This window comes from Dama dama, chromosome 33, assembly GCF_033118175.1.
Source record: "Dama dama isolate Ldn47 chromosome 33, ASM3311817v1, whole genome shotgun sequence".
NCBI classification, from domain to species: Eukaryota; Metazoa; Chordata; class Mammalia; order Artiodactyla; family Cervidae; genus Dama; species Dama dama.
The window spans coordinates 24,938,501-25,182,293 of NC_083713.1; the positions used below are offsets into that span (position 1 = coordinate 24,938,501).

General features: G+C 38.5%; 2 protein-coding genes and 1 non-coding gene across 5 annotated transcripts; 1 reads left to right on the top strand and 2 right to left on the bottom strand.

Annotated features, from left to right (window-relative positions):
• The first annotated feature begins 43,568 nt into the window (after positions 1–43,568).
• CHN1 (chimerin 1) lies at positions 43,569–243,176 on the top strand. Of its 3 annotated transcripts, XM_061135169.1 has the most exons (13): positions 43,569–43,739; positions 93,245–93,283; positions 99,372–99,427; positions 115,036–115,067; positions 117,493–117,606; positions 161,736–162,024; positions 196,676–196,753; positions 220,420–220,504; positions 230,339–230,512; positions 231,336–231,413; positions 234,237–234,374; positions 240,872–240,977; positions 242,385–243,176. In XM_061135169.1, the coding sequence occupies exons 1-13, from the start codon at positions 43,721–43,723 to the stop codon at positions 242,554–242,556; spliced, it is 1,380 nt and encodes a 459-aa protein (XP_060991152.1). In that variant the 5' UTR covers positions 43,569–43,720; the 3' UTR covers positions 242,557–243,176. The 3 variants fall into 3 exon arrangements, with proteins under 3 accessions (XP_060991152.1, XP_060991154.1, XP_060991153.1); XM_061135171.1 differs by lacking the exons at positions 43,569–43,739; positions 93,245–93,283; positions 99,372–99,427; positions 115,036–115,067; positions 161,736–162,024 and having other exon boundaries at positions 117,494–117,606; XM_061135170.1 differs by lacking the exons at positions 43,569–43,739; positions 93,245–93,283; positions 99,372–99,427; ... (1 more) ...; positions 117,493–117,606; positions 161,736–162,024 and adding an exon at positions 164,050–164,073.
• LOC133051278 (centromere protein U-like) lies at positions 85,511–92,537 on the bottom strand. The gene is made up of 3 exons (XM_061135812.1): positions 92,378–92,537; positions 88,370–88,428; positions 85,511–87,171 (listed from the first exon to the last, which is right to left on the bottom strand). The coding sequence occupies exons 1-3, from the start codon at positions 92,535–92,537 to the stop codon at positions 85,915–85,917; spliced, it is 1,476 nt and encodes a 491-aa protein (XP_060991795.1). The 3' UTR covers positions 85,511–85,914.
• LOC133051400 (U6 spliceosomal RNA) lies at positions 130,727–130,833 on the bottom strand. The gene has a single exon (XR_009691880.1). It is a non-coding gene; the product is annotated as a U6 spliceosomal RNA (small nuclear RNA).
• Positions 243,177–243,793: the final 617 nt, after the last annotated feature.

The following is a 243,793-nucleotide window of genomic DNA, read 5'->3' on the forward strand; positions in this document are numbered from 1 at the left end:
CTGACCAGCGAGCACACATGCATGCACACATACTCCAATACACAATAAAATAGTTGTTTTTTAAAAGACACATACTAATCAGACAAAAATTAAATACAGAGGAAAAAGTGTAAAAGCAACAACATACAAGGAAATCCCCATAGGATTATCAGCTGATTTTTCAGCAGAAACTGCAGGCAAGAGAGTGGCATGATACATTTAGAGGGATGAAAGGGGAAAACCTACAACCAAGAATACTACCTAGGTAGGCTCTCATTCAGATTCAGCAGAGAAATCAAAAGCTTTACAGACAAGCAAAAACAGAGAATTCAGCACTACCAAACCAGCTTCACAACAAATGCTAAAGGAATTTCTCTAGGAGAGTGGGAGGGAGGGAAGGCCACAACTAGAAATAAAATCACAAATGGGAAAGGTCATCAGTAAAGAAAAACATACAGTAAGAGTAGAAAGTCATCCATACACAAAAATGATAAGAAAACCAAAGACTAGGAGAAGAGAGTACAGACACCAGAAATGGGAATTGCATTTGAAATAAGAGACCAGAAACTTAACCTTCAGACAGACTGAATATCAAATAGCTCATGCAATTCAATATTTTAAATAAAAAAATTAAAAAATGGGTAGAAGACCTAACTGACATTCTCCAAAGAAGACATACAGATAGCCAAGAGACACATGAAAAGATGGTCAACATCACTAATTATTAGAGAAATTCATATCAAGATGCGGTATCACTTCATAATGGCCATCAAGAAATCTACAAACAATAAATGCTGGACAGGATCTGGAGAAAAGGGAACCCTCTTGCACTGCTGCTGGGAATGTAAACTGATACAGCTACTACGGAGAATACTTTGGAGGTTCCTTAAAAAAAAAAACAAAACAGAACTACCATATCACCCAGCAATCCCCTACTGGGCATGTACCCTGGAAAAAACCATACTTTGAAAAGACACATGCACCCTAGTGTTGACTGCAGCACTATTTACAAGAGCTAGAACATGGAAGCCACCTAAATGTCCATCAACAGATGAATGGATAAAGAAGTGGTGGTATATATATATATATATAATGGAATATTACTCATTCATAAAAAAGAACAAATTGGGTCATTTGTAGAGACATGAATGGACCTAGAGTCTGTCATACAAAGTAAGTCAGAAAGAGAAAAAAAAATATCCTGTATTAACACACATATGTGGAATCTAGTAAAATGGTACAGAGATGCAGGCATAGAAACAGACGAGTGGACAAGGTGGGGGCAGGGGCAGGATGTGAGGGTGGGATGGAGTGGGAGGTTGGGATCAGCATATATACACTCCTATATGTAAAACAGATGGCTAATAGGAAGCTGCTGCATGGTGCAGGGGGTTCAGCTTGATGCTCTGTGGGGGCCTAGATGGGTGGGATGGAGTGGGCTGGGAGGGAGGCTCGCGAGGGAGGGGATACGTGTATACATACAGGTGATTCACTGTGTTGGACAGCAGAAACCAACACAACTACACCCCATTTTAAAAAATAAATCCTTATGGGAACTGCAAACCAAAAAACTACATTAGATAACACACAGAAAAAGCAACCTGAACACAACACCAAAAGATAGTCATCGAATCACAAAAGAACAAAAGAGGGGAGGAAGAAAAAAGCGCCTGCAAAAAACAAGTCCAAAACAAAATGGTAATAGGAACATACATATCATATGTATGTTAATAATGTAAATAGATTAAATGCTCCAAACAAAAGACAGACTAGCTGCTGCTGCTAAGTCGCTTCAGTCTTGTCCGACTCTGTGCGACCCCATAGACAGCAGCCCACCGGGCTCCCCCGTCCCTGGGATTCTCCAGGCAAGAACACTGGAGTGGGTTGCCATTTCCTTCTCCAATGCATGAAAGTGAAAAGTGAAAGTGAAGTCGCTCTGTCGTGTCCGACTCTTAGCGACCCCATGGTCTGCAGCCTACTAGGCTCCTCTGTCCATGGGATTTTCCAGGCAAGAGTACCGGAGTGGGGTGCCATTGCCTTCTCCATAGACTAGCTAATGGATACAAAAACAAGACCTGTATATATGCTGTCTACAAGGGACCCACCCACTTCAGATCTAGGGACACATACAGACTGAAAAGGAATGAAAAAAGATATTCCATACAAATGGAAATCCAAAGAAAGCTGGAGTAGCAATACAAATCAGACAAAAATAGACTTTAAAATAAAGACTGTTACAAGAGACAATGAAGGGCACTATAGAATAAATCAGGGATCAGTACAAGAAGATGATATAACAATTTTAAATACACATGCACTCAACATAGGAGCACCTTAATACATAAGGCAAACACTAACAGCCATAAAAGGAGAAATCGAAAGTAACACAGTAATAGTGGGGGACTTTAATACCTCATTTACACCAATGGACAGATTACTGTATGGTCTTGGGAGAAAAACAGATCAACAGAATGGGAAAGCCCAGAGACAAAACCATGCACCTATGGTCAACTAATCTATGTCAAAGGAGGCAAGACTATACAACAGAGAAAAGATAAGTCTCTTCAATAAGTGGTGCTGGGAAAACTGGACAGCTACATGTAAAAAAAAGAAATTAGAACTTTTAACACCATGCACAAATGACTGTGTCAAAATGGGTTAAAGACCTAATCTCATCTCAAAATGGATTAAAGACCTAAATATAAGGCGGGATAATATAAAACTCTTAGAGGAAAATATAGACAGACCACTCTTTGACATTTATTCTAGCAATATCTTTTTTAATGCACCACCTACAGAAAATAAAAAGAAACAGTTGGGACCTAATCAAATGTAAAAGCTTTTGCACAGCCAAGGAAACCATAAACAAAATGAAAAGACAACCCACAGGATGGGAGAAAATATTTGCAAATAAAGTGACCAATAAGAGGTTAACCTCCAAAATATACAAACAGCTCATGCAGCTCAATAACAACAACAACAAAATGGGCAAAAGATCTAAATAGACATTTCTCCAAAAAAGACATACAGATGGCCAACAGGCACATGTAAAGATGCTCAGCATCACCAATACAATAAGGTATCACCTCACACTGGTCAGAATGTGTGCATGCTAAGTCGCTTCAGACGTGTCTGACTCCGTGCGACCCTAGGGACTGTAGCCTGTGAGGTTCTCTGTCCATGGGATTCTCCAGGCAAGAATACTGGAGTGAGTCGCCATTTCTTCCTCCAGGGATCTTCCTGACCCAGGGACTGAACCCGAGTCTCTTGCGTTTCCTGCACTGGCAGGCAAGTTCTTCACCACTAGCGCCACCAGAATGGCCATCATCAAAACTCTACAACAATAAATACTGAAGAGGATGTGGAGAAACAGGAACCCTCCTTTGTAGTGTAGGGAACTACACTTTGTAGGGAACCAACCTACACTGTTGGTGGGAATGTAAATTGGTACAACCATTATGGAGAACAATAATGGACAGTCCTCCTTAAAAAAATAAATATGATCTAGCAATCCTATTCCTGTGCATATGGAGAAAACCTTAACTCAAAAAGATACACACACCCCAATATTTATTGCAACGCTATTTACAACCGCTAAGACATGGATGAAATCTAAATGTCCATCAACAGAGGAATAGATAAAGAAGATGTGATACATATACACAGTGGATTTCAGCCATAAAAAAGAACGAAATGATGCCATTTGCAGCCACATGGATGGAACTAGAGGTTATCATACTAAGTGAAGTCAGTCAGACAGAGGAAATCAAATAGCACATGGTATTGCTTATATATGTGGAATCTTAAAAATGGTACAAATGAGCTTATTTACAAGACAGAAATAGAGTCACAGATGCAAACAACAAACATGGTTCCCAGAGAGGAAAAGGAGGAGGGGGCTATACTAGGAGATCAGGATTGAAAAATACACAGTACTATATACAAAACAGATAACTAATCAGGACCTATTGTATAGCACAGGAAACCACCCAATATTCTGTAGTAACCTGTATGGGAAAAGAATCTAAAAAGAATGGCTGTATGCATACGCACAACTGATTCACTTTGCTCTACACCTGAAACTAACACAAGATTGTAAATCAACCACACACCAATGAATTTTTTTTGTAAAAAAGAACATAAAATGGAGAAAGAGCAATCTCTTCAATAAACAGTGTTGAAAAGCTGGACAGCCATATGCAAAAGAATGAAGCTGGACCACCACCTCTGTATACCATACACAGAGATTAACTCAAAGTTGATTAAAGACTTGAACATAAACCCTGAAACCGTAAAACTCAAAAACAGGAGGTAAACACCATGAAGTTGGTACTGGAAACAATTTTTTGGATTTGATACCAAAAGGCAACAAAAGCAAAGATAAATAAGCAGGACTACATCAGACTAAAAAGGTTCTGTCCAGCAAAAGAAATCAACAAAATGAAAAGGCAACATACCAAATGGGGGAAAATGTTTGAAAGTCATATATCTGATATGGGATTAATACCCATACTATATAAAGAACTCACACAACTCAACAGAAAAAATAAATAAAGCCTATTCAATTGAAAAATTATATATGGAAGAAAATGATATGTTTCACCACAGATTTCTTATCCAAACAAGCAAGTCTCCTTTGTGTCTCCCTAAAATGGCTGGAGAAGACTGACAAATCTAGATTTCTATATTCAGTGAAAATACTTTTCAAAGATGAAAGACAAATAAGGATTTGTTAGACAAGCAAATACTGAAAGAATTTATTAACTTCAGAATTGCACTGCAAGAAATGTCAAAAGAAGTCTTTCAAGCAGTGTTAACAGACAGAAATTTAGATTGACAAAAAGGAAATTTTCTAGAAATGGTTAAAATGAAAGTAAATATAAAAGAGTTTTTATATCTAATCACATTTTTTCTAATGTCTAATCACATTTACAATGTATTAGTTTCAGATGTACAGCAAAGTGAATCAATCATTAACTGTCTAAAGCAAAAAATAATAGCAATGTATTGTTATAGCATATGCAAAAGTTATACATATGACCACAGTAGCACAAAAGGTGGAAGGAGAGATTGAAATAATACTGTTGTAAGATTCTTATACTGTATGTGAAGTATATGATACCATTTAAAGATACAGTATGATTAAGATAAATGTAAATCCTAGGTCTACTACTAAGAAAAATGTATAAATACTATCCTTTAAATAAACTATATAAACCACAAATTAATATGAAAAAACAATGATACAAAAATTTCTCATCAGGTTAGAAAAATAAATCAGATGTGACCATGTATTGGGGGAGCATGTGAGAACATTAGAACAAGGTGGAAGCATATATTGGTACCATGACTTCAAAGAGCAACTTGATAACACTTTATAAAGCTGATGACAGTTTCACTTCTCTTGTCTAATTTTCTATAAGTGTTTCATAATTTAAAATATAATTTAAAAATAAAATATTACATTAAACAAATAATTTTACTAAAATTACACTGAATTTTTCAGAGTAGCACATTGCCAGTTTTTCATATAACATCATGCATCCATGTGTGTTTAGTCACATCCAACCCTTTGTGATCCCATGGACAGCAGCCTGCCAGGCTCCTCTGTTCATGGAATTTTTCAGGCAAGATTACTGAGTTAGTTGCCATTTCCTTCTCCAGAGGATCCTCCCGACCCAGGGATTGAACCTGCATCTCCTGCACTGGCAGGAGGACTCTATACCAGTGAGCCACTTCAGAGGATCAGTTAAGTCAGTTTCTCAGTCATGTCTGACTCTTTGCGACCTCATGGACTGCAGAACCCCAGGCTTCCCTGGCCATCACCGACTCCCGGAGCTTACTCAAACTCATGTCCATCGAGTCGGTGATGCCATCGAACCATCTCATCCTCTCTTGTCCCCTTCTCCTCCCACCTTCAATCTTTCCCAGCATCAGGGTCTTTTCCAGTGAGTCAGTTCTTCACATCAGGTGGCCAAAGTATTGGAGTTTCAGCTTCAGCATTAGTCCTTCCAATGAAAATTCAGGACTGCTTTCCTTTAGGATTGACTGGTTTGATCTCCTTGCAGTCCAAGGGACTCTCAAGAGTCTTCTCCAACACCACAGTTCAAAAGCATCAATTCTTTGGCGCTCAGCTTTCTTTATGGTCCAGCTCTCACATCCATACATGACCACTGGAAAAACCACAGCTTTGACTAGACGGACCTTTGTTGGCAACGTAATGTCTCTGCTTTTTAATATGCTGTCTAGGTTGGTCATAGCTTTTCTTCCAAGGAGCAAGCCCTTTTTAATTTCATGGCTGCAGTCACTATCTGCAGTGATTCTGGAGCCCAAGAAAATAAAGTATCTCACTGTTTTCCATTGTTTCCCCATCTATTTGCCATGAAGTGATGCCATGATCTTAGTTTCTGGATGTTTTCCTGGGAGGTAAAACCTGCTTTTTAAAACACCATGATCAAATCCCAATTACTATATATTGCTTCTTTTTAGGGTATTCAAAATCTTAAATATAGGCAAATATTTACAACAAGAGCAGTAAATTTGAAATAAGTAGCCAGTGATTTTATACCCTAATATGCCACTGCTGACCAGTTTTTGATATATTCAATATGCTTTTGATATTTTATGTCCTACATTTGTGTGAAATACTCTTTTGGACAGAGGAATGATGTTAACATAGTACTAGGTCATACTCCTTCTAGACAAAGCAAAATGGACCCAATTTAAGCAATGCATCTTCAATATATACCAGAACCTCTTTCTGAAACTAAAAGAACAAATGTTGTATCTTCCCAAATGGAAAGTCTATTAGGAAAATTACATTTAGAAGGAAAGTCAATAGTTAGGAGTTTTTTAAAAAGCTTTTTTTTTCCTGATCTTAAGAACAGACGTGGGGGTGAAGGAGAGAGTGGGATGAATTGAGAGAGTAGCATTGAAAATACACATTACCATATGTAAAATTAGATAGCCAGTGGAAATTTACTGTATGATGCAGACAGCTCAAATTCGGTGCCCAGTGATGACCTAGAGGGGTGGGATGGGGTGGGAGATTGAAGAGAGAGGGGACATACATATACCTATGGCTGATTCATGTCGATGTATGGCAGAAACCAACACAATATTGTAAAGCAATTATCCTCCAATTAAAGTGGAAAAAAAACTATACTTCAATAAACTTTTTAAAAATGTATCTAACTGTAAACTGGTACACTTATGTTCTACTTTATGACTAGCAAGCAGAAGCCACTAAGAAATTCACTACAAAAATATTGTATGGAACCTAATAAATATTGTGAAAATATTAAAATCATGATTTACATGCTAATTGCAATGCCGAAAAATTGATGCTTTTGAACTGTGGTATTGGAGAAGACGAGAGTCCCTTGAACTGCAAGGAGATCCAACCAGTCCATCCTAAAGGAGATCAGTCCTAAGTATTCATTGGAAGGACTCCAATACTTTGGCCACCTCATGCGAAGAGCTGACTCATTGGAGAAGACCCTGATGCTGGGAGGGATTGGGGGCAGGAGGAGAAGGGCATGACAGAGGATGAGATGGCTGGATGGCATCACTGACTCGATGCACATGGGTTTAAGTAAACTCTGGGAGTTGGTGACGGACAGGGAGGCCTGGTGTGCTGTGATTCATGGGGTCGCAAAGAGTCGGACACGACTGAGCGACTGAACTGAACTGAAAGAGATGCATAGGATAAGATGAAATAAACATATTTTAAAAGAAAAATGAGTGTTTCTGTTTTCCCAATGATTTAACTTTTTTTTTTTTTTTGGAATTTTGCATTTTCTTTTTGGATGTTTGCAGTTTTGGGAGAGCTTAAGGATGGCAGACAGAGATAAGGTGGAATGTAACCCTACCTCCTCCAAACACATAAAATTGCTATGTATAATATTTGAAATATTTCAACATACAGCTGAGCTAAAAAGCAAGAGGAGTGCCATAAATAAAGAGGACACCCATAGGAGAGAGTTGGGTTTGAAGTTAGGTGTCCTTGGCAGTGAGAGACTGCCCTGGGCTCCCATTATAAAGCCAGAGCCAGGAAAGCATGACACCAATAAAACTAATCCCTGGCAGAAGAACTGATTATATGTCTTTCCAGCAATATCTCTACACTATAGAGAAGAGCACCGTTTTCAATGGAAGATGGTGATCGCTACAGCAATCTACTCCTTTGCTTTGGCTACCCTTTTTTTTTTTTTTCAAACAAGCAAGGGTTCTATTTGGGGAAACGCCTGTGAGAGAAAAGGTGAAGGAGCCTGATAAAGCTGACCCCTCATAAAATAGAGAAGGAGGGAAGGTAGAGAGGAGGCTAAAGAAGGGTCATCAGGGCCATGGGACTGGGGATGCCTGTGAGCCAAAGTTCACTATCAGAGGGGTCCCAGTATCCCAACCACATCCAGTCTTTGGTTAGAAGCAGCTGGTGGGAAGAGGGCGGTGTGGCCATAGAACAAACATGGCCATGGATTTCAGAGTCAGCAGCTGGGGCCCATAGTCAGTGATGTTCCCTGTACTTGAAGGTCTTTCTCCACCTCCCTCACTGGGTTGTTGCAAAGATCCAAAGAAAAAACGATATGCAAGAGCACTGAGAAGAGGCTACTGCTGCTGCTAAGTCACTTCAGTCGTGTCCGACTCTGTGCAACCCCATAGGCAGCAGCCCACCAGGCTCCCTCGTCCCTGGGATTCTCCAGGCAAGAACACTGGAGTGGGTTGCCATTTCCCTCTCCAATGCATGAAAAGTGAAAGTGAAGTCGCTCAGTTGTGTTCGACTCTTAGCGACCCCATAGACGGCAGCCTACCAGGCTCCTCCGTCCATGGGATTTTCCAGGCAAGAGTCCTGGAGTGGGCTTCCATTGCCTTCTCTGGAGAAGAGGCTAAGGTGATTGCTAAAATCTGAATCCTGCCTTCCTGCTTGAGTCTTGATTGTATTTCCTTCCTTCTCTGGCTATCAAATATTGAGCATACTCTTCTTCACATACTGAACATACTCTCATTTTCCAAAGGAAGAAAATGAGAAGTCTCATCAAGTTACTACAGCCAGTTCAAAGTCCAGGGCTGATCCAGCACACGCCTCTCTCTGAGATCTGGATTTGGCTCTGTGTGACCTCACAGCACATGAACTAATGGACATGTTATCCTCCCTCAGACCCCCCAGTACCCTTGCTAAACCACTGCAAATTCAGGACAGGATAACTACTACAGATACTTCCCTCCAGAAGAAGGACCGCCGGAGGACACAGAGCAATCACGGGTCTGTAGCAACTCTGGAATCTGATGGGACAGGCATTGTGAGGATTCTTTGCTGCCAGCTGGGGAATTTCCTAGATGAGACCTGATGCCACTTGTTGGTGGAATTTCCCTTTTCTCTGTGGCCCCTGGATCACCTTTCTCCAGGTTCTTCCATGTTTTGTATCCTCTTTGGCCACATCATGGGGAGTGTTGTTGATTTCACAGCCTACTTCCTGCCTCTGCAAAGCTTTGGGGCTAGAGATTGTTTCAACCTGTTAAAAGCTTTTTAGTCTAGGCTCAGAGATTCTTCTGCAATATTACTTTCTCAAAATCTCAACTGGCTTATGATCTCTCTGTTTCAAGTTAGCGTCATGAGCCAGTAGGCACACCCAACTTTCATTCCAATTCTTAGCTTTCCCAAAACATCACTTTACTACATTAATGTCTCACTCCCAGGCCTCTCTCTGTCTCTAATCACTGGCAGTTTGATGCTATCAGACTTCAGTGGCAAGACTCAACCCTTTGTTGCTGGGTTAGTTACTGATTAGCATTTGATAGTCAAATTTTTTCTTCAGGTCTCTTATTCTTTGGAGTTTAGGAGTAGGTAGCTTCTCAAATCTGCCACTCTAGTCCCCTCAGACCTAGACAAGAGGGACTGCTGCCCTTGGCTCCATACTTCAGCGAGTCTGCGTGTCACTCAAGATCTGCCAGTGAGCCCTGGCACGTGCAGCGGCTGCTCTCACAACTGACACCATTCAGGCCCCACCAAGACACTTCTCTTCCTCTCTTTCATGTATCATCGAAACAAAGTAACTACATCAGAGTGACATGCACCTTCCTGGGCTGTCACTGCTGATGTCAGAGATAAACGCTAATTTGTAGTGGATGGAAGATTCAAGTTATGGAAGTGAAAGAAAAAAGACTAACTTGTCAAATCCCTTCTCTGAACATGAATGCAATAGATTCATGCACAGAGTACTATTTCCCAGTAATGTCAAATGCTCATTTTCTTTTCCTGTTCCAATCTGTAGTATTGTCAAAAGATGTACATAGTGCCAGAGAAACATTGTGCAATATTAATAATTCATGTTACTCTTAAATTTGTAAATATCAGCTCTAGATGCATGCATAAAGTGATGCCAGTTTCCTTTACATTAGCAACTGGGTAGACACTGAACACTAAAATTGCAATAAAAATTATAAAATAGCAATAAGATTAACATTTCAAAATATTAGTTATTTATGCTTATTAATTTGATTTATAAGTTTAATATCCACATATTACAATTTTATTTTACCTTTTCATAGATTGGAAATTTTGCTATTTATGGGAGAAAATGTTTTTGAAAATAAAATATTTTAATTTTTGATTTTGACTTTGCATCTATATAATTTTCCATTTCGATAAAATTCTATTTAAATTTTTATACTTTGAATAATTACTTTGCTTTTAACCCTTTATATCACTATGTCAAAAGAACAGAAGGAATGTAAAATCTTACTATATCTATAATTAGTGATTTCATAAAAGAATGATATCAAATGTCATAAATTTTATTTCTTAATTTTCTTACTCATGAAATATTATTGACCCAACAAAGACCACCTAAAATATGTGCAATAATTATTTGTGAAATTTTATTGACTCTTAGTCATAAAGAAAAGATTTAAACTAGTTTTTATTTTTTCATCATGGAACTATATTTGTTAACGCAGGAAGGTGGAACATATTTAATATTTTATCTCCATTTATAACTTTCACATATCCAGACAACTGAATATACACCTTTGTGTTCTGGCCTCAGACCTCAGAAATGTTATGGGCAAGCCTACCTAGAAGGCCTCAAATTCTAAGATTCTCTTTATTCCCTTTCATTTGTGTGTGCAAACTGGACAATTCTTACTATCTTAAACACTGTTTATCACCATGCCAAAGTTGGGGGAGGGGACTCTTGAAAGTCTCAAATCAAAAATTCCATGGATCACAAATGTCATTTCTACTCACAACCAATGATTAGTCACACAGCTTAACCTACCACAAGGGGGCTGGAAAGATTTGGTCAGCACAGATGATGTGTTATTTTCCTGTTTTACAGATGAGGCAATGAAAGTCTAAGAAACCCGGGTCACGTGGTTACCGAGCAACAGAGTCAGAATTTAAACACAGGCAATTTAGGTCATGAACCTGTTTTTTGTTTTTTTTTTTTTTTTTCTTCTTTTAACCACTAGGCTACACAAATCCCCTGGGAATCTGAAGAAATCTTGGGTACTGCTCTGAACATGTACAAAATGTGAAGTCAGGGTTCCAGTTGATCTCATACAGTTCTCAAAGATACAAGAAAGCCACACTAATATCTGAGAGTAATTTTCTTACAGAGTTCGGACCCTAGAATTGCACACCCAGCCAAATTATCTTTTATATGTATCAGTATCAACATTACTGAGGAGATAAACATCCAAGAGCCTCTTGACAAGGGTGAAAGAGGAGAGTGAAAAAGCTGGCATGGAACTCAATAAAACTAAGCTCATGGAATCCAGTCCCATCACTTCGTGCAAATAAAAGGGAAAAAACTGAAGGCAGTGACAGATTTTATCTTCTTGGGCTCCCAAATCACTGCAGATGGTGACTACAGCCATGAAACTAAAGCTATGACAAACTACACAGTATATTAAAAAGCAGAGACATCACTTTCCCCACAAAGACCCATGTAGTCAGAGCTATGATTTTACAGTAATCATGTACAGATGTGAGAGTTGGACCATAAAGAAGGCTGAGCACCGAAAAATTGATGCTTTTGAACTGTGGTGCTGGAGAAGACTCTTGAGAGTTCCTTGGACTGCAAGGAGATCAAACTAGTCAACCCTAAAGGAAATCAATCCAATATTCATTGGAAGGACTGATACTGAAGCTTAAGCTCCAATGTTTTGGCCATCTAATGTGAAGAGCTTACTCTTTGAAAAAGACTCTGATGCTGGGAAAGAATGAAGGCAAAAGGAGAAGAGGGTGGCAGAGGATGAGATAGTTAGATACCATCACCGACTCAATGGACATGAATTTGAGCAAATTCCAAGAGATAGTGGAGGACAGAGGAGCCTGGTGTGCTGAAATCCATGGGGTTGCAGTCAGAAATGACTTAGCGACTGAACGACAACTATACATCCAAAGGCTCTGGAGGTTCATTTTCTCACCTCTCTCAGTAGCTTAACAAGAAGTCCATTTAGCAGGTTTAAATGAGCCCAGTAGAAGAATAGGTTAAAACCAAAGGCTGAGCTCTGAAGGCTCTTTATTAGCCTCCTGAACCAGGAAACCCCACTGTTATATTCACTAAGTGTTCCTCCATCTTCCCTATAAATATATAAAGTACTTTGGGGGTCTCCTTTCCTGGCAACCATTCCATATGCACGCAGTCCACGAAGATCACACCAAGATCACCCTTCTGTGGAGTAATGGGAACTCAGGGCACTGATGCCTTGTTGCTACTTTTGTTTTTTTTCCCCTAAATAATCTTAAGTCAATATCACATGACACAACTGACATGTGCACCCATTCATGATAAGACACATTTTCAACATCCAGGAATCCAGAATGTATGCAACATACACACGTTTCATTTTTAAAAAAAAAAAAACCCAAGGGAGGAAAAAGAATAAGATAAAATAAGATCTGTTATACCAAAGAGTTATTAAAATAAAACCAATAAAATGTGTTAAGTCTAAATAATTATTGTGAATTTAAGTAGAACTGTTTAAGAAAGTCTTTAAATGTTATAGGCATAAAAAATTAATCATCTGGAACAAAAGCTTAACATGGTTTCAACAAATATTGAAAGATATGGTGGGGTTATGCCCCCAACAGACTGAAATTGTACTAGAATTCTTGGTCTGTTTTGAAGATGGTTGTTCTCAATATCCATTTTCCCCATCCTAAATAGTACTGGAATCTTTAGTGCCATTTGGCCATCCAGCTACAGATTAATGTGTTGGGCAGGGTCCATTCAGGAAAGCTGAAACCATACTAATTAAATAATAAGAATTTAATATAAGAAATTAGTTTAACAGCTGTTAGGGGGCTTCCCCATTAGTCCAGTGGTTAGGGATCCACCTGCCAATGCAGGGGACACAGTCCCTGGTCTGGGAGGATCCTACATGGTGCTGAGCAACTAAGTCGGTGTGCTACAATTAATGAGCCCATGCATCGCAACTAGTGAAGCCTGTGTGCCCTACAGCCCATGCTCCCCAACAAGAGAAACCACCGCAATGAGAAGCCCGAGCACCACAACGAGTAGCCCCACTCACTGCAACTAAATAAAGCTTAATCCCAGCAACAAAGACACAGTGCAGCCAAAAATAGATTAAAAAAAAAAAAAAAAACAGATGTTGGAAGACTGAAGAATGTGGTGGTAAAACAGATATTAAACAACTTCAGGAAGAAGCTACAACTCCTAGGGCTTTGGGAACAAAGAGAAGAAATTAAAGTTGTAGAACCTAAAGGTTCAGAGAAAGGGTCTCCCAGAGCTGTGATTCAGACTTCTGAGGTCTGGTTCTGGGAGAGCCAAAAGAAGTTGGAGACTGAAACCAGTTGGTGCTACTGGGATGCACAACCATCCCCGGCATGACATGAAAACGACAGCCAGCAAATAAAGAAGTACTCCCCTCTCTCCTCCTCCTATCTTCCAGCTTCTCCTACCTCCACCGCATTCTCCTCGTGGAATTTATCACAAAGTCAGCAGACACAGAAGAAATATAGCTTGCAGAGTCCCAATTCCAGCATCAAAAACCAGAATTTAGAAGGGTGGAAATGGATCTGAGAGACAAGCGTTCACCAGCCTCCCCACTGCTTTTTCCCAGCGTCCCTTGCTACGGGGAGGGCGTTTCTGGTTCATTGAACGAATGGGAATCACCTATGCAATTTCGGGGTCATGCCCTGCCCTTGTTCTCTTTCCTTGGGCTATGATGTCCACGTGGAGGCGAGCCATGACAGCCACACAGATGAGTTAACACCTGGTGGCGAAGTAATAAAATTTAAAGGAAATTGTGGAGCCACCGTACATTAATGCAGAAAATGTTAATTCAGCAGAAATTGTGACATTGAGTGAAAAGGTAACAAAACAATACTACATAATAAACAGAAAGTTAGGTGAAAGAGCAACCAGCCCCCAACTGTACTCTCTGTACAAGAGAAGCATATAAAAAAAGAGAGAGAGAGAGATGCATATAAAGCAAAAAGAGAGAAGGTTGAAAATGAAGAGATGGAAAAAAGATATGGTAGGAAAATGCAAACTAATAAAATTGGGAGTGGAGGAACACTCGAAGTCTAATGTATTACATGAGACAAAAAACATTTAAAATAGTAAAAATGTATCAAAAATATGAATAAGCCTTCTATTCTGAACAACACATCACCAAAACATGTTGTAACAAAGTGAACCATGAATAAACTGGATTCCAAGAATTTTGATGTCTTATTGACAGAATGCAAAGGAATTGGACTTAGATTATCACACAACCCAAATTCAATTCAGCTTTTGATGTTCCAAACATATTCTTATATTAGGTAAAACAGCCCAGAATTTGAGAAACATACTTGTAATTATTGGGTAATTATAGGAAGCCTTTGTGAGGAGTCTGGGTTTTCCATTGATGGGGTGGATACTTTCATTGTCAGTCATTCTGGGAATAGCTCAGACCACACAGAAGGAAGTTTTGCGCTGGAGTGTGAAGTGTCCCAGGAAATGAGAGGCCATCATCTGGAGCATGGAGATGTCTGGTGTGAGCTACTCCTTGCTCAGGTGGGCTGGGAGTGAGGAATGGGCATCAGGTCAGGAGCCCTGGGAAGGTCTGGCCTATTCAGAAGTTTTTGTTCTTGTGTTGTTGTTCCTTTTTGGTCCCCCCCCACCCCCCATTAACTTTCTCCACAATTGCTATAGACCTTTGGGAAAATCTCAATTAGTCTTTTTAAACGTTCCCACCTGACCTCAGTTTTCACTGTGGGTGATGGAGGCAAAGCTGGTGCAAGGAGATGCAGCTGAAAGCTCAGTGCGGCACCAGTAGGCTGGTGGCCAGGGACATCAGAGTGTCCTTTTGGCCTTGCAGCTCCCCCGCCATCTCGGCCCTCTTCAGACTCCCTAAGCAGAGGGCAGTTGCCGCTGGCAGCTGGCTGGGCCCACGCGCTCTGGGTCTGCAATGTCCTGCCATCACCCTGGCCAGTGAGGCTTCAGGCCTAGGACCTCATCACCAGCCCACCTCCCGCTCCAAGAGGAAAGGCCCTCCGGCTAAGTGCCCACAGTTCTGGGCGGGCACTACTCTTATAACCAGGTTTTGTTCTTTATTTGTGTGTGTGTGTTGACGGGGTGGGGCGGGGATCTTTAATCACTGTTTTAGAGGAGCTCTTTAAACTGTGCTACTTGGCACACAGGGGGAAAAGTCCCAAGTCCACCCAGCTGTGGTTCTCAAGCGGAGTCCTGGGTTAAAAACTTGGTTCCCAGGTCCTTTGGTTTGTTTCTTGCCAACTACTCCCAAACTGGAAGCTTCCCCCATGTCTGCTTGGGGGATCTCAGGGGAAAACTGTCAGTGACGTTGGGTAAGGACTTAGCCTAAATGTGGAGCCCGTAGGGTGATTTCAGGACTTGTTGAGCCTGTTTTCCCCAAGGGTCACAGGATGAGATGGTTTTGAACTGTCACAGGTGCTTCAATCAAAGAAGCACTGGGAACAAGTGAAGAGAGATAATGAGGGCTCCTTTGGGAGTGGATCAGGTGTTGGGAGGCAGTAAAGCTGGCAGAAATCTGGATGGGATGCTACAAGGTCCCTACTGTGTCACCCTCACTAGTCAGCAAAGTTAAAGAGCATCACACAATGTGAGCATGTTTGGAGTGCTCAGGATAGTGCAGAAGGGCTGGAGCTGCCCCCTGGGTCTGATCCATACTTGGACCAAGGAGACTGGGGGACTCGGGAGCACAGAAGGCAGTGGAAGAACATAGTGGAAGTACTGGGGAGGCTTTCAAATTCAATTCCTGGAATCTGGGTTCCGTCCAAGTTTCATCAAGATTTCCAGAGAAACACAGAGGCCCCAAGCAATGAAGAGTCCAAGGACATTTCTTATAGTGGCCTCCAAAATTAGCAGAGGTCTTGGATCACAGACACCCAGCAGGAAAAAGATGGGTACACTTAGGTTATGTGAGGAATGTTTAATAAAGGGACTATGTAATAATACAAAGAGCAGGGCACAGAGATCCTACAAGTTCAGTAATGGGTGAGAGTCACTGCAAGAGCAAAAACAGTGAGTGAGAAGTTGCTAAAACTCAGAGGAATAGAGAGAGCTGTGTGGTGAGGGCTACCTCGGGGAACCTGGGAAATTCAGTTGAGAGCTGCAGCCAGCCCCCAGTAACCCCACAGAAGGGAGCTAGATGAACAAATATCCCAAACTCTTTCTCCATCCTCCCTCCAATCTCCTGTCCACTGTCCAAACTCAGCCAGAAGCCAGAGGATAAAGAAACCTGTCCATCCAGTCAACACACGTCAACCCCCTGGGGCACAATACAAGATGAAGATGGGTGGACATTGGGCCTGGGGTGGGGGAGGAAGAGAGAACGAAAGATGTGCTACACAACTCTAGAATGTTAGTTTTCAGGCAGAAATAACAATGAATCTGAAAAGATGCACTTGTACTTAATCTCTCCTATTTATCAAGCATTCTGTACCCCAAACTTCACAATACTTAAAAAAAAAAAAAAAAAAAAAAGCTTCTGTTCACCATAACAACTCTAGAGGTGGGGGTGGGGCAGATATTGGTATTACAGGTGAGAAAGCCAAGGTTCAGAGAGGTTAAGAGGCTGGCCCAAAGTCACAGAGCTGGTAAGCAGCAAGTTTAATGTTCAAACCCAGAATGCACACAGAGGGAAAGGGAGGCTTTGGGTTGATACATAAAATCCCATTTTACCACTTCAGATGAGAAAGAAAAAATGTACTTATTTTACTTAAATAGTTGTTCCACTAGCTTAGAGTACCTTCATAAGAGATTGACCATTTCAGTTTTTAACAGAGTGCTTTTAGTAAAGAATTTACAGAAGACCTGGTATGTCTAGCATAGAAGTGACAGGCACTATTAAATGGAACTAAAAGGGCTAGTAAGCATCTTTGGTTTAAAAGGCAGTTTGATTTTTTTAATATGAAATTTTATTTATTTTTTTGGCCACACCCTCTGCAGTAGAAGCGCAGTCTTCACCACTGGACACCAGGGAAGTCCCAAAATTTTAATTTTTTAAAAAGGTGTAAGAATTGCAAATACAAAGTGATTTCTCAATCACGTATACATTCATATTTCTTTCTCATATGAGACCTGCTTCCTGCATCACTCCCTTCCCCGGATCCTTTTAAGGGGACAAAAAGAAGGACCTCCTCATTTCTATTTCCTTTAAAGACAAGCAGGACAGTGTGTAACACTTGAGAAAAGCAAAGTTTTCCTTTATACCACAGCTGGTCTAGAAAATTGGAATGAGTTGGAAAGTAAATATTAGCACTGAACTGCAGCTGGTAGCATGTTCACTTTTCAGTACATTTCCTTCTGAATCAAAAGAAATTTTACTTTTGAATGAATTGAACAAAGCACCACCTAGTGGTAGTCGAAAATATTTGAAAGTGAAGAGTTCAAGGAACGCCAAGTTCCTTGTCGAAAATATGGAACGAATTCACTATCGGTTTACTTTACCAGGTAACTTTCAATATTAAAATATTGAAGAGTTTACATAGCTGGGGTTGGGGTGGGGGGCTATAACTGTGAAAAGTCAGGCAGATAAATTCCTGTTGAACCAAGTAGCCCTGAACACCCCTTTCTTAAGGCACAGGCTGTCATGCACACAGCCAATGGCACACAGGCTCTACTTGTGTAGAGAAATACACCCTCCCCACATTTCAGAATTTTCATTTTCAAAACTAGCAGGCTACCTGAATGGGAAGGAAGTCCAAAAGGGAGGGATGTATGTCTATGTCTGGCCGATTCATTTTGTTGTATAGTACACCATTGTAAAGCAACTGTACTCCAATAAAAATTCTTTAGAAAAACACTAGCAGGCAATGATGATTTGCTTCATAGATGTGTCAGTGAGCCCGGCAGCATCCCTTCTCTGTGTAGCGTCCAGTCACCTCCACTCTTCTCAAACCTCGATCCATTCGCCCATCTCTCTGAAGGAGATGCTGTGCCTGTGACTTCACACAGAAGAGAGGAACTCTCACCTTCCTGCCACTGAAGCGGCACACTTCCCTCCCGAGAGGACGGAAGAGGTGACTTCTTCCCGTCAGAGCTCGAGCTACTGCTTCCATCCGAATCTCGGCATCTCTCTCGGAATGTTCCTCTTTCTGCAGTCTCCAGGCACCTCCCTGCAGACTCATCCCCAGCTTCGTTACCGCGGGCTGTCTCTCCCATCCTGGCGGCGGTGGTGGTGGTTTAGTCGCTAAGTCGTGTCCGACTCTTGCGACCCCATGGACTGTAGCCCAGCAGGCTCCTCTGTCCATGGGATTCTCCAGGCAAGAATACTGGAGTGGGCTGCCATTTCCTTCTCCCTCTCCCATCCTACCAGCAGACAAACCTCACATTTATTCAGTGACTGCCTCTATCTATCCTTAGTCCTGTTTTCCTTCTTTACAGGTTATCTGCCTTTTCTGTCCCCAGCTGTTTATCTGCCATTTGTTCCTTAAGTACATGGAATCCGGAAACTTCAGGCCTCTCCGCAGCATTGACCTCAGGCAGTCATTCCTTCCTTCCTGAAGTGATCTTTGTCCCTCGATTTCTACGGCACTCTCCTGTCCCCATCACCCTCACCTCCTTGGCTTGTAGATGGCCACCTTCCGGCTCACTGTGTTCACACGGGTCTCTCCCTGTGTCTTCTTTATGTTGGCTTCCCTCTGCGTCCAAATGTTCCCTTTCTACATTCTACAAAAGTGATAGAAAAAGAGAAGATGGAGAGACACAGAGGGAGAAGGCGATGGCACCCCACTCCAGTACTCTTGCCTGGAGACTCCCTTGGATAGAGGAGCAGACACGACTGAGCGGCTTCACTTTCACTTTTCACTTTCACGCGTTGGAGAAGGAAATGGCAGCCCACCGCAGTGTTCTTGCCTGGAGAATCCGAGGGACGGGGGAGCCTGGTGGGCTGCCGCCTGTGGGGCCGCACAAAGTCGGACACGACTGATGCGACTTAGCAGCAGCAGCAGCAGCAGCAGCAGCGGAGACAGAGAGGGAGGGCATGTGAAGCGGAGCCAGAGTAGAGTCATGCAGCTAAAGCCCAGGAAGGCCAAAGAAGGCAGCGATGCCCAAAGCCAGGAGAGGAGCATGGAACAGACCCCGCTCAGAGCCTCCAGGAGGAACCAACCCCGCTCACACCTTGTGTAAATGCTGGCCCCCAGAACTGGGACAGAAGACACTTACTGGGTCTTACCCAGTCTGTAGTGATTTGCTGGTGTTACTGTTCAGTCACTCAGTCACGTCTGACTCTTTGTGACCCCATGGACTGCAGCACACCAGACTTCCCTGTCCTTCACCATCTCCTGGAGCTTGCTCAAACTTATGTCCATTGAGTTGGTGATGCCATCCAACCATCTCATCCTCTGTTGTCCCCTTCTCCTCTGCCTTCAATCTTTCCTAGTATCAGGGTCTTTTCTCGTGAGTCAGTTCTTCGCATCAGGTGGCCAAAGTATTGGAGCTTCAGCTTCAGCATCAGTCCTTCCAATGAATATTCAGGGTTGATTTCCTTGGGACTGACTGGTTTGATCTCCGTGCTGTCCAAGGGACTCTCAAGAGTCCTCTCCAACATGACAGTTCAAAAGCATCAATTCTTTGGGGGAACACATGTAAATCCATGGCCGATTCATGTCAATGTACGGCAAAAACCACTACAATATTGTAAAGTAATTAGCCTCCAACGAATAAATTAAATGGAGAAACAAAAGACAAAAAAAAAGCATCAATTCTTTGGCGCTCAGCTTTCTTTATGGTCCAACTCTCACATCCATACATGACTGCTGGAAAAACCATAGCTGTGACTAGATGGACCTTTGTCAGCAAAGTAATGTCTCTGCTTTTTAATATGCTGTCTAGGTTATTTGTTAGAGCAGCCCTATTGCACAACCTGTGTGGCCAGAAGTGCCGCATTTACACAAAGAGAAGCTCGTCTGAACTGGCTGAAAACTATCATACCTGGAATAAAACCTCCAAAAACTAAGCTGAACGCTAGCTTTAGCAGACAAGCAGCAGGCAGGCAGGAGTTACCAGGTAAGCTAGCCCCTGAAAACCTGACAACCAGGATCAGCCACCCACAGCAGGGTGGAGGTGCTGGGCGCAGAGCCTGCAGAGGCAGTGATGATGCCGACCTGGGATCTGGGGAAAGGAGACCAAGTCTCCCAGGAGGGGAGAGCTGACCACAAGCATTAACGTGGCCAGAGGAGACGGAGAACAGAAACTAGCCTGGGCTAGTCAGCTGACAAGATCACACTTTAGGACAATGGAACCAGATAGCTGCCACTGGTTCCGCTACCCCTGGACACTCAAACTGCACTACTGTCCCACTGAAGAACTTCTCAGTGGTCCCTTCCTCTTGGCATTATTGCTCAAGATTTAAAGTCGCAGGCGGTAGCATCTGACTGGCCGAGCCCAGGTCCGCAGCTGCCCATGCTAACTCCCAGGAGATGGAAAGAGGTTACCTGTCTGCTTCTGTCTCTGCCATGAGAGGGAGGCCTTTCTCCGCCCAGCCTTATGCAATGGGAGACTCACCCAATACAGAAACAAAGTTTGGATGCTGAATAGGCAAAGGAACTAACAAGCACTCCCCACAGTGAAACTATGCAATCGAAGCATCAGAAACAAAACCAATTAGGACCTGGAACCAGAAACGCAGAAGCCTGCATCTCACCTTAAATGGTCTGGGAAAGGAAGGGAGACGTCATTGATTTAGATAGGAATGGTTGTAAATGTGTTTCCATTTCACTGGGCAAGGGCGAACTGAACAATACCTTGTAGGGAGCATCTGAAAGGAAAACTCCAGGTTCAGACGCAACTCTGGAGGAGTCTCAGGGGCGGGGAGCGGCGGGCGACTGTGCGCAAGCGCACCGTGAGACGTGGACTCGGGGTCCACCTGCTGGAGCAGTTTTTCTCCGACTTTTCTCTCGCTGACCCTTCACTGTGCAGGGCTGTCACTGCCCAGCAGTGTGGAGATTAACAGAAGTGGGCCCAGCTGCATAGTCTAGGATGGGTTCTCCAAATAAGACCGAAGGAAGGCCGGTTCATCAAGAAGACAGTTCGTGATGGGGACTGGAAGTTGGGCTTTTTTTTCATTTCAGGATTCACAAGACACCTTGGCCCTGGAGCAGAGGATTTCTGTGGTCCTGAGACTGGGTGCAGAGCTCTCTGTGCCTCTCAGGTGTCTGCACCTCACCCTGATGACCAGGACAGGGGACAGACGCCTGTTAGAAGCTGCAGGGCCCTTCCTGGCCCATCTCCTTTCACCCCCTTTCTCATGCTCCTGCAGAATCTATAAGCAGAAGAGAGGCTGTTCTCAGCAGGTCTGTTCTCGCTGTTTGTGTGACTCATGGCTTTTTGGCCATGACTTCTCTCTTGCCCAAGACTTGTCTGTATACACATAGCCCAGATCAGCTGAGTTTTATGACTGCTCCCAAAGACCAGTACTTCCTCCTACCTGCTCCCACGAGTCACCTTAGGGCTTCCTGGGTCTGTGCCCCACATTTTGGAGACATACCCAGGATGCTATAGAACAAGTTTAGGTTGTTGCTAAGGGTCTAATTCACTGCTAAACAATGTCAATAAATACCTTTGGGGATAGGCCTCCTTGGCTATTGGTACCATGGAATGCCCACCTAGTGATCACTGGTTAAAAGACAGTATTGCTGGGGCCAGTATCCCTGGATCTGACACCTTAAATCATAGGGACTAGCCCAGCCCCAACCAGCCTTCTTAAAAATACAGTTTGACTGTGATTAAAAACAGAACAAGACAAAAAGACCCCCAAAATACAAAACAAAGTAGGCCTGATTAAATCCACTGATACTTAGTGTAGAGCTTGAAGAGTTTTTATGAATTTATGTCCCTGCGTAACTGTCACAGAGATCCAGGTACGTGTGTGATTGGACTTGAGAGTGTGAGTCAGTTGGAGCCAATTCCCCACTGCGGGATGGGAGCACCGCAGGCAGTGGTTCTCAGACTTTAACACACATCACAATCACCTGGAGGACTTGTTATAACACGACTGCTGGCCCCCACCCCAGAGTTTCTGATTCAGTTGGTGTGAGGTGGGCTGAGAATCTGCATTTCTTAACAAGTTCCCAGAAGATGCTTATGCTGTTCTTCAAGACCACACTTAGAGAACACCGCCCCAACCAGGGCTCAGGGATTGCCAGCAAGTGTTAGTTAACCACACAAAGAAGGAAGTTTTAACCACAACAGTTTTGATGAAAATGAACCAGCCAGGTACTTAGCTGGTGGTCTTTCGATTATGGCATTCAGTTGCCTGGCCCAGAGAACCTTTGATGCAGTCTGTTTCCACCAGATATAAGCATAGATTGCGTCAGCACACTGCCTCTTGAAACTGCTTACCAGGGAATGAATTAGTCCAAAGAACTCCAAAGGATCAGTATGATTTTAAAGTCTAGAAGATTCACTATACCCTTTTACAGTCAGAGAAGGGGTATTGACAAATTGCTTTGAGATCCTTAGAGGGAGATTAATCAGTCAGTACTTACTGTTAGGACATTTTAAACATTTTTAAATAGAGCTGCTGCTGCTGCTGCTAAGTCACTTCAGTCATGTCAGACTCTGTGCGACCCCAGAGACGGCAGCCCATCAGGCGCTCCCGTCCCTGGGATTCTCCAGGCAAGAACACTGGAGTGGGTTGCCATTTCCTTCTCCAATGCATGAAAGTGAAAAGTGAAAGTGAAGTCGCTCAGTCGTGTCCAACTCTTAGCGACCCCATGGACTGCAGCCTACCAGACTCCTCCGTCCATGGGATTTTCCAGGCAAGAGTACTGGAGTGGGTTGCCATTGCCTTCTCCATTAAATAGAGCACTGTGGCATAATAAGAAATACATATGCTTAGTCTTTGTTCCCAGTTCCTGACACACAGTTCCTAAAACCCTTGGAAACTCTGGGGAGTGCTAAGTGCCTTTTGTATCCGTATGAGATGACTGGTACCTGGAGGCACTTAGACAGCTTCTGGATGGAGTTGGTCTCCAGGGCGTCAGTAGAAGGGTGGAACTTTCCACTCCACCAACCTTCCCACCCCCGACTGGAGACTGAGCTCAATCACCAATGACTAATGATTTCATCAGTCATTCCTAAGTAATCAAACCTCCATAAAACCCCTAAACCTTGGGTTTGGAGAGCTTCCTGGTGGATGAGAACAATGAAGTGCTAGGAGGGTGGCCTGCCCAGAGAAGGCATGTCATGCTTGGCCCTATACATTTCTTCTGTTTGGCTGTTCTTGAGTTGTATCCTTAGAATAAACCAGTAATAGTAAGTGAAGTGCTTTCCTGTGTTCTGTGAGCCATTCTACCAAGTTATTGAATTAGGAGGGAGATCATGAGAATTCTCTATTAATAGCCAATTGGTTAGTCAAAAATACAGGTGACAGACAGTCTGAGACTTTTGACTGGGTAGTCCTATAGAATCTGCAAAATAACTCTGGGTAGTTAGGGTTAGAATTGAATTGTAGGACACCCAGTTGGTGTCTGGAGAATAAGAGGAATAAATTAGTGTAAAAAAGAGCATCCAACACGTCTGATGTCAGAAGTGTTGTGATTAAGGATAGCTAAGCACATTTAATGTGACACCAGTCACCTAAAATGTGTATTTTTTTTTCTTTTTTTTTTTTTAATTTATTTTTATTATTATTTTTTTTTTCCAGTGGATTTTGTCATACATTGATATGAATCAGCCATGGATTTACACGTATTCCCAATCCCGATCCCCCCTCCCACCTCCCTCTCCACCCGATTCCTCTGGGTCTTCCCAGTGCACCAGGCCGGAGCACTTGTCTCGTGCATCCCACCTGGGCTGGTGATCTGTTTCACCATAGATAGTATACATGCTGTTCTTTTGAAATATCCCACCCTCACATTCTCCCACAAAGTTCAAAAGTCTGTTCTGTATTTCTGTGTCTCTTTTTCTGTTCTGCATATAGGGTTATCGTTATCACCTTTCTAAATTCCATATACATGTGTCAGTATGCTGTAATGTTCTTTATCTTTCTGGCTTACTTCACTCTGTATAATGGGCTCCAGCTTCATCCATCTCATTAGGACTGGTTCAAATGAATTCTTTTTAATGGCTGAGTAATATTCCATGGTGTATATGTACCACAGCTTCCTTATCCATTCATCTGCTGATGGGCATCTAGGTTGCTTCCATGTCCTGGCTATTATAAACAGTGCTGCGATGAACATTGGGGTGCACGTGTCTCTTTCAGATCTGGTTTCCTCAGTGTGTATGCCCAGAAGTGGGATTGCTGGGTCATATGGCAGTTCTATTTCCAGTTTTTTAAGAAATCTCCACACTGTTTTCCATAGCGGCTGTACTAGTTTGCATTCCCACCAACAGTGTAAGAGGGTTCCCTTTTCTCCACACCCTCTCCAGCATTTATTGCTTGTAGACTTTTGGATAGCAGCCATCCTGACTGGCGTGTAATAGTACCTCATTGTGGTTTTGATTTGCATTTCTCTAAGAATGAGTGATGTTATGCACTTTTCTGAAACTAGAAAGCTTTTCATAATTGTCCATATATTCCAGATTTTTAAACAATGATTATATATTCCTTTTATAATCAGAAAAGAAACAAACTCCTGTTGAAAATTCAATTAACTATCAAGAATAAAAAAGAGAATTTTATTAGAGCCAAATGGAGGATTATAACGCTAGAAACAGATTCTCAGAAAGCTACAAGAACTGTTCCAACTGTTAGAAGGCATAGTCGTATACATTTTTGAGACAAAGGTCATATATCAAAATGACAGACTGATATTTTACATAAAGGTCACCAAGGATATATAGTCCAGGTAACCTTGTACAAAGTGAGCAGCAAGTCACCATGACCCCTACAGTGCTGGGAAAGAACACTTTTATTTTAAGAAGTTACATTGCTAGCCTCAGAACAAAGAAAAAAATTGGTCTTTATGGTTGAGCAGGTACTCCCATCATTGAGGATCTCTGGTTAATGTGTAATGCAGTTACACACTGCACATTAGGGAGGGAGAAGGCCCAAACAAACAGAGAGAATTCTGTGTTTAATTGTTTTTTTGTCCTGCCTTAAAATACAAATTTTATTTTCCAGGGAAAGCAGCAATAGGGATTCAAGGAGTTTAAATGATTCACTGATTGACACCTCTTGCTACCTCTATTTGGATAAGCAACTGTAGTTAAGAGTTTCTGTACAAGATATTTACATTTCTTCCTACACACACACACACACACACACACACACACACACACACACACACACACATATCAAACACATAAATATCAAAGTGTCCACGGGCTGTTTCTCAGTGCTGTTTGAATCTACAGTGTACAAGAAATAGATTTTTAAACAATAGTATTTCTATTTTTTTTTTTTTTTTTCCTTTCTTAAAAAGCAGCATGGAGGTAGAGCAGTGTTTGGATATGGAAGGTGTTTTTTGGTGGTGGTTGTTTTTTTTTTTTTAAGAAAAAGTAAACCATCACTTTTAGTGTGGAATAATTCTGACCCTCATGATTCATTTTAATCCCCTGTGATTATTTAGTGTGGGTTCTGCTAGCCAGTGGCTGTTCTGTGAGCAAACATTCTGGCAACTCTTTCTTTAGAAAGAAATGCACTTGCAAACAGGATTTGCACTATAATTCTCTTCTAAGCCTCCTAGGGTGAGAGGGAAGTGATCAAAATGAGATATTACACTCAGATGGATTCATAAGGCTTCATCTTATCATCACACTGGGGTGGGGCTTCCTCTGGGTCATTCCAAGGCTGTGGGCACGAGTATCAGCAGTAGTGAAAGCAGATTCAATGCTAACCACTTGGCATGATCCTGAAGACAGGACCAGCTGGACCATTCTGCCCTGGGAGGCAATCATGACTCTTTCCATTCCCATTAGGGCAAAAGGCAACCCTTATATGCAGCTGCTCCTACTTTTCAAAAGTTGCAACCCATCAATCAAGTGTTTAGTTGACCTCTTTTAAATCTAAAAAACAAAAATAAAGGAATGTTTTTTCAGAGTGTGAAATGAAACAGAGAAGTTAGGGAATGACCCATCCTTCCTACAGTTCAGGTTCTTTGTTAATATATACCTAAGCTCAGGTTCCGGAGAAGGAAATGGCAACCCACTCCAGTATTCTTGCCTGGAGAATTCCACGGATGGAGGAGTCTGGGGGGCTACAGTCCACGGGGTCCGAAGAGTAGGACACAACCGGCAGCTAAGACGCTCACACACACACTCAGGCTCACCCCGTTCCTCTCAGGGTCAGGGGCTTGTGGCTTTGCAAGGCAGCCCTCTCCATCACTAAACAGCTCTAGCTGGTAAAGAGCACGTGCTCACATGGAGCTGGGGTCTGTCACGAGGGCTTCCCCCCAGGGCTTCTGGAGAATGGCAGGTGAAGCGCCATCCCTCCGCCACAGGACAACGTTTTGAGTACCTTTTATTTCATTTTCTCTTCGACTCCTGTTATTTAGAACAAGCATTTTAAAGGCTCTCAGTTGTTCTTCAAATTACCTGATTGAAGTATCCCTCACTTCTGTCTAGCTCTGCACCAGACACTCTCCAGCTTATCGAAGTGCTGAATCTGTACTCTTACTTGAACGCTGAGCGAGGACCCAAGCATTGTGATCCTTCTTAATTGACACTACTGTTTGCAAACCTGTTTGACTTCTTAAAGTTTTAAGACAGCCTTGACATTGTATTAGCTCAAAATGAGCTTGTGGTCAGCTAACCCCATGCCTCTCCCCAAACTCAAGGTCCTTATTACATGAACTTCTGTTAAACCACCTGTGTTTCATTATTTGAGCCACAATATGGGACTTCATGGGGCTTCCTTGGTGGCTCAGACAGTAAAAAATCTGCCTGCAATGCAGGAGACTGGGATTTGATCCCTGGTCAGGAAGATCCCCTCGAGGAGGAAATGGCAACTCCAGTATTCTTGCCTGGAGAATTCATGGACAGAGGAGCCAGATGGGCTACAGTCCATGGGGTAGCAAAGAGTCAGACATGACTGAAGCGAGTTAGCTCACACATGCACATGGGACTTTATATGTGCCAGTTTAATAATGAAAAAATGGATTTTCAGGGAAAGTAGGCATTTCATCTAAGATTCTGCAACTAGTAACCAAGATTTTAGCACCCTAATCCTTGAGAGCACATTGAAATCTTTTTCATTCCTGACTCTATCATTCAAAAACTCATCAGCATCAAAGCAAAACCATTTTTAGAACACTTGCATGTATCAGGCATTGTTTAAATGCTTTTTGTAAATTAATGAACTTAATCCTCATAACCACTTTATGGTTGTGGGTGTGTTAGTCGCTCAGTTGTGTCCGACTCTTTGTGACCCCATGGACTGTAGCCCACTAGGCCCCTCTGTCCATGGGATTCTCCAGGCAAGAGTACTGGAGCGGGTTGCCATGCCCTCCTCCAGGGAGTCTTACCGACACAGGTATTGAACCCAGGTCTCCTGCATTGTAGACGGATTCTTTACTGTCTGGTCCACCAGGGAAGTCCAACCACTTTATGAGATATATCCTATTATCATCCACACTTTAGGGTTGAAGAAACTAAGACAGAGAAATTAATAACTTGCCCAAGATCACAGAGTTGATATTCACATACAGAGCTGGGATTCACAGCCAGGTAGTCTGACTTCAGGAGAGGTAGGCTTAACCACTACGCTGCTCAAAGCAACATTTCCACTTCTCTGTCATCCACAGATTTATTAAAATGTCTTTGATTTTAAGAGCATAGTAGTTTATTTATTGACGAGTACTTGCTGACTTCCAAGTCTTATGCTTGGCACTTGATACACATATACAGGCCAGACGAGAGGGGCTTGGGTGCATGGTGATTTCAGATGTAAGTGACAGAAACCTGGCTCAGGCCAGCCAAATAGGAGGGGTCTATCATATCCAAAGTGTAAGAGGAGTAGATGTTGATTTAGAGGCGTTAGGATTTAGAGACCAAGTGGTTAGAGGATGGGTGGGATTTGTTTTCAATAGAAGATTAGGAGCGGCCAACCAGGCAGAGGTAAACAAGAGCCACCTTTAGCAGCTGAAGGTCTTTGGTTACAGGCAATAAGATACCTCTCTTGGCTACCTCAAAGGCAAAGGAAATGTCCTAGAAGGCATGGCGTGGCTTTTAGAATCGTAAAATCAATGGAAGAATGAGGCTCACCAGCAAGAAGAGCTAGGGCACCTTAAGGATCCCAGTAGCATGAGATTAACTGACAGGCATCTTCCCTATCACTTTCCACTATAACTGCTTCTCTGTGGTGAATTCAATTGTCTTTCCACCAAGATCTATAAAAGAATTCCTCAAACATGGTGGGCTGGTGGTGATTCCCATCTTTTGTGTGTCTTTCAACCATAAGGTAATCATGTTGGCCCGATTCTATTCTTTGGCTTTTTTTTAATTGGTAAGGAACAACAACAACAACAAAAAAAAAACATATAAAGGGCTTTCCTGATGGCTCAGCAGGTTGAGCTCTGCAGGCTCAAGAATCTGCCCGCAATGCCGGAGACATAGGAGACACGGGTTCAATCCCTGAGTTGGGAAGATCCCCGGGAGAAGGAAATGGGAATCCACTCCAGTATTCTTGCCTGGTAAATCCAATCAACAGAGGAGCCTGGCAGGTTACAGCCCATGGGGTCACAAGGAGCTGGACACAACTGAGCACAATGAACATACTGAGGCACAATGGACACTGATATACCAAGAGGAATTTCAAACAATTAGATAAAGATTATTTAAATAGCAATAGTTAAATCACTTTAAGCAATTCAAGATATAAGACATCTGGCTCATATCAATAGCGTTTCTGACACAAGCTCAACTTACCAAAATTTGGGGACAAGTGGCTAATCTTTTGCAACAAAATATAAAGTGATATTTCTAAAGCATGTCTTCCACAAAAATTGATTTCAGATGTATGGAAAATTTAAAACCATGAAAGTAGGAGAATGAAATTTGGATGAATGTGGATTATACGTCTTTCGTGGTGTGCTCAACGTATGTGTCCCCATTCCCATTTGAGAATGCCCTTTCTCCGTGTGCCCTCCTCAAGATAAGCCCCTTATAGCTGGTAATGCCAACATCCCCTGGACATAGCTTATTTGTCATTCGGCAGTGAGGGTAGGGAGATAGATCAATTTACTACTGAATGGACTGTGTGAATTAGCTTCTCTTTCCTATGGGTTGAAACTGGAGCACAGAGATACTAGTCTACATGTCCGTGGTGCTCAAACTCGGGTGGCCACAGTGTGGATAAACTATTTCTCAGAGAAGAATGAAGCAGATGCTGAGAGATAAGCAGAGAGCAGAGAACAGGAAAACTCAGAAAAATGGAAGTGATGTTTTGGTTACAGGTAAGGTTTTAGTTTCCAGTTCCAAAATCTCATGTAGCCTTGTTAAATCTCCTACCTCCAGGTTCCAGTTTAAATCACAAATATTGCATTGAATTTTCCTTTAATTAAGCCAGCTCCCTGTGCTTTCAAATAAAAAAAGCCTGGGCTGAAGCAATAATCTTGGCAAAGTACTTCTAATATTATATCACAAGCAGAGTCCCTAAAAGAAAAATTATTTTTAAATCTGTCCTCATAAAAATTAAAAATTTCTCTCTCTAAAAAAACACAAACAGGATTAAATGAAAAGAATAACTCTGGACAGAGAACTACACGTATATGCAAAGAGCTACATTCTTGCTATCACTGAAAATCATAACAAAAGGTAATATGCTAATAGAAGCAACAGCAAAGATCTTAAAAATAGGCCATTTCCAATAGAAGAAATAGAAACAATCAACTTACATGTAAAATCTTCAAATGCAAAACAAACCACAGTGAAATACTGTTTTTGGTCTAGCAGTTAGGCAAAGTCTCCTGACTGGCCTCCTTTCTTTAAGTGAAAAGGTGAAAGTTCTCATCTTAAAAGAAAGAAAAAAGTTGTATACTGAGGTTGCTCAGATCTCTAGTGAGAAGGAAAAAAGGAATTATGCTAGTTTTGCAGTCTCACCTCAAACTGCAAAATTACAGCCACAGTGCATGGTCAGGGCTTGGTTAATATGGGAAAGGCATTGAATTCAGGTGGTAAGATATTTTGGGACATAGACCTCATTCACATAACTTTGCTAGAGTATATTTTTGTCACTGTTCTAGTTTATGACTGGTATTGTTAACCTCTGAGTATGCCTAATTTATGAATTAAATTTTATCCTAGATATGTATGGATAGAAGAAAACACAGTATATTTAGGATTCAGTACTATCCGCAGTTTTAGGCATTCACTGGGGGTCCTGTGCCGTATCCCCTGAGGATGGTGGGTAGAGGGGGCTGCTGGAGTCTTTCCTTAACACAGCAGCCAGAAGGTGCCTTTTCTAAAAAATATTTTTCTTATTTATTTTTGGCTGCATTGGGTCTTAGTTGCGACACTAGGGATCTTCCATTGTGGTAAGCAGACTTCCCTTTAGCTGTGGTGCAGAGGGCATCTTTTGAATCATAAGTTGGAATATGTCACTCCTGTGCTCCAATCTCTCCATCTTGTCTAGAGAAAGCCACAATCCCTAGGACAATGTAGGAGCCCCCATTTCCTCAGTGACCACCTCTCCTCTCCCTCTTCCCTTTGCCTCCCCCAACTTCCCTGCTCCAATCTCTGGCCTGGCTGATGCTGTTTGAATGAACATGTGTTATCCAACCTCCAGAACTTGCTGCTCCCTCTGCCAAAAATGCTCTTTCCCTAGATATCTCCATGCCTTGTTCCTTTACCTCCTCCAGGCCTTTGCTGAAAAATCACCTTCTCATTGGATGGCTTCCCTGACCACTGTACTTGAATGGACTCTTCCTCCTGCCTCTTCCTCCTGTTTTATATGTCTCTATAGTATTTAATCACTTTGTGGTATAAAACTTTCCCACTTAATTGTTAATTGGCTATCTTTTCATACCTAGAATGCAAGCTTCATGAAGGCAGTGATTTATCCCTAGGCACACAGCAGCCACTCAATAAACAACTGTTGAATTCACGAATAAAAAGAGAATAATATCAGTGTTGTGCAGCGTCTGGGAAGATTGCTTCCATGAACTACTGATGAGAATGTAAAGTGGTACAAGTTTCTGAAGGATGATGTGGCAATAGGGATCAAAATTCTTAAAAATCTGTATCTCTAGTATAACACTGACTTTACTTCCAGAAATTTATCATAAGGAAATAACATACTAGTCAGAACCTTTTTGGTTGCAAAAACCAAGAAACCACTTGTTCTAGGTGAAATAATACTGGTGGAAGGATTTATAACAAGAGTAAAAGGGAGAATGCATTATGTGGAATGTTTAGATATCTCTGCCACTCCCACTGTCTTTAGTCTGGCTCCCCAGGAAACATGGAGATAGGGATTTGCATGCAGAAAGTTTAACAGATGACCCTCTTTAAATCAATAACTGTAAGAGAGTGAAGAAAGGAGAACTGGACAGAGGGCAAGGTTAAATTGAGATGTTATAATCAATGCCATGGTCAATGCCATGGAGAGCTTCGGAGTTGCCCAATATCAAGGCAAGGAGCCCAGGCCTTTATACCCACATAGCAACCAATCATTGGATGTAGGCTGCCCCTTTGTGGAAAAGATGTGTGACATTAGCCCAAGCAGCTCTTTCAGTCCAAGGGCAGGTCCTGGGATCAACTCAGCTGTGAGCCATCGGCAACAGACATTCCTGGCCCCTGGGGAATGGATACTTCACTCCTGATGGGGAGGATATGGGTAGGACACCACCACAGCTACTCTCCCTATAGAACTTAAAGTGTGTGTTCTTCCAAGACGAAGAATAATTGGGCTAGATTCTTTAATGCTGTCAGGGCTTCTCTCTTATTTTTATTTTTTAATGCAACTCTTTTACACTGGATTGTTTTCTGTTTCTTGTTCCTCACAGTCAAAGATGATTTCCAACAGCCCCAATTTAAACATTTTAGCTTCATCCTCAGAGACAAGGAAATTCTGAACGACCCAGCTTGGGTCAGTGTTCATCCACAGACCCACCAAATAACCATGGTAGACGGTAAAGTCTCACGGTACTAACATGCTATAACCATTAGGATGCAAGGAGACAGAGAAAGGAGCAAATCCATGCTTGCATGTGCCACATCTATAAATGAATGTGAAAGTTTCTCAGTCATGTCTGACTCTTTGCGACCCCATGGACTATACAGCCCATGGAATTCTTCAGGCCAGAATACTGGGGTGGGTAGACTATCCCTTCTCCAGGGGATCTTCCCAACTCAGGGATCAAACCCAGGTTTCCTGCATTGCAGGCAGATTCTTTACCAGCTGAACCACAAGGGAAGCCCAAGGATACTGGAATGGATAGTCTATCCCTTCTCCACCAAATCTCCCCCACCCAAGATTCGAACTGGGGTCTCCTGCACTGCAGGCAGATTCTTTACCAACTGAACTATCAGGAAAGCCCACCACATCTATACAGCCAGGGAAAAATTTTTTCAAAGGATATAAACTAAAATGTTAACTGTAGCTATTTTTTGCTAGTGGAATTAACAATGGTTTCTCTTTCCTCTTTTTCTTTTTGCATGTATATCTTTGTAATTGTTATATGTAGAAAAATAACATTTTTACAATTGAAATATTTTTTAAGAGGAAAACATAGGCATTTGGCTCTGGTCCTCTGTACAAAAAGGGCCACCAGGTATAGGGTATAGAAAGACTTCATATGAGGTGAGATTTTCTGAGAACTGGTGTGAAAGACCAGCTTGACTTTGCAGAGTTTATTGCACTGAATCGCACAGAAATGAAACATGGAAAGGCCAAATATTCGGCAGTTACAAGTAATCTTCTGACATCCTGGTGCTCCTTAATCCTCTATCACGAGTTCAAGTTTTAAGTGCAAACTTTAAACAAAACCTTCCATTTGCTTTTGCCAAAATACAGGGTGGAGCAGGGCAATGTAAACCATCAGTCAGAAGGTTATCAATATCCTAGCATGCTCCACACTGGGTGGTTCATCATGGAGATAGACTATTTGAAATCACTGAATTAAGCTTTTATATTTACATGAATATATGCAACTGACTTTTGCTGAGGATCTATGTGCTGGGAAATATAAAGAAAAACACAACAGAAGCCTACTTTAAGCTAAGGATCCAGTGGGTAGAAAGGTAGAATATGTGTGTGTGTCTGTGTATTACTTACAAATATATATATATATATATATATATACACACACACACACACACACACACACACACACACACACACACACACACACACAAGTACATATTTAATGGGGCTTCCCTGGTGGCTCAGTGGTGAAGAATCTGCCTGCAATGTAGGAGACCTGTGTTCAATCCCTGGGTCAGGAAGACCCCCTGGAGAAGGGCATGGCAACCTACTCCAGTATTCTTGCCTGGAGAATTACCTGGACAGAGGAGCCTGGTGGGCTACAGTCCATGCAGTCACAAAGAGTTGGACCTGACCGAGTGACTAACACCTTGTCCTACCTCACATATTTTATATATTTGCATATATGTATACTCAAATAATTACAAGAAATGTAGAGTGATTTTAGACCCACACTTGAACTTAAAGCACGAGTTCTCTGGGAGTTAAAAGAATTATTACTTCTGGTTGGGGTGACTTCATAAAGAATTTCAGTTTATTTATTTATTTTTTTTTAGAATTTCAGTTTAAATGTTTTGGGATTTCAGCTGAACAATTTCATTGTATGTCATTATATGTCTATGTTGTATCATTATATGTATTACCACTAGGTATTTAACATATCATTATATATTTTAACACTATATATAACTCATATGCCTATATATATATCAATACATGTATGTGTGTGTATATATATATACACACAGGTTCTGCTTTAACCAAGTATCTGTATTAGCATATCCCTACAGTGCCAAGGGCTGCACAGGTTTGAAAACTAATGAGAGGGCCTAAAGGAGGACTGGCATTAAATCTTTTCAAATTAAATTAAACTCTAACTCCCAGCTTTGGGGGAAGAAAAAGAAGGGCACAGATTCTAGGTCCTGAGGGTCTGCGTCGTGGGGAATGTGCACACCATCCAACCTGACCTCCTCACTCTAAGAGATGTCTGACCCTGATTACAGTAAGACAGCAAACATCACTCTTCCCTGAAGGAGATTATACTGTTTAAAGAAAAACGAAAAAGCAGCTGGAGAAATCAATTAGCCATTTTGTGACATTAAGTAATGGGATAAAATGCAGGTTGAAAGGTACAAAATCTAATGTTTCCCATCATAGTTTTGGGAGGAAAGGCTTTTGGGACTCACGGGAGACTTTGATTGAAATTAGAGGGATGAACTAATCTTCATGCTGGAGACTGGAAAGGGGTGGAGAACACAGGGGCAGGGCCAGGCTGAGTGAAGACCGGATATGAGAGCTCCTGCTCTTTCTGGATGTTTTCTTCTCTTTGTTAAAATTTTACCCTGTCTCTGGAGGTTATCTCTCTTCAATTTTCATTGTTCCTCAGAAGAAACACAGGAAACACAGGAAGACATACCCTAAGACAGCCGGTTTCCCTTAACAACTTAAAAGGTACCAGGCACTTCCAGTGTTTTTAAAGCCTAGGAATCAGCTAACCCAAGCCCCAAAATAGGGAGTATTAACAAAGTTACTCATTGCTACAATCTACACTCAACAGGAAGTTAGTTATTCCATCTCAGGCTGGAATTTTTCAATCTCATCAGTAAAATAAATTTCAGCCTGGTACTCATCTACTGAAGAACTTATTATATTTTGACCCCTTGCAATTCCTGAATGAGCACTGTCTGGGCACTGATGGTGGGACTAATGGTCCCACGACAGGCAAGTTCTAAGGACCTCTTCCCCTTCCTCTCTCTCCTGCTTAGCCAGCCGTCTCCCTTCTAGTCACCATTATCCTGAGAGATGTGATGGCAAGAGCTACAAGACCAGTCACCTCCAGCATTAAAAAAAAATTTAACCCCACTTGGCTCAGAGGGTAAAGAATCTTCCTGCAATGCAGAAGACCTGGGTTCAATTCCTGGTTGGAGAAGACCCCCTGGAGAAGAGCATGGCAATCCACTCTAGTATTCTTGCCTGGAGAATCCCATGGACAGAGGAGCCTGGTGGGCTACAGTCCATGGGGTCGCAAAGAGTCGGACACGACTGAAGTGAACTCAGAACACCCACACTTGTTCAATGATCTTGCTTTCATTTGGTCTGCTGCAAGCACACTGTAAACATTTCTATCAAAAACATTGCAAAATATTGCGCTCATAAAAGGTGTTTTGTAAATACTTGTAGTCTGCTTTATCAATTGGATTTCAACTCTGTATATCTGAGCTCCTGGTATATGTGTGTCTGCTTAGTTGCTCAGTCATGTCTGACTCTTTGTGACCCTTTGGACTGTAGCCCACCAGACCCCTCTGTCCATGGGATTTTTCAGGCAAGAATACTGGAGTGGGTTGCCATTTCCTTCTCCAAGGGATATTTCAGACCCAGGGATTGAACCCTCATCTCTTGCATCTCCTGCATTGACAATGTACATTAATATACCAATGATCAAAATATGTCTGTGGCTAAACCTTTTTATAGAGAGAGGTGCTCCAGTTACCCAGCACTGGAGTTCTGAATTGGGAGTCCTGGATTCCAAGATTCTATCCCATGTGGTTTCTGTGAGGTTCAAATGAGAAAATGTATATAAAAAGTATTTCACACAGTTGCTGGTACTCATTTTAAGCTCTGGACAAAATTTTTTAGAATTTTGTCTTACTGTCTCATCTTCTAACGAAAAGGCCAGATTTATATGCTTTTTCTTTAAAATTTTTAATTTACTTATTGGTTGTGCTGGGTCTTTGTTGCTGCATGGGCTTTTCTCTAGCTGCAGTCAGTGGGGGCTTCTCACTGCAGTGGCTCCAACAGCATGGGCTCTAAGGGCATGCGGACTTCAGTAGGTGCGGTTCCTTGGCTCTATAATTATGGCACACTGCCTTAGTTGCTCTGTGGCAGGTGAAATCTTCCTGTACTAGGGATCGAACCCACATCTCCTACATTGGCAGGCAGTTCTTTACCACTGAGTCACCAAGGAAGCCCTACTATGCATTTTTTTGTGGTGCAGAATTGAGATAAAGTGCAGAGAAAGACTATAACTGAAAGGCAAGAAGGCAGGGATGTAGATTTTTTGTTTGCTGGGCCAGTTCCTGAATTCCCTGTATAGTGAAGAATTTAGGTACCAGTCAAAAGTTAAGGAAAAGAAACAGAAGCCAGAGAGATCAATTTGCATAATAGAAAACAGGGATGAGGAGAGCACAGGAAGGCCATAAAGATTGAGGTGTGGGAGAGAATTTGGGAGGTTTGAGGGTGCTTGGCTGCAGAATAGCTGTGGCCTCAGCCGGAGAAGGCAATGGCAACCCACTCCAGTACTCTTGCCTGGAAAATCCCGTGGACAGAGGAGCCTGGTAGGCTGCAGTCCATGGGGTCGCTAGGAGTCTGACACGACTAAGCGACTTCACTTTCACTTTTCACTTTCATGCACTGGAGAAGGAAATGGCAACCCACTCCAGTGTTCTTGCCTGGAGAATCCCAGGCACAGGGGAGCCTGATGGGCTGCCGTCTATGGGGGCACACAGAGTCGGACATGACTGAAGCGACTTAGTAGCAGCAGAAGCAGACGGAAAAAGAGGAAAGGGAGTTTTAAGAAGTGTTTCTGTGCAGTATAAGGTGGATATTCTATAACATATGTCCGCAACCAGCATGTCCAGCATCTTCTCCCATGAGTCCTTGGTGGAGCTAAACTGCCCTGCCTGCCATTCTTCTCTTACAATTGCCTACCTCTTTCCTCTTATCTAAACCTCACCTCTCCCTTTCTCTTTTCTGGTTGCCTAATTCCCATCCATACCTCAAAGCTCTATTCCTCATGAAGCCTTCATGCATTTCATGAGCTGGAAACAATCTTTCTACTGAATTCCCAGGGTATTTAATCTGTGCCCCTCTTGTGGCTCTTTCATTGTTCCAGTTATAAGTTTTATCCCCAGAGGCTGCAAATTTTCAAAGATCTGGATACATGTTTGATACATCATTGACTCCTTTGCCAGCATCTAGCACAATGCCTGGTATATCACAGGTACTCAGTAAATATTTGCAGACTGGATGAAGGATGGATGGATAAATTGCAATTGGCACATTGTCCTAAATGTCTGATACAAGTCCTATTTTACAACAATATACAAAGGAATTTTATGAAAAATCCATCACAGGGATAGATAAGATTTAGACCCAGATTGTTTTCAATCATGGAAATACACTTCCCTCTTTTTCAGCTCTGTTGCTTAATTAGAGACTGGGTAATTCTCACCCAGAGTTCATAGCTATTTTGCTGATTTATAACTTACAATGTATTCAGCTTGAGTAAGTCATCTTATTGTAGACACCCACATTAACCGGAAAAACCATGGCCATGTTAGGGAGAATTGATTTGTAGCCAAACCTTCTTATACCCTCTTGGAAACAAAATCTGGCAGCAATCCAACTGCTCGAGTCAAATAGACATTTAGCTACACTCTGCATTAGCTATGCCTGGTGACCTCAGAAAAATACACACAAATGGAAATGTTGGCTTAAAGTACTATAACATGATTATAGCTCGGAACAAAAACTTTTACTTGAGAGCAGCCATAATCGCTGCACTTTTGTCTAGCGTGTATTTGAAAATTTATTTGATTTTAAACCTACTATTTACCAGGAAATAAATATTATTTTAAACGTGTATTCAAAACAAATTAAAAACAGAACTTTTTTACCCTTTTTCCTTGATCACTCAAAACCAGTGGTCATTTTGACTTGTCAAAATAAATTCTACCACAAAATTTTACAAATAGGACGTATGACATTCAGAAGATTCTGCCCTAGAGTTCATAGTAATACCTGTGGTCCCCTCATGTACTGCACAAGACTTCCTCTTTAAGCTGAGCAATTAACAAGAAATCCCTTATCTCGGGTCAGGGATAGAAAACCTTTCCATTCTGCTTTTGAATTTCAATTTCCTCTCTCTTTATACCTCTACACTCACACACACACACACAGCCCTTCTATAACTTTGGAGGTGATATAATAAAAACTAAGCAAGCACTGCTCAGAAATGTGCAGTGTCTCAGTAATATGCGATTACAAATTGGTGCCCAACCAGCTAACAGCCACCTCTCCTCTTAGCAGAATTTTGGTTGGATTTATTTTCTGCTACTATAAGAAGCACTATGGAGGAGACCAGAAAACATTTTCAGTTCTTAAGGATTTTTATGTGTTTTTTCAAATTTCATTTCTAAGATCCAAAATTGGTCCTATGGATATAATTTAGGCACCCTCTGGTGGTCAACAGAATACAATTAACTCTCCTAAACATTAATATGAATTATCTAAGCTTGAAGGCCATTTTAACAGCTGATGACATAAATATTCTTTTCTCCCCCCACATAGTTTCATGGTCTAAATCCCTAAATTCAAAGTAAATGCTACCTCCATTGTAAAGCAAATGGCTTTGCCCAGTGAAAGTGCTACTTATGAATCATGAAATCCCACACAAACATCAGGTAAGCCTCAGATAAAAGGAGGGTGGGGAGACTCATCTAGATTAAGTATTAAAAAAAAAAAAGTATTTAGGGAAAACATTATTAAAAACAGACCAAGTCTACTTGAAGTAAATTCACACTGTGGAAAAAAAATACTTCAACTGGTAACATAAACATAGGAAAGAATGTTACATACTGTGAATATTTTAAATAAATAATTTGAACCTTTATCAGTATAACTGAAGAGTAGAATTTTCTATCACAGTCGCAGAAATACACCCTGTGATATTTTTCTTCAACAGCAAACATTCTGCACTATTTTGGGAACGGTGCTAATAGCACTGGTATTCCTAGTGTTTAAAGCTGTGTTGACATGATAAAGTGCTATAATTTTAACTTGTTATTGTGAGGCAGAAACTGCCTCATTAATTTCTGCTTCATTCAAAACTGAGAAACGAATCAATGTTTACCAATGGGAGTGAAGCTAAATGAGTAACAAAATGAAAACCCAAAACAGTTGTGATAAGTCATTAGTTTAAAATGTAGAAAAAAAACTCAAAGGGTTTTCTAAGTTTTGTTTAGTCAACAAAACAAATAAAAATGAGAAAATGGTTTTTAGTACAGTTGAAATGGATTGTTCAGTGCACTCTTTTAATTTTAATCTTGTTAAATCTGAAAAAAAGGCTGCTCTCTATACAATAAATACAACATCGGTATAGGATACTGCAGATGAAATCACATATCAATGCTTTAACAAAATATGACTTCTTAATCACACTAGATATTTATGAAACTGTAACATAAGATACTTAAATTTACTAGATATACCAACACTTTGAATATATCGAATATTCAAATAAAAGTCATCTTCTGTTTTATCCATAATCCAGTTGATTTAAATATTTTAAAATATCACAGAATGACAACCAAACCTAAGAGGAACATTAGAGATAACTTAGTCCCATTTCTTTATTTTACAAATGAGAAAGGTAAGAACCAGAAAGAGTAGAATATTGGTCTAAAAATCGAACAACTATTTAGCAACAGAGCAAACAAATCTTGCCCTTCTAGGTGCTTATGTGTCAAGCAAAAAATTAAATCTTTGAATGAAAACATAAATGTTCTCAAAAGTCAATTCATTTTTGCCCTTTTAATAAACAATCTAAGTCTCCACCCATAATAATCACCCCAAGTGGTTAACGCCCTTCCTTACATTGAATTTGCAGCAGAAAAGCTATTGCTTAGTTTCCAGCTAAGTGAGAAAAGAAATATACTCTATTCCTAATAATACAACGTTATAAAAATGAATACTATTTTCAAGACATAACACTTGAGTAAAGTATAGAGAGCATTTTGTTACAGCATCAAACCATTAGGAAGTCAAAGGACTTATGGAAATCTAGATGCTTAAAAAGGGAAACACGGCAACATTCAGCTGTATTGTTTAAAGTAGTACAATATCCTAAAAACATCTTGTGGTGTGTGTGGGCGATAAGTCTGTGTGTGTTTGTGTGTTCTGGGTGTGGGGGTGCTAAGACTTGTATGGAAAAGAGGAAGGGGAGGGGAAGATAGTTCTCACCTGAGCCAAGCTGTCTGTCACTAGGATTCAGCTGTGATCAGCCATCATTGTGAGTACAAAGCTGGTCCAGTAACCAAGGCTTGTCTACACAATGGGAGGGTTAAGTCTGAGAACAGGACAGTTAATTTCTGACTCACCCCTAGGATGTCACTCCAAAGCATGAGAGAATTACCAACAAGCTGAGCTGTAGCATCAAAACCTTGATGCTCTGTTACCTCTCAAAGACAGCTTAACAAAGAGGAGGAAAAAAACATGTTTACTCTCAGCCTGATTGGACGCACAGTTCTGAGCTGAAGAGCTTGTGAAGAAAGATTCTTTTGAACAAAATTCAGCTTCCCAAACTACAAGAAGACTCAAACATACAAAATGGCTGAGGACAAAACATACCCCCCTTGCAACTCTGCTTCTAATACTAAAAAAGGTTTTTCTTTTTAAATTCAAACCACGTACCATTTAAATTGGTGGGGGAATGGAGAGTGAGGGAGGTGGTCAGGGAGAAGACCAGATGTTTAGATTTTTCCAATTAATTCTGCCACAATACAAGTGTATGGAAACCTTGTGACCAGTGCACCCTCAGATTCCTTATCTTGTATTGGGGGGATTTTGGTCCTTTTCTGTTCACTATTACATGCTTCTATGTGAAAGGGACATTTTAAAACAGTTTAATTATAAAGGCAAAAACTCTCCTAGATTACAAAATAAATCTGGAGTTAACCTTAGTTCCCTCAACAGTCTGTAATCCCCCTGTGTGTGTTAGTCGCTCAGTCGTGTCCGACTCTTTGCAACCCCATGGACTGCAGCCCGCCAGGGTCCTCTATCCACGGAATTCTCCAGGCAGGAATACTGGAGTGGGTTGCCGTTTCCTCCTCCAGAGGATCTTCCTGACCTAGGGATCAAACCCAGGTCTGCTGCATTGCAGGCAGATTCTTTACCATTTGAGCCACCAGGGAAGCCCTCGTAATCCCCCCGAAATCGTGTGAAAAAATTCTGGTGATGTACATAAATATTTTTATAGGGAGACAGTATTTCTATTAGAGACTCAAAGGGAAATTAGGTCCCTCAAAGTTTGGGGACTTTTGATTGAGACAGTAAAAGGTGTCTTTAGATCCTGCTTTGTCTAGTTGTGTGAGCAGATTCACAGCAATCTTTACCCAGTTCTAAAATCTGTCCCACAAAGCCTTCTCGAGTTTCTCATTTATCTTCATGAACTGTGTGCTTGTAATTTTTCATGAGCAGAAAGCCTGTTCAAAATCGAGCCCTTTTCATTAAAGATTTAAAATTCTGGAGATTTCAAGATTTATGTTAATATTAGTGGCTAAAGGAGAGCCATTTGACTACATCAGAAAATTTTAAGCCTATAGCATCTTAAATATTTGCCCACTGAGGTTGAATTACTTTACTATTTCTTTTTTCTTGAGTTAACTGATACGAAACAAAAGGCTGGCTCCTCCTTCCAACCTGCTTTTTTCTTCTTCTGATCTTTGAGTCTGCTGTGAAAGGATGATGAATTAACTGTGGTTCTATTTGAAGGAGTAATTTTCATTTTTATAATGATTTTGATCCTCAAGATAAATTAAAGATATTTATATAATATTCTTAAAAGAATTAGTTCAAAAGTAGAAAGGAAAATGATATTAGGGAATCTGAGGAACTGGGAACAGAAAGCCAGGAAGAAATGAAAACCAAAGAGAAAATCTTACATGATTAGATACTGAAATAGTATCAAATCCCTAAGCAGAGAAACAAGAAAAAAGCAGGATTAAAACAAAAAAGAAACAAGTATAGCAACTAGAGAATACTGAATTGTTGAATATATTACATGGAAACGACAAAACCATCATAACTCAGCTTTTCACGAACATCTTTTGGCTGATAATCTCAAGGCGTTATATGGCTTCTCCTTAATTAAGGCAAAGACAGAGGCGATCAGAGAAAATCACAGAAAGAAAGATGTTGCCAGTGATTATCAGATAAATGCAAAAAGCTCAGGGGAAGAATCTTTTGTGGTAAAGAAGTGCCAGTCGGTGAGAAATGTTGATTTTTTTCCCCTAAGACAATATCAAAGAGGTGTAAAGTAAAAAGAAGAAAATTAGGTTTAAGCCCTTATAACAAATTATTTTAGGTATTCCCAGATGCTTTTTAACCGACTCCTGTTTCCTCACATATGATAATCTGACCAGAACTACTCTTAGTGGCTCCTAAGTCCAAATGGAGGGGAAAGCAACATTTAGTGCCACTGTTCGACTCCAGGCTCCCTGCCCGGGTCCTGCAGCTTCGGGTCAAGGGCTCCAGACTCTCCGTTAACCCCGGAGGCGCCAGGGAAAAGGAATATCCTCACACGAACCCGATCCCCAGATGACCCTAGCTGGGTCCTTGTATTCATGGAGCATCCTTCAGGGACTTCTTTGAGTAACAGCTCCTTTCTGCATCTTCACAAATCCCATTCAAGGAAAAACCTGGGATTTCAGCTAAAACGCACCCCGCCCCTGCTGCTGCCAGGCTCTGGGAGGCCGCCTCCCGGGGGCAAGCAGCTCGGGCGGCTCCTCGCGGCCCGGGGCAGGAGGGGCGCGCGCCCTCGGCCCCCGCGCGCGCCCGTTGCCATGGGAACGCACGGGGCTCCGCCGCCCAAGGGGAAAAAGGGAGGAGGCGCGGCGGCGGATCCAGTGGGAGACGCTATCGCAAGATGGCGTCTGCGAGGCCGCGGGATGCGGAGTGAGCGCACCCCGCCGGGGGTTCTGCGAGGCTGCTCCTCTCCCCGCCGTCGCCGCCACTGCGGCGCCGCCTCTCCGCCTGCCATTGCGCCGCGGCCAAGCCTCCCCACCTCGTAGGTACCGGCGCCCGCGCGCGCTCCGCTTTTGCACAGATGGCAGCGACAAGTGCCGGCTCGCCGAGGGCTAGCGGGTTCCCCCTTGTCAGGGTGCGCTTGACAATAACGCGTGAATAACTTTTTTCTTGCAGCGGCCCCCTGCCTCCCGGCCTGCCGCCCCCCCGCGCGCCCGCGCCCCCACCACGCCCCTCCGACTCCTTGCTCCGTCCGAGGTGTGAGCGCGTCGGGCCGATGAGGTGATCTCCGACCAGCCTGGGAGGAGCGCGTGGACCGGCGGGCGGCGGCGAGCAGTTGGCGAGCGCCTTTACAATGGCCCTGACCCTGTTTGGTAAGTGCAGCCCTTTGCCCGCGCCGCCGCAGGTGGGCCGCGCCCCGGGGCTCAGAGCTGGGGGCACCTGGGGAGGGGACGCCGCGGGCGGTGTCCGGCGCGGGCGGTGGCAGGGGAGTTGGGGCGCCCGGGGCTCCGGGCTGGCTCCTTCGCGCCTCTCCCATTGTTTCCTCTCCAGGCAGGGCCGATGGGCGTGTGCTCCCCTGGCCAATTCTGGGCTGGGAGGCTCTGAGGTCCTGTGTGTTTTGTAAACGGAGGGTTCTCTAAGATGCCAAGTTGGGAACGAAGTTAGCTGGCTGTTTCCAAGCCTATGTTTCTCAAGTCGGTAAATAAAGATCCTGGAAAGTTTATTTATTTTGAACAAGATGTCTGTGCATCCCAACCTTCCTGCATTTGCCAAATGCGTGTGTTGATTCCTGTTGGATTTGGGGGGAATTTTTTGGACTCGGTATATTCTGTTGGAAACAAGAATAAGTGGTGAACTTATTTTAATATTTGCTAAAATTGAAAATGTTTGCTCTAATGCGTTTGAGAGCAGACAGAAGGAAGTTGGTATTGAAGATAAGTAATCTCAGGAGTATATCGTTGAACATTTTACGAAAGAAGTAGTATTTCTGTGATGTAATTACTGTGACACTATTGTTTCAGCAGTTAATTAAAGGTGTTTTGCTTTTTCCCCTGTCCCCAGAGTCTGCAATGACAATGGGTTGGAAAGGACCAAAAATACTCTATTTTCTTTTGCAAAAGCAGATTGTGTTACATATGTATTTTGCTTTAAGAAAATTCAGTATGTGAAAATTTAGATGATCATAGTGTTCAGTTTTTCAAAGAAGAAAAGTACAATGATATGTACCTGATGGCTACCAGGATAGTAAGTTAATCACAACGTGAAGTTTTCAGTTACCTTGTAACAATGTCATTTGATCACACACATTGCAGGCATCACATGCCACAATGCTTTTTGATGTAAATACTTAAGAGTTTATTAATCTGCTGGAATCAAAGAGTGACTTTTATTCTTAAAATTAAATTTAGATCCAGAGAGGTTGTTTAGACTCAGAGGGCTCATGGCCTTTTTGTGGGAAAACTGAGAGACTAGAATATAGTTTGCCTTCTTCCGTCTAGGACTGTAATTACTTTGCTCAAACACCTATGGTACTAGAAATGACATTTTTTATTTGGTGTTTGTTGGTTGTCCATGAGTGCTTTAAAAAATGTTTCTTCTTTCTCTAAAAGGGATAATAAAAATCTCCTGTTTTCCAATACCTTGTATCAAATATGCATTACTTAGTAGAAGTGTTTCCTTAAGTGTGAACTTTTTTGGTATAGAGTTAAACTTTAATGGAACACTTTATTCATAGTTGATACTTTCTTTTGAAGAAGTATTTATCTTACACTGTTGTAGCTAATACATTGCAGTAAAATCTACTGTAGAAAATTCTCTTTTAAACTATTTTTGACTAAATTCATTTACTTTTTTAAAGAGATAGTCTGAATTTTCAAGGTTTGTTTTCAAAGATATAATTTATGAATCAATGACTTTTAAAAGACTGACATTCTCAATGAATAAAATGGATAAATTGGGGAGATATGGAGTATATGATGAGGCTCCTTTGAATGAATTCCTAAATTATTAAATCTTTAACTACTGAAAGGGAGGTGAGAAAAGGAAAAGCATGGAATTTGACCTCTTGAGGAAGGTGAAAGAAACCACTCCCACCTCTTAGGATGAATAAAGTGTCTTTAAAATTTTAAAAGTCATCTTGTGGGAAAATAGAATGTGGTTTAAAAATCCAATTTGGTTACAATTTTTAAGAATATCTCTCTGTTGTAAAGCAAAGTATATCTCTGTTCAGAGTCTGTCTTCTCAGTAATGATAGAGCAACAGTTGATCTCAAGTGTAGTTGCACACCACTCATCAGTCATCTGAGATGTCTGTTTAAAATGTAGATTCCTTTGCCCAGAGACCCACAGAATCTGCATTTTTAGAGGAAGGGGATTTTAAAGGAACTCCCTTGTGATTCTTATACACGATAAAGTTTGAAAACTATTAATGATAAATAGTAGATTGGCTCAGACTTGCTCAGTTCAGAATAGTTCTTTGAATATGCTAAGAGCAGTCTCCAAGGGTTAGAAGAAATTGATTTTATTTTAGATATTACTGCTTTTTAATTAATTGGCCTTAGAAGTGCCTCATGTCTCTTCTTAATAACCAACTTAGAGCTGAGGAACAATAAAATAAAGTTCTATGAGATGGTGAAGAGAAGGTAGGAACAAAAGAGAAGGTAGGAACAAAATACTGGATAAGTGTGACCTTCTTATCATGATCAGAGTTCCATAGAGTTTCTACCTAAGCTTCCCCGAAGTAACCACTGCCAGGACACTGTCTTGTGTATATTGGGTGTGGTAGTTGGTTAAGCAGTTAAGGCTGATTGGGCTACTGTAGTAAAATAGCAAAACCTGGGTGCTTACTCAACAGCCATTTATTTCTCGCAGTGTTGGAAGCTGGGAAGTCTGAGACCAAGGTGTCATTTGGATTACTTCCTCATGAGGGCCCTCTTTCTGGCTTGCAGACATCCATCTTCTTGCTGGGTCCTCACATGATGGAGAGAGAGGGAAAGCAGCTTTCTGGTCTCTTCTTACAAGGGCACTAATCCCATCATGAGGACCCCACCTTCATGACTTCATCTAATCCTAAGTACCTTCCAAAGGTCCATCTCCAAATAGCATCACATTGCAGGTTAGGGCTTCAGCATATGAACTTTTTGGGGGGACACAGTTAAGTGTCTATTGCAGCCAGCAATAGAGTCTTAGTGTTTTTGCTTTATGTTTTACATTTCCATCTAGGTTTTTTTTTTTTTTTTTTTAATAATTGTAAAGAATGTTCTTTTTACAGGAAAAACTTTTAGTGAAAGTTAGATTCATTTTTTAAAAAGGGGAGCCTCTAAAATTACCTAATACATTTTTACATTTATATACATTTTTTCTACCCAAGTACATTATAGGAACTTAGTAAAATACCTGTCAAATTAAGCTGAAGAGTGAAGACTGTCTTATATATTGTCTTCACTATTAATCACCTTTGTGCTTAAAAAGACATTTTTAGTGTGAATTTCCTTTTTATTCTAGGATGGAAGAACCAGATCCCAGTCCTTCATTATTTCACAGTCTCATTTGGGAGTTGAAAATGAGTGCTATTGAAGGTTCAGGAATTAGCAAACATTTTTCTTCATCTTTCAAATGAACCAGTCATCAGCATAAATACAAATAATTTTTAAATCCTCAAATCCTAAAAACTCTCCAGATGTAGTTCATATTCTGGTCACTCACCTCTCCTTCCTGATTTGTTCGACAAACATCTAAAGCGGTGTGCAGGAAACATGGTCCCTGTGTTAGAGCTGACATTCCAGAACTAGTGTTTGCATCTGGCTACCTAATTCCGTATGGGCTTTGTTAGAACTTCTCTGGCAGAGAAGTACCTGTTGTCCGACAGTTGCTGGACCAGAGGGAAGGTCTCAGATCATCTAGTTTAGGATCTTTTGGCTGATGTACCAGCCAGAACATCCTGATTTGCTGCACTAGTGGAGCCCTAGTTGACAGAACTGGGGGAAAGGCATCCTGTCAGGTCATCACTTGGCAGGAATTTCTGTCATTTATAGCTAAACGGAGCTCTGGTTTACAGCCCAGGACAGCTGGTGAGATTGGGAACTCAGTTATAATTCAGCTGGGCTGAGCTAGCCGAACCTGAATAACTCTCTGAGTAGAACTGGCTCTGGCATTGCGCCTGCTCTCCCCGCCCCACCCCCCTTTTTTCTTCTTACCATGTAGTCACCATCATCACTGCCATCGATCACTTCTGATATTTAGGATTTCGCTGTAATTTCTTACATTCTTTCCTCAGTCTCTCCTACTCCCATGGAAACCCTTCATTTTGCTGCTTTATTTGGCATCGTTCACTATCCTGACACACCTGTCTGTGGGTATCTTTCCAGAGAGACTTTGGAGCAGTTAAATAGGGACGGAGTATTCTTTGTGATGCAGTTAGGACATTTTCTGACTTCCATGGCTGTCCTGGCAGACAACTGCACATTTTCAGAATGATTTATTTGACCAAAAGCTCACTTTATAGGAAACTTCCACTTGAATATATACTCTCTGTTGCCATTTTAATTTTTCAGATATTGCTCATCAAAGAATATGAGAAGCAGCAGGGTGGTCTGATGTTGAAAGCCCAGCTACTTTTCTTAGAATGTGTCATCTTTTTAACTGTCATTAAAATCACCATCCTTGTTTAAATGCTTGTCCATATTCTTTGTTTTACTGGTGTCAGAAGCCTAAAGTCTCAACTTAAAATGTTTTCTTTTAATGTTTGGAGACTTGGTACTATGTAAGAGAGATAAAAGAATTATAGTTGTTATAACTCTGATAGTCCCCATCTGTGTACAGTGAAAGAGGAATATTGGTGGATGCCATCTTGAGTCACATCTGTCCCTGCAATAACCATCCTGTAAGCATTCTAATCTTAGAAGATAGTGATAAGTGTAATGACAAATTTTTAATGTACTTACTGAGTTTTAGTTTCTTTTAGATCAGTATTTCTCAACTTTTTTTTTAAGTCACCTTCTGTAAGAAGTTTTTTTTTTTTCATTTATTTTTATTAGTTGGAGGCTAATTACTTAACAATATTGTAGTGTTTTTTGCCATACATTGACATGAATCAGCCATGGATTTACATGTGTTCCCTGTAAGAAGTCTTTTACACATTTTTTTGTAATTGATCTCTCCGTGAAACTTTAATACCAAGATTCTGTTTATGGACTGTATGTATATTTGCTTTATGCATAAAGAGAGTAATTTTTCTTTGACCCCTGGAAGCCAAGTTTTGCTTCCTTGAGGCAATGTTACCCCCCATTGAGAATACATGCTTGAGACTAATCTAAAGCAATCATAAGAGAATTAGAAAATATTGTTTTATATGTCACATAATTCTGAAGGAGTGACATAGATATAATAAGTTATGCATTTTTTCACCAGATTGGTTTAACCTAAGTTTAACCGTGTGCTTCATCTTGAGAGCAGCCATAACACAGAGTTCCTTGATTGGACTGGGGTATGTGTAGCTTTTCTCAAAATCCATCCAGTAATAATAATATCCCCTGATATGGGGAATTGGTGTTTTCTCAGTTTTATATAAAGATCAGTAACAGTACCTTTAAAACACTTTTTTACCTGTAATATATAAACTAAAGGGGCTTCCCTGGTGGCTCAGATGGTAAAGAATCTGCCTGCAGTGCAGGAGACCCAAGTTCCATCCCTGGGTCAGGAAGATGCTCTAGAGAATGAGATGGCTATCCACTCCACTATTCTTGCCTGGAGAATTCCATGGACAGAAGAGCTTGGAGGCTACAGTCTATAGAGTTGCAAAGAGTTGGACATAATTGAGCAACTTTCACAGTCACAATAAACTAAATGAAATCACTGTACTTAATTTCGAACCCAATGCAAGTCAAATTCTCAAGCCTGGCCTTACAACCTATTACTGGTCATAAGTCATTCTTACTTAGGAAATGATCCCTGCAAACTTTGATTTTTTTATATATTAATATAATCCTGCTGTACTTAAAATAGCAGAGTAGGAAAACTAAGAAAGCAGAACGATGTGACCATATTTTACATTGGAAAGTGATATTAAAAAAAGAATCATGTCTGACAAAATAAAGTTACAAATATACATTCCTAATTTAGCTCCTTATATTTAAAAAGAAGGATGAGTACTTTGTGAATATCCTGAAAAGCTTTGCTTTGTATAATCTAAAAGGGTGAATTTTATGTATGTGGATTATATCTCAATGTAAGATTGTATTAATAAAATTGTGGGAGGAGGGTAGGAAATCAGAATGAATGGAAGGAAAATTTACTTCAGTTAAACTGTGGAAACCAGAAAAGACTATTTTTTAAAAAAGTGGTTTTATATTCAGGAACCTTTAGAACTGTCCATGTTTTCAGAAAGTCTTTTTTTTCCTTTTATTCCCCAAGGAACAAAAAACCAAAAACTGATAGGTTAAAATACCCCTACCTGTTTTGAATGGTTATTTTAAATTTAGAAAAGCAGGCACTTCTTGGAAAGAGTTGCGGCTGACAGTGAAGCAGTTTGTGGGAGAAGGGAAGGTGAGTCAGGCCCGGCCTGCTGCCAGCTGATGGTGGCGTGGGGCCACCTCATTGTGTTACACCCAGCTGCTCTGAAAGTGGTTCCTTTCTCTTTCCACTCTGACCTTTTACCTTATATATTTCATGGTGTAAAGCGAACAGAAAAAGGGTGTTGTTCAAGAAATATATTATCTCGCTGGAATAGATAGATCTGACCACAAACTTGACATTTCAAAAACAGAATGGATCCTCTTCTTTAAACTGCTAGACTTGCCTGATTTTCCCATTTCTCCGATTAGCACATAGCTTCAGCCCTTATCTTACTGTCTTATACCTCTTCTACAGAACTTTGTTTTTCAGGTCCTTAATGGCTGTGACATTACTTTGTCAGAGATGCTTTTAGGATTTGAAATTGCTTGTATTATATGGGACAGACAGCAGATAGGTGGGTAGCTGTGCATTTAAGGGCTATGTAAATATCTGCCTGACTGAAATACGTTTCCCTGCAGGCCTTTTATGGTGAATGAATTTTACACCATTGTATTAAAATTAAAGCATGATTTTTTTAGTATATTACCTGTTAAGGAATAACATGCTAAATATAGACGCTTATCATCATATGCATAGAAGAATGATTTTAATTTATGGACTGAAGATCTTAAAGTAGTAAGACAAGCAAGCATTTTGGCTGGGGGAACTACACTGTATGGGAAAAGAAAGTGCAGAAGTGTTTGTCTGGAGAGGGGGGCGTTACTAAGAGGGCCCCGTGTTGTAGGTGGTGGTGTGAATAAAAGCTCAGGACATCTGACATGAGGGAGAAGGAGAGGACGGTGGAGTGGGGGGAGGAAGCAGAAACAAGGAATTTTCCATAATTTTCCTGAGGAGTAGCTCTGAGGCCTGGGGTGTGTTTTCCTGTTCAGTGATTTGTTTACTTATGTTTGATGAATCGAGAGCCTAATATGTGTCAGGTATTTATTAGTTCGTGTCCTCAAGGAAATTGTATTTGCAGTGGAGGGCGCAGAGGAAAATGTATAATGTACCAGAGGGCTCAGGCTGTGAAGAAAAATGAAGCAGGGTGAAGAGGATGGGGCAAGCTGTGGTCAGGGAAAGCCTCACGGCAAAGGTGGGTTTTGAGCAGAGAGTTGAAGGAAGTAAGGGAAAGAGTCACATGAAGATGGGGAATCGCCTCATGGAACAGGCTTTAAGCCAGGGCTGTGCTTAGCCCTTTTGAGGAGCAGGAAGAAGGGCAGCGTGGCTGGAGCAGAGTGAGCCAGCAGCAGTGCTGGCAGGTGAGGGCAGAGAGGCATCTGGTGGAGGAGGGGTGCTGGGGTCACAGATTACGAGGGCCCTGTTGGTAAACCTCAGCGAGGACTTCAGAGTTCACTCTGAGTGAAATCAGAAGCCTGTAGTGGATACTTCCATAGCATGTGGTGTGGAGGAAAAGGCTTAGATTTTGAAGTAAGAGTTGCCTTGAATCCTTTCTCTGCCAAGTGTCAGCTAGATGTCCCAGTCTCATTTTCCGTATATCTCAACAGGGGCTATTAATTTCCTGCAGAAATAAATGAGATCATGTATCTAAGATTCTTAATACAGTCATTGAAGATACATAGTAGCTAATTTTGTCACTGTTACTGTAAATACTAGCAATGATCCAAGATACCAGCAGAGTTTCTCCATTTGTTTATTTCACAAGTCTGTCAACCCACTTGAAAAAGTGGTTCTGTAGTATTTCTGCTTGTATGTGTGGTTGAATACTTGCCACAGGCCACTGTAGACTTTATCTGAGCATGCTTGAGACCGGGTTCAGTGAGGTATGGTGGCGACCAGATAGACTTCTGATAGTGCTGGTCGCTTGCTACTTTCTAATATGCTCTGAAAATGTAAAAAAACAAAAAACAGAACACTGGCCAACATGTTGGCAATGCTTGCTTCTCCTTTGGGAGGTCATCCAGAATATAATCAGATCTAGCCTCAGTCCTCATGGCACTTAAAAGTACCAAGGAGCGTAAGCTCAATGGCTGGCACATAGTAGGTGCTCAGTCCAAATTTATTGAGTGACTAAATGAACGAAGAGCAAACATTTAATAATGGACTGTTCCTCTATATACTTACCTGTGAACAACCTTGCGTGCATGCGAAGTCTTGTCCGACTCTTTGCAGCCCCATGGACTTGGCTCACTGGGCTCCTCTGTCCATGGGATTCTTCAGGCAAGAGTACCAGGGCGAGTTGCCATTTCTTCCTCCAATGACCTTCCCGACCCAGGGATTGAACCCGTGTCTTTTGTGTCTCCTGCATTGGCAGGTGGGTTCTTTACCACTGAGCCACTCGAGAGCCTTGACTCAGTTTAAACATTTATCTTTTTTCCTCCTTTATTATTTTGGTTTATTCATATTATGTGAGAGTCCATAACTGGAAGCTCACACCTGCTTTTTAGTAATTTATTACTCTAATAATTTGGTTCTCTACCTGAAATCCTCCAATGAGCCCTCATCACCATTAAGTCCACATTCCCTACCTGTTTGGCTTTGTCTCTCATCCCTTCCTCAGAGGTTGTGTTTCAGGCATGCTGAGCAACTTGGAAGTTTCCAGAAGGGATTGTACCCAGCGTGGCTTTGGCATCATTTTGCAAGCCTTTCTTTGCCTTACTCCCTTCTATACATCTTGCAAAACTCGCCTTGAATAGTCATCTCTTTTAAGCGGTCTTTATGAGTTCGTAACGGCTTACCTGGTGGCTCAGATGGTAAAGAGTCTGCCTGCAGTGCAGGAGACTGGGATTTGATTCCTGGATTGGGAAGATCCCCTGAAGAAGGGAATGGCTACCCATTCCAGTATTCTTGCTTGGAGAGTTCCATGGACAGAAGAGCCTGGCGGGCCACATTCTGTGAGGTCACAAAGAGTCAGACACGATTGAGTGATCATGACAGCACCTTTTCTGCACAGGTAGTGCTGTATGCCCATCTGCCCTGGCACTTATCATGTGGTGATAAAATGGTTAATTTGTGTTCCCCTGTATAACCCATTAGATGAAGTTCTCTAATGGGAAAGCTGTGGATTTCTTCTGTCTTTAACAACCACTACATGGTTGAGGGCTTCCCCCATGGCTCAGCTGGTAAAGAATCCACCTGCAATGCAGGAGACCCCAGTTTGAGTCCTGGATTGGGGAGATCCACTGGAGAAAGGATGGGCTACCCACTCCAGTATTGTTGGGCTTCCCTTGTGGCTCAGCTGGTAAAGAATCCGCCTGCAGTGTGGGAGACCTGGGTTTGATCCCTGGGATGGGAAGATCCCCTGGAGAAGGGAAAGGCTACCCACTCCAGTATTCTGGCCTGGAGAACTCCATGGACTGTATAGTCCATGGGGTCACAAAGAGTTGGACATGACTGAGCAATTTTCACTTTCACTTTCACCATGGTTGATGTATACTGACTACTTAATAGCTCAGCAAGAAATGTTTGAATGCATGTTCAGTGTTACAGTAGTCTACTATATTTCTTATATTTGGCAGTTAATTTTCAGGCCCAAATCTATATGATATACACACTCTATTTTTCATAATTTTTTGTTCATTTGTTAGTTTTTTAAAAATTAAAAAAATTGTTATACCATCCCTTGATTCCACACTCTTAATATGGAATCCCCAACTGGAAGCCCACAAAGGTTTGAATAAAATGGAAATCTCTCTAGGAGCAGATTCCTTGAGGTTTAACTATAGTATTACTAACCACCAGCAGATGTTTCTAAATTATTTGGTGTAATTAGATAACAAATTCCACTTCATTAAACTATTGTTCATTTTCATTTCAATAGTACAAAAGAATTGCACATAATTTAGCTTTGGTTTGTTCATGTTTTACCCTCACAGTAGGGAACATAATCAAATTGAATTGGAATTGAATTGGAATTCAGTATGAAAATGGCTAACAACCTTTTAGAAGCCTGAAGATAAAAATAGTATTATCATTTTCTCATAATCATAAATTTGTGTGCTACAGGAACATTCCTATTAGTTTTGGTGTATTTATTAGAAGAGCAGGTAAAAACAACAGTTTCAGCATTCATATTTTTAAGTGGAAAGATTTAAAAGAAAACTTTTGTTTATTACTTATTAATACCTCTCAATTGTTCAAGAAAGAATTTGAGGTGGTTTCCGAAAGAATACAATGCAAGGGGGTTGAAAATAACAAGCGTGGGAATTCCTTTTTCTCTTGTCTTGTATCAGTTTCTTCCTCTCCCCTGAATCCTGGGCGGTTTCCTCCCGATGATAGCTGCGCTTTCCTGTCCCGTTTGAGAAAGCCTTTCCTTGACGTTGGAACCCTTGCATCGCAAGCCGTCCTGAGTTTTGAGAGCCCCTCTTACCGGAGATCTGTTGAAACGGCATTTGATGTGCCCCACCTCTTCTTTCTGCACAGCTGCTCTTTCACTCTCCTCTATACCCTCTCTTCCCAGCCACCGCATTTTATCATAATTGATTATAAGGCATTTGTGAATGTCATTCATTCTCTAGTGAAAAAAGATGGACAACTGTGAAAGGGAAAACTTTTCTGACACTTAAAACAACAAGGAAAACTTTCATCAAGACTATGGCAGTGGGTGTCAAGACTATGACAATAGGCGAGAGAGATGGGGCTTAACTCTGAATATGAGAACAAGTGGGGTGTTCTAAGTCAAGGAGCAGGTTGGTGGGGGGTGATCAGTGGATGGAAAATTACCAAGAAGAAACAAGGGTAGGGGGAGTTCCTGTTAAACTGACATAACAGGATTCTTGCTGAGGGCAGGCCAGGTGGTTCAGATACCAGGAGTGAGGGGTAAGGAATTTGATTAAGATATCAGGAGGGATTGGATGTCAAGGGTGGCAGATTCTTTCTAAAGTAACTTAGAGGTCTTGCTTAAACTGCGCAGTGCAGGCCTGACAAGGCTGGGGTCAAGGTTGAGCCCTTAAGAAATGGGCTTAGAGGAGCCTGACTGAAGTTTGGTCAAGAAGAGGCTCCTGTCACAACTACCCCCTTACATTCTGCTTCTGTTTGGAAGTGCTTTATCAATTCGTAGCCAGTAAACAGTGGCTTCTCTTTAGTCCTCATGTTTGTTCTTTGCACTGTTTGCTGTTTTTGATTGCCTCTGTCTTCTTTAAATGTTTTTTCTCATCTTTCAAGCGTTGTATTCTCCAACTATTCTCTTCTTTCTTGTCTTTTCTATTCTTGTCTTTCACTGTTCCGCAGCTCTCTCTCGTTTGATCCCGTCAGTGCTTTTCAAGAATGGACCTTCGTTTCTCACTTGGGAGTATCTAGGCTTCAGCAGTGCCCGCGGGTGGGTGATTGCCAACTCTCCATTTCCAACTCTGCTCTTCCGTGCCCTCCAAATCTCTGTCAGGATTCCTTGTAGTGACGTCCAACTCCACGCGTTCCCAGCCCCAGGTCCTCAGCTTTTGTCTCTCCATCCTCTTTCCCTTGTCTGTAGTGCATGTTAGCTGCTAACTCTGTTTGATCTTTGCAGTAACCTCTGACCTATTCCTTTCTCTATATTCAGCTCTCTCAGTACCACAGTTCATGCTCTCCACCTCCTGCCACCCATTCAAAAGAAATCCCTTCATCTTCTGAACTCGTTACCATTTTATCCATGAATCTCCTGTGACATTTGACAGTAGTTATGTATCTTTATCACATCTTTTCTAGGCTGATGGTTTCTGTAAGAGAAAAGTCATTCTCATTTCTGTACTCCTTACCATACTTGCCACATTGCGTCACACGCAGTGGGTACTCAGAAAAATATTGAAGTGAATAAAAGAGTTCTTAAACCCCGGTACTTATGTAGTTTAACAATATCCAGGGTAGAAACATAAAGCAGTCTCTAGTTTTTTTCTATAACTTTATAATACTTTATAGTAAGCATATCTCAGAATCTCTCATATATTTTTGTTATCTGATGGTCTTATTTTCAGTCTTTAAAGGAAGAAATATTTATATTTCTGCAGTACTGATTATGATTGTTTGGTTTTGTTAGCGTGACTTTTCCCAGAAGTTTTTGGTGAAATTCTGGTCAAATTTGTACTGCTTTATAGTCTGTAAAAATCATCTTAATCCTGGAGAAGGGGCACTAAACAGTAGTTTCTGCAAACACAGTGCTGGTTAATCTAGGTTGACTTGCTGGTCCTTTAATGTTGCATTGTGTCCATATTCACCTGAAAATGGAATGTCCTTCTGGAGGGACCATTTTCAGGTAAGAGAAATGATGAGTTCTCCAGGTTTCACGTGTGTTCTCTGCTCTTTTAGACTTCCTCAGGCCATTAGCAAGGAGATGGTGAAGAGCCCTGCTTTGCTCAGGTTTCTTTTCAGACCTTGGTGCGTTAGCCAAGTTCACAGGATGTTTGCATATTGGTCTGCCATTTAAAAACTGGCTAATTAAGTGTTTCTAAAATTGCTGAATAGAAGTCAGTAAGCAGTTGACCCAGAAGCTCATGCTACTGATTGTTTTTCAGAATGTGCTGAAACGCAGAAAGGTGAGGTCAATGGTTTATAGGAGATTTTATGTATTGACAATAATACTTCATTTAGTTGTGAAATTTGGTTATGAAATTGATTTTGCCACTCTTATCAGTTGTTTTTGGTGATCCTTTATATATAAGTCTTCAGAAGACATTTGTTAATGTTCTCAGATTTTAGAAGTGCTCATAATATATGAATGCAAAATATATTGTTAAAGATGAGAGCCATAAAAGCAAAATTCATGTGTTTTTTTTCCACTCATAATGTTTAAAAGTGAACCAGAGACTTTTAAGTTCTATAATCTGAATAATAAGTGATTCTCAACTTGTCAGTTCACTCTTTCAGTTGAACTTAAAAGGATAAAGAAGAAGAAAAAAAGAAAAAGATGGATTAATAATACAGTAATAAAAAGAAAGGAAGAAACAGAGGTTGCTGTACAGTAGGGAGACTTACCAAATACTCAGAGGCAGAGGCCTGTCATCTCGAATTTTCCAGACAGATGGCTCTGTCGTTCTCTGGAGAGAGGCGAGCCTTTCTTGTGCCGCGCTCTGCCCCCACCTGCTGTTCTCCGGTGTCTCCAGACGGGGGGAGCTCTTGCTCTCTTTTTCTTCACTCTCTCACAGCTCGGGAAAGGTGAGAGGAAGGACCAGTGATGCCCGTGTGAGACCTCCTTCAGCTCCAGGTGCCTTTTGACTTCACTCCTCTAATCAAAACTTTTCTCCTTTCATCTTGTTCAAGTACCATAATAGACCTGAGGGAAAACAGAGACATTTGAAAACTTAAAAATGATTTTTTGAAGTAATTTTCACATCATCAAAAGTTAGTAATAAGTCTCTACAGAAAATATCCAGTGTTTTCAGGTCCTATAATAAGCTATTTTCTGTTACCTGAAGAAGAAGGAACATTATTGTATGATATGTGTATTAGTGTTGGATAATTTGCAAAAGATCTGTCCCAAGTAGGTTTTTTTTTTAACAAGGTTGCATTTAAAATAAATGGATACTTTTTTTTTTTTTCCCAACAAGAAATGAGAGCGCTTTTACAATGCAAACTACAACTTTTTTTTCTTTTTTAAAAGTTAATTTTTTGGGGGGGTGACTTTTTTTCAATTTTTAAAAAATTTTTTTAATTGGAAAATTGCTTTACATCAATGTTTCTGCCATACAACAGTGCAAAACAGTCATAATTATATATATTCCCTCTCCCCCTAAGCCTCCCTGCCCTCCCCTCATCCCACCCCTCTGGGCCATCACAGAGCTCCAGACTGGGCTCCCTGTGTTATATAGCAACTTCCTACTGTTTTACACGTGATAGGTATATATTTGACCATGCTGTATGGCATTTGAGATTTTATTTCCTCACCCGGGGGTAGAACTCATGCCCCCTGCATTGGAAGGGGAGTCAACCATTGGACTGCTAGGAAAGTCCCAAGCTACTACTCATTGAAGAAATAAAATTTAAAAATATTTTTATTTTATATTGAAGTATAGTTGATTAACACTGTTGTGTTCTAGGTGTACAGCAAAGTGATTCACATAGACATACACATGTATTATTTTTTTCCAAATTCTTACCTGTTTTTCAAATTCTTTTCCCCAGTTTTGTGTGTGCTCAGTTGTGTCTGACTCTTTGTGAGCCCATGGACTATAGCCCTCCAGGCTCCTCTGTCCATGGACTTTTCCAGGCAAGAACACTGGAGCAGTTGCCATTTCCTACGCTAGAGGGATCTTCCCGACCAAGGTATCCGACCCAAGTCTCTTGCATCTCCTGGATTGGCAAGTGGATTCTTTGCCACTGCACCACCTGGGAAGCCCCGTGTTGTAAATAGTCATTCATGAAACTCCAATAAGAAAGAGTTTTGGTGGGTATAAAACTCTTACTTGTGGTGGGCCAAAGAGGAGTTGGTGGTGAGGCAACCCTAGGCCACTGTGTAAGTTTACAGTGTTAATATTTCATCTTTAATGTATGGAAAAAACTATACTGTTTCTAAGTCTAAAAATAATTATATGAACATGACTCTGGGGCCTTTTCCTTCCTATTAGTCTTTTGATTTTTTTTTCCCCATGTACTTTGCACCTTAACTCCAGATTAAGCTTGTAAACTTTTGCATTTGAGACACACACACTGAATCTATGGATGTATTTATTTATTCCCCTAAACTTTAGAATTCTTGTTAACTTTCTCGATGTTCTTATGAACAACAAAGAGCCTCTATTTTGCAAAGTACTATCCTAAAACTTTGTTTGCTACATTACAAAATTAGAATTATTCTAACTTCTCCACTGACTATATGCTTTTTAAAATTCCTTTAGTGTGTAAAATTCTCAAGCTTCATTATTGTATAATATATTAATATCTTTCCAGCCTAACTCCTTAGGATGCTAAGATCCAGTGTAATGGTTTGACTATAAATAAGTCCCAAGTGCTTTAGAAGAAAGATCTTAACCTCAAATTCACAAATGTACTTCATTACAATTACTGGTATTTGGACCCTGGAAAATTAGCCTTTAGCAAATACTTTGACTTAAAGTAACATTTTGAATATTGAGAACAGTTTTTTAGTATTGTTTTGAATATTTAGAATGATTTGCTTTTGTAGCTGTACTGATGAATGAGTGAGAATATTTCTTAAGGAATCCACAAGATGGCGCTTGCCAACCTGTTTCCTCAGTTTTTCCTTCCTTAGGTTAAAGAAATTTGGCAGCAATTTAAGAAGGAACATCTAAATATTTATGTATTTTGAATGCTGAAGTTCAGATTTCCAGAAAGCTTGGCTCCTTAAAATTGATGAACCTCAATTTAACATTTTCCAAAATACTCATTTCTAATATAGGAACTAAGAGTTTTTGCTGAAGAGTTTAAGGTTCTTTTGAAAACACCCTAGGATCTGTATAATACAAAGGGCAGCCTCCATTCACTCCATTTGCCTGTATTTTTATTCACCCTTGTTTTTTTTAAAAATACGTGATTCTTTAGTGTGTGACTTATGACACGTCTAGTGTGCATGCAGAGTTTCTAGATGTCTTAAACTGTCGATATCTATAAGGACCTGGCTGGCCGTTAGTAATCGTTCTAGAATAATTGTTCTGTTTTCTATTTAAAAACAGGAAAGTTGTAGTTAGAATATAGTTTAGAATTTCTACTTATGAGTGAGATATAGTAAGTGGAGCAGCGAAGGACAAGAGGACTCTACCCAGTTGTAACATGAGTTGCAGTCACTCATTTTCACTGCTGCGCCTTTTGTACACTCTTTTACATCCTTACTGTTTACATTAACGTTGTTAGGGAAGGGAATTATACTGAAATTATGTTGATGTTGGTAAGGCAAGTTTTATATTGATTGTTTTGTGAAATCGTGTGGATAATTTCAGTGAAAAGAGCTATATTTATAAAAGACTGAGACAAGAAAGTATGTCCAGTGAAATTTAGAGCAGATTAGGTTTAGGTCTTATAGCAGTCCACTGGTCTGATTTTTCTTAGCCTTGTCATGAAAACAGTCAGTAGAATCCAAAGAGTCAAAGGCGTATCAGGAAATAAAAACAGTAAAAGAATTTTCTGTTCAAAATTGTCAAACTTGGAAAATCTTAATTGAAGCTTTTAATCAGATATTTTAGATGGTTAGGAAACTAGTCATTTTTTACCATTCATATGAAGATTTGTGAAGAAAGAGTCTTATTTTATATGGAGAAAGAATCACTAAGGGTTTCTTTTTTAAAACAATTATCATACGTGCCGGCTGCTAAGCTTGCATAATGAGTGTGTTCGGTGGGTAGGCTGCACGTTCCTTTGTCAGCTTGCCCTTTCCTGTGTCAAGGCTTCAGTGTTTGGTTTCAGGTTGCCATTGTGTACATCACACTGTTTTGCACAGGATCTCCTTTAAAAACTGATTATATAACACCATCTCTTTAAAGTCCAGTAATTTTCGTTGAATTTATGTAAACATTGAATTTAAGCTAAATTAGTTTAAGCTGCGGAACTTCTGAGACACATCGGTCAGAGAAATGTAACATGGGAGCAGATGTGAGAGACGTACACACGGCACACAGGGCTGACTCCTCTGTTGGCATCTTTGAATACCGCGATTTTAAGATTTTATTTTTAAAGTGTTTTGATTGTTCTTTTCATTGATGAAATGAAGATGTGATTTCATGTGTGCCTATTTCCAGTTTTTTTCCTAGAATTGAATTCTAAAGAACCTCTGAAAATGGGGGAAAAAATCAAGCAATAAAAATTTCTCTCTTACTCTGTCTTTAAATTCATAGCCCGTATTTGAGACCAAGTGAAAAAAATAGTTCAAAGTGAAATGTGTTCTCTGTGGGTCTTTCCTATCACATCTTTAGGAGTTGTAGACATGGATGTAATTGTCAAGGAAAGGATCTGTCTTTTCAGTTGGTTGACTGACTTGTTTTTTGTTTTGTTTTTTCCTGAATGCATGAATTCTAAAGCTTTATTCCAGATTTAGATACATTTTATTCATTTCTTTTTCTAATCTCTAACAGCGGCCTGTTTAAGTTTGAGATATTTGGCCCTGAGATTTCTCTGGCCCATGACAAACACTGTTTCAGATAATTATTGCACCCTCTTATCCAGTTCTACCTGGTTAGCAGATCTACTGACATTATACTAATAGCAGTGAAACTGTAAGGAGCCATATTTATTCCTTAAGGATTTTTTCCCATTGTAAAGTGTCATGTAATAGATATATATCTAATATATATACACAAAGAAAAATATACAATAATAAGCACATCTAAGTAAAATACACAAAAATAGTAACAGATGGCTATCATAAGCCTGATGAATTATTACAAAATGAACATACTCATGGAATGACTACTTGAGTCAGGAAATACGGCGTTGTCAACATCCTAGATAGTCTCCTTTGGAACCCTTCCCCCTTGGGCCCCTCCTGTCTCTCCAAAGTTTATCACGGTTCTAATGGCTAACACTGTAAATTTAATTTTGCCTTGTTTAGATAGCATTTTTTCTTTGTGGTGGTGATGATGAAATGCTCTTTTACACCGAAGTCTTTAGTGTAGAGTCCAATTCAACCAGGTAAAATGCTTTTGAATCTCATAGATGGGGAGGTAATTGTATATGTGGAGAAACACTGTATTGTAAAAATATATTTTAAATTATAAAGTTGTAAAAGTGAACATGGTATTTCCTGGTATGTAACTATCCATTTTATTTATTTTTTTACTTTTAATTTTTTCCCATTTATTTTTATTAGTTGGAGGCTAATTACTTTACAATATTGTAGTGGTTTTTGCCATACGTTGACATGAATCAGCTATGGATTTACATGTGTTCCCCTTCCGGATCCCCCTCCCGCCTCCCTCTGTAATTATCCATTTTAAATTACTGAAAGACGTTAACGATAGGTGAAGGTAGTGCTGTTGCCTACAGAAAGCCAGATCTGAAAGAGACACGTGCACCCCAATGTTCATCACAGCACTGTTTATAATAGCCAGGACATGGAAGCAACCTAGATGCCCATCAGTAGGCAAATGGATAAGAAAGCTGTGGTACATATACACAATGGAATATTACTCAGCTATTAAAAAGAATTCATTGGAATCAGTTCTAGTGAGATGGATAAAACTGGAGCCCATTATACAGAGTGAAGTAAGCCAGAAAGATAAACACCAATACAGTATACTAACGCATATATATGGAATTTGGAAAGATGGTAACGATAATCCTATATGCAAGACAGAAAAAGAGACACAGATGTCTAGAACAGACTTTTGGACTCTATGGGAGAAAGCGAGGGTGGGATGATCTGAGAGAACAGCATCGAAATATGTGTATTATCAAGTGTGAAACAGATCGCCAGTCCAGGTTGGATGCATGAGACAAGTGCTCGGGGCTGGTGCACTGGGATGACCCAGAGGGATGGGATGGGGAGGGAGGTGGGAGGGGGTTTCAGGATGGGGAACACATGTAAATCCATGGCTGATTCATGTCAATGTATGGCAAAAACCACTTCAATATTGTACAGTAATTAGCCTCCAACTAATAAAAATAAATGGAAAAAGAAAGAAAAAGGGACCTACAGCAACACAACCTCACCTGGTGTTTTTCACACTTGGAACCAGAGGCAGAGAACAAATGGGTGGGGTTAGGGGTTGCTGGGGAGTGTTTGTGAGTCATAATCTGATATAACCATAAGCATGACATTTCTTTGAACTAAATGTTGTCTCTTTAAAATTAGTGTGAATTTTGATATTTTGACTTTTTAATGTTATTTCATATCATCAGTAAGTGTTATTATTGCTTTCCTTAGTTAACTTGTTGTTCAGTTGCTTAGTTGTGTCCGATTCTTTGTGACCCCATGGACTGCAGCATGCTGGGCTTCCTAGTCCTTCACCATCTCCTAGAGCTTGCTCAAACTCATGTCCGTTGAGTCGGATATGCCATCCAACCATCTTGTCCTCTGTTGTCCCCTTCTCCTCCTGCCTTCTATCTTTCCCAGCATCAGGGTCTTTTCCAACGAGTTGGCCCTTCTCATCAGACGGCCAAAGTATAGCTTCAGCATCAGTCCTTCCAATGAATATTACAGACTGATTCCCTTTAGGATTGACTGGTTTGATCTCCTTGCAGGCCAAGGGACTCTGAAGAGTCTTCTCCAACACCACAGTTCGAGAGCATCAGTTCTTTGGCATTCGGTGTTCCTTATGGTCCAACTCTCACATCTGTACATAACTACTGGAAAAACCATAGCTTTGACTAGACGAACCTTTGTTGGCAAAGTAATGTCTCTGCTTTTTACTTTTGAATATGCTATCTAGGTTTGTCATAGCTTTTCTTCCAAGAAGCAAATGTCTTAATTTCATGGCTGCAGTCACTGAGCACAGTGATTTTGGAGCCCAAGAAAATAAAGTCTGTCACTGTTTCCATTGTTTCCTCATCTTTTTGCCATGAAGTGGTGGGACCAGATGCCATGACCTTAGTTTTCTGAATGTTGAGTTTTAAGCCAGCTTTTTCAGTTTCCTCTTTCACCTTCATCAGAGGCTCTTTAGTTCCTCTTTGCTTTCTGCCATAAGGGTGGTGTCATCTTAGTTAATGGACAGGTGCTAATGAACTGGCTGTCACATTTGGAATTGTCACTGTATTGAATTAGGAAGTGTTTGGACTCATATATAAATTTGTTAACACAAATGGGGAGAATTTTTTTTTTATTGCTTTGTGAGATACATTTAGGCAGTCATAGAAGGGATGCTGAATAGCCTGGGCAATGTTTTTGTACTTAGTGGGAGTTTCAGTAGGTGTGACCTTGCCGAGAAGTTAAATTGCTTTGTCATATGAAATTTTTTTTTTTTTTTTTTTTACAAAAAGCAACACTTTTATTTTTCATTAACAAGCAATCTAACTGATCTCAAATCAAATTTTTAGCCATTTAAAAATAAAATCAGAGATTATGAATAGGCATTCAGTTTTCTAGAGATGCCTTTTTGGTGTTACCCTGAATGAATTGATTTGCTCTTTAGTGAAAGCTTTACTTTCATGTATTTTTTTTCCCAATTATTTTTATTAGCTGGAGGCTAATTACTTTACAATATTGTGGTGGTTTTTGCCATAGATTGACATGAATCAGCCATGGATTTACGTGTATTCCCCATCCTGAACCCCCCTCCCACCTCCCTCCCCATCCCATCCCTCTGGGTCTTCCCAGTGCACCAGCCCCAAGCACTTGTCTCATGCATCCAACTTGGACTGGCGATCTCTTTCACACTTGATAATACACATATTTCGATGCTGTTCTCTCAGATCATCCCACCCTCACCTTCTCCCATAGAGTCCAGAAATCTGTTCTAGACATCTGTGCCTCTTTTTCTGTTTTGCATATAGGGTTATCGTTACCATCTTTCTAAATTCCATATATATGCATTAGTATACAGTATTGGTGTTTATCTTTCTGGCTTACTTCACTCTGTATAATGGGCTCCAGTTTCATCCACCTCATTAGAATTGATTCAAATGAATTCTTTTTAATGGCTGAGTAATATTCCCCTGTGTATATGTACCACAGCTTTCTTATCCATTTGCCTACTGATGGGCATCTAGGTTGCTTCCATGTCCTGGCTATTATAAACAGTGCTGCGATGAACATTGGGGTGCATGTGTCTCTTTCAGATCTGGTTTCCTTGGTGTGTATGCCCAGGAGTGGGATTGCTGGGTCATATGGCAGTTCTGTTTCCAGTTTTTTAAGGAATCTCCACGCTGTTCTCCATAGTGGCTGTACTAGTTTGCATTCCCACCAACAGTGTAAGAGGGTTCCCTTTTCTCCACACCCTCTCCAGCATTTATTGTTCGTAGACTTTTGGATAGCAGCCATCCTGACTGGCGTGTAATGGTACCTCATTGTGGTTTTGATTTGCATTTCTCTGATAATGAGTGATGTTGAGCATGTTTTCATGTGTTTGTTAGCCATCTGTATGTCTTCTTTGGAAAATGTTTGTTAAAGAGGTGTTTTCCATGACAAAAAGATACTGTTCCTGTGAATGATACAGTGGCTTCTGAAGTGCTTGATGCCCTTGATGCTGAGAATCTTCATATAATTTTACCTGTCATCTTCCAGTCTCTTGGATGTATGCCTGTGGAAGTTTTTAGTTTACCTCATAACTGCTGTCTTATCATCAAACACTTTTCAAAATGACATGTCTACTTAGATGTTATTATTATAAATATATGAATGAAGACCAAATTATCAGGATTCTTATCCAACTTGATGTTAAAGAGCCAGATTAGTTTTTTCAGTCAGTTGCTTATATAGATCTTAGAGTACATTCAAAATATCATTTGATGGTGAGACCTTTGTCCAGTTGAGTCCCTCCTCTTGCCAGAGCTGGATTAGCCTATATCCAAGGGACAAAATTTGGCCACATTTCATGTCCAAGGTGACCTGTATGGAAGTAGTAAGCAGTTTTCAATTTTAAAATTAGTTTCATGCTGAGCTGCTTACTTTACTGTTCCCACCTAAGATGTATCTTCTGTTCAGTTGCAAAGTATATTTTGGGGCTTTTCCTTCAAAATTTACTTAATTACAAATCCCTGGAAGAGTGGTTAATTTCATTGCAGATACTTCTTATTTAAAAAACATAAAGGCTTACGTTCATTTGCTAGTTCACAATAGTTTACCCTTTAAAAAAATCATTATTTTGATACATCATATGCTTTTTGGATGATGACCACTATTACTGTTTCGTTAGTTGTGGTTGGAAAAAAACAGCATCCTAATCATCTCTAAGGTTAGGAAACCAGCTATTCCTCATGTGAATTCCTTTTTAAAAAATCATTTGTACTTCCCAGTGTACTTTAAGCTTAATTAGTCAACCTGTTTCTTTTTAACCAGTGATGCATGGTCCCATTTGAAAACAGTTTTAAAATCATAATAAATAAAGGCTGTAATATTTCACATGCAAACAACAGGACTTCAGGTGTTTTTATGTTATTAAGACTCATAATGTCAGAGAAATAGAACTAAATGTAGTGCTTACACACCTGATTAAATGCAATTGCAGCAGGAAATTTAACTGATGTGTAGGGGATGGGGCTTTTTTTTTTTTTTTGCATATCAAGTAAATAAGAAAACCAAATAAACATTCATTCCAAGGGTGAAACCTTCTATTTCCTTCTAAATTTTGATGTTGGATATTTCCCTCTTCTTGGTGAAATGATGATAGCAGAAGTTGTGTTGGTCACTGTTACTAGCCAGTCTTTCTCAGAGCATTAGTTTTATTAAGTTCACTTAGACTTGACAGTAAGAATAATCCCCTAATAACATAAAAGTGCCAACAGTTCTAGTTTTTGTTTTTGTATAGAAGCGTTTCTACTCCAAGGACTTTCATAACTTCTGTGTCCCCCAGGGAAAAGCATGAATCAGCTGGTAATGCAAAAATCTCAGAATTTTAAATCTTGGCATACAATTGCTGTGAAAGATGTACCATGTTAATCCTGTGTGTATCCTAAATGTTGCTTTGTACCCTCTTGGGCTACAGGTAACCAGAGCCTGCCACTAGACAGATTTCCTGGGTCGAATGTAGGAAAAAAGGAATGGAGGACTGAGATTCTGGCTTGAGTGATGTTATTAAGTTGATCTCATCTTCTTTTAACATGAATACTTAGTTTCTAATCCATAAAATCTCCTATTGCTCTTAAGTATTTTAGTGAAGGAAATAACTACCCTGTGTATCAAGAATAAGTTATTATGGTTTATAATAATACCTCTGTTTTTCTATATCACTTAATAATTTTGTTTCTTTCATTGTAACTCCACTGAATCCTCTGTGAAACATACTGTGGGTGTTGGTAAAATTTAGTACATGGCAAAGTCTGGGCTTGAAATTGGCTTTCCTGGTATCCATTAGCATCTCTATTCTAGCATTTCTCATACTGCTTTATGATTTTTCTAACTGTCTTTCTTTAGACGTAAATGATGGAATTCTCAAATACAGGGACAGTGAGTGTCTTACTCCTATTTATTTCTATAAAATATAGACCAAGGTCCCACCAGTAGTTGGTACTTAATACATGTTTGGTGGGTGAATGGATAGATGAAATTTTATCTGATGGTAATATAAATTTTCATCTCTGGAGTCACTAAAGTTTACATACCATTTTGATTTCCTGGGCATTTTGAGAACATTTTATTGTTGTAGCCAGTCTAAAAGGAGATAGTATGGGGGATAGTATAGGAGATAGTATGCTGTGAATAGTTTCAATGTAGATCATTAACTACATTTCCAACTATCTAGAATTTATTTGAGATGTATTTGAAATCTAGGCTCTTTATTACATTTTGACAAATACAGTGCAAGAAGAACCAGAATGAAAATGATAAACTGTCACTGATTAGAGATGTATTCAAAGCTTGGAATTAGCATTTACAAAGTGTATATGTATGCAAATGTATATGTCTTAATGGGATGCAGTGGGAAATATGAATCATCACCTATGTTCAGTTCAGTTCAGTCGCTCAGTCGTGTCTGACTCTTTGAGACCGCATGGACTGCAGCACACCATGCTTCCCTGTCCAATCCCAGCTCCCAGAGCTTGCTCAAACTCATGTCCATCGAACTGGTGATGCTATCCAAACATCTCATCCTCTGTTGTCCTCTTTTCCTCCTGCCTTCAATTTTTCCCAGCGTCAGGGTCTCTTCCAGTAAGTCAGTTCTTCACATCAGGTGGCTAAAGTATTGGAGTTTCAGCTTCAGCATCAGTCCTTTCAGTGAATATCCAGGACTGATTTCCTTTAGGATGGACTGGTTTGAGCTCCTTATAGTCCAAGGGACTCTCAAGGGTCTTCTCCAACACCACAGTTCAAAAGCATCATTTCTTCAGTGCTCAGCTTTTTTATAGTCCAACTCTCACATCTTTACGTGACTACTGGAAAAACCACAGCTTTGACTAGACAGACCTTTGTTTTTCTTTGCATCCTTTGGTTTTCTTATTGCATTGTTCAAAGCATTAAAACTGAGAAGGACCTTGTTTGGGCCCTCCTGGGTACAAAAGACCCTCTTTGGTCCCCATTTCTTATTTGTAGAATAAGATTTTTGTCTCCTAGGCCTTCGCAGAGTTCCAAAGAGCAGACCAAAGCAGTTACTAATTAGAGAAGTGATGGAATGCAGAAACAAAGGAAAAGCAGAGTCCCAGTTCCTTCTCATAGGGTATACACAACAATCTGATGCATAGCTTTGAGTTGTTCTGCAGAATTTGAGACTCCCACCTAGGTGGAGGATGATGACTACATGCTGACCACAAGCACTGGACCCCAGACTGACTGGATGGGTGGATGCTTGCAGTTCTAGAAACATCAACTTGTAACCTCACCACCAACCAGTCAGAAGAAAGTCCACAAACTGCAATCCTCATCCCAAACATTGCCTTCTAAAAAAACCTCCTCTGAAAGCCACTGGGGAGTTGAGGCTTTTAGAGCACTAGCTGCCTGTTCTCCTTGACTGGTCCCCTGCAGTATGTGATACGTGCTGTACTTTCCTTCACCACAACCCAGTGTTGGCAGACTGGCTGTGGCAGGCGAGCGGACCCAAGTTTGGGGAGGTAACAGTATTGCATCATCTTTCAAGAAAGTATAAAAGAAGCTCGGTGACACTATCCTTGTGGTGTGTTTTGTTAAAATTTCATTGTGCACATTTCACTGAACACAGTCGAAAGTTTAGAATTTTTATTTTCAGCTTATAATGGCAAAGATATTTCCAAATGTTTTGACAGAGGACAGCTTATCACAGTTATTAGATAAATCAGATAAATAAAAGCACTCTAGACTCTAATGATGATTGTTAAATTTATCGCACAGAAGAGATCTCAGTATAAATCGCTCAATGATGATATAGCCAAGGTCCAGGGTCAGAGAGCTGGCTTACCATCTTTTTTGATTAGTGAAGTATTACTGAAAGCCATGCCCATTGTTTACATATTGTTCATGGATACTTTTCCATTATAATGGCAAAGTTAACTAGTTGAGACAGAGTTGATTTGGCTTGTAAAGCCAAACATACTGACTCCTTACAGAAAAACTTTGCCAAGTAATGTGTTAGCTGAATTTTTTTCAACCTTTAAAGTTGACAATGAGCAATATGTGTCTAAAGGAGAAAAGGGAATAATGTATTTAAATTCAGTTAGTCATTCGATAGGAAGGATTTCATTGTGTCATATTTTGCAGCAAGAATCTGGACCATCCCATTTTGCTAATTTAAAAATAATTGACATTATTTTTTCATCTTTCATGATATTTTTGAACCACAGTATGCCTGATATAGTTCTTAAGTGGACAGGTACCTAAGGCAGATGTGTTTATAAAAGTGACAGGAAGGAAATAAGTGATTTAGAAGTGAACAGATTTATTGGCTTGGCCATTTTAATGAGTTTCTGTAAACCTAAATACCAGAATGTTTTGCAGTCATGGAGCAAAGAAGATGGCTCTCTTCTCTTTGACAAAATGTTTGAGCTGTCCAGGTTTTCAAAAGTGTTACGTTTTGAATATGCAAGTGCAAGAGGAAAAACCAGAAATCATAAGCTAGGACATAAACAAAATGGTTCTGAAATGTGAAATCTTTATTGCACTTTGACAGTGTAAGTGCAAGAAGAACCAGAGCTGTGGTAAGCTATAATCCATTAGACATGAAACCTGGAATTGGTACTTACAAAGAGGGTATATCACAGGTTCATGCACAACAGTTGGTGAGCAGTTGGCTACATTGAAAGAATGCTGCCTGTTTTGGCCACATCATTTTCAAAAGAGAAAAATATGGAATAAAATTTGGGCTTGCATGTTTAAATGTTTATTAAACTTCCAATATGTTGTTTTTCTACCATCCTTTTATTCTTACGTCTATAAATTTTTCATACAGGGACTTAAATGTAGAAAAGTAAAGTTTCATGAACCTGGATAGTAAAGTATTGACTTTTTTCCTGGCTCACAGAGGGTTAATTTATTTTATGTGATAATGATATTGTGGTTGGGTAGGAAAATTTTTTTATTTTTAAGAGATACATGCTGTGGCTTACTCTGAAGTTGCTTTGGGAAGGTATATATAGAGAGAAGTGGGAGAAGGAGATAATGGAGGGGCAGAATGTTTAACAATTAGTCAATTTAAATGAAAGATGCAATAGTGTTTCCATACTGTTCTTTCAGCTTTTTTGTAGGTTTGGATATTTTCAAAGTAAAAAAAATCGAGGAAATAAATCACAGAAATGAAAATTTGGCTCCCAAAGAGATGAAAAAAGAACCATTTCCCCCTTAATAGGCTTTCCTTTTAGTGGGGACACTTGCATTTATACTATAAATACATATTCTTAAATTATTAGTTTAGCTTGCTTCTGACTGTATCAGCATTTTACTGCTGAGCAATAGAGGAATAATGGAGAAGGAAATGGCAACCCACTCCAGTGTTTTTGCCTGGAGAATCCCAGGGACGGCAGAGTATGGTGGGCTGCTGTCTATTGGATCGCACAGAGTCGGACACGACTGAAGCGACTTAGCAGCAGCAGCAGCAATAAAGGAATAAAATGGTGAATTTAATAATATGCATTGTTTGCCATCAGGTTTTTTTTTTTTTTTTTTGAACTTATCATGCTTTCAGAAAATATTACATTTACCAATAAAATTGAGAAATTATTTTTGTTATGTATTAGGTGAGTTTAATAGTTAACCCCAGTGGGCGATCCAGCTTATGTCAATATGTTCTGTGTCATTTTTATCATTTCTTACGGCCTGTTTACATAGAAGACCAAGAACATTTTCTCTAAAATTACAGGCATATGTTTTGTATGAGAATTCAAGTTTCCTGAAATTGTTTCCAGTCCAGTTCGGTCACTCAGTCACGTCCAACTCTTTGAGACCCCATGGACTGCAGCACTCCAGTGTCCATCACCAACTCCTGGAGCTTGCTCAAACTCACATCCATCGAGTCGGTGATGCCATCCAACCATCTGTTGTCCCCTTCTTCTCCAGCCTTCAGTCTTTCTCAGCATCAGGGTCTTTTCCAATAAGTCAGTTCTTTGCATTGGGTGGCCAAAGTATTGGAGCTTGAGCATCAGTCTTTCCAATGAACACTCAGGACTGATTTCCTTTAGGATTGACTGGTTGGATCTCCTTGCAGTCCAAGGGACTCTCAAGAGTCTTCTCCAACACCACAGTTCAAAAGCATCAATTCTTTGGCGCTCAGCTTTCCTTATTGTTCAACTTTCACATCCATACATGACTACGGGAAAAACCATAGCTTTGACTAGATGGACCTTTGTTGACAAAGTAATGTCTCTGCTTTTTAATATGCTGTCTAGGTTTGTCATAGCTTTTCTTCCAAGGAGCAGTCCTTTTAATTTCATGGCTCACTCACCATCTACAGTGATTTTGGAGCCCAAGAAAATAAAGTCTGTCACTGTTTCCATTGTTTCCCCATCTATTTGCCATGAAGTGGTGGGGCCAGATGTCATGATCTTAGTTTTTTGAATGTTGAGTTTTAAGCCAGCTTTTTGACTCTTCCTCTTTCTCCTTTGTCAAGAGGCTGTTTAGTTCCTCTTCGCTTTCTGCCATAAAAGTGGTGTTATCTGAGTAACTGAGGTCATTGATATTTCTCCCGTCAGTCTTGATTCCAGCTTGTGCTTCATCCAGTCTGGCATTTTGCATGATGTTTACTTCCCATATATATATATATATATATATATTATATACATGAAAGAAGCCAGTCTCATGTATGTGTCGGTATTAATGATATGAGTGAGATTTATATTACTTTACCTCTATTTTTGGCATTTCATGGTTGCTGGGAAGTCATTTACTACTAGCATATTTGCAATGACTTTCCAGAATATGCTAAATATTTAAAAATTTATGAGAAGACAGAGTTTGGTTTGTCACTTGTGAACTGTAAAAATTCATTTATTTTTGTTATGATATAAGAATTTAAAGTCTGGTTAGAGATAAATAATTACAGACTGATAAAGGCACATGAAAATGTTTTCCATTGCTGTCATTTCTCTGTGTAAATGCTGGTTTGAATCTGATAAGTCTTTTCTCATTTTCCAGTGACAATGACCTTTTGTTCTCCAGTTCCTAGTATTCAGCATCCTTGAGGGCATTCTAACAATGTTAGTGCAGTAAAGCATGCAGACAGTACTTTAAACAAAATGCTTGTTCACAGCTGCATGACATAAATCACTCAGTCTGCTTTTTGAATAACATGATATTGCTTACTAGAAAGTGCATCAAGTCTGGAGTTAAACAAAGGAAAACTATTTAGATATCTTAAATAAACTGATCATCTTGTTTTTCATTTTGGTAGAACTGTTGGACTATAACATTTCATGTCCGAAGTATGTTGAACATTAACACAGCATTCTTTCTGAGTTCTGAAGTATAATTGGGGGAAAAAAGAATTGATGTCTTTTAAATAAGGACATTTTGGAACATTCTTTAAAGTAGGGTAGTTTGAGAGACTTCCAGGTATTAGCATGGTAGTCCTCACTTCCCAGTAGAGCTGGTAGGACTTCTTTGAGCTCTAGCTATTTTCCTAGAAGAAATCTCTTGTACTGCTTTTAACTCATATTTCTTCTTAAGGTTTTAACCAGTACCTATTTTCCCTCTGTTCCCTGTCTCATGCTTGATGTTTTATATATACATGTATGTATGTATATTCATATAGATATGTACAATTGTTGGATTGCCATATATTGTTTTATATATATGCTATCTACAGTTGTCATATGCATGAGAGTTGAAATCTTGTCAGATAAATGTTGACTGAAATCGAATTAGACAGCTTTGACTACATCAAATAGTCCCTTTTATTAAACTGTTTGCCATTATTTCTACAGAAAATGCTTAGTAGTGTGGGAAATGCTCATTGCAGAATGACAAAAAAAGAATGTTACTCTATAATGGCTTAGATTATGGCATATAATGTGTTCTGAAGAATGTCTTTAAGATGTCTTACTAGTGATATCTATGTTTCTTTCCCTGGAGATTTCTTTAATATAAAGTACCTAAGGAATCAAGTTAAAACTTTTTTGTTAATAATAATAATGACTAATTTATCCAGTTGACTTGCCCAAGGTGATTCACAGTTAGTAAGTGCTACTAGCAGCAGGTTTCCAAACCCCCGGAGCCCACACTTGTGACAACTGCCCTGCACTGCTAAACCTGGTAGCAAAGAGTGAGGCAGGTCCTCACAGTCAGTCCTGAAACTCTCGCTGGCCTGGCACACGGTGTATCATTCATCTTCTTCCTAAGAACCCAGTGGTAAAGACTCGGGCATCCTTGTTCTTAAGCTGGTTTGATACGTTTATAAAGACATATCCCAGAACATTGTTTCTGTCATTAATTTTTTTGACCTTGTTGGATGTACTGTCAGCCTCTGCTCCAGGTTTTTGGCCTTCTTAAGAAATTTGTGTCTTGTGATTGGCTTTGAGTGGCCCAAGTTGGTGTATTACTGTCGTGCAAGAGGGCTTCCCTTGTGGCTCAGTTGGTAAAGAAGCTGCTTGCAATGCAGGAGACCTGAGTTCGCTCCCTGGGTTGGGAAGATTCCTTGGAGGAGGGAATGGCTACCCACTTCAGTATTCTGGCCTGGAGAATTCCATGGACTACAGTCCATGGGGTCGCAAAGAGTCAGACATGACTGAGCAACTTTCACTTTTTCACTTTCACTGTCATGCAAGAAGACTGCAGAACACTGAGGAATCTAAAGCACAAATAAATGTGTTTCATATACGTGTTTTCTGTTTTATGATCTAGCAAAATGTTGAGTCACTGTAGTTCCATATGCCATGTGTCAGAGCATGAGCTGTGGTGGAACGGAGGCATGGTGATTGGCTGATAGCCCTCTCAGCTCTGGAAAATACCAGTGAACATGATCATTTTCACCTAGCATTCTCTTTCTAAAACTTAGATTTTTGTTGAGAACTTTGACCCCATGTAGAAGAATTTGTGGTTGAGGAACTGAAGGGTTCCAGGCAGAAATAGTGTTAGGGTAATTCTGGTCACTAGTGAAGCTATGAAATGCCTTCATAATTTTCTTTTTATATTCACTGATACAAAAAGAAAATAAGACTCCAGAAAGAGAATGTCAGATATCATTTATCATTCCTTGTATATCAGATCTTTTCAGAATCTCCCTCATTCAAAGTTTTGAGGCTACACTTATATATTCATTGTTTCCATTACTGTGGATATTATACATATCAAGAGGTTATATTTTCCATTTCTGGCCTTCTATATGCATAGTTGAGTCAGAATTTTTTTCTGATAGAGTTATACAGCCTAATTCCTGACAGTCTCAGCACTGAACCTCTCTAGCCTGACGTTTGGCCTCCCTCTCAATGGAGTGAGAATGGTTCTGAGATCTCACTCTGCTTCCTGCACTCTAAATTCCAGTATTTGTCTGAATGGTGCTTTGCTAAAACTAGGCTTCTTGTTTTGCCACCCACTTCATCTCCTTCCTCCCTCCTTACCCAGGCAGTGAATCATGGTTTAAATATTGTAAGATGTAGAAGCTTCAAGACTGTGGAATGTATATTCTACCAGGAAATTTTAGCTTAGGATAGTTTGAAGTTGGAAAGGAATTACTGTTCTTGACCTTACAGGAGTCCTTTATAAAATGCAGACATTAAATGCACTTCTTGTCACTAATCCAGTCAGAATGATGAAGCTTCAGGATATCACCCTACGGTGGGCAGCAGATGACGCACTTCTTGAGGTGGGTAGATGTAATGACTCTCTGAAACATTAATGAATATCTGAAACATTTCATTGAAAGTTATAGTCAAGTTTGAGATAATAAGGAGATCAACTGCAGCAAGAAGACTTCAGCAGCATCATGAATGAACCTGACCATAAGGGGATATCAGCTTGTCTGTACCATCCTTGGAAGCTGGTCTCAAAGCTGAATAGACATCTTAGGGTTTTTATTGTCTGTTCCTCAGCCTAGTGGTGGTAGTTGTAATCTTGTGAGCTATACTTGAAATACTTTCTCAAACATCTGATTCTGCCTCTGAAAAGTTGTTCTGTTCTTTCTTCTACTCATATGAACCTCCTTGGATTGCCTTTCTTCAATCCCCACACATTTGGCTTTGTATTTTGGCTGCTGCTTATGCTTTGATATTTTTAAAGTTGTCACCAGGCTTTGCACTGTTTGCCTTGTTTCTAACCCAGCATGCCTTTATTTCAGTATCAGTAATGGTTAGGAACGTGAAATCAGAAGCCACCTAATATTGACCGCTATTTGTGACTTTAAACAACTGCCTTGATCTTTTTCAAGTACTAGTTTTCTCACCTGTCAAATGGTGATAGCAATACTACTTCCTTTATAAGGTTGTTGGGAGGCATAAATAAATGTAAAAGTATTTAACAGGAGCCCAGCACGTTGTTAAGAATTCAAGGGAACAAAACTTACTACTATTTACTAGTTATAGTTTCAGCCAGTGGTTCTCAGACTTTTTAATGTCAGGACCCATTTACATACTTAAACATTATTGAGGAACATTTGTTTATGTGGGTTATATATATATCCATTTACTATATTTGAAAATAAAACAAATTAAAAAATTATCTTTTGGTTTAAAAATAAGAGTATATTACATGTTAGCATATATAAAATTTTACCAAAAAAACACTATTTTTAAGATACTGAGAAGTTCAGTATCTTCAAGTTCAGTCACTCAGTCGTGTCCAACTCTTTGCGACCTCACGAACCACAGCCCGCCAGGCCTCCCTGTCCATCACCAACTCCTGGAGTCCACCCAAATGCATGTCCATTGAGTCAGTGATGCCATCCAACCATCTCATCCCCTGTCGTCCCCTTCTCCTCCTGCCCTCAATCTTTCCCAGTATCAGGGTCTTTTCAAATGAGTCAGCTTTTCTCATCAGGTAGCCAAAGTATTGGAGTTTCAGCTTCAACATCAGTCCCTCCAGCGAACACCCAGGACTGATCTCCTTTAGGATGGACTGGTTGGATCTCCTTGCAGTCCAAGGGACTCTCAAGAGTCTTCTCCAACACCACAGTTCAAAAGCATCATTTCTTCAGTGCTCAGCTTTCTTTCTAGTCCAACTCTCACATCCATACATGACTACTGGAAAAAGACCTTTGTTGGTAAAGTAATGTCTCTGCTTTTTAATATTCTGTCTAGGCTGGTCATAACTTTCCTTCCAAAGAGTAAGCGTCTTTTAATTTCATGGCTGCAGTCACCATCTGCAGTGATTTTGGAGCCCAGAAAAATAAAGTCAGGCACTGTGTCCACTGTTTCCCCATCTATTTGCCGTGAAGTGATGGGACCGGATGCCATGATCTTAGTTTTCTGAATGTTGAGCTTTAAGCCAACATTTTCACTTTCCTCTCTCCGTTTCCTCAAGAGGCTCTTTAGTTCCTCTTCACTTTCTGCCATAAGGGTGGTGTCATCTGCATATCTGAGGTTATTGATATTTCTCCTGGCAATCTTGATTCCAGTTTGTGCTTCCTCCAGCCCAGCGTTTCTCATGATGTACTCTGCATAGAAGTTAAATAAGCAGGGAGACAATAGACAGCCTTGACATACTCCTTTTCCTATTTGGAACCAGTTTGTTGTTCCATGTCCAGCTCTGTTGCTTCCTGACCTGCATACAGGTTTCTCAAGAGGCAGGTCAGGTGGTCTGGTATTCCCATCTCTTTCAGAATTTTTCCACAGTTTATTGTGATCCACACAATCAAAGACTTTGGCATAGTCAATAAAGCAGAAGTAGATGTTTTTCTGGAACTCTCTCGCTTTTTTGATGATCCAGCGGATGTTGGCAATTTGATCTCTGGCTCCTCTGCCTTTTCTAAAACCAGCTTGAAGTTCACGGTTCATCTGGAAGTTCACGGTTCACATATTGCTGAAGCCTGGCTTGGAGAATTTTAAGCATTACTTTACTAGCATGTGAGATGAATGCAATTGTGCAGTAGTTTGAGCATTCTTTGGCATTTCCTTTCTTTGGGATTGGAATGAAAACTGAACTTTTCCAGTCCTGTGGCCACTGCTGAGTTTTCCAGATTTGCTGGCATATTGAGTGCAGCACTTTCACAGCGTCATCTATCAGGATTTAAAGTAGCTCAACTGGAATTCCATCACTTCCACTAGCTTTATGCGTAGTGATGCTTCCTAAGGCCCACTTGAGTTCACATTCCGGGATGTCTGGCTCTAGGAAGAGTGGCATTCTTTTACACTTTTACAGGTTTTTGATGTCTAGCTTAAAAGTAGAAAGCCCATACCTGCTGTCATCTGTTGTAATATGTTTTGATTGGAGTGTATTAAGAAAATCTGGCCTCATAATAGATATGTAATTGAAAAGGGGAGTATTTTAATAATCTTTTCAAATAGGTATAGATATTCTTTGATTTGACTATAAAACATAATGAGTGATAGTTTGTAAATAAAGGTCAGTTGTAACTTTGAAACCATGTCAGTGAACATTATGTACTCTTGTTACATTGCATTCTGCTGTCCTGTCTTGTGCTTTGATTGGATCTTTTACCTGTGTGAGATTTTGAAAAGACATGCACTTGTCTTTTCAAAAATATTTGCTCTTTGAGTTATACAAATCTTCCAAAAGTTAACCCATTTCATTGTGAGTGAGTGAGTGATGGTCGCTCAGTTGTGTCTGACTGTTTGCAACCCCATGGACTATAGCCTGCCAGCTTCCTCTGTCCTTGGGATTCTCCTGGCAAGAATACTGGAGTGGGTTGCCATTTCCTTCTCCAGGGGACCTTCCTGACCCAGGGATTGAACACAGGTCTCCTGCATTGCAGACAGATTCTTTACCATCTGAGCCACCAGGGAAACCTACTATTAAGAGACATTTCTTAAGTATAAAGACAAACAACTTAAAAAGTATCACTGGATACATGCTTGATTTCACTGTACAATTTAGTAATAAATCACAGTCTTTAATATCCCTTGATCTCATCACAGAAGTCTTTAAATTTTAACGCCAACTTCCCCAAACTCTCATTTTCATTTGAAGGCTTGGATTTTTATGACTCTTCTGCTTTATTTTCCTAAAAGTGACAAGCTCACATTGTTCATTTTGAAGAAAATAGATGCCTAATACCCAAGTCTGAATAGTCATAGTTTGTTAGTCATTCTTTCCAGTGAAATGGTGTCTATGAAAATTACAGCTAGTCCAGGTCACAACTTGTATGATCTCACGTGTACTTTTCCTCAAGACAGCATCACACTGCAGTGAGCAGCAGATATACCCTATGCGTACTTCACGTTTCATCACAAAGGCATGTACACAGGGGTCAAGATTGAAGAAGCAAGTGTTCAGGGATATTCCCAAGTGAAACTAAATTCTTTTTGAAGACTCTGATGTAGTTTGGTGCCCCTGCATTGTTCTGTGCTGAAGCACCAGCTCTTCTACCCCCCCAGAGCTTTGGCACTACCAGTGTAGACGTCAGTACAGTGAAAAAGGCACCTTTCTTAGTATAATTATGAAAATAGTCTTGACCTTGTGTACCCCCTAAAAGAGCCTCAGTGATCCACAGAGGTCTACAGACCACACCGGGAATTGCTGTTCTAGGCATTAAGGATAAAACACTGTGAAAAACAGGCAAAAGAATCCCTGCCTTCTTGAAGTTTACATTCTAGTGGAAAGAGACAGACAAAAACCAACACAATTTGGCAAAATGTTACTATTTTAGGTATTGATATGGACTAAAGAGAAAGAAGACAATGACAACCAATGAAAACAGAAAAGAATATGAATTGTCAGGGGGATTTGAGCATTTTAGTTAGGGTGACAGGGAAGGCATCACTTAGAGGGTGACTTTTGAGGAAAGAACTGAAGCAGGTGAAGGAGCAAGTCAACAGAGATTCTTTTGGGGAGAGCATTCCGGTCCCAGGGAGCAGCAGGTGGGAGTTTCCTTGTGTGTTTGATGAAGGGAAACCAGAGAGACTGTCCCAAGAGTGGGTGAGGGGGAGAGAAATAGGAGATGAACTCTATAAAATAAGGGGGACAGATCAGCTAGGGTCTTAGAGGTCAGTGCTTCTGGGCATTCAGGTGCATGCACACCACCTGGGGATCTTGTGAAACTGCAGATTCTGATTCAGAGATGAGAGTTGGCTCTTGCAGTTCTGCATTTTTAGTGGCTTACCAGGTGATGTCAGTGTTGGGGTCTTCTTTGCATAGCAGTTTTGTAGATCAGGGGTCCCCGACCTCTGAGATGTGATGGCTGATGTTATAATAATAGAAATAAATTATATTTATTTCTGGTGTAATAATAATAGAAATAAAGTGCACAGTAAATGTGATGCACTTGAACCATCCCCCTCATCCCTAGTCCATGGAAAAATTGTCTTCCTTGAAACCTGTCCCCAGTACCAAAATGGTCGGGGCTGCTGTCATAGACTATTGTGGAGACAGAAAACCATTGGAGAGAATCTAGCAGGAGAGTATCATATTCAGACTTCGTGTTGTAACATGATTAGCTGTGATGTTAATAAGAATAATGGATCTAGAATCCTTTATCCAAATCTCTTGGTAACAAATGTATGTTAGAATTCACAATTTTTCAGATTTTAGAAAGGTAATACATTTTATATTTTTACATACATACATATAACACCCTAGTGATGTCTGAGACACCAGTCTCTAATCACACAATAGTATTTCTTCACTGAAACAAGTGGAGTCACACTCCAGGTAGTAAATAAGGACTAAATATTCTCACATCCGTTCAGGTGAGGTTTTTGCCATCAAATGAGTTATAAAGAACCATTAAAACACTCTTAGGTTCAGGTTGGATTAGAATTTGCAACCAAATGAGTTATAAAAATATTCACTTTGCAAACAATTCAGATTTTGAGAATTGAGAAAGGTGGATCTGTGTTCCTGTGGTACTTTGAGTTAGCTGCTGCTCATGTCCCCACACAGAAGGAGCTTCTTTGAGACAAAGAGATCCATTACATGTTCATGATGGGGCTTGCTGGCTGCACAGTCCCAGATCTTTCATGCCCTGGGCTCTGCTGTCAAAGGAAGAAGCATAGGTAACCTGTCAATCTGAAGCACAAGTTCTCATTTCCAAAGAGTTTTTGCATCTTGGCAGCCACACTGTCACATGCACTGTCAAAGCACCGTTGGTTAAAACATGCTGAGCATTTTATTATGTGCTTAAAATTATCCAGCTATGCTCATTGGTGGCTTACACATTATTACTTCCATATCTGACTCTGTTTTCTTCCTACAGCTGTGAACTGCCTTTTTGCACATTTGGCTCCACATCCCGTGATCTAAAGCAAACTTTTCTGTATTCTTCAGAATCCATTTTGTGTGTGTGTTTGAGAGAGAGAGAGACAGAGAGGGAGAGAGACTGTGATCGGTTTTCCCAGAGAAGTCCAGTTTAAAAGAAGCACATTATCAGTGATAAGATGAGGGAGGAATGTAGCCTTTTCCCACCTTACTTATCTATGGTATCAAAATATTGGTAATAAACATTACCTGTCTTACCCCCATAGAGTTAAATTTAAGGGTTAATGTATCCTGTTTTCTGAGTGACTGTCCTCTTGATAAAACTTGAAAACAGTAATTAATGTAAGGCAAGACTTTGAAAGATTGCTTGCTGGCTTTGTGGAATCCTATTCTGTGAATCTGTGTTAAAAAAAATAATGCATATCATATCAATGTATGACAAAACCCACTGGAAAAAAATAATAATAATAATAAAAAAAAAAAAAAGAAAAAAAAAAATAATGCACATTCTAAGGCTAAAAAAATGGTGATAGATTCCTTTCCCAAGAGCAAGGATCCTAGTGAGATATTGCTACAAAACTGTGTATTTAAAGCAATGGGAAATCCTGACCTATGGGTCAGGAATGATTTGTCCCAAAGTATGAATAGCAAGGAGAAGAAATGTTGTTTGCAGCTTTTCCATTAAGAAAAGAACTAGGGTATTGAAGGAATTGAGGGCGTTTGAGACGACTAAGGTATACTTCTTAGATAATTAAGATCTCCACTGAAAGTGTTTTCTAGAACTTGTATTTATAAAAATTCTGTGAAGAGTTTTCATGGTTGTATTTTTAATATCTGTGATTTCAAGTGCTCTAGGTGGTTAAAAGTCTTAAGTTGTTGAATTTGGAAAAAGTGTTCCCCAGGTGTATTCTTTGTGTGTTTGGTAAAATGTATATATCATATGGTATATACTCTCTTACATATGTAGAATTACAAGGATTTCTTGAATGCTTTATTGCAGTTTAATTTTAGATATGTGGGATGCAGAGAAATCAAGTAAAAGAGTATATAATCTATTACATTCGTTGAGTTTTGTGTATTCTGTGTTTTGTGGTAGAGGGTTTTAGGAACTATATCATGTTAGTAAAGGTGAATTTTTTTTACTTATCTAACAAAATCCAAATGGGAGCCGTTTGGGCACCTTGAGAGCTAGATAGGAGTTAAGTCTTTTCTTGAAGTTCTTGTTAGAAACTTTGTGTTGAGTGAGCCTGAGGACTTTCTGTTAATATGCCAATATGTTAACCAATGTGATGAGAAATGATCAAGCCTTTTAAAGAGGAAACTTCAGAGAGAGATGCCTTGTCTCAAAGGAGAAATAATAGGTTGGAAAAATGACAGCCCTTATTACCTTTGAACTGAGCTGAATGACCTAGTTCCTGTGTGTAGATTTTTGTTCTAAGAATACTGTATAGTGAAAAGATTGGAGTAAGCAGAAGGCTTTGTTTGTGTAGTTTGTTTGCTAGGTCTGCCAAGTTGGTTAGAGGAAACATTGCTTAGATCTTTAATTAAAGGCCAAGCTTGAGTTTTCAAAAGAGATTTCCAAGTTTGGCTCACATTTAATGTAGGAGGCTTTGTTGTCCCAAGCCGTGGGTCCATGGTTGAAGAGCTGAGCGCTGCACATGCAGAGTATTTGTTTTTGGAGATCTTTGATGAAGCTACATGTGAGCACTCTAGTTGCACAGTCTCAGAGGTTTTTTTTTTTTTCTTTCCCATGTACTAACAGTTCTGGGTCATTATTCTCTGAAGAATTAAAAACAATTATCTTTGGTTTTAAAAATAGTTTATTTCTGTCAGAATTTTATCATGACACATCACTTTTCAACTTGGAGCAGTTTTAAAGGACTTTGTTTCTTCTGAGAGTGAATTTAACTAACCTGATTTGGCCATGACTTTGCAGAGTGAATATTAATTGTTTTAGTTAAAATGCTTACTCACTGTGTTTTGAAGCATCTTCTGGGAAAGACATTTAATCGGTATGAGTTACCTAGAAACCTAGCCGAGCTCTTTTTTATTTGTTTTCTCCTTAGAATTGTGAATGTTATCAGCCTTTAAATTTTTGCTGTGAACTTTTGTTTCCCAAGAAATATGTTTCTTTTAGAGTTTAGTTTTCTTTATGACTCTCCCAAATATTAACTGTAGTAATTATTTGGTATTTATTATGAATTTTATGCCCTTGTTCTTTTAGAAGATCACTTTATTAGTAAAATAGTTTTATGGTCACAAGCATCTCATTATTTTGGTATGCCAAAATTTGGTACACAACAGGTGTGGATTAATCAGTAATGCAATGTATTTTCTGAAGAAAACAGGATAGGAAATCTCTTGCCAGTAGGTTGCAAGTTGAGTCTTCATTTCAAGGGAAAAATGGCTCTTTTTCTTATCCATAAGTGTCATTTTTTTAAACAGAATTGTACATTGTTAATTTTCAAACCAAACGCAATCTGAAACATGCTTTAAAACATTAATCACTTAGTTTTTGAGTGTGAATGTCATTAGTCTAAACCTCATTTAAAATGCAGCATAGTCTTTGTTGAGAAAATTCGTATTATTAAAAAGTTGTAAAAGCCTTTTTGCTTTGAGCCTAAAACAGTAAACAGCTTATAGTTCTAGAATGAACTACTTATATTTTAAAATAAAAAGTTAAGCAGGTTTAAACTTCATCAGTGGAATATTATTCTAAACCAAAGAATTCATAAGACACAACTATTATATAATGATTCACAAAACTGTGTAATAGATTAAATAAATTTTTTTACATTTTCAAAGGTCAGTCATTTTCAATGACATCCGTAGATGTATGAGACCTAAATAGGATCTAATTGGAGAGAGTATAAATATTTAATTCCATTGTACAGTGTTTTAAGTTAATCTAAAAATTCAGAACATTAGGGTATTTATAAGCACATTTAACCTTGTGACCCAATAAATGGTATTCCATGGTGTTCCTCTCGGACATCTGAGTATTTAATACACAAAGCAGAGGAAAACACGTGGTCATTACTTATGGATGCCTTCCTGGACCACACAGCGCAGATGCCTTCCAGTGCCTGTCTCAAGCTTTTCTCAATGTGTCTTTGATTTTAGCCACTCTACATTTTCGCAGTTTCTCAAAAACTGCAGATCTGAACTGTCTTGCCTCTGTACCCTATTCGCTGTGTTCCCTCTGTTTAGAATGTTATGCTCTCTTATTTCCAGTCTCCTTCCATTGGTCCCTATATTTTAAAAATCTGTCCTCAGCGCCATTGTCAGATGATGTCACCTCTGGTTTGTCTTTCTTGACACTCTGGCCAAAAGTGATTCCTTCTCTTCCATTCTTTCGTCAGGTCAGCAAATACTAATTGGAGCCTAGTCTTGTCAAGCATTTTGACAAGATGATGGTTTATAAAACTGTAGTTATGTATAAGAGTATTATGTATTGCTCTTATTATATTACTTTATTAGTAACTAATCATATCCATCCTGTTTTTCTTATTGCCTTTAAAGGCATAAACTACATCTGGACCTACCCTGTTATTGACATTCTTACTCATAGAAGCTGTTTAATATGTATTTACTGAATGAATTAAAACTTTCTGATTATTTTAACATTTCTGCCATGAACTTTGTAATTATTTTAACATTTTAACAAAAATCAATAAGTTGATATTTATGTAAAATTGTCTTTTGTATAGTGAATGAAAAGTATTACTGACAAAGGCAGTGGGAAAATTGGATTTTGTGGGTATGTACTTAATTTAAGCTCTCATCTATACCATGCTAAGATTATTTTAAGCAGTTGTCCCTGAATTTTTTAAGGTGGTTTTAAAATTAGCTGTCACTGAGTCATAGGTTGTCTGGCTGTCATTCTCAGTCATGCTCTAGAGATGAAGTCTGTCCTGTTTAAATGCTTGGTCTAGGTGGATTTTCTGACAGAATAAAAAAGAGGTGATGGGAGCCCTTGAGACCTGTAGCTGAAGGCTCTTGATAACTTCCTTTGAACAAGCTGAAAGGACTTTGATCTGTTAAAGGAATTAATGATTTTCTCTCTTTTCCTGTTTTAGTTAACTTTTATATTTCTTCTATTAGATAAAATGTATCTTGTCCTACCTTACCCCATGTCCTAAATATGCCAAGGAAATCAGGGTTTGAAATAGTTGTTCTCAAAGCATGTTCTAGGGGCTCCTACAAATCTCCCAAGTTTTTTCAGAGTTTTCACAAGGTCAAAACTATTTTAAATAATAGTAATAATGCATTATTTACCTTTTTCATTCTCCTCTCTCACAAGTGGCTAGTTGGATGTTCCAACTGTACATGGCATGTGATATCACAACAGATTGAATACAGAAGCAGATAGGAGAAACCAGCTGTCTTCACTTATACCAGATAGTAGAGAGATGTGCAAAATGTAAAACAAATTTTTGTTGTGAAAACTAAAGCTTTTTTTCATAAAAATGTTTAGGATATAACCAATTTATTATTATTATTTTTTTTCATGTTGATACAATACTGTTTAATACTCAAAATCCAGTCATACTTTGACAGTTATCTCAAAACTTTTCAATCCATGTTAATTTTAAACCTATTGAGAAATTAGTCTGTTAAGTTAGCAGATACCAGTTTGCCTTCAGGTAGACTATAGACTATCCACTTTTAAAGAATATCAGTCTGCCTTTGCTATAGCCCCATCAGTGTACTCTGGAAAGAACGTACCACAGGAGCTGCAGGCATTTCCAGTCTGGAGTTCTGTGAGCGCGCCACAGAGGCAGCAATCATGAGCCCATGGCGGCTGCATTGGAGACAGTACCGTCCAGTGTTCATTTTAGTATCTGTTGAACTGAATCCCTTAATTCAGTATAGATCAACTGTCTGGTGAAATTATCACACATTCTGTCTGATTAATTTTCTTCCTACTCTGTGCTCCCTCCTCTCTGGAACTACAGGAAGAGGAGTTTGCAACAGATACAACAGCAAACGCTGAAACCAAGGGTCCTCATGAACCATCAGCTAGCGTGTTGTCAAAAGGTGCATGTCCCGATGCTGACTGGGATAACGGCATTGATGATACTTACATTTTGGAGGCTACAGAAGATGCTGAATTAGCAGAAGCTGCAGAGAACAGTCTTCTTGCTTACAATGGGATGGATGAAATTCCTGATGAACTACTAATAGAAGTATTACAAGAGTAGCTAATTATGGACACTGATATAACTAGGCTATAATCTGCATGAAGGCAGATTTAGTACCATTAAATTATAGTAACTTATTAAATAAGCCTGTTATACCAACTGTTTTATTTATCACTTTACTTCCAAATCTTATTTACTGAAATAAACCAGTTTTACTGAGAATTAGCTCTGGTGTGCTTATTAAATTCAGTAGAATTCTTATGTGATTAACTATGTTCACATCAGCTTAATTTTGGATGTTTATTTTTAGGGTAAAGTTTCTGTATGTTTAAGGGCTGATGAGGTGTCAACGTTCTAAAACATTTTAAAACTTTGTACTTGGTGTTAACTAGAAAAGTTAATTATGGCCTCTAAAACTATTATACTTAGCCATTTAATTTTAATGACAAAGCAATATTAAATTCTGGTGACAAGATCATACAAACAGTCTGAACAGTAAGACAGTTTCCTGCTTTTAAACTTATCTGAGAATGTTGTTATAACAGTGAAAAATATTCAATTCAAATTAATAGTAATAAAGTTCAGGTTTTCTTCCCATCTTTGTGCAAAAATATATACTGCCTGTTACCTTCTAAAACTGTATCACGAGACTAATCTTAAATGTGCACATCTTAGTAGACTGGTCTCATTTCTGGTCAAGGAGCTTCTCTAATTGACAGTTGATATTTTGCAGATGATTTTCGGCTCCTAAAAGGGGTCTTGCTTTGAACAGCAAAGCTGGAAGGCTGGATGAATCATATGTTTCCTTTGCACTTGGTTCTTCCTCTTGAACATCTGCGTAATCCTGATGAAGCTGTTTGAGATTAGACAGGAAATATGCTGCCTTCCTAAGGGAAGCTTTTCTCTCCTGAAGTTCCTCATACTTTATTTGTAGTTGTTTCAGCTCTGGTTCTACCCAAAGCAATTCATCCTGGGCTTCAATCAAATGCTGCCTTTTCTTTTCGATATCGGAGATCATCTTAGCATTCTTCCTTTTCAGTGTCTTCAACATCTGGACATCTTGAAGCATTTTGATGAGTTCTTCTTTCAAATCAGAATGAAATTTGTTGATGGCTGCCTTACAAACTCGAGAGTCTATTTTTTGTTCATACTCTAGAAGAATGTTCTCGAATGCAGACAAAAACACATCTAATTCCATGATGTCACTGGCTTTCTTTTCTTTTAAACACCAAATAGGTGCACAGTCGGAAGTATCTGAGTCTGTGGCATCACTTCTTGGCTTCTTCCTTTTGCCAGGAAACATCTTATTCTTCTGAGTTTTCAGCTGATGTTCTGTGGCTAGCGTCGCTTTCTCAGCAGAGGACTCAGCACTCTGGGGTCCTGTCTTCTGAGGAGTGACCGCTTCAGCTGGTTTCTCCGAAAGTTCTGGAAGTACTGTAGCTGAAACAGCTTCATGCCGTGTATTTATGTTCTCTGTGGGTTTAACTTTTCTCCTTACATCACTTTCTTCAGGGCTTTCAGATTCGTCACTGATGGGCTTGAGTTTTCTTGTTGGCTTTTTGGCACTAATCTTTATAGACTCGTTTTCACTTGCTTCAATTTCAAAAGTGTCCGAACTTCTCTCTGCTTCTTTTTCTTGAGGAATTGAGGGGAGATGTGACCCGCAGTGCTTGGAGAATTCTTCCTCATCAGCATATATAGCCGTGCTGTGTAGAGGAGGGTCAAAGCTTTCATAGGATTCTTCATCTTTCTCATTTTCGCCCAGCCTGCTGAGGCTTGAGAACTGAGAATCATCAGGAAACTCAAATACATCCAGAGGCTTGTGCGTCTGGCCAGCTTTATCTTTCACGGAATGTGTTCTTCCTGCATGGTTCTTCGAAAATCTCGCATGCGACAGCCGCGCGGGCCGCGGCCGATCCGTTCCAGCCCACCGCTCTTGCCGCTGACGCAAAAACTCCAATTTATTATTTTTAATAAATTACCAAATATATGCTGTTAAAATTTGTTTTAACTTCTAATATGGTTAATATCAATAGAAATTGAAAGCTCCTTAGAATCCACACTTTTGAAACCAATAAGTCTGAGAGCCACGGGTTTAAAAGATTAAAAATATTTAAAATATCTGTCAGACTTTCTAACAGATTAAAGGTGAAATCTTCTTGATGTAGTCAAAGTATCTTCAAACTATGATTTATCATCATTGATTTCATCAGTCTCTAATTGTGAAGCATTTAGGTTGAATCCAGTTTTTTAGTTTTAAAAGAAATATTTCAGTGATATTCCTCTGTATTAATATTTGCGTAACATGCATAATTATTTTACAATAAGTTCCTAGAAGTAGAGCTGCTGGGTCAAAAGTGTGCAGAAGGAACAAGTATATTCCCATATTTTTTCCTCATTTCCTCAGTTAGCAGGAAATTTAGTATCTTCCTCTTTAGGCAGTCTCCTCCCCCAGGTTTGAACTTCATGAGGCTTACTCAGTCCCAAAGTAGTCCTATTCTCTTACAAATGCCCAGAAGAGAAGTTCAGTAAGTGTAATTATACACTGTTTACCTTCCTTCTCTTTATCACTTCTGTCACTGTTAAAAGTCCAGCCTTTGGTAGACAGTTGCTTGTCTGACTGCTACTAGGATACCCATTTTAGTCAGACTTGGCCCGAGTCAAAGTAGTGAACCCAGCTGGAGGTCAAGATTGCAGTTTGTTCACACTCTTCTATGGAACGTTCCATGTGTCAAGGAGGCTGAGGTCAGAGACACTTCTGGCCTTGGCCTCATGCTGGGCCAGTATGTATCCTTCCTAATAAACCCATAAGCCCATTTGTGACTCTCAATCACCAGTTTCAATTAATTCATCTTCAAAGGCATTTTTCTTTCGGAAGAGTTTCTGCCTTTTCCTGCCATTAGAACTTGGTTTGGGCTCTAAGTTTCTTCTGTGACAGAACTTCTTAATTTTGAATCTGAGCAATCGAAGATGAGGGTAATGTTTCTTCCCTTCCAGAAGGATTTAGGATACTATAAAATTGGTCTCAGCAACTCTAGCAATTAATTTGTTAAGAGTCTAAGGTATGTTTTTCTAAACCATGCAACTTTCCCCTCCCAATGAGCCCCTTTCCCCTGAGTCCTGAGGATGGTGGTACCTACCCTTTGCCTTACTTGTTCAACAGAATTGTCCACACCATGGTGAACTAGTATCTCCAGCCCTAGACATAAGAAAGACTGTCATAAGTTTTAAATGTTCTTTTTCAAAGAGCATCTCATTTACTCTGCCTTAACAGATGCCTGTTACACACTTTTAAAGGCTCATGATATGTATTGTCAGTTGTTCTTTAGAGATCTTGCACCAGTTTACACTTCCACTGGGAAAAAAGATTGCTAGGAAAAGACTTTTTTAAAAACAATTAATTTGTTTTAATTGGAGGCTAATTACAATATTGTGGTGGTTTTGCCATACATTGACATGAATTAGCCATGGGTGTACATGTGTCCCCCATCCCGAACCCCATTCCCCACTCCGTCCCCATCCCATCCCTCTGGGTTGTCCCAGTGCACCAGCTTTGAGTACCCTGTTTCATGCATCGAACTTGGACTGGTCATCTATTTCTCATATAGTAATATGCATGTTTCAATGCTATTCTCTCAAATCATCCCACCCTCCCCTTCTCCCACAGAGTCCAAAAGTCTGTTCTTTATATCTGTGTCTCTTTTGCTGTCTCGCATATAGGGTTGTCGTTACCATATTTGGAATCCTAAATTCCCTATATATTCGTTAATATACCATATTGGTGTTTTTCGTTCTTACTTCACCCTGTATAATAGGCTCCAGTTTCATCCACCTCATTAGAACTGATTCAAGTGTATTCTTTTTAATAGATGAGTAATATTCCATTGTGTATATGTACCACAGCTTCCTGATCCATTCGTCTGTTGATGGGCATCTAGGTTGCTTCCATGTTCTGGCTATTATAAACAGTGCTGCGATGAACATTGGGGTGCACGTGTCTCTTTCAGATCTGGTTTCCTCGGTGTTTATGCCCAGCAGTGGGATTGCTGGGTCATGTGGCAGTTCTATTTTCAGTTTTCTAAGGAATCTCCACACTGTTCTCCATAGTGGCTGTACTATTATGCATTCCCACCAACAGTGTAGGAGGGTTCCTTTTCTCCAAACCCTCTCCAGCATTTATTGTTTGTAAACTTTTTGATAGCAGCCATTCTAACCTGTGTGAGATGGTACCTCATTGTGGTTTTGATTTGCATTTCTCTGATCATGAGTGATGTTGAGCATCTTTTCATGTGTTTGTTAGCCATCTGTATGTCTTCTTTGGAGAATGTCTGTTTAGTTCTTTGGTCCTTTTTTTGATTGGGTCGTTTATTTTTCTGGTATTGAGCTGCATGAGCTGTTTGTATATTTTTGAGATTATTTCTTTGTCAGTTGTTTCGTTTGCTATTATTTTCTCCCACTCTGAAGGCTGTCTTTTCACCTTGCTTATACGGAAAAGACTTTCAAAACCCACATTCTGTTTTTAAATGTCACGAATGATTAGACTTCTTTTAGCATTAAAGTAAACACAGACTTAAATGCCAGTATTTCTTGGTTATTTGCCAAATACTCATTTTATTTGGGCACAAAACTCTGATCTGTAGCATCTTGAATAATGTCTTTTATAATATAGTAGGTGTATAGGCAAGATCAAAATAATAAGAATGCATAGGTGAAATCATTGACAATGCCCTGAGGCAAATATGGTAACATCATCATGTTTTTAACTTCACTTTTGGTGAAGGCTGGAGAGGATTCTCATTTACTAAAGTTCTCCTGAGTGCAAGATGCTTAATGTATGATACCTAATTTAATCCTCCAACAAACCTGTGTTACTACTATTCCCATTTTAGATGATATTATTACTCTATGCATAAAGAAAAAAGAGGTGGTAAGTTTCCTAAAGTCACACAGCAAGCTAAGGTTGATGTTCCCCTCCAAAAATCCTATCTAAGACCAGGTAAACAATCCCCCAGAGACAGAATATTAGCCTCTTTTTCTCTCACCATCTCCAAAGTGGAAGTGCTCTCCAGGGTCGCCTGCTCATTGGCACAACCTTGTACAGGGTTTGCAAGGAGTTAGGGCCAACTGCAAAGTAAGAGGGCACAGTCCCAAACGCCTCTCTCACTTCTGACTCCAATTGCAAGTGGGAGGTGGTTCCCTCAAATCACCCTTGGGTTTGATAATTCTCCAGAAGAACTCATAGGACTCACTAAACGCTGTTATACTGAGAGTCATGATTTATTACAGGAAAAAGATACAGGTTAAAATCCACCAAAGGAAGAAGCATCTAAGTCAGGGCCCAGGAGAAGGACTGAATGCAAGCGTCTCTTGTCCTCTGTGGAGTCAGCATGCATTGTCTTCCAGCACTGATGTGTGATGAGACACACGGAGGATTTCCAACCAAGGACACCCTCTCAGTCCTTGAGTTCAGAGTTTTTAATGAGGGTTTTATGATTGATGGCCCACCCACAGGGTGGAACTTGGTCTCCAAGTTGACTGACACTGTGTGGCCTAAAACCCCACCCTAAGTCACGTTGTTACTCTCTGGCTAGCCCAAGGATCCCAGGCAAATAAAATCACTTCCTAGGAGCTGAAGGCGAAAGTTAGACCTCTTCTTAGGTGCAAGGGTAAATTCTTTACTACCCTGGGTCTCAGCCTTGCTGAGTGCCTCTTCTCTTTTCTTCCTGGCCACATGTGCTGTCTTACACCGGTGGGTCGGGAGGTGCCTCGTCACTGCAGTTTATTCTGTTTGGATGCTGGCAAGAAGGCTGAGACACACACATGAATATTTCAGGCCAAATGCCAGGAGAGTGAACATCCATTCTCCTATTAAACCCAAAACTGGCTTAGGATTGAATAGCAATTTAACAGGATCCATATGGCATCGATGAAATCATTAAGTGACTTGAATGCTTAGAGGCAAATTTTTCCTCGTATGAAAAATATAATTCAATTAATTATAATTTATTTTTTAAGACAAACATCAGTACAATTAACCTTCTAAACATACACATCCACATGCCCACACCCACCCCCTAGCTAGGTAAATATGTATATATCTATATATTACTGTGCTAAGGTTGTATTTCATCCTAATGTTATATCATTGCTAGGTGAGTTTACCTGAGATGGTAGTTTTCCTAAATAACTACTCATTCATATACAGATAATCCTCCTTATTCTTGATTCTGTATTTGCAAATTTGCTTACTTGCTAACATTTATTTGTAACCCTTTTAAAATAAACACTTGTGACACTTTCATGGTAATTTGCCAACATTTATAGAGTGGCAAATTGAGTTGCCTGACCTGTATATTCCCAGCTGAGGCTGAGCAAGGCAACTCTGCCTTCTGCGTTTAAGCTCTCATATTGTAAACAAGTGTTCTTATCAGGACCTAGTTAATGCCACTTTTTTGTTTTGTTTTGTTTTTTGCAGTTTTGTGGCTTTTTATTGGTGATTTTATTTTTAAAAATGGCCCCTAGTGTCAAAATTCTGTCTGGTGTTCCAAAGTGCAAAAACGCAGTGATGTGTCTTATGAAGATAATACATGTCAGATAAGCTTCTTTGAAGCATAAGTTACAGTTTATTTGGCTGTGAGTTAAGTGTTTATGAACCAACAATATATACTAAGGTATCTTTAAACAGAAATACACAGAAAGCAAAGTTACATATTGATTGATGAAAATATTGTGACCAGAGGTTCACAGGAACCTAACTTGTTTCCCCAGGAGCAGTGGTTCAGTGTTGGTTAATTCATTGTGTATGGTGATGTTGTAGGATGTAACTTCTGTGAATAATGAGAGTCAATTCTATTTGCTGCATTACATCATTCATTTATTCATGTCATCTTTTATTCATTCTTTGAGAAAACATACATGAAAACTCCTGGTGCCAAGTAATTTCTACATGATGTAGAATTTCCCTCTTATGTCCTTTTGCCCATCATTGGTAGTCTTACTGTAGCCCTCTGATTCAAAGCATTCATGTGGTGGTTTATGATAACACATCAAATATGAAGTGTAAGATTGCATTTTAAAGGTTGGGATTTGGGGGCTGAATGTTTTCAGCATGTGATAATTTTAATATGAGCTACATATGCAAGATTCACCCTTCTCAGTAGACTTCCTGTGAATTTCCTTGTTTCCTTGAAGACCACGATTTTTAGGATCAGCTTGCTCAATGGGTTTATGTTGGATTCCAGCAAAGCCAGGTGATGTGTCTGGCCACACCTCCCGACACCAAAATGCTGTCTGCTGGTTTGGCTGCATGGCCTTGCAGGCATGACTTTGTGCTGGCAAGATTATTCCTCAGCTGTGCTTTACAGATGAGAATGCCAGGCTGCGCTGTCCCCTCTCCTTTCTCCTTCAGGTGCTTGTCTTTGCATCACTTTCCGCTGCCTCTTCACACTCTCTTAATCCACATTCGAGCAGAGGGAGGTGAATGGGCCTGGGGAGCACATGTTCACCTCATGATCTTTGTAGCTCCCTAAATACATTCACCTCCACTGAAGTGTTCCTCATTTCCTGGTTTTGATTGTCCAGGATGTATGAGGACTAAGGTCCATACTTTGCTGTTCTTTTCTCCTAATGTTAATAAAACCAGTTTCGCTGGCATCCTCCCAAAGTGAAAAATTCCAATGAGTTCAGGGATCTTTCAGTGGAATGATCATAGAGTTAAGCCCAGAGACATTATTGACTATTACCTCAGTGATGATAAAACAGTAAAAGTTAGGCTTGATGTTCTCAAGTGATAAGCAGTTGAATAAATAAGAATAATTTTCTTCAAACATCTCTGTGAAATTTTATTCCGAGGAAGGGAGGACCAAGACTAAAAATCTTTGAATACCCTTTAGTGCCTTGCACAATGCCTAGGACAAATAATAGACCTTAACAAATATATATTAAATGAATTAATTGTTAAAATAACTCATTTAAAATACAAATATTCAGTAATGTTAATTTGTTTTTTCTTTCAGATACAGATGAATATAGACCTCCTGTTTGGAAATCTTACTGTAAGTGTACAAATAATTTTAAATTGGATGGGTTATAGTGCTTTATAAGTAACATAAAAATATTAAGATATTTTTAATATTTTAAGATACTTTTAGATTTTAGAATCTAATCTTCAGTAGATAGAAGATTGATTCAATTTTGTGCCCACTATTGAAAAACTAATTTACAACAGGATTTGTGACCAGCACAGGAAAAGAAACTGTGGGGAAACAGAACATTTCCACGAAGCCTGTACATGGTTTGCATGTTAGGAATGCATCTCATCCCCCTGAGTTCACGTGGGATTTCGTATTATGGAACTTGAGACCACTTGTTGACAATGGCTGGTAAAACTAATGCAAGGAGAAACTAACTGAGAATTCAAGGAATCTTGTCTCAGATCCTGATTCTTTATATCAAAAAGGAATAAACAAATGATGATAAGTCAAGAGGCTAAATTGCTAGAAAGAATGGATAAAAAGAGACAAAAGAAAAAAATTTTTTTTTTTAAGGCATTGCCTTCCCCAATATGAGATAGACATTTGAATTCTATATTGTTCTTTAAACTTTGCATTAGGATACAATTTTTTTCTGATGAGTCTATGTTCTTAGTCCTTTATTTTCCCTTCCTTGTTTCCTAGAGAAGATTGTTGCATCAAAGAAAATCCATTTCAGATTTTTAAAAAATGGAAATAAGGTTAATACAATAGTTGTTTTTTAAAAAATCCATGAATGCACTGTTGTAGAACCAGTACTGTAAACTTCTGTATGCTGTCTAGAGTCGAATAGCAACCTAAAAAACTTTAAATATAGATTATTAGCATCTTTGTAAATATTGAGTTATTCTGTATTTTGGTATTTGTAAGTTGTTGAAATTTGCTGACTGAAAGAGCAGTAATTCAGATTCTTGTGTTCCCAGAACAATATATTGTTTAATAGGTTTCCACTTTGGGCTAATTATAGTAAGCAAAAATGAACAGTCTCTAAAAATAGTCAATAGATATATTTTCCCCCACCCCTGCTGCTTTCTTTTTGTTTCTGGGGAGTATAGTTCAAAGAATGTATAAAAATGACTAATGTTCTTTACCTCTCAAAGATTTTGTCATATAATCTCATTGGCGGGAGGCCTATTTAAAATTTTTCTCTGCATTTTCTGGTTTTCAATTTATCTTTATTCCCTTTGCTCTGACTTGTGCCTTGTGCATTTTAATGTAAGAGCATTTGTAAAACCTCAGACTGTTATTTAATCATGGTGGCGATTTTTCCCCCTGAAGAATATTGACTGCTTAATGTGGTATATGCAATTTCTATTTTCTGTATCTTCTTATGTCTTAGAGTAGCAACCATTTGTCTTAAAAATGGCATATTCCCTCTTTTATTTTGGTGATAATACTGTTTTAATAGTTTCTTTTAGTGACTTCAAGCCTGAAGAACACTGCCACCCCTCATCATTTTAATAGTAGAACAAGGAAGAAATTATTAGAATAGACTCTATTTTCTGACCATCAAATGCAAAAACTTCCAAATCAAGGAAATTTTATGATTAAACTGTTAAAGCCAAGCTGAAAAGCCCATCCCATATTTTAAATGAGTCATGTGAAATTACTTTATGAAATCATGAGGTTGTCTAAGAATTTGTATATGTGCACATTTTAACTAATGAGAAACATGTAAAAATTACATTCTCACGTTGAAGTAATTGGTATGATGATTGTTTAGATTGTTAAATGTGTTTGTCAAAATTCTGATTCTAGAAAAAAATTGAGATGTGTGTTGAATTCTTTTGTTTTCTTTTTGTTTGTTTTGCCTTTGCCACTCATAGTCACTTTTACAGTTTTATGTCCAGGTAACAGTAAATAATCCCCAGTAAGGTATTTAATAATAATACTGTAAGAAGTTCACATGTCCTAGAGTCTGTGCATTTTAATAGAAAAAGTTTTTTTTAGAACTAACGAGTCTGTGACACCCTTATTTCATCATGAGTGACTGAAATTTTAAGTTACTGGGGTAAAAGGCCCTGCCCAGTACCCTCAATAATAGAGCCGTGACATTTTGTTTAATTCCTATGTATTCCTTGTTCAGAGTTGATAAGTAACAAATTCTGTTTGATCATCTTTGGGACTGAAAAACCATAATGCATATGTTACCTTCTCTGCATTGTGACTTACATTTTTATAATTAATTCTCAAAATGGTGTGGTAAAATCTAAATGGATTGAGACTTTAAAAAAATCATGTATGTCTGTCCACCTAAGGAGATACAAGCAGAATGAAAGCTATTCAGAATGTTTTGGTTGTTCACGTCTATTCTGTACTACATCTATAAAACTGAAGGGAACAGTTACATTCTCATGCCAAAAGTTGCATCATGTTAAGGATTTTTCTTCTGTCTTTAGCTTGGTGGGGTCTGAGCAGCTTTTCACAATGTGATTCTATAAGAAACTTATTTTCACTGTGATTCTGTAAGAAACATTTAACCTGTGTCTCTTTTGTGCATTCTGATTTTGGTTCAGTTGAGCTTGTGAGAACATAATTCTAATACCTTACAAGTTCAAATCAATAATTAAGGAGGAGTTAGCAAGATGTCCAAGTTGAGAACTCTTAAAACAAATGCAGTTTTGTTGCTTTTCAATATGTCTTACTTGAAATCAGCCAGGGTCCGAACAGTTTCAAGAGGAGCTGGAATTCTCTTTTGCTTTTATTTTTGTTGCTAAATCTCTTAATTTTTACATGTTAAAAACAAATTTTAATTTGAAAAACAGATGCTAAAAAAAACACATGTAAGCCAGTTTTGACCTCAAGATGCCAGCTTGTGGACTTTGAACGTAATTCACAATGTATTGTCTCTAGGTACTAAGAATTTCCATAAGAAGTACATAAACATTAACACTTTTGAGGTGATTGAAAAATGTTGAGTACTTTAATCATACATCTTCTCATCTTGAATTTAGCTATTAATTTTTGGTGAATTATTAGATGATTGTGCAATTTAAGTTTCAGCTGAGTTTCAGCTTAAATTACAAAAAAAAAAAAACCCTCTAAATTTAGAAGGGCCTGAATTAATTATTCTTTATTAATTACAGTTTATGATTTTTGATGATCCTTTTGATGAACATTCCCTGAATTCATGTTATATTTAGTTATACAATACCCAATATTCAAAGACACTCCCTTTATATGTATTTTTTTTTAATTTTTTTTTTTTTATTAGTTGGAGGCCAATCACTTCACAACATTTCAGTGGGTTTTGTCATACATTGATATGTATTTTTATTAAAAATGAGTCATAGAACTAGACTAACCCTTGGTACCAAGCCAGTAGGGGGGTTGCTTGTCTGAAAATTGCTCTTCTCAATCAAACAGAACTATACCCTTTGAAACTCTGATGGAAGCAAAGCGTAAAATTCTTATGAGGTTATCACTCTTTCATACTGGCTTATCTTAATATTTGCTTACTGAAAAGGTAGATGCATCACTGATGATAACCAGATGCTACAATATTTTTGTGCTTGTACTCAAAGTCAACACTTCACTTTCTCTAATAACTTGTAATGTCCTCCTTGGGCACTACTCAGTTCTCATAATTGAGTTTCCATAGATGACCCTACTTTCTAAAACATTGTCTTGACAAAGGAAAACTACTGCTCAAAACAGAAACGTGAACTGCATTTTCACATCTTAGTTACAACTAGGGATAAATGGACCTGAAGAATGGACGTTTTTGCAAATCATGTTTTGGTCCTCTTAGGAGGATGGAGATTTACAGTTATCTCTGGGCTTCACAGGTGTCTCTAGTGGTAAAGAACCTGCCTGCCATTGTGGGAAACCCAGGAGATGCAGGTTTCATCCCTGGGTTGGGAAGATCCCCTGGAGGAGGGCATGGTACCCCACCCCAGTATTCTTGCCTGGAAAATCCCATTGACAGAGGAGCCTGTGGTCCATAGGGCTGCAAAGTTAGACACTATTGAAGCGATGCAACATGTACATGCTGATGATGCACGTGTGCTCTCGCCAAGTGGGCCACACAAATTTATTGTCACTGCTTTCTCTCTTCCCTTCCCATCTCAGAATTACTCCCTTCAGATCATCTCTTTAATCCATAAAAAACATATTCACGGGAGTATTTTTGAAAAACCAACTTTCACCATAAAATATGGTTATCTAAACTATTTTAATTTATTTTGTCTCAGGGATTTTTGCAACAAGGAGGATAAGGCAAAGGAATACATTTCTATCAGTAGATGTCAAACATTATTAAGTGAGGAAGTGTTTTGTTTATTTTTTGATTCTTAAACAGAAAAGCTCCATCTTCTTAGCACTTTTAAATCATAGTATTACCATACTGTTATGTTTTGGTAATGACCTGAAGATGCATTGTGATAGTCAACTATTTGTTGTAAAGAATTTTCTGTATACTAATAGTATCAGTCATCTATATATAAAAATAGCTAATCTTTATTGTTTATCATATGCTGGGGACTGTTTTAAGTCTTTCACATATAGTATTTAATCCTTTCAGTAATCTGTAAAGTAGGAACTATTGTTATCCCCATTTTCAAATGACGAAAACTGATGCTCAGTATGCAGTGTTAGTGGCGAAGCACCAGCATTCAGATTCCAGCTGGTCTAGTTCAGGAGTTGAGATTTGCAATTTCAGTACTTTGTTGCCTTACATAGCAGTACAGACAGTGATGTGTGTCTGTGTATGTTCTGAGTATGCTTACTGTACGTGTACACACACAGGCTTCTCTGGCGGCTCTGATGGTGAAGAATCTACATGCGATGCAGGAGACCTGGGTTGGAAAGATCCCCTGGAGAAGGGAAAGGCACTCCAGTATTCTGGCCTGGAGAATCCCATGGACTGTATATAATCCATGGGGTTGCAAAGAGTCAGCAATGACTGAGTGGCTTTCACTTTCATATACACACGTATACATAGTCTAACTGTATATGTTTATATATGTCTCTGCACTATATATGAATATTATCAGAGGCAGAGTCTATATAATAAGTCCACTTGAAATGTGAGCCTTGTATTCTTTGACAATCCCAGATGCTGTCCCAGATATTACATTGACAAATGTCTACGTATTTAAATACACTATTAAATTCAGTTATATGTTGATTATATGTGTAGAAATAGAAAACAGATTTTCTCCAAGAGATAAACTTAGACCTACATAAACACACGTTCTCTGATAACCATACATTCTTTTGATTTTTTCTTTGTGTCAAGTCAAGAAGCCTGAAGTGAGGCTTAGAAGGACATGTGTGTGTGTGCTCAATCGTGTCTGACTCATTGCAACCCCATGGACTAGAGCTGGTCAGGTTCCTCTATCCATGGTATTATCCTGGCAAGAACACTGGAGTGGGTTGCCATTTCCTTCTCCAGGGGATCTTCCTGACCAACGGATTGAACCTGCAGCTCCTGCATTGGCAGGCAGATTCTTTACCATTGAGCCACCTGGGAAGCCCTTAGAAGGACATGGTATTGATAAAATTTTTCACCAGTCCATTTTCAGATGTCCAAAAAATTATCCTCTGGCAGCTATTTGGTGTTTGAATTCTCTCTTGCTGCATTTACCGTAGTTGAGTAAGTGGTGGTAACTTTGACTCAGAAACTTTGTTTCTAGGAGAGATTATCTTTGAAGATAAATGTTTATAAGATAAATGGGGAAAAACAGTGTATGTGTTGCATCTAGCCTATAAATCCTAATTTTAGTTTCAAGTTTTGACACTTAATAATGTGCTGTTAAAATACACAACTATTATTTGTTTATAACAGAGACATTCTTTATGTAATATATCCATAAAAATTGAGGAAAATAAATGACCAGATTATGGAGAGCAGAGCCAAATATCCAGTATTGAGTTGTTATAACACTTCTGTGGCTTATAATTTTTTTATTTGTGTTTGCTTCTGGGCTTTCACTAAATATACTTTGGCTTACATTCTTTACTTTTTTCATAACAAAATTTAATTTAATAGCAAATAGGACTGTACCACAGTTTTCTTATGAAAGTTAAAAAGCAGGCAGGTTTTGATTCCTAATGTATTCAGATGTTCTGCATAAGAGAAACTGACATCTTTTATTTTCTAACTTCCCAGTATATCAACTGCAACAAGAAGCCCCTCATCCTCGGAGAATTACCTGTACTAATGAGGTGGGTGTAATGAAACCATTACGAAATGTGTCTCAATCATTTGTTTCCCAGACTTTGACCTTCTTCAGTGGTATGGTTGTTTGTGGGATTAACCATTGATGCTACTTAACATCATAAAATTGTAACTTGAATGCATTTTTCTTAACATTCTTCTCACTTTTTAATAGACTGTGGAATACAGGGTAGACTAAGACAGTATAATTTTAAGTGGTGTTAGTATTCTTTTCAGTGAATTTATACATTCTTCCATTTCTTATTGTTTTATTCTTCTTAAAGTTTGAAGGCATCATTGTAACATTATTGAAGTAATTTTTCCATCGATTAAAGATTTAAATCATGATTTTACAAAGCAAAAGTCAAAAGCAAAAGTCATGGACTGTTCACCAAAAGATATATATATATATATGACAAGATAATATATAAGAAGATCTTCAACTTCATTAATAAGAAAATGCAAATTAAAATATACAGTGAAAATTTTCACTTTTCAGATTGGCAAAAGTTCAGCAGCTTAGAATATACTCTTAGTTGGTAAACCTGTGAGGAAATAGGCACTCATATATTGCTTATGGGAATGTGAAATGCTACAACTTTATATGATAGTTTTGTAATGTTTAACATCTACATTTATCATTTGACCTAGCAGTCCAAATTCTACTCTGATTTACTCTGATGAGTTGCCTGTACAAATATGAAATAGCGTATGCTCAAAAGTTTTTCACTGTAGGATTATTTGTAATGGCAGAATGTTGGGAAAAAAAATCTAAATGTTCCTAGGCAACTGATTGAATAAATTACAATAATAAAAAGAATAAGAAAGAATTCTATGAGCAGATATGGATTATTTCCTTATACAGAATTTATATGTAGTAATTTTGGTCCCTATTTAGTAATAAAGAAGGGAAAATAACAGAGAAATAAATCTTACTTTTGCAAAAGAGAAACACAGGAAGGTTAACCCAGATACTAGTGAAATAGTTTCTATAAAGCGTGGGTGAGGAGCAGTGTAGATGGGATAAGGGTGGAAGTGAGACTTCTCTGAGGGTGTGTTACTTCTGAACTGTGCGAGTGTCTCACATATTTAAATAACCAAATTAAATAAAAAGGATTTAAAAAACTCTAAAATTGAATACAAAGAGAAACAAGTGAACATAACAAATTCATAACGTTATCACCCCTTTGCTGACAAAGGTCTATATAGTCAAAGCTATGGTTTTTCCAGTAGTCATGTATGGATGTGAGAGTTGGACTGTAAGGAAGGCTGACTGCCAAAGAATTGATGCCTTCCAACAGTGGTGTTGAAGAAGACTCTTGAGAGTCCCTTGGAATGCAAGAAGATCAAACCAGTCAATCCTAAAGGAAATCAGTCCTGAATATTCATTAGTAGGACTCATACTGAAACTGAAGCTCCAGTACTTTGGCCAGCTGATGTGAAGAGTCAGCTCATTGGAAAAGACCCTGATGCTGGAACAGATTGAAGGCAGGAGGAGAGTAGGATGACAGAGGATGAGATGGTTGGATGGCATCACTGATGGAATGGATATGAGTTTGAGCAAGTTCCAGGAGATAGTGAAGGACAGGGAAGCCTGGCATGCTACAGTCCATGGGGTTGCAGAGTCAGACACTACTGAACAACAAAAAATCACCCCAAATTAAGTAGCTTTTAAACATATTGTTTTGGCTGTACAGATGTAGAAGGAAATATTCTAAGATCTGAAACCTGTGAAAAGATGTTTTAACTATAGTTAGTTGGTTTGTTGTTGTTAGTGGTACTTGTTCAGAAATTCTGCAGTTATCTTGTTGTAAAGTAGGATAGAGCAAAGGAGTAATTATATTGGATTTTGGGGAACCAAAGTTTTAGGAGATACAAATATGGAATAGGAGGCAAAAATGACAAATACACTGTGGAATTGAATTTGAATTGGAGGTATCAATATGACCTTGTAGATTTTTTAAAATGTATTTTCCATCTCAGTTCATGGAAAGGTCTTAGAAGAAATGTCCCAGTAGGAAAAAATAAAACCAGTGCTTAGATTTTAGTTTCCAAGTACTATTTCCTACTAAAAGGAGTCAGTGTTCCTTAGAGAAATTTCCTGATTCTAGAATATAGGGGGTGGGAGGTCTGGGAACATCTTATGTCAGAAAGCAAGTGGATGAGGATGTGTCAAAAACACATAGGATCCCACTTGAAGAGATCCTACAAGCAAAATTTGGGACAGTTTGACACCAGAAAGAATGATAGTAATCACAACACATGGAATGAAAAGAGAATTTGTAAGTCTGTAATGTTACTTAAAAAAAAGAAAAACCTTCCCCAACACAAAGAGGAAAACAAAGGGGAGAAGATTGTTCTTTCCAGTAGACTAGTAGCTAAAAATGTAGAAAGAATGGTAATGATTTTCACTAGTAATTGAATCAAGCAGTGATTTATCATTAGACATTAAAACATTGAATAAAAAGTTATATGTGAGTAGAATAATCACATGGTCTTGACTGTATTTCCAGTCCAGTTCACTCTCCCCAAATTCCAGACTATATACCCAGTATCTGCTCTACCTCTTCCTCCAGTTATCTAGTGGGCATCCCAAATATAACACATCCAGAGGAGAACTGACCTTTATCCTCCTTTCCAAACCTGCTTTACCAGAGCCTTCCACATCTCAGTTACGGGCATTTCCTTACTTACAATTGAACCAATCCAAACCATGCATCATCCTTGATTGCTCTTTAATTGTGGGGAGATGAGAGAGAAAAAAATAATCCATCAGGAAGTCCTGTTGGGTCTGTCTTCAGAGTAAGTCCAGAACACGTCTAGAATTCTATCACTTCTTACTATCGCCATAGCTACCATTTAGGTATGTACTTTGGAAACTGCTAGATTCCCACCCAAATCCATTCTTTCTTTGGAAATAAGGTTACTCTAAATTTCACCAGCTTTTTTTTTTTTCAATAGTCACGTCCATGTGACAATTTTCTCTTGTGGAATAGAAGTGAAGCTTAATGTCGAGTCCATTAAAACTTTCCACCTAAGTCCTTCTGAATTATTTTTATCTTCTGCTTGGATTCAGATAAAAATTAGGAACTCTTGACAAGGAGATGGTGGAGCTACAAGATGGAAGATATCTGGATGTAGGACAGTTGTGTTCTTGACCTGAATACTTACCTAGAAATTATATACAGGCACACTTAGTTTTTGCTTCCCTGATAGCTCAGTTGGTAAAGAATCCACCTGCAATGCAGGACACCCCAGTTCGATCCCTGGGTCGGGAAGATCCGCTGGAGAAGGGTTAGGCTGCCCACTCCAATATTCTCAGGCTTCCCTTGTGGCTCAGCTGGTAATCCGCCTACAATGCGGGAGACCTGGGTTCAATCCCTGAGTTGGGATGATCCCCTGGAGAAGGGAATGGCTACCCACTCCAGTATTCTGGCCTGGAGAATTCCGTGGACTGTATAGTCCATGGGATCACAAAGAGTCGGACACAGCTGAGCGACTTTCACTTTCATACTTAGTTTTGTTGTGCTTTGCAGGTACTACATTAACAAACTGAAGGTTTGTGGTAACCCTGCGTTTCACACAAGTCTGTCAGAGCCATTTTTCCATCAGCATTTGCCCACTTTGTGTCTCTGTGTCACATTTTGAGAATTCCCACAATATTTCAAACTTTGCATTGTTGACATTTTGTTCTGGTGATCTGTGATCAGTGTTACTATTGTAATTGTTTTGGGGCACCATTAACCACCTCCACATAAGATGGCGGACTTAATAAATGTGGGTTTTCTGACTGCTCCACTGACTGGCCATTCCCCCCATCTCTCTCCTTCACCTTAAGCCTCCCTATTCCCTGAGACACAACAATATTGAAATTAGGCCAATTGATAATCCTTGCAATAGCTTCTTAAGTGTTTATGTGAAAGAAAGAATTGCACATCTCTCACTTTGAATCAGAAGCAATGCATGATTAAGCTTAGTAGGGAAGGCTGGTTGAAAGCTGAGATAGACCAAAAAGCTAGGCCTCTTTAGCCAGGTTGTGAATGCAAAGGAAAAGTTCCTGAAAAGTGCCACTCCAGTGAACACACAAATGATAAGAAAGTGAAATAGTTAATAGCTGATGTGGAGAGAGTTTCCATGGTTTGGATATAAGATCAAACCAACCACCACATTCCCTTAAGCCAAAGCCTGATCCAGAGCAAGGTCCTAACTCTCTTCATTTCTGTGAAGACAGAGAGGTGAGGAAGCCGCACAAGAAAAGTCTGAAGCTAGCAGAGATTGGATCCTGAGGTTTAAGGAAAGAAGCCATCTTGTAACATCAAAGTGCAAGATGAAGCAGCAAGTGCTGACATACAAGCAACAGCAAGTGTCCAGAAGATCTTGCTAAGATAATTAACAAAGGTCGTTATACAAAACAACAGACTTTCAGTGTGAATAAAATTGGAATTCATATCTTTACATGGGAAGAATAGTCATCTAGGTCTTTCATGGCTCTAGAGGAAAAGTCAATGCTTGGCTTCAGAGGACAGGGTTAGGGGTCTTGTTGTTAGGGTCTCTAGTGCAGATGGTCACTTTTGAGTTGAAGCCAGAGCTCATTTACCGTTCTGAAAATCCTAGGGCTCTTAAGAGTTATGCTAAGTCTACTCTGCATGTGCTCTGTAAATGGAACAAAAAAACCTGGATGACAGCTCATCTGTTTACAACATAGTTTACTATTTTAAGCCCACTGTTGAGACCTACTGCTCAGCAAAAGCTATTCCTTTCAAAATATTGCTGTTCATTGGCAATGCACCTGATCACCCCAGGGCTCTGATGGAGATATATGAGATTAATGTTTTTTTTCATGCCTGCAGGGCTTCCCTGGTAGCTCAGGTGGTAAAGAGTCTGCCTGCAAGGTAGGAGATATGAGTTTGATCCCTGGGTTGGGAAGACCCCCTGGAGAAGGAAATGGCAACCCACTCCAATGTTCTTGCCTGGAGAATCCCATGGACAGAGGAGCTTGGCACTAGGCTACAGTCCATGGGTTCGCAAAGAGTGGGACACAACTGAGCAACTAATACTTCCACTTTCAACGCAGCATCATCCTGCTTGGATCAGGAGTGATTTTGACTTCTAGGTCTTTATTATTTAAGAAATGTGTTTTATTTCTGTAGATGGATCTGAGCAAAGCCAGTGAAAACTTTCTGGAATGGAATCACCTTTTTTTAGATGCCATGAAGAAAATTCATGATTCACAGGAAGAGGTCAAAATATCAACATTAACAGGAGTTTGAAAGAAGTTGATTTCAATCCTCATGGATGCCTTTGAGGGGTTCTTGACTTCAGTGGAGGGAGTCACTGCAGATGTGGTAGAAATATCTAGAGAACTAGGATTAGAAGTGAAGCCTGAAGATGTGACTGAATTGCTGCAATCTCGTGTAAAACTTCAGTAGATGAGGAGTTACTTCTTATGGATGAGCAAAGAAAGGGATTTCTTGAGGTGGAGTCAAGTGCTGGGGAATGTGCTGTGAAGATTGTCGAAATGACAAGAAAGGTTTTAGAATATTACATAAACTTAGTTGATAAAGCAGAATTTGAGAGGATTGGCTCTGACTTTGAAAGTTTTACTCTGGGTAAATTGCTACCAAATAGCATTGCATGCTGCAGAGAAATTGTTAATGAAAAGAAGAGCCCATGGGTGAGGCAGACATCACTGTTGTCTTATTTAAGAAATGGCCAAATGGCCACAGCTTCCCAACCTTCAGCAGCCACCACTCTTATCAGTCAGCAGCCATCAGCACTGGGTAAGACCTTGCACCAGATTATGACTCACTGAAGGCTCAGGTGATGGTTAACATTTTTTAGCAATAGAATATTTTAAAATTAAGACATATTATTTTTTAGTTGTAATGCTATTACATAGTAGCATGTAAATATTAACTTACATGCACTGGGAAGCCAAATAATTTGTGAGACTCACTTCATTGCAATATTTGCATTATTGTGGTGTTCTGGAACCGAACCCACAATCTCTCTGAGGTCTGCCTATGTTAGCAAGAAATAGACTTCTATATATTGAAGTCAATTTGTCATACTAAATTATTCTACCCTGTTATTGTGTAACAGAAATGGTTCTTAATTGATATTTCCCCTCCTGGTCTGAATTCTCATCATAGGATGTTCTTTTTGAAACTTCAGTCAGATCATGTCACTCTTCTTCTCTGAACTGTGCATTGGTTTCCTGTTCCAGAGTAAAAGCCAAGTCTTACCATGACTTACACTGCCCTGTATCATCACCACATCTGCTTTGTTTTGCTGGGCTCATCTGCTGTTTCTCTGTCCCTCATTTTCTCTCCTGTCCTGCTTTGGCCACACCAGCCTTCATGGTATTCCTCAAATGTTCCAGGTATGCTTCTCTTAGGCTCTTACTGGAAGGTTTCTCTGGATTCCACATGGCTGATTTTTTCATATCCTTCAAGTCTCCTCATCTCAGTGAAGCCCATCCTGACCACTGTATTTAAAATTATACTTTATCACCCCCAGCATTTCCAGTCCTCACCTATCTTTGTTTCCATAACTCTTCTCATTCTGTAACATATTGTATAATTTCATTACCTGTTATGTTTATTGCTCTCTTTCTTGAATATAAGCTCCATGAGAGTAGAGATATTACTCTGTTTTGTTCATTAGTATTTCTCAGGTGCCTTGACATTGCTTGACACGTAAGTATAGGTGCTTAATGGTTAAATAAATGAATGGGAGGTACAGAGCACAAATTTAACATTTATTCTGTTTCAGAGGACATGCTTTGCTAGGTGAGAGTATGAGTTTGGTACAGGAGTAGGAGGAAAGCAGTTTAATTGAAATCATACTCTTCAGTTCTGATTACCTCTGTGCTGACACAGCCTATAGCTTAACTGTTGACTCTATAAAAATTAAGATTCTCATGCTCATATGTCTCTTGGGTGTTGTGATGATCCCTTATTTAACACTTATGTGCTGGATCTGGAAAGCATTTTTTGAATGTTCAGTAGTAGTATTGAGTTATTAAACAAACTATTAAATCAACCTATCCATTCAAAAACCTGCTTTCACCTTATTTTAATGTCATCTTTATGCTTTGATGTAAAAAAATTAATGATGCCTTGATGTAGAAGTACATTTAAAAAGGGATCACATCTACAATTCCAGAAAAATGCCTTTACTGTTGAACTGTTAACATAAACAGATTGATAGTTTCCACCTCTTTAGCCTTACTACTAGGAGTTACTTCTAGTAACTAATCTAAGGTGGGAAAATAGTGGGAAAAGAAGTTTATTTTTTAAAATTTACCTATTCACCTTCCTAATATAGTCTACTAATAAAAAAAATAACTAATATCAAGAAGCTGAATACCTGGCTTTCCGCAAGTCCCTATATAGTAATTGCAGAGCTTTAAAAAATATAAATATTCTTTATTGAATTTGTAAAATCCAGCAGCACATAGAGAGCTATCCTGCTTGACATGCTGAAGGTTAGTGTTTTCTTGGATAAAGTATAAAATGCAATGGAAAGCATCCTGTGTTCTTAATAGTTCAAATTTTGATCTAAATATTGCAATTGAGTACCACCCACCCTTACCTGTGCTAACTGAACATGGATCAACCAGAATCAGATAATTAAAATTGCTGTTGTTGATAAAATCATTAATGTCCTGAAATTGCTATTATAAATATCATCATTAATGTACAAACTAGGTTGTTTATCCAAGGCAAGATGAGCTAACAGACCCCTGAGCCATGGACCACCAATCAGAGAATCATAAACCTGAGACATCTTGACTCCTGAAACTGTGATTAAGAAACATCAGAAGACCATAATTAATCCTAGCCACTTTCCCCTATTTAAAAAACACACTAACTCAAAGACCAAGTGGGAATCTGAGGCTTGTCTCCTATTCCCTTGCTAGGAGCCCTGACATACACCTGAACTTTACTGTAAACACCGGCTGTCAGGGTTTAGCTTTCTACGCTGTAGGCATACAAGCCCTTGCTCAGTTACAGTACCACCAAGAGTGTTATGGAATTGAGGAGGAAGGTAGGAACCCAGAAGTTGGGTATTTTACCGTTCAGTTCAGTTCAGTTGCTCAGTCGTGTGTGACTCTTTGCGACTCCATGAGCCGCAGCGCACCAGGCCTCCCTGTCCATCACCAACTCCCAGAGTGCACCCAAACCCATGTCCATTGAGTCAGTGATGCCATCCAACTATCTAATCCTCTGTCATCCCCTTCTCCCGCCCTCAATCTTTCCCAGCATCAGGGTCTTTTCAAATGAGTCAGCTCTTCACATCAGGTTGCCAAAGTATTGGAGTTTCAGCTTCAACATCAGTCCTTCCAATGAACACCCAGGACAGATCTCCTTTGGGATGGACTGGTTGGATCTCCTTGCAGTCCAAGGAACTCTCAAGAGTCTTCTCCAACACCACAGTTCAAAAACATCAATTCTTCCTTTCTTTCTAGTCCAACTCTCACATCCATACATGACTACTGGAAAAACCATAGCCTTGATTAGACGTACCTTTGTGGACAAAGTAATGTCTCTGCTCTGCTTTTTAATATGCTGTCTAGGTTGGTCATAATTTTGCTTCTAAGGAGCAAGCATCTTTTAATTTCATGGCTGCAGTCACCATCTGCAGTGATTTTAGAGCCCCCAAAAATAAAGTCAGCCACTGTTTCCACTGTTTCCCCATCTATTTCCCATGAAGTGATGGGACCAGATGCCATGATCTTCGTTTTCTGAATGTTGAGCTTTAAGCCAACTTTTTCACTCTCCTCTTTCACTTTCATCAAGAGGCTCTTTAGTTCTTCACTTTCTGTCACAAGGGTGGTGTCATCTGCATATCTGAGATTATTGATATTTCTTCCAGCAATCTTGATTCCAGCTTGTGCTTCCTCTAGCCCAGCGTTTCTTGTGATGTACTCTGCATAGAAGTTAAATAAGCAAGGTGACAATATACCACCTTGACATACTCCTTTTTCTATTTGGATTTTACCGTTAATGGAGGATGAAAAGTTAGATAGCCTTTGTAAGTTCCACGACACTTCTTGATCTTGTTTTTTTTGCCACCTTTTCCCTACACGTCATTTGTTGATATGTAGTTCTTTGACAGGTACCCACTCCTTCACTGGGCTGGCACTGCTTTTTCTTGTGGTTTTTATTTTTTTGGTTTGTTGAAGTCTGTTACCACATTATTGGCTTCCCTGGTGGCATAGTAGTAAAGAGTTCACCTGCCAATGCAGGAGACATGGGTTCGATCCCTGGGTCAGAAAGATCCCCTGGAGAAGGAAATGGCAACCCACTCTAGTATTCTTGCCTGGGAAATCCCATGGATAGAGGAGCCTGGCGAGCTACAGTCTGAGGCGTGGCAAAAGAGTTGGACACAGCTTAGCGAAGAGACAACAATAATATTGTCCATGTTGATTTTTTTTTGTGGTGTAAAATGCATGAGAAGAAACAGTAATTTTCAAAATGTAGTGGAAAACGTGTTCTCCCCTGGAAAGCTATTGTCTACACGCTGCACATCCTTACAGAGTATCTGATTTTGGTCTTTCGTTGTCTTTGAGCTGTTTTAAATTAGCTCCTCCTCCTCTTCCTAGTCTTTTCCTCTTTCTCCTCCTCCTCCTCCCTTTCCTCTTCGTCCCCTTTAATCCTCTTCTCATTCTCTGTCCTCCTCCTCTCCACTTTAACATAGGAAACAAAAATAGATCCAAAGCTCTATTTGAATATTTACTGACTTATAAGTCTTTAATTCAAAATCTACCATTGTAGGAAGCAAACCCCAAATGCAGTTTTTTTCTCCCTCTTCCCTCTTTCATGCCTCCAGATATCTGAGCCATTTTGAAAAACAGTACAAAATAAAATTTTGACAGTTGAAAGCATTTTTATTTTTGTATATAGGCTTTATATATATCCTCTAGGTTGCTGCCTGAAAAATTACTAATATTTGGCCAAGGTCGTATTCCTTAATGTTTCCTGTATTTATACCCTTTCAGGAAGCATCCTATAGAATTCCAGACTAAGTTTAAAGTGACTGCCTCTATGTACCATTGTTCAAATATAAACAAAAGGGAATTATTGATGTCTGACGTGATGTCTAACTAGGTCAGTACCACTGTTAGGAAGGAACAGCATTGAACATTTTGGAAGTGTTCTGTTTTAGTTCATTATTCTAGTGGTTTTGTCTTCAGAATTATATATTCTTTAAAATTGAATTTAAATTAGAAAAAACATTTTTTTTAGAACTACTATTTTGAACTATGGCCATGAATAGGGTTTCATTAAAGAAGTAATCCAAAACATGAATCTATAATATTGTGGGAGAGGAGAGGAGAGGATTAACAATTATTTTTTATATATATATATATTTATATATATATATATTTTAAAATTTCTGCTCTTTGCAGTTTTTCTTTGGAGAGCAAAATACTTATATATGAAACAAGTGCTTTTTGTTTTTTTTTTTTAAACAAGTTCTTTTTGTGGAAAATAAAATATAAGAATTAAGACCTTTATTTGGAAGAGTGTGGTTTGATGAATTTGATTAAAATGTTTTATGTATGAAAAAAGTAGGTCATTACTTACAAAGTTCTACAATAAATGTTAATTTGATGGATTCTATTGACATTTAAAATATTGTAGAATGGCATCTGTTTAGCTACCAAATTCTTATATTATGCACTTTATGTTATATTCGATAATGGTAGATTAACTTAAAGTTTTCTTTCTGTGGTGGAAGGACATATATTTATGCAGACCAAGCTACAGAATCTTTTATGAGCACCTTTTATTTTTAGTTTGAAATTTTTTGTTCTCCTCATTTCTCATTTTATCTACCCATTATATGCTATCATAAAAAAAGTTACCTACTAAATATAAAACTAGAGAAAGCAAAGCATATAATTCAGCACAAGTGATAATTTAAAATCACGTCTTAGCCACATTGACTTCAACCAGTTTTTTGTCTGAAAAAAGGTCCTTGACTATTATTATGAACTTCAGAAACTTAGAAATAAGAATACAAATGTTTATATACACACAAACATTTTTATTATTGCATATAACATTTAAATTCCCAGTTTGATCTATTTGCAAGTAAACTAGTTTTAGGATTATTCATAATCATTTGTATGATTTCATTTGAATCCATTTCAAATTGATTATAAGGTCGTTATATTACTGACTAATCCTTTAATTTGATTATCAGGATAATGCTATAGTGTCTGTGAGTTTGAAAAGACTATCCCAAGTCACTACTTAAATAATGATACCTTAGACATCCCCTGAATATGTAAGGGAGGAAAAATCTCTGTCCTCTTAAATTCAGTGTCTAGGCCTACAAATTAAACTTAACAAAAGAGAGATTAACAGAAAAGATTTATTTCATATGTACTTTGGTGAGGAGGGGCTCAAAGCAGGTAAATGAAAACCCCAAGAGGCAGTTACACCCAGGGGCTTATACGCCATTTTAACAAGGAATATTCAAGTGTGCAAAAAAGACAAAGAAAACAGGAGTCTGGGCTTCCGAGAGAAGTGGGAAGTTGTGGGAAGGTGATTAGGAACTGTACGGTAAGTAAGGGCTACTTAGTAAGGGTTAATTATGCAGATTCAAGTCATCTTGGGTAATCAATTGTTGTCTCTGAAGTTAGGTTCTTCTGCTCCTGTTTTGGGAGAAGGGGATGCCTTTACAAAGGGAAGTTAAATCTATGCCCTAGTTTTAGACAGAAATGGAGAGGGCAGATGTCTTCCTGTGTTTGCTCGCTCTTAATTGCCTTCAGCTCAAAATAATCCTTATGTTAAAGTGGCATGATCTGATCCCCTTCACTACCTAAGTAAGAGAAAAAAAGAATTAGTTTGTGTTTAAGTTTTATTTGACAGTTCCATTATAAAAATGCAGAGAAGATGTAAATTGGTGTGTGAATATTGTTTTGAACTTACTGTTTCTTCTATCAGTACTGTGTTAATCAACAATGCTTACCTAATTTCTTTTAATTCAAGACCTTTGGGTAAGGAAAATACAGCAATATAAAGCCAAAATTAATTGTCTTATGAAGATGGTTGCTTAGGCAATCAGTGGAAGCATATTGTAGACCAATGCAGGACTATCAAATAAGTAATCACTATTTATCTTGGGTTGTAACCCTGTTACTGAACCAAAGTTGCCTCCACACTTGCAACATAGCTAAGTCAATTTACTGACACTGGGTTTGGTGAAGGAAAGTATACCACCTATTGCCCGGCTAAGCAGAGAGTGGGCAGCTCCTGATGAAAAGAACTGAACTCTTCAATGGCTTTCATGGAAGGTTTTGTTAAGGCAACACTGGGCTGAGGGCTGCAGGGGAAATGACTTTGTTCTCACTGGTTGATGGTGAGGTCATGGGGTGGTGTTTAAGAATCCTAATCCTTAACTCTGGTTCCAGCCAGTCTAGAATCTACATGCTTGTGGTCAGCACAGAGTCACCGTCCTCTGCCTGATCCGGGTCTTATTCCTGCAGAGTAACTCAAACATAGGTGTCAGATGGTCGTGTGTCTCCCTTGAGGGGGATCTTGGGTGCATTTATTGCTGAGCTGTTGTTTCTTGACTGCTTTTCTTTTGTTTCTACTACTTGAGACACTGCGTGATTCTTCCCTAAGTAGTAACTACTTGAGTTTCCTCTTTGGAACTCAGGAAAGGGCTCGGAGACTAAAACGTTTTTTTACATACAAGAAATAGGGGACAAGGAGAGGCTGTTGTACCTGGGAGGGCCCTGCAGCAAATATGGCAAGTTTGCTGAAAACAGAGTCCTGCTCCATTTCAATGCCACTGACCGCCGCACCACCTGGGGCCAGCAGTTCCTCAGTCTTCACTGGTACTTGTGCTTGGCCCAGATTTTCATTAATGAGTAGAGTGTATTCAAGACCTTTCCTCTGTTTTTACCTCAGTCACATATGCCTGATAAGGTAATTTTCTTTAGCCACCTACAGAGATATCACAATTTGAGGGAAAGGCCATGATCTCCTCAAAATCTTGGGGGACCATTCTAATGTGTCTGAGACTCCACTGTTAGTTTGTACAAAAGTTATTCTTGATTTCTGTTTTTTTATAGTGATATTCTTTGTTAAAAGATTTTTTTTACAGGCAGTCCTAAAGTCCCATTTTGCCTTTCCCAAGGTCTTCTCAGTTTAATTATCTCTCAGCTTCCTCGAGGTATCCTTTGGTATATATTTTTCCAGATCTCTCTCCATGCTGTAGATATATATTATTGCATGCACAAGTGATTTTCCTAAGTGGTATCATACTGTATTACTCTTAGAGCTTATGTTTGTATTCAGTAGTTTGTCTTGGTGACCTCTTCGTGTTAGTTCCTTTAGAGCTACATTATTCCTTCAAACCATGCATATCATTTATACTGTAAAGCAGTTTAGTTATTCCTCTGTTGGTGTACATTTATTTCCATTTTAAAAATGACTGTGAACAGTGCTTCGGTGAGCGTTCTTATACATATCTTCATGTATACATGTGCAAGTGTTCCTCTACAGTCAGTACCAGGGGTTTATACATTTTTAGTTTGAATAAACACTGCACAGTTGTTCTGGATAACATTTCATCATACAGTACTGTAGAAGCTTAAATTAGTTATTTAAGACCTAAAGATTAAAATTTTCTCTCAAAAGCAAAGGTTTGCTTTTAAACAAAAATAGTTTCGTGGCCCTACTCTTCCTCTGTAGCTGTGGAGACCAGCTGGCATATTTTTTAGCACACTGAGTTTTATGAGCAGAGAAGTTATGCAACAAGACCAAATCAGGTGGAATTTACTTTTGAGAATATAAATGACTTGACTACAACTTCAATAGACAACAGAAGATTCCTAAAGGGTGAAGTGTTATATAAATACAATTTTCAGTAAAAGGTAACATTGTGTCTCTCCTACAGAAATGAAGATGAACATGTGTTTAAAATGTATTTTCTCATACGAAGAAACCAGGCAAATGTTAATAATCAGTTCAAAGGAAAAGTCAAAATTGCATATATTTATCGAGATTCAAGGAATGTTGAGATGAATTGCACTTAAAGACAAAGCCTGTTTTTCTCCTGAGAAGGGCTAAGGAAGAAGTCACTGCCACACAGGAAACGTGTTTGTGTGTGTGTATCAGTTACCTACATTGTAGACAATTCGAAAATAGCTCAAAGACAGTGATCTGGGCTAGCTAGATAAGCCAGCAGCATATGCTATAATCATACATTTCATTGAACTGCAAAATTTATTTCTCAAATATGAATAAATATCTCAAGCTTGCTTAAAACAGTACCAGACCTTGATGATTACCTTTAGGTAATCTAAACTTGGTGGTCAGGCTGTGTGTGGAGGTGAAGGGAAATAGTCACCAAAAGGACAGACTGAGATGCTTTGGGAAACTGCCATATTTAACTAATTTAAATGAGTCAGTGTCAAATACACAAAGGGTTTGGGCCCTTCTTGCTATTTCAGAGTAAGAATCACAGTTTCACCTTGGGTTCTACCAAGTAACCTTGAAGAAGTTCTCTAACCATGCTGATTCTCAGGTTTCTTCAGCAGTGTAATGAGAATGATAATACTATCTTATGAGGATGAAGTAGAATAATTCATCTCATTGTGAGCATTAAATGATTCAGAATGTAATTATAACACCTAGCATGAACTCAGTGAATGTAGTCCATGGTGTCTGCAATGGACTACTACAATAAGCTATCCCCTTATTCCATTTCTGTCAAGACCCAGTTTAAATGTCATCTCAGAGAAGTCTTCCCTGATCGCCCAACCTAAATACCTCATTAGTCCTCCCTTTTCTGTTACTCATTCTTTTCATTATAGCACTTATTACTGCTTCCTATTTTCTTGTTCGTTTTGTTTCTTCAAACCTCCTTATTGTGTGTCTGTCATCATCAGAATGTAAATCTCAAGAGTAACAACTGGTTTTGTCATATGACAGTTATGATGATTCCTACCACTTATTTGCCACTAAATAAAGGTGTCTTGAATGAACAGGACTAATATTCTAAGTCTACCCCAGGGACATTCCTTAGAATCAGTTCTATTGGACCTTTCTTTAGGTACAATGAGCACACAGACCAGGAAAAGCTCTTGGAGAGGTAGACTGTGATAAAGGAAGGACTGAATGGGCAAACAAAGGGGCAAGATTATATGGAGATGGTAACAGAATGGGGAATATGGTGTAACAGAATGGGCAATATGGTGTAACAGGAAGGGAGCGGACGGAAGAGAAAGCCAGTCTGTTCTGACACAACCATGGCACTAAGGTTTTGGATGTTTTATTTTACTTTTTGAATAAAGTGATGTAAATTTTTTTTTCAGATTAATAAAATCCTAGAAATGAAAGATAATTTAGTCTGACTCTTTTTACAAGCACAGTGTTTTATAGATAAGAAAAAGATCTGGGAGATGAAGTGAGCAGTCCAAATGAAATAGTCAATCTGCTGATAGAATTGGAACTCCAAGCTCTGATTTTTCTATTCTTATTCTAATTCTTTCTCTTAATATATGCTTTAGTTTGTCACATGTTCAAAATGTTGAGTTGTATTCTGAACATTTCCATTTCATAAATATCTTTCTTCTCTTTCCCAATAGGTAGAAAATAGACCAAAGTATTACGGAAGAGAGTAAGTATGGATTATCAGAAAACATTTTATAGATTGGAATATGTAAGAGAAACAGGTAAATGGATGCTTTTAGTAAAAACTAAAAGCAGGAGGAGAGAAGTGTTCAAGTTTGACTGAGTTAAATTATTTTTCTGACTATAAATGTAATTATAGTTGGTGAAAATATGGAACATAAAGACAAGTATTGCAAAAAATAACTTGGGAAAAATGTGCACACAACGCTAACATAAAGATGCAAGCCATGTTAAGTAAATAATACTAGATGTATATGAGGGAATGTATATATTTGTATGTATGTATATATTAAACATTATAGATACATATACACACATATATGTAGTAGGATATGGGTGGTTTATTCAACATTTATACTTTTATTTTCCAATTTTCTGTAAGTCAGTTTCTACCTAGAAATAACTCATGTTAAAAAGTTGAAGTATTATCTCCTGAAGATCTACTTTCTTAATGGTTTTTCCAAATTGAGTTGTTACACATATAATTTTTGTAGCCTGATTTAATATTAATAATGAGCATTTTTCTATTTTATTAAAAATGTAATGACTTTTAAAGTCCTTGATTCTTCTAATTATTAAAAAAAAAAAAAGAAATATAGCCCTTTGGGGAAGAGAACAAAAGTCACCTATAATCCTATCATTCCCCAAATTCATTTATCTTTCAGATAAACAATAATGTCTAAAACAAGTATTTTTATCTAAAGCTCTGTTTACATTTTCAGGACTCTTGTAAGTAAAACCTAGGCGATTATGAGTTGCGGGGAGCCAGTGGTGTTCTTTATGGTTATACTATAGTTTAGTCATTTCTCTGCTTTTGGCTTGTAGGCTGAATTTAAACTGTAGTATTAAAGATAATACCGTAAGAAATATCTTAGTGCATAAAGGTTTTACTGGGATGGAAATTTTAGGTCAACTGGTACGAATAGTTTTAAGAGTCTTTAAATACCACCATCAAGTTTTGTCCCAAAATTAGTTTCCTTGAATGAGATTTCCTTTTAAATTAATTGAGTTTTTAAAAGCAAGGAGATATTAAATTTTCTCAAATTAATTGGTGTCATGTAAACTTAAAATATCAATCTGATAATCTAATATTTGTGTTATTACCAGGGATAGGCTACCATCTTCTTGTTCCAACAGAATCAGAGTGGATCTGGTTCTGAACAATTGAGGAAATTTATGGAGTTAAGAAATTCCAGGAGCCATCATTAAAGATTATTATTCTAATTGTCGTGTTGTCTAAAACATGTTGTTCTAATTGAGCATAGCTAGCACAAGCTACTTTAAGACTCAAATTGAGAAAGACCAAATCTTCCCCATGAGAAAAGTTCCTAAAGGTTGCCACTTGAACTCTCATAAAGTTCTTAAATTATTATTGTACCATTTCAGGGCCTTTTCAATGTATCATTCCAAATTCAAGGGACTGTTGGGGTTTTTTGTACCTTTCAAAGCTACAGTCTCACTTGAGCATTTGCTCAGTTTGGTTTTCTTTGAGTTAATAAAAGGACAGGGGAGGGAGACGGGAGTGGGGATCGGGATGGGGAACACATGTAAATCCATGGCTGATTCATGTCAATGTATGGCAAAAACCTGTACAATATTGTAAAGTAATTAGCCCCCAACTAATAAAAATAAATGAAAAAAAGAAAAAAAAAAAAAGGACATAATATATGTGTAGGTTCTTTGTAAACTGTGCATCGCCATACGAATACAAGGTGGTTTTATACTTTTAATATTAATGATTAGTTACCATTGATGTTTTTAAATTTTCCAGTGTTTTATGTCAGAATGTTATAGGTGAACCTACAATGTTTTATATAAGGAATGTGTTAGTTATGTTTATTCTTACTCCTCCTTTTTTCTCTGTTAATCAAAAATAGTGTTTTAGCAGGGAGTGAAAGTAAGTGTTAAATTTGTTGGCTCTTGGCTTGAGTATGCACTGATGCAGATTATGCACATTATTGGGCAATCACGCCAATTAAGGGCAACCCAGGGTCCTGGAGAATTGCCAACCATAGACTCTGAGCCAAAATTCTGAAGCAATGCCACTGGTGTGAAGAAAGGAAGTGGGACACGTTTCTGTGTATTTTTTTAGCGTGTCCATATGGTCAGGCGGCTACATAAGAAGGGAATTGTCCTCTTGAGTGAGGCGGTTGATCTTCGCGGAGATGGAAGTGAATTTTGACTCCGTGATTGTTAAATGGATTGGAGAGCTACTTCCGTGCTGTTCTTGTCGCTGCAGCGAAGCCGGCCCAGGGCCAGGCCCTGGGAAACACAAGCACAGTTAAACCCAACTGCTCCCCTTCGATTATATGGCAGTACTTTGTCTAGAAAACTACAGGAGAAGGTGGGAGGTTTTGTTTTATCAAAAAAGGTGGAAAGCTTGCAGTTTCTGAATTGACTTTGTTTCTTAGGTTTCACGGCATGATCTCCCGAGAAGCTGCAGACCAGCTCTTGAGTGTAGCCGAGGGGAGCTACCTCATTCGGGAGAGCCAGCGTCAGCCAGGAACCTACACTTTGGCTCTAAGGTTGGTCGTGGACCTGTAATTATAACTGTGCCTCGTTCAAAACCCTCTTAATAGAGGGCTTTAAATTTTGAAAGCATCCCGCATGTAATTGAATTGGTTCTTGTTTTCTTGGGACCTAATTACCATTTTAATAGCTTTGAGACTCTTAAAAATTCCTCATGAATGGTAGCACTCAGTAATTAAGAACTTTTAAGGCATTTTTATTGTAGCTGTTTTCTTATATTTCATCTTACCCGTTCCCTCCCATCTGTCCTGCTGTGTCAGCACCCATCTATTTCTTGAATAAGGAAAGGAACTAAAGAGAAAAGATCTTTGTAACTTCTAAAATTAAAGCCAATGTCATTTCTCTTAAATTGGCTTTTGGTTCAGGCAGCTTTCCTTGGGAACGCCTGGCTCTTTCCTATCTATTGAACTTTGCCTGGCATTTTGACTGTTCTTAGCTTACAGCACAGTGGCCAGAAACAAATATATCCATTAACCCTGCAGTAATAACAGAATAATAATACAATAGCATGCTTATCTGTTGGGCCTACCTCCTGCTAGGCCTCTAACCTCATTTAATCTTCGTAACAGGTCTAGGATGTGTGTCCAATTATTGTCTCCACTTTATAAATAAGGAAACACAGGACCTAGAGGTTGAGGAGCTTGGCCAGGGTCATACATTTAAAAATTCGTGTAGCTGGGATTTGAACCTAGGCAGTTGGGTTTCAGAGTCTATGCTCTGAATCACTCCACATTGTTGCCTCTCCAGAGGCTTAGAATAATTATCAATTGTCTTTGTTCACTCCTTCGTTTGTTCGTGTGTGCAGTCACTTATATGTTGTTTGGAAAAGTTTAAAAGTAGAAACTTCGTTTAAGAAAGAAGTCAAAGAAATAGCATTTCTTTTGGTAACCACAGAGAGACAGTAGAAAGATGATAATGTCGCTTAGGACTCTGGTATGTTTTAACTCCTTCTCCAGGCACTTATGCTTGGTAAGTGAGCAGGGACGGCTCTTACTCCCACCCACCAGATTTATTATTAATCTTTCTGGCAAAAGAATGATATAATTCATTATTTCTTCATGCTGAATTTGGAATCAATGGCATCCTTGGAGAACAGAGCTTGTTAATAGGAATTCATGGAAATTTGCTCTTTATGGAAAATTATAAAATGTAAATCCCTCTTCAATTATTAATTACATATTTTCCAGGTTTAAGTTGTGACATATAGGGGAAAAACATCTGGGCTGGGAACCCAAATACCTATTCCTGTTGCCACTAAATAAACTAAAAGATTGATTTGGGCAAAAACTAAAAGATTGATTTGGGCAAATCACCTATATTCTTGAAGCCGTCTTCATCTTTCTACTCTTACCATTTTATAATTCTAGGATTCTGTGACATCACATATCCAAATAGATAGTTATCTGAGTGCCTGGGGCAGATAGGCCTTTAACTACAGGCTCATGGGGCAAACAAAGGAAGAAGGAGGTGGGGTGAGAGGAAAGAAAGAAATCTGTACACTCTTCCTTTTCCTTTTGTTGCCATCTCCCCACCTTCTTCTGAGATCCGGTAGCAAGTTCGAAAGCTAGAATTGGAACTCAGTTTTGCCACACTGCAATGTTCAGATACTTTCCATTATACCACATTGCCTCTCATAATGTGGTTACAATGCTGATTTTACTGAATGACTCCATCATATGCCCTGGGGTGAAGAATTCAATTTAGAGACAAATAGCACCCCAGCCTTCCCAGCTCTTCCTCATTCCTGCGTTCTCACCCTCACTACTACTACTCATGGCTTTATTTTAGATCACTCACTGTCCACTCTGGCCCAGAAATCCTAGAATTGGATTGAGGAATAGATCAACATGAGTTTGAGGTATAGGCCTTGGGTAACATGCAGCTTTCCTTTTGTTATGGAACAATCATCATAAAGTTTTTACATGGCAAAGAGATAGTAAAAGGGGTTGTAGTGGAGGTGGGGAATTTGTAAATATGCTTTGTGAGCAATTTAAATGCTAAAATATGATTCTCTTAGTTTTGAACTAGATGTATGGCAGGGAAGTGTTAAACAGAATGTGAAATAGTTGTATTGTTTTATCTATTAATCTTATCTGATACTCCCCATTTCAACTAATGATTCTCCCAACTAACATCAGTTTGTTTTAATAGAATGTGTGCCCCACTGAAGTAGGGGGGCAGTTTGAATTTATAGCCATCAGTGTTCATTATGTTGTTGTCATTGTTCATCATGCATTTTCTGTATTAAACAGGCCCTAAAATTAGGAATAAGTTGTTGAACTCAAGTTGTTCCATAGGCACCTCAACCTCAGTATGTCTAAAACCAAGCTCATCAGTTTTCCTACCAAATACGCTTGTCTTCCCTTTAATAGCTGGTGATGCTGTTATTTAGCCATTTCATAAGACCAAAAGCAAAATACCATTTTCTTTTCTCTTAGTTCTGTTTTAAGATGTTTGTAGGCTTGGCCTTACTCATTTAGAGGCTTCCATCTTACACTATTATCAAATACTGTATCCCATATCAAATGTATATTTTTTTGCTCTTGTTTGTGTTTGGAAATATAAATTGCTTTTGGAATTAACTTTAGTTTTGTATTTTTCCTTTTATGTTTTGGAATCATATCTTTTTTTTTTTAAATATATTTTATACCTTTTCATAGACTCTGGAAAGCCTAAAATACTTGTACCTGTATTATCTAATGATTAAAAGAACTTTTTTTCATCTTGCTCATCTCACACAGCCATACCCAACAATCATTTATTTCTTAAGTATTTCTCACATTTCCCTCTCCCTTTCAGTCAAGCCACCTTCTGGGTTAGTTTGATGAGAAATTTCTCTATATCCAGCCTTATTCTTTCTAATGAGTGATCAGTTGTAAAATCTGATGCAGTGATCAGCGAAGTTGTAATGTTGAATGGGACACAAGGTTTCAAAGGCCACACCTCCCTCTATCATTGGCATCTTCCCCATACCTGGGGAAGCCTAACCTTTACTGATGATCTTTGTGTACAATGTAAGTTACTAGTTCAGGAAGTATGTGTTGTATGTGTGCTGTTTCAGTATCAACTTATTGCAGTCAGGAAAGAGATTCTCATTGCATGACATGAAAGGTTGTCTGTGGTTGACACCTCACTTTCCTCTTCATTGTCTTCTTCTTGTACACTCCTGTTTCAGCCTGAATTTCTAGCCAGGCCTTGTCCTGCTTTTCTGCCTTTGCTGTTGTGGACCACTTGGTTTGGGAAAAATGATTGTTGCTCAGTCAATGTCTTTGTATCCAATGAAGCATTGGACATACATCCACATGGTTGGAGACTGCAGCTGAAGATAAGATGCTCTTTATACCCTGTGAAAAAAAGATAAGATGTTCTCCCAGGCACTAGATTATACCTCACGAAACATGAAGTGATTCCTGTCATTTTGGAATTTTTTGTGTTGACTTTGACAGCATTTGTGTTAGTTAGTTATAGTTTAATGAGCTATCATGGTATATATCAGCTGCAAGTAACCTAAAATAATTTAAGAAGTTTTCTTGAAGACATTTTTCTTTATATGATTTTCATAGTTTTAGAATGACTTCTTAAAAAAATTTTATGAGTCATTCTATAACTTTTCTCACTAGAAGGAAAGCTTGTTGAGTTCAGTATTGTGGTATATATGGAATAGCAAGTGAAAAAGATAGGACTGTCCTTGCTTTGTATTATCCTTTTTATTAGATGTTAAATATATGCAAAAGAACACTTATAAGAAATATAAAATTATTAAATGTCATGTTACTATAACTTTAGAGCTATTCATCATAAACTATTTTCTGACTTTTCTAAGTTTCTTTTCCCCCTCTGGACTTCTAATTTCCTGACTTCCATCTCTCTGAACTTCAGTTTGGACATTTTCTGTCGACCTGTCTTCCAGTCCACTGGACCTTTTTATTCGACTTTTTTCTCCTCTTTTTGGTCAGCTGTAAATCCACTCATTGAGTTCCTGTTTTCATGTATTGTGTTACTTAGTTCCAAAATTTTCATTTGCTTTTTATTTTTTTTTAAGATTTTAATCCTCTGATGAAATCTTTTTCTTCTTTTTTCCATCTTTTCCTATATATTCTTGAACCATAACCTATCAAAACAGTTGTTCTTTATAAGTAACTGTTAAAATTACATAAGCACTGTACCATGAATTCTTGGAAATGTGAAATAAGAAAGTAAAAAGACTAGTGGAGAGCTAGTGTAAATGATCATGTGAAATGGCCTTTTAAATATTTGATATCTATTTTCTCATTCCCACCACTGTTCCTAATAAGAATCTGGTTCTTACCAGATAAAAGTCTGGTTTTCTTTTCCTGTTTTAAAAGAAGGAAGAAGGTTGAAATGCATACCAGTTACACAGTGTAGCATAGTGGTGGTGGTTTAGTCGCTAAGTCATGTCCAACTCTTGCGACCCCACAGACTATAGCCCACCAGGCTCCTCCATCCATGGGATTCTCCAGGCAAGAACACTGGAGTGGGTTGCCATGTCCTTCTCCAGGGTGTAGCTATGTAGGTATTCATTAAAGTCATTTCCTTATTAGATAGTGAGGATCAGTCCATGATACAATCCTTCAAATCTTTTAGTCCTGACCAACTTCTTATTAAAGTAGTATATTCCGTTTTAGCTTTGGTAAATAGTAAGAAAATCTAGTGTGTGTTCTACAGAAAGTTTTAGGCAAGGTGAGGCACCAAAGTTATGTAAATTCTATTTTGATAAAGTTCTTTTGCTGTAATATTTTGAACTTGATTTAAAGTATTTTCCAAACTGACTTCAAAATAATTTAATATTTTAAAGATTATATAAAAACCTGCATCATCAAAAATAGCAGCACATCATCTCAAAGTATTTTATAACTATGAAAATAGCAATTTTCTTCACAGAGTAAAAACCATAGCAAAATGAAGTAATGATTCTTCTCTGCTGATTGCAAACATCAGTAAGAAATAACATTACATATGATTTAGGATCTTTTATTGAGTTTTTGAATTCTACCAGATATTATCCAAATGGGTCAAAAAGGAAGACATTTAAGCTGCCTCTTAAAGGTAAAATGTAAGTTTGCCAGGTAGAAGGATAGGATGTGATTAATTTTAAAAAAAAAGTATTTTGGGAAGAAGAAAAAGTCGAGGAAGGAATATTTAGAACAGTGTGGAACATTTGGTGTATGGCATGCTTCTGGGACTCGCGGGTGCAGGAAGTTAGCAGTAGGATTGCCAGGAAAGACTGGTATTTCATGCTTAAGAATTTGAATTTTATCTGTAGGAAATAGGAGTCACTGAAGACTTTTAATAGAAGAGAGTAATGGTTATTTGTAATATTTGCAATGTTAAAAATCATTGTGGGAGCAATAAGAATAAATAAATAAATGGATAGGATGGTGGAAATTAAGTTTTACCAGAATTACTTGATAATTAATTTAGTAAATGGTTTTCCTTGGGCAATGGAAAACTGATCTTTAAAAGAGTTTCCAGTTACTTTATAGATTTTCAAGAGTTCCTTATGAGGAGAAATGTTAACTCCAAATTTGGCAACTCTAGAGACATTCCTGTTGAGTCAGAGTCATTTTAGTTTCTCTGTATTGGGTAATGAGCAGGATGACACGTGTGCACGAGTCTTGATGATCCCCAAACCCAGTGTTTAGATATTCCAGAACAGATTTTGGAAATATTCCAGATAACGTTTTATACCTACAGTCCTTGATGCTTCCTGTTGATTTTATACTGATCATCAAAATAAGAATTATTTGTAAAAATTTTAGATACTGGAAAGCAATGAGAATTTAAAAACTAAGGAAGCAAAATGTTTGGGCATATTTATTATATTTTCTTTAAAAAATATTTGATAAGTTCTGAAGTATACCCTATGTTAACCTAAAAAATAAAATTCACTATCAGGATAGTATGTATAGTATCATACTATTTAGTGTGTGTGTGTGTGTCTGTTTAGGGTGTATATGTAAGTAGACAACTCTCTAAAAGAATGATTGCCACTGTTCACAGTGTTATCTCTTAAATAATGAACTTAAAGGTGATTTTTATTAATACTTCTCCGTACCTTTCTGATTTGCCTGGTATTTTTAAAACAATGTCTTGTGTATCATTTTTTATAATCAGACAGAAATATCAATAGGATTATTTTCATTTTAAGAAAAATCAAAGACACTAGCTGGAACCTTGGGTCAAAATGGAAGATAGTACCTTCTAAATCATTGAAGATTTGACTGTAAGTGAAATGTATCATCATATTTAAATCATTGATCAGAAGAATTAGTCAGCCTTGAGGGAAATAGGCAAGTCACAGAAATGTGTTCTAGAGTCCAGGATCTATGGGAGAGGGTAATCTTGGCCTACATTGGCAGTGCTGTATCTAGTATGAGATGCTCCTAAAGGAACAGCGTGAATTTCCCTGCCACTAAACATAATCAGTTGGGTTTGTTTGATGCAGTACTGGTCATAGCATGTGAGTGTTTATAAAACTATACTGCCTTTCCCAAATTCATTTGATCACGATACCCTCTTTTTGTGGAATCTCTCTGTGAAACACTCTGAGAAATAATCTATTAAACATTTGATTCACTTAGTTCCTCTGGCTGTGGACTCCATGATCACTGAGTAACTATTTTTTTGAGGGATTTTTTTAAACCATTTTTTAAATTGACATTTAGTTCATTTACTGTATTGTGTTAGTTTCAGGTATATAGCAAGGTGAGTTAGTTTTATATATATACATTCATATATATATATATACATAGGCTTCCCAGGTGCCACTGGTGGTAAAGAACCTGCCTGCCAGTGCAGGTAGACGTTAAGAGACATGTGTTTGATTCCTGGGTCAGGAAGATCCCCTAGAGGAGGTCACGGCAGCCCACTCCAGTATTCTTGCCTGGAGAATATCATGGACAAAGGATCCTGGAAGGCTGCAGTTCATAGGGTCTCACAGAGTCAGACACAACAGAAACAACTTAGCACACACACATATATATACACATATGTTTGTGTATCTGCCTGCAGTGTTTATAAATCTGCCTACAAAACAGGAGACATGGTTTGATCCGTGGGTCGGAAAGATCCCCTGGAGAAGGAAATGGCCACCCACTCAAATATTCCTGACTGGAGAATTCCATGGACAGAGGAGCCTGGTGGGTTACAGTCCATGGGGTTGCAAAGAGTCAGACATGACTGAGAAACTAACATTTACTAGATTATGTTATATATAATATATATATTATATATATATATGTATGTATGTATATACACATATGAGTATCAGTTCAGTCCAGTCCAGTCGCTCAGTCGTGTCCGACTCTTTGCGACACCATGAATTGGAGCATGCCAGGCCTCCCTGTCCATCACCAACTCCCAGAATTTACTCAAATTCATATCCATTGAGTTGGTGGTGCCATCCAGCCATCTCATCCTCTGTCGTCCCCTTCTTCTCCTGCCTTCAATCCGTCCCAGCATCAGGGTCTTTTCCAATGAGTCAACTCTTCGCATGAGGTAGCCAAAGTATTGGAGTTTTAGTTTCAGCATCAGTCCTTCCAATGAACACCCAGGACTGATCTGCTTTAGGATGGACTGGTTGGATCTCCTTGCAGTCCAAGGGACTCTCAAGAGTCTTCTCCCAACACCACAGTTCAAAAGCATCAATTCTTCAGCACTCAGCTTTCTTCACAGTCCAACTCTCACATCCATACATGACCACTGGAAAAACCATAGCCTTGACTAGATGGACCTTTTTTGGCAAAGTAATGTCTCTGTTTTTTAATGTGCTATCTATGTTGGTCATCACTTTGCTTCCAAGGAGCAAGCGTCTTTTAATTTTATGGCTGCAATCACCATCTGCAGTGGTTTTGGAGCCCAGAAAAATAGTCTGACACTGTTCTACTGTTTCCCCATCTATTTCCCATGAAGTGATGGGACCAGATGCCACGATCTTAGTTTTCTGAATGTTGAGCTTTAAGCCAACTTTTTCACTCTCCTCTTTCACTTTCATCAAGAGGCTTTTTAGTTCCTCTTCACTTTCTGCCATAAGGGTGGTGTCATCTGCATATCTGAGGTTATTGATATTTCTCCTGGCAATCTTGATACCAGCTTGTGCTTCCTCCAGCCCAGCGTTTCTCATGATGTACTCTGCATATAAGTTAAATAAGCAGGGTGACAATATACAGCCTTGACGTACTCCTTTTCCTATTTGGAACCAGTCTGTTGTTCCATGTCCAGTTCTAACTATTGCGTCCTGACCTGCATATAGGTTTCTCAAGAGGTGGGTCAGGTGGTCTGGTATTCCCATCTCTTGAAGAATTTTCCACAGTTTATTGTGATCCACACAGTTGAAGGCTTTGACATAGTCAATAAAGCAGAAATAAATGTTCTTCTGGAACTCTCTTGTTTTTTTGATGATCCAGGGGATATTGGCAATTTGATCTCTGGTTCCTCTGTCTTTTCTAAAACCAGCTTGAACATCTGGAAGTTCACGGTTCACGTATTGCTAACGCCTGGCTTGGAGAATTTTGAGCATTACTTTACTAGCGTGTGAGATGAGTGCAATTGTGCGATAGTTTGAGCGTTCTTTGGCATTGCCTTTCTTTGGGACTGGAATGAAAACTGACCTTTTCCAGTCCTGTGGCCACTGCAAAAGCTATATATTAGCATATATAGCGCTATATATATAACAGCCCTGGTGGCTCATTGGTGAAGAATCCACCTGCAATGCGGGAGACATGGGTTCAGTCCCTGGGTTGGGAAGATCCCCTGGGCAAGGAAATGGCAACCCACTCCAGTATTCTTAGCTGAGAAATCCTATGGACAGAGGAGACCAGGCTACAGTCCATGGGGGTCACAAAACAGTTGGACATGACTTAGTTACTAAAACAAAACAAACATATATTTAGATTCTTTATCAATATAAGATATTACAAGATGTTGAGTATAGTTCCCTGTTCTGTATAGTAGGTCTTTTTTGTTTATCTGTTTTATATATAGGAGTGTGTATTTGCTAATCCTAAACTCCTAATTTATCTCTACCCGCAGCCCCTACTATTGGTAACCATAAGTTTGTCTTCTCTATGTTGGTGAGTCTGTTTTTCAAGATTGTTTTGGATATTTGGGACCTTTTTTGTATTTGTGTACAAATTTTAAAATTTTCTGTTCTAGTTCTGTGAAAAATGCCATTGGTAATTTGATGGGAATTGCATTGAATCTGTAGATTCTTGCATAGTATGGTCATTTTAACAGTGTTGATTCTTCTGGTCCAAGAACACAGTATGCCTTTTTATCTGTTCATGTCGTTTTTAGTTTCTTTCATTGCATTTTATATAGTTTTCAGAGTATAGGACTTGGCTTCCTTAGGTAGGTTTATTCCTAGGTATTTTATTCTTTTTGATACAATGGTAAATGAGATTGTTTCCTTAATTTCTTTTTCTGATATTTTGTCATTAGTGTATACATGCAAGATTTCCATGTATTAATTTTGTGTCCAGCAACTTGACCACATTCATTGATGAGCTCTAGTAGTTTTCTGGTAGCATATTTAGGATTTTCTACATATAGCATTGTGTCATCTGTGAAAGGTGACAGTTTTACTTCTTCCTTTCCAATTTGGATTCCTCTTCTTTCTTTTTCTTCTCTGATTGCTGTGGCTAGGACTTCTAAAACTGTGTTGAATAAAAATGGCAAGAGTAGGCCTCCTTGTCTTGTTCCTGATCTTAGAGGAAATGCTTTCCGCTTTTCACCATTGCATATGATGTTAGCTTTGGCTTTGTCATATATGTGGGTTTGCCACGTATGGTCTTTTGAGTGGGTTTGTCCTATGTGTCCCATTGAGATGTGTTTCCTCTGTGCCCACTTTCCAAAGAGTTTTTTAAAAATCACAAATGGATGTTGAATTTTATCAAAAGCTTTTTCTCATCTATTGAGATGATCATATGGTTTTTATTCTTCAGTTTGTTGATATGGTGTATCACATCAATTGATTTGTGGATACTGAGAAATCCTTGCATCCCTGGGATAAATCCAACTTGGTCATGGTGTATGATCCTTTTACTATATTGTTGGAATTGGTTTGTTAGTATTTTGTTGAAGATTTTTGCCTATAGAGGTCCATCAGTGATATTGGCCTGTAATTTTCTCTTTTTATGGTATCCTTGTCTGCTTTTGGTATCAGTGTGTTGGTGGCCTAATAGAATGTAGTTTTCTGACAGTGTCTTTCAATGTGGTTCATCTACAGAAAGAAAAAACTTAAAAATGGATAGGCTGTTTGAGCTTTTGAGTTATTTCTCATTTTCAGTTAATAAGTTAGAATTAAATGTTGGCAGTAAGGGGAGAAAAGAAGGAAAAAATATATCAGATTTCTTCTGTTGAGTAAGTCAGATAGCGTCCTCATTTTTTTCTTTTTTTCTACCCTCCTTCTTGATTAATGAACTTAAAAGGTTCCTTGTTGAAGTGTTGAATTGATAGAGGGAAAAAAAATTTAAGAGCTAACTGCCTCACCAATTTTTTTCTTCCTGTTTTCTGATTTTTTTCCCTGGACCAAAAAAGATTTACCTCCTATCCTGTGTTCTGAAACATGTGCTTATGGCAACCAAGCATTGTTTCTATGTATTACAAAAATTCAACCTTTTTCTTATTTTTAAACTATATTCCAAAGCTTGCTTTTTACATTTATTGTATCTTAGTCTTAAACTTTTCCCTTCTTTTGGTTATGAATAACCTACCAGTTCACCCACTTTTAAAGTGTGCAATTCAGTGGTTTTTAGTGCATTCACAAAGTTATGCAACATAATCAATCTTAGAGCATTAATCACCGTAAAAGAAACTCCATAACCCATTTGCAGTCAGTTCCCATTTCTCCTCAACCCACCCAGCCCCAGGGAACCATTAGCCTACTTTTTTGTCTCTGTAGATTTATACATCCTGGATGTTTCATAAGAGTGGAATTGTGTATAAAATATGTTCTTTTGAGATGACTTCTTTCTCTTAGTGTATTTCCAGGGTTCATCCATACTGCTGCATGTATCACTACATTATATCTTTTTATTAATAAATAATATTTGAGTACTGTTCCACTGTTTGGATATATATTTTGCTTGTCCATTCAGCAGTTGATGGACATTTGAGTTTCCATTTTTTGGCATCACGAATAGTGCAGTCACCATGAATAATGCTGTGTAAGAGGCTTCGTGTGGGCATATGTTTCTGTTTCTCTTGGGTACATACCTACAAGTGAAATTGCTGGATCATATGAACTGCCAAATTTTTCTTTCCAAAGTGGTTTTACCATTTTACAACCCCACAAGCAATGTGTGAGGGCTCTAGTTTCCCCACTCTTTGCTAATACCTGTTGTTAATGTCTTTGATTTAAACAGTGGGTGTGACATCCTAGTGAGTATGAAGTGATATCTGTTTTGATTTGAACTTTGCTTCTGAATGGTACTTAACTTTTCAGATTTTCTTCACAGCATGTTTTTTATTCCTTGATGTTCTGTCTATTCAAAACTTCAGTTTCCTCTCAAAAGTTTGCATCCATAGCAATGGGTTTAAAACAGAAGATAGAGAAGTCAAAAAAGCAGATTTCAAGATATTTTTGGTTTTTGTATTTTTAAGGCACAGCATAAAGCATATTTCACTGAGTAGTTCTTTTAGGATGGAATTGAGTTTCAAGTACATTTTGTGGCTAATCAACAGTAACTGACACGAGAGGGAGAATTCTGACTCTCTGGCTGTCTACCCTGAAAGAGGAACTAGAATATGACTTGTGTATCTACTTTAAGAGGCAGTAGGAAACATACCAGATTCTTTTAAATTTAAGAGCTGTTTCTTGGTAACCAGAACACCTCCATAAGGTGTTGATAATGTGCCTCCTTTCCTGTGAATGATTTGCATACGCAAATATTTTATTAATGGGCCTACTGGTTTTTTCCATATAATAGTGAATGTTTACTGAATATTAACTATATCAGGGAGTATGATGAATACTTTTTATGAATTATCATTCAGTATTTTCTAGTACTTTTTCATGTTGTGGCACCCACTGAAAATTGTGCTGTTATATGATACACTAAGAGCAAATGCGGGGGGCTGACTCTGCCAGATGTGAGCAGCCCAAGGACTTGAACTACATCAGACCTCCTGGCCCCTGAAAGGGCCAACAGATTTGATATCTTGTAACTCTGACCTCTAACTCTGATATACAAGCTGGAAAACTCAGTTTTATTTACAGATAAGTACATTGGTTAGATGCTGTATTTTTGCATTTTACAGATAAGAAAACTGAGGCTTAACTTCCTCAAGAACAAAAGCTAAGAAACAGAAAACATAACTTAAGAAAAACAACATCCAAAATAATAAAACATTGTAGCCCTTACGTAAGTTGAAAAGGGGTGTGTGGCACAAGAGTAAACCCTTAGCTTTTAAGTCAATGAGTTTTTAATAAAGATTTTTAAGTTACAGTACCATTTTTATAAAGTGGATAAACCTTTGTTTAAAGCCTTTAAGGATGAAATTTATTCCAACTAATTCTCAAGAGTTAACTTTCCATCCCTCTCCCCTAAAAAAAGAGAAAAGTCAAATTAAGTATATATCACGTTTAGTTATGTAAGGTAAACTTCCATTATAAAATCATTTCATAATCATATGTTCTTATAAGAATAATTTTGTAGTGAGTTTGGATTCCTTTTCAGAGAAAAACAGCAATAATAATCTCTAAAAATAATAGTATTCTTGAATCCATGTCACTTATAACATCTTTTGATTATGAAAACAACATATGACTGGTAAAAAAATTTTTTTTTTCAAATAAGAATGGTATATAGTTATATTGTACCTTACTTTCCCTCCACATACTTTTAGTTCTAGTCTATAGAGATAATGCTATTCACAATTATTTGTCTATTCTTCTGGAAGTTGGTCAAGTATAAAGTATATATGCATTTTTATGTCCTATATATACATTGTATTTTATTATGTGATAGTTATTAGGTAGAGGCTAATTATAGAAGCAGAGATCCTCTCTAGTCTTTACAGATCTTTGTCCTATTGTCTGTTTGACTGTATAGTTATGTAACTAATAGACAGTGCCTTTATTTTTTTTTTTTTTCTTAAAATATGGAACGCTTCACGAATTTGCGTGTCATCCTTGCGCAGGGGCCATGCTAATCTTCTCTGTATCGTTCCAATTTTAGTATATGTGCTGCCGAAGCGAGCACAGACAGTGCCTTTAAAAAGCTATCAATACCTTGTTTATTTAGTCTTAGCTGATAGTTGGTAACCATTTAAGAACATTTTGAGCTAAAGTCTGTGAGTTTAGATTTAGTTCTTATGATGGGGTTGATGATTAGTAATAGAATGGGTAACAAGATGATTAAATGGGCTCCTCTCATAATGCACCTGTTGCAAATGTATTTCCATTTGTAATTTAATTCATTGTGTCTTTCAGTTTAGAATGCTGGTAAGATTCTTGGCTCAGCTGGTAAAGAATCTGCCTGCAATGTGGGAGACCTGGGTTTGATCCCTGGGTTGGGAAGATCCCCTGGAGAAGCGAAAGGCTACCCACTCCAGTATTCTGGCCTGGAGAATTCCAGGGACTATGCAGTCGGTGGAGTCGCAAAGAGTCAGACACGACTGAGCGACTTTCACTCTTCACTAAGATTCTACTAACTCCCCTGGTGGCTTAATGGTAGGGAATCTGCTTACCAATGTGGGAGATGTGGGCTTGATCCCTAGGTCAGGAAAATCACCTGAAGAAGGAAATGGCAACCCATTCAGTATTCTTGCCTGGGGAAATCCCATGGACAGAAGAGCCAGGCGGTCTCCGTGGGGTTGCAAAGAGTCAGACACAACTGAGTGACTAGACAACAAACAACAAAGATCTATTAAGGAAAGAATTCCTAAGAGAATGGTAATCTTTACAACTCTGTGATTCAGTATGAAGAAACTATTGCTACTGTATTAGAAAATGGTAAAATGCATTGAAGTAAAAAAGTACAATTTTGCTATTGAAAAAAATTTCTAATTGAATCTCAGATCATTAAGTTGACTTATAAAGTGAACCCAGCCAAAGAGTTCCTAGGTAAAGTCATAGGTTATAGTAGATATTGGTACAGGGGCTTTCACATTTTTAAAATATGAAAATTGGTTGAAAGCTTTTTCATATTTAGGAAGAAGGATCAAAAGGAACCAGAGAAGGATTATGTGGCTGGTGGGCGTTGACGTGTAATGTACTGTGTGTTCTCTTGATCTGATAGCTCATGATAGGTTTAGTCAGTTACCATGGTTTCACTTCATTTCCTGCAAACCTCCTTGTTATGCTATTTGGAATAAGTGAAAAATAGTGTTCTGCAGAATAATTTTTCAAAAATGTTTTTCTGCTTCTCTTAGTTAAGCTTATGAATCACTTTTGGGGGAAATTTTCTGGATATAAGAATATGTGATAAAACACATGACAGCAATAGAATTTAGTAATCCTGCAGTGTCAAAAAATTAAAATTGATAAAGAGGATAGCATAGTGTACTTTAAAATGTAATGCCAGGTTGTCAGTGCCATAAGCTTTAAAAATATTGGCATAATAATTCATATGAAGGACCCTCTGGTCAAGTATGCTTTAATAAACCATAGAAAGTAGTTTTGATATGGAACAGTAGGGAATGGGTAGCTTAAAATAAGGCATCCCTTACTTGAAAAAAATATAGATGTATTCCTAAAAATGGGTTCCAGATTGAACTGTCTTGTAAATCCACAAGAGTACATAGCTGTTTCGAGAGATTAGCTTTTTCCTAATTTGAAAATATACAGAGAACAATATTTGGGGGGGGGGGGGGGGGAAACAGTAAAAAAAAAAAAAAAAGCAGAAATAAAAGCAAAAAAAAGAAAATCACCTCTGATCTCACTAGTCACAGATAATCACTGTTAAAATTATAATGTATGAAATTCTAGTACTTTCCTGGGTTGAATAGAAATGGCTTCATATACATTTTCTTTGTATCTTGAACATCTTCCATGTCAATAAATATGTAAGAACTTTGTTACTTGAGGTTAATTCTTCACAAGGTCTGGTTTCATTTTTCAGTTTTTTTTTTTTTTAACTGTTGTCACTTTTTATATTTATTTCTTTAAATTTAGGTCCATTGTACACTTTTGTTTATTAAACGTGCACTAGAACAATATGTAAAATACAGAAAAGTAGGAAAAGTGCCCCCAAAATAAATAATGTTTTTGGCATTTTTTTTAAAAAGTATTTTGTTATTGTTTTGCTTCTAAAAAAATTGTAATGATATTCTCTGGGTGCTGGGGATACAAAGATCAACAGGATAGTCAAGAAATATCTCTCACCTTAAGGAGTCTGTCAGTGAGAGGGTTAGACTTTAATGAAATTGTCCCGCAAACATAGAATTAAAAGCTGAGGCGAATGCTGTGGATGGGAAGCACAGGTGCTGTCACTGTACTAAGGAGAATCTGATCGAAATTCGAGGAATCACAGTCAGGAAAGCTACTGTGTAGAAGTAAAGTCTGATTTGGGAACTGAAGAATGTCTGAGAGAGAGAGCGTGAGGGAGAGCGCGACCCAACAGCAGCATGGGCAAGGCCTCTCAGGCCGAAGCAGCCTCGTGCTGAGCGGGAAGACGCTAAAGAGGGTGCGGCTCGGGGCAGAGCGTGAGCGGGAGGGTGAGGGGGTGAGGTGCACCATCTCCTCCTGTGGGCCATGTGGGGGGTTTTTCTCTTAGGGAACCACAGCCAGGTTTTAAGCTGGATTGTGATTTGAGCCAAGTTTGAATTTCTTTTTGGTTTCAGGAGGGCAGTAGTTGAACACATAAGAAAGTCAACTTGTTAAATTTTTCTCTTAGTGACTTGTTCATGTTCATTGCCCAGGCTTCCCTGGTGGCTCAGACAGGAAAGAATCTGCCTGCAATGACCCGGGTTTGATCCCTGAGTCAGGAAGACCCCCTGGAAAAGGGAATGGCAATCCACTCCAGTATTCTTGCCTGGAGAATTTCATGGACAGAGGAGCCCGGACTCTGCAGTCCATGGGGTCACAAAGCGTCTGGAACGACTGAGCAACTAGTACTTTCCTTTCATGTTCATTGCCCTGTAAATTTCTTGCATGTTATATATGCAACCATGTATCATATTTACTGGGCATATGTTCTCTTTTGTTGGTTTTGACATAAAATATTTTAATTTTATGTGGTTACATTTTCAGTGAATCTTTTTCTTCCATTCTTCGTTAGCCTGGAAAGCACCGCCTCCACAAGAGATTTGATTAGTTAAATTGGTTCTCTTCTACTTTATGATGTATTTTACACACTTAACCTTTTAAGTGGACAGGGAGGATTGGCATGCTGCGATTCCTGGGGTCGCAAAGAGTCGGACACGACTGAGCGACTGAACTGAACCTTTTAGTCCCCACTAACTTATTTTGATGTCATATGAGGTAAGTATTTCCCCAATTATACCAAAGAAAGTATTATTTTGGGTACTTTCTTCCAGATATTTGGTGTCATAGAAGTAAGGTAAAATGAATTTTGTATTTGGTGCATACTGCATCTTATTCTGGAGATTTTTTTTAAACTCTGAGAATCTTACAGTAAACCAAGAAGAACACACATAAAAGATAATAATTTGTTCAACTTTCTGTAAGTATTTCCCTAACTTTTTGACTACAAATAGTGCTCATTAGTACCTCATATCATCAAATATATTTCCAAGTAGATTTATTTGCTAATTGAGAACCAGTGGTTCACATTCAAATTCTAAGTAATCATTTCTTTCCCAACTGTTAAGGGTTATTGTTAACATCATAATGCTGTCAACTATACTGTGGACTTTGCCAAACTTCTCCAAATTGAAGTTATGTTTATTTTTCCTTTCTTTAAACTTTAGTTTAAAAGACATGGTTAGTCATGTAGATCAGGTGTTGGAAAACTTTTTCTGTTAAAGATTCAGTAGCAAATATTAGAGATTTTGCAGGCCAATTGAGAATATTATGTTATGTAGATACTTACACAGCTATTTAAAATATAACCATTGAAAAATACAGAATCCATCTTTAGCTCGTTGGCCTTACAAAACCAGATAGTGGCCTGGATTTGGCTGGTGAGTTATGGTGTGCCCACCCCTGATGTAGGCACTGTCTGTGTTCCTACTACTGCAGTGGGCAAATCTTTGACTTCCTTATGCATTCTAGAGTAGATGTATATACTGGGTCATAGCCTCAAGGAAAAGAAGATATTTGCAGAATGGTTTTACAGCTTTGTTTTGCTTCTGTTGTTCAAATATAATTCCTGTTATTCTTATCAGTGATTTTTAGACATCTATACCATGATGGGGCTTCCCTGGTGGCTCAGACGGTGAAGAATCTGCCTGCAGTGTAGGAGACCTGGGTTCAGTTCCTGGGTCGGGAAGATCCCTTGGAGAAGGGAATGGCCACCCATGCCAGTATTCTTGCCTGGAGAATTCCATGGACAGAGGAGCCTGGCAGGCTACAGTCTGTGAGGTTGCAAAGAGTCAAACATAACTGAGCAACTAACATACATGATGACTCTTTCTGATTTGTATTTGCTCTGTGTGTCCTCTCCTGAGGGCCCTTACCTTTTTAATTTCTAAAACTTTTTCTGCTCTTTTTTATTAAAAAAGATTCTACTATCTTAAAAGTACATTTGAAAGGAAATGAAGAAAGTCGCAATGCAGTGTCGGAGCGTTGGAGGCAATGGAGCCTGTCCCACTGGTAAAAGAAGAAGTTTAAAGCTCTGGATTTTTCCAAAGGAACTTTCCAAGCAAATCCAATTGCCATGAAACTTAAATTCTGCTCTTGATTTTCACTGTATTGTTATAACAGACAAATGCAAACATCTTTGAGGGTGGTAATATCTAGATAATGGAAAATAATTTAGAGCCTTTCTGTTTGCATGTGTTTTAGCTCTAATTTTGTTACTGTCATAGAATTCTTAGGATAGCTGGTGGCAAATGGTGACAGAAAGTCATTCATACTATTACTTTAAAAAAATTTTATACTGCAAAAGACTTGACCTCGTAAAGGAAAATCCCCAAGTAAAAGAAACAGAAGTGGACTATCTTTTGTGGTAAGGAATAAGAATTGGAATTCAGTTCAGTTCAGTCGCTCAGTCATGTCCGACTCTTTGCAACCCCATGAACCGCAGCACGCCAGGCCTCCCTCTCCATCACCAACTCCAGAGTTTACCCAAACTAATGTCCATTGAGGCAGTGATGCCATCCAACCATCTCATCCTCTGTCATCCCCTTCGCCTCCTGCCCTCAATCTTTCTCAACATCAGGGTCTTTTCACATAAGTCAGCTCTTCACATCAGGTGGCCAAAATATTGGAGTTTCAGCTTCAACATCAGTCCTTCCAGTGAATACCCAGGACTGATCTCCTTTAGGATGGACTGGTTGGATCTCCTTGCAGTCCAAGGGACTCTCAAGAGTCTTCTCCAACACCACAGTTCAAAAGCATCAAGTCTTCTGTGCTCAGCTTTCTTTCTAGTCCAACTCTCACATCCATGCATGACTACTGGAAAAACCATAGCCTTGACTAGACGTCTTTGTTGACAAAGTAATGTCTCTGCTTTTTAACATGCTGTTTAGGTTGGTCATAACTTTGCTTCCAAGAAGTAAGTGTCTTTTAATTTCATGGCTGCAGTCACCATCTGCAGCGATTTTGGAACCCAAAAAAATAAAGTCAGCCACTATTTCCACTGTTTCTCCATCTATTTGCCATGAAGTGATGGGACCAGATGCCGTGATCTTGGTCTTCTGAATGTTGAGCTTTAAGCCAACTTTTTCACTCTCCTCTTTTACTTTCATCAAGAGGCTTTTTAGTTCATCTTCACTTTCTGCCATAAGGGTGGTGTCATCTGCCTATCTGAGGTTATTGATGTTTCTCCTGGCAATCTTGATTTCAGCTTGTACTTCTTCCAGCCCAGCATTTCTCATGATGTACTCTGCCTATAAGTTAAATAAGCAGGGTGACAATATACAGCCTTGACATACTCCTTTTCCTATTTGGAATCAGTCTATTGTTCCATGTCCAGTTCTTACTGTTGCTTCCTGACCTGCATTTAGGTTTCTCAAGAGGCTGGTTTTCCCATCTCTTTCAGGATTTTCCACAATTTACTGTGATTCACATAATCAAAGGCTTTGGCATAGTCAATAAAGCCCAAATAGCTGTTTTTCTGGAACTCTCTTGTTTTTTCAATGTTCCAGCGAATGTTGGCAATTTGATCTCTGGTTCCTCTGCCTTTTCTAAAACCAGCTTGAACATCTGGAAGTTCACAGTTCACGTATTGCTGAAGCCTGGTTTGGAGAATTTTGAGCATGAATTGGCATTAGGTTTGACCAAGAGTTACTGAGTAAGCATCAGTTTCTAATACAAAATGCATGTTTATTTTTCTCCCACATTTGAGAAATCTGGAAGTATTTCAAGGCCAATAGCCCTCTGCAAAGTGGCAGATCCAGACTGGTCCCGTCTTAACCATTTTCCTGTGTGTGGCTTACAAGTTTATCTCAGCTGCTGGAGTGCCAGACTATGTCCACTTTTCAGCTAGGAGACAGAAAGGGTGAAGAGCCCTGTCACTTCACTTAGTTCCCATTGGCTGTTCCTAACAGCAAAGCAGAGCAAGCTGAGAAATGTGGTCTTCAGTTTAGGGAGCCATATTCGCACCAGAGAATCTGGGGGTTTTTTGTGGAGGAACTCTGACACAAAAGTAAATGATGGGTTGCTGTCAGACTTTGTCTTATGTAGAGGCAGGTCATGCATTGTGGGAAATACTAAAAGCTGGTTATTGCCTTTTCCTTTTTTAGCACATACCTTTTTGTTGATAGGCCTGGAAGAGAACAGACTAATCAGTTCAGCGGCGCCTTGTCTCTCTAGGGTTGTCAGAGCTACCTTGTTTAGCAATCTTTCCAATTTCATGGTAATTATTTTTGTGTTGTTTTAATCATGTGTTTCTTTTCTTTCAAAATAAAAGTACATATATTTGTATCAATAGCTCAGATCACCACTAGATAGGTTGATGAAACTGTCATGAACTAGGAAGAGAAAGGATACTTTTTATTCTATACAGCTGAACTTTGGAGTGTTTTAATTTTTTAAAATTATCTTAACAATAGATACAATCTATCTTAGAAGTGTCTAAAAAATACATTTATGTATATTTGTATTTATAGCTCATACATGCACGTGTGGGCACATACACATATGCACTCACCCCTCCCCCCGACACAGATTTCTTTGAAGATGGTTTTGTCATGATCCTAAGGCAAATATTGGTCTTTTGTCATTGATGCTGCAAGGATAGACTTCTTCCATGTCAAAATATAAAAGAATGAATGTACTTTCCCTTAGATTATAAAGTAATACAAAGGTAGTAAGTATACAGAGTGATTCAGATTTTACTTATTTGGGGAAAAATCATCTTTCCATTCTCTAAATTTCAGTGGATTTCACAAAGTGGAATATCCATTTTGAATTAGAAAAAGCATGAGGTTCCAAATAATTAGCCAACTTTTTTTCTAGTCACATTTTGCCAGAACAGATTGAGAATACAGCAGTTTTAGAATTTGCCAGAATATATCAATAGAAAATGGGGAAAGCAACTCTTCTCTTTCTTTGCTTCTCTCCTCCTTCCCTGTTTTTTCATATTTATAAGCTGTTTCACTAAAGCATATATGATATGAATGTTGATATGACATTTATAATGTAGATGAAAATATAATTTATGCCATTATATGATAGGTGCATATTATATATATGGTTGGTGATATACATTAAAATTTAACTAGTTAAGTCTGGCATTTGTCCCCAAAATATGAATTTTGAAGATTTATTGATAAGCAGAATGAAGTACATTGATGTTGGAAACAGATATGTATTATATTCATGCACCTACTTAATTAAACTGTCCTGCCATATATCACCAAATACTTTCCAGAAAACTGACTTAATTGTTCTTAGTGTTTAAAGAACTGAAGATTAAGAAAAGGTGACAGGTAGGTGACATTATATCTTAAAAACAGAAGGAAATCAAGTGTGTACTGAAGATTGGAAAGAGGGAAGAGATCACAGATTAAGATGTAATGAAAGAGGTTTGTGGTTTTCTCTGTTACAAACTTAACCTTTTTGTTCAGTCATGTCTGACTCTTTGGGACCCCATGGACTCCGGCACTCCAGGCTTCCCTGTCCTTCACCATCTCCCAGAGTTTGCGCAAACTCATGTCCATTGAGTCAGTGATGCCATCCAACTGTCTCATCCTCTGTTGCCCCATTCTGCTTCTGGCCCTCAATCTTTCCCAGCATCAGGGTCTTTTCCAGTGAGTCGGCTCTTTTCATCAGATGGCCAGAGTATTGGAGCTTCAGCATCAGTACTTTCAATGAATATTGAAAGTTTTTTGAATGTTGAATTTTGAGCCAGCCTTTTCACTCCTCTTTCACCATCATCAAGAGGGTATTTAGTTCCTCTTCCCTTTCTGCCATTAGAATGGTATCATCTGCATATCTGAGGTTGTTGATATTTTTCCTGGCAATCTTGATTCTAGTTTGTGAGTCTTGATTCCAGTTTGTGAGCCCAGCATTTTGCATGATGTTCTCTGCATGTAAGTTAAATAAGCAGGGTGACAATATATAGCCTTGACTGCTCCTTTCCCAATTTGAAACTGGTTTGTTGCTCCACATCTGGTTTTTAACTGATGTTTCTTGTCCTGCATACAGGTTTCTCAGGAGACAGGTAATGTGGTCTGGTACTCCTGTCTCTTTAAGAAGTTTCCACAGTTTGTTGTGATCCACACAGTTGCAAGCTTTCTCATAGTCAGTGAAGCAGATTTTTTATTTTTTTAAATTCTGTTGCTTTTTCTATGATCCAGCGGATGTTAGCAATTTGATCTCTGGTTCCTCTGCCATTTTTAAATCCAGCTTGTTCATCTGGAAGTTCTTGGTTCAGAGACTGTTGAAGCCTAGTTTGAAGAATTTTGAACAATACTTTGCTAGCATGTATAGTGAGCGCAATTGTGCAGTAATTTGAACATTCCTTCACATTGCTTTTCTTGGGATCAGAATGAATACTACCTTTTCCAGTCCTGTGACCAGTGCTGAGTTTTCCAAATTTGCTGGCATATTGAGTGTAGTACTTTAACAACATCATCTCTTAGGATTTGAAATAGCTCAGCTGGAATTCCATCATCTCCACTAGTTTTGGTCGCAGGAATGGTTCCTAAGACCTACTTGACTTCACACTCCAGGATGTCTGGCTCTGAGTGAGCGACTACACCATTGTGGTTATTTGGGCTAGTTTGTGGTTTTCTGTTTTAACAGACTTAACCTTTGTTATACCCAATACATAGAGAAGTTAATGAATTACATAGCAGTGTCCTGTTCTCTCAGGAATATAAACTGACTTTTTATACTCTTTTGCAGCTATAATAAATATATATAGGTCTGATATATAAAGGAAGTGGTTTTTTTTTTTTAATTTTAGGCTAAACCATTGTGATATCCTTTTTCAGCTTATGTGAGTAAAACATTGAAGCTGGAAATAGTCAAGGACTTCATAAATACCATGTAAATATTCATAGATCTGGCTTTAAGAGTTCAGTATAGGTGCTGTCCTTAAGTAATTAGTAAGCGTTTCACTTTTTACACTAGAGATGCTTCGGTGTCTAGATTTCAGTCACATTTATGTCTGTCTTCTACTGACTGAAAATATTAATAATCCTTCAGTTCTCCTCTGTCAATAAAGATAAGTAATTCCTATTGGTTGAGCTGAGGGAAAATGGAAACTTTGCATATATATAATAAAAAATAAATTTAATAAATTCTTTCAGATTTCAGAAACCTCCTCTGCCATGGATAAGGATAACTTTTCAAAGAGCATCATGGACAGTTTATAGGTTAAGGATGACTTGTTTTGTGTGAAGAGATGTATTTGGATTTGCTGGGGAAGAGCAGTTATTAGTTTGTCTCAGTGGAGTATCCCTTTGGCACTCCTAATCGATATCCTCATTTTTCTGAACAACATGTATACATACACATATATCTTTTTACTCTCAATAATTTTTAAGTATAGGTTATACTGTTGCTTACTCTGTTCACATTGTTGTAGAGTGCATCTCTAGAACTTTGTCATCTTGCATGGCTGAAACTGCTGCCACTGAACAACAATTCTCACTTCTTTTTTCCCCAACCCCTGACAACCACCATTCTCCTTTCTGTTTCTATGAGTTTGGTTACTGTAATATCTCATGTAAATAGAATTATGTGGTATTTATCTTTTTGTAATTGGCTCACATTTCTGTATCTATTCATCCTTCAGTGAGCATTTAGGTTGCTTACGCATCTTACCTGTTTTGAATAATGCTGCAGTGTATATGGATCTGCAAATATCTCTTCAAGGTCCGTTTTTAGTTTTATATATGTGTATATATATCCTAAAGTGGGATTGCTGGGTCACATGGTAGTTCTGTTTATAATTTTTTGAGGAAACTTCATACTGTTTACTGTAAAGGTTATACCATTTATAATCCCACTAACAGTGCATAAGGGTTCCAGTTTCTTCACATCTTCTCCAATCGTTGTTTTTTGTCTTTTTGATAGTGGCCATACTGTTGGTGATGAGGCAGTACCTCACTGAGGTTGTGATTTGTATCTCTCTGATGACTAGTAATGTTGAGCATCTTTTCGTAAGCTTGTTGACCATTTGTTTACCTTTTTGGAGAGCTGTTATATTCAAGTCCTTTGTCCATTAAAAAAATTTTTTTATTTGTATGAGTTCTTCTTATATCTCCTTATCTGATATTGGTTTGTAAATATTTTCTCCCATTCTGTAGGTTACCTTTTCACTCTGTTGATTGCTTCCTTTGCTGTGCAAGATTTTTTCAGTTTGATGGAGTCCCATTTGTTTGTTTTTGTTACTTGTGCTTTTGACATTATATATAAGAAATCATTACTCATTCCATTGTCTTGCAACTTTCCCCCTGTCTTCTTCTTGGAGTATTATAGTTTCAGGTCTTACATGTAGGTCTGTAGTGGATTTTAAGTTAATTTTTGTTTATGGTATCTTCATTCTCTTTCTTTTGGATACCAGTTTTGCCAGCATCATTTGTTGAAGAGACTATCCTTTTGGCCATACTCAATATTTGTAATAACCTATATGGTTAAATAATTCCAAAAAAGAAAATATATATTTTATATGTGTATATATATATGAGTGTATGTATAAAAACTGAACCACTTTGCTGTATACTGTAAATGAAAACAACATTGTAAGTAAACTGTACTTCAGTAAAACAAATTAAAAAATTTAAAAATCTCTTGATCATCTACATGAATGTTTATTTTTGGTCTCTCCATTCTGTTTTGTTTTAGTTTTGTTGACCTTTCTTTATTTTACTGTTTTTCTATTTTCTATTTTATTTCTTTTCTAATTTTTGTTTCCTTTCTTCTGTTAACTTTGATTTTAGTTTGTTATTCTTTTTTAGTTTCTTGAGGTGTGAAGTTAGGTTGTTGATTTGAAACTCCTTTTTTAATGTAGAGGTTTATTGCTATAAAATTCCTTCTCAGGATGAAACTGGAGCCCATTATACAGAGTGAAGTAAGCCAGAAAGATAAAGAACATTACAGCATACTAACACATATATATGGAATTTAGAAAGATGGTAACGATAACCCTATATGCAAAACAGAAAAAAGAGACACAGAAATACAGAACAGACTTTTGAACTCTGTGGGAGAAGGTGAGGGTGGGATGTTTCAGAAGAACAGCATGTATACTATCTATGGTGAAACAGATCACCAGCCCAGGTGGGATGTGCACTGGGAAGACCCAGAGGAATCGGGTGGAGAGGGAGGTGGGAGGGGGGACCGGGATGGGGAATACGTGTAAATCTATGGCTGATTCATATCAATGTATGACAAAACCCACTGAAATGTTGTGAAGTAATTAGCCTCCAACTAATAAAAAAAAAAAAAATTCCTTCTCAGTATGTTATGTTTTCATTTGTCTCAAGATATTTTCTAATTTCCCTTGTGATCTCTTCTTTGACCCCCTTGGTCATTCAAGAGTGTTGTGTAATTTACACATATTTGTGAGTTTTCCAGGTTTCCTAGGGCTCTTGACTTTAGTTTTATGTTGTTGTGATTGGAAAAGACATTTGGTATGATTTAGTTTTCTTAAATTTGTTAAGACTTGCTTTGTGACCAACATGTGATACATGAATGTTCTCTGTGTGCTTGAGAAGGATACGTATTCTGGTGCTGTTGGGTAAATGTTTTGTATGTCTTTTAGGTCCAACTGAGGTATAGTGTTATTCAAGTCCTCCCTTTTCTTATTGATCTGTCTGATTCTATCCATTATTGAAAGTGGGATATTGAAATCTACCATGACAATGTAACTGTTTCTGCCTTCAGTTCTATGAATGCGTTTCGTATGTGTGGGTGCCCTAATGTTAAGTACATATATAACTGTAATATGTTCCTAATGAATTGACCCTTTATAACTTTTTTCCTGGTTTATAAAAAAATTTTTAATTGAAGTATAGCTAATTTACAATGTTGTGTTTTTCATATACAGCAAAGTGATTCAATTTTACACATACACATACTTTTTTATATGATTTATTTCATTATGATTTATTACAGGATATTGAACCTAGTTCCCCAAGCTTCATAGTAGGACCATGTCATTTATCTATTTTATATGTAATAGTTTGTATCTGCTAATTCCAAACTCCTAAATTTAATTTATCCCTCCCTTTGGTAACTGTAATTTGTTTTCTGTATCTGTGAGTCTGTTTTTGTTTCATAAATAAGTGCATTTGTGTCATATTTTAGATTCCACATACAACTGATATCATATGGTATTTGTCTTTATCTTTGTAACTTCACATAGTATGATAATCTCTAGGTCCATCCATGTTGCTGCAAATGGCATCATTTCATTCTTTTTATGGCTAACATTCCAGTGTCTGTATATATACCACATCTTCTTTATCCATTCCTCTGTTGATAGACATTTAGATTGTTCCCATGTCTTGGCTATTATAAACAGTGCCACTGTGAATATTGGGGTGCATGTATCTTTTCAAATTATAATTTTCTCCATATATGTGCCCAGTAGTGGGAATCCTGAATCATACGGCAACTCTATTTTCCGTTTTTTAAAGGAACCTCCATACTGTTCTCCATAGTGACTGCACCAACTTACATTCCCACCAACATTGTAGTAGGAGTGTTCCCTTTGCTCCACACCCTTTCCAGCATTTTTTATTTGTAGACTTTTAAATAATGGCCATTCTGACCTGTATGAAGTGATACCTCATTGTAGCTTTGATTTTCATCTCTCTAATAGTTAACTTCCAGATGTTCAAGCTGGATTTAGAAAAGGCAGAGGAACCAGAGATCAAATTGCCACCATCCGCTGGATCACTGAAAAAGCAAGAGAGTTCCAGAAAAACCGGCATTTCTGCTTTATTGACTATGCCAAAGCCTTTGACTGTGCGGATCACAATAAACTGTGGAAAATTCTGAAAGAGATGGGAACACCAGACCACCTGACCTGCCTCTTGAGAATCCTATATGCAGGTCAGGAAGCAATAGTTAGAACTGGACATGGAACAACAGACTGATTCCAAATAGGAAAAGTAGTGCATCAAGGCTGTATATTGTCACCCTGCTTATTTAACTTACATGCAGAGTACATCATGAGAAATGCTGGGCTGGAAGAAGCATAAGCTGGAATCAAGATTGCCGGGAGACACATCAATAACCTCAGATATGCAGATGACACCACCCTTATGGCAGGAAGTGAAGAAGAACTAAAAAGCCTCTTGATGAAAGTGAAAGAGGAGAGTGAAAAAGTTGGCTTAAAGCTCAACATTCAGAAAACTAAGATCATGGCGTCTGGTCCTATCACTTCATGGGAAATAGATAGGGAGACAGTGGAAACAGTGTCAGACTTTATTTTGGGGGGGCTCCAAAATCACTGCAGATGGTGATTGCAGCCATGAAATAAAAAGACCCTTACTCCTTGGAAGGAAAGTTATGACCAACCTAGATAGCATATTAAAAAGCAGAGACATTACTTTGTCAAGAAAGCTCCATCTGGTCAAGGCTATGGTTTTTCCAGTGGTCATGTATGGATGGATGTGAGAGTTGGACTGTGAAGAAAGCTGAGCACTGAAGAATTGATGCTTTTGAACTGTGGTGTTGGAGAAGACTCTTGAGAGTCCCTTGGACTGCAAGGATATCCAACTAGTCCATCCTAAAGGAGATCAGTCCTGGGTGTTCATTGAAGGACTGATGCTGAAGCTGAAACTTCAGTACTTTGGCTACCTCATGCGAAGAGTTGACTCATTGGGAAAAACTTTGATGCTGGGATGGATTGAGGGCAGGAGGCGAAGGGGATGACAGAGGATGAGATGGTTGGATGGCATCACTGACTTGATGGACATGGGTTTGAGTAAACTCTGGGAGTTGGTGATGGACAGGGAGGCCTGGCGTGCTGCGATTCATGGGGTCGCAAAGAGTCGGACATGACTGAGCGACTGAACTGAACTGAACTGAATAATTAGCAGTGCTGAGCATCCTTTCATGTGCCTGTGGATCATATGTATGTCTTCTTTTAGGCCTGTTTAAGTCTTCTGCCCATTTTTTTAAAGATTTATTTATGTTTTTTGGCTGTGATGGGTCTTCGTTGCTGCTTGCTGGCTTTCTCTAGTTGCCACAAGCAAGGGCTACTCTTCGTTGCAGTGTGCAGGCTTCTCATTGCTGTGGCTTCTTTGTTGTGGAGCACAGGCTCTCGGTGCACAAGCTTCAGTAGTTGCAGCTTGTGGGCTCGGTAGTTGTGGCTTGTGGGCCTGTGGGCTCTAGAGCTCGAGCTCAGTAGTTGTGGCACACAGGCTTAATTGTTCCATAGCGTGTGGGATCCTCCCGTATCAAGGATCGGACCAGTGTCCCTATCATTGCAAGGTGGGTTCTTAACCACTGCTTTACCAGGAAGCCCTTCTCATTGTTTTGATTGGACGGTTTGTTTTTATTGTTATTGATTTATATGAGCTATTTATACATTTTAGAAATTAATCCCTGTTGGTTGCATCATTTGCAGATATTTTCTCCCAGTCTGTAAATTGTCCTTTTGTTTTGTTTACAGCTTCTGTTGCTGTGCAAAAGCTTCTAAGTTCGATTAGGTCCCATTTGTTTATTTTTGCTTTTATTTCTTTTACCTATGTTCTCTTCTAGGAGTTTTATGGTCTTGTGTCTTAAATTTAAGTCTTTTTTAAACCATTTTGAGTTTACTTTGGTGTATGGCGTGAGGGTGTGTTCTAACTGCATTGATGTACATGTGGCTGTCCAGCTTTCTCACCACCACTTGCTAAAGAGACTGTCTTTTTTCCATTGTTCTTGCCTCCTTTGTCAAAGGTTAATTGACTGTAGGTGTGTGGGTTTATTTCTAAGCTCTCTTTTCTGTTCCATTGATCCATAGGTATGTTTTTGTGCCAATGCCATGTTGTTTTGATTACTGTAGCTTTATAACATTATATGAAGTCTGGGAGGGTCATTCCTCTAGGTTTGTTCTTTTTTCTCAGGATGATTCTGGGTCTTTGATAATTCTGGGTCTCTTATGGTTCCATGTAAATTTTGAGATTATTTATTCTAGTTCTATGAAAAATGTCATGAGTAATTTGCTAGGGGTCTCATTGAATCTGTAGATTGCTTTGGGTAGTGTGGCTATTTTTTTAAAAAGAAATTTTATTTATTTGGGGTTTGTTTATTTGGGACGTTTATTTTTGCTGATTGGGCCATGTTTCCCTAATTCTTCACGTAATTTATGATTTTCTGTCTGAGTTTTATGCATGTGTAAAACAGCCATTTCTCTCAGACTTCAGACTGACTTCATTCAGAGGGAGCCCTTCACCAGTCTAACCAGGCAAAGGTTATGAGGGCCTCTGACACCTTTTGAGGGTAGATGTGACCTCTTTAGGCTTGTGTGTGTAGTTTCCCTATTAAAGACTTGTCAGTTTCTTTTTTAGGACTTTGTAATTTCTTGTGCTGTCTGGTGTCTTGATACAGCAGATTCTCTGGTATTACAGGAGCAAGTTATCCTGCTCTCTTTGTTTTCAGTAGCCCTGGGCATCCAAAGTATGCCAGCTCCCTGTACACGCCCAAATTAGGCAAAACAAATACCAGTCCCTGTGAGTGGATGTCTGAAAAACTGGAGCACAGGACACTTGCCCACTCTTCTGTCTCCCTGCTGAGGGCGAAGCAACAAGTTGGGTGCCTTCTCTTGTCTGTCTGGGACACCACAGGCCCTCTGATGCTGTAGCAGGCTACCCTCACTCTCCCTTGCTTTCAGCACCACCACCCTGCCCCAGGCATCCAGACCATACCAGTTGTGTCAGCACTCAATCAGGTGAGAGTGTAGCCCATCCCTTGGGCAACCCTCTGAAAAGCCAGAATGTTAGACACAGATCCACTCTTGTCGTCTTCTTATGCCTCCTCCTCCACCTCTAGGTGTGACCTAGGCAAGCCACAAGCCAGGCTGAACTATGCTGACTTGGGGAAGGGGCAATCATGGATAAAATACAACATCTCTTATCTCTGCTTACAGTGCAGCTCTTCTTGGCTTTGCACTCACTTGGGGCCACTGTAGTTTCTTAAACAGTTTTTAGAGTGCTCATAAAAGAATTTATAAAATTCTTAAAATTTTAAGAATTTAATTTTTAAAATTCATAGAAGAATTTTGGTCCATAAATTTTTGTTAATTCTGTGTCTCTCTGAGGGAATGAGAGCTAGAACTTCCTGTCCCTCCATCTTGTTCTTGGGTGTCTTTTACACACAGGATGCTTATCTCATTAAACGTATTAAATGCTTCTTCTAGCTTGTCATCCTACCTACCCACACTTTTTACATTGTCCTGTTTTCCCTGAGCGTGGAAGGGACCTCCTCTGAATGTCTCATGTTATCCCCAGATTAAAATAGTTGCCCTGTGGCTCTTGTCATTGTTCTCAGTGAGTCTTCCTCCCTCCTCCTGCTCCCCATCTGCCAATTGTGTTGGGTTTTGGCTCTGCTTCCGCTGTCAGTTGTGGTCATTCTCCAAGCCACAGATTGACTCTTCCTGCTAGATCTTTCAAAATTTTCTTTAAAGATTCTAGTAGATGTTTGCTGCCAGGTTTTTAGGCTCACTCAGAAATCTATTTATGGCTGAGGTGTTTTTATTTTTATGAATGGTACCTAATGTGCAGGGTTATATTTCAGTCTCTGATGATTCACTGATACCTGATATTGTTGATCACATGGTTTTTAGTTTATTTTCTGAAAAGATCTTCATGTATTCCTTGAGTATACCTAGGAACAAGGTACTATCCACAGTAATAATCTATTTACATGTCTGTTTATCTTTACAAGTGAACTGAGGTTCTCCAGGGCAGTAAAGCTTATTCATATTGGTTTCTTCAAATTGTTTTTTGTTTTTTTAGTTCTACCACTTTATTGCTACCAACCCATCTCCCTCCACCCTCGTGCACACATGCTCAGTCATGTAATCCCATGGACTTCAGCCCGCCAGACTCCTCTGTCCATGGACTTTTCCAGGCAAGAATACTGGAGTGGGTTGCCATTTCCTTCTCCAGGGGTTTCTTAAAATTTTTATTTAATTTAATAAAATTGCATTGGATAATTTTCAGACTTAGAATCCTTCCCTGTGATATAGTTATTTATACAAATAAGGAATTGAAGAAATCCATTTTTCATTCTATGTATTGCTTTTGTCTTAAGAGTCTCTTAAGCTGACAGATACTCATGTTTCCTTAGCTGTATTGCTCTTAGAAATACATTTGACCTAATTATTGGGCTTTTGATGGTCGTTTTGGACCTGTGATTTTAAATCAGTATATGTGGTCAGTGGTTCAGAACATGGTTTTGTAGTCAGACAGTCCTGGATTCAAACTCTGGTTCCAGCGTTTTCAGTATGACTTTGGGCAAATTATTTATCTCCTTAAAGCCCAGTTTTTTAAATCATAAAATGAGTTATAATAGTAACACCTCATGTGTATTGGAAGGATTATTTGGGGTAATGCATAGTGTGTAGGGCTTCCCAGGTGGCTCAGTGGTAAAGAATCCGCCCGCCAGTGCAGGACATGCAGGAGATGCAGGTTTGATCCCTGAGTCAGGAAGATCCCCTGGAGTAGGAAACGGCAAGTCACTCCAGTGTGGGGTTACTGGGAAATCCCATGAACAGAGGAGCCTGGTGTGCTACAGTCCACGGCATCACAAAGAGTTGGACACAGCTGGGCAACCGAGCACGCATACATACATAGTGTGTAGCACGTAACACTCAAGTATTAAATTGTGTTATTAAAATGAACACTACAGTTACATTATGTATTACATTTTAAGCTCTTACTGGCCACTAAAAGTCAACAAGTGGCAACCATAACTATATTGATGATTCCTTTTTTTTTTCCTAGCTAACAGGTTGATTATATCTGATGCCTAATATCATTAGAGATATGAGAGTATTTAAGAACAACTTCAGAAAGAAAGTAGCAGTTACAAATTTGCTTTATTGCTTTTCCATAACTAAAATCCTGGTCTAGTTGTATTTAAAATCTGATGAGAACAATATCCATCAGTTTAAAGTGAATCTTCATGGCAGAAACTGAGACATTCAGACACAAAGGGGTTTGTGCTGTGTGATTCCATTTATGTAAAGTAATAGAAATTTATAGTGACCAAAAGCAAATAAGTGGTTGAATAGGACAAGAGGTAGAGTTATAGGCTACAAAAAAAAAGAAGATACTTTGGGGGGTATTAAAAATGTTACTGAATCTTGACTATGGTAATAGCATCTGTCGAAACTTTTAATTATCCACATTAAATGGATACAGTTTATTGTACATAAATTATACATTAATAAATTGATTTTTAAAGCGAGGCATTTTATGATGCATTTAATGTAGTAATTTGCAGATTGTTAATGACCTCTAGGTAATAAACTTAAAGCTATAAGCAAATTTAGGCCAGTCTCTGCTCATCTACAGTAGCATCCTACTTATCTGATGGTCAGACGGTTGGTAACCCTAGGTCTCCAAAGTATGGCCAAGAGGCTGGGAAGTGCCTTTGAGTGGCTAAATAGTTGCCACAGAGCCTGTGTGTTTATAGCAAAAGAATGCTCAGGAATCCTCACTTTACTCTAGCTTTATATAAAATATTTATAAACCCTTGTGTCTTTTTTCCAAGCTTATTGCAGATTAAGTAGTGAATTAAGAGATGAGCACAGGTGACAACCTGCAAAGAAGAATTTTTATTTTTTAATATTTATTTATTTAATTATTTTATTTGATTGCACCAATTCTTAGTTATGGCAAATGGATTTTAGTTCCCTGATCAGGGATCAAATCTGGGTCTCCTGCATTGGGAGCACTCAGTCTTAGCCTCTGGATCCTCAGGGAAGTCCCAGAAGATTTTTAAAATATAAAGTTAGTTTTAAGAACTATAAGTTCAATAATTAGGGGCCATGTAGATCAGGGTAAGGCAACTCAATATACTACAATAGCCTCTGTGATATTTCTGTATTTAGACACCAAAATTTTAGTAGTACATTCATTGTAATAAACCTGAACCTTCAAGAAAAATATTAAATCATAGACTGTTTGTAATACTCAGTATTGTGTAGTTTATACAGAAATGACTAAATAAAAACCTTTTGTTGTTTAAAGGAATTAAATAGTAGGAAGCTGGAAAACATATATGAACATGTGAGTTTGTGTTTGTACTGCCCCCCGCACTTATCAAGCATTAACGCATATATATAACTCCATGCTTTTGTAAACCTTTATAGTAGTGTGACTTTATCCTGAAGTTATAAGCTCTTGGAAACAATATTTTAATAAACTTTTAGTGGGACTGATCACCAACTCTTGAATAAGCTAAATCTGTTTTTGTTATACAAATAGACTGATGTTTCCATATCTTCCCTGGTCTTGATAAGATTATGATGTGTGTATGATGCTTTTCTGTAAGTAAGCATATGCATTTACTTATTGACTAGACATATTACTTTCTCTGATTTAACAGTAAAATGAAAACTGAGTGTAGCAGAAGATACTATAATTAATTTACTACATTTAGAAATTTATTTACTTCCAGTGTTGATATGGAAAGGAGTTCTTGTTATCCACATCATCACACTGAGAACAGATGTGTTACACCAGACAGAACTCTGGTAATCTGCTTATATTCTGGCAATTCTATTACATGCCTTTTTTAATATACTTTTTTTTTTTTTTTTACATATAGCCGGCCAACTTAAGGGAAAGTATTAATGAAGTCTTTACTGAGTCTGTTCAACTGTAATGAACCATTAACAATTTTTAAGACAGAAAGTGATGTGATAGGATCTGTCTTGGGATAAACCTTGGTAGCTGTAGGAAGAATGGGTGGAGTCTACATATAGTCAAAAAGATCAATAAATAAAGTTTAAATGTAGAGGGAGTTCTAGGACTCTCAGGTAATTATGAAAGTTTTTGACAGGGTTGACTCAGTAGGTGGTGGTTCTGTTAAGGGGTGTTAGATAGGAATGACATTCTAAAGGAGTGGAAGAGATGAGAAAGTTGGTAAGTTTGCTGGGGGAACCTGTTGATTTGATCATGCTTAGAGATGCTTGGGGAGAACGGTGTACATGAAATCAGGTTGGGATTCCAGGGAGAGGCTGTAAAGCAGTCTCTATAAACAATGGATTGGGTTTTTTAAAAAATTGTTTTCTTTGGAATTTTTGGTTTGTGTATATTAGCCTGCCTATTTTACAGTTTTTAGGGGCTTGGATCTCTTAGCTGTTTCTTCTATATTATGAGGGAATTGGAGTAGACTGATGTTTCTCTTAACTTTAATCCACATAAGAAATCACCTCAGCATCTTGTTAACAAGATTCTGTATCTGAAGGTCTAGGGTGGGACCTGCAGGCCTTCCAGTAGTCATGTGTGGATATGAGAGTTGGACTATCAAGAAAGCTGAGCACCAAAGAATTGATGCTTTTGAAATGTGGTCCTGGAGAAGATTCTTCAGAGTCCCTTAGACAGCAAGGAGATCAAACGAGTCAATCCTAAAGGAAATCAACCCTGAATATTCACTGGAACGACTGATGCTGAAGCTGAAGCTCCAATACTTTAGCCACCTGATGCGAAGAGCTGACTCATTGGAAAAGACCCTGATGCTGGGAAAGATTGAGGGCAGGAGGAGAAGGGGGCAACAGAGGATGACATGCTTGGATGGCACCATTGACTCAATGGACATGAGTTTGAGCAAACTCCAGGAGATAGTGAAGGACAGGGAAGCTTGGTGCTACAGTCCATGGGGTCGCAAGGAGTCAGACACAACTGAGCAACTGAACAACAACAGGACAATCACAAAGGTCTTTTCTGTCTCCAGAGTTTCATCTTTCAGGCTTAAGGTTTTTTGTTAAGTAGGAGAAGCCAGAGTTCTTATACTTTATTCCTTCAACATAACGTTTTTATTTGTGATTGGCAGATGAACCAGTAGGTATAGGCAAGGCTCAGTAAAAGCACGTTATTAACTAATAGCTTTGCCAAGCTGATATTATAGTTCCAGAAAATTGTCATCTTTTTTTCTTCCATATATTTTTGATTGGATTATATGAATTTATTTTTAACATATTCTCATTTTCAGATCTTTCATTATAGTTTAGTTAGCTATCAAATTGAACAGTTGATTGAAATTGAGACATGTTTCTGTGATAGTGCAAACTTACACATATACCGTCTTTCTGGAGTAATGATACTGACATATACTTAAGTAAATTATCTTCCCCGGTCTTACTCAGTCACTAGTCAGTATAAAACACAACGTTTGCCTCTGTTACAGAGGAAAGCAGTAAGTGTTCCTGGTGCATGTTTTTGACTCTGACATCCATTGACTTACCCCTGACATGCTGTATAATGATCATTAATTAATAAGAGATTATGGTAGAATGAGGAATTTGGGGGTTGGTAAGAATGAGTAGGTACAGGAGGAAGAGATGAATAAAGAAGAGAGATTTTACAAATTAAAGATGCAAGATACTATCACTAAAATTGTATGGTAAAGAGATTTTACCAGGGGATAAGCGTCTCCCTGCATTTAAGGAACTTTGAGGGCCTCTTGAAGAAGACCAGTTAGTATGGTGGGACAGGTCTTCAAGACCAACCCTCCTTATCAAGTCTTTGCTTGGATTTGTTTTCATTCTAACGGTTCTGTTAACTGGTATCCTAAAGACATAAAGGAATTCATCCAGCAGTTCATAAATAAGAAAGGTTCATGGATTTCATGGAAGTGAAATTCTAATACATGCAGTTCCTTTGTGAGGGATGGGCATTTATTAATGTAAGTAAAATCCTAGACATTTCTTAAAGATATCAACCTTTTATTTTAAATACTTATTTATTTGGCTGTGCCAGGTCTTACTTGAAGCGTATGCGATCTAGTTCCCTGACCAGGGATCTAACCTGGGCCCCCTCCATAGGAGTTCACAGTCTTAGCTACTGGACCACTAGGGAAGTCTGAAAGGTATCAATATTTTAAAATACCCAAGTTAACATCGTCATTCACTGACTTCTTTTTTAAAATGCATACATATATTTTTAAGTTTTATGTATTTATTTTTGGCTGTGCTGGATCTTCATTACCATGTGGGCTTTTTTTCTAGTTACAGAGAGAAAGGGCTGCTATCTAGTTGTGCTCTGGCTTCTCATTGCACAGCGACCGCTCTTGTTGCAGAGTCAAGCTCTAAGGCGTGTGGGCTTCGGTAATCGCGGCTCAGGGGCTCTTGAGCACAGACTTAGTAGTTGTGGCACGCAGAGTTCGTTGCTGTGCAGCGTGTGGGACCTTCTCAGATTATGGATCAAACTCGTGTCTCCTGCATTAGCAGGTGAATTCTTTACTGCCAAGCCACCAAGGAAGGCCCCATTCTAAGCACTGTTTTTGAAATGAAGGCATACCTTTATTATCAGGAATGTCTTCCTGGTGTCTTTAAAGAATGGCTTGTCTGGATAGAGTATCCTCATTGTATGGTTATCACATCTCTGTTTTTTGACATTTGTTGTTACTGTAGAGAAATCTGGAAACAGTCTTCCTCCTCCTCCCCCCTGCCCCCCACCCCCCGCCCCTATATGGACTGTTTCCTGCCTGGTGATCTGAACATTCTTTGTTTTTCAAATTTAGTATCTTAAACTAGGACATCTTTTAATGTTGATAGTACTTTAATAAACTTATCCGTCAGACAGTGTACTCTTTCTTCTTGAGATTTAGTTCTTTTCCTCCTGGAATATTTCCCAAATTATATTTCTGCGTAAGTTTTCTGTTCTGTTTGTTGCCATTTGAACCTCAGGGGTGTTTTTTAATGTTATATTTTCTTAATCTTCTTTATTTATTGTTGTTGTTGTTTAGTGGCTTAGTCCTGTCCAACTCTTTCATGGCCTCATGGATTGTAGCCCACCAGGCTCCTCTGTCCATGGGATTTCCCAGGCAGGAATATCGGAGTGGGTTTCCATTTCCTCTCCAGTGGATCTGCCTGACCCAGGGATTGAACCTGTGTCTCCTGCAATGAAGGAAGATTCTTTACTGTCTGAGCCACCTGGGAAGCCTTCTTTGTTTGTTATCTACCTCATAATTGATTTGCCGTTTAATTTTTCTTCTACTTTCAGTATGTTTTTTCAGGTCTTACCTCCATGCCACCATTTTGTTTTTAGTCTTGTTGATTCTATTCCCTACCATTTCTAGTTATTTATTAGTTTTATAGTAATAGTATTTTGATAATCAGTTTCTCTCAGCTGTATCATCTTTTTCATGTCACTATTTTAAAAGCTCAGCATTGAATTCTCTTACTAAATTTATATTCTTAGATTCCATGTAAAGCACTTATAACGAATCTGTTTCTTGTTGCTTTCTCTTTCAAGGTAAGGTCTTTGAGTTTAATTTGGATGCTGTGTTCTTTGCTTTTATTCTTTAAACAACAAAAAAAAATATTTTTGCCATATCATTGTGGCATGAGGGATCTTAGTTTCCTGACCAAGTATTGAATTTATGTCCCCTGTAGTGGAAGTGCAGAGTCCTAACCTCTGGACCACCAGAGAATTCCTTCTTTGTACAGATTTACTGTAAAGTAAATCATATAAAAATATATAAAACTTACATGTACAATATTAAAATAGATTACATTTAAATATATGTAAACTTATATAATAACTCCCAATCAAGTATTATATTTTAATAGTAGTCCAGAGGGTTCTTATGTTTCACTTTCTTATAATTATCTCTACCTTCCTCTCTGCCGTTAACCACTAGACTCACTTTATAATTATCTTTTTCATGCTTTTGTTTATAGTATTACCATCCATGTATACATTCTGATATAATGCAGTTGCATTTTGCCTGCTTTTGGACTTTATATAATGGAATCACACTGTATGTGCTGTTTCGTGACATGTTATTTTTTCCCAGCATATTTTCAAAACTCATCCAGATTGTTGCATGTATGTTTTCCTTGCTGTATAGTATTTTATTGTATTAGTCATGGTTCTCCTGACTGACTGAACCAATAGGATGTGTATGTATATGGAAAGAGACTTACCTCAAGTAACCAGCTCACATGATTGTGGAGGCTGGCAAGTCTAAGTCTGCAGAGTGGGCTCGCAGGCCTGAGACCCAGGAGAGCAGATGATGCAAAGTCCAATGACAGTCTTCTGGAGAATTCCCTCAGAAGGAAATTGCTTCAAGAAGGCCAGTCATTTTGTTCTATTTAGGTCTTCAGCTGCCTGAGTAAGACCCGCACAATTATGGAGAGTAATCTGCTTTACTCAGAGCTCACTGATGTAAGTGTGAATCTCATTTGAAAACACCCTTCCAGTTAACATAGAAAGTTAGCCACCACAGTATGTATACTGCAGGATTTTTTTTGTTGTATTGGGAATTTATTTAGTTTCAAAGTTTAGGCATTTTGAGCATTGCTCCTGCTGTTTGTTTGTGTATTTCTTTCCTAGAGCACATAATCATTCACATTGTATGGAGTATTACATAGGAAAAAATTGTTGTGTCATAAGTGTACATATATTCAAGTTTACTAGATCATTTTAAACCATTTTGTTAAAAAGTATGCCAGGTATTGGTTTTATTAGTTGCTCTATATCCTTGCCAGTGGCTGATATTGTCTGAATTACAAAAGCTCACCATTCTGAAGATTTAATTTGTATTTACTGGACCACTCTTTGAGCATCTTTTCATGTTTACTCTTTTGATGTGGGCCTATTTTTTTCCATTATGTAAACTTATATTGTTCAGTTGTGATAAATTTTCCTGAATTACCTTTTAGATTTCTTCCCCTTCTATTTTCTCTGTTCTCTTTACAGAGCTCCTGTTACCTAGATGTTGGACTTTCTGGATTGATTCTCTATCTTATTTTTTCTCTGTTTTTCATCTGCTTGTCATTTTGTTCTTCTTAAATATCTTCTCAACTTTATCTTTTATTTCTTCTTTCAATTTTTCATTTATGTTACATTTCCTTTTTCTGCTTATTTTTCTATGTATTATGTATTGTTCTTTTCTGTAGCATCCTAATACTTCTTGCTGAATCCTATTCAAGAATAGAAATATGAACTATCCTACTTTTGTTTCTTCTAGCATACTGATAATTTTAAAAATACTGTCATCTTTTGGTTTGTTTCAGCTTGTTTTGATTCCATTTGTTTGTCTTTATCCTTCATCAAAGAGATTTTCCTCAGGTATCAGGTGATAATCAGCTGACTGCTCATAATTTATTTGGCACTAAATAAATAGAACTAGACAGGAAAGAAAAGGGAGGACTTGAACAACACTATTCATCAGTTGGACCTAACAGACATGTACAGAACACAGAATACACATTCTTCTCAAGCACACAGAGAACATTCATCTATCACATGTTGGTCACCAAACAGGTCTTAAGGAATATAAGAAAACTGAATCATACCAAAAATCTTTTCCAGTCACAATGAAATGAAATTAGAAGTCAAGCAGTAGGAAAAATGGGAAATTAACAGATGTGTAGAAGTTAAACAGCACACTCTTGGGTCAAAGGAGAAATCACATAGGGTATTAGAAAATATCTTGAGGCAAATAAAAACTAAAAAGTTGACTAGTAGTTCTGAGAGCTTGAGAGAAGCTTCCAAATATAGAATGATGTCTCTATTTTATGTCTTTTCAGCTGAGCTGATAAGATTTCCCAGAGAAGAATCTTCCATTCTTTTTTTAACGAAAGATACTAGCCTTCTGAGAACCTGGTGGTAAAGAGAGATGAAGTCCCAATCTTCAGTATTTAGAGAGCTCACTTAGTTTACAGGATGATATCTCTGCCTTCCACTCTGTCAGGTGTTCCTCAGTTCAAAACCTCCTTGATTTACTATCCAGAGAACAGAGCTCAAGTCTTCCACCAGCGTGGGGAAGGGGACAAGATTGGGGAATGTGAGGGGATGTCTAACTGTTTCTTAAACAGATCTTCTGCAATAATTCTTCCTTATCAGTTCCACCTGCCAGAGCTGCCTGGTGCCACCTTTGAAGGTTTAGTTAGATACACTGGTCTGCTTCTTTCCTCAAGATGATTTATTTTGCCAAGGGTATATCATTGTTGAGTTCACATATCTTAATATTTTGTCCCATTTTGCCATCCAGAATTATACAGCAAGATAGGAAAAAGTAGTATCTTCACAAAAGTTTTAGATAGAGAAAATATTTTTAAATTTTGTATAGCTATGTTCTCTCTCCCTCAGCCTTTCCTAGTTAATTTAAATTCAGTTTTTTGTATTCAAGTGAATGTCTCCTCATATGCTTGTCTCTCTTTTAACCTTCTTCCAAGAGTATGTTTATGATTAGAAGAATTTATGAGATATTTGTATTTTACCACTAGCTTCTTTGATAAAAATACACAAATACATATTTATGGTAAATAAAATTGTTTTTGTATGTTGGTTTCTGGAAATAGTTCTAACATTTTATTGTTAACTTAGACAAATGTGTTGTATATGTTTTGTCTTCTGTTTGTTAACAGGAAACATCTGCTAGCTTAGAGCTTTCCTTTGAAGAGATACTTCCCAATACTTTGGGCTCAAATCACAACAAATTCTTGGTTTCAGAAAAAAGTAAAGTAAGACCCCAAAGGTCATTCTTTGTATCTATTTTCATCATTTTGTACCTCTAGACTGAGTTTTTTTTTTATGAGTGCAATTTACTTGCTAAAAAATAGAAAGGATGGTATTAAGGGTTCTGTTCACGTTTTAAAGTTAGTTCTTAGAATTATATATTTTGAAATTCATCTGAATGTAAATAGGCACAGCATTAAAACAGTTTTTTAAAACATGAAAACCAAAACCTAAAGTCACTGGATAAAAAGGCATTCTTTCTAGAAAGTCATAATTATGTATAGCAGTAGCAGTTCAAAACAGATTATTCTGGTCTTTCTTTTCTGTTAGCTGCAGTACCACTTTGGAGAAAACAAATTTTCATCTTGTTGAACTCTGTCTAGGTGAGAGTTGGACCTATACAGTTTTGAACATATTTTAAAAAAAATGAACAGCTATTTAAAAACAAGGGCAGAAGCAGAGGGTGAATAGAAGAAAAGATGAAAAGAATATTTTCCTATAAACATTAAGGGAAAATGGTTTAGCATTAACAGGTTTTACAAATTAATACTCTGCTTTCAAGAGTTCAGTGTGTATGTGTGTTAGTCTCTGGCATGTCTGACTCTTTGTGACCCCATGGATTGGGGCCTGCCAGGTCCCTCTGTCCATGAGATTCTCCAGGCAAGAATACTGGAGTGGGTTGCCATTCCCTTCTCCAGGGGATCTTCCCAACCCAGGGATCGAACCCAGGTCTCCTGCATTGCAGGCAGATTCTTTACTGTCTGGGCCACCGGAGTTATCGCTGGGTCCATTTAAAACATCCTGCTTTCAATACAAGTATATGTACTGACCTCTTTTCTTTGAAATCAGAAACCTAACTCCCAAGGCCTTGTGGGAGGACTCTTCCAGCTTCTCTTCTCCCCTCTTTGCACTCTGTAGTTCCACTCAGTTAACTACGTAGTATAAACCTGGGGCATCCTGAGTGAAAAAAAATCACAAAGAACTCCTGTTTGCTTTTCATTGGCTGTAAAGTCAACCAGTGCAGAGATATTCCTCCACAACCAGTTTTACTTCAGTGCATATTATTGAATATCCTTTGTGTTACTTTATTGTTTGATAATCATTCTGTTATTCTTTGCAGAAGTCTAAGCTAATGCAGGAGATAGGGGACTGCAGTTGAACCTACTACCTAATTTGACCCTTGAACAGTGTGGTGATTACGGATACCTACCCTCTGCACAGTGAAAATCCACATGTCACTTATAGTTGGTCCTCTCTTTCTGTGATATCCACTGTCAGATCTGCAGGTTCAACCAGCCTCAGACAGTGCAGTGCCATAGGATTTACTGTTGAAAAAACCCAAGTCATCAGTGCAGTTCAGACCTGTGTTATTCAAGGGTTAACTGTATGTAGCTTTATCTTAAGTATTCTCATGTAATCCTCACAGTCAAGTAATGTTACTATTGTTTAGCATAACATTATTCCTGTATCTTGGTGCAGAATCTGAAAAATGATTTTCCCAAAATCTCCTCACTAAGTGGCAGATCCAGGATATAAACTTAATTTGTCTGATGCCAAAGCCTGAAGTTTTTTGTTAAACAAAAAGGAACCAGGACTTGCAAACCCTGTCCAAACCCTCTTTCAAGACTGCAAAGGTCTTTTGTACTGGGGCATAAACAATAACTCAGATCTTATGTGGGTATATGTTAGATCTTGTTAAACAGTGAGTTTTTTGGTTTTCATAGTGTGAGGGGGATATTGGACTGACTTGATATCATGTATCACTGTATAGAAATGTAACTTTTCTGTATATGAGTAAGGTCATATATATTATTGTAATCATTTTTTTTAGAAAACCACCTAAAGATAAACTTTTATAAAAGTTTTTTTTATAAAAACTGTCTTTTTTATAAAAACTGTCTTTATAAAAAAGACAGCATTTCATCTTGTCTTTGTAGTGGAAATTGGGAATCATGTGCACAGTCTCTTAAAGTCCCTAAGTTGAGAACAAATTTACTTAGACTTTTTTGCCCAATAGCATAGAAGTAGCCAGGAAACCCCTCCTTGAATGGCTGGAAAGAGCTTCATTGTAAAGGGTCAAGAAGTCTGACCTTAGATTTCCACTCTGTGAATTAACCATCCCACCCCTGTGAGGCCAGTTCAGCCATCTTCCCTTCTGCCCTCTGCTCCCATACTTAGCAGATTTCAGAAGACAGTTGAGTGACAAACACCTGCCACCATTGCTTAGACAGACTTTAAGTGCCATACCCATTGTGAAACTGCTTATTTGTAAAATCTTAAGCCCCTGTGGAATAAAATGGTCTAATCCCTTACTGAAATGCCTTGAATGCAAGTGAAATATAAAAGAGCTTAATGTTAAACAGTACTGTGTTTATTGCTGTATGAACCTTACAGAAATTATAAAGTGGCTTTCTGTGTTTATTTTGCAGTAACAAATAATGAATATTAGTGAAGAGGAAATAATACAAGAAGTGTATTTAACTCAAAAAAGTGTATATGTAACTTTGGTATAGAAATTTTACCTTCCAACTTTTTAGACATACATCATAAGGAAACTTTACTTGGAAGAAATATCTCTTTAATGTTAGAGGAAAATGAGAATGGGAAGTAGAGTGGATCATTCACTTGAATATAAACTAAAATTTAATTGCTTTTAAAGAACCAAAAGCTAGATCAGTTTTATTTTAGAAGAAGGACCAGTATGTATAGAATATTGGGTTCTAGATTAAATAACTATTAAAGTCTAATTTGAATGACAGAATCAGAGATACCTCAGGCCATTATTAAAAAAAAAAAATTGGTTCCTTTTGTAGGGCACATTTAAAGTGAAATCTTAAGAAAATTCTCACTTCTGTCTTCCTGAAATGTAACCTATACCAGAATAGTATTGTTGCATAAGTTTGCAGTTCTATTTAAACACTTTAACAGCTATTAATTTAGTGTTTTAGTTCATCTCTGTTCTGTGTATTTTTAACAGTGAAATTAAATATATCCTTTCTGATTTGTTTGGTTTTAAATTAGGCTCACTCAGGGCTGTCTTCCAGAGACTGTGAGAGGGCCCTCGGTGCCTTTTGGCATCAGCTTTTGTTAAAAGTCAGTGCATGTTCTTGTCTTTGTCATCTTGGAAGGACATTAGGCTAGTTGTGCCAACTTGGATCCATTTCTGAGGTTTACCGCAGGAAGCAAAATACTGAAATTATCATAAACCATTCTTCTTCAGTTTTTAAAAAAATGCCACTGAAATATGACTCAGAAGTAAAAATAGAATTTCTCGAGTCCAGTAGTTTATGACTTATATGCCCTGTATATATTCCAAGCATCTCTTGCCCAGACTCAGCAAGCAGACAGAAGGATGACTGTGTTAAAGGGAAGAGCGTATCCTTAACCCATGGCCAGAAATAGCATAAGTGTGTTTCTGTGCCATCCTGCTCTACCTTGGGACTCAGGTTCTGGAATCAGCTCTTCTTCAAATGATTGCTGGCATCACACCTCGGTGAGCCCTCAGTGGAGCTTTCCCATTAAAAGACACGAATGCTGGGATCTGAAGTACATTGAATACTTTTATTAATCAACTTGGAAAGAACATGCTAATACAGAAATGTCATATGTAGTTGACTAGTTGATTATTGACTGTTCTAATAGGATATGAGGTTTATTTTCCCATTTTTCCTAGAGTCATAATGAAGTGGCTTAAAAAGATAAATAAGAACAAAGCTTACCTTCTAGGGTAGGCCTGCTTTGGTCTAGTTATCCCTCATTGTTGCAAATCCATTCTTTGTGTTCAAAAGTTTAACTTTCCATATTCCAGACGGTTCACAGAGATTAACCACAGTTTATTTAAACAAACAAAGAAGACACACACAAAGCAATAGTTTTAAATTTTTTTTTTTCAGAAGGAATTCACTTGCTTACTTTTCTTAAAAACATCTTTCCCATTTCATTGAGGCAGATTTGGAAGTCAAACCAGAAACTTCAGGCTCTACTACGATGGAAAGCACTTTGTTGGGGAGAAGCGCTTTGAGTCCATCCACGATCTGGTGACTGATGGATTGATTACTCTCTATATTGAAACCAAGGCAGCAGAATACATTGCCAAGATGACGATAAACCCAATTTATGAGCACATAGGATACACAACCTTAAACAGAGAGCCAGCATACCAAAAACATATGCCAGTCCTGAAAGAGACACTTGATGAGAAAGATTCTACAGGCCAGGATGGGGTGTCAGAGAAAAGGGTAAGCTACCATGAAACCACACTTTATCTTCTTCTGTTTGGGGTCCTTATAAGAAAACCATTATTGCCAGAAGAGATTGACTTCTCCATGGTGCTTTGGAAAGGGTGTGCCTTTTCCTTAATGTTGAGTTTCTGTGATGCTGAGTTTTGCATATATCTAATTCTTACTCAGTTAAAATATGTCAGGTATGTTTTTGTACTCCTGATTATTTCTTATTTTATCAGTTTTACAGTTTTAAAAATTTGTTGGAAAAATGGCCAACAAATTTTATAGTAAAAAAGTTTGAGTCTTAATCAGAAACATAACTTATACTAGCTATATTGCATAAAAAAATTAAGGGGGTTACATTATCTATCAGTTTGTTTTCTTTAAAAGTAATTTACTTTATAAGTAGTTCTCTTCTTTATAAAATTGATAGATAACATGTATTTTTAAATGCACATGGTTAAATTCAATTTTTCAATAACTGTTACATTATTTTGAGAATCAGTCTTGAGTAACAGGAGAATTTACCTCTTTATGGACTTAGAAAGTAAATCGGGAAGATATACTTTTCTATCATTATGAAAGACAGTTTAAGGTTTTCATTTGTCTTAATTGTAATATATTTAAGGTTAACATCAGAACCTTTAATTCCTTGGCATTAAAATAATTTTAACTTTGAAAATTGTCCCTGGTCTCCCTTTAATTCCCCAAGAAAAAGAATGAGAATTTCCTCATATTTAATATTGTGTGGGATTTAGTTGGGAAAGTTTTATGTTTTCTAATTGTAATTGTTTTAATGAATTCTTATATATTTGAGTATCTTAAGTTGCCATATTAAATCAATGTAGTATTATATAATGATTTGAGCTTGATTCTATCACCAAATAGATTTGTGTGTAAATTCTATCATTTTATCAGTTGCGTGAACTTCAGCAAGTTACTTAAATTCTCTGTGCTCTAATATTCTTTACTTGTAAAACTGTAATAATATTCAGCTTTGGAGGATTGACTGAGATAGTATGTATAAAATAATCAGACACTTTGTGTTGTGACACAAAGTAAGCGCTCAATGTGAGTTTGATGGGAATGTTACTATGACAGTCATATTACTTCAAGGCAGGATTCTAAAATATTGATTATCTTGGAGTATTTAGGTACAGAATGGAAATTTCAAATGTGCATTGTCCAACCTAAATCTTAATTTCTGGCAGATCTTAGAGTGGCATTTTGTGGCAACAGAGAAACCAATGTTTTAAATTATAGACTGTAGCAAATGGTTTTCATATACTTAAATTTGTTAGGAACTACAAATCTTTTTTGGAAGTAACTAGAATTTAGAATCCTAAGCGAATGCTGTATTTAATATTGTTCTTTGCACTCTAGTTCCCATTTTCTCATTTTTATTTTTCATTCATGGCATTTTTTTAGTAATGCTTGTATTTAAATATCTAGCACTGATATATGTTATGAAGATCTGTCTAGAATATTCTAAGTTAACATCTGTAAAATATTTTTTTAAATGTCTGTAAGTCTTTCAAATTGGGTCAGCCTAATGATAAACTTTGCTGATGTGTTCTGTATACATTTTTCTACATTAAGGGACTCAAGTTAAAGACACTACGTTATTTAACATTAACATAGGACTAGTCATTTAACTTCATAGGGCCTTGGTTGTCCCTCTTACACAGTAAAAATATTATTCACAGAGGCAAGAGACTGAGGTAGCTAGTGCCTGAAAGAAGTTTTTAGCTCTAAGAGCCATGGTGCCCTCTATATTTGGCAACATTACCTGTATCATTACCTGGATTTTTGTGCTGAAGGCCAGTGGCATGGAGTGAAATAGCTGGCCCTGGAAAGTGTTTCTCTTCAGCGAACCTTGATTAAGAATCATCTCTTAAAAACTATTCTTTGTTTTAAGCTGCATGCATCTTAAATCTAGTTGGCTTGAAATCTACTCACTCAAAACTAGATTTATTTTATTTACAGGTGTCATCCAACAGGGCAGGGATGATGACCTGTTCAACAGCTTGAAACATTGATTCCCTGTCACAGTGGATGACATTTGTAAGTAAAGACAATCATGTTTAAATGGTTTAAAATACCTACTGACACAAGTGCACTTTGATAAATATTTTACTGGGTCCTGAATAGCTAAATCCCCTCTTATCCATCACTCCTTTTTCTCAAAGGTGGAAAACGTTGGCTTTGCAGGAGCTAGTATGCTGTTGTGGAAAGGATATGAGCATTGGAATTAAGAGCTAGGTTCTACTACAGGCATTGATTTTATGTGTCACTGGGGCAAGCTTTTTCACCTCTCTTGAGACTGTTTCCCCCTTTAAATAAGAGGGCTCTGGACTAGATGACATCCATGGTCTGGTTTATTTAGTCTGTGATCCTTTTGGAGGTACAGGCTTTGTATGAGAACACAGCCCAAGAAAGAGCACTAAAGTGAAGTCTAGAAAGGTGAAATCTGTTTTCAGTGTATCTACTAATTGTATGGCCTTGAGACAAATCCCTAACCTGTCTGAACTTCATTTTTTCAATATATAAGACAAGAGTTTTTCTACAAAACAGTAGTTTACAGGATTTTAATAAATACTGCAAAAAGGGTTCTGTGCTCAAATAGATTTGATAAAAATTAAGTTTTTTAAAAAATAAACTTAATCATTTCTTTTCTGCACAGCTTTGCTAATCCCTAATGTGCACTGTGACTCTCAAGAGTTCTCCCAAACTTATCTGAATCACCTCACCCCTATTCAGAACATTTTGGGAGAATAATGTTTCATGAAACCCACTTTGGGAAGTTTTGAGCCAGATGATCTCTTAAGGTCTTTCTTTGTTCTAAAATTGAAGGATGAGAATTCTACATGTATTTTTTGCAGTGCAGGGGTTCAGTAGTTGTAGCACACAGGCTGGGTTGCTCTGTGGCATGTGAGATCTTCCTGGGCCAGGGATTGAACCAGTGTCCTTTGCATTGCAAGACAGATTCTTAACCACTAGACCAACAGGGAAGCCCTGGCAGGATGGCTTTATGGCCATAATATATATTTTTTTAAAGGTTGTTTTATTTATTTATTTTTAATTATTTATTATAATTGGAGGCTAATTACTTCACAATATTGTGGTGGTGGTTTTTGCCATACATTGACATGAGTCAGCCACGGGTATACATGTGCATGTGTCCCCACCGTCCCAAACCCCTCTCCCACCTCCCTCCCTATTCTAGCCCTCTGGGTTGTCCCAGTGCACGGGCTTTGAGTGCCCTGTTCCATGCATCGAAATTGGACTGGTCATCTGTTTCACATATGGTAGTATACATGTTTCAGTGCTATTCTCTCAAATCACCCCACCCTCGCACTCTCCCACAGAGAGCAGTTTCTTCTTCCAAGTAGTGAATGTAGTGCACATGCTTCAACAGGTATTGGACCTGTGGTTTTGTGATGATTCTATACTTACTAGTAATGTACCTTTACGTTCTCCAAAACCATGCTTTTGAAAATGTCTCCTGTAACTGTTAATAATACATGTTGTCAAATAAAATAGATAATTTGCATTTCAAAATACCATACTGTCAGTCAAAACTCTTGACTCTAGCCAGAACTACTTTCCTTTTGGATTTAGTCCTCTAAGCTCAAAACCTGTCTCATGTATAAGGATAGCCTGTGATGGCAAGAGGGGGCAAAATCAGCTTGTTGGTTTTATGGAAGTTCACCAAGTTAAATAACCTATGTGTGTCTGTCTGTATGTACATGTTTCCTTTCCCTGGAATTTTGGCATGAGTGCAATTCTTGGTATGTTTATATATATATATAAACATATATATAAAATATGGTATATATGGTATATATATGGTGTATATATATAATTTAAGGAGTTTCCTGTACATTTAAATTTTTTTTTCAAGGACTTCTTTGGGGTTCCCCAGACTGCATATGTATTACAGAGCTTTGTTGAAATGAAAGCCCTACCAAAAATGCTATAACTACTGGAATTCTTTGGTTAGCTTCATAAAGTGACAGAAGTCTTTATCCCCTGGGAAAGCAGAAGGAGCATGGACTGTCTGGTTTGCTGATTGTCTCAGTCTTCCACAAAGCCACTCTTCTCAGTGTTTTTACTTTGTTTAAAAATACATATAGCACCTTTTTTCTTTCTGTATCATCTCAATGTAAAAATCATAAGAAACCCAAACTTAAATTTAATCATTATAAAAGTAACAATGCCAGAGCACTGGGTAGCATGAAACAGTCTGAAGAAAACTGTTTGGTTACTGGAGTTTGTGTTTTCTCAGTCTCTGGGGCCTTTTTTTCTTTTTCCTTGTTCCTCCCCATGCTGTGCTCCTCTTGTTCTCCTTTACTCTGCTTTTTTCCTCATCCATCCCTCTTGCCCCTCGTCAGGGCTCCTATGTGGTTGGTTCAAGGTTAGGATCAGTTGTTCAGGGAGAACAGGCCCTTAGAGAACTGCCACGTGGGCCCAGGGTCACTTATTTGTATTAAAAAATCAATTGAGTAATTTATGAGGAAACTACAACTTCCATACAGAACGTCTCATAGTGGGTTTGTCCTCTTCTCAATGACCTTCTTAAGAAATCAAGTACAGTTTTTAAAACAAAGAGCCTGCGTGATCAGTGTGTGTGCTAAGTCACTCAGTTGTGTCCAACTCTTTGGGACCCTATGGACTGTAGCCCGCCAGTCTCCTCTGTCCATTGGATTCTCCAGGCAAAATACTGGAGTGGGTTGCCATTTCCTCCTGGGGAAAATGGCATTTCCTCCGTCTTCCCAACCCAGGGATCAAACCCAGGGATCTTACGTCTCTTGCCCGGGCAGGCAGATTCTTTACCACTAGTGTCACTTGGAAGCTGACATGGTCAGTGTATATATACAAGTCTGTGTGTTCTTAGCAAGCCCTTAACCTCCCTAGATCTCAGTCTGCTGCAGCCTTTAAAAAAAAAAAAGGTCTATGGATTCCATTGCACTGGTGGTTATGAGTATGAGATTTTGTAAAGTGACCTTCCTTGTACGTGACACGTTATTGCCCCCTAGGCTCAGAGTGATCTCCAACCAGATGCTGATTCGTGGGTCTCAGTACTATTCCCCTACCTTCACTAGAAACAGCATGTGTAGGATACTCTTCAAGATCTGTCTTTTCAGTGCTTCATTGGCCCTCAGAGTTCACAAGATAACATCAAAAGGCTCCTACTTGCTTCATCACAAAGTGGAGTCTCTTAATAAGACTGTCATTTTAGTTGTAGTATTTCTCAGGTCATGTGTTTTTAGGGACATATGGGCAACAAAGGAATTGTTGGTATGTAGTGGTGATTGCAAAAGAGTATAACTTGTTGAAGTTAAATTCTATCACTGTGGACTCTTCACTTTCTAATCTGTAATAAGGACTAATCTGTAACAATGACAGAGGGTTCTTACCTGCAGGGAGGAGGATCTTCTCTGCCCTGCTAGAGTCTTGAATCTGAGCCAGGAGCACTGAGCCAGCCCTCTTCTGATCACCATCGGTCTCCCTCGCCATTCCTCTCTGACCTGGGCTAGGCCCCGTGTCAGGTGTCAGTCACAATCACGTTGATGGGAAAGTAGGGCGACCCTGCTCTCAGAATTTTAGAACGTCTCTGTGCAGCAGGAAGGCCATTCCTCATTCCACAGATACACCATCTGAGTTCTAGAAAAATTGTCTTTGTGACATGAATTTGTGGAGGGTGGTGGATGGAGGCACATCTTTAGGGATATGCTCAGAGAAGCCACCATGGCAGAGGGCGTCTCCCCAACTCCCAGTACCAGTCATGTGTCAGGACAGGCTGGACCCCACCAGAAAATCTCACGCTTGAAATGATTGATGAAAACTCAAATGGGACCCAGGAAATTGTTTGTGTGAATCTCATCTGTCCTTCTGTGATATCACCCACAGAAAGGATTAGTAATTGAAAGCCATTAGGGAAAACCAGATGGAAAGAGGAAGATGAAAGATAAACATCAGTTCCTCAGCTCCAAAGAACCAGGCCAACGGAAGACCAAATTGTAATTTTCCAAGCCAGCTGCAGTTTTGGAAGATTTCTGTGTATGGGCCAATTAACTAAATAAAATAACTCTTAAATCGCTAGTTTGAGGGTTTGAAAAGGAAGCTACTAGAAATTCTTTCACAATTGCTATTTTAGAGCTTTTAGAATTTTGGTGAGGAAATAATCATTGGTGGCAAGATCCCCGTCCATTAGCTTCATGGAACAGAAATCAACTCTGCTGGCCTTAGGATGGTCACAGCATTTGGGGTCCCAAGCAAGTAGAGGCTATCATGTGATAATCTGGCCTTCCCACACTGCTGTCTAACTAACTTTGTGGGCCCATTCTAAGAGTCAGCTCACCAGTTTTAGTAAATACTTATATCAGACCTTATGTTCAATGATTTGGGTCTGTAATTTTCATCTTCTGCTTTTTGCTCCATATTTTCCCCTTCTATTTGAAGTCATCCTCTCTCCCCCTAATATTTAGACCTCTTGGAGACTGATAAGTCATAGCTATGGCTTGAGCCTTTTTGTGAGTTATGAAAACGTAATGTTTTTTATATGGCCTCCTAAGTTAGTCCTTAACTCTTCTTTGGTTTCCTTAAAGTTACCTTTGTTGCTCAGTCGCTTCCAACTCTACGACCCCATGGACTGACTGTATCACGCCAGGCTTGCCTGTCCTTCATAATCTCCTGGAGTTTGCTGAAACTCATGTCCATTGAATCAGTGATGCCATCCAACCATCTCACCCTCTATCATCCCCTTCTTCTCCAATCTTTCCCAGCATCAGGGTCATTTCCAGTGAGTCGGCTCTTTGCATCAGGTGGCTAAAGTATTGGAGCTTCAGCTTCAGCATCAGTCTTTCCAATAAATATTCGGGGTTGATTTCCTTTAGGATTGACTGGTTTGATCTCCATGCAGTCCATGGGACTCAGGAATCTTCTCCAGCACCACAGTTCAAAAGCATCAATTCTTCGGTACTCAGCCTTCTTTATGGTCCAGCTCCCACATCCGTACATGACTACTGGAAAATTATAGCTTTGACTAGACAGAACTTTGTTGGCAAAGTGATGTCTCTGCTTTTTAATATGCTGTCTAGGCTTGTCATAGCTTTTCTTCCAAGGAGCCAAGTGTCTTTTAATTTCATGGTGGCAGTTACATTTGCAGTGATTTTGGAGCCCTGTTTCCATTGTTTCCCCATCTACTTGCATGAAATAGGACTGGATGTCACGATCTTAGTTTTCTGAATGTTGAGTTTTAAACCAGCTTTTTGACTCTCCTCTTTCACTTTCATCAAGAGGCTCTTTAGTTCCTCTTCGCTTTCTGCCATTAGATTGGTGCCATCTGCATATCTGAGGTTTTGATATTTTTCCCGGCAGTCTTGATTCCAGCTTGAGATTTATCTAGCTATAACTTCAACAAGTTATCATAACTGGTCAGAAATGCTCAAACCTGAGTTTTACATTGCAGTTATTAAGATGCTTTCAATAGGAAATTACAGATGTCTCTAATGGCTGCTACTTGTACCCTTGTTTGTATGTCTCTTAAAATTTTTGTGCTTCTACATTATTTTCACTGTGGTTTGCTCAGTAACTTGAATGAATCAACCCTGTTATCTTCTATTTCCTTAGCTTCTAGAACCATCCAGTGAAAATCCACTAATGCTATAGATTTGCTGGTGACCTATTTTATATTATTTAATTTTATATCTCATACAACTTAAAGAGTTGTATGATGATTTCTAAGTTTCTGTACTTATTTACCAGCAATGTTTGATGAAAGGTCACCTTTGCTATAGAATTTCTCTCCAAAAGCAGAAGCTTTTATACAAGCTGCAGATTGTTTAGCACCTTCTTAAGAGATTTACAACTCCCTTCTTTTTGCCCACTCAACAGGAAGGGATCCCTAAGTGTGGATATATTGATAGTTTGCATCGTAACTTTAGAATGACTTTGGGCTGTTGTGCAAGTTTTCATAGTAAGGAAACAACTGATGCCCTAGCTCTTGAGAAAGTTCTCTTTTTCTGTAGAATGGGGAAAACTCTACAAATGAACCCATACCTCTTTATAGGCTCATTTCCCAAGAATTCTTGAAAAGTGAATTTTAATAAGTATCTTTTACATATTGTAAAATGTATTCAGTTACATGTACAGTTTGATGACATTTGACAAATGTATGCACTTGTGTAAGCACTACCCACAATCAAATATAGAACATTACATTGCTCCATAAAGTTCCCAAGTGTCCCTTTGTAGAAAATCCCACCCCTCACCTCCTGCCTAAGGCCACTACTGATTAGATTTCCATCAGGACAAGAAATTTGTTTAATGGTTGATATGACAGGTGACGTCCTATTTAATGTTTTAGTTTTCTACATTTATAGCACTTCTGACCTCTTTTTTTTTTTACTTTTTCTTTTTACTTTTTTTAAACTTGTCGTTTTATTATTTTTAAATACCTATCTGCCTTATCTCTGTTAGATTTAAAATTTTTCAGGTCATGTATTTTTAGGGAAATACGCACAATGAAAGAATTGTTGATATGTAATAGTGATTGCAAGATGCTGTAACTTGTTGAAGTTGAATCCTATCACTATGGACTCTTACTTTTTAATACCTAACAAGGAGTTTAATAATTTTGGGTGCATAGTGAAAGAGGGTTCTTAGATGCAGGGAGGAAGAATCTGCTGGTGGCTTGGACCTGAGCCAGAAGCACTGAGCCAGCCTTCCTTTAATCACTGGCTGTCCCCCTTGCCATTCCTCTCTGACCTGGGCTGGGGCCCATGACAGGTGTTAGTCATGGTCAAGTTGATGGGAAAAGGTGTCCCCTGTTCTCTGACTGTGAACTGTACCACATGGTATAAGGTATAATAATGAGAAAAACTACCATTTCTGCATCCTCCTCCCAGTCTACTCCAAGGAAAAAAAGGCATTCTTTGTGGCAGTGATGATTCCAGAATTCCCTATGGAACACTACTAAAGCATTTTTTCCAGCTTTGTAAAGACTGCCAAAGCACTTAGATTTTTCTCTCTACAGTCCTTGAAAGCATGCAGTTGTAACCTATTCAAGAGTCCTGTAGACCAGAGTTCTCTGCCCAGTCCCAGGTGAAGAATGACATTCTCTTGTGAAACAAGCTTGCATGGGAAGACTATATAGGTCACATAAAATACCTGGAGAAATGGTTATAACTTTTCTCCCATCTCCCTCAGAAAAGCCTGTTGGAATGGGAGTGAATGAGAAAAGTGAAAAACAGTAAGAATATAAAAATCCCACTATATCCTGCTATTGACAGGTTAACATAACCAATAATATTCTGCTGTTTGCCCTTCAACAGCAGCCATACTGAGTCTTTTATATGTGAGTGTGTTTGTATATATGAATGTGTGTGTGTGTGTGTGTGTGTGTGTGTGTGTGTGTGTGTGTGTGTGTGTGACAGAGAGAGAGAAAGAGAGGGCCAACGTGTATCATTTACAGTTACCAGTTCTAAATTAACAAAGCTTTTAAGAGGAAAGGATTCCATTAAATTCCATCTGCAGGATACACAAGAAGAACTTTTCTGGAACTGTTACTTAAACCAGAAATATATTGCAGTCTTGTGGACGGAACGTTCAAATTACCACTTATTTCAGTGTGAATAGTAAATTTCCTTTGTTTCCTTTTAGATAAAGCACCACCACCCCACCACCACCCCCGTCAGTGCCTTTGCCTAATTAATGATTATGACTGATGATTCCCTAATTAATGATTATGACTGATGCTTTAGTTTGGAAGCAGTGCCCATAGTTACTGCAGAGGGGCTTTTTTTTTTTTTTCAATTTTAGATTTGTATTTACTTTTCATTTTTTTTGCTACCCGATTTTTATTCTTTTTGTAGTTTTTAAATTGATTTTTATTGAAGTATAGTTGCTTTACACTGTCTTGTTAGTTTTGCTGTGCGGCACAGTGAATCAGTTATACGTGTACATGTATCCACTCTTTTTAGGGTTTCCTTCCCATTTAGGTCACCACAGAGCTGTCCAGTAGGCTCTCCTTAGTTATCAATTTTATTTATAGTAGTGTATATATACATCAGTCCTCATCTCCCAATTCATCCCACCTCGCCCCCCTCCCTGCACTTGGTAACCATAAGCTTGTTTTCTACATCTGCGACTCTGTTTTGCTTTGCAAATAAGTTCATCTGTACTATTTTTCTAGATTCCACATATAAGCAATATTATACGATTCTTGTTTTCTCTTTTATGACTTCCTGTTTTTTTAAATTCATAGTGATATTGGGCTGTAAACAAGGGGATTTCACTTTGGGTTTCATACAAGAATATTCTAAACTTTTAAGCTAAATTTTTTTCACTCTAGGACAGAATGCATAAATAGTAATGGATTCTTAACATTTGACTTAATGTTAACTCATAAAAGAAATTCTGTAGCCCTATAAGCTAATGTTTGGTCATAACTTTGAAGCAGTCCACAGCATCTAGTTCAAATGCCCTATTGATGCTATTCCCTTTCTCTCTTAATTCCTTATTTTTTGAGATTTGTTTTCCATAAAAATGATCCACCTTTACTAGTCAGATAGAAGCACTTCAGAAGGAGATTTGATTATCACATATTACCTTGTTTATTCAGCCCCTCCTACACACACTCCCAAAACTGTTTTTTTTTTTTTTTCCTAATTGAGCATCTCCTTGGAACAGGAGATCAGGATCTTCATCTTATGACTTTGATGATGTCACTTTAAGCATGTCATCAACTTCTCTGAGCTTCAGTCGTAAAATGAAGGACTCGACTTCAGAGATGACATTCAAGTCCCTCTAGGTATCACTCATAAATTTTTTTTGTTAAGCCTCAAGAGGTTTCTCAGACTTAAGATTCTGTACTTCTAAGAACTTATAATTTAAGAGGTAGAACAGACTAAGCATGCCGGTTTTTTAAAATTTATATTTATTTTGGTGTACAGTCGATGTACAATGTTGTGTTAGTTTCAGGTGTATAGCACAGTAGTTCAGTCATACCTGGAGTGGGTAGCCATTCCCTTCTCCAGGGGGTCTTCCCAATCCAAGGATCAAACCAGGTTTCCTGCATTGCAGGCAGATTCTTTACTGTCTGAGCTATCAGGGAAGCCCCACACATACATCTATTCTTCTTTGATTGTTTTCTCATATAACTTATTACATAGTATTCAGTAGAGTTCCCTGTGCTATATAGTAGGTTCTTATTGATTATTTTATATATAGTAGTGTGTATATGTTAATTCCAGTCTCCTAATTTATCCCTTTCTTGCTTCTTTGGTAACCATAAGTTTGTTTTCTAAGTCTGTACATCTGTTTCTGTTTTGTAAATCAGTTCATTTGTACCATTTTTTAGATTCCACATATAAGTGATATCATATGATATTTGTCTTTCTATGTTTGGCCTCACTTAAAATGATAATCTCTAGGTCCATCCTGCAAATGGTGTTATTTCATTCTTTTTATGGATAAGTAATATTCCATTGTATATATGTACCACATTTTCTTTATCCATTCACCTGTTGATGGACATTTAGGTTGCTTCTATGATTTGGCTGTTGTATACAGTGCTGTAAGAACACTGGGGTACATGTGTCTTTTCGAAGTATGGTTTTTTCTGGATATGCCCAGGAGTGGGATTGTTGGATCATATAGTAGTTCTATTTTTAGTTTGAGGAGCCTGTATACTGTTCCCCATAGTGGCTGTACCAGTTTACCTTCCCACCAACAGTGTAAAAAGGCTCCCTTTTCGTCACACCCTCTCCAGTATTTGTTTGTAGTTTTTTTTTTTTGATGATGATCATTCTGCCCTATGTGAGGTGATACTTTATTGTAGTTTTGATTTGTCTTTCTCTAATAATTTGTAATGTGGAGCATGTTTTCAGGTGCTTTTTCGCCATCTGTATGTCTCCTTTGGAGAAATACCTATTTAAATCTTCTGCCCATTTTTTCAAATTGGGTTGTTTTTTTTTTTATATTGAACTGCATGAGCTGTTTTACATTTTGAGATTAATCCCTTATTGGTTGCATTGTTTACAAATGTTTTTGCCAATTCTGTGAGTTGTCTTTTCATTTTGTTTATGGTTTCCTTTGCTGTGCCAAAGCTTTTAAAAAGTTTAAACATGCTGATTTAGGTATAGGCTTGACTCTGCTGTAAGTCTTTGAGCTGGTCAGATAATTTTTTTTTTTTGCCTCAGGAAATTGAAGGTCTCTTCTTGCTCCTCAGTATAGGTCTCTTAAAGTTATAAAACTAGGAACAGTAGTAACTATCATTTATTGAGCCTCTTTCTGTGAGAAAGTCAGCTAAATACTTTACCAAATTATCTCATTTAATCTTTATAGCAATCCTTTTGAGGGTAGGTATTATAATAACATAAGTATCTTTGGAGATGATAGGTTTATGGTGAGTTATCAAGGGATTGGATTAGGTGTGTTTTAATAGGGCATCCTTTATTTTAAAATTTGAAATCAAGAGGATACCAGACCCTTCCACCAGATGCCCCTTGATGTCATTGTGGAGACTACACATTGGACTATGTTAGTATTTAATCTAAGTAGATCACTGTATTTTGAATAATTGGGTTACTCAAAATAGAGAAGTTAAAACATCCTGGAACCTGTCCAAAGGAAGTTGTAGTTCAGATGGGCTCTTCGCCCACTGAGGCGTGTCACTGTTGAACTGCAACTCCTTATGTTCAGTTTTTAAAGTAAACTCTTATCAAATATTAAAAGAAGAAGATTCTGCCTTACAGAATAAGAAAGTTTATGTTCAAATTTTAAATGTAAAAAAAAACCTATCCTTCTTTATAATGTAGCTTAGTTCTCTAAAAGTTGATTGTGTCAAATGCTACCCTCCCTTCTTTAAGTACCACAGAAGTATACAAATCCAAATAGTCTTGTTCCTTTCATAGGAACAACAGCAACACAAATAAATAAGAAAGGATTTATACTTATGTGATGTAAATTATATGTAAATGTGCAAAGCTGTCACTTCAGCATGTGTATTTTAAATCACAGTGTACTTAACAGAATGAGATCTGGATAAATTTCTTTTAAGTTTGTATAACTGAACCATATTAAATGATTAACATAATATATCTATGTAGTAATGAAATGCAAGATTTATAATAAAGCATGCCACATTTATTGTATTTATGATTAGTCAGCACACTTTTACATTTTCAGTAGTTAACTTGAATTCAGGTTGACATTTAAAGGTTTTCATCATTTCAGTCTTCAGAGTGCTTATTAGCATTTCATTGTCAAGTTGGCGCTTACTTAGCTCTTTGAAACTGACAGACCTCTGAGTTGACAATCACCTCCTAAATAAACAAGATTTTGAAGGCAGTTGAAGTGTCTTTCAAATCAGTATTCCAGAGATTATATGTAAAACTTACTGTAGAGAGTTTATTATAATTTAGAGGCAAAAAGAAAAATAAACAAAAACTCTCTCAGCTTTTAAACTCAATTTGAGTTTATCATTCTTCTTGGTATCTCTTAGAAGCAGGGAAACCAGTAATAGTGAATAAAGATTTAATCAAAGATATTAATACTTTTGAGAAATGAAACAGAGAAGAAACTTTTTAAAAATAAATTTAATGTAAAATAAACTTATGGGAAAGTTCTAAAATATGTAGTCATGAATAGTTTTTTTTTATTATTAAAGTGCTAAGTCAGATCAGTGCTCTCACCAATGAAACTTAATATACAGTAGAGATACCTACAGAAATTTTGATTCAATAGAATCAACATGGGACCCAGATATCTATGAATATAATTGTCTTTCTATATATGTAATGTGTATGAGATCCTGTGTGTAGTAAAGATTATGGCTTATGGGTTAGGTCAGTGATTCTCAAACTTTTTGGACTTAGGATCCCTTTACACATAATATGAAGAAGAATTGGATTCTTATAAATGCTTCTACATTCAGTATATGGTGGTATGTTATTTTGGTTAAAGTATATGAAAAAATCTGACTTCATACAAATAAACATTTGGTAGAGGAGTGTCTTAAAAGCCTTTTCAGATAATTTGGATGTTTCTCTTTGGTACATCAAGACTGGATACGTGTAGTTTCTTAAAGATTACTTGCAATATGGAATCTGAAATGTTGTACATAAGCATTTCTTATTCTGGTACACTAAAATCCATTGGTCTGTCTGAAACTCTGAATGGCTCTTTCAACTTAACCACATGCATTGGTCATTTGGAAAATAATGGTTCACTGAATTATTTAGGACTTTCAAACATGAAACATTTCTGTATATAATACAAAAAATCACGTTTCCTAGTATCATCATTCATTTCATCAGAAAACTCATTAAGTAGTGGGAAGCCATCACATTGAGTATGGCAGACACAAAGTTTACAGAGTTCTTATTTTCATTGGCATGTTTGGATTTTATCACTGCCTGTCATGTTATTTTCCTTGAAGTGGCAGGCTCATTTGTTCATTTTCGAGAAAATTCCAAGTCTCAGTAATCAGCATTTATGTTAGTTCTTCCCAGTTAAAAAATACTATTCTGTGGAGAAAGCCACCAGCTCAGCTTGCAACTCAAAAAATACTTCTCCTAGAGAAAACCATCCCCACAAAGGTCCCAATTGCCTTTTACATCTTTTAGTATGATGCTGACTCTCTCTTTGGGATGGTTTTTCAAATGTAGGGGTATAAAACTCTAAACATAATCCAGAGTAGAAACAACAGAGGAGACAGAGTTAGGAAAAACTGTCTAAATATGTGACCCACAGTAACTAACTTAATGTGCTGGTGTTCAAAAAAACAGTATAACTGGTATGAAATAGTGCAGTAAATTCTATACTTAATATCTCAAAACCAATTTCTTTTGAAAAGGAAGACAACAGAGAAAAAGCTGTTCAAATGATGACTTGGTTTAATATTTCTAACACGAGAAAATGCAAGTAAAGCATCCACTTAAAAAAAATGCAGCTGATCCTGCAGGAAGAGATATTTTAGGCAAGTTATTTTTTTAACATCATACTTCTTTTTTTTTTTTTAACATCGTACTTCTTAATGTCTTCCTTATTAATTCATGCATTTGAAAATAGTTTCATCTTGGAATTTTCCAGCAAGTTATGAGTTTTGAGTTCATAGGAAGAAAAATAAACCTTAGGCTCATTAAAGGTAGATATTACCAAATTCCCTTTTCCTTCTAACATTTTCTTGGAACTCATCAGTACAGAGGAATTTTCAGTTCGGTTCAGTCACTCAGTCGTGTCTAACTCTTTGCGACCTCATGGACTTCAGCATGCCAGGCTTCCCTGTCCATCACCAACTCCTGGAGCTTACTCAAACTCATGTCCATAGAGTCAGTGATGCCATCCAACCATCTCATCCTCTGTTATCCCCTTCTCCTCCTGCCTTCAATCTTTCCCATTATCAAGGTCTTTTCCAATGAGTCAGTTCTTCACATCAGGTGGCCAAAGTATTGGAGTTTGAGCTTCAACATCAGTCCTTCCAATCAATGAATATTCAGGACTGATTTCCTTTAGGATGGACTGGTTAGATCTCCTTGCAGTCCATGGGACTCTCAAGAGTCTCCTCCAACACCACAGTTCAAAAGCATCAATTCTTCAGCGCTCAGCTTTCTTTATAGTCCAACTCTCACATCTATACATGACTACTGGAAAAACCACAGCTTTGACTAAGCGGACTTTTGTTGGTAATGTCTCTGCTTTTTAATATGCTGTCTAGGTTTGTCATAGCTTTTCTTCCAAGGAGCAAGTGTCTTTTTAATCTCATGGTTGCAATCACCATCTGCAGTGACTTTGGAGCCCAAAAAAATGGTCTCTCACTGTTTCCATTGTTTCCCCATCTATTTGCCATGAAGTGATGGGACCAGATGCCATGATCTTAGTTTTCTGAGTGTTGAGTTTTAAGCCAACTTTTTCACTCTCCTCTTTTACTCTCATCACGAGACTCTTTAGATCATCTTCACTTTCTGCCATAAGGGTGGTGTCATCTGCATATCTGAGGTTATTGATGTATCTCCCGGCAATCTTGATTCCAACTTGTGCTTTATCCAGTCCAGCATTTCTTGTGATGTACTCTGCATATAAGTTGAATAAGCAGGGTGACAATACACAGCCTTGACATACTCCTTTCCCGATTTGGAACCAGTCTGTTGTTCCATGTCCATGTCCAGCTCTAACTGTTGCTTCTTGATCTGCATACAGATTTCTCAGGAGGCAGGTCAGGTGGTCTGGTATTCCAATCTCTTGATGAATTTTCCACAGTTTGTTGTGATCCACACAGTCAAAGGCTTTGGCATAGTCAATAAAGCAGAAGTAGATGTTTTTCTGGAACTCTTTTGCTTTTTCAGTGATCCATCGTGTGCTGGCAATTTGATCTCTGGTTCCTCTGCCTTTTCTAAAACCAGCTTGAACCTCTGGAAGTTCACGGTTCATGTACTGTTGAGGTCTGGCTTGAAGAATTTTGAGCATTACTTTGCTAGCGTGTGAGATGAGTGCAACTGTGTGGTAGTTTGAACATTTTTGGCATTGTCTTTCTTTGGGATTGGAATGAAAAGTGACCTTTTCCAGTCCCGTGGCCACTACTGAGTTTTCCAAATTTGCTGGCATATTGAGTGCAGAAATGAGGGATTTTATTCATCCATATATTTTAATGGCACTTTACACTGTTCCTCCAATAATAGTTGTTTTGGTCCTGCATATTAATTTAAACCATGATTCAACCATCTTTGGAATTGAAAAATGGCAGTTCATGAATCTCAGACATCCTTTGTATTTCAGGTAGCACCTGTTCTCTTAACACAACAAACGTTTTCAGTCCAGTCTTATCCTGTAGTCAGCTGTGTTGCTAAGATACCAATGTTGTCACACATTTTCTCTTTAACATGTTTTCAGTTCATATTTGCATACATTTTGGCTGTCAAATGAGGAAAAAATATTTAAGATGCTCTGCTGGGTTTGCACCTCTGGCCAGCAGTTACTTTTTTTTTAAAATCAAGACAGAAGACGTTGTTAAAAATGGCCATTTTCTTTGTGTTAAATCTATTCTGGCCAAATCATAAGACCAGGAAGCTGGCACCGTTCAGATAGGCATTTGTCTATGAGTCTGAAGAATTCAGCAAGGCTTGCAAATGTACTTTGACTGTGTGCTCGTTCCTTCAATATTTAGTATGTACTTTGTTCCACACATTGTGTCAGATGATAAGACTGATGCTAATGATATCAACAGTGTCATCGACACTACCACCGCCTGATCTTTGAGAGCTCTCTGCTTGCTGGGTACTGAAGATACAGGCTTTGCATACATTCCATTCATTGTCTCATCTCATGAGGTAGCTTATATCATCATTTCAGTTTTACAGAGGAAGAAACTGAGACTTCTCCTAAGATCCAGTAACTAGTAAGTGAAGTTGAGATTCTTTTTACAGAGAAGCGAAGCTCCCGACTACTTAACTATAATAACACTGAACTTTAGTTTAAAATTTCTTAAAATTGTTTTAAAGGGTGATGAGACAGATTGAATAGAGTTTAGAAACAGCAGCTCTCTATTTTTTAATTTATTTTTTTATTGAAGTATAGATGATTTACAGTGTTGTATTAGTTTCAGGTATACAGCACAGTGATTCAGTTATATAAATATATTCTTTTTCAGATTCTTTTCTCATATATTATTATAAAATATTGAGTATAGTTCTCTGTGCTGCACAGTTGGTCCTTATTGGCTGTTTTCTATATAGTAGCGTGTATGTGCTCATCCCAACTTCCTAATTCATGCCTTTTGCCTAGATGCATGCTCAGTTGCCTCAGTTGTGTCTGACTCTTTTCTACCCGATGGACTGTAGCCTCCCAGGCTTCTCTGTCCATGGAGTTCTCCAGGCAGGGCTACTGGAGTGAGTTGCCATGCCCTCCTCCAGGGGGTCTTCCCAACCCAGGGATCAAACCCACATCTTCTGTGGCTCCTGCATTGCAGGCAGATTCTTTACCACTGAGCCACCGGGCAAGCCCAATTTATGCCTCTCCCATCACACTCTTATGGCAGAAAGTGAAGAAGAACTAAAGACCCTCTTGATGAAAGTGAAAGAGGACAGTGAAAAAGTTGGCTTGAAGCTCAACATTCAGAAAACTAAGATCATGGCATCCAGTCCCATCACTTCATGGCAAATAGATGGGGAAACAGTGGCTGACTTTATTTTTCTGGGCTCCAAAATCACTGCAAATGGTGACTGCAGCCATGAAATTAAAAGACGCTTACTCCTTGGAAGGACAGCGTATTAAAAAGCAGAGACATTACTTTGTCCACAAAGGTCTGTCTAGTTAAGGCTGTGGTTTTTCCAGTAATCATGTATGGATGTGAGAGTTGGTTGCTATAAAGCAAGCTGCGTGCCGAAGAATTGATGCTTTTGAACTGTGGTGTTGAAGAAGACTCTTGAGAGTCCCTTGGACTGCAAGGAGATCCAACCAGTCCATCCTAAAGGAGATCAGTCCTGGGTATTTATTGGAAGGACTGATATTGAAGCTCAAACTCCAATACTTTGGCCACCTGATGCGAAGAGCTAACTCATGTGAAAAGATCCTGATGCTGGGAAAGATTGAGGGCAGGAGGAGAAGGGGACGACAGAGGATGAGATGGTTGGATGGCATCACCGACTCAATGGACATGGGTTTGGGTAAACTCTGGGAGTTGGTGATGGACAGGGAGGCCTGGTGTGCTGCGGTTCATGGGGTCTCAGAGTCGGACACAACTGAGCGACTGAACTGAACATCCGTTTTCAGAAAGATCCTCTGCAGAAGGAAATGGCAACCCATTCCAGTGTTCTTGCCTGGAAGATTCCAGGGACAGAGGAGTCTGGCAGGCTGCAGTTCATGGGATCGCAAAGAGTCAGACACGACTAAGCGACTAACACATACACACATCACTTTCCCCTTCGGTAACCACAAATTTAAGTTTGGTTTCTATTTTCTATGTCTGTGAGTCAGTTTCTCTTTCATAGATAAGTTCATTTGTGTCATGTTTTAGATTCCACATATGTGATATCATATGATCTTTGTGTTTCTGAGTTACTTCACCTAATATGGTGATCCCTAGTTCCATCCATTTTGCAGCAAATGGTATTTCTTCGTTTTAAGGCTGAGTAATATTCCATTGTGTGTGTGTGTGTAGTTATATATACACACTTCATTTTTTTATCCATTCATCTGTCTATAGACATTTAGGTTTGCTTCAGTATCTTGGCTATTGTAAATAAACCAGCAGCTCTCTGTGCACAGTTTCTGACTAAAAAACAACTATATGATGTGTTCAGCAAAATTCCCTATTGTTTGGGCATTAGAAGGCTTAGGAAGGCATATTCATAGTGGAAGGAGAGCAAGAGAGAGCTGGGATGGAGAGTCAGATTGAACCTGCATCTCCTGCATTAATGGCAGATTGTTTACCCGTGAGCCATGGGGGAAGCTGGTAATATATGCACTGACCATTTCTGTACTTTCTTTTAATGAATTTACGGACTATATGCAGTGTTTACACTTTTCCAGGCTGCATGTCCAGAACCCAAATTCTTCTAAAGAAAAATGCATATAATTACTCATGGCAGTGGCCATTCTGGAATCACTGTTATAAATATAAGCCTTCGTTGATTGTTTACCCATAAGATTAGAATGGCTTTCCACCTTCTAAATTATGTATGTCTGGTGAATTTTAATGGAAAGTTTAATTACCTATTTCTAAAGACAGCTTAATTGGTTGCTCAGGAGACCCCTCTCTCAATTCATTTGCTTGGAAGGTAGTTTTGTTGACTTGTTTTTATTTAAAAAACAAAACATGAAAACCCAGTGCAAAAATAAAACCGGGCATGCTGTTCAGTAACTTCCCTTGAAGTCCTGGGAGACATTTGATGAAGGAGCTGTGTGTACGTCAGGAAAAGGAAATATCACTTTACCCACTACCCTCAAAATAATGAAAAAGGCTTTTTAAATGCCAGAAATTAATCACCAAGGCTGACCTTACTTCTCTGGGAGTTGTAAACCTTTTTTTGTCAGGCTTAGCGCTGAATTGGGGAAGGTAATTTTCAGCTGTGAATATTTCTGCTTGCCGATGGTTCTGGGTCTTTGTAGACCAGAGCCTTGCTAAAGTAAGAGTCAGTCTCCTTACATGTTGAGTGATCTTATCTCTGGGTCTCAGGAAAGCAGGTGAAATGGACAGAGGATAGGTCTGAATTGGGAGGCCTGGATCCCCCACCATTGCCCCTTTGCTTATCAGTTTCTGCCCTTGATCAGGTACCTTCACATCTTTGCACTGTTCCTTCTGCAAAATAGGAACATGAGGACACAGTGAAATAATGTATGTGAATAAATAATGTATGTGAATACAGTGAAATAATGTGTGTGAAAAAAGCACTTTTAGAATCTAAAACTCTGTCTAAACAAGTGCTGCTGGTTTGGAGGCAGTGTAAGAGTTGGGCCTGAATTTTTTTAAAACCGAACAGGTAGAAGAATACAGTAATTGATGTTATTGTAGAATGATGCTAGAACAGGATTATGAAGCCATTTACCTCACTGATTACTTCTTGCTGTGCACCATGGTGACAGAATCAGGCCTGCTGCTGGAACGGATTTTGTAAGGCACCCTCAGTCACCCACACCTGCTTTCCTGAAACTAGGTGGTGATTTCCTGTTTCTAGGCAGGGACATGCTAAACTTAAAGATCACTGTGACACATCTTCCCAGAGCATCAATTTACTCAGGAGTCATTAATCAAAAACGTTTCTATATGGGTACATTTGGGGAACTTGGAGAGCCACCCCTGGATCCTTGCACACCCCTGTTCACTGTTGGTTGCTATTGGCGACTTTTTGGTGGAAAAGGTAATGAAGCACTAGCTGAAGCTGGCCAGAGTGCCTTAAGTAGCATTTGATCTTATCAGCCTTAGATCTTCAGTTGCTCCTTAAATTATCTCCCATTAACCTATCCTTTGTGCAGGAGGAAAACGGCAAGGTAGGTCCCTCTTAGTACATTAGAATGTCGCTGAAAGATAGATGTTAAGTCATCCTTTAATCTTTCCTTCTTCCTTTTCACAGGAAGTTGATCATAGTCTGACTTCCTATGTCTAATTTTGTAATGTGCTGATCATTTTTGGGCCTGGTCTAGATGCCTCAAATCACTCATGAGATATCAAGGTTCATATGGAAGAATCTAATATAATTAGATTTTATATATCTCTCTCATACATTTACATGCATATATATATATATGAGAAAGAATCTATTTCTTATGTGAAAAGAACATCCAAGTTAGGGATTGTTCTCTTTTAGTTTCATTAGGATCCTTTGAACTAACAGAAATTTCATGAGATGAAATATTACGGACACAAAATATAAAATGTTTATTTTAGAAAAATGCCCAGATGCAGGTTATTTTTACTTTTCAACATCATTATCTTAATGTAAAACATGCCATGTGGTAGTGTCATTGCAAAGAAAAGACAAATTAATATCTGGCAGTGAGGTGAATGATTAACACATCTATGAATTATTCTCATACTTCTCAGGGAAATTATTTATGAAAGTTAAATCTGTTACCTTCAGGCCACTATTGCCATTTTTAAATATTAAAAATCGACTTTCAGAAGTATGTTCAATTTGAACTTCATGAATACACTTTATACCATGAGCCCACATTTGTCTTTATTGAGGCTTAAAGTGAATATTAAAATAATTACAGTTGGAATATTCTAATCAAACTGTGCATATAGGAAATATGCTTTTATAACTCAAGTTTTAAAAAATCAGTAGCACATTTTTTTAAATAACCAAATCACATAGGCTTCATCTTATCCTAATCAGTTGAAATCAGTAGAGGAATGAGAAAACTGATAATATAATGCCTAGTTTTTATTCTAATTCACTGGCTTGCTTCTGTTAAATTGGTGATTGTGAAATGTTCACTGAGTTGCAATAACATGAAATAACCTCTTATGGCAGTTTAAAATCTGAAAATACTCCTGTTTATCTGAGTCTGCTTTTTAGTTGTACTTTCCTTATGTATATTACAACCAAAAGCTCTCTGAAAAAAGTGGAAACAGCTATAACCCCAGAGTTTTGCACTGGATTTAAAGTCTCTAATTGTCAGTTCAGTTCAGTCACTCAGTTTTGTCCGACTCTTTGTGACTCCATGAACCGCAGCACGCCAGGCCTCCCTGTCCATCACAAACTCCCAGAGTTCACCCATACCCATGTCCATTGAGTCGGTGATGCCATCCAACTATCTCATCCTCTGTCATCCCCTTCTCCTCCTGCCCTCAATCTTTCCCAGCATCAGGGTCTTTTCCAATGAGTCAGCTCTTTGCATCAGATGGCCAAAGTATTGGAGTTTGAGCTTCAACATCAGTCCTTCCAATGAACACCCAGGACTGATCTCCTTTAGGGTGGACTGGTTGGATCTCCTTGCAGTCCAAGGGACTCTCAAGAGTCTTTGCCAACACCACAGTTCAAAAGAATCAATTCTTCAGTGCTCAGCTTTCTTTATAGTCCAACTCTCACATCCGTACATGACTACTGGAAAAATCATAGCCTTGACTAGACAGACCTTTGTGGACAAAGTAATGTCTCTGCTTTTTAATATGCTGTCTAGGTTGGCCATAACTTTCCTTCCAAGGAGTAAGCGTCTTTTAATTTCATGGCTGCAGTCACCATTTGCAGTGATTTTTGAGCCACTGTTTCCCCATCTATTTGCCATGAAGTGATGGGACCGGATACCATGATCTTAGTTTTCTGAATGTTGAGCTTTAAGCCAACTTTTTCATTCTCCTCTTTCACTTTCATCAAGAGGCTTTTTAGTTCTTCTTCACTTTCTGCCATATTGATAGGTATCGATCACCATACAACTATCGTTACCCATGGCTGAATACTGGAGACTATAGACTAGAATATTTTACTCTTATTATGTAATTTTATATATAATTACATGTGTATATTAACTTGTTACATGATTCCACACCAGGAAATACCTGCCATTTATTTTATCTTCCCAAAGCACCTGTTGTATAAAATTGTGACCAATACACCAGGGCTGCAATCTAGTATCCATTAAGAACTTGTAAATGAAAAAAATAAGACTGTCCTATGAAAGAAATTTAAGATCACCACCTAATGTATGTGAGCAGAACTATGCAGAATCATCATAAAGACACACCTGGAAAAAGGAGACTCAAAGAGCTAGAAGCTGCTTATGCCAATCTAAGTATTGACCTAAAATGATTACCTCTCAATAAATGGGCACTGAGCATTCTAGTTCCGTGGCAGGGCCATCCTAATTATAGAAGATTCAAAGGATGTCTTAGCTCTGTGCATTCAGCATTCAGTTCATCTAACCCACTTCCCTTGTCTGATTCTATTCTCTGCTTCCTAATGATTTTTTTCTTTCTAGTGTAGGTATGCTACCCAAAAGAGAGCATGTTGGTCACCCACTTTATGATCATTATATCTCATATAAACTATACAACCATCATTCTGCTTTTACCTGTCAGTTTCATGAGCTTGGCATTATGTCAGTCTTCTCTTGAGAAACAGACGTGACCTCCTTGCTGACAGATTAAGTTTCTGAGCCTGCAGAACTGAGTAGCATACAAAAGCCTGTAGTACATTAGGCAGAGCTACCTTGAAGGGATGCGCTCATAGCCAGCTGGCCTTTCCCAGTTAGGCACAGTCACATTTTTACATCCTTGTGTGCTGAATGAGTGTGAACCTTCCTTCTTCCTTTTGAATGTCTTTTTAAAATATGGAGAAGACCACGGAGTTCATTTAATAGACCTGGGAGTTAGAAAAAAGTTCAGGGACTTGGCTGGTATCAGTCAGAACCAGGCTTGGTAACCAGGCTATGTGCCACTCCACCCACTTCTCTCAGCCTGGTGTGCAAAACGCTTCCTCAAACTGTCGCCTGGAGAAGTTTATCGTATCTGTTGTTTCTTGCAAGAATAAGGAATGAGAGGCTGTGCTTTTTTGTTTGCGTTGCGTTTTTAAATGTCTTATGTTTCTGTAATTGCTGCATGTACATCAGAGAACATGTTAAGAGTGTACAGAGTTTGGTAGTGTGAGTGTTAATACAGTGTAGTTTAAGTTTATTATACAGTGAAATGAATGCATTGCTATGCCTTGTTGTTATCTGTTTAAAGAGAGATTACGTTAATGCTAGAGCCCTATGTAGTGAAGACTCAGTTAGAAATTACAATGAGACTCATGCCAGACACATAAAAATTTAGAGCCCTGGTCAGATTTAAGAGTTTCCTGTGCAACATAAAAAGTTACTTATTCCAGTATAACTTCAGGAATTTATAGAGTTCTGTGTAGAAAACTCTAATGTTTGACTTAAAATGTATTTGAAAATTTTGAAGAGGTGATGAATCTGGTGGATGCTATAAATTCAAATATAAGCAGTACTAAATTGGCTAGTCATCTGAGGGATACTAGAATATAAATGATCCAAAAACTTATTCTAACGATAGCCTTTCCAAATTGCATGTTAACTGTAGGTAATATGAGGGGTAGGAGAGTTTAAAGGAAAGACAGAACATGAAGTCACTTAGACCTGAGTTCAGCTCCCGTTCTCACCACATACTAGTTAGGTGACTTTAATCTGTATGAGCGTCTGTTTCTTTATCTATAAAATGAAACCCACCCTGTTGTTTTAACAACTAAGCTATACTTTGTTGTTGTTCAGTCACTAAGTCATGTTTAACTCTTTGCAACCCTATGTACTGCAGCCTGGCTCCTATGCTCTCCACTATCTTCCTGAGTTTGCTCAAGTTCATGTCCATTGAGTCAGACATCTAACCATGTTGCTATCTAACCATCTCATCCTCTGTCACCCTCTTCTCCTTTTGCCTTCAGTCTTTCCCACTGTCAGGGTCTTTTCCAATGTGTCAGCGCTTCACATCAGGTAGCCGAAGTACTGGAGCTTTAGCGTCAGTCTTTCCAATGTATATTCAAGGTTGATTTCCTTTAGGATTGATTGGTATGATCTCCTTGCAGTCCATGGGACTCTCAAGAGTCTTCTCCAGCATCACAATTTGAAAGCATCAGTTCTTCAGCACTTAGCCTTCTTTATGAGCCGACTCTCACATCTGTACATGACTACTGGAAAAATCATAGCTTTGACTAGATGGACCTTTGTCAGCCAGGTGATGTCTCTGCTTTTTAATTCACTGTGTTTCTCATAGTTTTCCTTCCAAGGAGCTAGCATCTTTTAATTTCATGGCTGCAGTTACTGTCCATGGTGATTGTGGAGCCCAAGAAAATAAAGCCTGTCACTGTTTCCATTTTTTCCCCTTCTGTTTGCCATGAAGTAATGAGGTTGGATGATGTGATCTTAGTTTTTTTGAATGTTGAGTTTCATGCCAGCCTTTTCACTCTTCTTTCACCCTCAAGAGGCTCCTTAGTTTCTCTTCACTTTCTGCCATTAGAATGGTATCATCTGCATATCTGAGGTTGTTGATATTTCTCCTGGCAATCTTGATTCCAGCTTGTGATTCATCAAGCCAAGAATTTTGCATGATATATTCTGCATAGAAATTAGATAAGCAGGGTGACAATATACAGCCTTGATGTACTCCTTTCCCAATTTTGAACCGGTCCATTGTGTCCATGTCTGACTCTAACTGTTGCTTCTTGACCTCCATATGGGTTTCTCAAGAGACAGGTAAGGCGGTTTGGTATTCCTGTCTCTTTAAGAATTTTCCACAATTTGTTGTGATTCACACAGTCAAAGGCTTTAGTGTAGTCAGTGATGTAGAAAGAGATGTTTTTTGGAACTTCCTTGAGTTCTCCATGATCCAATGAATGTTGGCAATTTAATCTCTGGTTCCCTGCCTTTTCTGAACCCAGCTTGTACATCTGGAAGTTCTCAGTTCATGGACTGCTGAAGCCTAGCTTGAAGGGCTGTGAGCATAGTCTTACAGGCTTGTGAAATGAGCACAGTTGTACCATGGTTTGAACACCCTTTGGTATTGCCTTTCTTTGGGATCAGAATGAAAGTCTGATTGGAAAAGACTGATCTCTTCCAGTCCCGTGGCCATTGCTGAGTTTTCCAAATTTGCTGGCTATTGAGTGCAGCACTTTAACAGCATCATCTTTTAGGATTTGAAATAGCTCAACTGGAATTCCATCACCTCCACTAGCTTTGTTCATAGTGATGCTTCCTAAGGTCCACTTTACTCTGCACTCTAGGATGTGAGGCTCTAGGTGAATGACTACACCATCGTGGTTCTCCAGGTCATTAAGACCTTTCTTGTATAGTTCTTCTATGTATTCTTGCCACCTCTTTTTAATTTCTTCTGCTTCTGTTTGGTCCTTACCGTTTCTGTCCTTTATCATGCCCATCCTTGCATGAAATGTTCCTTTGATATCTCCAAGTTTCTTGAAGTGATCTAGAGTCTTTTCTATTTTTTTTCCCTCTGTTTCTTCGCAGTATTCATTTAAGAAGGCCTTCTTATCTCTCCTTGCTATTCTCTGGAACTCTGCATTCAGTTAAGTATATCTTTTCCTTTTCTCCTTTGCCTGTTGCTTCTCTTCTTTCCGCAGCTAATTGTTAACCTCCTCAGACAACTGCTTTGCCTTCTTGCATTTCTTTGGGATGGATTTGGTCACACCTTCTGTATAGTGTTACAAACCTCCATCCATAGTTCTTCTGATACTTTGTCTACCAGATCTAATCACTTGAATCTATTTGTCAGCTCCACTCTATAATCATAAGGGATTTGATTTAGGTCATACCTGAATGGCCTAGTGGTTTTCCCTGCTTTCTTCAATTTGAGCTTGAATTTTGCAATAAAAAGCTCATGATCTGAGCCACAGTCAACTCTAGGTCTTGATTTTACTGACTGTATGGAGCTTTTCTATCTGCAGACTATAATCAATCTGATTTCATTATTGATCATCTAGTGATGTTCATTTGGAGAATCATCTCTTGGTTTGTGGGAAAAGGGAGTTTGCTATAACCAGCATGTTTTCTTGATAAATCTGTTAGCCTTTGCTCTGCTTCATTTTGTACTCCTCTCCAAATTTGCTTTTTATTCCTGGTGTCTCTTGACTTCCTACTTTTGCATTCCAATCCCCTATTATGAAAAGGACATCTTTTGGGTGTTAGTTCTAGAAGGTGGTGGTGGTGGTGTTCTGTCACTAAGTCATGTCCAACTCTTTGTGACCCCATGGACTGCACCACACCAGGCTCCCTGTCTTTCACTATCTCCCAGAGTTTACTCAAACTCATGTCCATTGAGTCAGTGATGCCATGCAACCATCTCATCCTCTGTCACCCCCTTCTCCTCCTGCCCTCAATCTTTCCCAGCATCAGGGTCTTTTCTAATAAGTCAGTTCTTCGCATCAGGTAGCCAGAATTTTGGAGTTTCAGCATCAGTCCTTGTAATGAGTATTGTGGGTTGAATTCCTTTAGGATTGACTGGTTTGAGTGTTGTAGGTCTTTATAAAACTGATTAACCTCACCTTCTTTGGCATTAGTGGTTGCAGAATAGACTTGGATTACTCTGATGTTGAAGGACTTGCCTTGGAAAGGAACTGAGATCATTCCGTCATATGTGACACTGCACCCAAGTACTGCATTTCAGACTCTTGTTGACTATGAAGGCTACTGTATTTCTTCTAAGGGATTCTTGCCCACAGTAGTAGATATAATGGTCATCTGAATTAAATTCTCCCATTCCTATACATTTTAGTTCACTGCTAAGATGTCGATGTTCATCAATGTTCATTTTTGCCATCTCCTGCTTGACCATGTCGAATTTATCTTGATTCATGAACCTAACAGGACTTGAGCATCGTTTCCACTTTGACCCAGCCACTTCATTCTTCCGGAGCTATTTCTCTGCTCTTACCCAGTATCATATTGAACACCTTCTGACCTGGAGTCATATCTTTCAGCGTCATATCTTTTTTTGCCTTTTCATACTGTTCATAGGTTTCTCATGGCAAGAGTACTGAAGTGGCTTGCCATTTCCTTCTCTGGTGGACCATGTTTTGTCGGAACTCTTCACTGTGACCCATCTGTCTTGGGTGGCGCTGCATGGCATGGCTTGTGGCTTCACTGAGTTATGCAAGCCCCTTCACCACAACAAGGCTGTGATCCATGAAGGGGAACTAAACTACGTCATACCTGTAAAGCATTTACTAGTACAGTGCTGTGTAGTTGTCAGTTAATAAATGTAAGCTGACGTATAATTGTTAAATACCTTGAATATATTCCACTCGTGGCTCTAATGGAGAGAAACTAGGTTACAAATGATAATTTAGGGGACACACGTATGAATAATCAGTATATCTAAAGTGAGCTGAATTTGCTTGGATCTACAAATTTTGATTGTGGAAGACTGTTGTTTATAACTCAGTTTCAACATTTTGTAGAAATTGCAAAATTTGCTAAACCTGAATTAGTGTTTTAGATCACCCAGTAGTAAGTAAATCCAGCTACTCTACACGTCCATGAGCCTTAGGGCCATGCCAGCTAGAACAATCCTTTATGGTACTTATTGGATGGAATGTTGATTTAGCTTAGTTAACTGGAACATTGAGCTCGTAAGTCTATGATGTCATCATGATGTTGCAAAGGAGGTAACTGTTTGCATGAGGTCTTTATAGTTTTCTAGAAAACATTCTTACTGTTAGTGTATCCTGACATTTGGTAATTGGAGATTTATTCTTTTGGCTTAAGTCTTGGTCCCATACTAAAATCAAATATTCATTGGAAAGGAAGTGTAATCAGCCATCTGCACCTTAGTGTAAGCAGGATTTGAGGCAGGAAGGAGGAGAGGACAGGGGTTACTCAGTTTGAGCCCAGAGGTTCAGATTACCAGGACATGGTAAGTTTAAAAACTGCAGAACGGTGATGCCTATGAAAAGACCCTGATGCTGGACAAGATTGAAGGCAGAAGGTAAAGGGGGCGACAGAAGATGAGATGGTTGGATGGCATCGCCAACTCGATAGACATGAGTTTGAGCAAACTCTGTGAGTTGGTGATGGACAGGAAAGCCTGGCATGCTGTAGTCCATGGGATTGCAGAGAGTTGGACACACCTGAGTGACTGAACTGAACTGATGCTTATGATGTGTCCCTAAACCATGTGGCTACAGTTTGCCCTGAAACTCACGTTGCTTAGGACAGTGGCCTTGAGCCTTTAATGTATATCACTGTCACAGGTTATACTAACTCTGAACTTGGACAGATGGGGTCTTGGAAGGAAAAGAGGTGAAACTTCTATTTATTAATTATTTTCTGTGCTAGGAATAATGAGAAATGCTTATTATCTCATTTAATTCTTAATCATTCTATAATGTAAATACTTTTAATCCGCTTTACACGTAAGCAAAGCAAAACAAATAAATCAATAGGTTGAACAAAGACTCACCACAGCCAGTAGATGAAGGGAGTTAAGGTCAGCACTTCTTTCTGACCCAAGAGCCCATGTTCCTGTTTTGCTACACTTGGTGAAAATGAGAGGCTAGCTCAGCACAAATCCAGTATTGTTACTAGACAACAGCATAAGTGGGGTCAGTGGGAAAAAATTCTTTATTTGAAAAACAGCAAATGCATTCCTTTCTAAGGTCACCTATTTCCCCCTTTCAACACTACCAGCCCCCATTTTCCCAGTCTTCTTCTCTGAACCACAGATGGTGTATGGACAAAGGTAAACACAGAGAAGTTGTGGAATCTGCTGCTTTCCCATCTCTTTTTCCAGCCTAGTCACCCTCATGCAAGCAGAATACAGAAATGATGTTTGTGTTAAGGGTGGACAGAGTCAGGTCCAAGACAGGCCAAAGATTCCCAGTCAAAATACAAAGCAAAATACTGCTGGTGTTTCCAGCAAGAATGATCCATGAGCATTTCTTTGCCTATAAAATGTCCATTATGCAACATGTCTCAGGCTCTGTAACCAAGAACGAGGACAAAGATATGAAGCATCACACATTGTTCCTGACTTCTTAACAAATGCAGAGAACCTTCTTTACTTTTAGCCCCGTCCCATCCCTGCTCCCTCAGCTCACACATTATATGCCTTTTGAAAACTAGGATTAGAACTAGAATTGGGGGAATTTGATGGAGACCATAATATAAAGAGAAGAGCAGGAGTTTCTAGGCATGCTTGTATGGATGAACCAAAGGCAGATTAATCTAACTCCTTATACAGAATGGGTTCCCTGTGGCTCAGCTGGTAAAGAATCTGCCTGCAATGCAGGAGACCTGGGTTCGATTCCTGGGTTGGGAAGATCCCCTGGAAAAGGGCAAGGCTGCCCACTTCAGTATTCTGACCAGGAGAATTCCATGGACTGTACAGTCCATGAGGTCACAAAGAGTCAGACACAACTGAGCGACTTTCACTTTCACTTACACAGAAACCTGTCTTACATTACACGGTGTACATACTCTGCAGCTAATATTTGGCACGGCCGCCCTGTATCATTTATTGAGTGCTTGTGTGGATGTGACAGTTGGACTATAAAAGAAAGCTGAGCACCAAAGAATTGATGCTTTTGAACTGTGGTGTTGGAGAAGACTCTTGAGAGTTCCTTGGACTGCAAGGAGATCCAACCAGTCCATCCTAAAGGAGATCAGTCCTGGGTGTTCATTGGAAGGACTGATGTTGAAGCTCAAACTCCAATACTTTGGCCACCTGATGCGAAGAGCTGACTCATTTGAAAAGACCCTGATGCTGGGAAGGATTGAGGGCAGGAGGAGAAGGGGACAACAGAGGATGAGATGGTTGGATGGCATCACCGACTCAATGGACTTGAGTTTGGGTAGACTCCGGGAGCTGGTGATGGACAGGGAGGCCTGGCGTGCTGCAGTTCATGGGGTTACAAAGAGTTGGACACGACTGAGCAACTGAACTGAACAGGACTATCTGTAGTCTTTTCCTCTTTATATATCATCCCCAAACCATCCAGTACCCTATGATAGGTATTACTATCCATGAACATGAAAGTGAAAGTGTTTGTCGCTCAGTTATGTCCAGCTCTTTGAAATTCCATGGACTGTAGCCCACCAGGCTCTTCTGTCCATGGAATTCTCCAGGCAAGAATACTGGAGTGAGTAGCCATTCCCTTCTCCAGGATTGTTATCCATAGTATGTGATAACCAAGGCAACAAATAAATCTCCCCAGGTCAGGATTCAAACTTCAGTATCTCTGATTTTAAATCACATTTTTTATTATAATACACTGCCCCCCAGTAAAAATAGCTGCCTTCATTTGATTTTTATTCATTGAATCTTTATTTGTGCAAGCTACTGTGCTAGATTCAGGATTTATACTGAGATGTGTAAGATCTAGTTCTATATAAACAGCTACATAGGCAACTGTGATATGAGATAGAAGGTGATACGTCTCGTAATTAATGAACAAGTGAAGGACTCTGAGGTTCACAGGTGGGTGGCTTCATATCTAACTGCTTCAAATGGTCAAAGGCATCCCGAAGGAGGGCGTATCTGAATGGAGCCTGAGGGCTGCATTTCCTACTGCATGTATTGTGGGCTACACTTGAGATCTAGATCTTAGTAATTATTACTTCTTACCATTTGGTGTTCCTCATTCTTTGCTGTGTCTTACAATCTGTTGCTACTCTTCAGAACTGAAAGGAGAAAATAACTAGAGAAACACCTTGAATAGAGTCAGAGAGAAAAAGCAACGACTCTCAGATTCAGTGGTTTCCTTTCATTTTCTCATTTGAGTGGATATAGCACAGTGTCTAAAAGCCTAACCCCTATCCACCACTTAACCTAATAGCTGTACAATTTGGGGAAGTTAACTTCTGTAGGCCTCAGTTCTTCCCGCTATAAAACAAGGGTAATAATATATGCCTCATAGATAGTTTTTCTGTGGAATTAATGGGATTCTGTATATATGTAAAGTGTTTAGCTGGGTGCTTAGAGCCTAAGTACCTAATAATGAATGATAGTCATAATTAATAGATGCTCTATCCATCTAAGCAGATAGATATGGCCAGAAAAATATAGGGAAAAGTGGTAGATATTTGTCTGGAATGTCAGAACGTTGATACTGGTTCTGAATTCAAGAGTTAGAAATTCTGACTTGAGAGCTCCTCAAAATTAATGCAGAAATGCAGCTGCAATTATGGAAGGTGTAATAGTGATAAGACTTCCAGCCAGTTGAGAGGAGCTAAGAAGTTTTTCATCTGGAACCATTGTTTTTGTCTTCTTAGTGCCCTAGATAGTTGCCCAAGTTTTAATTATTCCAGTATTTCTTGCTTAGGTAGAACAGTTACTCAGGAAAGTCAGTGGCTGTGGAGTCTTAGTAGACCTTACCTCTCAGTGACAAAAATATTCATTTTTACTCAGCCATGAATTTTCTGGAGAACTCTACTATGAATATTTTTATGCTTTGGTTGAATTTTAGTTACTACAGCTGAAGGACTGGAATGATCTATAACAAAGTATTTCTTGATCAGAAATAGGAAAAACTTTCTTGGATTACATGGGTTACTGTTTTCTTTAACTTAGTAATTTAAACATTCATTGTTAAATAATGTGGAGAAAAAAATTACTGTCAAATTTGCCTTTACAGTCTGTGTTTTTCAGGCCCACTGAGAAAAACATAAACTTGACTATAGGTTGTGTGTAACTGAACAGTTGGCTGGCCTTTCTATTTTTAGTCATCACATGACAAACTAGGTCTAAGCTAAAGAGCAATGTAGGTTAGGCAAGGAAGTTCTTTCCATTGTATTTCTACTTGGAAAAAAATTTTTATCTCATATTAATCATGTAAGGGTATAAATTTTTAGAAATGAAACATCTATAGATGTAAATGTTATTGTTTGCCTTTTTATTTACTTAGAAGTATCTTTTTAAAAAGAAATCATTTTAAAAGATGATGGAACTATAGACTCAAATTAAAAAATATTGGGGTATGTTTACAAATCAGTCGTTCAGAATTATCAATATCTGCCATGGTTTAAGGACCACTTCATGCCCTGATTAAATTAGAATCTGCAGGGGCCCCATAGCCCTTACAGACTATGAAATCTGAAAAAAATTTTTTGCACTTATCTAAGCAGATGGACTGAATTCATTTGAATACAGCATTTTTGATTCTTTAAATACAATGTAACTTTAGAATCAGAATGGGTTAAACTTAATTACTATAGCATGAGGAAACAGATGGGAGGTGTTGAGGGAACCAGTATGAGAAAACCTAAGTTTACAGCCCCTTAGTTTTAAAAAAATGTACTGTGTAGGTACTGCTCTTAAATGGAGCTGGGTTTGAGTCTCTTGCCCAGCACTTGCCTTTGTATATCAGCAAACAGACACCTCAGGGTCCAACACTACATCTGGGACCTGTGTACATGAGGGACTGTTCCCAACCTGAGCTTGCACCGTGACCTGGCCTGAAGCTCTTTGAATGAAGAATGTTAAGATTAACATTTAAAATAATGGTTGGACCTATTTAAAATTAGAGATGCACAATAAAATTACTCATGGTAGAGAGATTGAACTGACCGTTCCAGGCTGTTGGCACAGACAAGGGTGTGCTCCTTGCTCTTCGGGAAAATAGTATGATACCTAGTTAAATTCCTTTTGTATTTCATCACAATACCTTTCAGCTTTTGCTCATGTTTAATAAAATGGGGTTTTAGTTAACTAACTGTAGTCCATATGCACAAAGGCAAATTATAGATCAGCTTTTCATAATTTACCTGGCAGGTGGTACCTTCTTTTTAAAACCTAGTGCTGTGTGTGTTAATTTTCCTTTGCTTTTAATAGGTTAAAAAAAATCCATTTTGTAATGATGCATGACTCATTCAGTGCTCATTGTCTTCACACTGATTTTTTTTTTTTTTTTTTTTTGCCTTGAGCCAGCAAGAAAATCTTACATGAGAGGAGGGAGATAGAGTTGAGGAATACAGTACTTAAATACTGTTGCTCGATTCTCATTGGTTCTCTCCTTTCTTACGGTGACCAGTCTAATCCAGCCTTCCTTGTCAAATCCCTGCCCTCCCCCACCCTCTGCCAGGGGCTTCCCAGGGTGTCAGTTGCTGGAACCTGACCGCAGGCAGTATGTAGGCACCTCTCCTTCAGAATGGACATTAATGTACTGACTAGAAAAGAAAGCTTTTAGAAATGCATCATTTTGCATTTTGTCAAAATTGCATAGCTCTTTAAAAAGGATAGAGAAATGCTGAATGTTTTGTGTGTTGGCATCGACTCTTTATTTCTGTTCAGACTTTTAAGTTTTCAGAAGCTTAAATATAGAGCCCTTTAAAAAAAAAAAAAAAGGAAGAAAGAAGAATTTTTCTGGTTAGTGGACCTCTTTTAAGAAGTGCTTCATCACCCTCCTCCACCTCCCCGTGCAGCTTCTCTGCAGCTCTCTGTAGGGTAGGGCTCTGTGCTGGCTGGAAGAATGCTCATTTGTTAGCTGAATAGAGTTCATCGACAGACATAGATCAATATAGGTTTGCTTTATTTCCTGTGAATTCCAAAATGCCATCCAAAGAGTCTTGGTCGGGTAGGAAAACTAATAGAGCTACAGTTCACAAATCAAAACAAGAGGGCCGTCAGCAAGATTTATTGATAGCAGCCTTGGGAATGAAACTGGGTTCTCAAAAGTCGTCTGTGACAATCTGGCAACCTCTGAAACTCTTTGCTTATTCGCAGTTGACATCACTTGTTAGAAGAGCAACTCTGAAAGAAAACGAACAAATTCCAAAATATGAAAAGGTCCACAATTTCAAGGTAAGAATATTTATTTTTAACCTTTTCTTCTCAGAAAGGAAATGCTCATTACTTGAAATATACAATATTAAAAGTATGTCTGTTTAAAATTAGGATGATTGGACTAAACTGTTCTTGCTATTAAGGGAATGAAGATGTTTTAAGCATGGTTTTTTTTTTTTTAAGGAATAGCTGAGTAAAGCTGATAGAATCCAACCCCATTTTCTCTAGTGCTGATTTAGTATTCTGTTTGATCAGTGTATACTCAGTGGTAAAAGTCTTGACTGATATTTAAAAGGTCTCAATTAATAATGATCTTGGCATTATTATTTGTGATGCAAATAAGTCTAACCACCTTTCTGGGATATTTTGTGAGAGGATTAGATCTTATCTCCTTTCATTTCTGGTAAAAAGCTTTGGCTATAAGAAGCATGTGCTGTTGCATCTGGATTGAGCAGATGGTGTCCATTTCCCATAGTTTCTGTCTTTTCTCCTCTGCTAATGAATTGACCATGATAAAAGGAGGATGGCTACCATGGGACTGTTAAGCTGCTGACACTTAGCAGCTTCTCTTCACTTTTTGAGTATTTCCTTTCACCTTGTGTATGTGTATATATGTACAGTTTTTAATTATTATGCTACTGTGTTTTACCAACTGTACTTTAATCATTTTCATCAAAATGTGTGTATAGATTCAAACTATATGTAGATCTTGCCTGCATTTATAGCATGATACAAGACCTTGAAGTTCAGTCCTTTGCAACCTAATTCAGAGAACATATGTGAGACTGTATGTAAGGAGACCCAATTACACTTCATGGGTAAATGCACTAGCATTTCTATAGTAACTGCCCAATAGTTATACAACTTTATGATGAAGTTCCTGAGATAAGAATATTGTTACTGTAGACAAAATGGCATTAGTTTTGATGTTAGGGGGTATCTGTTTTCACAAGATGATAAGGCTGGAGACCCTGCTCTTCCATTTGTTTATTAATTTATTCAGCAGATAGAATGCACCAAGCTCTGTAATAAGACATTTCATTCCAAATTTGCAACTTATCCTGATTTTTAACACTAGCATTAATTTTACTAAAATGCCAAATACCCAGCCTCCAATATGCTCAGCTTTTTGCATAGTGAAAAAGATTTTTATGAACTTGAGATTATCTGGGGATAAAGGATACATTCCCGAGTGCATGGGCTGTGTAATGATTGCTAATATTTCAAGGTAAACCAAATAGTGTTCTCTTTTCTGTCTTTCAACATTATTAAAGATTTGACCTTTCAACCAGTCTTTGATGTAAAATGAAATTGAGACCACTGATGTAAAATGTATCCAGTCTTAAGTACCTCTTTCATTTATGAACCTAAACAGTCCCTGTAGGTACTAGGCCTCAGTGTCTTACATGATGTGCCACCTGGTCTTAACAGGATTTTTATCAGGAAAATGATCCCAAATATATCCTCTTGCAAATATCAAATTAGGTACATATTTGGTCTCAAAAATAGCCATTTGGGTTCCTAAGCAGGAAATTATGTGAACTGTTTCAGAATGGCTGAGATTTTTTAAATATATCCCTCTGGTATGTTAAGCAGAAACAGATTGACCTGTTAAGGATGCCATTTTAGTGCTAAGTTCATTGTACATGCTTTCTGTCAATACTGATAAAAAGCAAAGGGTAGATCTGTTCAAGAATTTCGTAAATAAGCACATTCTTTCATTTTTGGGGGTCTGTCTTCCAGTAATTTCTCAATTTTAATTTAACATGTGACTTTAATGAGCAGATTTTGTATAACCAGAAAGGACTGACTGTGGGACCAGTTGTGACTCATAGCTTGGTACCAATACTGTTTTAAAACTCTAGGTTTTTGTTGTTGTTGTTGTTTATAAGGAGCATATTAAAAAGTAGAAGTCTGCTTCCCTTTCTGGAGCTAGAAAATTAAAATGAGCTTGGACTCACTGTAAAGTATGTATGCTCAGGCAGAGCTCATGTCGGACAGTGGATTGCATTACATACTTTTTAGAGTTGCTAATGAGATCAAAAGTCTCAAAATTTGACTCTTTTCCATTGAAGTTACTCTTTGTTTCTTAAAAAATGTTTCTGTGGGGTCGCGTTATAAAAAAGAGAAGTGGGGGCATACTTGACTTCTGGGGACATCCCTAAAAGAATTCAGCGTCTGTGGCTGGAGCAGTGCTCTCCCACACAAATGCTCACTTAGAAGGTCACTGCCTGTGATATTAAGTGTGTCCAGCTCAGAGATTTATTGTCGGGAAAGTCCTGAGCATTTACATACTGATAATCATTCATGTGGCCTTGCCATTGACTGTTTTTTTTGTTTCTGAAAGTGTAGTCTGCTGAACCACCTACCCGCTCACCAAAGCCTCACTTCAATGTGGTTTTCTTTTTTGCCTCTTGAACTGCCTTGTTATGTAACATTGCTCTGTGGTGTGGAACAGCTGTCAGATCTCATTTCAGAAGGTGAAGCCACGAGTATCTTGTACCTTTGGTGAAATCGCCCCCCCACCCCCCGCAAAAAATTCAACTGGGCCTAACTCCATATTCTAGGCAGGTGTTTGTTTTTTGTTATTGTGTTCCTTAAAAGAGAAAAAACCAGGACGGCTTCCCATTTTGCTGTGTTATATAACACAGTCCCCTTCCATTATTACTTACAAGGAAGGATTTGATAAAGAATCTATCACAAGAAAGATAGTTGTCTTTATTAGGGAGGTCATCATTTAAAAATAAATATACCACATCCTTTAAAAATGATAATTCTGTAAAGTTGTCAGCATATATTAGAGTGAAAATAATTTTCACTGTCTCCTGGATCAACCTCTCATTTTAAGAACTGCCCCTATCCTAACACAACAGACAGAGCAAGTGCACAAGTGCAAATTTCTTAAACTGACTTAAAAACCAAGCAAAACAAAACCACCTCTGCCATTAAAGGTCAGACACAGGCACCCCACCAGCAGTGACTGTATCCTACATCTGAGGCTCTCCAGATTGAACAACTCAGATCCAGTCCTGGCCCTCAGGAACTTGCTTGCTATTTGTGTGACCTTGGGCAGGTTGCTTCATCTCTCTAAACCTCTGGTTCTACATGAGAAAAGTTGAATTCCTGATATGTGTAGGTATATGATAACCACTATTTCTGTTATTACAAATTACCCCTAATTGGGTATTTTTTCTGAATCCATACCAAGACTGTTTCTTGCCCAGTAGCAGAGATCCTGATGCAGTTGAGAACCCTGGCATGATTGTGGTGCTAAAGAAAGCTCTTGCTTCTTTCTTAGCTCCCAGGCATAGTTATGTAAGAGCATTTTCACACACCACAGAATACAGTGAAATCTTCTGTATTTCTTTTACTTCCTTCAAATTATTCAGTGTTCCATTTGGTATGTTTAATTCAAATAGCTCTATAAGACAAAGTCAAGATTACATATAATGTAATAATAACAGAACTGGCTACTTGGGAAAATTAATTAAAAGAAAACATGAAGGATTATAGATACTTTTTTAATTTTTATTTTATATTGGAATATAGTTGATTAACAACATTGTGTTAGTCTCAGGTATACAGCAAAGTGATTCAGTCACACACATATCTGTTATCTGTTCTTTTCCAAATTCTTTTTTCATTTAGGTTATTGCAGAGTATTAAGCAGAGTTCCCTGTGCTATATAGTAGGTCCTTGTTGGTTATCTATTTTAAATACAGTAGTGTGTACATGTCAATCCCAAACTTCGAATCTATCCCTCCCATACCCCATAACCATAAATTCGCTCTTTGTCTGAATGAGTTTTGTTTTGTAAATTAGTTCATTTGTATCATTTTTCTTAGATTCCACATATAAATGATATCATATGATAATTGCCTTTTTCTGTCTGACTTACTGCACATAGTATTATAATCTCCAGGTCTGTTCATGTTGCTGCAAATGGCAGTGTTTCCTTCTTTTTAATGGTTGAGTACTAATTCCATTGTGTATATGTACCACATCTTCTTTATCTGTTCATCTGTTGATGGACATCTAGGTTGCTTCCATGTCTTGGTTATTGCATACAGTGCTGCAGTGAATATTGGGGTGCATGTATCCTTTCTAACCATATTTTTCTCTAGATATATGCTGAGGAGTGGGATTGCAGGATCATATGGTAGTTCTATTTTTAGTTTCTTAAGGAACTTCCATACTGTTCTCCAGTGTCTGTACCAGTTTACATTCCTACCAGCAGTGTACGCAAGGGTTCCCTTTTCTGCGCACTCTTTCCATTTATTGTTTGTAGACTTTTTTGATGATGGCCATTCTGAATGGTATGAGGTGATAGCTCATTGTAGTTTTGATTTGCTTCTCTCTAGTAAATTAGCAATGTTGAGCATCTTTTCATGAGCCTCTTGACCATCTGTATGTCTTCTTTGGAGAAATGTCTATTTAGGTCTTCCGCCTATTTTTTAAATTGAATTACTTATTTTTTTATATTGAACTGTATGAGCTATTTGTATATTTTGGAAATTAATCGCCCAGTTGCATCATTTGCAAATATTTTCTCCTATTCTATGGGTTCTTTTTGTTTATGGTTTCCTTTGCTGTGCAAAAGCTTTTGAGTTTAATTAGGTCCCTTTTGTCTATTTTTGTTTTTCCATTATTCTAGGAGATGGATCAAAAAAAGATACTGCTTCATTTCATGTCAAAGGGTGTTCTGCGTATATTTTCCTCTAAGAACGTGGTATATTTTTCCATCTGTTTGTGTCATCTTCAGTTTCTTCATCAATGGCTTACAGTTTATGGAGTATAGGTCTTTTGCCTCATAGTTTTCAGAATACAGTTAGATTTATTCCTATGTATTTTATTCTATTTGATGTGATGTTAAATGGGATTCTTTATTTCTTTCTGATCTTCCATTGTTAGTGTATAGAAATGCAACAGGTTTCTTTGTATTTATTTTGTATCCTGCAACTTTACCAAATTCATTGATGAGTTCTGGTAATTTTCTGGTAGCATCTTTAGGATTTTCTCTGTATAGTACCATGTCATCAGCAAACAGTGACAGTTTTACTTTTTTTCCAGTTTGGATTCCCTTTATTTTTCTTCTTTGATTGCCGTGGATAGGACTTTCAAAACTATGTTGAAAAGTGGTGAGAGCAGATATCCTTGTTTTGTACTAATCTTACAGGAAATGCTTTCAGCTTTTCACCATTGAGAATGATGTTAGCTGTAGGTTTGTCATATATAGCCTTTCTTATATTGAGGTGTATTCCCTCTGTGCCCACTTTCTGGAGAGTTGATGTGGTGTTATCACATTGATTTGCAGATATGGAAGCATCCTTGTACGCCTGGGCTAAATCTCACTTGATCATGCTATATGATCCTTTTAATGTATTGTTGGACTTGGATTGCTAGTATTATATTGAGGATTTTTGCATCTATGTCCATCAGTGATATTGGCCTATAAGTTTCTTTTTTGAGTGTTATTTTTGTCTGGTTTTGATATCAGGGTGATGGTGGCCTCATAGAATGAGGTTAGGAATATTCCTTCCTCTGCAGTTTCTTGGAATATCTCAGAAGGATAGGTGTTAACTCTTTAAGTGTTTGATAGAATTCACCTGTGAAGCCATCTCATCCTGAACTTTTGTTTCTTGGGATCTTTTAAATCACAGTTTCAGTATTTGTGATTGGCCTGTTCATATTTTCTGTTTCTTCCTGAGTCAGTCTTAGGAGATTGTACCTTTCCAAAAATTTGTTCATTTCTTCTAGGTTGCCCATTTTATTGGCATATAGTTGCTTGTAGTAGTCTCTTATGATCCTTTGTATTTCTGTGATGTCCATTGAAACTTTTTTTTTATTTCTAATTTTATTGATTTGATCTCTTTTTTCTTTTTTCTTGGTGAGTCTGGCTGAAGGTTTATCAATTTTGGTTATCTTTTCAAAGAACCAGCTTTTGGTTTCATTGATCTTTTATTTCTTTATAATTTATTTTCTTCTACTAACTTTAGTGGGGGGGGGGGGTTCTTTTTTCTCTTGTTGCTCTAAGTGTAAGGTTAGGTTGTTTGTTTGTGATTTTTCTTGTTTCCTGAGGTAAGATTGTATTGCTATACACTTCCCTCTTAGGACTGCTTTTGCTATGTCCCATAGGTTTTGGATGGCCAGGCTTTTGTTTTCATTTGTCTCTAGGTGTTGTTTTGATTTTCTCTTTGATTTCTTCAGTGATCCATTGATTGTTTAGCAGCATATTGTTTAGCCTCCACATGTTTGGTTTTTTTTTTAGTTTTTTTTTTTCCCCTTCAGTTGATTTCTAATCTCATAGTGTTGTGGTAGGAAAAGATGCTTGATAGGATCTTTAATCTTAAATTTATCAAGGCTCACTTTGTGGTCCAGCATGTAATCTGTCCAGGAGAATGTTCCACATGCACTTCAGAATGTGTATTCTGCTGCTTTTGGGTAGAATGCTCTATACATATCAAGTCCATCTGGTAAATGTGTCATTTAAAGCCTGTGTTTTCTTATTGATTTTCTGTCTGGATGATCTGTCCATTGATGACACTGAGGTGTTCAAGTCCTCCACTATTATTGTGTTACTGTCGATTTCTCCTTTTATGGTTGTTAGCATTTGCCTTATATACTGAGGTGCATATATATTTAAAATTGTTATATCTTCTTCTTGGATTGATCCCTTGATCTCTGTAGTGTCCTTCCGTGTCTCCTGTAACAATCTTGAAAGTCTATTTTGACTGAGTATTGCTACTCCAGCTTTCTTTTGATTTCTATTTGCATGGAATACCTTTTCCATCCCCTCACTTTCAGTCTCTGTGTGTCCCTATATCTGAAATGGTTCTCTTAGAGACAGCATATATATGGGTCCTGTTTTTGTATTCGTTTAGCCAGCTTGTGTCTTTGGTTGGAGCATTTAATTCATTTACATTTAAGGTAATTATTGATATGTATTGGATTGGCCAAAAAGTTCTTTCTGAGTTTCCATAAGATGTTATGGAAAAGCATGAGCAAAATTTTAGGCCAACTCATCTGTTCCTTTTGTCATTCTGGTTTTTTTTTTTTTTTTAATCAAAGGATAATTGCTTTACTGAATTGTGTTGGTTTCTGCCAAACTTTAACATGAATCAGCCGTTAAGTATACATATGTCTCCTCTCTCTTAAACCATCTTCCCACTTCCCTCCCAATCCCACCCCTCTAGATTGTTGCGGAGCTCAACTCAGGTTTGAGTTCCATGTCATACAACAAATTCACATTGCCTGTTGCCATTCTTAATTATTTTGGATTTGGTTTTGTAGATGTTTTTTCTTCCTTTTCTTCTTTTGCTCTCTTATGACTTGATGACTAATTTTAGTGTTGTGTTTGGATTCCTTTTTTGTTTTTGTGTATCTAGTGTAGATTTTCAGTTTGCAGTTACCATGAGGTTTTGATGCAGCAGTCTGTATAGAAACAAGATTGTTTTAAGTTGCTGGTCTTTTAATTTCAAATGCACTTCCAATGTCCTGCATTTGTGCTCTCCTCTCCTCACAATTGATGGTTTTGATATATTTGTGTGCAGATAATTTCTTTCCCTTACTGTGTGTTTGCCTTTACCAGTGAGCTTTTCCATTTGTAATTTTTCATTTCTAGTTGTGGCCTTTTTCTGCCTAGAAAAGTAATAAGTTCCTTTAGCATTTGTTGCAAAGCTGGTCTGGTGGTGCTGAATTCGCTTATCTTTTGCTTGTCTGTTAAGCTTTTGATTTCTCCATCAAATCTGAACAAGAGCCTTGCTGGATAGAGTATTCTTGGTTGTAGCTTCTTTCCTTTCAACACTTTAAATATCTCATGCCACTCCCTTCTGGCCTTCACAGTTTCTGCTAAAAAATCAGCTGATAACTTACAAGGGAACTCCCATAAGGTTATTTGCTGCTTTTAATGTTCTTTGTCTTTTTGTCAGTTTGATTACTATGTGTTTTGGTGTGTTCTTACTTAGGTTTATCCTGTATGGGACTCTGTACCCATACAGAGTATGGGTATTCTTGGACTCGGCTGGTCTCACAGCACTTATAAAAAGAACTGTTTCATATTAAAGACTTAGATATAAGCCCTGAAACTAAAAATCTAGAAGATGAAAACATAGAGGGAAATGTTTTTGACTTTGGTCTTGGCATTGATTATTTACATATAGCCCCAAAAGCACAGGTAGCAAAACCAAAAAATAGATAAGTAGAAACTTTTGCACAGTAAAGGTAACAGTCAACAGGGTGAAAAGGCAACCCATGGATTAAGAAAACATTGACATTTGCAAATCATGTGTCTGGTAAGAGGTTACTATCCAAAATATATAGGGAAGTCATACCAAAGAATTCATTTCAGAAATGAGCAAAGGACCTGAATAGACCTTTTTCAAAAGAAGATACACAGATGGTCAGCAGCTGTATGAAGAGGTGCTCAGCATCACCAGTCATCAGGGAAATGCAAATCAAAACAAGATATGTCATCTCATGCCTGTTAGAATGTCTATTATCAAAAAGACAGAAATGACCAGTATAGGAGAGGGTGTAGAGTGAGGGGAAACCCTTATGCACTGGTGGTGGGAATGTAAATTGGTACAGCCACTATAGAAAACATTACAGAGGTTCCTCAAAAACTTAAAACTAAAACTGTTAGTGTATTATGACCCAGCAGCAGGTTGCCTTTTCACTCTGTTGATTGTTTCTTTTGCTGTGCCGAAGAACATTAGATGTAGTCTTACTTGCCTATTTTTCGCTCTGGTTCTTTTCAAATTTGGAGAGAGATTTGGAAGCTGGTCTTTCTTGGAGACTGTTAGTGGAATTTATTAGGAGTGCTATTTCTTTTATGGGATTAAAAACGAAGTATTAGAGAGTAATTTAGCATTTGGGGAGAACTTTGCAAGTTTGTTTCACTAGGAGGCTGTTAGTGAAACCCATTAGGTGTACTATGTCTTTTATGAAATTAAAAACCAAATAATTTAAAAACAAGCTTTTAAGATGTTAAGGTTGCCACTTTTAAACACCTTAAGGAGGAGCCTGGCACTCGTTCTGTGTCACCAGAATCTATCCTAGTTCTTATTTTCAATCAGTATCCTAATTTGAGACCCTCTGTCTGAGAGCTGCATCTAATGCAGTATTGATTATTTCCATCATGTCTGTCTGTGCTGTTGACAATGTTTTAGAAAGTGCGGTTTCTCCAAAATGTTTCCTAAAGTGGAGAATCAGCCTGGCATGTGACTCTCAGCACAGTAACAAGTTAAGGTTGTAAATCCTTAGGAAGGACACACAATTTGAAGTCACCTCCTCTAGAATTCTTTTCTCTTAGTACTTTAGTTTTTGTCCACACAGTAATCTAATCTTCAAGGATTTGGGACATGTTCATACTTTATAGGCAACTTTTTATAGTCATTTGTATCATATATCTATCCCCCCCACCCCAGAGTTAATTTAGGATTAAGTCTTAATTCTATTCATGTGTAATATTTCATATCTCTGTTTTCTGCAACCTTGACACATTATACTTTTCTTCCTTTTCTTTGTGGCTCACTATATCAACATTCCTTGGGAGACAGTCTAATAGTGAAGCCTATTGTGGCTTTAATGAAGTAATCAAAGTTTATGCTTGAGGAATATCTACATGTCATAACATCTTCTCTATATCTCAGTACAATTATTACTCTTATTAGTTAGCATTTGTTATTCTTATGTAGCAGCGTATAGCCCAAAATATCATTGCCCAAAGGGCAGAGAGAACAGACACATAGACACCAAAAGAAATGGAATATAAATCTAGGAAAGATCTTTTTAAGTGAAGAGAGCACACGCAGATATTGATTTTTTCTTGCTTAGATATTTTACCACAGCACTCCAGATAGCTGAGAAACCACTACAGATTATTTTCCAATAAATGACATACCAGTAGCTCTTTTTTTTCAGGCTTACTAACCTCTCATCTTAAATTATATTAATATTCTTCCTGCTGCAGAATAGGAAAGATAGAAAAGGGGAAATAGCCCAGTAGTGGTACACTCCTGAAGAAAATACTCAACTGCTTGTTTTCTATATGTGTGTATTTTGTAGGGAGCAAAAGTAGAACTGGGTGTGTTTTTATTTATTTATTTTTTTCATTTATTTTTATTAGTTGGAGGCTAATTACTTTACAATATTGTAGTGGTTTTTGCCATACATTGACATGAATCAGCCATGGATTTACATGTACCGGGTGTGTTTTTAAAGTTTTATCCAGACATAAAAGTTGAAAAGAATACATATCATTTTTAGGTCATGGGAGCCAGAGGATTCTTGAATGTCCTTCAGTCTGTTGCAGTGGAGATGACATTTTTGGCTGTGTGAATGAATTTGCCCAAGTCAGGCCTGAATGTGAGGTTACATTCTTTCTCTTTTGTAGAACTCCCTGTGTTTGGAGCCCTAGCTAGCCCTTACGTGTTCCACACCCTGATGGCTGCTTGTGGCTCTGCCCTGCAAGCTTGCACAGTGTGTTCATAAAGAGAAGATCCACCTCTCAGAGGCCTGTAATTTTGCTTTCATGGTTTGCTATTACAGCTCATTACTCCACCATTGTATGATGTTGCCTCAGTGTGTCTTTAGTAAAACACTTGGAACCCAAACTGATATTTACCATTTGAAAGAACAGATGGGGGGACTTTCCACCCAAGTGTCAGAAAGCCCAACCCAGGCTCTCTGAGGCAAAGTAGGAAATTACTGGCTCACAAAGTAGGAAAAGTCCAGTGTTACTTGAAAGTATCCCTTGGCCCAGGGCTTAAAATGCTCTGTCACCCAGTTCTGTCTTCATTTGTAGGCTCTCTCTGGTGACAGGATGGCTGGCAGAGGTTCCTGCTCTGTATATGCTCAGATTCTAGTCAGCTGCTTAAAGACTGTTTGAGCAAAGGGTCTGGGCTTGGCAGGCATTCACCCAATTATTTTACATGCCCATCTCTGAACCAGTAGCTCTGGTTCAGGAGAATGGAATGTGCTGATTGGCTTGGATCTAGGTCACATACCTTCCCCTGGAGCTGGGGATAGGGTCGGCTCCATACAGTTCACATGGGTTGAAAACTGTTAGCCAAATACAAGACATTTATTCTGCATGGCTAAAAAATAAGAAGTGCCCATTACAACATTAAATGACAAATGAAATCACCAGTTACAAGATCCTGGTGTACAGCTTCCTGAATACAATGTTAATGTAACACTTTGCTGAGAGAAGTGCACATGTAGAACATGAGGGTAAAAGAATCCAGAAGCAGTTCAGCCTATATAAAGGGCATTGAGGATTGCTGATGAGGTTAATGCCATGTGACATGTGTTGAAATGGATGCCCAGAAAAGTCGCAGGTTCAAGCTCACATGAAAGATCAGTTTTAGAATCAAGAACATAATCTCAACTCCCGCTTTCAGCCATGATGGAAGAAATAGATATACTTTCCCATCTTACACAACTAGCAAACCATAAAAAGTATACAAGACAACAGTCAGACATTGAACAACAGGTCTTACAGTTCTGTGATACCTAGAGAAGGAACACAAGCCAGGTGAGTCAAGATCGCTCTCACTGCGTGAAGGCGGTGTCCGGGCCACAGCACACGGAGGGGGAGTCCTCTGGGCTAACCAAGTTGAGGACGCAGACTGGAGTTTGGCAAGACAAGCTATAAAGTTTGGGGGGCAGAGTACCTGGGGGACAGAGCTATATGCCGAGCCCTGGAGTTCTGCATAGGCATCTTCATGAGTCTTTTGAGTGCGTACTTATCTACACCTGCATGAGAAGAAACTATCAGAAAACCACCAGAAAGCAACAGGCTGAATAATTACTGAAACTCACCCTGGGTTGAGAGTAGTTTTGCCCACCAGTAGAAGTGGAAAGACATCATAATAGATGAGGCATTGTTTTAAAAGTCCTCAAAATGGTATCATCTTAGTAGCATGATTAAATTAGCAGTAGACCAAAGGCTGCAGTGAGGAAAGAAAGGGAAACTGTTTAAAACAATCCAAATGGACTCTCTAGAGATTAAAAAATATATATGCCTGAAATTTAAAATACACTGGATGGTATTAATAGCGTACTAGATACCAGAGAAGACGAAGATTATTAAACCAGAAGACACAGCAATAAAAATATCCAAAATGGAGGACAGAGACTTGGGGCAAGGGGTCGGGGGGCACAGCATCAGACCAGTGGGACAATATCAGTCTACCTTAAGTGCAGCTAGTCGGAGGATGCAGTGGTGGGAGGTCACAGGATAAAACAATTATTTGAAGCTATAATTACCAAAATTGTGTAAATTTGATGAGAACCCACAGACCCAAGAAGTGCTATGAGCACCAAATAGAAAAAACTTTAAAACACCACTAGGCACATCATAATCAAATTGCTGAAAACCAGTGCTAAAGAGAAAATTGTAAGAGCAGCAGAGAAACAAAGAGAAAACCAGGTTATGGGTAAGAAGTTTTCCTCCTAAAGTGGTACTCTGCTTCAGCCTGAGAGGTGATGTTTTAATCCCTTACATATGGTAAAATATATAAAAGATGTCTCTCGGCTCTAGAAATTAAACATGTGTTTGGTTTCTCTTGAATTTTATTTTCACATTCCAGTTTCATTATGTATTTGTAGCTTTATGGTTTTATAGGACCTTAAATGTGCACACTCACAAACAGAATGTACATTTTTTTTAAAAGAGATTAACATCTTTAAAGATTATTTCAGTGTAGGAAAAATATGTCAACGGGAGAAGCATATTTTGCTTTGTCACTAGAACTGCATAGACGGAGGAGCCTGGTAGGCTATAGTCCATGGGCTCTCAAAGAGTCGGACACGATTGAGCAACTTCACTTTTCACTTCACTAGTACTGTTGGGAAGTGGGGAGAATGTATACAGGTGCTGAAATACAGCAAAATTCTCATCAGTAACTATGCAAAACAATGGAATAACATCTTCAAAGTACTCAACAATAAGAATAAAACTATATTCTAGAATACTATATTCAGTAAAAAAAAATCTTTCCAATATGAAGACAAAATATTTTTTAAACAACAACAAAAAAAAAACCTGAGTGGTTCCATCACCAAGAGACCTATAAGAATGTTAAAGGAAGCTATTCAGACAAAGGAAAAATAATACCAGATGGAAATTTAGGTCTGTACAAAACAATAAAGAATGCCAGCAATAGTAAACATGTAAGTGTAAAAATATATTTTTCCATCATTGTAGTGTTTTTTGAAAAATTAATTTACTGTTTAAAGCAAAAATAGTAATATATTGTATAGTTCGTACAAGTAATACAAATTACAATAGCATAAAGTATAGGGTCGGAAAGTGGAAATGTCCTGTTGTAAGATGCACTATACATGAGGTGGTATAATACTGTTTGAAGGTAGACTGTAATATTGTTAAAGATGTGTATGGTAAACTGTAGAACCAACTGTAAAGGATAAAACAGTTATAAGCCAATAGTTTGGATAGAATGGATTCATAAAAAGTATGCAAGAAAAAAAACCCAAATGGAATATATAGAAAACAAAAAGCGAGGTGTAAAGTCAATTTTATTAAGAGCTACACTAAATGGAACTACACTACACACTCCATTAAGAGAGGTTGTTGCCAGATTGGATTTAAAAACCAAGATGCAACTGTATTCTATCCGCAAGAAACCCACCTTAAAGACAGAGAAATAAAAAGATTTGTCATATAAACAGTAATTCAAAGAAAGTTCAAGTGGCTATACTTAAACATAGTAGTTTTCAGAACAAGAAGTATTATTGGCGGTAAAAAGGGTAAAATTCATCAAGAGGACATAATTTAAAATTTATATGCACCCTAATATCAGAGATTCAAAATACATAAAGCAGCAACTGAAAAGTGAAATGGGCAGATCCACAATCACAGATGGAGATCTCTGCACTGCTCTCACAGTGATAGGACAGACAAGTAGAACAAATGTAAAATCAGTAAGGATGTAGAAGACTTGAACAACAGTATCAAACATGGTATTTGCAGAGTATTCTACTTGGCAACAGCAGAACACACAAACTATTCAAGTGAACATGAAAGATTTACCAAGATAGGCAATATTCTGGGCCATAAAACAAGTGTCAATAAATGTAAAAGGATTAAAATCATATAAAGCATATCTTCTTACCACAACAGAATTAAATTCAAAAATCTGAAAATGTTTCCACATGTTTAGAAATTAAACTTACTGTTAATTAAAGAAGTGATCATAGGAACATTAGAAAATATTTTAGCCTGAATAAGAGGAAAACTACAACATACCAAAATTCACGGAATGTGGCTAAAATAGTTCTTAAACTGAACTTTGTACCATTAAATGCTTATTTTGGGGAAAAAAGGTCAAATTAATTAGCTAAACTTTCACCTTAGGAAACTAGAAAAAGAGGACCCAATTAAACCAATAGAAAACAATAGAGAAAATTTGGATCTCTTTTACTAGAGCTTTAAAAAGAGTTTGAACTACATAATCTAAGAATTTTTTGTGCATTTTAGTCAGACCTTTTCTAGGTGATTAGAGGAATACTCTATTCATAATAAAACAATAAACTTCTTCAGATGACATTTTTACAAGTATAAGCCAAAAAGAAATTGAAACCTGGCTTTGAGGAAATGTTACTGTTAGTACAGACTTGGCTTTGAGAAATTTTGGATCATAAGATAATGTGGATTAGTCTGAGCTTTTTTGGTTCTTAGTGTTCAGTTTACATCCTGTAATGTGGTATAGAGATTATCTGTCACTCAGCTTTGCATTGTACAGTGGTTTTTATTGCACAACCTAGTTGATTGATTTATTGTATTTTCCTATTATCCTTTCATAATATGACTTTAGGAGATTGATATTTTGAAGTATTGATTTATTGTGTTGATTTTTCCCTACTGATATTTAAATGCAACATTAGTCCAAGTAATGAAACTAAACTTTCAAAGTAGAAGTTTTAGGTATGCTGTTCAACATTTTAAAACTTTTTAACCATCATTCGATTTAGAGACAAAGCTCTCATTAGAGCGCCTATAAAAAGAAATTAAAAGAAATTTACTTCTGAAACTTGGAAAAATGGCTAAACATTAAATTATAGGTTTTATAATGCTTTAAACACCCATATTTTAGAGTGGAAAGTTTTTAAATTACTGGGTGATATTTATTGTTATATCATTTATTACACAAACTTCACATTGTAATGTGATAAATAAAATAAATGCTTGAGTAGTTTGGTGTTTCCACTGCCTGATTCCTGGATTTCAGGTTGATGGCTCTGTGTAAGGGGCCAGTCTGACAGCTTAGAACATTGACACCAGAAACTGTGTTTGTGTTTTAGCACTAATGAAGTTGTGTTTGAGCCTAAGCAAGTTCACTTGTCTGTACCACATTAACTCAGCTGTAATTTTAGAGATATTTCTCCCTCACTGGGATAGTGTTGATGTGGAAAGATAGATCATGAAGGAAGCCATAAAGAAATTTAAACTTTGTTAACAAGTCCCAAGAGGGTGACAGAGGATGAGATGGTTAGATAGCATCACCAACTCAATTGACATGAACTTGAGCAAACTCTGGGGGATAGTGAAGGACAAGGAAGCCTGGTGTGCTGCAGTCCATGGTGTCGCAAAGGGTTGGACATGACTCAGCAACTGAACAACAAGACCCTGTATAGGATTGTGGTGAATGGACTGTGTGAATAGAACTGACAGTACATTACTTTTTCTGTACATGCTTATGTTTAAAGAACCATTTTATATACCAATTAATAAAAATCATTTTTATGTTTTACATGTGGGAGCGGAACTAAATTATTAATAGTATCCTGATCATTGTCCTACTAGTAAAGCATGGCTAGTGTTGTTGTAGCCTGACTATGTTACCTTAGCTTTTTCCTGTAGTTATTTCTCATATTTAGGGGGATACCACTGATTTGTGATATGACCAAGGTATGTCCAGGACTCTCATGATACCTCCCTCAATTCTGAATAGTTTTCTCACTCTTGAAACCTTAGGTTCCTCAGTTTTCTGTCCTTTGTCCTCCTTTTCACAGTGATACCTCCGGCGGTATTAACTGCTTGTGTGGTGAAGTGAGTACCTCACAGCCCCTGCACGCCATGGGTAGTAGCCGGTTGTGGACGCTGTTAGCACCCGGACAGCTGGCAGAGTGGACATCTGTCAGTGCTTCCTGCGCACAGAACCCCCTGAGGTCGGCCAGAGGCCGTGCCCCTCCTCCTACACCAGGCGCCCTCCAGCCCCAAGCACTGCTTGAGGCCATCTTTCAGCATGTGCTCCGGGCACTCCTGCCTTTCCTGCCCTGGGCTCCACCTTACACTAGAACAAGTCGGGGAGGCATGGCCAGCGCCATGTCAGTGCTGCTGGCTTAACCACACCCAAACCTTACTGTTTGGTACAGAGTTTTCCTGAAGAATGTTAAGACCACTCACAGTTTAAATAACAAGGCAAGAAGTATTGCTCTGATATTAAAAGAAAAAAAGTGTTAGTCGCTCAGTTGTGTTCCATTCTTTGTGACCCCATGGACTGTAGCCTGCCAGGCTCCTCTGTCCATGGGATTCTCCAGGCAAGAATACTGGAGTGGGTAGCTATTCCCTTCCTCAGGGGATCTTCCTGACCCAGGGATCAAACCCAGGTCTCCTGCATTGCAGGCAGATTCTTTACCACTGAGCCACTAGGAAGCTATAATACTAAAGATACTCCTATTTTTAAGTTCCCCCTCCCTACCATTTTTTTTTTTTTTTTCCTGCAGGGTACCTCTGTACAGTTTTAAGTGTTTGTTGCTAATGATAATAGCCAGTGTTCTGCAGTCTCGTCTCATTATTTAGTATCAATCAAAATATACCTTAACCACAAAGAGGTCAGATTAGGGCCAAAATTCTAAATCCCAGACCTTTTGGATCAAAATTAAGCCATCTCAGTAAGACTAACATTGGCTCCTTAAAAGTACATTCAGCTGCCCTAAAGATAAAAATGAAAAAAAAAAAAAAAAAAAGCCTTTCATGCCCAGCTGCCTGCCTACCTACATTCCTTTCCTTTTGATTTTGATCATCTGTTCTCTCCCTTCATTGCCTAATACCACACTGGAGAACTGACTCATCAGAGCCTCCCAAATGAAGAGCGGCAGCTGAAATGTCATTCCCACCTTTCCAGGCAAACTTTCATTTCCCCTAATGTTCTTATCGCCTCCGACACAGTATATATTTGCAGCAGGCTTTGCAGGCACTCTCCTTGGCTGTTTGCATTCATGCTTATTTCTAGAGGTAGTGTTATGGCTTGGGAGGAATAATGAAGATGTGATTTTTTCTTTCTCTTGCCATAGCATAGAATTCTTTTCTGCTGTTTCTGTTACTGACATTCAAACTGGAGATGTGAACATCAGAAACCTGAGAAGCAGATGTGCTGGTTTTCTTATGGAAACCAGGGTTCGGGTTAATGTGACAGGAGGCTCAGTTGAGAACAGCTTCAGTTTTTACCTAGATTGATACCCAGGAGACAAAGGACCCTTGGCCTGTGCCATGCGGACCCCTCAGGAGCCCACCCATCTCCCTCATTGTCTGTCTTTTTCAGCCTGTTTCTGACCGGTACCCACCCTGTGACAGACTCTGTTGGGTCCATTAGTTAATATAGTCTTTCATCTTCGTTTTTAAGGTGATTGATGTGACAGGAGGTATTCATAGGTGAGAGCAATCTCAGATGCCATGGTAATGAAGTTGTTTTTTTTCCAGTTGGAAAAGAGAAGAGGTCCTTAAAACAAGTTGCTCTGTCCTTTGTTCACGGCAGTATAATTTACACCATGTACTATGTCACTTTCATTCATCAAGATGTACCAAAAGCTTTGGAGGTGGCCTAGAAAAAAGTACCTGTGGCCAAATTAAAAGGTAGCTTTCCCCAGGACCATCTCTGACCTCACTAACACTGTTACATTAACGCTGACTGGGATCAAAACATTCCCTAAAGGAATCCCTTTTTTATAAATTAATCAAGTGATTGGTTTAAATAACCAGAAGGAAGAAATAGTGCCGTTTATAAAGGAATTGGTTATTTTCCCACCTTATAAAGCCAGCATATGTCAGTAAGGTCATACAGTACACAACAGAAGTTGAGGTGGCCTCTGCTTATAAGAAACAGTAAATAGAGACTAAAGAATGTTATAGAATAAAACATGATGCTACTAAGACGTTCTTTTTTACAGGACCAATATCCCTCAGGCATAGCTATAAGAAACACAGACAAGGAATCAGAAGTTTGGTGGGTTTGCTTTGGTTTGGTTTGTTAACGCCTTCAAGAGGAAGATAGGCGATACATTTTCTTGATCTACATCCAGTGTTAGCAAAGTTACCTTATCAGATTTCCAGGTTTACAACTAAGAATTGGAGGTGGGAAAAGGATTAGGAAGAGAGAAAAAGAGCTGACAGCCTTGGAGAATAAGAAGAGACAGGAAAACTAAAACACAGACTTATATAAACATAAAAATCTGGGACAATTTACAAAAATTCCCTAAAAAATTACACATGGAAAATGTCACTTAATGAGTATCTGTTCGTTGTGTTATGAAGACGTCAGTAATCTTGATTCCCTGAGTGCTGACCTGTGCGGATGTCTGCGAGTGTTTGCTGTATATTACAGGGCATCTCAGGCACCAGCCGATCTCTTACAGCCTCGCGCTTGCCTGAGCTCCTTGTGAACCACTCAGGCCTCCTTTCTTCCAGATTCCAGCCTAGCTCTCTCTCATCATACTCCTAAGCAGGAAGAACCTCCAAGATGCAACTTTTGACCTTTTAATTATTGTATTTTGAATGCCCATTACAATTCTGATTAAATCGTTCTGAGATGGGTAGTCGGAATACAACCACATCTAGTGAGCAGAATTATCTGCCGGTGTCAATGCCCTGGAGCTTCGTCTGCAGGCGTAGAGTGTCCTGCTTCTCTGGTGCCAGGTGGAGCAGAACAACTGGAATCACACAGCTATTCTAAGTTCTACAGTTGGTACAACTGACTTGTTGAAGGTATCTTTTTTTGAATCAGTAAAATATGTAAAATCACTGATAATGTAAAACTGCATATAAAATAAAACAGCTCAAATATAACACAATCACCCCTTTTTAAAAGAAAGTATACATCACTTTTTTTTTAATCACTTCTTCTTTAATGCACTTTACACTGTTACAGTAGTGATATGATTATAATGCCATCCAGGAAAGAGACTTGCTTTCAAGTACAGCAGCGCTTCTCTGAATTTCTGACCAGTTCTGGTTCCTATTCCCCACTTTTTCTAAACTCTTCATTTGCTTCATGATTGCACTTCCTTCCTAACACAACAGCAACTAAACCGTCAAGTGTGAACTCCGTTAGCCTTCTGGTCCCGGGCTCCCACCACTCCTGCTCTGCACAGCCGTCCTCTCCCCCTTGCCCTTGACCCTCCCACCTCGGGGAAGGGGAAGAGTCCGTTTTTTTATTCAGAGCTAGTCCTTCTGCCCTGGTCCCATCTCCACTGGGTGCCCTCAGGAAACTTCCTCCACAAGCTACCTCCTCTGTCTCCATCCCTTCGACTCTTCCCCTCCCACCTCACTCCCACACCTGTTCCTCTGCTCCTGTTCCCCCTGTTAATGCCATCTTGCCTCATCAACGGGCCCCAAAGCCTAAGACTTGGCCCCAGTCCTCCTCCTCCCCTTTGCCTATGACTCAGTCCGTTACCGAGTCCTACTGATCCTGCCTCCGCGTTCTCAGTCAGCACTGCCTGAGTTCAGGTCCATGTCATCCGGCACCTGGACCACTGCTGTAGCAGCCTGCCTGGTCTGTCTTCCTCCAGCCTTGTTTCCTTAAAAATCTTCAGTGGCCCTGCATTGCTGACTGAACAAAGTGTACGTTTGCAAGTATGGAAGAGGCCCCATCTGCCCCTCTCTGCTCCTGCCGCGCCAGTCACTCCCACCCCACCCACAGTGAACTGCCTCACAATCCTCTAAACATCCCATTGTTTCTCTCCTGGTGTGTGTCTCATTTCCTTGGAGCGGCCTTTCCCTAATGCATCCTCCAACACACAACCCCATTTAAGCCTGATTCTGCTCACCTGGAAGCCTCAACTCATTCATCTTAACCAAGCAACGCCCCTCCCCAGCTGCCCTTATACTTTGCAGACACTTTCAGAAGAGGCTTTTCATGTTGTATTTAGCAGGAGAAACCTATGGTGAATTCCTTGAGCCAATATTTTAAAAAATTTATGTATATGTCATCACTTAATGTTTGTAAATGAATAAAAATGATTAGTGCATGAATGATGTCCATTTGTTTTGATAACCTTTAGGAGGATCAAAGAGACACAAAGACTACAATATTCAGTTTTTACAAGTATAATCCAGTGTCATGGAGTCAGGAAAGTCAAAAAATTTAAGAAATAACAAGTTTTAGATACAAAAATTCAAAAGGAAATTCATTTAAATCCTGTTACACAAATACTAGTTTAGCAAGCTTCTGGTGCCTCAAGGCCTACTTCTAGAACCATTTCCTTGAGAGCTATATAACCTGCCTTACAAGTGGTTTAAGAAAACAAAATTAAAACCAGCCCCAGGTGGCAAGATGCCTTTATAAAAACCTGTCCGGGAAGGAACTGAATCAAGAACAATTTCCTAAAGATTGCTTTCTGAGATGCATGTGTGATCCTGATTAAAGAAATGTCACAAGGTTTTCAAAAGGCCACATTTACTACTGCTTTGTGAAGGCAAAGCAGGGAATTGGTTCTATAACAACATCTCAGTACCCAGCGCTGTTTGCCAAGAGCCCTTCTTTGTTCCAGTGACTTACACACCAGTGGAACTTAAACACCTTTTATCATGAATAACGGCAGGTACAAAACCAGGACTTCTCCACTCTTCTAGTCCAGTTTATTAACCTTACCAAGTTAAGAGACACTGGATTATCCTGAGATTGCCTCTAAAAATAACTTCACAGTTCTATAGCTATTTTGTAACTATATAACTTTTAAAATATGAGTCAGTACTATCTATTTCACTCAGTTGCCTCAGATTAAAAGCAAGATTGCATACTTTATCCAGTTTTATTCACTCAGAGGAACATAGGCAAAAACAAAGACATCAGACACTGTCTGGATGTTAATCTTGGGCTCAGCTTCAGGAACTCCAGGAAATGCTTTCAGTTTGCAGGCTCTGAACATCATTAACAACCCAGAAGCAACTGTGTCTGCATTCCTGACACTTCCATAAAAAACAGAGACAGGATTATGGCCTCCCCCCCCCCCCCCCCCCAAAATCAACACAAAGTTTTGTACTTGAGCTCACTTGGCAGCGACCAGAGCCACAAGTACATACCTGCTTGTAATGAACCCTGCGTTATCCACTGTTGCCTTATATGGATATTTTGGCCAGCAGTAGTAGTTTGAATTTTAATATACCATATTTCATTGATTCTACTACATGTTTTTGTTTGTTTGTTTGTTCTTCATTTTAACATCTCTGAAATTTATAATCTGAAGCTTATAATCAGTGGCATGCCATAAGTTAATTGGTGATTTCTTTACCTGGAATATATGTATCTTACATTCAGGGTAAGTCTTATGTTCAGTGGCATCTTAAGTTTGAAGCTTATTTATATATTTGTATCAGTGTTAAAAATCACTTACCAATAAACAAGTGAGACCTAATTAAACTTAAAAGCTTTTGCACAGCAAAGGAAACCATAAACAAAATGAAAAGACAATGTACATAAGAGGAGAAAATATCTGGGAATGAAGTGACCGACAAAGAATTAATTTCCAAAATATACAAACAGCTCATACAGCTCTATCAAAAACAAACAATCCAACCAAGAACTAGGCAGAGGACCTAAATAGACCTTTCTGCAAAGAAGAAATACAGATAGCCAAAACGCATATGAAAAGATGCTCAACATTGCTAATTATTAGAGAAATGCAAATCAAAGCTACGGTGAGGTACCACCTCACACAGGTCAAAATTGCATCCTTAAAATGTCTATAAATAATAAATGCTGGAGTGGGGTTAGAGGAAAGGCAACCTTCCTATACTGTTGGTGGGAATGTAAATTGGTGCAGCCACTATAAAGAACAGTATGGAGGTTCCTTAAAAATCTAAAAATAGAGCTACCATATGACCCAGCAATCCCACTCCTGGGCATATATCTGGAAAATAACCATAATTCAAAAAACTACAAGAATCCCAGTGTTCATTGCAGTAGTATATATATAATATCCAAGACATGGAAGCAAGTTAAATATCCATTGACAGAGGAAGGGATAGAGAATATGTGGTACATATTTATAGTGGGTTACTACTCAGTCATAAAGAATGAAATAATGCCACTTGGAACAACATGAATGAACCTAGAGATTATCATACTGAGTGAAGCCAGACAAACATATGATACCATTTATATATGAAATCTAAAGAAAAAAAAAAAGACACGAATGAATTTATTTCCAAAACAAACTCACAGACACAGAAAACAAATTTATGTTTACCAAAGGGGAAAGGGGGCCAGGAGAGGAATAAATTAGGAGGCTGGGATTAACATATACACACCACTATATATAAAATAGATAACCAACAAAAAGCAAAAACAAAAAAATCACTTAGTTTCTAAGACCAATTCAGTACATAAACAGAACAGCAGTAAAAGTGACAATATTAGCTGTAATTTCATTGTTTGCAAATCAGATTGTCACACTATGGTTTTGACTCTTGTATTACTATTTTCTGCTAGAGGAAATAATATATTTAAGAAATTATCTCAAGTAAATATAATTGATGAAGATCAGTAACTTCCTTGTTCCCTCTCCCTTTTCTTCTAACCTGTTTCTTGAGTACATTTTCAGCCAATATTTGCCCAGAAGTCTAAAATGTTAATATTCAAGATGTTTTTTCCTTTATTCTTTAATGTTCAGGATTTGGATGTATTGTTTTTCTATTCTACCAGTGTTTTTTCATCTGGTTTAAGCTAACATGGCTTCTCTTTCCTATGCATAAAGTCTAGATGTATTTTAGTGTGTGAGTTCTTTGGGAGTTCCTTGCTTAGGGATAAAAGAATCTACTGTAGTAAAACTTTTATGAGCTGGGAAGATGAGTAATTACTGTATTCAAACAGGGTTTCTGATTAACTGTAACTTCTGTAGTTTCTAAAATATATTTTCTTGGTTAACATAATAAGTATCAAAACGGTTTTGAACAGAAATTGGCCCTTTTTGATGATTCTGTTGTGACCAGTCACTAAATATCACCTTCAACACCCATGGCCCCGACTGTGATGACAGAGAACAGAAGGTGGATCATCCGACAAAATCCTTACAGGATCCAGATTACATCACTCCTCATCCTCCTCCTCCGTGCTATAGCGCTCAGAATACGCCAGTGCTTGTATAACATGTAGATGAAACTGCTTACAGCTGGAGGGAACTAGTTGGAAAGTTCCACTGTGAAAACTGTTTTCAAAAGTAAATCACAGGATATTGGCTTGATTTATCACCATTTCTAAAACAAAGAGAAAATCAAGCTCTGAAAGAAATTTTAAATGCTTAGTTCCACTTAACCGCAGTTTTTGTGCATGTAACCGTATTGTGCCTCTTCATACTAACTGTGACTTGTGTATGAGTGCTTTGATGGGAAATAATCTCATGTATGGGTTTCCCCTGGCCACGTTGTCACTACTGTTTTTCAGGTCCATACATTCAGAGGGCCACACTGGTGTGAATACTGTGCCAATTTCATGTGGGGGCTCATTGCTCAGGGAGTGAAATGTGCAGGTAAGAGCTCTCTCCTTTTCTCTTTATTGAGTAAGACATGAAGTTATAAGGAATAATTTACGAGGAGACTGGCTGTTTGCTCTTAACATGCAGTAGGCCGAATTCTCAGGCATCCAGTTTGGATATTGATATTTTATCTGCCTTTAACCTTCCTATACTTAATGGGAAGCAGTCTGATCCATTAAAAAGAGGGAAGTCATCTTGTTCAGAAAGTCTGATAAAAGGAGGTAAAAGTAAGGCAGTTAAATTTGCCTTGCCTTTGATGTTGCAGTAACTAAATTTGTAAAAACGATTTTTTTTAAAGCAGTGTACAGGGACCTATGATTGTTGCCTTAGAAACTGAATTTTAAAAGCTTTTTAAGCTGAATTGTCCTTACTAAATTTTGTGAAATCAAATTGAAGCTTTAAAAACCTGTGAATTTATCTTCAAAGATGATTATCATATTTTGAAAAACCACTTAGTCACTGATACTTTGTTTTCGATATTTTGAAATCTTGAATTTGCCAAATCCTTTTTATAACATATGACCATAGTATTTTAGATTTAAATTTAGAAACTTGTAAGATTTCCACATAAATAACCAACTCAGGGATTTATGGAAATACTTTATGAAATAAGTGTTACTGAAATCATGTGAAATTCATTTATATAGAACAACTATACTGAGTACTGGCCATTTACTCAACAGCTATAAATTCTGGCATAGACTTAAAAATAATTATTTGTTTCAAGTGTGTGATGTTAGGTCATAGAAGTTTCTGCTATTTAAATTTTAAAGCTAAAAAATATGTTCTTACATGTTTTTTGCATGAAGCTTAACTCTAAATATGTATATGAAGAGTAAAGTATTTTGAAATGGTAATTGAAGTAACTGTCAAATTTAACACTAAAAATCCACATTTCTTTTGTGGCATGATTCTTAATGGAATACTTTTGTTGTCCATTATTTGCAGAAACTTCTAGAGTCTGATTTTTTTATTTCTCAATTGCATTTTCTTTGAATAGCAAGATAAGTATGCATTGCATATGAGCATTCCAAGTTACCCGCCCCCTGCCCCCCACCTTCAGTTATGACTTCCTTAGCACCACTAAGGCATAATAAGGTTCCAGGCATATGTCACTAGCCAGATCCATTCATGGACTTCCCTGCTACATGGAGCGGTAAGCATTCCCCACGCCTTGACTTTGAACTGTGCAAAGGTGTCCTTCAAGGAGAGCCTCAGCTCAGAGCCAGTCTGATTCTTCCATCATCCTAGAGAACTGACAGCCCCATTTGCAGATTTCTGCCCAGAGAGTAAATGAGATCATTATCTTTCTGGCTGGTGGTTGCCCAGAGTCAGCATGAGGAAGCATCACTGAAGGCTGTGGTTGAGCCTTGACCTGGAGGGGACCACAGTGGAACATGGTGGTACAGTTAAGATCAGCCACACTGTCGTGGTGTTTCAAAGGCAAATGATGTACACTTTCCAAAGCACAGATCACCTGTTCAAAGAATGATGGTCTCGACAAGCCTGATTTGCCTTTATGACATAACCTTGACCAGCTGAGACTTGCAGTGGTTTTTAAACACTTTATGACTGTCACTAACTCAAAACCTACCCTATCACTAGAGTGATGATGTGTATCATGTATGTTTTGAAAGAGTGAAGGCCATCTACATGAGAATTCTGAGTTAGCTATTAGCAGAAAACTAGCACCACACATAAGAATAATTTTTGGCAATATTCTACAGTCCTAAATCATATTTGAAAGAAATGTTTTGGAATGTTTATGATAGTAATAATGTGAAGGAAAAGAAAGAAAAGGATTCATCCCATCCCATAGGCACTGACTTGATTGAATAGCCTTTTCTTTTTATTGTGAGTCAAGGTCAAGAATGTAAAGAAAAGCTTATTGGTTTTATGTTATATCTTGCCTTCAAAAGCATATTCTGTGTGATTGGAACTGTATTACTGAGCTGTGTAAAACAGGTCAACCCAGTTTTTAAATGTGGAAGGTTGGGATTTGAATTATTCTATGACAACTAATTACATTTAGATTGACAGTGAGATTCTTTCATCTAAAATGGCTCATCCTGATCTTTGAGCCATCTACTTTATTTAAAACAAAATGCAAAGAATTAATAATTTAAAGAGAGAGAGAACTATGGTAGGGTGAACACTGGCTACCCAAAAATGTCTGCTTCCTAATCACCAGAACCTGTGACCATGGCACAGGTTTTGCCTTTCATGACAAAGGAGACTGTGACCAAGTTAAGGAATTTGAGATGGGGAAGAGTCCTGTGGATTGTCAGAATGGACCCAATGTAATCATAATTGCAAGAGTCTCTAGAAGAGTGATCCAGTAGAGGCTGATTCAGGGGAAAGATAGAAGCACAGAAGCAGGGGTCAGGAAAGAGCAAAGATGCTATACAGCTGGCTTTGAAGGGGGCCACGAGCCAATGAATGCAGGTGGCTTCTGGAAGCAGGAAAAGGCAAGATAAGAAACAGACTCTCCCCTGGAGCCTCCAAAAGGAACACAGGCTAGCTAAGGCCTTGATTTCAGTCCAGTGAAACTGATTTTGTACTTCTGACTTCTAGAACTGTTAGATGATAGGCTTGTATTGTTTTAAACCACTGAGTTTATGATAATTTGTTACAGCAGCAATAGTAAACTAATAAACTAGCCACTAAACATTAAAGCTGGTACTTCCAAAGAAAAATGGCTTGCTTACAACTTGTCAGAAAAGAGATGTATCTATCTGCTTTTGACAGCTTGCTTTCTTCTGGTTTCTTTTTTTCAAAATACACCAAGGCAGAAGAGAGCTTGTCAGGAACTTTTAAAGAATGTTTGGCAAAAGCAGCAATTTTGTATCCCACCACCCATTTTTTTTTTTTTTTTTTTTTTTAACATTATATAAAGTGTTGGGTGGTGTTCCAGTCACCAGGCTGGCAGCCAATAGCGAGCAACCTGTCCCTTCAGGACCGAATGTTCTAGGCTTGCTCAGCTGCCCACACAGACAAGGACAGCGTAGGGAACAGCAAGGGTATGCATGGGCCTGGAGTCACTGCAGACGTGCTCTCCAAAGCCCCATAGTCGGCGTTAAACATCTCTGCTGCCACTCTCCCTTACTCTCGCCTTGTTTAAACTGAGTAAAACGACATTACAAGGGACCATCTAACTGCAGCTTGGGAGCACTGCTCCTCCTACTAAAATAGTTGTGAGCAAAGTAAGTAGCGTTCAGAAGTAAAGGGCAAAGGATCATTGTCGTTCAGATAGAATAATATTAGACCATTTTTCCTTTATGAAATGTAAGCTTATAGGTTAAAGTAATCTATTATTATTACATAATCACTGAGATCATCAAACATCCCTCTCATTAAAAAGACCATTATTTTACCAGCATTCCTGAATTGTTTTTATTTAGCCTGCCCAGAATATTCTAAGAAGTTAAGCCGGATGATAATTGTAAATCAGACCCATCAGCTTAGTGTTTGTTATTTAGGAAAGTGACTTCATTTTTCCAGTGTATCATTGTCATTGCTGCCAGCTCTCAAAAGGAAATAGCAGCAGTTTCTTCCTAATAATAAAATGTATTTATTGCTTTGTGTATAAAGCACTTAACTTCTAGGTTGGAGAAAGGGAAGTAATGTCTTTTAATTACTGCTTTGATTGTATCTAAAAAGTTACATTTGTCCTTGTAACCCAATGAGAAATTGGTCAGACTTGCTTAAGACTTTCATGTAGCTCCTTTAATACACGAAAGTGGTATTTTCATAAATATCCCAAAAAACAAAATATTCTTCTTAATTTTGTTGGTGAAAATAAGGCCTTCTGATGCATGTTAAAAATGGGCTAGTCCCACTTTTCTGGGGTGGTGGTGGAGACAACTAAGAGACATGTTTAAAAACTATTTGCAGTTATTTAAAATGGGAACATGCATAGAAAAGAATGAATAATTACCTTTCTTTTTAAAACACACATTAATATTACCCCTTAATACTGTCAGTGGAATATAAATATCAGCTATCTATTTCAAAAATAGGTTTCTGTGCTGTTTAGATATAAAACACATTTTTTTGTAGAGAACTCAAGCCCAGAAAATCTGACAGTAACTTCAAGTTAGTAGTCTTAACAGAAATACTTTATAAGGATAGAATAAGATATGTTTTGAATTTCTCATTCCTCCTTTCTTGTGTTTATTCTATGCTTATTAACTTGAAGAATTGGGAAGGGACAATGTGGTTTAATTGTAACATAAAAGTAACCTGCCAAGCCAAGAGATGCAACAAATGAAATAATCTTTTATGGATTTTTTTTCATTTATAGTGTAGAGCTTCCCTGAGAGAAATGGAACTATATAGGAGTTATATGACTTTAATAAATAAGTATGAAAACCAAATAAAGTCTTAATGGCAAACTGAAATATTGATATACTGCTAGTCCCTGAAGCAGCAATTTTCAGAGCACGCTCAGAGCTGGTATATTGCACTGTGAACTTAAGGATATAAAGATGCTTTATTTTAATGACTTTGCCCTATCCTTTGGTCCTCCGAAGGACTTCATATCCAATCCTGCCAAAAATTTGGCCTTTGAAATTTCTAAAATTGAGCATAATATATTGTCCCATAGTTTAATCTTATTCAAATGGAAGAAAGTATATCAGTTTAGGAAACATTTCCATCCTCATTAAAAACTGAATCTGACCATAGTCATCACTTTATCCAGTTTTCACCGAATCACAAATAAATTAGGCATTTGCTGATGTTTAAAATGGGAGATAACTGCAAACACTCAAAGGAAAAAAAGTTAGTATCAGACCATTAGTGAAGATTGAGGGCAGGAGGAGAAGGGGACAACAGAGGATGAGATGGTTGGATGGCATCACCGACTCAATGGACATGGGTTTGGGTGGACTCCGGGAGTTGGTGATGGACAGGGAGGCCTGGCGTGCTGCGGTTCATGGGGTCGCAAAGAGTCGGACACGACTGAGCGACTGAACTGAACTGAGTGCCATTCAGATATTTTGATATTCTGTGGATACATTCAAATTTTACTGTTTCCTTTCTACTGGATTTCCATTTTGAGTTTATAGTTAGGGAAGAATGTGACAAAATAAGATATAATGGGTAAGTTTTATCACTGCTTTTTAAATGTCCTTGCCAGATCATGTATTGATACCTATATAACAGTAAAATACAGCCGTGTCTTTTAAACTTAAGTATATACAACAAATAATAGAAACAACACACATTATTGAATAAGAGGTTGAAAACAGCAGATTCATCTTTAGCTCTGAAAATAATAACTCAGCGTACAAGGTGTACTGCTAGTGAAAAGTGATATATATCACTGAGTGGGGGCTAGGAATTAAGAAGCCAAGGTTAAAATCTCCTTTCTGCAACTTTTTGGCCGAGTAACTTTTGAACAAATCCTTCAGCCTCTCTGCACCTCACTCTCTTTGTGAAATGAAGACGGTGGTGTAGGTTATTAATGCCAGCCCTTTCCAGCTGGTTCTGTGACTTCTGTACACACACTTAAAGCATTAAAGTATTTAAAGTAACTTAAAGTACCTCAGCATTATTTTTAGATAATGAAGCTCTGCTGACTTTTATACTTCTAAAATACTATGTGAGAGTTTTTCCAGTGCTAGAGGAGATGAATAAATACTCTTTGTTTTATTCCTCACAATGATGGTAACAAAAGATCCTGGACAGAATATGTATGTCAACTATCAAAAGACTGTGAAAGTTTGGTATAAGAAGGAAGACTGGGACTTCCCTGGTTATCCAGTGGTTAAGACTTCCTGCCTTCTAAGCAGAGGGTACAGGTTTGATCCTTGGTCAGGAAGCTAAGTTACCATGTGCCTTGGGGTCATAAGACCAAAACACAAAAAACAGAAGCAAGATTGTAACAAACCAATAAAAGTCCTTAAAAATGGTCCACATTTTTTAAAAAAAGGTGGCAGCTAAGGAACTCAAAAGTCAGTTTCCTGGTGGTATTTTGGAGTTTTTTTTTTTAACTCCTGTTTATCTCAGCCTGAGCACTAGAGACGCCCACAAGTCATAAATGCCAGCAGACACAAAAAGTAATCCCGAGAGAACCGGCTCTTCCTAGGCAAAGTCCTGGGAAAAGGGCAGCTGAGCCAGACAGAAACCTTTTAGTGCATCTGCATTCTGCAGGTGGGCACCATGACAAAGCCACGTTGCTCCCCCGCCCCCGTGGATGCTGCAGCAGAAGCCTGTGGGTAGATCCCTGTTTTCCACCCCACTCTGCAGTCACAGGGTTGTACTCTCCTGTGAGTCTGTGAGTGGAGCCCTGTCTTCCCCCACCGTCCTGCAGGAAGAAAGTGGTACCCTTCCTTGGCTGAGCCTGTGGGTGGAACAAACCCTGATTTTCATCCTCACCCTCTAGTAGAAGTAGCACCCATTCAGCCTAAATCTACAGGCAGAGCCCTGTCTCCACCCCTGACCTGCAGTAATGAGGCAGCTGAGACCATGATCAGACCTCTGTCTTTAGTGCCTACCCCGCAGTCCCATGCAGCACCGTACTCCTCCCCAACCAGGCATGGAGGCAAACCAAGACTTCATCTCCACCCTGCAGTAATGTCTAGGACCTCTTCACTGCCCAGAGTGTGGGGTACAGTCTTGCCATTTGAATAACATACAAGTTTGGTGGGCAAAATAGCACTGCAAAAGCATTACAAAGGCTTTGTAAACTAGGTTGACATTTGAAACACAGCCTATATACTGTCCCAGGATATGCATTCTAAATCTAAACAGCTTAACTACCTGCTAAAGTTGAAGATTTCAATAGGGACCACACAGTCTTATAACACTCAAAATATCCAGGATGCAGTTCAAAATTAAACTTCATTACCAGCAACCAGGAAAATCTCAACTCAGATGAAAGAAGACAATCAATAGTCACCAATATTGAGGTGATATAGATGTTGGAATTATCTGATAAGGAAAACAGCTTTCATAAAAATGTTCCAAGAAGCAATTAGAAAGACTCTTGAAACAAATGAGAAATAGGAAATATCAGAAGGAAATAAAGATATAAGAATTAAGTGGACGTTTTAGAACTGAGAAACTTATGAACAAAATACCCACAGGAAGGGCTCAGTAGTATTGATAGATTGGATATGTCAGAGGCAGGAATCCATGAACCTTAAAAATAGATCAGTAGAAATTATCCAACTCAAATGAGAGGGGAAAATAGATTTTAAAAAGTGAATTGAGCCTCAAAGACCTGTAGGACAGTAACAAAAGATTTAACATTTGTGTTGTTGAAATCCCAGGAGAGGATAAGTGGGAGGGGTAAAGATACTTGAGAAATCAGTGGCTGCAACCAGTCAGAGAAAAATGACCTACCTGCTTGGAGGTACTTTTCTGTAAATGAAATGTACTAAGAACTGTGTAGATGAGGAAGCAGCTATAACCCCAGCATCCAAGTCCTTTTCAGGACCTGGCACTCACATCTGACAAACAGAATTGGCCTAGAGGTCAGCTTAGCTCCTGACCCTAAGCTGATCATGACAGTGCCGTTCAGGGAACCCTGGGGCACTCCCTAGGAAAGGCCCCTCAGTGTTAATTCCTTCTTCTGAATAACAGCGGAGTCATGGTACAGCCTCACATTAACATAATAATGGAAACTAATGATAGATCCAATATTAATGGGTAAATACTATTATTCCCATTCTATGTAAGTCACAGAAAATCTTAAGTAACTCACTCAAAAGCACACAATTAATAGATCTAGCTCTAAATTATAGAAGCTGTCCAAAACATTAAAATGTTCAGGGGAAATGAGGTCTTTTAAGTGGACATTTTACCACCGATTTGCCCTATGATTGAATCAGAAATCTTATATATCTAATGTGGAATAAAGAGAAATTTAGGGTTTGGGTCCTGGTCTCATTTGGATATTATTTGACTATGTAGAACAGTGTTGGGTCATTTCTTCAGATGGCACGCTAGAGCGCCTATGCCTGGCAGCCTTTACATTCTCAAAGCAGCAGCTGTTGTTCTTTAGTGATGGTAACGTTTGGACACTCAGCGCTGCCGTGCCATCTTCGTGCTATTCACTTACAAACAGACACCTACAAAGACCCAACTTCCCTCTACACAAGCCTGTCTTTTCACTTGGGAGATGCTCAGAACATAGGACTTCCTCCCTATGAGTCACCACAAGCCTTAAGTTCTTTTGTCAGGTTGGCCAAAAAATGTCTACATATTTGATGAAATAACAATTTCATTTTTAAGCCATGGCTGATTTTCCTTGTCTCTGTTAACTGTTACTGTCATATATAACTCAATTGCAACTTTACCAAAGGTCATAATGATGATCATCGTCAGTATTTGTCCAACATTTTACAATATGCAAATCACCTTGACTACATTGGCTCCTTAATTCTTATAACAATTCTGTGAGGTGAATGTTATGCTCCCCTTTCTGCCCAAACAGTATGCAAAGCTGAAGCTTACCCAAGGACCACAGACAGTGGTAATGGCATTGTATGATTTTCAAATTCATTGTGTGCTAAGTCGCTTCAGTCGTGTCCAACTCTTTGTGACCCCATGGATTGCAGCTTGCCTCAGTTCGTGGGATTCTCCAGGCAACAGTACTGAAGTGGGTTGCCATGCCCTCCTTCAGGGGATCTTACTGACCCAGAGATCAAACCTGCATCTCTTGAATCTCCTGAATTGGCAGGAGGGTTCTTTACCACTACCACCACCTGGGAAGCCCCTAATCCATTAAGACCTGGCTATAAACTATGTGTACCCCACTTGGATTGGATTTACAAGAGGTCAGTGTCAAGTTTTCATGAGCTTAAAAATAAATGGGTAACATTTACCAAAAAAACAGAAAGATAAAATTGAGTTAAATTATTCAGGTACAGTCTGTGTTTCCTAAGTCGAATTTAGCAAAATATTTGTATTTCTGTCTGCTTCTTCTAAAATGCCATTGTGCCCTTCTTCTTGAAAATAAAATGTCTCCAAATGTTAACTGGAAAATACTTGGGCTCTGGCATTTTAGAATTTATAACCCAATAAAATGACAAAGCAAAGGAACAACTTCAGTAGAGGCAGTATGGTATAGGTGTTAAAATCGTGGACTCTACAGTCTTTGTAGGCTTGAATCTTGGCTCCACAATGTACTAAATGCTGTAGGTAAGTTAGTTAACACCCGTGTGCTTGGTTTCATCACATTTATAAAAGAGAAGAATAATAACACCTGTTTTATAGAAATTTGTGAGCTTAAATGAAATAATGTAAAGCACTTGAAATAGTGTGCTTGGCATTAGTAAGCTGTTGATGATAGCAGTAACAAATAATAACTATAGCTATTTTTAGCTAACTAGATGTATTCTATATCATTATCATATGCATATATTTAAAGAGCTATGAGTATATATAAGTATGATCAGCATCATTTTAAGAGGGCCCTTGGATACTCTACTTTTGGGGGTTCAATTCCACTTCCTCAGATTTGTTAAAATGCAGTTATATCCCACATTGAATATAATTTTTATATAACTTTAAAGAAATGGATAAATTTTTAATTGGCATAGTATTACATTTTGTAGACATTTAATTGAACACTTATTAACTTTGGTCTGGGTTGGTATTCTCTTGAGATCATACGGTGAGTAAATGATGGAATATGAGCTGGAATTCTAGTCTTCTAACTTAAAGTCAAAATTTTCCAAATGAGAAGAATGTTCCCCTCACTCTGCTGGCTGAAAGCTAGTCTTTAAACCTAATTCAGGTTGAGGTGTCTTGCCAAAATAAACAGAACACTCAAAATTCTGAAAATAATAATGAATTTTTCCTTTTTAAATTCTTTAGATTGTGGTTTGAATGTTCATAAGCAGTGTTCCAAGATGGTCCCAAATGACTGTAAGCCAGACTTGAAACATGTCAAGAAGGTGTACAGTTGTGACCTGACGACACTCGTGAAAGCCCACATCACTAAGCGGCCCATGGTGGTGGACATGTGCATCAGGGAGATTGAATCTCGAGGTGAGGCGTTTCCAGCGGGGCTCAGGGCAGTCATAATTCCCTGCACAGCCAAGCTTTCTTCTGCATGTTTAGGAGGAATGATTTCAGATAACAATATGACAGTCTGAAAGCAGTTAACAAGTAATTAACCAACATGATTTCAAGGTACACTTAACCAGTTATAAGAAATAGTATGCTTAAAAATATATTTATGGATGATGCTTCCAGTCTGTAAAACTTGGTATGTAGATGCCAGTTCTTTTTTCAGTTTTTATACTTTTCTTAGGTCCAAAAAGCAAAGAAATAAAAAAAAAAAAGAAAAGAAATAAATGCTCTGTTTAAAACTATCCTAGGCCAAACAACCAAAAACCAGAACTACGCCCTAATTAGTCTCTGACACTTTGGAAATAATTACTACGGGCCTATTATTAATATAGCTTATCTCAGTCTTCTCATGTAAAAGAATTTATGGTATAGTAGCGGTGATGAAATTATTTCCCTTAACACTTAAGGCATTTGATCTAGTTAGATAAAATGATGAGCCAAATTACAGATATTCAGGTGACAGTAGGTCAGAATTAAAGAACTGTGAGTAAAACTATTTTATCTTAGGAGAAAAGTAAAAAAACCTTAGAAGAGGTTTCTAAGGTTAGAAACCTTAGAAACTTAGAAAAGTGAAAAAACCTTAGAAGAGGTTTCTAAACATACATATTTCTAAACATATATATCTCATCATTCTTCCTGACACATTACTTCCCAGCCTGAAGTATGAGAAGAAGTTAAAATCTGAGGAAAGGACATTACCCCAAAGAGACTAATTAGCTCCTCTGCTTTATTTTTACAGGTCTTAATTCTGAAGGACTGTACCGAGTCTCGGGATTTAGTGACCTAATTGAAGATGTCAAGATGGCTTTTGACAGAGGTGTGTTTTCCAGCAGGTTCATTAACTTAGGACAATAATACTCTACCCAAAGAGACACAATTTCTTATTTTATTCTTTCCATTGTTTTTCTAAATCACTAATTATTATTATGCCAAATAAAATGACTTAGCGTATAATTTTTATAATTTCTGTATTAGTTGTAAGTATTAAGCTATTAAATTTCAGGATGAGAAGGAAGTATAAAATTTAACTATATTACCAATATTTGAGTCTCCAAGGCTGGTCCATGTTCACCAAAATATGTACAGAGCAATTCAATTTACCAGAAACCATGGTGAAAACAGTGGAGGTGGGTGGGAGAGGAAGGGATCTAAGGCATTACAGAGCTCAGATTTCCAAGGTCTGTTGTGGCCAACCTAACTCTGCCTGCTGTGCATGCCTCCCCAGCATCTTGTCATCCAAGTTCAAGCTCATTAATTTTTATATAAGAAATTTAGGGTTTTGACCACATGTGCTAATTAGCTTACTTCCTGAAAGCTTTACTTCTGAGTTGATATGATCTATTTGGTAAAAAGGAGAAGCTTTGTGAATTTTCCTGTAAATTGGCATGCATGCTTAGCACTTCCCAGCTAATTGACTGTTGGAATGGTATTACATGGTCAAAGTAGTCTTCTCTCCAACATTGTTATGCTGAAATATTGTGTTAAATTTCCAATATCACAAAACTGCCAAAATATGTGGATTTGAAAGACCAACCAGAAAAAAAAAAAATTCAAGCTCATGTGTTGGGGCAAGAATCTGAGAGGACCTGAAGACCTTCTGGCCTCAGACCCCTCTGTGGGAGGAGGGCCCCAGCCAAAGAAAAGCTCAGTGCAGCTTATTTTCTTTTAACATTTAAATTAAGGTTTTGTTCCCATGGTTCTCCGATTTGTCTTTGTTTTGAGCACTGGAATAAGTAGTACCAAAGAGCTATAAGCTTGAATATAGGAAGTAAAAAGAACAGGAGTTGTGATTGTGAACAGACCCTTTTCTTTGCAAGTACACACTTCTGGTTCCATCACACTCCTCTCCCATCACAGACCTCTAACAGCCAACAGAGGCAGAAGACAAAAAAAATGAGATATTATCATCAACACAGTAAGAGGAAATCTAGGTCAGCCCACATATTTGACAAGGTTGAAGAAGACGAGGTGAAGAAATGGCATCGGGAACAACCCTGAATCTACACAAGATTGAATGTTAAGAGGCATTTCTTTTTCTCTGGAAGGTAGCAACTGATCAAGTCCATTCCCAGCCACTGGCCGTGAGAGATTTGCCATATAACCCCTCCTTTCTTGCCCCTGGCCACAGTTTCCTCTGTTAACATCTCTCATTTATATAATACAGCCTGTTACAATTGTGAGCCAACATTGATGTCAATACATTATTACTGACCAAAGTCAGTAGTTTACATTAAAGTTCATCTTTATGTTGTACAGTTCTGTGGTTTTGGGCAAATGCGTAACGTCACATATCCACCATTACAATGCCATCCAGAACTTTCACTACTGTACCAATCCTTGCACTCCACCTGTTGTTCTTCCCCCTCCTCCCCTGAATGCCACTGATCTTCTTACTGACTCCATAACTTTGCCTTTTCCAGATTGTCAAATAGTTGGAATCATACAGTATGTAACTTTTCCAGACTGGCCTCCGTTATTTGGCAATGTGCATTTAAAGTTCCTCCGTGTCTTTCATGGTTTGAGAACTCATTTATTTTTATCACTGAATAATATTGTTTTTGTCTGGGTATACCACAGTTTATCGGTTCACTTATTGAAAGCCACCTTGGTTGCTTCCATGTTTTTGGCAATTGCAAATATAGCTGCTAGAAACATTTGTGTGCAGGTTTTTGTGTGGACAAAAGTTTTCAGTTCCTTTGGGTAAATACTAAGGAGTATGACTGCTGGATTATATGGTAAGTGTTTGTTTAGCTTTGCAAGCACCTGCCTGTTTTCTGAAGTGGCAGCTCCTCTTTGTATTTCTGCCAGTGACCAGAGAGAGTTCCTGGGGCTCTACATCCTTGCCAGCATTTGGTGGTGTAGGTGTTCCGGTTCTAGCCATTCTAATAGCTCTGTAGGGAAGAGGCTGCTTTTTCATCCTTAGAAATCTTTCATAAGCCAAGTGGAATAAAAGAAATTAGTGTAAGATCTAGCTCAGAGTAGAAACTAATTAAATCTTTAGTAGATGAAAATTGAGCTGTTTTAACAAAGTACTAAGTGCAGGGGAGGGCAGAAGGGGTCACCCTGAAGGAAGGCCAGCTTTCCTTAAGAGTGTTAAGGCCCAGCAAGTCTAAAATATTCCTGTGTTTTATAATTTCTTCTCTTGTTATCGCAACACTCTAGAGTTTTGTTTTGCTTTTTCCCTTCTCACTAACTCTCCTACCCCCAGGGCTCAGGCAAGATCGAACATTATGTATGGGAACCCAGGGTGAATCAAAGATGGCCTTTTGTGCTGGGTCTTTTGTAAGTTGGGAGGATCTCAGTTGTTATTTTTCACATTCTCTATGTTTATTTTAAAAAGAAAGAAAAAGTTACCCCACAGTATTCCTCTAGCAATTCTCATGAAATTTTAAAATATTTGTGTTAACCTCAGTCATCTCCTACTATCCCCCTCTGTCATAAATCGTGGAAGAATAAATAACTTTACAATAAAAAATTCAGGTTGTCTTCCACAGAAAAAATATAAATATATCAGCACAGTGAATTTGATGTTTCAAATTGAAGTGTTGTGAATCTTTAAAAACAGGGTACAAAAATGTTATTTGTTAAAAGTGCTATGAATCCAGATATTTACTTTTGTTTCTTTTAACACCCTTCAAAGATGGTGAGAAAGCAGATATTTCTGTGAACATGTATGAAGATATCAACATTATCACTGGTGCACTGAAACTGTACTTCAGGGATTTACCAATTCCACTCATCACATATGACGCCTACCCTAAGTTTATAGAGTCCGCCAGTAAGTATGAAGGCATGCACTTGTAACCTGACAAATCGTCTCTCCTAGGTAATCACATCTCCTGTTTTTTTCTGCTGAGTATCTTGAATGCATTTTATGAAATATTTCTCCCTGGCCTCTCTCCATGGCTAATGTACTCACAAGAATTTTGAACTCTTCTCTCACATAGGTTATTTATGACTTCTGCCATCAGAAGCATCTTTGTAATGTGTAACCTTTACTTTCCAAAGTAAGGCTTACACCAGTTCTCCTAGACATGAACAGTAGTTTTGTAAAGTAAACAAAATTAGAAAAACAAAATTGAAAAAAATACCAACTATCTGTTGTTAGATTCAGCAAACACAAAGATTACACTGTCAGACTGCTATAAAATATATAAATTTTTACTTTCAGTTTCTGTCCTTATCCCGTGACATGCCAGTAAGTTTGCAGAATGCCTCAGGTTCATAGATTATACTTTAAGAAGCCCTGTTTTAGATCAAATGTTAAGAAATAAAAGTTTTAAAAAGTTAAAAAATAAGCTCTAGTTAAGATGAAAATGAGAAAAAGCAAAGGCTCCTTTGCCAAACTTTATTTATGGTGCAAAAATCATACCTGTAGTTCACACTTGTTTTTTTTTTAAAGAAAGGAATTCTTAACAGACTTTAAGTGTTGGCATTACCTTTTTTTTTTTCTTTTTTCTAAAAAGATAGGCTATTTCCGTCATTTGCTTCTCTCTCTTAAAAACCATATGTTGTCTTGATCTTTAAATAATAACATCACTTCCTTAGTAACACTGATTTGCTTTTTGATTTTGGAATTTCGTGAAGTACAGACTTTCTTTGTTCTAATTTTCAGTTTCCCTTCAGAGCTTGTGTTGAGAATTTTTGTGGTTAGTTCCATGGAGCCCCAATTCCTCGCGGGTCAGTTCAAGCTCTCATGTAGAGAACAGCTGTGAGAATTGCATTGATTTTTTACAAGCATTCATATTAGAAGCCACAAGACTCTGTCTCTTCCACGGGAATTCGGGATGGGTTCAGGGCAGATCATGAAAATTGTCTGAAGGAGCTTACGGGTTCTTGTTTGGTGGGGCACAGGTTTCCTCCCAGAGAGAGAAATCACATAACCACTAGTCTGGAAAGCACTCGACACACACCTGTACCATGAAGGGCTGCTCAGACCCTGGTTTACCCCAGCCCCCAGGACAGCATGGGGGCTCCACTGGACGGCATTTCTGCCCCCATGTGGCTTGGGAGTAAAATTGAAATGTGACTAGCCCATGGGCATCCAGTTAGCAAAGGACAGAGCCAGGATTCAGCCAGTTCTGAAGGCTGCATAACCCCTTTATCTACTTAGAAGAAAAATCTAAGCTCTCCTTACGGATTTTAAGGCCTTTCACCCCTCACTCCCAAATTACCTCCCTGCCTTTCCCCATACCCACCCAAGCTGCTGAGGATAATCTCCCCTCTTTATTGTTCTTCCAAAACATGTGTCACCATGCTTGGGTTTGTGTCTGAATCAGCTCTCCTGTTCAGCGAAGTCAGCAAGCTCCCTTATGTCACACCTCAGAGCTCTTGAAAGCATATCATAAGAAACTTCCCTTAATCAAGGTAGAAATTCCCTTTCCCTCTAATATAAGACTGTTTGATGTGTGACACCAGAAACCCTGGCGTAATGTTTACGCACAATTTACATGTTTACTGCACATGTTTGATACTGGTATCAAAAAGTTTGTGGAACAATGTGTCCTTATAACATGTCTTTCCTGGTAGTAGAATCAGTTTCATTCTTCAGACTCAAAGATACAGCCTTTCTCTTTCTGTATTGATAGATAAGGAAAGTGAGAGAAGGAAGCTAAGATTTATAGAACATATTCAGTGCCAGAAATGGTGCTGGGCACTTTACACCCATGATGCTGTTTTAGAAGAAATGAGATGTTATAGGTATAATTGTCCATGGTCACATGGCAAGAGGGGGTGGCCCTGGCTTTCAAATTCACATCTGTCTAACATCAAAGCCCTGGCCTTCTCCCCTCTGCACGCTGTGTGGCTTCCCTCATGGAACAGGGAACAGAAGGATTAAAAGGAGGAGGAAGACAAGAGGGAAGGGGTGGAACCCCTTTCAAACAGAGCACAGAGCTAACTCACCCTTCGCGATGAGCTTTTTGTAGCTCAGCCATTGAAACAACCGGGGACCATGTTCTTCAGGTTTCCGGTATCTCTGGCATTCACTAGAAGCCCTTGCCAATAGCAACCACAACAACAAAGAGTTCTCATTAAAGCTTTCCCCTGCAAAAGCTGTTTGAACACTGCTCTGGCAGCCTTCCCTGGAAAAGCTGCTGGTTGAAAGCTGGAAGGGAGTGGTTGCAGAAAATGAGAAAAGGATTCAAGGAGGGAGAAGGCCAGGGCATCCCAACCAAAGCCTTGAAGAGCTTCATAACCCTTAATTCATAATCCCCTGGAAACTCACTTATGAACCACCTTGAAGCCTTGGTCTCCCCAGTGAAGAAATCAGTGCCCTACAAAACAGAGGCCATGCTCAGTAACCCAGCATGCATCAAGTGAGAAGAGCCCTGCCACGGCCGAGCTCCGGGTCGGGCTGAATAGAGAAACCATCTTCTGGCCAAGGAGTCTAACGGCCCTTCCCAGAGATCTCAGAAAAGTTACGTGACTCAATTAGTATGTAACTGTGAGTGAGTCAGATAAACTCAGAGAGAAAACCCAGGGTTCTTTGTCCTCAGCGATTTAAAATGTGCTGAAGAGAGGTCTGGAAAGAGAGTTTGCTGAGTTTCCCCATCAGCTGTGCCACTGATTCACCCCTTTGGCTTGCTTAAGTTTTATTCTTCTCGGATTTGAATTTCTCTGAAGAATCAGACAGTACTTTGATTCAGAGAGCTTGTAACTAGGCCTGATACATGTGCAGAGTGCTCACTTCCTGCCCCCACAGTGTCCACACCCACATCCCCAAATCCTCCAGACTTTTCCAGGACCTCTCAGCTGCAGGCCACCTTTCTCCCTTAGAGTCCCCTCACACACAGATGGGCCTTGTTCCCAGCCTCATTCCTTCCTGCCAAGGTGATAGTTATATCTGGTCTTCCCTGCTAGACGGTCACTCCCTCCGGTGCAGGGGTCCTCTCCTGTTCGCATTACCGCAGTGCCCAGTCACATAATGGTTTAGTTGCTAAGTCATGTCTGACTCTTGTGACCCTATGGACTGTGGCCCACCAGGCTCCTCTGTCCATGGAATTTTCCAGGCAAAAAGAATATTGGAGTAGGTTGGTTGGCGTTTCCTTCTCCAGGGGATCTTCCTGACCCAGGGATGAAACTCGAATCTCCTGCATTGCAAGCGATCTCCTCCATTGCAGGCAGATTCTTTACCAACTGAGCTACCAGGAGAGCCCAAAATAATAATGTTCAAAAACATTTGTTGAATGAGTAAACATAATTTTATACTAAGAACCGTAGTATCTTAGCATTTTTGGATAATCTAAGGGGTCATGTAACTGGACTTCTTTCTCCAACACATTCTTTTTAGTTGTTGTTGTTGTTTGGGGTTTATTTGTTTTTCTCAACTTTTTATTTTGTATTGAGGTATAGCCAGTCAGCAGTGTTGTGATTATTCCAGGTGAGCAGCAAAGGGACTTAGCCATACATATATGTACATACATATTACATATACATGTATGTGTACATATACATATACATGTATCCACTCTCCCCCAAACTCCCCTCCCATTTCGGTTGCCACATGATACTGAGGAGAATTCCATGTGCTATAGAGTAGGTCCTTGTTGGCTATCCATTTTAAATACAGCAGTGCCAACACCTTCTTTTTTAAATACCCTGTAACTACAGGAACGACTTCCCTGGTGGCTTAGTGGTAAAGAATCCGCCTGCCAAGCAGGAGACAATTAAACAACAACAACAAACTAAGATCACTACTTCTCCAGGCGGCCCATCCACTGGTAGACAGACGTCCACTGACAGAGGCGCCAGGAATCTGCCTGCTTTTAACTCCTCGCCATGGGCGGTGATCCCAATGTCCCCCTCTCACACATGCAAGTCTTTCATGTACTTCAACAACTGATGGTGACCTTCCATCTCTGAGTACATTCTGCTGTATCTGTCTCACTCTTAAATTATGCTGTGGTTTTCTTGAGGCTAAAGGTTTGCATTCTCTGAAAAATTTATCATGGGTAGGACTTCTCTAAGTGAGGAAAAAAAGAGAAATTAATTCTAGAGGAGAATCTTGGTCAATTTAATATCAGTATATTCAACTGCATTTTGTCCTTAGTTCCCAAATTTACGTTTCCGGTCTGGCCCTCTCCCTGAACCCCAGATCAGTCCATAGTCAGCAAGTTCACTTAGATATCTGAAAGACATCTCAAAAGCAACTCTCCATCTTTCCCCCAAACCTCATCCACCTATGATCTTCCCCATCTCAGTTAATTGAGGCTCCACCCTACCAGTTGCCTAAGCCCAAATTTTGGCCCATTCTTGATTCTTCTCTTTTTCATACATCCCTCATCAGAAAATCCTCTGGACTCTGCCCTCAAAATGTGCCCAGAATCCAACAACTTCTTATCACCTTCACTGCACCACCTGGTCATTCCTCACCTGGGTGTGTGTAATTATGACCAGAGCCATCTGTCCGGTTTTAGTCTTGCCCTTCCATAGCCTGTTCCCTACATGGCAGCCAGAGGAGTGATATGAAAAATGTATGTCCGATCATGACCCTCCCTCGTGTAGAATCTTCCCTTTTCTCTCTGTAAAGGCCGTGCTCCTAAACCAGCCACAGCCCATGCCGTGACGAAGCGCCGCCTCACCTCTCTGACCTCACCCCCTTCTCCTCCCCTCCTTGCTTGGGCTCCTGCAGCCACACTTGGTTCCTCGCTTAACTCAGACGTTACAGGCACACTGTCCCTCAGGCCCTTCGCACGGCTGTTTCTTTGCAAGGCTTCTCTCTGCATGGAACCACCTTCACCCAGATCTCCATGGAGTTCATTCCCTCGCGCCCTCCAAGTCTGTGCTCAAGACCCTTTTCTCATTAAAGCCTATCCTGACCATCCCGTGTAATACTACACCCTCTCAGCCCTCCCAATGTTTCTTATCCTGCTGATTTGTTCCATAGGAATCATTCTGATCTAGTAAAACCTCTTAAGATAGGCTGTTCATTGTTTATCATCATTTGTTGCCTCCAGTAGAAAGTAAGCTGTCTGTGAGCAGGGAATTTTGCTTGTTTGCTAGGCCACCAACACTGTCCTTAATTTCATACTATCTCTGGATTCTCCTTATAAAGATTAGCTGTAGCAGTTAAAAGGAAACTGTTACTCTTTTTTTCAATTTCCAGAATACTGTAATTTCAAATTAATTAGTGCAATCATAAAAACTGTAGCCAAGTAAAAATTAAGTAGTAGTTTTCAATAGTAAATGGAATTTTCTTCTCTTAGTTCTAGAAATTAAATGATTGAAATTCGGTATCTGAGATGTTACGGCTGTTAATGAATTGGCACTTTGAACCTTGAAGTCCCAAGGTTCAAAGGCTATGGATTATTTATTATAGCAAAAGGCAAACAACTCATCCTTTATTGCTGAGAAATGAACCAAGAACTCTGAGGAAACTTTGGGCAGAAACTGTAAAATGGCTGAAGTTTCTTTGAATTAAAAAACTTCAGTCAGTGTTCACATTCTAAAATTTACCACATCTGCTCTGCCAATCCTAGGAACTTTTCACATTGATCTTATATTAGTTTTTACCTGACTCCAGTACACTGCCATTGAATTAGTTTTATAAATTAGAAAGAATAGGATTCTTGGGCTTGTGTCTTAAATGTTATATTCTGGTTAGATGTGGACTTCCAGCATTTTAAGGATGCTAGCCAACATTTAAAGGCAGTTGCCCTGACACCCAACATTTAAAGGTGCCCCATCTTCCTCACGTTTGGGTTGAAGCAGGAATGTGCCATGGTTCTCTTTTTGAGAACACAAAATTCCAAAGAAATCTATTGTTTCTGAATAGGGAAGTAACTGATGGATTAAATGCACTCTGTGACCTGAAAGGAATGTGACTTTTTGGCCAACAAAGAACTAAAATATCTAAATGAAGATGCTGAAAGGAGATTTTCAAAATATTTTGAACAGCGCAGCATGGCTTCAGTATGTCTGTAGTGTTTGAAAGTGACCTCGTTTGCTTTTATGTTTTTATCCTTGCATACATGTGTCTGAGTTTTTTAAAGTTACATCCTATACATCCAATATCCAATTTTCATAGTTAACAGACCCCAGGACCCTCAAGTGAAAACACTGGGTGGCCTCCCCAGAAGTCCAAGGAAATGGACTTGCCACATGGACACTAACCTTTTGGAAGTCTGAGACTTGAACCTTAAAAATTATTTTCCAAAGCCATGGGCAATGACCTTGTCAGTTTCAGAAGATCACCACAAGAATAGAATTAAATGAGCCATTTGTACCAGTTGTCTGTTAAAGTTTCTCTCCTTGGTATTCGTCTTGCTGTTACAGAAATTATGGATCCGGATGAGCAATTAGAAACCCTTCACGAAGCACTGAAACTGCTGCCGCCTGCTCATTGCGAAACCCTCCGGTACCTCATGGCGCATCTGAAGAGGCAAGTTTCCAACTTGGAATATACTTGTTCCACATCCAGATGTTAAGAATCAAATGAAAACAAAGGTGAAAGAGAGGTCAGGTGATCTGTCAAAGAATGAATAAATGCATAGCTGTCTTGTCTCCTGGTGTGAGATCACACATGTTGAGAAGGATTGCTAAAAATATTCTCTACTATAAAACGGTATGCAGACTTGATTCTTTCATAAATGGATTTTCAGTTCCAGTATATGTTTGCAGACATGTTAGAAATACCAATATACTGCCAAGGACATGCATTAATTTTTGTGGAAAGGGAAAAGGTTGCAGCTATATAAAGACACTAGCATTAATATAATAAAGCAAGAAGAAGCAACTTGCAAGAAAGCTCACTTTTCTTATGTCTTGCTCCAAAATAGGCACTTCAGACTTACTATTTTAGGTTTTTGAATTAATGTTGCCAACACTGAAACCTGCTGTAAAAAGTGATGGAGTAAAGAAAGGGGTAAAGAGAGGAATGGAAAATAAAATATTTCAATTACTTCTGATTTAATGTTTTAAAGTGATGGATGGTGAGGTAGCTTTATTTCCTGGCTCTGTCACCCTCCATCTCTCCCAGTTGAAGCAAAGTTTCCAAAATTATATGACCAAATTTTAGTGGTTTTAGGGTTCCCAGATGTAAGACCAATCAGAAGCAAACAGAAAAACTCAGTAGAACTTGACATCTACTTTGTACGCCTTTAGGTCCAAGTTACCCAAAAGTGAATATTTAGTTCATGGTGCTTTCAAACACTTTACATGTTCTCCATCCTTAGAAGCACCATAAGTTAAAACTTTTAATATGCTTATAACTTCACTTATAAATTCAAGTTTGCTGCATATGTGTGTGCAGTTAAGAATGCCACACTAAAACAAAAGAATAACTCTCAAATTATAGTCTCTGTGCCTTTGCTGAAGCAATAAAAATCATAAAAATACTTAACACTCCCTGATGAGGTTGCTTACCCTGAGCCGTTTCCTGTTAATATCACTACCACTCTCCCCCTAGATACTCAGTATAACTATTCAGCTCGCAAAAACACTCTATAGGAAACAAGATCTCGCCAAAGTGGAGGGACAGCTGATGGAGCAATCAAGATGACCCAGCCCCTTCCCTCAGCTCTGGGCCGTGGCAGGAGAGTCCACAAATAGAACAGAACCCGCGCAGGCCGGCACATCAGCTCTGGCTTCAGCTCCAGTGGTCACCAGAAGTTTAAGTTATTCCCACCATTTACTTTAAGGAGGGTCAGTACTTTGAGAAATAACCTAGCAGCAGGGTTGATCAGTGGACAGAGCCCACTTTGAATCTTGTTTCTGTTTTAGCGCTCCAGCACGACAAAGACCCCCATGTCCTCCATGAAGTCATCCTCCCTTTCTTGTGTTTTTTCAGAGTCACGCTCCACGAAAAGGAGAATCTGATGAATGCGGAGAACCTTGGGATCGTCTTCGGCCCAACGCTCATGAGATCTCCAGAACTGGACGCCATGGCCGCCCTGAACGACATACGGTATCAGAGACTGGTGGTGGAACTGCTCATCAAAAACGAAGACATTTTATTTTAAATTTTTAGTTTGAAGGAAAAAAGAAATGTTTTACAGATGAAGGAATGTTTTATAGTAATTTAATTGGCTCTTATAGCTGAATTATTTCTTGGTTAGAAGTTTGGGCATATAACCAGAGTAAAATGAAGGAACTTCCCATTGTTTCCATAGCACCGCTCAGCTGTCCTTGTAAAACAGTGAACACACACTTTCCAGTTCTAGTAATCCTGGGTGTTTATCATGTTCAGAGAAACTCAAGCTATTGCATGATTAGCCCCCTGTTTGGCAAGGGAACCCCACACAGAGGAACACCAAACCTGCACTGCCCCTTCATCCTGGGTCGCCCGTGGTTGTAATTCAGCATGTTTCGCAGAGTAAATCTGTCGTGACTTTGCTTTTGGGTCCTATGTCATTGCTTTCTGATGCTTCTATAAACATGCACACAAATGGAGAAAACAGTACCTCTGGCTGCTGCATTGCCATAGACTATAACATATGCCTACTTTTCTCAGATGCTTCCTTTCTGGTTTCTCTTAGTTCTTCTCTAACATAGTACTTTCTTTCCAGGAAAAGCAAAATGTGTTTTCGGATTTGTTACTTTAGTAAATTATCTCTACCAATAAAAAAAGTACAACGGAGAATTTTGTTAAGTTATTATTGGTTTTCAGTTGTAATTTTGTGTTTTTATCTGGCATGCATTTATTAATTTATTAAATTTGGCTTTTAGAAATAAAAAATATTGATAGCTTACTGTTTTCTCATGACTGATAGTATGTGGGAAAATGTGTTTGACCATTTATTTAATACTGAGTATTCCTTGCCACCTCTTTTGTTTACCATGGAAAGTTTTGCATTGAATGCTCCTTTAAAAAGTAATTTAAAACTGCTTAGAAATAGAATACCTACTCATAGATTTATTTCTCTTCTTGCATACTCTGGCAGAAATCTAGACTATTTTCTCAATTTTGGGGGCGAGTGGGGAGGGCAGGTAGGAGTTCATTCTAGAGCCATCACAAAAAGAAAAAGGGCTAAAACAAAAATAAAACAAAAAACCCTGACTTTCTAAACACTTGGTTTGTCAGCAGTGCGTGATGTTGACATGCCGTTGAGCTGACACTACCTGAGATGAGTCTCAGGTAGCAACCTGACGATGGGGGACAGGTGGTCTGCACCCCACAGCACTGGGAGACCCAGGCAGCAGGCCTGATGCTGTCACTAGACACTCACGTGCCTTTGAGCAAATGACCTTCCAGACTCT

Coding starts and splice junctions, on each gene's coding strand:
- LOC133051278 (XM_061135812.1), bottom strand. CDS start 92,537: ATGCAGCCAAACCAGCAGACAGCATTTTGGTGTCGGGAGGTGTGGCCA. Junction 88,429..92,377: donor CAGGAAGTCTACTGAGAAGG/GTGAATCTTGCA, acceptor TCTTATGTCTAG/GGCTGGAGATACTAGTTCAC. Junction 87,172..88,369: donor TTGAACAAGTAAGGCAAAGG/GTAGGTACCACC, acceptor TTTTTGCGTCAG/CGGCAAGAGCGGTGGGCTGG.
- CHN1 (XM_061135169.1), top strand. Junction 99,428..115,035: donor GAATTACCTGTACTAATGAG/GTGGGTGTAATG, acceptor CTTTCCCAATAG/GTAGAAAATAGACCAAAGTA. Junction 117,607..161,735: donor ACCTACACTTTGGCTCTAAG/GTTGGTCGTGGA, acceptor TCATTGAGGCAG/ATTTGGAAGTCAAACCAGAA.